General features: G+C 51.9%; 13 protein-coding genes, 2 long non-coding RNA genes and 1 pseudogene across 25 annotated transcripts in view; 8 read left to right on the forward strand and 8 right to left on the reverse strand.

The window, feature by feature from the left end:
- Window positions 1-4475: 4475 nt before the first annotated feature.
- On the forward strand, window positions 4476-13052 carry INTS15 (integrator complex subunit 15). Its single transcript, XM_082199792.1, has 7 exons — window positions 4476-4623; window positions 6211-6409; window positions 7204-7425; window positions 7946-8111; window positions 8997-9521; window positions 11147-11186; window positions 12074-13052. Exons 1-7 carry the CDS (start codon window positions 4481-4483, stop codon window positions 12279-12281), a joined length of 1503 nt encoding a protein of 500 aa, XP_082055918.1. The 5' UTR covers window positions 4476-4480; the 3' UTR covers window positions 12282-13052.
- Window positions 13053-16223: 3171 nt separating this feature from the next.
- NAA60 (N-alpha-acetyltransferase 60, NatF catalytic subunit) lies at window positions 16224-32434 on the forward strand. Of its 4 annotated transcripts, XM_082199456.1 has the most exons (8): window positions 16224-16393; window positions 18015-18102; window positions 25710-25825; window positions 26478-26607; window positions 27285-27381; window positions 28343-28577; window positions 29509-29672; window positions 29888-32434. In XM_082199456.1, exons 3-7 carry the CDS (start codon window positions 25716-25718, stop codon window positions 29663-29665), a joined length of 729 nt encoding a protein of 242 aa, XP_082055582.1. In that variant the 5' UTR covers window positions 16224-16393; window positions 18015-18102; window positions 25710-25715; the 3' UTR covers window positions 29666-29672; window positions 29888-32434. The 4 variants fall into 4 exon arrangements, with proteins under 4 accessions (XP_082055582.1, XP_082055581.1, XP_082055584.1 ...); XM_082199455.1 differs by lacking the exon at window positions 18015-18102; XM_082199458.1 differs by lacking the exons at window positions 16224-16393; window positions 18015-18102 and adding an exon at window positions 21662-21790.
- On the reverse strand, window positions 20113-21198 carry LOC309518894. Its single transcript, XR_014213639.1, has 2 exons — window positions 21072-21198; window positions 20113-20935 (listed from the first exon to the last, which is right to left on the reverse strand). It is a non-coding gene; the product is annotated as an uncharacterized lncRNA (long non-coding RNA).
- Window positions 32435-33796: 1362 nt separating the features above from the next.
- Window positions 33797-35496, reverse strand: NUDT16L1 (nudix hydrolase 16 like 1). The gene is given in 3 exon segments (XM_082199460.1): window positions 33797-34463; window positions 35169-35296; window positions 35299-35496. Coding segments are annotated over 3 exon segments (558 nt in total). The 5' UTR covers window positions 35414-35496; the 3' UTR covers window positions 33797-34148.
- Window positions 35497-39791: 4295 nt separating this feature from the next.
- LOC309519226 (forkhead box protein J1-B pseudogene) lies at window positions 39792-43254 on the forward strand (annotated as a pseudogene). The gene is made up of 2 exons (XR_014224620.1): window positions 39792-40238; window positions 41224-43254. The product of XR_014224620.1 is annotated as a forkhead box protein J1-B pseudogene (transcript).
- Window positions 43255-43399: 145 nt separating this feature from the next.
- Window positions 43400-125629, reverse strand: MGRN1 (mahogunin ring finger 1; the record flags this gene model as incomplete). Of its 3 annotated transcripts, XM_082199762.1 has the most annotated exons (17): window positions 43400-44687; window positions 45009-45053; window positions 45539-45655; window positions 46477-46522; window positions 47908-48025; window positions 48254-48477; window positions 49799-49908; window positions 50809-50968; window positions 51427-51495; window positions 52477-52524; window positions 52858-52910; window positions 54498-54564; window positions 54960-55077; window positions 56102-56248; window positions 57154-57242; window positions 57780-57898; window positions 60253-60446. In XM_082199762.1, the coding sequence occupies 16 exons, from the start codon at window positions 60338-60340 to the stop codon at window positions 45013-45015; spliced, it is 1614 nt and encodes a 537-aa protein (XP_082055888.1). In that variant the 3' UTR covers window positions 43400-44687; window positions 45009-45012. The 3 variants fall into 3 exon arrangements, with proteins under 3 accessions (XP_082055888.1, XP_082055887.1, XP_082055889.1); XM_082199761.1 differs by lacking the exon at window positions 45009-45053; XM_082199763.1 differs by lacking the exons at window positions 45009-45053; window positions 56102-56248; window positions 57154-57242; window positions 57780-57898; window positions 60253-60446 and adding an exon at window positions 125517-125629.
- UBALD1 (UBA like domain containing 1) lies at window positions 65009-72610 on the forward strand. Its single transcript, XM_082199957.1, has 3 exons — window positions 65009-65170; window positions 66668-66730; window positions 71836-72610. The coding sequence occupies exons 1-3, from the start codon at window positions 65033-65035 to the stop codon at window positions 72115-72117; spliced, it is 483 nt and encodes a 160-aa protein (XP_082056083.1). The 5' UTR covers window positions 65009-65032; the 3' UTR covers window positions 72118-72610.
- Window positions 73631-91374, reverse strand: LOC309519009 (uncharacterized protein C16orf96). Its single transcript, XM_082199745.1, has 16 exons — window positions 90631-91374; window positions 89926-90030; window positions 88952-89032; window positions 87417-87491; window positions 86309-86447; window positions 84870-84943; window positions 84608-84718; window positions 83668-83742; window positions 83343-83507; window positions 82232-82350; window positions 79218-79280; window positions 78594-78680; window positions 76787-76946; window positions 76035-76134; window positions 75584-75670; window positions 73631-74617 (listed from the first exon to the last, which is right to left on the reverse strand). The coding sequence occupies exons 1-16, from the start codon at window positions 91054-91056 to the stop codon at window positions 74472-74474; spliced, it is 2013 nt and encodes a 670-aa protein (XP_082055871.1). The 5' UTR covers window positions 91057-91374; the 3' UTR covers window positions 73631-74471.
- On the forward strand, window positions 97111-114053 carry CDIP1 (cell death inducing p53 target 1). 2 transcript variants are annotated; one of them, XM_082199941.1, is made up of 5 exons: window positions 97111-97200; window positions 109329-109427; window positions 109856-110002; window positions 110886-111150; window positions 112418-114053. In XM_082199941.1, the coding sequence occupies exons 2-5, from the start codon at window positions 109343-109345 to the stop codon at window positions 112527-112529; spliced, it is 609 nt and encodes a 202-aa protein (XP_082056067.1). In that variant the 5' UTR covers window positions 97111-97200; window positions 109329-109342; the 3' UTR covers window positions 112530-114053. The 2 variants fall into 2 exon arrangements, with proteins under 2 accessions (XP_082056067.1, XP_082056068.1); XM_082199942.1 differs by lacking the exon at window positions 97111-97200 and adding an exon at window positions 106646-106799.
- Window positions 115821-125202, reverse strand: HMOX2 (heme oxygenase 2). Its single transcript, XM_082199906.1, has 6 exons — window positions 125080-125202; window positions 121373-121509; window positions 120156-120273; window positions 118157-118648; window positions 116646-116766; window positions 115821-116546 (listed from the first exon to the last, which is right to left on the reverse strand). The coding sequence occupies exons 2-6, from the start codon at window positions 121450-121452 to the stop codon at window positions 116419-116421; spliced, it is 939 nt and encodes a 312-aa protein (XP_082056032.1). The 5' UTR covers window positions 121453-121509; window positions 125080-125202; the 3' UTR covers window positions 115821-116418.
- Window positions 125595-141411, forward strand: NMRAL1 (NmrA like redox sensor 1). 4 transcript variants are annotated; one of them, XM_082199876.1, is made up of 6 exons: window positions 125595-125719; window positions 135938-136007; window positions 138231-138469; window positions 139568-139817; window positions 140755-140945; window positions 141157-141411. In XM_082199876.1, exons 2-6 carry the CDS (start codon window positions 135968-135970, stop codon window positions 141334-141336), a joined length of 900 nt encoding a protein of 299 aa, XP_082056002.1. In that variant the 5' UTR covers window positions 125595-125719; window positions 135938-135967; the 3' UTR covers window positions 141337-141411. The 4 variants fall into 4 exon arrangements, with proteins under 4 accessions (XP_082056002.1, XP_082056003.1, XP_082056004.1 ...); XM_082199877.1 differs by having other exon boundaries at window positions 125611-125735; XM_082199878.1 differs by having other exon boundaries at window positions 125621-125735; window positions 135942-136007.
- A 646-nt stretch (window positions 141412-142057) lies between these two features.
- On the reverse strand, window positions 142058-151324 carry DNAJA3 (DnaJ heat shock protein family (Hsp40) member A3). The gene is made up of 12 exons (XM_082199799.1): window positions 151136-151324; window positions 150070-150206; window positions 148288-148371; window positions 147942-148142; window positions 147479-147631; window positions 147051-147198; window positions 146734-146798; window positions 146504-146632; window positions 145801-145916; window positions 145292-145389; window positions 143923-144044; window positions 142058-143186 (listed from the first exon to the last, which is right to left on the reverse strand). The coding sequence occupies exons 1-11, from the start codon at window positions 151305-151307 to the stop codon at window positions 143938-143940; spliced, it is 1410 nt and encodes a 469-aa protein (XP_082055925.1). The 5' UTR covers window positions 151308-151324; the 3' UTR covers window positions 142058-143186; window positions 143923-143937.
- Window positions 151325-154162: 2838 nt separating this feature from the next.
- On the reverse strand, window positions 154163-154968 carry LOC309519129 (hemoglobin subunit alpha-D-like). The gene is made up of 3 exons (XM_082199963.1): window positions 154805-154968; window positions 154509-154713; window positions 154163-154397 (listed from the first exon to the last, which is right to left on the reverse strand). Exons 1-3 carry the CDS (start codon window positions 154897-154899, stop codon window positions 154269-154271), a joined length of 429 nt encoding a protein of 142 aa, XP_082056089.1. The 5' UTR covers window positions 154900-154968; the 3' UTR covers window positions 154163-154268.
- Window positions 154969-167767: 12799 nt separating this feature from the next.
- The window catches only part of LOC309518981 (coronin-7-like), a 119209-nt gene continuing 9849 nt past the window's right edge, over window positions 167768-277127 (forward strand). The window contains exons 1-16 of the mRNA XM_082199662.1: window positions 167768-167968; window positions 172752-172848; window positions 182498-182572; window positions 188393-188463; window positions 189417-189600; window positions 192498-192574; window positions 195375-195425; window positions 201330-201416; window positions 202467-202549; window positions 269091-269145; window positions 270962-271019; window positions 271805-271950; window positions 272056-272151; window positions 273627-273758; window positions 275320-275440; window positions 275642-275817. Coding sequence (XP_082055788.1) covers window positions 167783-167968; window positions 172752-172848; window positions 182498-182572; window positions 188393-188463; window positions 189417-189600; window positions 192498-192574; window positions 195375-195425; window positions 201330-201416; window positions 202467-202549; window positions 269091-269145; window positions 270962-271019; window positions 271805-271950; window positions 272056-272151; window positions 273627-273758; window positions 275320-275440; window positions 275642-275817 — 1695 coding nt within the window. The 5' untranslated portion in view covers window positions 167768-167782. The remainder of the gene's footprint in view (window positions 167969-172751; window positions 172849-182497; window positions 182573-188392; window positions 188464-189416; window positions 189601-192497; window positions 192575-195374; window positions 195426-201329; window positions 201417-202466; window positions 202550-269090; window positions 269146-270961; window positions 271020-271804; window positions 271951-272055; window positions 272152-273626; window positions 273759-275319; window positions 275441-275641; window positions 275818-277127) is intronic.
- On the forward strand, window positions 207948-239725 carry LOC309519199. The gene is made up of 2 exons (XR_014213747.1): window positions 207948-208193; window positions 238956-239725. It is a non-coding gene; the product is annotated as an uncharacterized lncRNA (long non-coding RNA).
- On the reverse strand, window positions 231665-257975 carry VASN (vasorin). The gene is made up of 2 exons (XM_082199748.1): window positions 257852-257975; window positions 231665-234166 (listed from the first exon to the last, which is right to left on the reverse strand). The coding sequence occupies exon 2, from the start codon at window positions 234154-234156 to the stop codon at window positions 232186-232188; it is 1971 nt and encodes a 656-aa protein (XP_082055874.1). The 5' UTR covers window positions 234157-234166; window positions 257852-257975; the 3' UTR covers window positions 231665-232185.

Genomic DNA, 277127 nt, shown 5'->3' on the forward strand with positions numbered 1-277127 from the left:
AACTGATTTTCACTTTTTGTGTGCTTTGTTTTTGGTATTTTTGTACCCTTTTTTCTTCTTTTTTCTACTATGGCTATTCTTTGCTTTTTTATGTTTAAATTTTGTAACTTTTTACTGTCCCTAAATTCTAATAAATATTATTTTTTTTAAAAAAAAACCAAACAATATCAGTTCAAGCTTCAGGGCGCCCCAAATGAAGGTCCGCCACTGGACAGTTCTGGGCTTGAAGCCCAGCTGCACAGCTGTATCAAACGCAGCCAAGTGACCCTTACCAGTGTGGAGCTTGAGCAAGCAGCAGGATTCTCATGCCACACATTGTGATGTGCAAGCAGGCTAAATGCACAGGCTTTGCCATGCTGTATGCAGAGCTAGAGTCCCTCCAACGTGGCCTGCTGCACCCAGGGCCCAGGGGCTGCCAACTTGGCACCCTCCAGAGGCCGTTGGGTTTTTTGACTACCTGCCATTCTGTGCAGCTTCACGAAGAGTCAATTAAGCGTTGGCCAAAAGCCAAGATGACTGAGCAGAGAGGAGTTATTCTGCCTAGAGATATGAGACCTTGGATACAGCTCTGCCATTGTGGTTGAGGTCTCACACAGGCACGATGACTTATGACCTTACTGACTGGAGTGTGTGTTGCGTCAGTGTATGGAAACATCACAGCGGCAGACAGCCAGATTGTTGACATCACAGCCAGAGGAGGTTACCGGTATGCAAGCTCCGAGGACCGTGAGAGGGGCCAGCCTCTGTGGAGGGGGCTTGCAAACTGACATGTTGGTCAGTGTAGTGTTGTACTGTACTGTGGAGCATGTATTAACTTATGGTCTGTGTGTGTGGTTTGGGAGCTGCATGGCCAGGGGAAAAACAATGCTGTCCAGGGTTGTAAAGACTGCAGAGAGAATAACTGGGTGCACTCTTCCCACCTTAGATCAAATCTATGCTGCCAGGTGCCGTAAGAAAGCTGCAGAGATAGTGCAGGATAGTACGTACCCCAGAAATGATCTCTTTCAGCTTCTGCCTTCTGGAAGAAGGTATAGGGGTATAAAGACCAGGACTAGCCACCTGAGAAACAGTTTCTATCCAAATGCAATTCTGGTTTTAAATACGGTATAAGGAGTCTCTATAGTATATTGTATTTTAAAATGGGGTTTCAGAGTTTTTAGGGGGTTTTGAATGTCTTATGTAGATTTTTCAATTTCATTGTTCTGTATGGGACAATGACAATAAAGATATCGTATCGTATCGGTCTGAGAGTTACTTGGAGTTTGTTAAGAGAGAGCTAGTTAAGATCCTTTTCTGTTCTTGTATATAGTAACTTGAGGAAGTCTGCTGTAAATAATAAACACCTCTAAGTAACCAAGTTAATGGTAGCAGCATTTTGTTCCTACCTCGTCCATCCTGCCTGCAACTGATTACTTTCTGGAACTCTGTGTATGCTCTGCTAAGGTCCTGCAATAGGTCAAAGTTGGTGAAGCACCAATCGCTCGAGTCCCTCCAACGTGGCCTGTTTGCAAGGAGCACAGAGCTGCCCCAGAAGTGCGGCTGGATTGCATCTGACCCATCCACCCCTGGTGCATCCAGGGCCCAGGGGCTGCCAACTTGGCACCCTTCAGAGGCCGTTGGGACTCCCATCAGCCCAAGGTGGCATGGCCAACAGTCAGGGATGAAGAGAGTTGTACTTCAGCAACAGCTGGAGGGCACCGCATTGGCCACCTTTGTGACCTAGGACCCGTGCAGAAGGCTTCTTCCCAGGCCCAGCTGGGCTGTTGGCTGCAGCTCTTTATTTACATCCCTTTATCACCAAGGATTTATTCTGGCCTTGAAAGGCACCGGTGCGGCTTTTGAGCTGGCACTGCAAAGCAGGAAGGGTGGTGCTGAACGTGTCTCTGTGCCCCTGAAGGCAGCCCGGGCCCGTTATTTTGGCAAGGCTGAAAGCCCAAACAGCCACAAAAGGGTCCTTTGACGGACTGTACCCCCTTGAGTGAGATCTGCGTCCCCCTCATTCCTACTGCCCTGGTCAGTGCTATCCTCTCTCCTCAGTCTTGTGTCCTCCAACATCAGGGTTCAAACAAGGTACCAATGATCTCCACTGGATTATTTTTTTTGGCTTCCGTTTGAGAGGCAACAGAGTGTGCCTCAAACTGCTGCATTAGCAGCACCAGTGATTTCTCGGGGGTGCAGACCTGGACAGTGTGTCTAGAGGTCCTGGGCTGCCCAGATGACAAGACACACACCTCCAGCCTCACTGATGTGGTCCAAAGGAAAGCAGAGCAAGACGTTTGGCACCTCCTGGGCTGCAAGAGTTGATGGAAGGAGGCGTACAAGGCACCATCCAACTGTCTTAGGGACCCTGGATTTGTGAAAGACTTACTTCTTAGTCTTTCCTCCCTTCTTATCACACTGGATTATTTTACCAACGTGATAATAAGAGAGAGAGCAAATAAAAAGTAAAGACACTTATGTTAGGCCATATGAAGAAGGGGGGGGGGAATTCCAAAATCCACAATTGGGCAACTCGGTTGTCACAAAATCCCAACCCAAATGCCACAAAAGAGTGACAAACTTTCAGGTTATCTCGATCTCCTCAGCAGGGCAAAATGTTACAGCTCCTACCTTAAGTAATATCTGGCCTGGAGAAAAACCCTTGCCATTATTTTGCGATATCGTGGGTTGCTCCAAATAAAGGGGCAGTACCGTATTGCCCAATTGTGGATTTATGGAGCAAAAACAAAGAGGCATGAAACTTTTAGGGGCCAGACAGAAGATAAAGCTCTCTGAGCCTGCTCACCCAAAGCTCATTTTGCATGACACTGAATGGGTGACGCAAAGACTACAAATGAGTGTTGCCTTTCTGGAGAATATAAAACAGTGCTGAAACAGATGGGAGGTGAACAGGGAGGCTTAAAATAAAATAATTAAACCAACAAATGAGAGATGTGGTGAAGAGAACCCTGGCCCTACATAAAAGCAACTTGTATAAGGTTACCAGACATCCTGTTTCCCGGGGACAGTTCCTGGATTTACAAATCAGTCCCCATACAAAATCCATTGAAGTTGAAAAGTGTCCCCAGATTCATTGAAAAAAATCTGGTAACCTTAAACTTGTAGGTTCTGCTCTGGGATGGGGAATGGCCTTCCTTTGCTTAACCCACACACACCTCATTCATCCTGCAGTGTAGCTCATATTTCAGTCCCAGCACTGACTAGGTAGCCTGGAGCTGGTTGCTTTATACCTTACAGGGCCGTTGTGATTATCAAAAATGAGGACAACTCCCCCCTCACCTCTATGAACCTGGCTTGAAACTTCCAAGAGCTTACTGGATCAGACCAAAGGCCCATCTATTCAGCATCCTGGTTAGCCTCAGTGGCCAGCAGGGTCATAGCTAGGGGGTGGTGAGGTGGGCCCCCGCCAAGGGGCGCAAGTGAGGGGGGCGCAAAATCGGCTTTAAAATATGTCCATAAATATGTCTGTAAATAAAAATATTGATTATTGCCTCATAAGAAAAGGTTTTTAATAGAAGGTGAATTGAATGGAGGAGAGGCAGAAAGAAGAGCTAATTTGTTCGTGGCTGGGGGGCGCAATCTGGACCGTTCTGCCAGGGGCGCAAGATCACCTAGCTATGGCTCTGGTGGCCAGGCAGACGCCACAATGGGAGGCCCACAAGGAGAATCTGAGCACAAGAACAATTCTTCCCTCCTGTGGTTTCCAGCAACTGGTATTCAGAAACATTCCTCTGGCTGACCACGGTGGCACAGCAAAGGCATCTTGCATGAATTTCCCCAATCCTCTTTTAAAGCCGTCCAAGTTAGTGGCCATCTCTGCCTCTTGTGGGAGGGAGTTCCACAGTTTAACTGTAGGGAAAAACTGTAATTTCAAAGCTGTGCATCGGTAGCTATTGGGGGCTGCGTCAAAGAACACCGGAACAGCCTGACTATTGCCGGATGAGCCCCCACTGCCCCCACTGCCCCCACTCCCCACAAATGGGACCCGGGCATATATTGCCCCTTCTCCTGGAGGAAGAATGTACGAGTGGCAACGTGGACAGCTTCGGGAACAGGGGAACAGCAACTCGGGAGCCCCTTTTAAAGCCATCGACGTCGGTGCCCGCCATCGCCACGTCTTCCGGCAGCGAATCCCACCGCTTCACGATGTGCTGCTGCAGGAATTAGTCCCCTGCCCTTCCCAGATGCGCGACCATTCAGCTTCACGCATCTTAAGGCATTCCGACGAGACGCGGGCTCGGAAACGTGCCTGCAGCAGCAGCTGCTCCTGAGGGGGCGTGGCTCCGACACCAGAACGCGGCGCGGCGCTCGGATTGGGCAGCTTCTGAGCCACCCCGGCGAATGGCGACCGCCGCCCCGCCCCGAGCCGCCCGATGGGGGCGTGACCGAAAGGACCTGCCACGCCCCCTCCTGCACGGCCCCGGGCAGCCAGTAGGCAGCGCTGCGCTCGGATTGGTCAGTTTCTGAGCCCAGCCTGCCAATGGCCGCCGCCGCGTTAGGCCGTCCTTCTTGGCCCTCACCGGCCGCCGTCCCTGTCCTGCCTCGGCGGCAGCAGCGGCCCGAACATGGCGGCCTGAGTCGCTTGCGGAGGAGCTGCTCCTGGGGCGGGAGGCGGGCGAAGAGGTGAGGCCGCTGCCGCCCGGGACGGCGCGACCCTTCCCGCCGCCCTAGCCGCTGGGGGTGGCGCGTCAGGGCGGGCCCTGTGCACGTGTGAACAGAACACCCGTGTTGGGCGGGGTCGAGTCAGGGCAGAAAGTCCCGCGTTCCGGTTCCCGAGCATCTCCGGTCAGGGCTGTCAGGAAGGAAACCAGTCGGGCCGTGTAGGCCCGACTCCCCAGTTTATCGCCCTGCTGGTGGGGCTGGTGGTCCAGCAACGTCTGGCAGGCGCCCGGGGGGAGAAGATAGAAGGGGGGCAGTGAGGGGTCAATAAGGGCGCCGACTGAGCTGCATTTATTGCAGTTTTCTGGATGTGCTTCATAGATCTCTCATTTTATGTATATGGTTTTAATTTTATTAATGCTTAATTATTATTATTTTATCCCCCAACCTTTATGTTCCTATTTTATCTGCAAGCTGCCTTGAATCCCTGTCAGGGGAAAATGCATAAATAAATATAATGATAATAAATAAGGCCCCTTCCTGTAGTCCTCTGCGCTGGTGGATTTATAGTGTTCGCCTGCATTGTTAACTGAGAAGGGTACTTTTGAACATGACTGCAAAAAATGAATTGGTGTTGAATTCTCGTATAGGTCTGTGGTGTTTCTTCCTTTCTCCTGCTCCCCAGTTAAAGTCAGTGGAGGCCTGGCCCATTAGGGAGTGGGCCATCAACCTCTGAAGACCTTAATTGGCACCCTCAAAAAGCATACCAGATTCTGAGCCTTCATTAAAAATATAAAACAAGTCTCTAGCCCTTCTAGAAAGAAGGTTATGAAGCATAATGTGCACTTTTTAAAGCAGGTTATGTTAAATGACCAGCCTGTCAGTGATTTTAGCCAATGAGTGAAGTCAGAGCTGTGATTGAGAAGTGAGTTGTTTGGACACTACATAATAGGAATTGCTGGGATTCCAACAGGGCCGTATTTATAAAGGAGTAGTTGGAGCAACTGCACAAATGAAAGGCCCCAGATTCTGAGCCTCAAAAAAGGAAGTCTCTAGCTCAGGGGTCGGCAACCCGCGGCTCCGGAGCCGCATGTGGCTCTTTTACACCTTTGCCGCGGCTCTGGGACAGATACTAGCGAAGGGAGGAGGCGCATTGTGCGCCCCGACACTCCCCACTGTGGCGGGCGCTGTACTGGCTGTGACACGTCGCATGGGGGCGATGTGTGCGTTAGTCACACACCGTCCCAACGTCACCTTCCCACCCGCCCGCTACATTGTAAGGGGCATGTACGCTGGTCACTGCATTGAAAGGGGGCATGTACGCTGGTCACTGTTTTGAAGGGGAGTGAAGAACACACACAACAAAAAAGGTAACTTGTTAATTTAACGTTTATTTCTATGAGGAGGAGTAATTCTGAGGGGTCAAACAAAGAAATAATAAAAAAGTGACAAAAAAGTTATTTTTATAATGACGAGTTTTGCGGCTCCCAGTTTTTTTTTCCTTCGGAAACGGGTCCAAGTGGCTCTTTTTGTCTTAAAGGTTGCAGACCCCTGCTCTAGCTCTTCTAGAAAGAAAGTTGCAAAGCATAACATGTGGACCTCATGTTGCAGGAAAACCATGAGTGACATCCGCCACTCGCTGCTCCGCCGGGATGCCCTGAGCGCCGCCAAGGAGGTGCTCTACCATTTGGACATCTACTTCAGCAGCCAGCTGCAGAACGTGCCCCTCCCCATTGTGGACAAAGGCCCCATCGAGCTTCTGGAGGAGTTCATCTTCCAGGTTCCCAAGGAGCGCAACTCCCCACCTAAAGTAGGTCGTCGGACATCAAGCCCCATCAAGCGCCACGTAGCCAACATTGCTCCTCTCCATCTGGGGCCTCATATTTGCCTTTGGGAGCCACCCTTGAGGAAATCTCTCTGCCCTCCCATGTGGGGCTGGAGTCTGATTAGAAAAGTGGTGGGGAACATCTAGGCCTGCAAACTCAGCTTGAGGTCAAGCAGGGTCACAAAGGTGAAATCAGGTGATTGACAGGTGTGCAACCTGCTCATCTGTCAAAGTGCCTTGCAGGGGATGGGGGAGCTCAACATCTCTCCTGCTGGCTGGATCCTGTTTTTTTTTAATTTATTTATAAAAATAATTGTATAGTGTTGTATCATAAAAAGATACCCAGTGCCATTGTGGGGGGGGGGCCTCGTTGGGTTGGAGGGGGCACCATTTGTTACTCTTCAAGGTTTCTTGTTTGTCAGTCAGACTACGTAGGTCATTGATCTGACGTGAATAGCTCCAAGGTTATTCTGTCAAAATCGGATAGGGAAGATTTCAAGCTGTGGCCCTCCATGTATTTTGGATGACATCTCCCATAATCCCTGGCCATCCATAGAGATCCTGGAATTACTGGCTAGCTATCTTAACATTTGTCCTAGGAAAACTGGTGTGTAGTATTTTAAAATATGAAATAGCCAAACAGATATCTTTGGTCAAGATACGCATATGAAAACAGTCCTCTTGTTTTCTTTGATGCTATAATGCCAGCCTGGGTGATGATTGGGATGTGGTTGGCCTTGGCTCATAGATGCCCCCTCTTTTCTTTCTCTTTCTTTCAGAGGCTGAACTCACTGCAGGAGCTTCAGTTACTGGAGATCATGTGCAATTATTTCCAGGAGCAAAGCAAGGACTCTGTCCGGCAAATCCTTTTCTCCTCCCTTTTTAGCCCGCAAGGGAATAAGACAGATGACAGCAGAATGGCCTTGCTGGGGAAACTCGTCTCCATGGCGGTAGCTGTGTGCAGAGTGCCTGTCCTGGAATGTGCAGCTTCATGGCTGCAGGTGAGAGTTTACCCCAGGTGCAGGGACCTTGCCCTCCCTCCCAGAGGAGCTTCCAGGCAGCCTCCCATCCAGGCAGTGACCAGACCTAGACCTGCTTCACTTCAGCAAGGGGGCTGCTTTTCCACCTGCTGGGGGCGGGGGCGGCATCAGATTAGGCAGGGCTGAATTGTACCCTACCCTGCTGGTGTATATGCAGAAACAGGCGATAGAATGGCCTGTTTGTCCAGGTCACATCTTGCTCAGCATTCCTCATATTGCTCTTGTAAAGCTACAAATCCTCTTTGAAGGACCAGTGCTCTTATTCCGTGATAGGTAGGCTCACTCAGAAGCCTTTGGGGGCTGCAGATCCTTTAGCTCTTCATCTTCAAGGCTATCAACAAGCTCGGGTCGCAGCCAGCATCACTCCGACTGGCGCCTTCATGCAGCATCCTACGTTTTGCTGGAGCCAGGCTGTGTGTGGCTTCGCCAGCGCTGTTCCCCCCCAGTTTCTCATGGTGGCTAATTGTGCGTCTCTTTGCAGCGGACGCCAGCAATCTACTGCGTGCGGCTGGCCCAAGCCTTGGTTGATGACTACTGCAGTCTAGTGCCAGGCTCCGTCCAGACCCTAAAGCAGATCTTCAGTGCCAGCCCTCGCTTCTGCTGCCAGTTCATCACATCGGTCACCATGCTGTACGACATGTCGTCTGGTAAGTTCCTCCAAGTGAAGCTCCTGAAGCTGCCCAATGCCATTTGGAAAGGCATAAGACACGATACACGTGTAGATGTGTCATGTTCCACACATCCTGATGTTAAGGTTGCAACAGATTGTGGTGGCCTGAATCGGTTTGTGTGCAACTTTACTCCAGGGCAGGGCCAGAGTCAGAGACTACGATGTGAATGATTGACTCTCCAGGTATTTTCATTGCTGCTTTGTGGTCAGTTTCCTCTTCCCCTTTGCTTGGTATGTTTGATGGATTCTTGTGATAGCTCTCGTTTTTAAGCTCTCTGCCATTTAGATTTTATCTCCTTGAGTTTTGTTCTTGGTAGTGCAGTTGCTGTGTTTATGGGTTCTAAATGCTGTGAGCTGCCTTGGCCCTTTTGTCGAAAGGTGGGATACAGATGTTTTAAATAATCTACTATATATTTTGGAAAGCTGTTGTTTGTTCGCAGTGCATTTGGATGTTTCTTTAGATATCGGAACCGAATTTTACATGAGACCAAGGGGCAGGTTTTTGTGTTTGTTTGGATACAATGAGACATCATTTTGAATCCAGATGGCAGACTGAACCTTTGAAAGCTGCACTGATCTTTTGGGTTCCTTTGAATTCCCAGCCTATGCTGGGAGGCTGCTGGTTCTAAAATAAACATGAAAACACCTGAGCAACTATGTTGGGAAGAGATGGAGACAGGAACTCCAGGCTGCCTGGCCCCCCTGCCCTTGATCTGCTGCATCCCCCTTTCTAAGCAGCCTGCAGCCCACACTTGGGTGTGGAAGGCTCTGGTTCCAGGGCCAAGCATTGGCAAGCCCCAGGTGCTACTTCCAGTCCCGCCATTTCTATGGTCTCCAAAGCTGGCTTCCCCTTCTTTTCCAGATGACCTCATCCCGCCTCCGGACCTGCTGGAAATGGTTGTGTCTTGGATCTTCGAGGACCCCCGCTTGATCCTCATCACCTTCCTAAACACACCGATCGCGGCCAGCCTGCCCATTGGGTTCTTGGAGCTCACGCCGCTCAGCGGCCTGATCCGCTGGTGCGTGAAAGCTCCGCTGGCTTACAAACGGAGGAAGCCCCCCGTCTCCAACGGCCACCCGGGGGGAAAGCTTGCCAAGGACCCGGCTGCCGCCTTGGACAAGGGCTGCCAGCCCTTGTACTCCAAGCTGCACCTCAGCGTCCTGCAGGTCCTGATAATGCTGCAGGGGCACCTGACGGAGAAGAACGTGTACGGGCGCCTGGGGCTGGTGCCCTTCGACCACGTGGTGGCTCTCGTGGAGGAGATGAGCAGGCTCTCTGATGAACTCAACCCCCTCAACGCCACCAAGGAGACGGAGCTGGCTCTCGACCGGCTGGCCCAGGCCTTGCAAGTGGCCATGGCGTCTGGAGCACTGCTGTGTACGAGAGGTAGGCGCTGGGGGCAACCACCAGTGAGCCCGTGCAAGCCGGCAGAAGACTGTGCCGAGGCAAGGCGGGGGGTGCGGGGAAGTAGCAGGGAGGTGGGGAGGAGACTTTGGGCATAAGAGGAGCTGAACAGAGAGATAATAGAAGCTGCCTAGGCCGGGTCAGAGTGTTTGTCCATCTGGGCCAGAATTGCCTACTACAGACTTTCCCAGCAGGGTTCCTTCCAGATATTGCTGGGCTCCAACTTCTTCCTCTGCCACCATCCCAAGGTGGCTGGGAATCTAAATATCCAGAGGGGAAGCAGCACATAGTGGGGAAGCCTGCTCCAATTTTCAGGATCTTCCCCAATGCTGCCTTCTACTTGATCCTTTCAACTGCAGGTGGCGGGGATTGACCCTGGCACTTGTGTAGCGGCTAAGCCCCTGCTCTCCGGTTGTTGCCCAGTGTAGCATGAATCCAACTAAGGTGGAGAGGCTGTTGTCCAGAGGTCACACTGTCTGCAGTCTGGGTCCTGTGCAGATAAACCGCTGAGCTGGGCTGCCTCCCCCTTTTGCAACAGCTCTGGTTCTCTGTGTGTGATGGTGGGTAACATTCGGGGCACACTTGACCATCTCTCAGCTCCCTGCCCCAATCCCTCCCAAGTGCCCAGGGAGCAGAATGCTATCTGGCTGGGACTCACTCCTGCCGGAGGAAAGGAAGAATCATCCCCTCCCCTCACCCTTTGAAGAGGTTTTTAATTGCCTGGGTGCTCAGAAGTGGGTAGGAACATGTGGGCACCGTCATTTTTACAGCTGTCATTTTAGCAATTGCATCCTGTGTGTGGTTTTGTTGAGTTTTATGTTGTTAGCTGCCCTGGACACCATTTGGGGAGGAAGGGAAGGCTATGCGTTTTGATAGTAAAGAAATACAGTGGACCCTATGGATATGAACTTAATTCGTTCCGGGGGTCTGTATGTACCCCGAAAAGCCCGCATCTAGAGGCACTGCTTCTGTGCACGTGCGCAGGACAAAACCCGGACCTATATACTTCCGGGTTTGCCGCATTCGCAACCCTGAAAGTTACGTTACCCGAAGGCAGCATAATCCGGGGGTTCACTGTACTGTAAAAGTGGGTCCCAGCCAGCAACACACCTGCTTCCTCTTCTGCTGTGATTTATCAGGATTGGGACCAAACATCAGGGGGTCCTGCTCGCTGTTTGACAGCTAACCAGCCTCTGTGGCTCTCCCTAGTGCTCTTGCTCCCCAATTCTCCTAATCTCTCCACCTCCTCGTTCAGGACAGGAATGTGAATTTCCAGACATGCCTCTCCTGACAGTGGAATCAGACGCCTATGGAAGGATTTCTTTCTTGGAGGTTTTTAAACAGAGGTTGGACCTATTGGGGATTCTTTAGTTGTGATTCTGCTTTGCATAGGAAGAGGTGATCTTTTGGGTCCCTCTCAACCCTATGATTCTGCCACAACAGTTCCACAAATCACTTCTCCAGGGTTGCCGTGTTGTTGAAGAGCAGCTCTCCACATGGGTCTGGGATGGAGAAGCTGAGCGAGAGTTCAGGGCCCCTCCAGGAGAGAGCTTTCCCCTTTGTCTTCCTATTTCCACCTCCATTTTTTTTCTGTTCTCTCCTTCCAGAGGATCTGCGGACGGTGTGCGCCAGACTGCCACACAACAAGTAAGTCCGTGCTCTGTGTTTACAATGGAACTGAAACCGCTGTGCCCTTCCTAGAAGTATTGTCCAAGAGACACCCACAAAAGCAGAAAGGTGTAGATTGGCAAGCTGTGCTTCCACAGGAAAGTGAAAATGACAAAAGTGCGGTGGAGCCAACTCTTTCTCCCCCCACCTTATTGTCTGTCTGTGACACGGACAGCCAGGACTCCGTGCTGCCCTGCTGGCAAACCTTATCAACCCCTGCTTTTGCAAATGGCTTGCTTCATTCTAATGGTTCAAGGACACCGCTGTGGGTGCTTGAGTCTTATCTCTGTACATGAAAACCGGGCCATTTTTAGCTGCTTACATAGCCATGGACTGGGTGGAAGTCCTTCCGTTGCGCCCAGTGTTACGTTTGCCAGGAGAGTCAAAGGTTTTTCTCCCTCTCTCCTAAATTAACACAGGAACTCGGGGACATCCCGTGAAGCTGAATGTTGGAATGTTCAGGGCAGATCAAAGGAGAGTCCTCAGATTTAAACTGCGGAACACAGCACAGATTTAAACCGCGGAACTCCCTCCGATAGGAGGCAGTGATGGCCGCCAACCTTGCTGGCTTTAAAAGAGGATTAGGCAAATTCCTAGAGAACAGGGCTTGGCTCTGCCTCCGCAGTCGGAGACAACAGGGCTTCTGGATACCAGTTGTTGGAAACCCCAGGAGTGGAGAGGGTTCTTGTGCACAAATCCTGCTTACCAGGTTTCCCATCTGGTTGGCCACAGTGAGATCAGGATGCCGGACTAGAGGGCCCATGGGCCTGATCCAGTAGGCACTGCTTCATGTCGCTGTAGAATCCTGTTCCTCAGCAGGCCAGCTGCCTTCACCCACAATTGTCTCTCTGCTTCTCTTCCTGCAGCCTGCTCCAGCTGGTGATCTCGGGTCCAGTCCAGCAGCCCACCCACGCTGCTTTGCCCCCTGGGTTTTACCCCCCCATCCACACACCCCCTCTGGGGTATCCCACCCATGCAGCCCACCCAGCAATGCCAGCCCACCCAGCTCTCCCAGCTCACCCCGTACAGACATTCATTCCAGGCATGGCGTTTCCTTATCGGCCGATCCGCTAAAGAAACTGGACTTCTCCTCTCTTCAGGGAAAGAGTGTTTTCCACCCATTACAGAGAGAACCAACCGTTACTTTTTGCTGGGGGTGGGCGGGGTAGGGCTGTGCAATTCCTCCTTCCCAAAGAGACCTTGAAGGCCCTGGGCGTTAAGATCCACAGGGGGCTGGTAGTTGTTTTTTTAAAGAAATAATCTTGTATGAATGAGGAGAAGACGCTAATCTGACTGGAACAAATGGGATATTTCTTTTTTACTGTCAACCCAGTATGACGGTTTTACGCAGGAGGGTAAATGTCATGATCTGGTATTCCACTCAGAACATCTGTTTGCAACTCCTTCCTCCCACCCACCCCCCTCAAGTGACGAAGTTTAACTGGTTCTTATGCAAGAGAGCCTGGAGAGAACAGCCCCACTGTGTTCTGTAAGCTGCTTTCTTGGGGTCCTTTTTATGTGAATATGTATGATTTCAGTGCAAGTACATTTTTTTAAAAAAAAAAGAATTGCAGATTTTTTTGCTTCAAAGTTAGCAGTCTGTGGCATTTTCTGTAAAAGCAACAACAAAAAAGCAATGATAACTGGCCTTCAATTTCTTTCTCTTACATTATTCAACATGTCTGCAGCTGGTTAAGTGAAACTTGAACCTTCATTGCTCTGTTGCTCTGGTTGGTATCTTTCACAGGGTGAATTTGGGTGAAATATTTTTTTTTCAGAAATATTGGTGTCCATCTAACAAATTTCACATGTTTTAAAGCAGAAACTAAATCATATCTTAAAACTCTCTGATATTTAATCTTAAGTTAACTTCAGATGTTGCTGTTAAGGGGATGTTCAAATCAAGGCGGGTAGGAATGCATTTTTATTTAAAGCATTTTTATCCTGCTCTTCAGCAGAAAAAGACTCACAGAGCAACTTACAAATGTCAGTGATAAGACAGTCCCTGGCCTCAGGCTTGCAATCTAAAACACATGGCACAAAAGGAAAAGGTATTGGTTGGGTGGAGGAAAAAAGAAAACTCAGGGGCTAATTATTTGTTATAGATTTCTTGTAATGACAAGCTGGAATAGAAATACATCAAAGAGAGGAGCCCAAAGTTGCTGGTCTTTCAGCAGCCATGTTTCCCTCCCTCCCTGATAGCTGTTGATGGTGGGGGTCTTGGTCTAGTCCACTATGAAATGCGGGTGGGGATGGGAGTTGTCTCCTGGGGTTTACAGAAGACATACACAGACCTGCTTTGGACCCTAGGAACTACACACGTGCCAATATGTTAATGAGGATGTATTTCAGGAGCTGAATGGTCTTGGCTCAAACAAGGTCAATTTCTTTCTCTTTCAAGCCCTTCTAACTTTCAGAGGATGATGTAGAGAGGCTGATGCTTTGACAATCTTCAAAATGTTGCCATTGGCCCGTTTGGTAATGGGGAGCTATAACGCCCCATGTTCCACAGTGCCTTGTCCACAGACTTCAAGCCAAAAGGCTTGTAATGTGGCTTGTAACTCTCTTAAATTAACAATGAAGGATCCTGGTGTTTGTGTCTGCCTCCATATTGCCTGCGGCAGAGGGCAGAAAGTCTCTTGTCAAGCCTTCTAATGAGAAATAATCTCTGTCTTAATTTCAAGACACATGAATGATTCAGACTGGCCTTGTTAAGTCTTCCTTGTATTTTGAAAGGGAAGGAAATGATTACTCTGAAATGCAAAATGTCTTCTCTAGTTACAGATATTTTCCAGTATTTGTCCCTTGGGCCATGTTACTTCTGATTTCCCCGATTTCAGCTCAAGGTCATCTTGCCCCTATTTTCTTCTTTGAATTTGGTGTTATTTATTTAGTATTCTGTTGGAACAAGTTGGACCTCTTGATTCTCAGTCAGGCAAACAGAGGCAGATCTGCCTTGATTTCTGCAGCTGAGACCCGTCTCTGGCTACAAATGCCAAACTGGCTCTAGAAAGCTGAAAGTTCCCCCGAGCTGAAGCGCAGCTGTACTATTGACAATCTTCTCTTCATTATTGTGGACAGCAGTGATACAGGGCTGCTGAATATGCACCAAGGGTGTGGACTTCTAAACTGAACAACTAGATTGGTGGCTGCCCTGAATCCTGCCAGCTTTTTGTGTAGATAAGCAGCCTAATCCTGTGCAGAAGTAGGGAATTTCAGTAGACTTAGGCATGCTTAATTCTGCATGGGAAGGGGTTGTAAGAATTACAAATATAGGTGGGGGCATGTGCGTGTCTACTCACCCAGACCCAAGCATGCCCTCCATGCTGGGCGACTATTGACTTGCATAGCTCTAGAGAAACGGGCAAAGGCTGACTTTTCCAAAACCTCAAATTAGTCTCGCAGCTTTACTTAACGTTCAGTTAACATTTAGAGGGGTCCATTTATCCCCCGGTATGGGTTAAACCACAGAGCCTAGGGCTTGCCAATCAGAAGGTTGGCGGTTCGAATCCTTGTGATGGGGTGAGCTCACATTGCTCGGTCCCTGCTCCTGCCCACCTAGCAGTTCGAAAGCACAAAGTGCAAGTAGATAAATAGGTATCGCTCCAGTGGGAAGGTAAATGGCGTTTCCGTGCGCTGCTCTGGTTCGCCAGAAGCGGCTTCGTCATGCTGGCCACATGACCCGGAAGCTGTACGCTGGCTCCCTCGGCCAATAAAGCGAGATGAACGTCGCAACCCTAGAGTCGTCTGCGACTGGACCTAATGGTCAGGGGTCCCTTTACCTTTATGGCTTTTCTTAACATTCTCTTGTAATAGAAAGTAGTTCTTTAAGAACCTGTCAGGACAAGTTTTTACAGATTCATTGTAAGGAGAGCTCTGCTGGATCTGCCTTGAGACTCCTATCAGCCCAGAATTCTGCTTCTGCCCCCCTCCCCTGCCTGGCAAACAAGGCAGATAACGATAACGATATCTTTATTGTCATTGTCCCGTGCGGAACAATGAAATTGAAAATCAGTTGCCCTTTGCTGCAATTGGCTTTCAGGGGCACAGTTGTGGGTGTGAGAGAGGGCCTCCTTGGTGGTGGCTGCTCCCAGACAAGTCAGAAACTCCCTCCCTATGGAAGTTAGACTGGCTCTCTCCTTGCTTTCTTTCCGCCAGTTGCGGTTCCAACAGGTTCTTGGTCATGGACTACTTTTACTGAAAGGGCTGGTGCCATGCTAGATTTGGGGGGCAATTATTTGTATGGTCTTAAATAGATTTGATATGTTTGTATATATAGTTTGAATTCAATCAGTGTTCTTTAATTGTCTTTTTAATTATTCCCCGGGGGGGGCACGTGTTTATCTGCCTCCATTTTATCTGTAACCCTCCCTGAGTCCCTTCAGGGGAAAAGGCGGGGTTTAAACAAATATATTATGGTGGCGACGCTGCCTGCGGTATGGGAAGTCATCTATATAGGATGTCCCTCCCCCTCTTTCTTTTTTCCTTTCTCCTGTGAAGAGGCTGCATCTTAATGTTGTATTTTATTCTTGTTTTTTAAGTTGTATTTTAATCAACTTGTTTTTATTATTGGTGGTTAGCCGCCCTGAGCCCGGTCTTGGCTGGGGGGGGCGGGGTATAAATAAAATTTATTTATTCATTCATTCATTCATTCATTCATTCTATACTCCCCCTCCCCCCAAGGCCAACCTGACACCTTTTATGGAAAGCCCATAAAACAGGGGGCTTGGACCAGATGACCCTCAGGGGGTCTCTCTGTGCTTCCAGGGCTAGACTGCGCCTGAGCCGGGAGGCTCCGCCTGGCTAGCAGGCAGCCAAGGGCGAGAAGCGGGTGGGGCGGGAGGAGCGCAACTGGGCATGCGCGGAGCCGCCGGCCGGCCGAGCTTCCTTTCCGGCGTTGTTTACAGGCAGCCCGGCTCGATTTGCGCGTGCGCGGCCGCAGCGCCTGCCCTCGATGGTGACGGGCAGCCACGTGACGCCGTCCTCCCGCCGCGCGGCCAATGAGGCGCCGCCTTCTTGCGAGGTGGGCTTGACGCCGCCGCCGCCGCTGAGGTATCCGCTCCCGGCCCCGCTCGGTCTCCGCCGCCCTCGCCCTCCTCCGGACTCCCTCCCCGGGATGAATTAAGCGAGCCGCGTGCCGACGCCGCCTCCGGCCTGGAGCTGGGGCAGCCGCCGCCCCTCCTCAGGTACGCCGCGCTGAGCGGGCGCCGGGCCGCCTCAGGGCCCGGCCGCGGGGCGGAACTTGGGCCGGGGGACGAAGCGGCGGCGGCGCCGGAGGCCCCGGCCAGGAGGAGGAGGAGGAGGCGGCAGCCCGGCCTTTCCCTCCGTGGGAGCCGCCTCCGCGTCCCTGAGAGCAAGGCCCCGCCCGCCCCGGGATTGGGGCCGCTCCGGCAGCCCCGCGAATGGGCCCTCAGGGGTTGTCAGCGGAGCAGAAGGGCGCCTGAGGTTCTCGATTACCCGCCCTTCGCCCGAAGGTCGCAGCATTGAAGCGAAGTGTTGCAAGCAGCGCGCGCTCACGACACACACACAGTAATATTGTTCCAGTTACAGATAGGTAGCCGTGTTGGTCTGCCATAGTCAAAATAAAAAAAATTCTTTCCTGTAGCACCTTAAAGACCAACTAAGTTAGTTCTTGGTATGAGCTTTCGTGTGCATGCACACTTCTTCAGATACTTCAGATACTTCTTCAGTAATATTGTTGTTATTATTCACTTTCTTGCCAAAGGCAACTTAGAGTAACTTGCAACCAAGTGAAAAACCCAAATAAACAAAACTCTACGTAAATTATTGCGTCTTAGAAACCCGTTAAAATAATACATTAAATGCACGCCCGTTCTCGCTGACACAAAACCCCACACATGAAGTAAAATAGAAACATCGCCACCCGACCCCATTCACTACTCCACCTCTTCCTAATGTAACACTTAACGTCCCAACAAATGAAACTGATCTGTTGAAAATGTAACTTGAAAAAAGAGACATTGCACCTGCTTTTGTAAGCCAAGGAATCTTTAATAAAAATACATAAAAATAAAAGCACACCCATTCTAAGAATAATATGCGACCTGCTTAGTGGGAGGCATTAATGCGGAAGATACTGCCCAGGCCCCCCTGTCAGTACAGAGCAGGCAGTTGCCAGGATTGCAAAGGAAGCCCTCCCCACCCCTGGCAGGTCCTGTGCCAGCCACTTCCTCTCAGGTTAACACTGGTCTGGTATTCCTGAGGAGGCATCTCGCTTCCCTCTCTCTTGACCTTGCCCCCTCGCAAATGTCACCATGAGATGAGAAGTTTAATTTATTTGTTTGAAAGAGTTCCATGCCGTTTTTTCAAACATTCACAGCAGCCGAGGCAATGCAACAAACATTCAGTGAGCCACAACTGTCACCATAAAAAACTAACCATCCTGAAAACATAATTTACTTGGGGATTTAGTAAACATAATTTACTTGTGGCTCCTGGGGAAGCTTGTTGCTTCCATTTGATTCTGTCATAAGACCTAATTGTGTGTTTCCTGTGAACTCTGATCTCCCAGGTCCTTGTCCATTGCTCTTAACCATTACATCACAGGGCTGTACTTAGTGTTATTGTTTTAGCTTGTTGAGTAGTTTTGGTCTGTTAACTCTCAGGATTTGTTTGAATATATTCTCTTTATTGTTGGTTTTAATACTCTATTGATATTTAGATTTTTTTTCTGTTTACTGCTCTGGAATCCATATTTGAATAAAGGTATGGTTTTGCTTCTTTCAAAGTAGTAAGGAGAAGAGGGAGGTGAGATGTGTGTAATAGTGTCTTCACCACTTTTTACAGGATTTCTTGACCCTGGACTCTTAGCAGTTGGACTTTACAGCAGCCCAAAAGTAAGATCAAGTCAAGACTAGTCCTAATATTGCTGCAGGTGAGCCAGGGCAGGGGCTGTATGTATACTGGGTTGCCCCTGGTCGCCTCTTTGGAATATGTTGATATTTTAAAGCTGAAAATAGCATTTAGGTTTGCTTTTGTTTGTGTGTGTGTGTGTGAGAGAGAGAGAGAGAGAGAGAGAGAGAGAGACGGGATGTGTGGGATGTTTTGCATTCCAGTGAAAGATCCAAGTCACAGTTCCAATAGGCCCTCCCTTTGTTTAAAACGAACGGGGGTGTTTTGTTTCCCAGGCAGATGTCTTTTCATTGCAAGGGAGCCTGAAACAGGCAGGCCTCCTGTGAAGTGCATCAGAAGAGAAAAATGGGAACATTTGCCATTTGGGATGACAACAAGCAGGCAAAGAGGAAACAAAGGACTTTATGTGAGAGTAGCATAAAGTGTGATGGGGAGCATAACTGTGACTATGCTGGGGGTGACAAGGGTTATGGCTGCACTTGGCTCAGAAGGTGAAGCAGGATGCCAAGTCTTCTCTGCCTTTTGAAAGTGTCCTTGAAGAGCTTGAATTGCAAGTGGTTGATTGCTAGCAAAGTTTTCTGTGTCCACCTAAGACTGGTGGCACTTGTATCAACATGGCACACTAGGGTTGAGCTCCCATTTCCTTTTTAGAGTATGAGGTGCAGCATTAATCCTCCAGGGCTATACTGAAGGCAGCCCCTGACTTGGGCTCTGTTGCTCACACACAGAATGAAGGTCTGCAATGTTGCAGTGATTGCCTCCTCCCCTTTAATGGTGTGGAATTGTCCACCCCATTAATGCTGCTTGAACCCTTTCAAGAGCCTAGATGAACAAGATGCTGAAGATGAAAGCTACCAAGGGCTTGTTGGCATTTAAGCCTGTTGAATGGTTGTAGCATCTTCCAAATAATCCCAAGAACAGAAGTCCTTGATGGAGCTGAATTTCCAGAATTGCTTTTATTGTTTTTGGTTTTTTTTTACTGGGAAATTCTTAAACTCAGTTTAAGCTCTGCGTATACTCTGAAAAAAAATTAGGCATTTCTGACCTCAGAGCTTGTCTTGACGGCAAACTCTTTGTCATTTTGTTGGTTCGTGTTGAGATAACTTTTAAAAATTTAAGTTTAGATGAACAAATGCTTGGATGGATCTCAAACTTGTAAGAACAAGGTTGAGTGGCAGGAAGTGCGAAGGTCCTTGCCTAAACAGGATGCCTGCTCTCTAAATGAGACCACCTTGTTCTTCCATTGGTCTTTTTAAAAATATGTGTATTTTTCTCCATTGCTCTGTTTGATCAGTTACATTTTTACTAATAAGGGGGAAACTAGACTCCTGCTGTCCACTGAAGGCACCAGAGGAATGGGTTGCCGCAGGAGTTATTTAGTGACATTGCTAGAACAATGGGCTGTTAGTATGGCCCAGGTGATAAAGTCTCCCTTTTAGTGGGAGGGGAGAGGCCCTTGATCTAGTCTGAGTCCCCACACAGGCCTCTAGCTGGTACTGCTCACAACAATGAAGCTGTTTTTCGGTACAGTGGTACCTTGGTTCCTGAATGGCTTGGCTCCTGAACACCGCAAACCCAGAAGTAAGTTTTCTGGTTTGCAAATGTTTTTCAGAAGCCGAACGTCCGATGCGGCTTCCAATTGAGTGCAGGAAGCTCCTGCAGCCAGTCGGAAGCCATGCCTTGGTTTTCTAACTGTTCCGGGAGTCAAACAGACTCCCGGAATGGATTAAGTTCGAGAACCAAGGTTCCGCTGTATTTTATTGGATTTATGCTGCTTCTGTCTGGGTTCACTGATTTGTGATATTCCTCTCCCATGGAAGCCATTAGGTTTTGACAGGGAGATGCTAATGTGATAATAGTTTTGCTGTACCTGCTGGTATTCTATCCTTGTGATTAATTGCCATCTCCGTTTTAAATAATTAAAAACCTGGTTCTTATTTCTAACTTGAACTTTGGACCTTGAATAATTTGTATGCCTGTCACTAAAAAGCTATTTTGTATCTCTTATCAGGTATTTAATTTTTTAAAAAAGATGACTAGGTTGTGCATGTTGATAGCAAGAGAGTTTCCAAACCTCTGCCTTGGTTGCTGGTTGGAAGGACCCTATGCCGCTGGGGAGAGAGCTTTCTATGGGTAGAAGGAAATATAAAATGCGTATACAGTTATACCTCATGTTACGGACGCTTCAGGTTATGTGTTTGCATGTTCTGGGCCGCAGGAAACCCGGAAGTACCAGAATGGGTTACTCCCGGGTTTCGCCACTCGCGCATGTGCAGAAGCACCAAATCACGCAGACGCGGCACTTCAGGGTGCAAACGCTGCGGGTTGCAGACGTGCCTCTGTCATGGATTACGTCTGCAACCCAAGGTTCCACTGTATATCAAAGACTTTGTTTTTGTACATAGTTAACCTGTACAGTTCATGGTCCTGAGATGTAGTAGCAACCAACAATGGAATGAGCCTCACAAGGTGGATGCAAACATACCACTCTGAATGGAAATAGCAACAGGCGCTTTACCTGAAATGCTGAGAGCGAGAAGCTTGTTGGGTGAGTGTTTTTCCATGTGCTGGAGACTTGCCTTTGCCCCACTGTTTCCCCCTAGGGAAACCTGATATCTACTGTGTTTTCTCCAGATTGACATTTGCTAAAGAGCGGGTTTCGAGGAGAAAGCAGGGCAAGGGCAAAACCACTGGGACCAGTGCTTTCTAGGCATGGGAGAAGCACAAGTCTGAATGAGCCATAAGAGTTTAAAACAGACAAAGGGTAGGAAATATTCGTCATTTTCAAACAGCCCACTGGAAATTCTGAAGGAAGCTCTTCAAAAGCTTTTTAGGAAGTCAGTTTAAAGCTTGACCTCTTCCAAGACTGGAAAGCTGCAAAATGTGAGATTAAAGGAATGGTTGTTTTTTCTGGGAAGTGAAGACAGGCCACTGGAAATTCTGAAGGAAGCTCTTCCAAAGCTTTTTAGGAAGTCAAGTTTAAAGCTTGACCTCTTCCAAGACTGGAAAGCAGCAAAATGTGAGATTAAAGGAATGGTTGTTTTTTTCTGGGAAGTGAAGACAGGATGACAGTAGAAGGTGTTCTGGACATGGGAAGAGTGCATTCGCAAGTGCAGCACGAATCAGCAGGACTTACTTTGGATGGCTAAAGAGTGCATCTGCTCAGGGACGAGTTACCACATAATCCTAATCTGTAATTCTGAAGTACTGTGTATGGTCCAAAAATATTCAGTGTTATCAAAATGTCTTCTCATACTGGTGGTGATTTTCTTCCCTTTGTGTCTGGTAGCCATCAAAGCTGCTGTGACGAGACCCCTAAAGACTCAGCCGTCTTGCAGGAAGCAAAGTCCCCATGGTGATATTTTCCATCTGCTGTGTTAAAGCGTTTTCTTTGCAAAATGCAAAGCACATGGTGTTTTGACCCAGTTTTAGAGCAACACTAATAATAAACTGTCGTGAGCCGGCCTCCTTTGTGTTACTAAGAGGACCTAGAAGCTACTGAAAGGAGGGTTTGGGTGGGAGCTGGCTTAATCGGGAGTGCTGGATTCTACTTGTGCAGGGGTCTTAAGAAAGGTGTGCATCATGAGTAGGGGGTGCGACCTTAGGGCTGCTGTGGTCCTGCTGCTAGGAGGCAATTTGGTCAAGGAAGAGAGAGTCTGCTTGACATTGCACTAGTTCTGTCTCCTCTGGCTTTTGGCCTCTTCTGGAAGGTAAGCTGGCAGTTTGTGCCTCTTTGCTTCCTGCTGCTTTGAGTCTGGGTAGTCTTCCTACTTCCCAGACAAAGGTTTTAGCCATAATTCTTGCTGCAGCAGAGGAAGTAATCTGACAGGTGAGAGGGAGAGGCGGGTACCAGGGCCATCTCCTTCAGCTCAGCTGAGAAGTCAGCTGTGTTCGGCGCTTAACCTGCCTGAACTATTTCCTTCCGTTAAAGTCTGTCATTCTAAGAACTCAAACTTTAACAGCTGGTGACTGGGTTTTGCATTCGCCTTTCCCTCCTCATCTCTTTTTCCTTCTGTGTTGTGTTTTTCAGGTTGTAAGTCTTTAGGCTGGGACTGTCTTTGTTTTTAATCTGTGCACTACATTTTGGAATTGTTAGACAATTTATAAATATGGATGATAATAATAATAAAAAGTCCTTTGGCACTTTTAAAAAGGCAAATGTTATCAAGTTGGACTGTCCATCTCAAGGTTAGATCTTCCACTCATCGACTCCCCTCCCCACTTACTAATTGGATAGGAGGAGGGTTTGAGCCAGATGTTCCTCTCAAACCACATTACGGATGCCTGTCAGTCTGATTTTCCTCTGCCTTGGAGTGTGATCCTGTGCATGAAAGTAGCCCCACTAAAGTCATATGAGAACTATATTTTCTGACCCTACACATGTTTACTTGGAAGTAAGTTCTGCTGAATTCAATACACAAAATTGTTGTTTGTATTACATTTACACTGGTAGAGGGCTTAAAAAAGGTAAAGATTAAGGACCCCTGACAGTTAAGTCCAGTTGTAAACGACTCTAGGGTTGCGGCGCTCATCTCACTTTCAGGCCGAGGGAGCCGGCGTTGGTCTGCAGACAGTTTTTCTGGGTCATGTGGGCAGCATGACTAAGCCGCTTCTGGTGCAACGGAACACCGAAACCAGAGCAGCGCACGGAAATGCCGTTTACCTTCCCACTGGAGCAGTACCTATTTATCTACTTGTACTTTTTTAGGTGTGCTTTTGAACTGCTAGGTTGGCAGGAGCTGGGACCGAGCAACGGGAGCTCACCCCGTCGCAGGGATTCAAACCGCCGACCTTCTGATTGGCAAGCCCAAGAGGCTCAGTGGTTTAAACCATAGCACCACCCACGTCTCCAGTAGAGGGCTTTAGATTAAAATAAATAGGTAACAGATGGTCCAGCAGTTGAGTTAATATCAAAGATGTTCCTGGAACTTAATAAAGATTAGCAGCACTGACATTTCCCTTCTTATGCCTATGTAGAGCTGGCAGTAGTAGCATTTGCCAAGGCTGACTTTGGGCCTTTTGAATTTCCCACAGTCAGGGTCATTGGATTTGGCTTGTCTGCAGCAGGTAAACATACACATGGCAAAGAGGGAATGCTTTGCTCTTCCTGTTTGGTGTTGGGAACATCTAGGTTGCCTTTGGTGTACACAATGCATTACAGTGCTTAATGCAGCAGCAAGATACCCACCCACCCCCAGTTTAGCCCCAACAGAAGCTTTCACTTTATCATGTGAAGAATGCATACACACAGACCTGTCCTTTGTATTTTGGTCGCTGAGGGAAAATCTCTGCCTGTTGCTCAGGCAGACTGTTTGTTTTTTTAGTTATCTAATCATGTTCTTCTCCAGGTTTGGGGAACTCCCATCATTCCTGGCCATTTGCCATGCTTTCTGGGGCTAATGGAAGTTGTAGTTCAGCAACATCTGGAAGGTCAAAGGTTCCCTGCACCTGCTGTATTCAAACCAAGCAAACTTATTTGCTTTTCAGTTTAATTTCCTGGAGTGCAGAGTTTGGCAAAGCAGCTCATAGGAAGTGAATAGGAAGCAGGCAGCTCAGGACCAGTTGCAGGCCTCCTTCCGGTGGGGGGGGGGGTGGAGGCGGACATTGCAAGGTGAGCTTAGATCAATAGCATCAGGATGTAGGAGGTGCTTGCAGAGGTAGGATAAATTTTCAGATGCTTATTGAAGATCTTTATGCTGAGAGTTTGAATATTTTCAAGGCGAGCCAGTCATTTTGATGATTATTTTATATTACAGTGTACCCTCTGGATACGAATGTAATTCATTCCGGGGGTCCGTACGGACCCTGAAAATTCCGTAAGAGGCGCTGCTTCTGTGCATGCACACACACAGCATGATAAAGCGCTTCTGTGCATGTGCCCGGGGCGAAACCCAGAAGTATACACTTCCTTTTTTTTCTTTTTTTAAAAAATGACATTTATTGGAAGTTTAAAAATTACAGAAAAAAGAAAAGAGGAAAACAATAAAAAATTTAACAGAACATACATTACCATACATAAAAAGAAAAACATAAAAAATACAACAATACAGCAAAAAAAACAAAAACACTAAAACGCACATCCAATATTCCATATCTTTACCTTTCATTTACTTGTTTCATCGACCTCCTCACACCTCCCTTTTTTGTATTCTAGTTCAATTAACTATTTCAGCAAATTCTTTCCATCTTTCTCAATTTTTGTTCTATAATTTATCTTAATGGTCTAACCTTTAATTTTTTCATTTTGGCCCATTATCAATCAGCTTTTACTTAATTCTTTATTACATTTCTGCTAAAACCATATAACTTCATTCCAACATCCTTCTAACATTCATTAATTTTGCAATGTTTTTGTAAATATACTTTAAATTTTTTCCAATCTTCCACCGACTCTTCTCCCTGGTCTCGGATTCTGCCAGTCATTTCCGCCAGTTCCATGTAGTCCATCAGCTTCATCTGCCATTCTTCCCTGGTGGGTAGATCTTGTGTCTTCCAATACTTTGCGATAAGTATTCTTGCTGCTGTTGTGGCGTACATTAAAAAAAATCCTATCTTTCCTTGGCACCAATTGGCCGACAATGCCCAGGAGAAAGGCCTCTGGTTTCTTCAGGAAGGTATATTTAAATACCTTTTTCATTTCATTATAGATCATCTCCCAGAATGCCTTAATCTTTGGGCACGTCCACCAAAGGTGAAAGAATGTACCTTCAGTTTCATTACATTTCCAACATTTGTTATCGGGCAAATGATAGATTCTTGCAAGCTTGACTGGTGTTATGTACCACCTGTAAATCATTTTTATTAAATTCTCTTTTAAGGCATTACATGCCGTAAACTTCATACCAGTGGTCCATAGCTGTTCCCAGTCAGCCATCATAATATTATGTCCAACATCTTGTGCCCATTTAATCATGGCAGATTTCACCGTTTCATCTTGAGTATTCCATTTCAACAGCAAGTTATACATTCTTGACAAATTCTTAACTTTAGGGTCTAACAATTCTGTTTCCAATTTTGATTTTTCCACCTGGAAGCCTAATTCTTTGTCCAAGTTATATGCCTCCATTATTTGATAATAATGGAGCCAATCTCGTACTTTGTTTTTTAATTTTTCAAAGCTCTGCAGTTTTAATCTGTCACTCTCTTGTTCCAAAATTTCCCAATACTTTGGCCATTTGGCCTCCATATTGAGTTTTTCCTGAGCCTTTGCTTCCATTGGTGACAACCATCTTGGGGTTTTATTTTCTAACAAATCCTTATATCTTATCCAAACATTAAACAGTGCTTTTCTGACAATATGGTTTTTGAACACTTTGTGTGCTTTAACCTTATCATACCACAGATATGCATGCCAACCAAATACATTATTGAAACCTTTCACAGAAGTATACACTTCCAGGTTTGCCGCATTCACAACCCGAAAGTTACATTACCCAAAGGTAACATAACCCGAGGGTCCACTGTATTTTTATAAGACGTGATCCTATAATTGCAGAATTGTTGAGGTGGAAGGGACTCCAAGGGTCAACCAGTCCAACCCCCTGCTATGCAGGAACCTCAGCTAAAGCAGCCATGACAGTTGGTCATCCAACCTCTGCTTAAAAACCTTTTCTTTCTTTTCTTTTCCAGGTGTGAATGACAGAGGAGGTGCCTCCAACTGCACTTAGTGAGATATACCTCCGTCTTCTGTGCCATGATGACATAGACACAGTCAAGCAGCTCTGCGGTGATTGGTTCCCAATAGAGTATGTTGCAGCCTGGGCTCCTGCAACTGATTTGCTTGGGGGGGAGGGAGGAAGAGGAATGGAATCTGCCTCCTTGAATTTCGTGAACTGGCAGGTGTAACCACAGCCAGAGCGGACACTGACAACTCAGAGATCCTGTTGTTATGCTGGGGCAGTTGATCATAAAATGAGAAAACTGTCAACCAAAGGCCATCAAGACCAGGGGTAGGGAGCCTCAGACTTTGGGCCCGGATGTTGATCCTCCAGGCTTCACTATCTTGCCCTCAAGGCTTTCCCCAGAAATGACTGTTAATAGCAGACACTTCCTCACATCACTGCCCCCCTTTAAATTGTAAACAAACTCTGAATGCTATTAACATCCTATTTATATTAATGCGTGCTTTCTAGGGAAAGTCACTAGAAAACAAGTTAAATACAACTTTGCAACTAACCAGCTTGACTGGTATTGTATCCATCCATCTATCTGTATGTTACAGTTGTTTTTTTTAAATGAAATTCGGGGTCCCTTCAAACTGTACAATTCTATGTTTAGAAAGGGGAACTTTTCCATGTGAAGAAACAGCAGGGGAAATCTTTCCACTGCACATGTGCTGCAGCTCGTATGAGATCTGTTGGGTTCTTCCCTCACCTCTGTCTGTACCTTTCTTCCCAGGTACCCTGACTCATGGTATCGGGACATCACCTCCAACAAGAAGTTTTTTTCCCTGGCAGCCACTTACCGAGGCTCTATTGTGGGAATGATAGTAGCTGAGATCAAGAGTCGAACAAAAGTGCACAAAGAGGTATGAGAGAGGGCCCCACTCCAGGAGCAGGTGCACAACCCTTGCCTACCCACCAGCCATTGAGCAATTGAGGCTTGCATCACGGAGTCCATGTTTGTCTTTATAATGGGACAGCAAGCTAGCTGCCTTTCATGGTTTCAGTCGTGCGCTTGTGAAGGCAGCATCTGCTAAAGGATGGGTGGGGAACCTGTGGCTCTCCAAATGTCTGACTGTCGTTTCCGTCATCCCCAGCCATTGGCCATGCTTGGGGGGCTGATTGGAGTTGCAGTCCATTAACATCTGGAGGGCCACAGGCTCCTCTACCGTGTGCTAGAGATCCTGGGGCTTGAAAGGAATTTCCAGTAGTGTTGGGTAGGGCCTTTTTCAATTTTGACTGTTCTCTGCCCCTCTCCATAGACTCCAGTTTCAACCCCCATGTTCTTATTTACCATCTGCCAATTTCCATTTGGCTCCCCTCCCCTGGACACGTGTGTGTGTGTCTGTGTCTGTGTGCGCGCACGCTCCAAATTTTCCTTGCCTCCATCCAACTTCGAAACAGAAAGTTGCCAAGTGAAGAAGGCTGGATTGGCAAAGAGGCTGCTTGGCAAAAAGCACAAAGCATGCCAGAAAAATGGGTTCTGTATCTTTGTGTGTTGAGTAAATGCCTTTCTGTTGTGGGTTTTTTTTCTCCCCTTTAGGATGGTGACATTTTAGCTTCCAGTTTCCCGGTGGATACTCAGGTTGCTTACATTTTAAGCTTAGGAGTGGTAAAAGAATTTCGAAAGCATGGCATAGGTAAGAGTATCTTAGCTTGCAATCTCATATGCGTAGTTGCCTTGGAAGTAAGCCCTATTGAACACAGTGGGACCTAATTCTGAGTAGACATACATAGGATTGCACTTTAAATACTTTGCACTGCTGTAGTCAGTCAAACAACACCCCGAAAAAGGCTGTGTAATTGCATCACAAGCACAAGAGCTGATTGCACATCTATGTATACTCCTCTGTACTTGAAAAAGAAGGGAATTCACATTTCTGGACTAGAAGAGTGTTGCTGCTTTGTGCTCTCCGTGTCTAGGGGCAAGGAATTCCATGTGTCCCCTCTGAGGCAGGACCCCCAGCTACCACCTGCCTCCCTGTGGCTTCTGAGAGCTTGTCATTCTTTGCCTCCATGCTTTCAAGCCTATCCTCACAATCATGGGAGCTGGAAATGTGCCTTTCCTCTTAACTAAAAACTGAGGTGCTTGTGACACTTTCATACTGCAATCAAAAAATCCCCCCACCCTTAGCTGAAGATGCCAGTAAATGTGGTGTGGAAGCCTTGTCAGGCCGAGGGGGCAGAGCCCTTGTCATGGTCTTCACTGCAGCACAGCTCCAAGCCCGTGTTTTAAAACTGCAGAAAGCCTGCCCCTTAATGGCCATAAGTGGTCATTCATCCTCACCCCAGAGTATATGTTTCAAGTTGTAATTAACCTGACAAGCCCCTTGCCAGGCTACCCATGTCCCCTGGCCAGGGTCACACTTGGCAACATTGCGCAATGTGTCGCCTCTGCTAAGTAGTCCAAAAATTAAGAGATGGAAGCATTCCTGTTCCAGTACTAGCGGGGAGGGGGTACAAGGTAGGGGGGAACCCTTGCTTCAGAGTAAGGGCATGTTACTGCGGCTAAAACTCAGTCGCAGCAAAGCAGCAGCGAAAACTGCGTGGATAGTGGGTTGGCCGCGTTTGTTGCTTCTAACGCTTTCTCTCCTGTGGTAGGTTCTCTCTTACTTGAAAGCTTGAAAGATCACATATCAACGACTGCCCAGGATCACTGCAAAGCCATCTACCTGCATGTCCTCACCACTAACAACACTGCTATAAACTTCTATGAAAACAGAGACTTTAAGCAGCACCATTACCTGCCCTACTATTATTCCATAAGAGGCGTCCTCAAAGATGGCTTCACTTACGTTCTGTACATCAATGGTGGGCACCCTCCATGGACAATCTTATATCCTTTGCTGGTGGTCTGGCAAGCTGCGGGATGCTGCTCATGATCTGGTCTGTGGTGTTTTGAGAAGCCATGCACCACGCTGCATGAGCATAGGTCAGAGACTGGTGCTTGGCAGCTCAGGGCAGGGCGAGAGCCCCTTCATCCTACCGAGACCCAGGCTGGCACTGCTGGGGGCGGGGGCTGGTCTGGCCACTGCTGCAACCAAATAGGACTCTCCTAATATAGACATTATACCTGAGACAAAATGTCCAGTGCAATGCAAGATGCAATATATTGAAAGAAGTTAAATTGCTGCATATTTGCTTACTCTCCTGGGCCTTGCACCCCTTCCAGAATAGACTTCATTCTCATATTTTGATAATCTGCAGGGGAAAGAATTCCTACCCTTGTGGAGCTGCCACCTTTCTGTGTCTAGTGCTTCCTCCTGGTGCACAAACAAGTAATAATTGGCAGGTGTGCTCATGTTTGACTTGAAGACTGTGGTTATGGATTGCCTCTTTAGTGGGGCCCAAGTGTCTCGGCCTTGAGAGGCACAAAGTCTAAATTATAATCACGATGCACGTTACATGGAAATATTTATGCTGCTCCCCTGAGGCACCCTGAGCACCCCCAGTGTCCTGGGGTGGGGACCCAGAGCACATTAGAGTTTGCAGGTGATGAACCCTCTTTCCATGGAAAGCAATATTTCCCAGAGAACTTGCCCTGCTGCCAAAGTGTCCTGCTCTATCATGCAAGTTAGAGCTTGTTCATACTGGTGCTCTGTGGGCCTGAGTCTGCTGTGCCACTGAGCTGACACCTGCAGCACTGTCTGGCCGCTTGCTGAGACTCCTCCCAGAGGGAGCAGCAGCGATGGCACCTGCTGCTTCTTTGGCTTGGCCAATTCAGCTGTCTCAGTCTTCACTGTTGGGGCTCCTTAACGGCAGCGCACTGACTATCTTCAGCACATCGGATCGACCTTGGCCAGTCTGAGCCCCTGCACAATTCCCCAGCGGATCTACCGCCAAGCCCAGAGCCTCCTCTGCAGTCTCTTGCCATGGTCGGGCATTTCAGCAAAGAGTGGCATTGAATATAGCCGGACAATGTGATTCTAAGGTGAGTTGCAGCCTGGTCATGCCATTTCCCTGTCCTGTGTGTGCTCCTTGTGCTGCGAGCAAGAAGTGGAGGCCACCCTGGCACCCTCTGTTGTATGCTCTGTTTAGTAAAATGTAAATTTAAGATGCAAGTGCATTAGAACTAGTGCAGGGCTCCACCTTGAATGTGGCACGATACTTGTTTTTTGATGGTTCTGAACAGTGGTTCTCTTGCAGGCAGGTCCTTCTCTACGTGATGAAACGGACAATGGTTTTGCTCACTGATCCATCCCATGAACCTGGATGCCGCTCTGTGAACTAGCCAAGACTTGGCAGATCTTCTCATCTTGCTGGGCTCTCATTTCCCGTGTTGCCCCAGGGCTTAAGGAAGAGTTTGGAGGTTGAAAGTCATGGTTCTCCCGTAGATGCTCCTCCTCCTCCGTAGGTGAGCGGCTCTTCATCCTCCAGCCAGTCTTTCAGCGGCTGCCCGAGAGACACCAGGTGTGCTCCAAGCCCTCTGCTTGGGGTGAGGATGGACCTTGCACAAAAGAGAGGAAGACTGTCTTGATTTTTTTCCTGATGCTGTGACTAGGAGCAGAGAAGGCCGATGCAGGTTTTCACTCCTTTGGTGTAAAAGTTGTGGCTTCATAAGCTGCACTTCTATTTTTGTCGGCTGCTGGGAAGCCCAGAGCTCCAGTGCCTCCCCTCTCACACGGGCTTCCTTTGCCTGGGGGTAGTTTTAAATGAAGCATCTTAGATTGGCTGTTTCATAGTGAAATGGGTGGGTGGGTGTGTATTTCTCAACATACACTGTGTATATAGAATTCTGCCTGTAGTCTGAGCTAGAAGTCTCGACCTGTGGATGCTGTGAAGGTGTGGGAAGATCTGACTTGAGGAATTCACCTTGCTGTGGAAACTCAGGGGCCCTTCACTTCCTCCTTTGCTGAATCTTCCGGTGGGAGCCTGAAGTGCTTGCCTGTCAGTTTCCCCAGTGTCCCAAGGTATAATTGTGGAAATGGGTCTCCCAACGAGGTTGCAGCCAGGGTTGAGGACGTACAGAGGAAACACTTGCTTTGCTGCAAGGCAGAAGTCTCACCTTTGGTTTCTGCTGTCTGTTGAGGCACCTTGGGGGCCTTCAATGGATGCTTTTTGTTTGCCACGTTTTGCACACGACACCCGTTCCCCATTTAGCTTTTAACCCCTGGCTCTGCTGTCCAAAGGTGCATGGTGTAGCCCTCTGGTCCCTCAAGCGTGGGGTGGGGCACAACTGCACTGCACTGCCCCATCTGGGCTTTGCACCACAGCTATCCACTATGGCTGCCCTAAAGGCCAGTAGGATAAGGCGCTTGGCTCTTGTGCAGAGCACCTCTCTGGAGAAGGAGTGCTTTGCAGAGAGCAGCACCGACAGGGTTATGACTGCTCTGATTCTCAGGAGGCATCTCCCCACTATATGACTGCAATGAAGTCAAGGTGTGCTGGATGCAGGGCAAACAGCCTGTCCCTCTGCTGTCGTCTTCTGGGAAGAGTTGCCAGCATCCGAGTGGACCCTTGGAACAGTGCCAGCGAGCTCGTCTTCTTAACTCTGCTGCTCTGTGAGCCCAGAACTCTGAGCTAGGAGGCCCCTGCATGACCAGATGCCTCTTCCCTCCCTTCCAGAATGCCCTTTTGTTTACCCCCCAGTTGAGATTACACAAAGCTTGATGAAGCAGCAGGTCTGAATTTCCAGTTGGAATTAGAAAGCAATATAGATCTCACCACATTTGCAGCAGAAAGATGCTGAGATATTGCAGTGTCTACCTGCCCCAAAGGGGTCCCTTCCCCCAATATTGGCTTAATCTGACTGCATGCTCAGCTCTGTTCTGAGACTTGCACTTTTCGATTTTAAGGAGTAAAACAACTCTTAGGTTTCCTCTTCCATCATGTTGCTGTTTATCTAATCGGAAGGAGGATTCAGAAGCCTAGGCAGGTGCTCCCTATCTATGTATGGCTTTGAGGAAAAGAGCTGCCTCTTTAAGAGGAAGAGTAGACACAGAACCCCTCCACTGTGTCTGGTCACCTGGCTCACGAGGGACTGTGATGGTCCAGTTTCCCAAAGTCAACAGGTTAGCCATAGTGGTGCTGGCTTTGGCAAGGCTTCAGTGGTACTTCCTGCCATTTAGGGCTTGATAAAATGTTACCTGCCTTCCAGTAACGATCAAGAACCCCCATTATGCTGCAGAGGGCAGAAATCTTCCAGAGCTTTGGCTCTCAAATTAAGAGGCACATCCCTGGCAGGCTGAGCTGACACTTGGGGTGCTTCCTTGCCCCATGGATTGATCGCACTGGCAATGCTGCCCTTTGCATAAAAGGCAGGGAGGGTGTCACGTCCTCCAAGGGCCCCCAAGCTTGGATTTAGGAAAGTCCATTTAAATAACAATCATTGTGTGTGATTTTCTTTTAAGTGTGTGTTGTGGTGGGTTTTTGTTTCGTTTTGAAACTTTCCTTTTGCCTGAGAATGTCCTGAGCTGTTATTGTTTCCATGTGTATTTTGGTTTTCTTTTCATGCTTTTGTATACTCCTTGTCTGAGCTCTTTGTGGCTCTTGTATGCCTGCCTGCCTGCTTGCCTGTTGTCTGTGCACACACTACTCCTAAACAGATGGCTTCAGGAAAAGGAAACAAAAGGCCTCAGCTGTGGGCCTGCCCCCTTTGAGAAGACAGTGGTGTTCGCCACAACCCTTATTTATTGAAGAGCAAAGGCCAGCCAGTCACTTTAAATGTCTTTGATTAAAAGAGTTTGTTTTGTTTGCGACTCTCCTGTCTTGTTTTTAACCATTGCACAACAGTGTGGTCTCCTGCCTCTGTTCCTCAGGGCTCTGGCCCGTGAAGCCAGACTGTTGGGGCGGAAGAGCTTTTTCAGAAGCACACACCAAAGGCAGCTGCCCCTGCCAAGACTTGTGCTACTCTGTGCTACTGCCACCCATTCACCCCCCGGCACCCTGTGGCATTTGCCTATGTCTCCCTATGCACAGGGCAAGGCCAGGCAACACAGCAGCAGAAAGGGGGGGGGGAATTAACAGCAAGAGTCTGTTGCTGGAGCTGCTCTGTGCTTAGGGTAAAGAAGGATCCACCCATAGCCTTAGCGCTTTGCACAGCTAAGATCACAGATCCAGGCCCCAGCCAAGACTCTGAGCCACTGCTAGTCACAGTAAGCAGCTGTGAAGTAGACTGACTGACTGGCGGGCTAGCAAAGTCAAACAGCTTTGTATGAAAGGGAGCCCTTTCGGAATGAGCTTAAGTCATTTCTTTCTGAAGCAAATGTTAATACTTGGGCTTTTCCGTTGATGCTCTGGTTTTCCAGATGAGGGTGGTGCAGGGGAAAGGAGTTCCATACCTTTGAGCTAGTTTTGCTGGTGGATTCTACCCCACGTGTAAACTGGCCCTGAGCAATCCTTACTGCAAAGCTCCTTTCATGGTAGGGCAGTGCTGTTGCTGCCCTACGACGGATGGCTGTGTGACTAAGGACTAAGGCTTAGCCCACCCGCTGAGCTTTGCTCCTAGTTTGTGCCCTTGACTCCTATGCTGCCATCTGTGCAGCTTTTTCGTAAATCTTTCATAAGGGGTGGGCTAGGTTTATGAGAACTCTTAATGCATTTCAGATTTTTGCTGTTTTGCCCTTTCTCTTGTAGAGATACCTGAAATAAATCACATGAGAGGTAGAAGCTTTCAAATTAAATGTGCAGCTTGGATTAATCTTGGAAATTTATGGAAAGCCTGACTGTGCCATTTGGAGATAGTAAGAGTTAGCTGTACAGTGGTACCTCTGGTTACGTACTTAATTTGTTCCGGAGGTCCGTTCTTAATCTGAAACTGTTCTTAACTTGAAGACCACTTTAGCTAATGGGGCCTCCTGCTGCTGCCGTGCCGCCGGAGCATGATTTCTGTTCTCATCCTGAAGCAAAGTTCTTAATCCGATGTACTATTTCTGGGTTAGTGGAGTCTGTAACCTGAGGCGTATGTAACCTGAAGCGTATGTAACCTGAGGTACCACTGTATACCCCTGTGGGAGAGAAACAGCATTCTGGAGCATCCCTGTGTTAAGTTATGTAGGTTCAAACAAAAGGTCAGCTATGTAGTTTTAACAGCTGGGTAGAAACACAAGCCTAGTCTTCTGCAGGTGCAACAAAAAAGTTTTTTATTCTTCTGGTCTCCACTTTAAGCACAGCAGCAAAATTAACTCCTCTGGTGCTCAAAAGCTATCACATTAAAAAATAAATATCCTGAAGTGCAGTGTTAAAAGTAGGAACCAAAAACCCCATCCTGACCTCTGAGGCCTTTCCACAAACAGGCTTTTTAAATAAATAAATCCAGTGGCCAGCACCAGCAGTCCAGAGGGCACCAAGTGGAACGTCTCCTCATGACTGAGTCTTCCAGAGGGCTTGGGGTGGCCTGAGCCATTGGTAGCAAGGCGGCGGCACAGTGCAGGCTTGTGGCAAAAGCCTTCTCCACCTTCGCTCTTCCTCAGTCCCTAAACAACTCCTTCTGCTGCAGAGGCTGCACCTTGGCACCCGCCTGACTGTTGGTCCAGAAGGCGGCAGGAGACGATGCTGGAGCGGTTGTGGGGGCGGCTGAGGCTGCTTCTGAGGAAGGCCTTTGGGGTTTCTGCGTGGCAGCCACAGCTTCTGCCAGCTTCTCCGCAGGTACCATGTTCAAGACTTTCAAGGCATAAAGGAGCTGGAATTTGGCTGTGCTGACGAAGGAATTCCCCAGGAAGGAAGGCAGCCCGCCCATGCGATCTTTCTGGGTGTACAGGCGCACTCGAACCATTCCCATCACCTGCAACAGCACAGGCAAATGCTCTGTGACCAGAAAATACCACCATGCTGCAGCCCACCATCACCCACAGTCAAAGGGCTCTTTTTCCTCTGCGCTAGGAAAACCTGTATGGGACTCGGGTGGCGCTGTGGGTTAAACCACAGAGCCTAGGACTTGCTGATCAGAAGGTCGGCGGTTTGAATCCCCGTGACGGGGTGAGCTTCTGTGGCTCGGTCCCTGCTCCTGCCCATCTAGCAGTTTGAAAGCACATCAAAGTGCAAGTAGATAAATTGGTACTGCTCCGGCGGGAAGGTAAACGGCATTTCCGTGCGCTGCTCTGGTTCGCCAGAAGTGGCTTAGTCCTGCTGGCCACATGACCTGGAAGCTGTACCTCGGCTCCCTCGGCCAGTAAAGCGAGATGAGCGCCGCAACCCCAGAGTCGGTCACGACTGGACCTAATGGTCAGGGGTCCCTTTACCTTTACCTAGGAAAACCTATATATTGCACTGCAGTCTAGAGCCTCACTGCTCGGAAGATTAAGGAATGCCCTTTGCCCTGAGGTTAAGGCCACCAAATGAAAGCCCCCACCCAGGGGAAGCCCTATCAAGCTCTCCCACCCATTAACCCTTTGTTCCTTCCAATATTCGTGGCCACAGCCCTCCTAAGCAGCCTTTCCACAGAACTTCCATCTGCCCTCTGTGCTGCTGTCGGCCCCTGGAGCCCCGCCTCCAGTCCATGGTCCCGTGAGTGCACGGCGCTGAACTCGACAGCATGCAGCTCCAGCAAGGTCAGCTGCTTGGCATACAAGTGGGCCGCCATTTGCTGGGGGCCCTCTGTGGTGTGTGAAGCCAGGTGGCTTCTGTCAGACACACACCACCCAAGCCCAGCACCCGGTTCAGGCCGTCCTCCAGTGACCAGAACCACCAGCCCACGAACCCTCCAGGGAAGCCCAAAGGGCCATTGAAACGCATCTGCGACACAGGAGGAGGAAAAGGAGGAGCGTGTTACTAGGGCATCCATTTTCTGCAGCAGCTCCCTTTTTTGTGGAAGGCTTTTCCCTCCTTTTAGGAGGAAAAAAGTGAGTGTTATTGTGCAAAAAATACGGTACTTATTAGATTTATATACCAACCTTCCTCAAAAGAATTCGGGGCAGTTCACAAGGAAAAAAAACAAGATAAAAGCACAAATAGTCAAATCAAGAAACAACGAAACAAAAAATCCCCTTCCCACAGAAACATTTACAAGGCTGTAGAATATTAATCAGCCAATAAAGGACTCCTGGACAGTTAAGTCCAGTCAAAGGTGACACTGGGGTGTGGTGCTCATCTCGCTTTTCAGGCCAAGGGAGCTGGCATTTGTCCACAGACAGCTTTTCCAGGTCACCTGGCTAGCATGATGAAACTGCTTCTGGTGCACAGAGGACCTTGATGAGTGCCAGAGCGCACAGAAACACAAGCAGCCCAAGTCCTGGCTGAAGAAAAACGTGTTTGCCTGGCGCCTAAAAATTGGCAATGGCGGCGCAAGGTGACCCTCCCTGGGGAGAAGTATCCCACAACTGGGGAGCCACTGCAAAGATACGTTCTTGTGTTGCCACCCTCCAGACCTCACACAAAGGAGGGCCTCCGATGGAAATCACAGCGTTGGTTAATATAGGGAGAGGCGGTTCTTTGGGTATTGTGGTCCTGAGCTGCTTCATAGGCTTTATAGCTCAAAAGCTGCACTTTGAATTGGGCTCCATGCAGATGGGCCAACATTATGCTCTGACTGTCTCACCCCAGTTCTGCACACAGTGATGTGTGTCTGTGATTTCTCTTTCCGCCCTCATTTACTATGATTTAATTATGTATTTTTGTGTTCTCTGTTTTTATCTGTACGCTGCCTTGAGTTCCTGTTGGCGGAGTGTAAATATATAATAATAAATATCTAATAATAATAATCCGCCCTGTGGTCTCTCGATGAAGGGAATTATCAGTGCTTTTTTTTCTTTCTAAAAAAATGTTCTTATTTTCCTACTCATATTGAAATGCTGCCTCTCAATGATGCCAAACCTAGATTCACAAAATGTTTAGGGGTACACGGTCCCCAAGGAAAATAAATAATAATTAATAATAATAACAACAGCAGCCCTCGGCCGACCTCCCACGTGGACTGCTGAGCACGTGGCGTCCCTGCGTGGGCGGAGCCATCGCTCCCATACGCCGCGCCTCATCCTCTCAAGCCACGCCCCTCACAGGAAGGCGGCGGGATGCGGCCGAAGAGCATGTCGGGATGCGGGGCGTAGAGCAGGGCGTGGCTCCAGGCGGAGCGCCTCAGGGGCCTCAGCTCGGCCAGGCCCGGCACGCCCAGCGGCTCCAGGCCCGAGGCGGAGGCGGCTGTCCGGGGCGCGGCGAGACGCGGCTGCCCGACGACGAGAGGAGCCGTTCGTCCCCCCAGCTCCGGCGACGCCATCGCCGCGGACACGACGACCAATGGGGGCGCCGCGTGGCGGACTGGCAGCCGCTGGACCCAATGGAGAGGCTGCTCGTTTCACAGCGGCTCCGCCTCGAGACTCGATGGGGCGTCTTGGGAAATGTGGTCCGTTGGGCGGCGGGGCGGGGCGGGGCGAGGATGCTCTGGGCATGCGCAGAGTGCTGCCTTCCCCTCCCGGGCCGGATGGAGCGGAGGGAGCAGCTTCGCTCCGGACCAGTTTTTGGTATTTTTAATAAAGCATCTGAACATTATTTTGAAGGGACACAAGATTGTGAATCAAGGGTGTGATTATTCTGCTTAGGGACCCTTTGGGTGACTGGTTTTCCCCTTTTTAATTTATTTTTTTCATTTTACAATATTAAACAATAAATATAAATCACACACAAGCCCAGTGATGTTTTCTGCTCCTTCCCTCCCTCCTGCGGTTTCTTATTTTTCTAGCAAATTCTTACTGCATATCTTAATTTAACCATTTTACCCATTTATCCTTTTTAATTCCCTTATAATCCTTATGGCTCCTGTTTATATCAATCCTGCTAATGTTTTTAGTTGTTTACAGTTTGTTTTCATATGTCCAATACATTTCCCCCATTCTGCTCCAAAGAGTTTATCATCCTGATACCTTAGTCTTCCAGTAAGTTTCTCCATCTCCGCGTATTTCATCAGTTTTAGTTGCCAATCGTCTCTTTCCAGTTTTGTGCGCATATCATTCGGGCAGCCCTGATAGCATACATAGTTTTTTTCTGATATTTGGCGCCCCTTCTCCAAGTATACCTAAAAGGAAAGCTTCTGGTTTTTTAACAAAAGTTATTTTAAACATTTTTTTCAATTCATTATAGTATAAACAAATTCCCAGAAGGCCTTTGCAACCTTACAGAATCACCACGTGAAAAAAGTACCCTCTTTCTCTTTACACTTCCAGCATATATTGGCTTTAAATTTGTCAGCTTGCTAGGCGTCAAATAGCATCTATACAACATCTTCATGTAGTTTTCTTTTAGTGCGCAGCATGCTATAAATTTTAAATCTCCTTTCCAAAGTCTTCCCCACGTTGCCATATCAATATTATAATTGGGTGACAAGTTGAATTAATGGAATGAACTCGCAGAGAGGAAAGAGGAATGTGTTGACTGGGCGCAGGAGCCCTGGTTTAAGGTCCACCGGGGTCCCGGCTGGAAAATGAACCTTTCAGAACACCAGAAAAGTGGCCCTTTGCTCTCACAATGGCCCCGGAGATGCCAGGGTGTACAATGGGGAACCTGCAAGCAGCATCGCAGCACACGAGCCCTCTTCCCTCCTGTAGTTTCCAGCAACTGGGATTCAGGAGCCACCCACAGCCCTATCCTCCGCGAGTTTGCCCCATCCTCTCTTAAAGCCATCCAAGTTGGTCTCCTGTGGCAGTGAGTTCCATAGCTGAGTCGTGTGTTGTGGTTTATATGTGCAATCTGCTCTTAGGTACCCAGGACAGAGGCCACGGAGGCCCCGCCGGGGAGACCCGTGAAGGCAAAAAGGCTGCCTCTGCTGTGTGCGCGCCATGCCCCAGGGGCACCTCTGTCCCAACCCCGGAGCTGCTGCTCTCCCGACCTCCCCTTGGCCCCAGAGGTGCTACGAAGGGCCAGGCAGCCAAGAGGAGGCGTAACAAGGCAGACAGGCTGCCAGCAGCTGCTTCTTCAGGCTCCTGGGAGCCACTTTGGGGACCCCCAAAACTTCCCAGCACCTGGCGATATTGCGCGTAACTGCCTCCTTTTCTTCCCGCAGCGCAGCAGCTTTCACAAGGTGGCGGCGTGTGGCGGCGGCTGAGACAAAAGGTGGCCTCGACAGCCAATGAAATGTGGGGCTGGCGGCGGGGGGGGGGCGGCGGCGGGTGGCAGCCTGAACAGGTTGCTTCTCTCCATCGCCTGCAAAGAGCCAGCCGGACGCGCCACTCTCCCCTGGCACTCGCAGAAGGCGGCCCGCACCTCGCCTGTTGCTGCGGTGCAGCAGGTAGGCGCTTGCAGGGGAGGGGGGCACCTGGAACTGGAGGGGGGGCTTTGTTTCTTTTCAGAGTTTTGCACGAGGCCCTTGCACAGGCGATGCACCCCAAAATTTGGGGTGGGCGGGCTAGAGACCTCAGGGCTGATAACGATGCCCCCCTCCATCCCCCCATCGGCTGCCCCCCCCTCCACCTCTCTTCTAATTTTCCGGCCAGCTCGATGCTCCTTCCATTCAGCCCGGGCACCTCCTTGGCAAGGGCCCCCCTTCCAGACCTTGCTCCCCGCGCCCCAACTTCTGGCTGCTCCCTGGTTCTGAGGGCGTTTCTTGCGCGTGGGTGGCAGCTGCCTGGGTGCTCCCGCGCAAGGGTGCTCGCTCCTCAGAAGCAGAGAGACTGGTGGAGCAAGGAGCAAGGGGGGGCACTGCCCCACGCAGGTGGCACCAGAGGACGCGGCGGATTTAAAACCCCAGCTTCCTGCGAGCCACTGCGCTCGAGTTCGTGTCCCGCAGGTGGGCGCAAGGAGGGCCGAGGCGGCAGCCTTCGCGAGCCGGGCTGGCCAGGCGCGCAACCGCCTGGGGTCTCCTAGCGCCGGGTGGCGGAGGAGGAGGAGAGGCCGGGTCGGGTTACAGCCGAGCTGTGCACTCCCCTAATGAGTGTAAAGACGAAGCCTCGGCGGCTGCCACCTGCGCGCCCTCCGAAACCGGATCGCTGGTCCCCGGGGAGCCGCTTCCCCAAGGCACAGGCGGGCTGGCGAGGCCCCGGCGAATGGAGCCCGTGTAACCAAATGCGCCTGCGGGGGACCTGGCGGAGCAACAGCTTGTCCTTTGTCTCTGGCCCCGCAGGAGAATTTCCCCTCCGACGCCCACGTCGCAGGAGAAAAGGACGGCATCTGACTCCGGCCGGGGAGAATGTCCCTCGTGAGGCCGAAGCTGGGCGCAGAGCCCTGGGGCGCTTCCTGCGGGGCCGGCGCCGTGGACGACAGCCTCACCAACCTGCAGTGGCTGCAGGGCTTCTCCTTCCTCCCCGCCAGCCCGGAGAAGCCTTCCTCTGCCAGCCTCCTGCAGCAGGGCTCCTGCGCGCCCGCCAGCCCGCCCGCGGGCGACACCGCGGCCATGGGGGCGCCCACGGGGACGGGCCAACCCACCAGCTCCAGCTCCTCCCTGCCGCCCCTCGCTCCCGCCCCAGAGGCGCTCGACTACCGGACCAACGGGCAGGTGAAGCCGCCCTACTCCTACGCCACCCTCATCAGCATGGCGATGCGGGCCAGCCCAGAAGCCAAGCTCACGCTCTCGGCCATCTACGCCTGGATCACCGAGAACTTCTGCTACTACCGCCACGCAGAGCCCAGCTGGCAGGTGAGGCGGGGCCTGAGCAGCAGGTGGTCTTGCAAGCAGATGCCAGGCGAGCAGGTTCAGTCCCCAGGGGCAGAGCAGGGGAGAGACTCTGGCCTGAAACCCTGGAGAGCCATGGCTGATGGGAGACAATACTGCGCTAAATGGACCAAGGACACGCACAAGGCAGAATGTTGTGTTCCAATGACATCAGGCAGGAAGGGCCAGGCCCAGAGGGAAGGGGGAGACTCAGCTGGCCTCCCATCAATATTGTGGACTTGAAAAAATGGGGAGTGAGTTTCTCCCCCTGCCCCAGAGGTGCCCTTCCCCATTCTGCTGGGCAGGAGGGGCTGCTGCAACCAGGGGCAGGGGGGAGCGGAACATTCCTCAGATGGGCACTAATAACTTCTGCCAGGGAGCTCTCTTGCAGGGCAAGAGACAAAGGGCACCTCAAATGATCCAGGGGGGCTCCCTCGGGAAGAAAGGTTGCAGCGTTTGGGACTTTCTAGTTTGGGGGAAATGCAAGGAAGAGGCAGCTCTTGAGAACATTAGGCGTGGCTTGGAGAAAGTGGATGTATGGAGAAAGGTTTTCCTCCCTCTCCTGCAAATGCTAGAACTTGTGGACAGCAACAAAACTGAAGACAGGGAGGTTCAGGACAAAGAGAAGAGAAAGCAATTCTCCATGGGGTACAAAGTTACTATGGAACTCCCTGCCACAAGAGGCAGTGATGGCCACCAACTTGGATGGCTTTAAAAGAGGTTGGGCAAATCCATGGAGGTCAATTGGTGGCTACAAGGCACAAGGCCAGTCACTGGCTCTGGTTTGCAGCAGGTCCTGCTTGCAAGTTTCTCACCATAGGGATCTGGCTTGCTCCTGTGAGAGCAGGATGAGGGGCCAGTGGAATCCCCCTGGCCTGATCCCGTGCACAGGAATGTGCCCTTCTGCTCACCCCTCCCTCTCTCCCCCCTTCTTCCCCTCCTGCCCATGGGCCTTTTGTCTCCTCCGCAGAACTCCATCCGCCACAACCTGTCCTTGAACAAGTGCTTTCAGAAGGTGGCGCGGCAGAAAGACGAGCCTGGCAAGGGGGGCTTCTGGCGGATCAACCCCCAGCACGCAGACAGGTTCGTCGACGGGATATTCCGGCGGAGGCGGGTGCCAACCTTTCCCTGCATTTCGGCCACTCAGGCAACATCCCCCTTGCCTGCCTCCGGTGCAGAGCTGAGCTGCTTCCGAGGGAGGGGACGAGGCCCCCTGCAAGAGGACCAGGAGCCCCAGCTGCCCGGGGGGCAGCGCCACCCTGGTAAGTGCAAGCAGCAGCCAGGCCAGGGCACCAGCAAGGCTGCTTGGACCGGGTCCCGCTCGCCTCTGGCCTCTGTGGGCAGAGAGGGGGTGGCTCTGCCGGGGGACCTCAGCTGGGCATCTGTGTTGGAGGACACCTTCGTTGGCAGCGGGAGCAGCATTGAGGACCTGGAGCTGACGGCAGCCCTCGGCTCCCTGGCCGCAGAGGAGGTGGTCCTGGCCTCCTCTGACCAGCCGGTCAGTCCTCTGAGCCAAGAGGGTCCCCCTCACCCTGTCCCAGCCCTGGTGGAAGACTTGACGCTGTATGCCGAGCCCCTGGGCCAACCGTGGGGGGAGGAGGAAGCAGCCACGGAGCCGCCGCTGGGACCCCCCTGGGCCTTCGAGGAGGAGGGAGGCACCTGCTTTGTCGAGGGCTTCCTAGCCGAGATGCAGCCATGGGAAGCATGAGTTCTGCAGGCCCCCAAGAGGCAATGAGAAGATGCAGCAGAAGCGGAAGTGGCCTTGGTTTGCAGCTGACCTCTGCCAGGGGTGGGCAGCCCTGCCCCAGAGCAGAGAGGCTGGGGGTGTCCGCCATAGTCATAGCCTTGCTTGATGCAAGTCATGCTGTGGTGTGTATGGCAGCAGGTGGCAGAGCGCCTGCATTCCCAAATGTCAAAAGGCACAACAGAGCTCCGTTAGCTCGGGATGTACAGCTTTTTCTGAAACCGATGAGCACACTCTCAGAGGTGCAAGGATGGGCAAAGCGGGTCTGCCAAAGGGCTGGGGGCCAAGAAACCAGGGGAAAGGGGGCACTTCTCGTCCTCTCCCTATTCAGAAGACTTCAAGGCCTCCCCCTCCTTCCCTTCCTGTGCATGCAAAACCAATATCCGTTTTCCAAATCAACTTTGGCAGCACAATGTTTGTAAGTAAATATATGCAAATAATTTTGTCTGGTTTCTGCTTCCTTGAGCAGCCTCGGCAGCCATGGAAGGAAAGGGGTTCAGCTAAGGCCTCCTGGCTAGCAGCTAAAAGGCAGGCCAGGAAGGGCATCGGAGCTCCCTTGGCAAACTCCCTGAAGGTGCCGGTGGGAGGTGGGCATTCCCATGCCATGCATGTGCTAAGGCATGTGCCAGCTGCTCCTCTGTGCCTGGGCAGGGAGGAAGGCAAACCAACTCTCCTTCCTGTCCTTTGGTGAGGAGATGGACACCGGGCAGCAGACAGGCCTGGACCTGCCTCGGGCAGTTGGGCAAGTGCTCTGGAGACAAAGAGTGGCAGCCTGAGCGCATTGGCTGGCTCATTGTTCCTCCAAACGGCCAGCCTCCTCAGAGGAACAAACTGTCCTGCTCACCTGCCAGGGTGGGAGAGAGATCTGCGAGGGCAGGGGCCAGCGAGGCCTGGCTGAGAGCACAGCACCATCCCTTCCCCTCCCTGGGGCACCCCACCCAAGGCAGCTGCCGCCCCTGAAGGGTGAAAGGCGGGTCTCTCCTCCACCAGCCCCACTGAATGGACCACTGGCCTGGCTTGAGAGGGCACTGGTGTCTGGGTCAAAAGCGTTTTGCCAGTAGATTTGGCTGCAGTGCCAAGGGGTGAGTGGCAGAGGTGGGCCACATGCCAAGGCTGCTGCAGAACCACTCCTGACTGGTGGGAAAGAAGGGCCAGGGGGGCAGTGGCTTGTTGGGCAGGCAAGGAAGGGGCAGAAGGCAAACTCAGAGCACGGCCACTCCCAACATTTATGTCACTCCTCTCAAGGTACCAGCAGCCTGAATTGGCGTAAGGCCCATAAAGGCGGGAGGCTTCCTCAGGTCAGTGAAGAGACTGGAGCTGCGTGTGCCCCTGTCCACATGGTCAGTGTGCCCCACCGGACACCAGGAAGGAAGAATCCAACAAGAAAAAGCCAGTCACCAGCTTCAACCAGACCGACACAGGAAGGGTTTATTACTATAAATATAGAAACACACTGGCCCAGCTCTGCTCTCTGGGCCTGGAAAGAGAGTGGCCCCCTCAAAGGCGGCAGTTGGGGGGGGGCAAGGAAGCAGCTGGCAGCCCCTCAGGCAGCTAGTCCACAAGGACACCCCTCACCCCCCCCGCCTTCTGGGTGAAGCAGTTGGGAGGGAGGAAGAGGAGGAGAAGGCACACCTGGGCACAGCCCCAAACCGTGGAGCTCAAGGTGGGGGGGGGGGTGAACAGGCTCCTGCTCAGTGCCAGCACAAGGGGGCACCCACCAGATGCCCCGGCCTCAGGGCAAGAGAGGAAGCAGCAGGTTCTGCGTCACCCTCCAGCAAAAGTGCCCCCCCCCCAGGTTGGCTCTGCTGCTCTGCCTCCAAATCCTGCAGCAAAGCAGCAGCAGCAGGTGGTGGTGGTGGAGGAGGAGGGGCAGCAGCTGTGGGGCAGAAGGAGCAGGTGCCAGTGGGGAGCCTCAGGCCACGTCCAGCTGAGTCCCTCCCGCCCCTCGCTGGCTTCCCCTCTGGAGTCCAGCCACCCCCTGGCAGGAAGTCCATGGAGGAGGAGGAGGGCAGAAAGGGCCTTGTGCCTGACACACTTTCCCTTTCTGCAGGAGCAGGAAGAAGCACCCCCCCCCCCGTGCCTAGATGGGGGTTTCTTCCAGGAGCCCCAAGTGCCGGCCGGGAGCAGAGCAGGCAGGCTGGAAAGCAGGAGGGGGGAAATCAGAGGCAGGGGTTAAAAAGGCCAAGGCGCCAACAGATATGTCCAAAGAGGGGGGGGGGCAGGAAGAGAGCACAGCAAGGCAGGAGGAAATCTTGTCCATCACACCAGCCTCACGGCCAATGTGGGGGGGGGGCACTGAATATCATGCATTTCTGTACAAAGACACAGAAGAGTCCCTTGGAGGGAGGGGGGGAGAGTCCTGGTCCGAGGCTGAGCCCCGCAGAGGGGGAATGTCTGTCTCGTGCCGCAGCATCGGAACCCGTGTCCCGTAAAGGATCCTTCGCTGGTGGAAGAGGAAGGGAGGCAGAGGGGGCTGCTTCCCCACAGGCAGGCAGAAAGAGGAGCCGCCCCAGAAGATGCGCCCGGGTGTTTGGCATTGTGAGCACCTCGGCGGCTTTCGAACCCTGAGCCAGGCGCTCAGGACGGGCTCTGCCCGCTTTCCACGCAGAGGCGGGGATTGTTGAACAGGAAGGGCTGCCCGGATTGGCTGGTCCCACGGCCAGGGAGGGTGCCAGCGAAGTCAGAAGATCCTGCGGTTGGGGGGGGGGGAGAGAGAAAGAGGCCGGCTCAGGAGCCCTGGTGCTGCTGCCCCTCTCAGCCCTCCTGCCCCCCAGGCATGGGGTGGGAGCAAGAAGCAAGGCAGGGCACCCGACTCTGACACCCCGAGGGGGGTGCCTGGCCCCTGAAAGAGACTGCCAACAGCAGGGCGGAAGCTGCCCTGCGCATCTCAGCCCCCTCCCCACTGCAGCCCCCCCTCTCCTCCGCCCCCTTGCCCCACTTCTGGCTGCCCTTCCCCACCCGCCCTCCCAAGAGGCCCCCGCCAGCGTATAGGGAGGAAAGACGAGACGTACCAGCTTACTCCTCTATCCCAACAGAGCAGGAGTCCAGGCCGAGGGCTGCCCAGGCGGGGCAGACAGAAAGGGGGGAGACGTTAGAAAAAGCGGTCAGAAAAGACGGACGGACAGACGCCCCCCCTTGCTGTGGGCATCGGGTGGTGCCCAAGAGCGGGGCGGAGGCCTCTTCTGCAACCCACCACGAGCCTCACCCTCTGCCTCTCAGCCTCTTCTGCCCCCTCTGCATGTGCTTCCCAACCCCCCCCCCCCCGTTCCCAATTGCCCTCCTCCTTGTGCCACACGGATGGGGCCTGTGTGGCACGGATGTACAGAACAGGGCCATGGCTGCCCCACAGAGAGCAGCAGCGATGCAAAGGCAGCCGGGCAATGGGTGCAGGAGCAGGAAAAGCCAGGGCGGCGCATGAAGCTGGGGGGACGGGGGACAGGTGGGTCAGGGCCCTTCCTTCTTGGCCAAGCGAGGGCCTCATCCCCCTCTCAGCGGAGGGGAAGGAGCGCCAGTCACCAGCAAGGGCTCCTTCCGATGTTACCTGGCAGGTAGACGTCCGCTGGCAGGTCGCTCTCCAGGATGGGGAGGCTGCTGGGGTCACAGGTGCTGCTGCTGCTGCTCTCCTGGACCAGGGCCTCCACAGAGGGAGGCTGGGCACCTGCGAGAGGGAGAAGGAAGGGGAAGCCTCAGCGCCTTGGCCTGCTGCCACTCCCTCGCCTTGGCCAGGGGCCCCCAGATCAAGGGTTTACCAAAGGCCTTCACATCTCTGCATTTCTTTGGTGAATGGTCTCTTTAAATTTGAAGGTCCATTATTGTTCCACAAGATGTGTATTTCTTTAAAGGCCAGAGCAAATAATGTGACCTAGTTTTACAGCTGTGAAGAAGTATAGCAGGTGCTGTTAAGTTGTGGTAATAAGGCTGTTGGGTATGGTATATATAAAGAGCAGTATGTAGCTCTCTCAGTACCCTGGTGGATGGGTCATGCTTATGGATATATTGTAATTTAGTGTAAAAGGAGTTTTTGTTTTTGTTATTAAAACCTAGCAAAAGTTACTTTTGCGTTTCTTGAATGTGTGGTCTCCCCAGCACGCTTTCTGCAGCCCCACTAATCTACGAAATAGCCAACATTCTTATCTATTGGTTCTCCTGCCCTTCTCGTTTAATCCCCACAACCAAGAGGTAGGTAAAGCCGAAAGAGACGGTGACCGTCCCAAGGTCACAGCCAGTGAGCTTCGTGGAGCGTGGTCTCTCCCAGGTCCTAGTACAGCACTCTAACCACTACACGTTGCTCTCGTGGCTGCTCCACTTTGCCCAAGCTGCCCCTCCAGGGGACCAGTCCTAGCAGTGGGGTTCTTTCCAGGCCCATGTTCAATAGCACAGACACGACATATACCCAGGAGGGGATCAGGCCAGAGGGTAAGGATACTCCCCCCCCCCCGCCGCCAGTTCTCACCCACCACAGGCCCAGCCAGAGCTCACCTTGCTGCAGGGGGCTGTCTGCCTCTGCCTCTTCCGCTGTCAGGCTCTTGAAAGATGGGAGGAGGAGGAGGAGAAAAAGAAAAGGGTCTCATTTCTGCAAAGGAGGAGGGTCGCTATACAGGCCCCTGCTTTGCGTTCCAAATGGGCAGAAACCAGCACCATTCCAGAGCGGGGAGTTTTGTTTTCGTGCAGGAAATAGGTTTGCTCCGGATCCCATTGAAAGGGACACTTGGGGCTCTCAAGGGGGAAAAGGGCAATTTTTTGGTTTAGTAAAATGTATGCCCAGTTTTCCTATAAAAAAGTATATTCAAAGCAGGTGACCACAATGACAAAAAAAGGCTTAGCATATAGAAATACAATAAAAATATGACACAAAACCCAGTAAGATAACATGTAAGCAGGAATAAAAATTGTGAATAAAAATCACATGGGTTCAAGCACCGGCCAAAATATGGGAAGATTGCTGCCAATGCCTCTCTGGATGATTGTTGCCCCCCCCCCCCCAAATCTGGAAAGTCAAGAGAAAACATTCTGGGCCCGACAGTTTCCAGCTAGGTCCAAGCGGCAGCTGCGTGGAAGTGGGAGCCCGGGCACCAAAGGCCAGCGGGGAGATAGAGAGGCAATACTGCCCCTCCACACTTGGTGGAAAATCCCCTGATCTGGTAGCCAGGCTCCGCTCAGCTTCCTAGGCTGACAAGTCAATGGAGAAGAAAAAAGAGCTTCCGTTTCCCTCAGTCTGGGAAGAGGCTGTGGAAGCCCATGGGAAGGGACTGGTGTGTTAAGCAAGGCTGTTATGGGGAGGAACAGAGCAGAAGCCAGCAACGGAGGGGATGCTTCTTCCCAAGGGGGTCCTTCCTCCTCAATCATCACATTTGGTGGGGAGGGAGACCCCTGCCAGAGCCCTTGGGGAGAGTGGCCTGCTACCCAACATCAAGAGGGCTTGCCCCCTTCCCTAGCCATCAGCACTGCTGCAAGCAAAGGGCAAGAGCAGCTCATCTCTCACCTGGTGTGCGGATGGGACCACAGGAGCCGATGAGGGTGGGGTGTGGGAGGGGAAGGAGACGGGTGATCAGGACCACCCATGGGAGCATCCAGCTGTAGCAGCTCATGGTGGGCGGCCCAAACAGCCCACCTGCTGTATACTGGCCACCTCCCGATGCCAGTAAAAACTACAACTTTTTGCAAGACGACCCAGTTTGCACACACACACGCACACACAGTCCAACTTGGCCAAGGAGCTCTTGCGGTTGCTCAGCTGTCAGCAGGAACAGGCAGCAAGGAGGTACGTTTCTGAGGCTGACAACTCAGCAAGGCTCACAGCAGCCCCAAGCCCGGCCCCAGCAGCAGGCCACTCCAGGCTTAGCAAAGAGGCAGGAGCCAGACAGGCAGGCAGGCAGGCAGGCAGGCAGGCAGAGAGTGAGAGAGATTCACCTCTGGGGAGCTGCCCTCCTGCAGCACGAGCTCTGTCCCGCTGAGTGGCAAGTCTGAGTCCTCCGAAAGCTTCTCCTCATCCTCTTCGTGGATGGGTGACGAGGGAGACCGGAGGGTGCTGCAGAGAACAAGAGACACAGCTGCGACCCAGGGGATTGGCAGCGGCTCGCATGGCGGGGGCGGTTTGACTCTGGGGCGAGAGGCAAGGCACAAGGAGCCCTGAGCTTCAGGCGTTGGGCAGAGGAGAACAGGTGAAGGTTTGGACTGGGAAACGGAGCAAGGAAGGACCTGGCGTAGGGGAGGGCGAGAGGGAGCGATCCAAAGAGGCTTCTCCACAAGATTTCACCTGTCTGGTGACTTGCTGCGCTTGCTCTTCTGATGGCTGCTCTCCACAGCTCGGTCCAACCCCACCAGGGGTCTTCCAGAGAGGGGAAGTCCGTCCAGGACCCCCGTGTAGGTGATCTCGTCGTAGAGGGGAGCCGAGGGAATGGAGGGGGAGATGGAGCGCAGGCCGTTCAGGGCTTCCAGCAAAGAAATGGGCTCATAGCCTGGAGGGATGTTGTCCGAACACTGCGGAGGGAGAAGGAGAGGAAGACAAAAGCTCAGCCGCTGCCATCCGTCGTTGCAGTTTGATCCCTACGGCACTGAAGCCTCTTGAGCTCTGCCCTCACAGAACTGCAGGACTGGAACCCCCACTGCAGGAATTGCAGCTAAACACACTGCCTGGCAATAGAAGACACCCACGGAGACATTTATACGCCACCTTTTAAGATTAACGCTTTACAAGGCAGCTTACAACATTTAAGGACGACAAAAACACCAGAGAGAAAAATAACAAGAACCACAATAAGTAGTTTAAAATCTTCCCAAAATCTCACACTCCTTATCAGGACAGGAGAGAAACATCTTATGGCCACCAACTTGGATGGCTTTAAAAGAGGGCTGGACAGATTAATGGAGGAAGAGGGGGCTCTTAGTGGTTGCTGTTCAGCACGGCTGGGCAATTCCTCAGCAGTCGGAGGCAGCAAGACTTCGGAACCCCTTGCTGGAAACCACAGGAGGCCAAGGGCTCTGGAGCTGCTGTTCTGCTTGCGGGTTCCCCACAAGGGGCACCTGGCTGGCCACTGGGAGAACAGGAGGCAGGACTGGATGGGCCCCCTCTGGCCTGATCCAGCAGGCTCTTGTTATGGCCTTATGTTTAGCAATGAGTTTATCTTCCTAAGTTGCTTCAAGTCACTTTTGTGAGGAATGATCATTCTTGTTGCTGTTACTTGTCTCACGTTCTGTTTCTCTGGCCAACTGAGCTGGGGACTCTCAGGGTTGTGCAACAGTCCCAGGGGAGAGTCTGGAGGCACAGGCTAAAGCTCAGCTGCCTGGGAACCCCCTGTAAGCCACTGCCACGGGCACCCAGATGGAGGGAAGGGGGGATACGGTGTTTTAAATGTTTGGAAGCTTCCCAGAATGGCTGGGGCAGCTCAGTTGGATGGGCAGCATATAAATTATTATTAATATTATTATTATTATTAGTAGTAGTAGTAAGAAAACGAAAGAAAACAGCTATTCCCATCCACTGGGATAGCAACACACCTTCTCTTCCTCCTTCCCTGTCTCTCTCCTTTGCTATTTTTATGGCTTCCTGTCCTTCTACGAGGCAGGCTGACTCCCCCCCCCCCATTACCTGAGGGGGACAGCCAAAGCTCAGCAGAAAAGGCCCCCAGGAGCCCCCAGCAAAGGTGGGGATGAGCCCATGTCTGCCTAGAACCTAAACCACCTGCCCTCCACCCCACACAGAGAGATGCATCCTCCCCACCCCCAGTGCTTCAAGTGTGCTTTGGGGAGTGAAACCACCCCTTCTGCTGACCCCTCCCAGACGCCTGAGGCTGCTTCTCACCGAATGCTCATCGTGGTCCAGGGTCTGTGCCAGGACGGGGCTGAAGGAGAGCGGAGACAGGGCCCCGGGCTTCTTCCTCACGGCTCGGATCTGCAGCAGGGCTCGGAAGGCTGAGGGGGGAAGTCAAGAGGAGCCCAGTCTCATCTCTTGCGCCCGAAATCTGCCAGGGGCAAGGCACATCATCTTTGCCTCCTACGGGTTGGGCTGTGGGCAGAGTCCTCTGGGAGCTGGGACCCCAAAGCCACCTGCTAGCCACGTTGATTGGGGAACACAGCAACTGCTTTTGCAAAGAGAGGCAGGCGGCTTTGACTTACGCAACCGTTCCAGGTGCCAAGGCAGATCAGCTGCTGCCCCAGCAGAGCCCCTTAAAGGCACAGGCCTCAGAAACAGGCATGGGCACCAAACCTGGAATCCTGCAATGCTCCTCCTGCGCTCGTGTGGCAAGGCATGTGCACCTTGCTATACCGCAGAAACTGAATCCACGGAGCTCATGTTTCCCTGCTCCATCCCTGCCCATCAGCAAAGGACTTCCCATGAGAGTTTCACTGAACAGGGGGAACAAACGTGCCCCCCCCGGGCATCATAGGACTCTAGAGTGGGAAGGGACCCCGAGATCATCTACCCCTTGCAGTGCAGGAATCGCAGTTGAAGAATCCCTGACAAATGGCCATCAGACCTCCACTTAGAAACCTCCAATGGAAGAGACTGCAACCTTCCAGGGGAGTTGTGGGTTCTGTGAGTCCTTCCCACGGTTGAATGCCTCTTGCCCTCCAAAAATTCTTCCTAATGCTTAGTCGGAATCTCCTTCCTTGAGACCTGAATCCGCTGGCAGTAGAAAACAAGCCTGCTCCATGCAATGAGAACGGCAGCCTCCAGAGGAAAAGCTGCCCAGTGTGATCAAAGGTGGAGAAGGGTCTCTGTGCTTCAAGCCCCAGGTTTGCTGGCCTCCTCCTGGCCTGCAAAGGGCTTCTTCCCTCACCTCTGCCCCGCTCCGCCCCCCTGCTACTCACGCAAGCGGCAGATGGGGCAGTTGTTGGCCTGGTAGCGCAGGGTGTCGGCACACGAGTTGCAGAGGCAAAGGTGCCTGCAGGGAAGGATGAGGGTGTCCCGCAGGTCGGAGAGGCACACCACACACTCGTTGCTGTTGTCACTGTTCTCATCGTCACAGGGCTGCAGTGGGGGGAGAGGGAGACAGAGAACTCACTGGATGTTCCTGTGGCCCAGCTCAGCGTTCAGAACTCTCGCTGTACCGCAGAAATCCAGGGGCCCCTTTCCGGACTCTGACAGACAGAACCACCCAACCCAACACTACTGGCAGCAGGTGGTAAGATCAACCCCACCCACAACAGGCAAAGCCCCAAAATTTCAGAGGCACACACTCACAAGGTGCCTTAGCAGGATTTGGCTTAAGCAGATGCCAGAAGAAAGCCACAGCTCTGAGCTGTTGCTGTGGGTCAATAGACAACTTCTCTCCCTCTGGAGAGCAAAAGCCTTGAAAGGGAACGTTCAAGGGAGAACCTCTGCTTACTCCCCTTTTAGACAGAGGGATGCGCTCCTCTCATGGTCTCTGACTGCCTTGCAGCCCTGGGAGAATTGATGGCCTCCCCTTCCTCGCTCCCTCTCCTCACCTTAGTCTCCTGGTTGTTCTTGTTCTCAATGCCATAGATCTCCTGAAGCAGGTAACTGACCCGGTCCACCTGTGGGGAAGCAGGAAATGCTGCTTGCTTCTTTTTTAATCGTTACTCTTAACTACTACTACTACTACTACTACTACTACTACCACTACCACTACTACTACTACTATTATTTCCACTAGGATATTCTAGGCGGCTTGCAATGGAAGTTAAACACAACATGATACAAATACACAGCTGAAAACTAAACACGAAGAAACAACCATCTAAGGCAAATGAGAAAAAAGGATGGAATCAGGTTGGAAACCAAAACCAGAATAATAAAAGGGCAGCAATGTCCTCTTCATTGAGCATAAGCACAAGTCAGAAGAACCTGGCAGCTGCTGGCTAAGCCAAAGGAAGTGCATGTGGCCCCACATTCTGTCCTCGGAGTGGCCAATCAGACGGCTCTGGGAACCCCATAGGCAGCGCAGGGGAGGAACAACACATCAATGGCTACTTGCCACAATGGCCATGTTGCACCCCCACTGTCAGAAGCACCATGCGCCTGAACACTGGCTACTTGAAAGGGGAGGGGGAGAGCTCCAGTCCTGCCTTTGGGCTTCCAGAACAGGCATCTGGTCGGCTGCTGTGAGAAGAGGGTGCTGGACTACGTGGGCCATTGGCTCTTCTGATGCTCTTATTTGGGACTCGCAACAAATGGTATTGATTCAGAGGCACATTGCCTTCAATCCTGTGGACATCATGCCTAGTACCCACAGAGAACTTTATCATCTGTGAATCTGCCTAAACCTCCTTTTAAAAAAAACGGTTTAAATATTTGTATTACACATTCTCAGTGCAGTAAATCCAGTGGGCCTTGATAAGTTGGGTGGGGGTCAGGCCTCTCTGGGATGTCAGCCAGCCCCTCTGCCAATAATAATAATAATAATAATAATTTATTTATACCCTGCCCTCCCCAGCCAAGGGCGGCTTACAATTGATTGAAATACAGCTTAAAAAAACAAGATTAAGCCCCATCCTTGCAGACAGACAAAGACTTACGATCTGCTTCTGCTTCAAAGGCTTCACTGAGAAACTGCCATCCACATGCTGGTGAGGGGAAAGGACACGGGAGAGATAGGTTGGCACATTTAATATGAAAAGTCTTCAGCTGCTTGCTAAGCAAACCCTCCTTCCATGCACAGACCCACTTGCATTTTCAGGATTTATTCTGATTACACAATCCAAGCTGCCAGATTCTGCAATCTCCCCATTCAAAGCACCAAACAGAACAGGGCAAGAGAGGAGCGGAAAGGGGCCTTGCAAGAGAGGCTGGAGCCACGGAGAAGGCAAGGCAATGTCTCTCGCCTCTGCCAGCGCTGTTAGTCCAGCAACCACCCAAAGCCATTTCCTGCTCAGATGGGGCAAAAGGGGGCTTCTTACCTTTTCAAAGGCAGCCAGGAGGATGTGGGCATGGCCAGTCACTTCCACGACAACTGCGGGGAAAGCGGAAGGCCCATGAGATCAGGGGCAAGGCGACAGGCAGTCCAAACGCCCCATCAGGCCAGGCTACAAGGGAGGAGGATCAGGGCCCGAGTCCTCCCGCAGTAGGACTCTCCAAAGTTGGGATTTCCCACTAGCCCAGCTGCACAGGCTACCCACATGGTCACATGGGCAGCAGAGCTTTCAAGGTGACCAAGGAAGAAGTCGTGCACAATCAAGGCATACGATGGAGGTCAGCAGGCGGTTCTGAACCAAGCCCTTTTCTGAACCCTTTTCCCTCCTGGTAATTTCCTTTTTGAGGCAAGGCAACCAGAATTGTACCCAGGTTTCCAAACATGGCATCGCACTAGAGACCGTTTTTGTTCCGACTCCTTTCCTAATGCTCCCTGGCATGGAATTCACCTTTCTCACAGCTGCTGCCCACTGGGCTGACCTCTTCATCAAACTGTCATGTGACCACAGGCTGGGGGGGGGGGCTTTCTTGACCCAGGCTACCAGTTACACAAACAGAAGATAATATTTTCGTTTTCTCTCCCACGGCATGATGGGAAAAGCTAAGAGGGAGAGGCAATAGCTGCTTCAAACAACATCGCCATTGTCTCCAGCTTTATTGACACACAGTCCTTGGCTGAAGACTTCCAGCACAAGAGATCTCACTATGGAGGCGAAGGAGAGAAGGCTCCAGTTGTTGTTTCCCTCCCAGGGATATCTCTCTGAAGTGTCACAGATGAAGCCAGAGCAGTGTTTCCCAAAGTGTGGTCTGTGTATCCGCAGGGGCACACAAAAGGGTTTCAAAGGGTTCACAGCAGAATTTGCTCTCAGCTAGATAAATCAGCTGAGGAAGCTCCTGCAGCCAGTCAGAAACCACAGAAGCCCTGTCGGACGTTCGGCTTCCAAAAATAGTTCGCAAACCAGAACAGTCACTTCTGGATTTGCAGTGTCCGGGAGCCAAAACGTTTGAGAACTAAGCTGCTCGAAAACAAAGGTTCGACCGTATTATTACAACTACCCAATTAATAATAATAATGATAAGGGGGTAGCTTTAATAATTCTTTATAAATAGCTTTACAATATATGGTTTAAAAAAAAATGTAAAAAAATACTTCTCCTGAGAAAGGGTACATCAGTAAGACTAAATTCTCAAAAAGGGATACGCAATTATTCTAAGAATAGGAAACACTGAAGTTAATCTGCTAGCACTGCTGGCAATCCAAATCTCTTGGGCAACGCGGGTCTTTTGCTTGGCTTAAAGAACAGGCCTTCTTTAGCACAGAGCCTCTCCTGTGTCCCAGAAGACGCATATGAACAGGGAGACAGTCCCAGATGGGAACAGAAGGTGGAGGTGGCATGAGCCAAATCCTGCCCAAGAGCCAGCAAACCAGTTCCCCTCCAGCACCCTGCTCAGCCCCAACACAGAAAAACTAGCATGGTGGAGACCTTTCCCAGGACTGTCTGATTCCAGCGCAGCCTGGCCCCTTGGGAAGGCCACTCCAGCCTCTGGGCCAAACCCTGCTGGTGCCCCTGAGCCAGCCCCATTGCTTCCGCTTCCCAGGGGCACAAAGGCAAAGCGGGGGTCTTACCGTCGCCTTCATCCACCACAGCCTGGATGACGACGGGGAAGATGCCGCGGTCCAGATCAAAGTTCAGCTGGAAGGAAGGAGCAAACAGAGGGATTAGTCCACCTGGTAGCGAGTCCTGTGCCTTTCCATATGGAACTCCTCCAAGGGAAAGGTGTCAAAAAACCTCCTTTTGTGTGTGTGTGTGTGGGGAGAGATACAGGATGGGAAGGAAGGCCAAGCAGCCACTCAGCTTCCTTCCCTGCTTCCAGCCCCTCCCCTTGGAAGATCTTTACTTCATTTCCCAGCACCTTTATAAATTTGTGCTGAGGACACCACAACTGCTTTGCTTTCAACCCCCCCCCCAAACCCCCAGGAGCAAATTCATTAAGACGGGGGAGGCAGGCGGGAGAAACACAAGCCTATGTGACTCCGCTAAGCTAAAAGGCCCAAATCTGGGAGGCACTGAGAGGCCAGGAACGTCACCTCGTCGTCTTTCCAGTCCGAAAAGTCTATCTTGAAGGATGGGAGCGAGAACTGCTGGCTGACTCCTCGCTTGTAATGCACCGTTTCCGACTGCAGAGAAGGGTTCTTTGTGCTGTAGCTGCAGGCAGGGAGAAGAGGAGAGGCTCAGCGTCACACCCAGAGGCAGCTCCTGGGCTCTCACAGGCCACATCCAGACCCTTCCATGTCATGGCCAAGCACAGGCCAAAAGCAACGGAAGCTGCAGCACACCATGTCACGTGCAGGTGGACCTGCTGGCACCCTGAGCTAAGCTAGCAGATTTCTGGACATAAAGGAAAGAAGGGCGTCTCCAAACTACCCCAGAGTGCAGCTCTCAGTGGGGCAGGGATGCCAGACCTTGGGGATGGCAATATATTTTTCTGCTGAGCCAAGCTGGTGAATTTAAGAGCTAAGATCCCCATCCCTTCAGCTGGTTCGCCAGCTACAACCATTCCAGAACAGGGATCGCCTGACCACTGTATGGGGCTGCCCTTGGACCTGGTTCAGAAGCTCCAGCTGGTGCAGAATGTCTAGTTAACAACACGGGGCTCCATTGCTAAAGCCCGTCTACTACTGCGCCAGGTTCAAAGTCCTTGTATTCGCTTACAAAGCCCTGAACATCTTAGGCCCAGGGTATCTCAGGGATCACCTAATCCCTTATAGCCCAGCTCGATCGAGGAGATTATGTGCAGGAGTGTCGCTGGTCATTCTCCAAGCTGGCAAGGCTCATCTGACAACAACACAAAACTGAGCCTTCAGTGTCATCGGCCCAGTCCTGTGAAACTCTCTGCCACTGGAGATCACGCAGGCGCCTTCTGTTTCAACCTTTAAATGCCTGCTGAATACTCTTCTATTCTGCCAGGCTGATGCGGGCAATTAAAAGTACATCTTTCCACAAGAGTTATCTGACGTCTGATTTTAACTTTTCTATATGGCTTTTATTGTATGGCGTTATGTACTACTGTTGTAGACTGCTTTAAAAAATGAAACAGCTGTGTGTAAATACTTTTATAAATAAAATAATACAGAACTATGGGTGGGTGAATACGATGTCTCCAAAAGACACATGATCCCTTTGACGGGCTCCCCACAAGGCCCCTCGCTGCCAGAGTCCCAGCACTCACACGGCCATGCCGCTAATGAACTCCTCCGTCGCTTGGCAGTAGATGGTTATTGCAACGCGTGCGTCGGCATCAAAGGTGAATTCCAGGCTGTACAAGGCCTTCTGCTTCCCGTTCTCCTCAGTGGGGCTGTCAGCGTCCTCTTTGTACCTGATGTAAAGGGAGGCTGAGTCACAGCAGGTGAGCTCAGACATTAAGCTTGCTGCAATCTCTCACCTGGCGCAGAAACTCAATCCTTCAGCCGTCTCTGTTTCTTTATTACCACCCACCCACTCAAACTATCTTCACAACTATCACATTTCCAGCTCTCCTGATGGGACTGTCTAAAATGCTTTCTAAGATATGCACAATATTTATTACATTGATGGTTTTATTATATTAATGGTTACCATTATTATTATTATATGGTCCCTGAAGCCACGTATGCCATGAAACAATATTATCACAATAAGATTATACATAATAAACACCTGATCTTCAGGAGACAGACTCCTCTGCCTTCTTGCCTCTATTCATGTTCCCCTGCCCAGAATTCTCAAGCCCCTCAACCCATCCCTCTCAATCCCTCCATTTTGGCCAGAATTAGAAACAAGCAAAAGCAAGGTTTCAAACCACCTGCTTTCTAGATCTTGCGTATCTCCAGATTTTCACAATTCACTGCAAGTGTGGAATGTGATACTAAGCGCAACCTTTGTTGTAACTCAAAACACCCCCCACTTAAAATGCTCTGTTCAGCAGCACACTAAGACTAGGACAGGCAAAGGAAGCCTCCTTCTTCAGTTCACAATCAAGAGTTCACAATATAAAATAAAAAGGAAGCCTCTGAATGTCAGAAAATCAAGCAACCTGCTCAGACGGAAAGAAGGCAAGTTAAGCACCTTCTTTGTAAAAAGACACAATTTCAAACCTCTCCCCCCCCCCACCCCCCGTGCCAACTCAGCACAGAGTCTGCATTTTAAGCTCCTTGGCCTCAGCAGAGCATAGGCTAAGGCAGCTGTGATTCCACCCTGGCCCCCTGAAAAGTCTCACCCCATGGGGGTTTGGGTCTGCAGTACCTGACCAGGCGAAGGGAATCTTTGCGGATATTCACCAAGCTGCGCAAGGTCTTCACTGGCTCATGAGGTGCTGGGGTTACATAGGGAAACTGGAATGAAAAACCAGGAGCCTCTTGAGAAAGCACACACAAAGCAAGGGGGAAGGTCTAGAGGAGGACATAGGACATGAGGGGGGCAGGCCGCTCTCCACCCCCAACACTGGCACAAACTGGCTCTCTCCACATGCACACCCAGGAGGAAACCTCCACGCAGGGTTGTCTGCTATCCCTGGAAGGGTTTGAGCCAGAACAAAAAAGGGAGAGCTGTACATATTCAGCAATCAGGGGTCCACTCTCCCCCAATTGAAATCCACCAGTATTTCTCACTTTGTTTTTCTGAACCCCATTCAACCTCAGGGAAAAGTTGTTTAAAAACACACGCCTGCAACCCTTCGAATTGAGAAGTCATAATTCAGGTGAGATCCTGTGAGGACACCCTGCTCTGACCTGGCAGGCTCCAGCTGCTTGGGACAACGGCAACCCCCATCCAATGGCTGTGATGGGGGCTGTGCTCTGAAACAGCTGGCTGGCTGGTGCTCCCCCTCCCCCCCCGGTTCATTTTGGTGCACCAAAATCATGAGTACTTGCCTGGACGGGCCTGTTGCCAAGGAAGTTCAAGTCCATATTCTCCCCAAAAAGGTAGCCCTCAGGGTGTGGCGTGTCAAACTTTTCGCCTCCCATGAAAAAATGACTGGCAAAGTAGTTCCCTGAAGAGAAGGCAAAGATCTAGTTTTACGTGTGTATTTATTACATTTTTAACCACCGTCGTCCACACAAGGATCTCAAGGTCATCGTATAGAGTTCTTCCCCCACCCACCCACCCATTTTATCTTCACAACTCACACAGTGAGCCTCACAGTCGAGAAAGGACCTGCACCGCAGATCGGGCACAGATGCCAAGGGCACTGGCAGGACTTTGGCACAAGGCGGGGCTCAGCAGCCTCTCTCTGGAGTGGGAGAGGGCAGACACCCACACCAGCTGGCAGCCAAAAGCTACACTTGCCCCCCCCCCCCCAAGATTTGTGGAAGGAGCCCCTTTCGTGGGCTGTGCAATGCAGGCATACAACCACCCACCTTGCTATTTGGCAGGTGCCTGGAAGAAGAGAGCTGGCAGGCAGGTGATATGGGGGGAGGGAGAGAAGAGGAGGGGGCAGCCCACTGCTGCTGCCTAGCAATGGCTCAGAGGAGGGAGGGGCCCGCCATGATAAAAACATTAGAAGAGCCCGGCTGCAGTTGGATCTGTTCCGGAATCCTGCTCTCCGTGTGGCCAACCCAAGGGAAGCCTGCAAGCGGGATCCGAGGGCAACAGCTCCCGGGGCGCCCACTACAGCTGTACATGGGGGTGGGAAGAGACACCCATGTCACCCAGTTTCCATCAGTGAGCAGTTCTGGGAAGCTCACAAGCTGGGCATGAAGGTGGCCCCCTCACCAGAGACTCAGAGGTAGGCTGCCACGGAGCACAGAGGCTCCATTTTCAGCTGTTCTGGTTCATAGCAGCTGGGGGGGGGGGCATCACAAACACACTGGAGCAAAACTCTGCAAACATCCCTGTTCCGCCAGAAAGCAGACAAGCGAGACATGCAATCGACAGCCCTCTCTTTGACTCCAAGACCAAGGGGCACTGAGGGGCCCTTGGGACCAGTGGCTATTTATTTATTTTATTTCACAAAATTCATACGCCGCTTGATTATAAAGAACTCCAAAAACTCGACGTGGCTCACAAAGAAAATAATAATACATGATAATCATCCGGGAAAAGCCACTGTTTGAAATGTTCAAACGATTAAAAACCAGCAATGACATTTGCAGGTGTTTTCTTTCCTCTCTGCCCATTTGACTGGCCCCTTTGCAGTGGCTGGCTCCCCCGGGGGGGGGGGAGAGGGGCTATGCTCAGGTGGTCTCCTGGCTTCTCAGAAGAGGCACCTGCCACCAGGCTGTTCTGATGGGGGGGGGGCTTCTGGTCACGTTTTGGGGTGGGGATCAGGATGGCAGAGTTTGGAGGGAAAGCCAAGGGTCCTCTCGTCCTGGATGCCCCTCTGTTTCCAGGCCCCGTTCAACGTGCTGCTGTGGACCTTTCAAGGGCCCAAGACCGCAATCCCTCCAGGCGAACTGGCCCAGAGGGCGGCAGCAGCAGCAGGGGCCTTTTTGGTGGTGGCTCCCCTTTCCTGGAGCGCTCCCCCAGGGAGGCTCAGCTGGTGCCTTCCTCACCTGCATCTTCAGGTGCCAGGTAAAAAGGCTCTTTTTATCGTGGGCCTTTTAAACTGCGCTATCACACAATGGACATGCAGTATATTGAAAAACAATGGAACCAAGGAAGGGACTAGACTGAAGGGGTCAGCAAACTTTTTCAGCAGGGGGCCGGTCCACTGTCCCTCAGACCTTGTGGGGGGCCGGACTATATTTTTCGGGGGGGAATGAACGAATTCCTATGCCCTAAAAATAACCCAGAGATACATTTTAAATAAAAGGACACATGTAAAAACACGCTGATTCCCTGGGGGCCAGATTGAGAAGGCGATTGGGTCGGATCCGGCCCCCGGGCCTTAGGTTGCCTCCCCACGGAAGTCAATCTGTTTTGTTTTGGTATTGTCCTTGTTACTGTTCTTTCTGGAAAATCAATAAATTGTTATCCAGAAATTAAACTGCGCTGTTGCTTTGCGCTGCCCTCCCGCGATCCCAAAGGCCCGTGCGATCCTCGGGGGGGGGGGGAATGAACGGCGGGGGCGACGGCGGCAGCCCCAGGCCCTGCAATGCAGGAATGGCAGCCGGAGGGCCCCCCAGGGGTCATCTAGCCCAACCCCCCGCCACCCAGGAAGAGCCCCGGCGGCCGCTCCGAGAAACGAAGCCGCTTTTCCTCTCAGGCTGAGGGAATAAGAGGGACCCCCCCTTGTGGGTTGGGGGAGGGGGAGAGCCCCCCCCCCACAAAAACCGGGGAAGGGAAGCTGAGGAGAAAGAGGGGCCGCTACTACCAATATTATTATTATTATTATTATTCGTTTCCCGGGGCTCTGGGCCCACCAGGGGCGGGGCGGGGGGGGCGGCGGGGGGGGCCGGGCCTCACCGGACTTGGGCGGGTACCGGTAGGCCGAGTTGGCCTGGATGTCGATGTCCTCCACGCCGGCGATGCGGCGGCTGAGCAGGGAGCCCATGGCGGTCGGCGGGTCTGGTCGGCGGGCGGCTCGGGCGAAGCCTCTTCTTCTCCCTCAGCGAAGACCCCTCAGACACTCCGTCAAGGCCTGCAGGCCGCTCCCGCGCGGGGCACCACGGGAAAGAGAGTCCTCGCGCCCAGGCTCGTCGCGTGGTTCGCCGCGGAAGAGGAGCCCGTCCGCGGACTACAACCCCCAGGAGGCGCCGCGCCGCGCGGGGAGAAGAGGAAAACACAACAATGGGAGGGCGTGGGAGGCGCGGGGCGGGGCCTGACCCTCAGCCAATGGCAGCGCGGGACGGTAGAGATAGGAAAAGGTAGAGATTCCACTCTGTACGTGGCGGGGGGGGGGAGGGAGGTGAAGTGAGTTTATTTAGCGCAGATTCCTCGAGCTTGGTTTTTAGGTCAACCTGAAAATTCAGTAATAATGTATTTGCTTTTGTAAAATGTAGTTTAAAGTGACAATTCAGCTGTTTATGGAAGAATGTAGAGTTTCCCACCCTGAACTGAGGGGGAGACATCCTAGTATTAATTACTCTTGAGAGTCCCACGGACTGCAAAAAGATCAAACCTCTCCATTCTGAAGGAAATCAGGGTCAATTTTTATGGTAGCCCAAATCTCAGTTGTACGGGTGTATGTATATATCTCAATTTTAACTCATGAGCTATTGATGCAATCTGCTCTGATTGTATATTTTATCTTTAGGAACACTGTTTTTATTGTTATGCGAGCTGGTCTTTGACCGCAATAAATTATCTATCACCCTGATGTTGGGAAAGATGGAGGGCCCAAGGAGAAGGGGGCGACAGAGGACGGGATGGTGGGACAGTGTTCTCGAAGCTACCAGCATGAGTTTGACTAAACCGCGGGAGGCAGTGGAAGACAGAGAAGTGCCTGGCGTGCTCTGGTCCGTGGGGTCACGAAGAGGCGGACACGACTAAACAACAACAATTTCTGTCCTGTTTTTGAAGTCAACATGAAATATACTCTGAGTCGAGTGTGGATTTCATGCTCTTTATTCAGCTCATAGTAGAGAGGAAGGAATGGAAGTTTTCCCAGAATGTCTGCTTTATATACATTATTTACACAATGGGCCCCATGTGATTGGCTAATTCCGGGATTCTCCTGTAGGCCAATCAGGTTGCGGATTCACTTCCACCTGGAGCTGGATTGGGTGGCTCCTGCGGACCAATCAGACTGGTCCTAGAACAATAGGATCCAGAATGAAGCAATCAGACTGCTGCATTCTGAAGCCTATTGTTCTAGGACCAATCAGACTGCTGCATTTTGGCTTAGTCATGTATAATGAGATAAGAATCCAATGTCTCTGTTCAGACCAGGTCTCTCCATGGTTTTGAGTTTGGTAATGAGTTGCAATTCACATTATACATGACTAAGCCATTTCTCACCTTCTCACCCCTTGCCTTTTCCTGTAAGACCTATTGCAGTCGTTAAGAGTCGTCAACAGGTTCATCTCAGCTATCTGCCAATCACCCATTCCCACCACCCTTCTGAGTAATACCCCTCCCCACCTTCTCACTATATAGAAGGATCTGGCAACTTCTGTTTCAGTGTATCTGAAGAAGTGTGCATGCACACGAAAGCTCATACCAAGAACTAACTTAGTTGGTCTTTAAGGTGCTACTGGAAGGAATTTTTTTATTTTGACTATGGCAGACCAACACGGCTACCTATCTGTAACTTTTCCATACGGTATATATTGTTACAGCCCCCACCAAGCGGTGCGCGAGATTACAGGGGCTCCAGGCGCTTGCCCTGGGCTCGTATCACCAGGCTGGATGACAGCTGACAGAGAGCAGAACACGGGATTCCTGCACTGCGAGGGGTTGGGCTAGATGGCCCCTGGGTTTCCCTTCCAACTCCACAATTCTATGCTTCTGTGAAAGTCCTGCACAAGAGCCCAGAAATGCAGGCCTCGGCCGAGGACCCTCCTCACTCGCCCGCCCTATAAACTGCGCGCAGCAGCGGTTCCGAAGCCGGCAGGAGCCGCCCTTTGCCAGACTGGCCGGATTCCCTGCCCTGGAGCCGCCACGTGACGGGGACCCTCCCTGCGCCCGCCTCCTCTGCAAGCTCATTGGCCCTGCCGGATAGTCCTCTTACCTAATATGGCAAGGTTGCCCGCGCAGGATCTTTGCTCACTGGTTGGCTCCACCTGTCAGTCCAGCTGTATCCGTTCCCGCCCCGCAACAAGTAGGACAACAAAGCAAAGGCTTCTGGGTAATGTAGTCGACCCAGCGCTAGAGAAAGCGGCGGGGCGAAGAATTGGGACCCTCAGGGGTCATCTGGTCCAACCCCCTGAATGAAGTACATAACAGCAGGAATCACAGAGCAGAGATCTCCTTTGGTTGTGCTCGCCTGGATCTCTCTAAATCAAGTGAAGTGGCTGAATTAAACCAATACCTTATTGATTTCCTCCTGCAGCACCATCATTCGTCATCATTAGCATTAATAGTGTGACTCTGTATTCCTTGCACAGATTCATATGATTTTATTTTGTATATAGATATACATAAGTAGTATAATGATAATTATTGGAAGTTACATATTTTAATTTGTCATGTAAGTGTAATATATTGTATTTGTTTGTTTTTCTAACTTTTCTTGTTTTTATTCATTTGTATCATCTTTTGTATTATATGTTATGTATATTTGTCTATGTGAAAATTAATAAAGATTTTCTTTTAAAAAAGCATTAATAGTGTGACTCTCCTGCCCATGATCTTGGAGGAGAGCACAGGGCGCCGCCACAAAGGAGGCTCCGCAAAGGAGGCTGTGGAAGAATGGCGTGGCAGGGGCAGCGAAGGGCTATGAACGGGCCCATCCATCCCGTCATAAGAAAAAGCTGCTCCTTTTCCCTTTATGGGGTACCCAAGAGCCCGTTTAGAGTCCTTATGTAGGTTCTCTATTGGTAGGAGAAAATAACACAGGCCAAGCAGAGAATATTGAGAAGCAAAGCAGCTAGTAAGCCTGATCTTTATTAAACTGTTGCAACAGAGTGCTCAGAACCACACGCAGGAGGGAGTAGAGGAACCCAGAACAATGGTGCGCAAGCTCTTATATAGACTTTTGAAATTGTCCACCCTATAGCCCAAGACCACCCAACCAAACCATCATTCGTACATACACTGCAGAAAGAGGTGGTCCCCAGCAGAAATTTGAGTGTGTTGTTTCTCTCCTGTCTGCCAGAATACCTGATAATGCTTTATCTCAGAGGTGTCCAAACTTTTTTCAAAGAAGGCCAGATTTGGTGAAGTGGTCATGCATGAGGGCCAACCAAAGCTGTTGAGTTTTTTTAGGATTTTACCCCAGGAATTAAACTGCCACAGGGGTGGGATTGAATTGACCGGCAGGCCGGATTAGTCCCCCGAATCAGACTTTGGACATGCCTGCCTTATGATTGCATTTTCTGGGTAGCCTGGCAATTCCTTTGGGGTGGTAAATACTTGCTGAATCCCTTATGCCCGGGGTGCCCAAACTTTTTTCAAAGAGGGCCACATTTGATGAAGTGAACATGCGTCAGAGCCAACAAAGTTGTAGAGCTTTTTTAGGATTGAAGTTTTTACCCTGCAGGGGCCGGATTAAACCGACCAGCGGTCCGGATTACGCCCCCAAAATGGACTTTGGACATGCCTGTCTTACACAAATTGATAGTGTGCTCAGTTTAACAGGTACTTGCAGACTGTATTTACAGTAAGGCCCTACAGTCCAAAGACCATTCGAAAGCTTTTCCCATTTCCTTCCACCTTGCAGAGAAATATTTGAAGTCAATTTGGGAGAGTCAAAATGCCTTTAGGATTGCTCTCCTGTACTATTTCAGACATGTAATTTATATACCTATGTATGTTATTGCCTTGTACATTTATGAACATTTATTCTATATATATCAGACCTTAGAATTCCTGTAACACCGGACAGCCCGTCAATGTTGTGCGGGGTCGACTGGCCACGCACTCTGTGTAGGTTCAGGAACACGCCACTGGGGAAAACGTCAGTATCCCAAGCGGCCCTGGGGGCTGAGCCTTGTCCCCCTAAGCCATGGGTAGGCAAACTAAGGCCCGTGGCCGGATGCGGCCCAATCGCTTTCTCAATCCGGCCCTCGGATGGTCTGGGAATCAGCGTGTTTTTACATGAGTTGAATGTGTCCTTTTATTTAAAATGCATCTCTGGGTTATTTGTGGGGCATAGGAATTCGTTCATTTTTTCCCCTTCAAAATCTAGTCCGGCCCCCCACAAGGTCTGAGGGACAGTGGAGCGGCCCCCTGCTGAAAACGTTTGCTGACCCCTGCCTAAGTAAAGAAGGGCAGACCCGTCCAGCGCGCGGCTTTTGCGGTGCCAGCGCAGAGTGCGCGCGTCCAGAGGCGCAGGAGAAGCAGAGCCCCAGTCCCTCCTCTCTCTTCCCTATGACATCTCCGCTGCAACACCCCCCCTCGAGGTACTCTGTACATGCTCAGAGGGCGGCCCGTCGTGCCCAGAGAGGCTCCTTCTCGGGAAGCCGGCGGCGCGGCAGTTCTCCTTGGACGGCAGCGCCGCGCGCAGCCGCTTGGGCCGAGCAGGCGGAGGCGGAGGCGGAGGCGGAGCACAGCGGGCAGCGTCCCCGCCCGCCGGGCCGCCCCCTCCGGCTGCCCCGCCGCGCCTGGCCCTGCACGGCGGAGCGCGAGAAGGCGAAGGCGCGCCATGGCCTCGGCGTCGGGGGGCAGCGGCGCCTCGGAGGAGCTGAAGCAGCAGCTGCTGATCGGCCAGTTCGTGGTGGCGGCCGGCTGCGCCGCGGACCAAGCCCGGCAGCTCCTGCAGGCCGCCCACTGGCAGTACGAGGTGGGCCGCGAGGGAAAGGCGCGCCCACCGGGGGGCTGAGCCCCCTCTCGGCTTGGGAAAGGTCTAATATTGGGGGTGGGAAGCAAGGGGCGTGTGGGGTTGGTAGGATCGGAGCGGGATTCCGCCCTCGGGGCATGGGCAGAGTGCCTGCCCATCGCGCTCTTGCGGGGGCCACTTTTCCCATCTCCAGCTGGGTTAAATGCGTGCGCCTAGCCGGGGAGAGAGCGAGGTCCTTCCTCCTCCCCAGCCAGCCGGGCCTGATCCATGCCCCAACCGGTTTACGTGGCCTCGTTGAGTAGCAGGTGTCCGAGGCCGGACCGGGATGGGGGAGATGCAAGAGAAAAGAGAGAGGAAAGTTCCGACCAGAAAAGCCCGGTGTTTCCGACGAATGCACAATAACGTGTCATAAAATGCAGGTCACATTCCAGCAGCGCCCTGCAGGATTCCAGGCATCCGGACCCAGCAACCCTGCTGGACTACAACTCCCATCCTCCCTGACCGCTGGTCCTGGGAGCTGGGGACGATGGGAGTTGTAGTCCAACAACAGCTGGGGATCCCGGTTAGAGGAAGAGCAGCGCTGATCAGTGCCTGGATGGGGGACCAGCTGGAGACCGCAAATGTAGCTGCTCCCTCGGGTTCCATGGAAGAAAGATGGGATATAAATGCAAGACAGGTAAAATAAATGCACCTGTACATCCCCCTCCCCCTGCAAAAAAATGCCTTGCAAACCCCACCAACAGAACTTCCAAAGGCTCATGAACTTTCTCCTGGCTTCTGCTAGAAGCTACTTGCTTTTGGAGGAAGTGTGTTTGTTTGCAGGGAGGGAAGGAAGGGAATTCAAATATTGAGTCTTCGGTTTGCTCAGTCAAAGAGCAAAGGACACATTCTAGCATCTGGGGATCCTATTAAAGGTCTAGCCTCCCATTAAAACCCTGCTCTAACCAGGACTGAGATTATCCCCCTCCTCACCTTGCGGGGTGGGGGCTCCCTTGTGTTCCACCACCACCTCCCTACTGTGCTCTGGGGGGGGCAACCCTCCAGCCTTCATTCATCCTTTCATTTATATCCCACCTTTTACTTCCAAAGAGCTCAAGACGGCATACATGGCTCTCCCCTTCCTCCTTTAATCCCCACAACAGCCCTGTGAGGTCGCCTAGGCTGAGACCCTTGTCCCCCCCCCCGCTCTAACCACTACGCCACACCGTCTCTTTCCCCAGCTACCTAGCTGCCTCTAGAGCAGGGTTTCCCAAACCTGGGTCTCCAGCTGTTTTTGGACTACAATTCCCATCATCCCTGACCATTGATCCTGCTAGCTAGGGATGATGGGAGCTGTAGTTCAAAAACAGCTAGAGACTCTGACTGGAATTGCTTTTGGCCCTTTAATTGTGTGCATGTGCGCATCTGTGCATCAATCTTAACAGCATCTTAGGCACAGGACTGCAGGCCAGCCAGCAACACTCGGGTTACCGCTTCTTCCCGCTTCCCCTCTTTCTACAGACAGCTCTCAGCACGTTCTTCCAAGAATCTGGCATCCCCTACAGCCATCCCCACCATCAGATGGTAAGTGGCCTGCAAAACGTTTCCTCCTTGAGATGTTTATGGGATGAACAGGGCAGTGGCGTTGCGTGTGGGGTGCGGGGGGGGGGCGGCAGCACCGGGCGCAACACCTGGGGGTTAGGGTTAGGGGGCGCAAATCCACGGGTTAGGGGGCGCAAATTACTTGCCTTGCCCCGGGTGCTGACAACCCACGCTACACCACTGGAACAGGGCTTCCAGAACCTGGAAGTGAGTTTTGAGTGTGGATGGGGGGCAGGCAGGAGAGAGGCGTGCTTGCTTACCCCCCTTGGTCTGCAGAGAACCTAAGAAGAGCCTGTTGCTGGATCAGGCCAATGGCCCACCTGGTCCAGCAACCAGAGGCAGGATTGAGGGGAACGCGCCCGGTTTGTCCGCACTGGGCAACGAGGGGCGCCACAACAAGGACTTCAAAGTCAAGAGGTGGGGTGGGGGCTGCCTTTTGGCATCATGCAGGCCGCTGGTGAAATTTGGAAGCCCAAAGCCGGCATCCTGTTCTCCCAGTGGCCAGCCAGACCCCCCCGGGGGAATCCACCCACAAGCAGGAGACCTGGGCACAGAGCAACTTTTGCCTCCTGTAGTTTCCAGCGGTGGACCTTCAGAAGCATGGCTGACCATGGAGACCCAGCATAGCCGTCCTGGCTAGGAGCCACCAATTGCCCTCTTCTCTGTGAATTGGTCTCATCTTCTTCTAAAGCAGGGGTCAGCAAACGTTTTGAGCAGGGGGCCGGTCCACTGTCCCTCAGACCTTGTGGGGGGCCGGACTATATTTTGGGGGGGAATTCCTATGCCCCACAAATAACCCAGAGATGCATTTTAAATAAAAGCACACATTCTGTGGCTATTTGTTTATATCCGTGACTCCCGCTAATTGATTTGCGAACCTCAATTAGCAATTTATGGCCGCCCGGCACACTTCTGCTGCGGCTTTCCGTCACGACTCAGCAGAGCTTCGCACAGCGGTGTAGAACTGTCACGTAGCTTGTCTCAGCTCTCAGACAAACACACAGAGTCCAGGTTTGTCTATTTACAGCTTTTATTCCAACATTTCATAGGAATTTCCAGGACTATTTGCAGCCATGACAAAACTGCATCCTTTCCCCACAAAATACCGAGTGGGACTGACAAACTCCTCCCAAGCTCCTCCCAAGCTTCCAAAACTGACGTCAGAATGGTGTGGCATCCTGGGAAGAACTTAACCTGTTAAGTTCCAAACCCAACACCCCCCTTTGCCGCACATTCTGACAAGACCTTTTTGAGTTCAACACCTTACCCTTTGCCTTGTGCTCCTTCCCAGCATCTTTCCCAGGCACCTGTTGAACCCTTTCAACACTCCCAGAATCACACTGTGCGAATCTCGCCCACGCACATGTTGCCTGGTATCTTTCAGGTGGAATGCCCTTTGTTGTGCGACTAGACCTTCTGGGCATAAACTCAGATGTTACCTCTGACTCACTGCCACCAGGAAATGTGTCCTCAGCATCACGGGATTCCCCCTCTGACTTAAAACGTTTTCGAATCCTCTCCATTACACTCACAGGGGAACTAGGCTCGCTTTTGGGTGTTCTCCTTACATCTTGTGGAGAAACTACCGATACCTCCTCCTGTTCCTGACTTTGGTCAGTTACCTGATCGTCATCATCAGACTCAGCTTCTTCTTCCTCCCCCTCAGAATCTTCCTGTTCTGAGAGACACTCTGAAAGAACATCACGCTTGACAGCAGCTTGTGTCTTTTTATCCTGCTCATAGAACTCAGCGTGTTTACTGATCAGTAACTTACTCTGATCACCTGATGGAAATGCAAATCTCCATGCACTTGCTGTTGGCTCATACCCACAGAAGATCATTTTTCGGAACTTGGATCCATCTGGCCCCTGCAAAGCAGCAGGTACCGGCACAGACGCACGTGACCCGAACATACGCAAAAAATGAATCTGGGGTTTCCTGCCATGCAACAACCCAAACGGTGTGTCCCCTACCATGGAATTGTAGGTGCGATTCCAGGTGAAGCTTACATACTTGATTGCCTCCAGCCAAAACCTTGGAGGTAACCCAGAGTCTTCCAGCAACACCTGTGCAGTTTTAACCAGAGCCTGACACTTGAGCTCTGACACTCCCCTCTCATTGGGTGAAGTCACTGTGTGACGTATCCCTTTCTTGTGAAAGTACTTCTGCAAAGCAGAACCTGTAAACTCAGCTCCTCTGTCACTTGTGACAGCTTGCACTTTGGTGGAAAACCTTTGTTCCACCTCCTCAATCCACCCTTTGATCAGCTGTGCTGCATCATCCTTGGATTTGAGACCATGTATCCAGGAATTCTGAGTAAAATCCTCCTGCATCGAGAGCAGAAACCTTGACCCTCCCAGACTTGGTTCCTTTACAGGACCCCACAAATCTATGTGAACCAGTTCAAAAGGCCTTGTTGTTATCCTTTCAACCTTTGGATAACTGCATCCTTTTACCTTTGCCAGTTTGCAAGTTTCACAACTTACAGCATGTCCACATTCTGAGATCTTACAACCATTGGAAACTTCTGGCAGCACCTGTAGTTCTTCAAGAGAACTATGAGCTGTACGTGTATGCCAAGCATGTACGCATGAATCATGATTGGGAATTGTAGCACGCAGTGCTTGTGCTTTCTCAACCTTCCCACCACCCTCCAGAGACGTTTTAAGAATGAAGAGATCATTCTGCCCCTTTTTAACCTTGGCAAGCATCCTCCCTCCTTTGGAGATTGTGCACACATCACCCTGAAAACAAACCGTAAATCCCTTTTTCAGTAAATAAGGCACAGATAAAAGACAGTGTTGCATCCCAGGAACAGTACAACACTCCAACGTTTCCTGTAAAACACAAAAATGCAAATTTACAGCATTAGTCATTTGTCTTTTCTGTCCATTTGCAAACAGTACAGTTTTCCCGGCAGGAATTGCCGTGCAGTTCCACCTCTCGACTGCAGGTGTCTCTGGAATCAAATTGCGATTAGCTGCAGAGTCAATAACAAAACTTAGCCTTTGGCTTGTCCCACGGCTGTCTTCAGCCAACGCCAGACTAGCCGTGATCTGATACGTCTCCTCCTGGCACCTGGCACGTCCACCAGCCTCAGTCTCACGCCTGGTTGTTTTTCCAGACCGGTTGCCATGGAAACCCGCCTGTTTCCCATGAGAAGTGTCCTTGAAACCTTCCTGTGCAGCTGCTCTCTGTGGGCAGTCTCGGCGTACGTGGTCAGCTGACTTGCAAATGTAGCAACGACGAACTTCAGTGGAAAAACACTGCCTGGGGCTCCTCCCAGCTGGCCTCCTTCTCCTTCTTCTGGAAAAGCACTCCTTGCCAGATCCGCCCCCCCTGAACTGCCGCTCCATTCCAGCAGATTCAGTGGAAAACTTTTCAAACTTGCCTTTGGAACTTTCCGCCCCCCCGACTTGCTCACTAGCACTCCTTGAGGCTAAATCATCAGGAACAGGGGCTCCAGCCATCTCTAGGCTTTCAGCTTCCATCTGCCCTAGGCCTCCTGCTGAGCCTTCACACAGACGTTTCAGCACACTCCAGGCCTCACACGCAGATTCAACGCCATCCAGGTGATGTTGCAAATTAGCATGAACACCCGCTCTCAACATGCAGACTTCAGCTCTCATAGCTTTCTCCCTCTGCATTTTCTCCTCCAGAGAAACAGACTTCAGCCTTCCTGCATCTCTGTCCACCAGTTGCACTGGTTCCCTCTGGGAAATGTCCCAAACCTCCGTGGCTATAAACCACGCTCTCACCCATCTTGCCCAGGTATTCCACGCTTGGGCGGTGAGTTCCTCAAGCTGTTCAAACGGAGCTTGAATCACCTCCTGGCCATCTGCCATCTTCCCCCGGGGCCCAGCGTACTCACGTAAACAAACAGCCGCTCTCCAGCTCCCGGTCTAGCAGGTCAGCTCCCAGCTGAGATCGACTGCCTCACCACTTCAGGCAGGACTCAAAGCTGTCTCAGGCATCGACATCAGCTTGCCTTCAAACGCTAGGCACAGCTCTCAGCTCACAGCAACAGCGTCTTTCAGCTTGCTTGCTTCCGTGCTCCTCTGCTAGACACCGCAGATTTCTCAGCTCCCGGCAGCTCTTCCGTGACAGTTTTACGATAGGTGATTTAGGTTACCCATAACCTGTGGCTATTTGTTTATATCCGTGACTCCCGCTAATTGATTTGCGAACCTCAATTAGCAATTTATGGCCGCCCGGCACACTTCTGCTGCGGCTTTCCGTCACGACTCAGCAGAGCTTCGCACAGCGGTGTAGAACTGTCACGTAGCTTGTCTCAGCTCTCAGACAAACACACAGAGTCCAGGTTTGTCTATTTACAGCTTTTATTCCAACATTTCATAGGAATTTCCAGGACTATTTGCAGCCATGACAAAACTGCATCCTTTCCCCACAAAATACCGAGTGGGACTGACAAACTCCTCCCAAGCTCCTCCCAAGCTTCCAAAACTGACGTCAGAATGGTGTGGCATCCTGGGAAGAACTTAACCTGTTAAGTTCCAAACCCAACACATTCTACTCATGTAAAAACACCAGGCAGGCCCCACAAATAACCCAGAGGTGCATTTTAAATAAAAAGGCACATTCTACTCATGTAAAAACACGCTGATTCCCGGACTGTCCGCAGGCCAGATTTAGAAGGCGATTGGGCCGCATCCGGCCCCCGGGCCTCAGGTTGCCTGTCCATGTTCTAAAGCCATCTAGGTTGGCCTTCAGGAGTTTAATTATGTCTTGTGTGAAGGAGCTTCTTTTCTCTGTCCTGACTCTTCCAACTCTCAGCCTCGTTGGGTCTCCCTCTCCCAATCCCCCCAACCCCCCAGGGCTGCTGCAATTGGGGCAGGACTGGGGACCTTCTTCCTTCTGCATGCCTAGCAGCTGCTCAGCCTCCTTCGAGACAAGCTTTGCCCAACATCCTCTGCCTTGTTTTTCTCCGGCGTCAAACAAGCTGAGCCAAAGGGATGGGGAGTCCGGGATTTTGTCATGATTGCGACTCTGCCACAGGAAGGATGGCTCCGTGGCAATGCTGGGGGGCACCCGCTCTGACCTCCCCCTCTTGTCTTCTTTCCCTGCAGATGTGCACGCCTGCCAACACGCCTGCCACCCCGCCCAGCTTCCCCGAGGCCCTCGCCATGTTCTCCCGCCTCAAGGCCTCGGAGGCAGCCACCTCTCCTCCCCTTCCGCCGCCCCCACTGCCCCAGCCCGGAGCCTTCCCCTGGCCGGCCTGCTCCCTGCCTGGGCAGCCGGGTGCATGGACTGCCAGCCACCCTCTGCAGCCGACAGGCTGGCCTGGAAGCCTCTCCCAGCAAGGCAGCTCCGAGCCAAAGACCAGTGCTACGCTCGAGGCCGAGAGATGAGGAGACAAGGGCCACACAGCAGATGTGCGGGGAGTGAGACCCACAACGCTTCAGAGACATGGACAGAGAAGCCCCTGACAGCCCCAGGGGGGTTGCTTGACTCTGGAGTTTGGGGGCACCAGGCCTAGCTGCAAGGGGGAGGCTGGTGCCAAGGTCTCTGAGTGGCTGTTGTGTTTGAGATGCACTCAGAGCAAGGTGGGCACGAGAGAGTTCTGCTTCCCCACTCCAGTGCCTTTGCTGTATGCGGGTGTGTGTGTGTGTCACTTTTGCAGGCTTTTCCTGGAGGAAACCCGCCCCTGTTGGGCTCCCAGCGATTCACTTCTCTCCTGTCTCTGCCACCTCAGCTCTGCCCAAGGTGGGCATTGCCACCCATGGACCAAACCGCATGCTCAGATTTCAACTGCCCCCCATGGAAAAGTGGTGGTTGGGGTTTTGGTTTTGTTCTGGTTTAATAATCTGCCATTTTTTAAAAGGATTAAATTTCTTTTCCGGATGTGTTGTTTGTGGCATGGCTTGAGCAGAACGATTAGGGTGTGTGTGTGTGTGTGTGTGTGTGTGTGGAGACTGGATGCTTCCCCACTCCAACCTTCAACTCACTGCAAAGGAGCCTTGGGGCGGGGAGGGGGGCGGAAGGGGTGGTCCGACCCGGGTGGCACTTGGGGGGGGGGTGACAAGATGGCCCCTGCCTCCCCCCAGCTGTAGAGCGGCCGAGGGCACACGCCATCCATACAGGCGTCTGCATGGGCTGCCTCTCGCACAGCAACCCTAATGGCTACCACACATGTGCACTCTGTAAGGGACGCCGCACATGCGCAGTTTGCACTGGCTGCCCTGCCAGAGAGGGTTCTTCCGCCACTGCTTGGAGCAAGGCTGAGCAGAATGCCAGGGGGGGCTGCCCCCTTGTGCCCCAGGCCAGGTTCCCATGCTCTCTCCAGGGAGGGAGGGCTGAGTTCAGCTCTGCCCCCCCCCCCCGGCTGCTCATCCTCTTCTGCAGCCTGAGGTGAATTGGGAGGGTGTGGAAGGGGTTTTGTACCTTCGGCTCCCTTGCAGGGCTCTTGTGAGATTTCCCTGGAAGCCACCCCAATGGATTCTGCCACCTAAGGCAGCTACCTCAGTTGCCTCATGGGTGGGCCGGCTGTGGCCCCAACTCTGCTCCAGGCAACCTCCACTCCAGAGTTTCCTCCTAGGCCAGGATCCAGCCACATCTCTAGTCACATGGGGATGGGGAGGCTGTCATGCGCCTTCCGTGATGTGGGCGGAGGCTTCGCTGCTCTGCCCGTCGCGTCCAAAAGGGAAAGGGGCTGGGTCAGAGACCCCCTCCCCCAGCAAAGGATAGGAGAAGGGCCTGCGTGTATCTGCTGAGTGCTTGGGGCTAAGGGGGTCCTTCAAAGGGTGTCCCAGCCTCCCCACCCACCCCAATATACCCGCAAAGGAGGCCCAGTGGTTCCCACCCCCCACGCTCCAACTTCTGTGATCCTTGCCAAATGCGACAGGAGGAACGGCTGGCAGCAAATTAAGAAAACAGACAAAAAACTTTATGGGTTTCTTCCTCGCTCAACAATCTCTTAAGTCACACCCAAGGACAGAATCAGGAGTAGCTCCAGGGGGTCTCATAGGGGGGCATTTGGGGGTTTGTAGCCCTCCCTGGGAAGAACTGGGGGGGGGGCTGGCAGGCGGCAAGAGCTGGAGACAAGTTGGCACCAGCCTTTGCCCAGGGAATAAGGGGTATAATTCACATGCCCACAGATAAAGTGGGGAGGGGGGTCATTGCATGCACAGCTCACCTCCTTGCAAACTCCAGGAAATGCCCCCATTATTTTTCTCTCTCAGGAATCTAAAGCTCACCTTTCCCATTAAAGTAAGACTCATTCAGACAACCTCCAGCTTCCACTTTGTATGTGGGCATGCATGGATCCGTGGGGAGAGGGACGAGCTGCGTTGACTGCGGCCCCCAGGCAGGGGACAGGGCCTTCCAAAAGGGGCATTCTGGCAACTGGGTGGGGAGAGGCCCGGGGGCACCTGGCCGGACCCCCTCCCGCTCCTGGCTGGGGGCAAACACTGCCCCTGCCCTGCCAGCACCCGTGCTGCTCACCAACTGCTGCTGCTAAGCCCCCCCCCCCCAATCTCCCACAGGCAACTGGGCCTCTATAGGCAGCAGCTGGTGGCAGGTGGTGCCAGGGTTGGTTTTGCCTGCAGTGCCCCTCTCAGTTGGGCGGCGAAAGGGAAGGGCAGCCCTGGAGCTACTCCTGAGTCGCAGCCCCACCTGCCGGGGGAGGGGGGCACCCGCAATTAACACAAGGGAGGGGCGGGTGCTGCCTGGCAGAGCCGCCCAAGGGGCAAGCCACTGGCGCAGCTCACATGCCCGCCAACCTTCCACCGCTCTTGAAGTTGCTCTGGCTGAAGGTGGAGGCCACCGTCCCATCCACCGTCTCAAAGGTGATCTCCTGCTGCACCTGCAGCTGCTGCTGGCGTCCTGGCGCTATCCTTCGGACAGAAGGCACTGAGAAAGAGAGAGAAATCAGATGAAAACGATGTATCTAACCCCAAGGAAAATGGCTAAAGTGTACGAAAGAAATTCTGAAATGTGTTGGAAATGCAAAGAGAAAAGGGGCACTTTCTGTCATATGTGGTGGGCATGTACATTGGTAAAGGCTTTCTGGGAAATGATATATAATGAGTTAAAGAAAATGTTTAAAAAGACTTTGTCCAAAAACCAGAAGCCTTTTTACTAGGTATAATAAGTGAAGAGGTCCCAAGAGAAGATAAAAGACTTTTGATGTATGCAACGACGGCAGCGAGAATGCTACTAGCCCAGAGATGGAAGGATGGAGGAGTATCAACAAAAGAAGAATGACGGGAGTATGTGGAGATGGCGAAATTGACAGGGAAGATCCAAAACCAGGAAGATCAAGTATTTTCTAAAGACTGGAGTAAATTTGTAATTTATTTAAAAGACCACTGCAAACAGTTAAAATCTTTGGCAGGGATGTAAAGACACTTGTAATGTGGCATTTTTTTAATGGTAATTATGGTTATATAATAGATAGATAAGGGTAAAACATGCAGTAAATTTAATCTTAAAGATGGAACCCATGGAGGAAGGGAAGGTCTAAGGGTTCGAAAGAACTCTGTATTTTAATGTTTGAAATGGTTTTGTTTTATATGTATACAATTTTTCAAAAAATAAATAATAAAATAATTAAAGAGAGAGAGAGAGAGAGAGAGAGAAGCAACGGTCGTTTGTGCTTTCTGCTGCCATACGATTTAGCAACTGCAATACAGCCTTTGCTGGATCCATGCTCAAAGCACCCCTGCGGAGGAGGGATTCTCTTATTTGGCCCATTCCGCAGCTCCCGGCTGGTACCGCCCCCCACGGATCACGGCCTCTGAGTCCGATTCCAGCCCCTCTTCCCTGGTGCCCAGGTGCCAGTGTTCCCCCCAGCCCAGGCGGGCTTAGAAGACTCACATGCATAGGGCGAGGCGCTGACGTCGGCATAGGCAGAGCGGGCTCTCTCCATCCTGTTCCCCAGGGGGGGCCGGGGACACTTCAGGACTGGCAGGGGAGGGAAGCGAGAAGGCCGGTCAGCCCACCACCAAAAGCCCCTGAACCTGCTCCTCCTCATCCTCCCCTTCCCCAATGGTCGTCTGCTTGCTCACTCATCTGCCTCTTGCTCCAGCAGGAGAGGCAGTGTGGTGTAGTGGGTAGAGTTGGCACACTGGGAGACCAGGGGGAGAGCTGAGATACACTTCTTGGAGCCCCTGTTTTAATTCTGCTTCAAGCCAGTCATGGAAAAACCCATCAATAGAGAGAGAGACTAGGGGCCAGGTTCTTGTGCGGGTGAAGCTCCAGGCAGAAGGGCAACTGGACCCCCAAGAGGACTGCCATAGACGTGCCCACTGCCCCCAAAGTGCCGCACCTGCGAATTCCCTCTGGAGGGCGAGGGAGCGCTCGACTGCATGGGAGTCCACCCGGCCTTTGTAGAGGACGCCGTTGACACCAAGGATGTCCACCTCGGTCTGAAAGGGGGACAAAGGCTGTGAGAGAGGAGCTGAGCCAAGGCCCAGTAAGGACACAGCGGAGTGTGGGCAAAATGAAACAAATGGAGGCAGGGCCTTTCCAGTGTTGGCCCCTCCAGAGAGGTCAGCCTACACAATGACCTTTTTAGGCGCCGGGTGAAGACAGCGACAGTCGTAAATATTTCTTTTCGCTGCTTTTTGCTGGTTTAGGTTTTTAGTTTCAAGTTGCATTTTATGTGTTGTTTTTTTAGTTTTTACTCGTAAGCCACCAATAGGGCATTTATCACTAGGTGGCATATAAATATTGGGAATCACGAAACAAATGGACCCAACCCAGGCCCAACTACCAGCTCAGATCTCTTGAAGAAAGCATTACCACCAAATGCCTTCACAGAGGAGGAGAGAAGGACCAGCAGTCGAACCTCCACGTTCAGAGACAGTCTACCTCCCAGCATTTCCGGGGGCTTTGGCTTTTCAGCTGGGCTTGCCGGCTTCTTGGCCAGTCCTGCCTGACCACCAGCAGAAGGCTGGACTAGACAGGCCTTTGGTGCCCCAGATACAGTGCGGCCACCTTTAGCTGCTGCGGTCCTTCAGGCAGATCTCCCACCCAGCACCCTCCACCCGGCAGGCGGCTCGAGGTGTCCCAACTCACATTGTCGTAAGTGATGGCTGTCGGGTCTCCGTAGGGGTAGATGGTGGTGAGGTCCTGGGATCGGGTCAGGCGTTTGATGGTGCACGCTTGGTGGTGGGCCTGGCACTGCCAACAGGTCTGCGGGGGCCGGGCGCCACTGGCCTCGCTCGCCTCCCCGTCCCTGAGGAAAGAAGACCAGACCAGGGGGGTCAGCATCAAGGGCTGGAGACTGCCAGTCCCCTGGAGAATACCTTAACAGGATGCCGGCTACAAACCTCGTTTCACTGAACTATTCATTTTCCCCAGAAGGAAATAGAAAAAATCATAAACCTTAAATGACCAAAATTCACGGGAAGGGGGTAAAACTCCCCAAAATTCTGAAGTATTATAATCCTACCTTGACCTAGGTGAAGCAAAACGGATTAAGGACTCAAAGGTACAATTTCTAATACTGAATTTACAAAAAAGGTTTGAAAACCTAAATGGCAAGTTTTAGACAAAGCCCAACTTAGAGGAAGCCAAGCACAGTAATAAAGAGTTGAGGACTCAGCTATGAAAAGTCTAGTGTTGCCTTTACAAAATGGTTTAAAAAACTTAAATGGCACAAATTCAAAGAAAGGAATACAAGATAAGCTGTTTTAGATTTTAAACAAACTCAAGAACAGGGCTGAAACATTCCCATGGTCTAGATGTTACTGTTGATGTTAAATGGTCATTTAAGGTTTATGATTTTTTCTATTTCCTTCTGAGGAAACTGAATAGTTCAGTGAAACAAGATTTGTAGCCGGCATCCCGTTAAGGCTTTGTTCAATTTTAGGTTTTTCTAATTTTCCCCTTAAACTCTTTGATTTGTATTATTTAGTTTATTTTCATAAGATAATATTTCCAGTTGATTACTTCTCGTTTTAGGGATTTTCACAGTATTTCATTTGTTTTGTGCAATTTCTCGGTTCTGTGACTGTCTTTTTTCTACTAGCCCCCTGGACAATGGCACTCACCAGAGAGGTGCCGGAACTGAGTTCCTGTGAGTTCCACCTGAAGGGGGGAAAGCCCTGGCTCTGGGGACAGAAGGGACCCTGGAGAGAGGCTGGCCACCAGAAACAGGAAGATAAAATACATTGAACCAGAGAGGCTGAGGGCTTCTCCAAACCTCCTCTAGTCTCACTGCCTTTCCTCCAGGGAAAACTGCTCTTTAGCACTCAATCTGACGGAGCTCATGGAAGCTGGGTTTTCCGAAGGTTGCTGTTTGTTCTGGTTTAAAGGGAGAGGAGTGGGACGAGGGGGAAGCTGCTCAGACCCACGTCTAGAAATCACAGATGAAGTGGAAAACTGCCCAGACGAGGGTTGTCGTATTTCAAGAAGTATCCAGATACAAAAAGTTGTTGAGCTTTTTTTGGGGGGGGGGGTGGACCAGGACATTTCGGTGATTTTTAGAAATTTCCCCCGAATGGTAATTTTGCCACTGGAGTCCTGGATATGTCCGGGGGAAACTGGACATATGACCTGGGAGAAGTGGATGTCTGCAGCTCTAGATCTGGGGTGGGGGTGGGGTTCCCCTGTACAGGGTGCCAAGCCAAGGGGGTGCAAAATCGAGAACATCCTTAATTGAGAAGATCCATTTGGGGGGAGCCAAATCTTGGCCTTGCGCAGGGAGCCATATCATGAAAGATTACCCTTAAGTTTGGTTGAGCCCCGATTCTGCCTGCCTCTCAGTTACAGAAAGGGCCCAGGCCTCCTGTCCCCCCCCCTTAGCATCTCTCTGAGTGGGGTGATCAGCAGGGCTCACCAACCGCAACTCCCACCCCTCGCCGTAGTGCCCCCTCCTCACTTGCTCTGCAGCCGTGTCAGGTGTTCGTAGCCGCTGGCACTAGCCGGACGACGGCGTGCGCTGCCCTTCCGCATGGTCACCATGTGTCTGCAAAGAAGAAAAGAGAGGGGGGTGAGACGGGGGGGGCTGTTAGAATTCCTGTTTCGTGTCTGCAGTCATGGGATTGGTGTCTATCACATAACGGTGTACATTTTGACTCCACCGAGTGGGAAGTGACGGAAACAGGATGTTTGTGTTCCTGAAGTGGGACTATTTGTTCTTTTTCTCTTTGCTGCCTGATGCTGGAGAGAGAGGGAGCCATGTTGCAGTGCTCCATGTGTGTTTATATGTAAATAAAGTAGATTAGCCAAAATGCTGAGTTGCTGAGGTCTGTTATGCAACTGTGCAAACTCTGTGGATCCCTAAGTGTGCTGGTGTCTGTTGGCATTGGTTGCTGTGATGTTCGGGCTGAAGAAAGCTTTTGAAGCTCCCGAACAATCGACCAGGAGGGAGGGAACATGCCAGTCGGGCATGTGTCTCTACCAGGGTCCTACTCGAGTGTAGGCTGAACTCCTGGCTTTGCCTCCCCCGCAAAGCAGCCACCCTCCTCCCACCCTGCAAGGTACCAAGGGGGTCTGTACTCACGGCCCGGTCATCATGGTCACTGGCCGGTCGCAGGAGATGCACTTCACTCTCTCAAAGAGCTGTCTGAAAAGCACAAAGAGACCTGAGTTGACCACCTGAAGGACATCCTTTTACCATCCATCTTTCATGGAATAACCCTGAAGATGTCTCACGTGGCAGGTTGGGTGGGGGTCAGCACCCGCAGGGCCGGCAGAAGAAGCCAGCCCCCTTGGAGGTGAGCCTTTAATATGTCATTATATTTGTACTTCAAGTTCGATTTGGTAAATCTCCCCTGGAAAGGCTAATGTTTGATGCAACCGGTCTGGGAAAATTAATGAGCAGACGACCAGAATTGATTTCATCGGAACGGAGGGAAAATGGTGGCTGCCAGCAGCGAAAATACTTTTGGATTGATTTGGCAGAAATACCAGCGTGTGAGGAGATACTGCAAACGGACGGGGAATCATACACATAAAATTCACACAGAAACATATCATTGTTTACTTCAACTCGCTTGTGGGAACAACTCAGAGGCCGTGAAAGAAGGAATGTTAACAAAAGGCACTATTGGAAATGACTATCAAAAGCAGGAGATATGAGATGATCAGAGCCCCCCCCCCCGAACTTCAAGCATGGGAAGTCCCAATAAAAAAAGTATAATTCGGCAGAATATTTGGATTATTTGATATGTATATGTATAATCTGGAATACTTAATGTGATTTGATTGGATTGTTAAAATGGAAAACTTAATAAAAATGATTAAAAGAGAGAAAAGAACAAGCCAGCCCCCTTGCCAGCCTGCACTCTGCCACTCGGGCACCTGTGCCAAGCCCTGTTCCAGGAAAGTCCCTTCCCAGAGTGACAGCGAGGGCTCCGAGGACCAAGGGGGGGTGGCAGGCAGAAAGTGACAGAGGCTTGCTTTCTTCATATGCCGAGAGTGAGGCGAGCCCCTCTCGACCTGGAATGCAAGTCGTCAATTCCCAGGACAGCAAAAGGCAGACAGAAGCAGCTTTCAGACACACACACAGGGGAGGAGAGGCAAACTGGACGGAATGGCAGATGAAGGTGATCGACTACATGGGACTGGCTGAAATGACTGGCAGAATCCGAGACCAGGGGAAAGAGACGGCGGAAGAAGATTGGAAGAAATTTAAAATTTATCTTAAGAAATATTGTAAAATTAATGAGTGTTAAAATGTTGTGGTTATAGAAAGTAAGGGATTACAGCTGAAAAAGATTAAGTAAAAGAAAAGGAAACAATTGGATAAAATTAAGGGGGAGGATTTGCTGAAACAAATTTGGAAATTGGAATGCAGAAAGGGGAGGTATGGGGAAGTCGGTGAAGCAAGGTTTAAGGGGGAAAAAAGGATTTGAAATTATACATGTTTGTTTGTTTTTGTGTGTGTATGTTTGTATTGTGTAATATGTGTGTTTTTATAATTTGTGAAAATTTAATAAATATTTATTAAAAAAAAAAGAGAGGCAAACTGGACAATCTACTCATGAGTCTCCTCAGACTAGGAGGAGGAGCAGAATTCGGGCTTGGCGTCAGGCCAACAGAAGGCAGAGCAGATGGCGTATAACCTGTTGGAAAAGAGTCCACCCCCCAGTGGGATCAACTGACCCATCGAGTGAGGAAGATTGAGCTGTGTGCTCGGACTGAACTACTGTGTAAATACCAAGAAACCTGAAAGTTATAAAACCGCCAGCCTGCTGTTTCCTGATGTGAGAGGGAGATTGTAAATCCTGACACCCTGCAAGCCCTGGGGCAGATTTGCAGCGATGCTGCAAAAATAAACAAAAAATACTTACAAAAATGTATAGATTATTAAATAATATACAAATAGATCAAGGAATTAAAAGTAAGAATATGTTAAGATGGGAACAACATTTAGGTTATGAAATTGAATACAAAGATTGGGTTAAATTTTGGACAAAAAATATAAATTTTACGGCTTCTTATCAATTGAAAGAAATTTTATGAAGATGCATCATGGATCATATATGTCACCAGATAGGTTGGCAAAAATGAAAAAATAATAAGTGATAATAAGTGTTGGAGGTGTAATAGAATGATTGGAACATTATACCATGTGGTGGTCATGTCTGGAAATTAATAAATATTGGAATATGATACATGAGGAAATTAAAAAGCTAATAAAAACATCACATAATAAGAGAGCAGAATCATATTTATTAGGAATTTTGAATGGTGACATCCTGAATGACAAAATTAATATTTTATTGTACATGACAACAGCAGCAAGAATGTTAATAGCCAATAATTGGAAAGGGAAGTACGTTCCAATCAAAGAAGAATGACTGAATAAATTATGTGAATAATTGGAATTAGGAAAGCTGGCTGATTTGATAAGACAAAAACCAAAAAATATAATCCAGAAACAATGGAAATGTTTAAATGATTATTTATGTAGACAAAGATTAAGTGTAAGGTATTGGTTGTGTTTAGAATAGATTTAGGAAAGATTTAGAAAACTTATTGATTAGAATATTTGTATGAGATTGTATGGGAAAAATGCAGAATAACAGATACAATTTTGCTTAAAATGTATATAGGAAGTGCAGTATAAGCGATGGAAGTCAATCAGTGAAATTTTATTATTGAGATATTTGTAGAATAAATTTGGAATAAATTCTTCCAATTTTTCTTCTTCTTTTTCTCCTTATTTTTTCTTTTTCTTTTTTCTTTTCTTCCTTTTTTATATATGTGTGCTTATCTGAAATATATATGTATGTATGTATTTGCAGTATTTTGCTTGTATTTTGTAATAGTTATGTTAAAATTTATTTATTTTTAAAAATGAAAGTTATAAAACCGCCAGCCTGCTGTGTCTTGGTGTGAGAGGGAGATTAAAAATCCTGACACCCTGCAAGCCTTCAGGCAGATTTGCAGCGGTGCTGCAAAAATTGGTGGCCGCTGGCACTGCAGAGGGGATGCCCTTGGCCTGCCTCTCACGACAATGGAGAGAAGATGCTCAGCCCCAGCTTCCCTGCCAACCCCCCCCCCACTCACTTCTTAAAGCCGGCGGCACTGTCTGCGTCAAAGCGGGGCCCCTCGCTCAGGTACTTCTTGATGACCTGCCACACCTGCTCCAGCTGCCGGCTCAGAGGGTCCAGGGCCATGCGGTCCAGCTGTGGGGAGGTGGCAGGAGTGAGCCAGTGGTCAGTCGCACTGTGCACGTCGGAGTTAACGCTTTATTAGCAAGGCCAGGATCCGCACAGACTTGGCGGAATGTCTGGCCAAATGAGCACAACAGCTCATCCACAGTAGGTCTTGCCCTTCCCCACGGATCAGTGGCCGAGACTAAAGGTCGAGATGATATACGCATTTTAGTAACAACGTCCCCACATCTGACTATGTCTCCTCCTCTCCAGGGTTTCCCCCAAGCAATCTGAGACTATGCCTGTGTGAAGCTAACTTCTCCTCCGCCCTCTTCATGCCTCTCCTGGTTCTGGGAGACCAGCAGGAGTTGCAGCAGGAGAGGGAGACCCCTGTGCCTCTTCACCAGCCGGACTCATCTCTGCTTCTTGGCCTCCCTCCTCTCCTGTTTCAGCTTCTGCCTCTGATTCTGGGCTGCCTCTGATTCTGCCACTGACTCTCCCAGCTCACACAGCCCTGTTCCTTCTTCTGACACCTCCTCCCAGTCTTCTCCCTCTGACACCGCATCATCATCCCACTGCCACTCCCTGGGCTCTGAGCCTTCGTCCCTTGGGGGTTGCCCAGCTACTCCCTCCCAACTTTCCTCTGCGTCCAACCAGCCCATGACACCAGGCAAGGAACGCCAGGAGGTTTTGAGCCCTGGGAATGCAGGCTGGGAACTTTGCCCACCGCTAAGGATGTCTGCCAGGGCTGGGCCACCCAGGAGGCAGACGGAGACATTTGCCTCAGACGGCGAATTCCAAGGAGCGCTTCCATAGGCGCCCCTCCGCTGCCAGAGAAGCAACTGCGGTGGTTTCCGGGTTCCAATGAGATCTCGCAAGAGCCGTGCAGAATCACACGGAGGCCTCCGCTCTCGCAAGGTCTTGCTGGAACCCGGAAACCCCAGGATCCCAGTAAGCGAGGCCTCAGCCGGGCTGCCCCTGATGCCCGCCTGCGCTCGGTGGCTCGGCCGGGAGGGCGTCACCTTGCAGTCCATGTCGATGAAGAGCTTCTCCAGGGCCTTCTGCCAGTCCTTGTCCTGCAGGGACATCTTTTGCAGCAGCTCCTGCATCATCTCGCTCAGCTGGGCGGTGGCCGACTGCAGCTCCACATGGTTCACCTTGGCCTCCAGCTGGCTCTTGTCGGCTTTCTGCGGGGAGAAGCAGCAAGGCCCTCCAGCAGCAGGGGGGCCAAGGAAGGCAACCCTCCCCTAGAGGCTAAGCTCTCAGAGTGGGAAGGGCCCCGTCACTCAGACCATGCGCCTCCCCTGGAGGCAAGAGCCCGCTCCCAGCTCCACGTGGTCCACTTACCACGTTCATCTCTTCCTGGATCAGGGCTTTGTCTGCTTTTGTGATATCCAGCTGCTCCAACATGATGCGCATGGTCTGTGCACAGGAACAGAAGCCATACTTGACACCGGCATTTATGCCCCGAGATTATTCGGAACACACATGTGTGTGTCCAGGCACCGGGGATTTTTGCACAAGTTTTAAAGTGATATTTTTCATTATACAATATAGTAAAAAAAACAATCTAAGCAAGAGTAAAACAAAAAGAGAGAAGAGGAGGTAAAAAAAAAAATGCAAAGCCCTCTCTCAGGGGTAAATCTTAACCTTTGCCTCACCCAAAGGGGGTGGACCCTCTCAGATCTTCCCTTTATTCTCCCAGCTTCCCACCCTGGGAGATCTTCCCTGCCTCTCACACAGGCATTGGCTGGCAGCAGGGTAGTTGATCCAGTGTATGTTGGCCGTGAAAAAGGCAAATTCCAGCTCAGACCACATGGCTTTTACAAGCCATTCTTGTGTTTCTATATCAATAATATAGGAACTTTCACCACTGAACTAAACCAAGTTGTACTGCCTTGTTTTCTGGCTGATGTATGGAAAGGTGCATGAAATAGACCTTTGGAGAGCATGTAAGTAAACCATTTTCAACTCACCCAATGTGTGATCTTTTTCTATGCTAGGCGAAGAGGGGAACTTCAGAAGAGACTTAGAAGGGCATATTGTAACAGCCTATATAATATCACCAAACTTTGCTGTATATTTTGTGATTTTAAAACTCTGCTGGGGCTCTCTTACCAAAGAGTACCGGTACTTGCCCCAAATTTGGATCCTGGCATCCAGGAATTCTCTTTTTATACCCTATATTCCCCTTGCCATCAGCAGTGACGGCTATTGATAGCTACTAGCTAGACGGACCCCCTTCTTATTTCCTTACAGAGTTTCCCAGGTGAGTGACGCTGCTCACCTGGATGTCTGACGTGCTCTTCATCATCCTCTCCATGCCTGTCTGCAGCTTCTCGCACTGATCCTTCAGTATCTGCATCTGATCCATGGTGCCCTTCAGCGATTCCTTGCCCTGGGGAAAGCAAGCAAAGGAGCTGGGAGACTCAGCAGGTGCACCCATGGATTCTACCGGGTGCCCACCCACCTGGCAGGCAACAGCTGGGTGGTGTGGGGGACCTTTTTGAGCGCCCCCTTCCCCTCCTGCCCCCTGCTCCAAAAGTCACCTTCTCAGCCTGACTTTGGATCCAATTTATTCGCTCTAGCAGAGACTCCATTTCAGGTGGTTCTCCAGAAAGGCCTGCAAGCAGAAAGGAGGCTCACAGCTGGGCTGCCTCATCCTCCAAATTTCTGGAGGAGAGAGCAAGTGATGGCTCCTAGTCACCATGCCCTCCACAGTCAGAGGCAGCCACACTTTTGAATCCCAGTGTATGGAAACTGCAGGAAGGAAAAGTTGCTCTTCTATGTGGGATGTGATACATAAGTAGCAGTCAAGTACAACATTCCTTGTTTTCCTAGAGTGGACATGCGGGGGAGTGTTTGGACCAGCCAGTCGAAAACTTCCTGTTTCCTCCTGGCCTGGAGCATCCTTCCCCTTGCATGTGACCAGAGGTGGGCGTGACCTTACCTGTCCAGGTAACAAAAGGACAAGGCACACAGCACCCTCTCTCTTTTTTATTTCCTCCGTCGTTGGAGTAGGTTTTTTAATAGAGATGCTCTGTTGGCTTCCAGAAGACACTGGGATTGTCCCCACATGGGATAGATCCACATGTATATACTTTGTAACTAAGTCTGCCTTCAGGGATCCAACTGTGAACTGATGATGTGAGTAAACTACTTTTATATACTTTACACAAGATTGTGGTGTGTTCATTCTTTTAAGAGGGATATAAGGGGACTTGCCAGGAACCTAATAGTGAGAGGCTTACACGAGCCTGCAACCAGCTATCTGCTGTGCGTTTAACAGGGGAATGTAAAACTCTGCTAAGTGAAGGAACTTGCTAGCGCAAGTTAGGAAGGATATTAATGAACAATATATCCTCTCCCACACTGCTCAGGTCCTGCTTACTGGTTTCCCTGTGGGGCACCTGTTTGGCCACTGGGAGAACAGGAGGCTGGGCTGGATGGGCCATTGCTCTGACTCTGGAGGAGCCAAGGTCACTGTAACAGAGGGTGCCTCTGGGCATGCAGAGAGCGCATCGCCGCACTTGGCCCCTGAGCTCGGCTCCAGACCGGCCCACCAGCTGATGAGAAGAAGAAGAAGAGGAGGAGTTTGGATTTGATATCCCGCTTTATCACTACCCAAAGCGGCTAACATTCTCCTTTCCCTTCCTCCCCCACAACAAACACTCTGTGAGGTGAGTGAGGCTGAGAGACTTCAAAGAAGTGTGACTGGCCCAAGGTCACCCAGCAGCTGCATGTGGAGGAGCGGGGAATCGAACCCGGTTCACCAGATTACGAGTCCACCGCTCTGAACCACTACACCACACTGGCTCTCTGGGGTGGGTGGGTGGGTGTGCCTTGCAATTCCGCCCCGGATGTGTTGGTGGGGCCTCTGGGTCAGAAGGTGTCAGCCCCAACTGGGTACTGCTCCCCACCCCCAGTATATGGCTCTTCCTTCCCACTGCCACGCTTGGGGTGGGTGTGGGGTCGCCCAAGGACTCACCCCGAAGGCCAGCTTGCTTCATCTGCTCCTCCAGCTGAGTGATTTGGGCCAGGAGCACTTCGTGCTTCCTGGGCAGCTGTCCCAGGGTAGCCAGCACTTCCCGGGACGACTTCTCCAAGCCCTCTGGGTCGGCGTAGCTCTGCAACACAAGCACGTGTGTGGGAGAGAGCGTGGAGTGGGTGAGCTGAGAACGCCTGCCTGGCATGCAGAACGTCCTGAGTTCAATCCCTGGGCTGGGAGAGACCCAGAGAGCCACTGCTGCCCGCCAGAGCAGACAAAACTGGGCTGGGTGGAGCGAGGGTCTGACTGCAAAGGGCTCTCACTGTCAGAAAGTTCTGGCCTAAGGGCCAGATGTGGCGGACCAGGAGAAGCAGCCTTCTGCGGAATAGCCTGGCCTTTGCAATTGCACCAGAGACACGGCTGCTTCCATGATGCTATGGGTGGCCGTGGCAATGGGAAGAGGCTTGGTCAGCCTTCCATGGACTGACCAGGGGGAGGGACGGAGGAAAGGCCCCCTGCCCCCGGAGGCAGCCACAGGAGCTGGCTGAGTTTCTTGACCTCCCATGGCAAACGTAGACTCAAGTGGCACAGGGCTGCCATATTTCAAACGGTGAAAACCCAGAGAGAAAAGTGGTTGAGCTCCCCCCCCCCCGGCCTGGATACTCCTAGAGACAGCCTATATTTAAAAACGTAGCTCTTTTTTGGGGGTGGGGGTGTTATTGGGTTATTGTTTTGATTTTGCTCTTATATATTGTGGTCTTTTCTGTGAACCGCCCTGAGACCTCCGGGTACAGGGCGGTATATAAATAAAATAATAAATCAATATTCCAGATAAGTTTGGGAAATTTGGGACGTGTGGCAACCCTGGACTGGCAGGGGCTCTCAGGGCTGGTGGGCAGGGAGGGGTCTTCCCTGCCACTCCCTTCTAGTGGAGGTGTGCCAAGGGGGTACCTTCTGCATGCCCAACAGGGATCCTGCTGCCTCTGCACTGAGGGTCTCCTCCCCACTCCCTTTTCCATGGGGCTGCAAGATCTCATGCGAGGGCCGCCAGGGCGTGGGGGCTGGGAACCTGCCTTCCTGCTCCCCCCTCCTCTGTCCCCGCACTCACCTTTCCCGTGAGCATCTCGCAGAGGGAGCTCCAGCGCACCAGGTCCGAAGCATCTGCCAAGGAGCCCAATCTCCCCTGCGTTGGGAAAGGAGCAGGTGAGGACCTGCGCGGGAAAGGCCATCGCTCACGGCCCAGCCTGGGAGCAATAAAGAAACCAGGGGACTCCCCCCACACCATCCCATGCAGGCAAGCTCAGCTTGGCTAAGCGGTCCTCCCGTATCGCCAGCCTCTGTGCATGAGCCACACTGAGCCACTTGTCTTGGCAGGGAGACTGGGCCCAGTGAGGGGCAGCAACGCTCGCTTCTCTGCCCCCCACTGCTGTCTGCTCTGCTGTGCTGCTTTGTGGAAGGGCCCCTGATTAATAATAATAATAATAATAAATTTTATTTTTACCCCGACCTCCCCGCCCGGAGCCGGGCTCAGGGTGGCTAACACCAGTAAAATTACAGTAAAATCATAATAGGAAAAAAAACCAATTTAAAATACGGGTTAAAATGCAATTTAAAATGCAGCCTCATTTTAAAGGTAGCCCATAGATCAAAACCATAAGGGGAGGGAAACAGAAGGGTCAGACTGAGTCCAAACCAAAGGCCAGGCGGAACAGCTCTGTCTTGCAGGCCCTGCGGAAAGATGTCAAGTCCCGCAGGGCCCTAGTCTCTTGTAACAGAGCGTTTCACCAAGTCGGGGCCAGTACTGAAAAGGCCCTGGCCCTAGTTGAGACCAATCTAACCACCTTGCGATGGGGAATGGGAAAAGGGGGGGGAATAATGAATATGATATGTTTTGATATTCTGTTATGTTGAAATTGTTAATAAAAAATTTAAGAAAAGAGAGAGACAGAGGTGTATTGTGCTCAGAGCAAGCTGTGGGTGTCCTGGGCTCACATTCAAGGCTGGCTGGTCCCCCATCTAAAACATGGACAAATCCTGCCTCTGGGGAAGGAAGTGGGTCTGCCTGGAAACTGCAGGAGGGGAGAGGATGGCTGTGCTTGTGGCTTTCCCAGAAGAGGCCCCTGGTTGGCCCCTGTGAGAACAGGACGCTGGAGTAGATGGGTCACTTTTTCAGCAGGTCCTTTTTACCCTCTTAGGCTCAGAGGCAGCTTTGAGAAAAGCCGCCTGGTCCCAGGAGGCTGGAAGGCAGGCATCGCTCTTGTCCTGCATTTCTTCTTCTCGGCTCCAAACACACAAGCAGCATTTAGGGCTCCTTTCCAGCCTCAGCACAGAGCAAGAGCATCTTCTCCACTGTTGTGTACTGAGTTGAATAGGATCCAGAATGCAGCAGTCTGATTGGTCCACAGGAGCCACCCAATCCAGCTCCAGGTGGAATTGAATCCGCGCCCTGATTGGCCTACAGGAGAATCCCGGAATTAGCCAATCACGTGGGGCCTATTGTGTAAATAATATATATAAAGCAGACACTTTGCATTCCTCACTACTATGAGCTGGATAAAGAGCATGAAATCCACACTCAACTCCGAGTATATTTCATCCGCTTTCGCGATGTAGGGCAGGGCGGGTCAGGGAAGTTGCACTCACCAATTGCTCCCTGATCCCGTCCATCTTTCTGGCCTGCTCATCTAATCGGGTGAGCTGCTCCCTCATTTCGTCAACGTTGAGCTGTTTATTTATCACATGGTTATTATGTAATAATAGTAAGTGGTATCAACTTTGGTCTCTAAGCATCTTACATAAAAGCCGTGAGCCAAACAATGGCATTGAGAATCCCACATCCACACTCTCCCGCCGTAACGCTCCGGAAGGGCAGCGTGGGTCAGGAGGACTCAAGCCCCAAAACCAGACCTTGGCTGAAATGGGTCCTGGGAATGAGTTCCCTCCAACAGCATCTGCAGCTGAACTGCTGCCACTTCTTTGCCTCACCCCCCAAAAAGTGTATTGGTGATCCGGGTGGCACTCGGAGCGGCACAGAGGTGGGCGGTTTTGCCCACAAAGTACCTTGCAAAATTGTCTCTGGGGGTTTCAGAGTTAGGCTCTCCAAGGCAGATGAAAGCAACCATTGCATAGCTTGGAAGACCTCCATTGGGTGGATAGTTGAAGATGCAATGAAGGTGACAAAGAAGGCCACGTTTGCGGCCTCCCCTGCCAAGAACTCCATGCTCTTAGGCGTGTCTGGTGGCCCTTGCAAGACTTGCGCCCCAGCCATCTTTGGGTCTGATCATGACCTCATAAACCAGGGGGCTGCCCCTGCTCTGGAGGGCTGGAGAGGGGACTCGGGTGCATCTGTGCCAATGGCCCACTGTGCCTTGCCATTAAAACAGAATAGGTGGACTTTCTACAAGAGTAGAAAGAGGAGCTCTGAGCATGTCCAGAGTGCCTCCCCTTGCCAGCTGAGTAACCACAGTTGGGCTGTATATCTCTGAGAGGCACCTCTGGGGGCCTAGCCCAGGCAGGCTTCATTCACAGGGACCCCCTCGTTTTGAAAGAAAAATGCCCTCTGCCCCACTGCAAGATGCCCCTTTCTGATGTCATCTCCACCTTCTGGGGATACTCACTTTGGTGAAGTGCTCCTTCAGCTGCCCCAGCTCTCCTTGAAAGCCCTCTGTGGCTGTTTGCAGGGTGCAGATGTTGTTCAGCAGCTCCTGCAAGGTAGTCATGGCCTGGACAGGACAGAGAGGGAGTTAGTGACGGCTGGAACCAGACGAAGACACCTAGGGAGATCATCGGCAGGAGTGCTGGGCAGAGCTGGCCATTGATAGGAACTATGGAAAGTGTTCTCAGTCTACACACACACACACACACACACACACACACACACACACACACCTTTTCTGCAAAGCTCAGGCCCTCTCCTGTTCAAGCCACCCATTTCTGCTCTTGGTCCTCATCCGCATGCAGACCTTTGAGTTCAGAAGTCGGATATGGACCAGGAATGGGGAGCCCAGGACCCTCCAGATGTTCTTGGGTCACAACGTCCCTGGAATGTGGCCTGTGCTGGCTGGCGCTGATGGGATCCAGAGTCCAGCAACTTCAGGAGGCCTCACCCATCCCTGCCCTCAGGGGCTTGGCTACACCTTCCACAGGGTCAGGGCCATTTCCAGACCACCATCTGATCATGAATGGTGGGCCATTGCAAACATCACGGCCCCTTCTCTTTTGCAGGTAGTGGGGCAGGGGGGCCACATCCAGGTGTGCTGCGCCAGCTGCCCAGGAAAAAGAGTAAGGAAAGAAGGCGCCTCTCTACTTTCGGGGAGACTCACCTTGGTCATCCCGGCCTCGTTCATTTCCATCTTCTTCTTCAGCTGCATAATCTGCCACATGTCCTGGGCCGGCTGGGCAGCTGCTCCTTGGCTGCGGGCCAGCAGCTCGGCGGTGGTGGGAGCCTCGTTCAGGAAATTCAGCTGCTTCTCAAGCGCCACAACCCTGTCGTGCAGCTGGTGGAAGATAGAGCTGGATTTCTTGGCCGGCTGGACCACTTCGGAGGTCGCCACGCTTGTGGCCAGGTCTTTCGGGGGCTTGATGAAGTCCAGCTCGTCGTCTGTGATTTCCTTCTTCATGTCTTTCAAGTTGAGGTGATCCAAGAGGCTGTGCAGGAACAAATGGAGGGCGTTGAAGTTGACATTGCCCAGTTCTGGTGTCCCAATGGCCAGGTTGATCAGCTCTGCAAAGGAGATGCTGTGGGTCATGATTCTTCTGGCAGCCGGCCTCCGAAGAGCCGGGTATCGAGATTTCCACCCTGAGGTTAGCTAGTTGTCTTGGGAACGGGACAGCAACACAGCCCAGTAGGTTCTGAGTTAATCAGTCACTGAGAATGTGCGCATGGGATTCATCCAGGGAAAACACCGTCAGGCTTGCTGCTCAGAGTTCTGCTCAGCGCGGAAAGTTTCTGCTGGTTGCTAGGAGATGCCGGAACACGGGGAGATCTGGAAGATGGGCAGCGCAGGCAGGGAACCAGCCGAGCCTGTCGTGAATCACGGCAGTACTTGGATAGAAGCCAGATTAGCCACATACTCAAACAGCATTTAGTACCAAGGGAAGGTGCTCTTGGAAATGAGCGAGGGAGGGGGCTGGAAGATGGGGGGGTGTTTTGCCTTGGCACCCTGGGAGCTGGACGGAGGCTGGCAAGTCGCACTCCTTCCCCTGGTGCCCACCAAACTAGAGCCACTGGCAAGTTCAAACCCAGCTGCTGCTCCTGGCAGAGCCAGGAAACCTTTTCCTTAATGTCTTTTTTTTTGTTTTAATTATACTTTTCAGGTTTATACATTTCATTAATTTTACAATCATTTTAACATTTCCAAGCTTGACTTCCTTCCCCCTCTTTCTGCAGTTCCTTAAATTTATTTTTGAATATCTTCTGCATATCCAAATTCATTTAATTATCAACTTTAAATACATACTCTTATGAAACTGCAGGTTGTTACAATAATCCTGCCAGTCTATCTGTTTGCAATTTATATGTAAATATTCAATAAACAATTTCCATTCTTTTATTAAAAGTTTGTTATCTTGATTTCTTCTTCTTCAGGTAAGTTTTGCCATTTCTGCATATTCCATAAGTTTTTGTATCCATTCTTCCTTTGCTGGGACTTCTGCTTCTTTCCATTTTGGGGCGAGTAGCATTCTTGCTGCTGTAGTCGCATACATTAATAAAATTCTATACAATTTAAGGAGTTCTGTCCCTATAATTCTCAAGAGAAAAGCTTCTGTTGTTTTTTGTTTTTTTACAGAGGTTATTTTAAACATCCTTTTCAATTCCATTATATATCATTTTCCTTAATGTCTTCAGAATTGTTTGGTTGACGAACTGCTCAGCTTGCAATTGATCAGACCAGAAAACGAGAAATAAAATTAAAATATATATCCAAAGTAAGAATTTAAGAAGCTGCTGCTGGATGAGGCCAATGGCAGGATCTGAACACAACAGCCCTCCCCAAGCCTGTGATCTACAACACTGCTGCCTCTAACTGTGAAGGCGACAGAGGCATCGTGACTAGTAGTAGCCAACGACAGCCCTCTCCTCCATTAATTTGCCCAGTCCTTTAAAAAAAGGACGAGGGTGGTGCTGTGGGTTAAACCACAGAGCCTAGGACTTGCTGATCAGAAGGTCGGCGGTTCGAATCCCTGCAACAGGGTGAGCTCCCATTGCTCGGTCCCTTCTCCTGCCCACCTAGCAGTTCGAAAGCACGTCAAAGTGCAAGTAGATCAATAGGTACCACTCCGGCGGGAAGGTAAACGGCGTTTCCGTGCGCTGCTCTGGTTCGCCAGAAGTGGCTTAGTCATGCTGGCCACATGACCCGGAAGCTGTCTGCGGAAAAATGCCGGCTCCAAAGCGCACAACCCCAGAGTCGTACACGACTGGACCTAATGGTCAGGGGTCCCTTTACCTTTTAAAAAGCCATCCAAGTTGGTCATCTCCGCCTCCTGTGGCAGAGAGTTCCACAGACTCAGGAGAGATAAAGGAAGTCCTTCTTAATGCACCGCAGAGTTAAAACTATGGAACTCCCTCCCACAGGAGGCAGCCTTTAAAAGAGGATTGGGCAAAATCACGGAGGTGGCTAGTAATGGCTACTAACCAGGATGCAGAGGCGCTGCCTGGCCGGACCCTGACACAACACAGGTGTTGGTCCTGCAGAGAAGGGCAGTTGGCCTGATCCAGGAGCAGGCTACTCTGATTCTCCTAGGTTGTTAAAGAAACGAACAGCTGCTCCCTCTCAGTCGCTATTCCAGGTGGGGAGGGAATCACAGGATCGCAGACTTGGAAGGGATCCCGGTGATCGACTCGTCCAACCCGGCGCAGTGCAGGAGTCTTTTGCCTGAGGTGGGTCTCCCTGGAATTGAGAGTCCCTCATGACAAGCGATCCCAGCTTTTGCTGCAATTCTGCACTGCAGGGGGTGGAAATGGACCAGATCCTTGGGATCTCTTCCAACTCCTACAGTTCTGTGAGCAGGCAAGGGAGTCTCAGCACGAGTTAACACTGCAAGAAAGAACACACACGTCTAGAACGAGGGCGTACGTTTCAATCTTTCTTTCTTTCTTTCTTTCTTTCTTTCTTTCTTTCTTTCTAATTTAAATGCTTTTTTAGAACTAAAAGGCTATAAGAAACATATATATATAATCAAAACAAAAATACAAAAAGAAAATCACCCTATTTGTTCACTGTACATTCTTCTTGAGTTCCCGCCACCCCATCATACATTTACTGCTTATTTTATCTAGTGCACTATTAATCTCCATTTTCTTTTTAATCGTCAGTAATATATTCTCTTCTAAATATACATTGTAAGACGGAAGTCATTCAAATCCTGGCACAGACTTTATAGAGACTTTTCAATCTCTTTCTCTTTCTTAGTTTATCCCTGATTTTAATTTTTGAACGTTTAAACAACTGTTTTTAACCTTTTTTTACCACTGATGACTTTATTCTTTTCGAAGGGTGCTTTTAAAATTTATTTTATTTATTTATTTTTCAGACAAGCACATATATGTATATGTATATGTGTATATATATATATATATATATATATATATATATATATATATATGCAGGTTTTGGTGTCTTCGGGTGTCTTCCCGTGTAAGAGTCGGGGTGTCTGTGCGACGTTTCGACGAGGTCTCACTCGTCATCTTCAGGCTGGTGCTTTCGGCTTCTTGTTACTGGAACAGAGACGGGAAGACACCCGAAGACACCAAAACCTGCATTCCTGTACCCGTGAAAATCTACGAAAGCATATATATATATATATATATATATATCTCTGCAGGTTTTGGTGTCTTCGGGTGTCTTCCCGTGTAAGAGTCGGGGTGTCTGTGCGACGTTTCGACGAGATCTCACTCGTCATCTTCAGGCTGGTGCTTTCGGCTTCTTGTTACTGGAACAGAGCAGAGTCTGGTGTTTGAGTTCCTATAAATACTGTTGAGGGGTGTGGTGTATAGCCTCCAACGTTCTGGGCAGAGAGGAAGTTCCTAGATTAGTGTGCCTCTACTTCTTTTGTTCCTTAATTACTTGAGGGATATCTTGAGTGATTTCATGAGTGATATTCTGAATACCACTGGGTGGGTCATTAAGTGTAGATTAGTTGCTAAAGCTTTTGTGTCTTAACCTCTTGAGCTTGTGAAGAGTTTTTCTGAGAAGATGGCTGTGCTGCATTTAGTTGTGCTCTGGCTTGGCTTCGTGTATAGGGGCGAGCTGTGGTTTTGTGCCTTGTGCCAGCCAGATCTGTGTAGGGATTGCAGGGGGGTGCAGCATCCGGAGGTGCCACTATAGTTTGGCTACTGGATGGAGTCTGTAATATGTCTGTGGAGAGGGTCTGGGTTTGGGTCTGGTGTGGTTGATTGGTGACGGCGTTCTGTGTGCCTCTGGTTCTGGTGTCGGTTTTTGTGGGGAGGGCTAATTTCCAGATGTCTGGCAGGCGGGACGTGTCGTCACGCTTGTTCATGTTGTGAGGGTGTTTCTCTATCTCGATGGCTTCCATGATTATTCTCTTGTGGTGATGTTCCATGTTAAAGAGCAATTTGGAATCTGCAAAATTAATTTCGTGTCCTGTTTCTTTCATGTGTTGGAAAAGAGAGGAAGTTTTTTCTTCTTTTTTGACGGCATTCTTGTGTTCTGCGATACGTGCATTTATTCGTCTGTTTGTTTGTCCAATGTACGTGGCTGGGCAGACTTTGCAGGGTATTTCATAGACCCCTTGGTTTTCCAGCTGGATTTTGTCTTTTGGGTTTCTGAGGATATTGGCTATTTTTTGGTTGGTGCAGAAGGCTGTTTTGATATTGTGTTTATGGAGGATTTTGCTAATTTTGTCTGTAGTGCCCTTGATATAAGGAAGGAGGGCCATGCCATTGTTTTCTTCTGTGTCTTGGTTTTTGGGGGGTGTTTCTTTTTGGATTAGCTTCGTAACCTTGTTTTTCTGGTATCCATTGGCGATTAACACATTTGAGAGATTCTGTAACTCAGTTGTCAAGTGGTCTTTGTCAGCCAGGCGTTTGGTTCTGGAGATGAGAGTCTTGGCTACGGAGTTTATTTGTGCAGGGTGGTGGTGTGATTGAGCATGTAAGTAGCGGTTGGTGTGTTTTTTTTTCCGGTAGATAGTGTGTCCTAGGGAGCCATCAGGTTTTTTGTAGATTAGGACGTCAAGAAAGGGGAGTTGGTTGTTGTCTTCTATTTCCATAGTGAATTGTATTTTGGGGTGTAGGCTGTTGAGATGTGTGAGGAAGCTATCTAGTTTTTCTTTCCCGTGTGGCCAAATTACAAAGGTGTCGTCAACATATCTGAGCCAAAGTTTGGGTTTGTGTTCTGACTTGTCTAAAGCATTGGTTTCAAAGTGTTCCATGTACAAATTTGCGATGACCGGTGAGAGGGGTGATCCCATAGGTGCTCCTTCTATAATCATGGAAGCCATCGAGATAGAGAAACACCCTCACAACATGAACAAGCGTGACGACACGTCCCGCCTGCCAGACATCTGGAAATTAGCCCTCCCCACAAAAACCGACACCAGAACCAGAGGCACACAGAACGCCGTCACCAATCAACCACACCAGACCCAAACCCAGACCCTCTCCACAGACATATTACAGACTCCATCCAGTAGCCAAACTATAGTGGCACCTCCGGATGCTGCACCCCCCTGCAATCCCTACACAGATCTGGCTGGCACAAGGCACAAAACCACAGCTCGCCCCTATACACGAAGCCAAGCCAGAGCACAACTATATGCAGCACAGCCATCTTCTCAGAAAAACTCTTCACAAGCTCAAGAGGTCAAGACACGAAAGCTTTAGCAACTAATCTACACTTAATGACCCACCCAGTGGTATTCAGAATATCACTCATGAAATCACTCAAGATATCCCTCAAGTAATTAAGGAACAAAAGAAGAAGAGGCACACTAATCTAGGAACTTCCTCTTTGCCCAGAACGTTGGAGGCTATACACCACACCCCTCAACAGTATTTATAGGAACTCAAACACCAGATTCTGCTCTGTTCCAGTAACAAGAAGCCGAAAGCACCAGCCTGAAGATGACGAGTGAGACCTCGTCGAAACGTCGCCCAGACACCCCGACTCTTACACGGGAAGACACCCGAAGACACCAAAACCTGCATTCCTGTACCCGTGAAAATCTACGAAAGCATATATATATATATATATATATATACAGAGTATATATAATTTTTTACCTACCACCAAAACACAAACAGTGAAACCCCCCAGGCGGCTGATACGTTAGGTATACAATATTCAATAATATACATTTTCAATAATATACATTTTCAATAATATACCATAACAACATATTCAAATTAACCATATGTACACTTCTATATAGAGTAACACTCCTCCTTCCACAAGGTTTCTTTAACTTTTAACATTTTAATTGTCCCCAATGGAGTAGGTGTGAACAACTTTTTTTTTTATTTTAACAGCAGAGCATTGCATCATTTTGGGGGGGGTGAGCAGGTATTGCACAACCACGCGAGAGGCGCGTCTCCTGCATCAACCTCCGTAATTCCCAGGCTTTCGGCTCGCCGACGCGCAAGTCCGGATCCGGATCGGACCCGCACCTGCCCCCTGGCCACGCCCCCTGCCGGCTGGCCACGCCCCTCCGGCTCTCGGGGACTCGGGAGGACCCTGCGCGGCTGCCGCGCGGTGCATGCTGGGGGTTGTAGTTTGCTTTCCCCCCCCCCGTCGGAGAACTACAACTCCCACCGGCCCCCGCGCCGCCCTTGCAGAGAGGAGGAGGGGGGGAGGAAACAGCTGGTGCAACGGCGGCGGCGACAGGAGGGAGCTTCGTGCGTCGGAGGGCAGCAGGCGAGCGCAGAGACCCAGGTGGGGATGCCAACGTGGCTGAGCAGCCCCGGAGGGGGAGGCAGGGGCGGGGGGCGACCCGGCTGGCCCCGGGGGGGGGAGGCCGACCGCCAGGAAAGCCCCCGCCAGGCCCTGGGGAGGGGGGCTCCCGCGTCTCCTTGCCCAGGGTGCCAGCCTGGTGCCAGAGGGGGGGGCACCGAGGGGCTGGCGGCCTCCCTTGGAGGCTCGGAGGTAGACTGCTCCGGCGCGGGGAGGCTCTGCTGCCCTCCCTTCTGCTGCCTCAGGCTGAGCCCCCCTCGCTCCGCTGCCCGGATTTCGGGCGAGAGACGTATAATAATAATAATAGAGTGGTACCTCGGGTTACGGACGCTTCAGGTTACAGGCGCTTCAGGTTACAGACTCCACTAACCCAGAAAGAGTGCTTCAGGTTAAGAACTTTGCTTCAGGATGAGAACAGAAATCGCGTTCCGGTGGCAGCGGGAGGCCCTATTAGCTAAAGTGGTGCTTCAGGTTAAGAACAGTTTCAGGTTAAGAACGGACCTCCGGAACAAATTAAGTACTTAACCCGAGGTACCACCGTAATAATCATTTATTATTTATACCCCGCCCATCTGGCTGGGTTACCCCAGCCACTCTGGGCGGCTTCCAACAAAACACCAAAATAGCCTATTAAACATGAAAAGCTTCCCTAAACAGGGCTGCCTTCAGATGTCTTCTAAAAGTCAGATAGTTGTTCATTTCCTTGACATCTGATGGGAGGGTGTTCCACAGGGTGGACGCCACCACCGAGAAGGCCCTCTGCCTGGTTCCCTATAACCTCACTTCTCGCAGGGAGGGAACCACCAGAAGGCCCTCAGAGCTGGACCTCAGTGTCCAGGCAGAATGATGGGGGTGGAGACGCTCCTTCAGGTATACTGGGCAGAGGCCATTTAGGGCTTTGAAGGTCAAAGCCAACACTTTGAATTGTGCTCGGAAATGTACTGGGAGCCACTCCCAGTCACCAGTCTGGCTGCATCATTCTGGATTAGTTGCAGTTTCCGAGTCACCTTCAAGGGTAGTCCCATGTAGACCGCATTGGAGTAGTCCAAGCGGGAGATAACTAGAGCATGCACTACTCTGGTGAGACGGTCTGCAGGCAGGTAGGGTCTCATCCTGCGTACCAGATGGAGCTTCATCTTCTGCCAGCTGGGGCCTTTGGCATGCATGACAGGTGTTTGCCTGTCTGGAATCTCTCTAGGTCAGCCTTTCTCAACCTCAGATCCCTAGATGTTTTGGGACTACAACTCCCATCATCCCTGCTAGCAAGGCCAGAGCTCAGGGATGATGGGAGTTGTAGTCCAACAACATCTGGGGACCTGAGGCTGAGAAACACTGCTCTAGGTGCTTCTGTGATGAAGCCTGTGTAAAGACCCCCGCGTAAATTAATCTTGTGCTTGTTAGCCCTGCACCTAATTGCTTAGCAAAACCTGTTTTTAATTGTTTATGAGAAGGGGAAATGTTGGTCTCTGCATACCCCCCCCATATATATAATTTTTACACATCGCTTGGGAAGACAGGTCAACTAATGCCAGTTTCCTGGGAAAAGCAAAGATCACCAGTGTCAAAGCAATTATTGTTCAACATCAACTTTGTTGGACTGGTCATGTTGTTCACGTGCCAGATTATTGTCTTCCTAAGCAACTACTCTGTTCCGAACTTAAAAATGGAAAGCGTTATGCTGGTGGTCAACAAAAGAGGTTTAAAGACTGTCTCAAGGCAAATCTTTAAAAATGAAGTATAAACACCAGTAATTGGGAAACCCTTGCCTGCGAGTGCTCCGATTGGAGAGCAGCCTTTTCCAAAGGTGTCCTGGGCTTTGAAGACACTGGAACGCAGGATGCAAGGGATCACCTCCCCTGGAAACCTATGTCCCCACTGTGGAAGGACATGTGGATCCAGAATTGGCCTCCACAGTCATTTACAGACTCATTGTTAAAACCGTGTTTATGGAAGACAATCTTACTCGGCTACGAGGGATCGCCAAAGAAGAAGAAGATATTTATGGAGCGTCATGTCTGCTGCAGAGAAGACCCCCCACAACATTTAATTATTTAAGCCTCTCTCCTTAATGGTCTTTCTCTCCCCCCACCCTTAAAAAAAACCCTTCAAAGGCTCTTTTCCTTCTCTTCTGACTTTTTGAAATTTGATCTCCCTGGCCACAAGGTCCTTGGAGGAAGGAAGGGAAGGGCACTCATGGGACAAACAGAAGCAAATAGCCAATGATCTTCTAGTGCAGGGGTCTGCAACCTTTAAGACAAAAAGAGCCACTTGGACCCGTTTCCGAAGAAAAAACAACAACTGGGAGCCGCAAAACCATTGTGACATTTAAAACAAATAGATCTCTGGAGCCACGATCTGACAGCGGGCGGGAAGGTGACGTCGGGACGGTGCGTGACTAACGCACGCACCACCCCCATGCGACGTCACAGCCAGTACAGCGCCCGCCACAGTGAGGAGTGTTGGGGCGCACAACGCGCCTCCTCCCCTTGCTAGTATCCGCCCCGGAGCCGCAGTAAAGATGTAAAAGAGCCACATGCGGCTCCGGAGCCGCAGGTTGCAGACCCCTGTTCTAGTGTGTCAAATCAGTTCTCAGCTCTAGAGTATGTAGGAATAAAGGGAGTGTCGCAGAGCATGAGCAGAGTGCCTTCCCAGCATTTCCACTAGGTGATCCCATGGCTGACTTCTCAGCGTCTGGCGCAGGTGTTGCCAGTTCGCTGCTTTGCCTGGGCGCTGCCTGCTTCCGGAACAAGGCACTTAAGGCATTCTTGCCTGGGCTTTTGCAGAAATCACTACTGGACGACTGTTGTTGTGAAAGCAAAGGATGTGCTTCAGAGAGCGGCATCCGCTGGTGGTTGTGAATAGAAGCTGGAGGGGAGAAAAGGAAAGGAAGGCCGATCGCATGGGTAGGCAAAGTAAGGCCCGGGGGTCAGATCCGGCCCAAGCGCCTCCTAAATCCGGCCCACGGACAATCCGGGAATCAGCATGTTTTTGCATTAGTAGAATGTGTCCTTTTATTTAAAATGCATCTCTGGATTACTTGTGGGGCATAGGAATTCGTTCATTTTTTTCTTCTTCCAAAATATAGTCCGGCCCCCCACAAGGTCTGAGGGACAGTGGACCGGCCCCCTGCTGGAAAAGTTTGCTGACCCCTGGCCTATCGCATTGGTTCTGCCAGGGCCGGGGGCTGAGTTGTGGTGGCCCCTGAGCATGCGAGGGGTGTGCCCTGCTGCACGGACTGGCAAATGACTCAAAGGGTCATTTGGGAGATGGGAAAGCGTTCAGGATGCGAGTCTGCGTGCACATTGCCTGGTGCTGATTCTGCCCCATCTGAAGGCGCAAGTCTCTGGGGTGAGGCCATCTGCCCTGCTGGAGGGGAAAGAGGGGAGAGCTGGGAACCAGCCTGTGATAGAGGAAAGCATGTTGGGGAAGAGAAGGCTTGAAGGGAAGGGGCTGTTCTCCCTCTTGCCCCCTACCCAAGCCTCACTTGCTTATCATAGGATTGTAGAGTTGGAAGGGACCCCAGGGGTCATCTAGGCCAACCCCTCACAGTGCAGGAATCTCAGCTAAAGGGTCCCTGACAGGCGACCGTCCAACTTCCCATGAATGAGAGTCCGCAACCTCCCAAGGGAATCATAGAATCATAGAATCATAGAGTTGGAAGAGACCACAAGGGCCATCGAGTCCAACCCCCTGCCAAGCAGGAAACACCATCAGAGCACTCCTGACATATGGTTGTCAAGCCTCTGCTTAAAGACCTCCAAAGTAGGAGACTCCACCACACTCCTTGGCAGCAAATTCCACTGTCGAACAGCTCTTACTGTCAGGAAGTTCTTCCTAATGTTTAGGTGGAATCTTCTTTCTTGTAGTTTGGATCCATTGCTCCGTGTCCGCTTCTCTGGAGCAGCAGAAAACAACCTTTCTCCCTCCTCTATGTGACATCCTTTTATATATTTGAACATGGCTATCATATCACCCCTTAACCTCCTCTTCTCCAGGCTAAACATGCCCAGCTCCCTTAGCCGTTCCTCATAAGGCATTGTTTCCAGGCCTTTGACCATTTTGGTTGCCCTCCTCTGGACACGTTCCAGTTTGTCAGTGTCCTTCTTGAATTGTGGTGCCCAGAACTGGACACAGTACTCCAGGTGTGGTCTGACCAGAGCAGAATACAGTGGCACTATTACCTCCCTTGATCTAGATGCTATACTCCTATTGATGCAGCCCAGAATTGCATTGGCTTTTTTAGCTGCCGCGTCACACTGTTGGCTCATGTCAAGTTTGTGGTCAACCAAGACTCCTAGATCCTTTTCACATGTACTGCTCTCAAGCCAGGTGTCACCCATCTTGTATTTGTGCCTCTCATTTTTTTTGCCCAAGTGCAATACTTTACATTTCTCCCTGTTAAAATTCATCTTGTTTCTTTTTGCCCAGTTCTCTAATCTGTCAAGGTCGTTTTGAAGTGTGATCCTGTCCTCTGGGGTGTTAGCCACCCCTCCCAGTTTGGTGTCATCTGCAAATTTGATCAGGATGCCCTTGAGTCCATCATCCAAGTCGTTGATAAAGATGTTGAATAAGACCGGGCCCAAGACAGAACCCTGTGGCACCCCACTAGTCACTCTTCTCCAGGATGAAGAGGAACCATTGATGAGCACCCTTTGGGTTCGGTCAGTCAGCCAGTTACAAATCCACTGAGTGGTAGCATAGTCAAGACCACATTTTACCAGCTTCTTTACAAGAATATCATGAGGCACCTTGTCAAATGCCTTGCTGAAATCAAGGTAGGCTACATCCACTGCGTTCCCTTCATCTACCAGGCTTGTAATTGTAATTCAGTGGAGACCCTTCCACTGTCAAACTGCTCTTACTGTCAGAAGGTTCTTCCTGATGTTGAGTTGGAATCTCCTCCCTTGTAACTTGAAGCTATGGGTTCGAATCCTACCCCCCCCCCAAAGCAGCAGAAAACAAGCTGGCTCCATCTTTTTAAAGAAAAATATACATACGTTGAAACTTATTCCAACTAATAGATATATATACCCATTAAAAAGTATATTTTTATAATATACTGAGATAAAGCAGCTACTTCAGCTAAAAAAGAGCAAGCTCAGAAGGAAGAAAATACACGAAAAGGAGAAATCTAGGGAAGGAGAGAACAAGAGAGAAGGAAAAGAAAGGAAAAAACTAAAACTATAGAATAAAAGGACTGTCTTCTCTTTGCAGCTACATGTGATATTCACTCTTTAAAATCCAACCATTCTATCTTCTATAAGTCAGTATTTTTTAGGTCTTCAAACCCAGATATTACAACTTCGTTTTCTTTCTTACAAAAGGGCCATAAGAAATTTCAGATCCTTAACAAATGTTAGTAATGGTTTTTTCTGCAATTAAACATGTCAGCTTAGCTGTCTCAATTAAGTCCCATAATTTTATCAGCCATTCTTCCATCGTGTGCAAGGCTGTGTCTTTCCACCTCCTTCTTCCATGGGACAGCCCTTCAGAAGATGGCTCTCATCTCTTCTCCAGCCTAAACATCCCAGGCTCCCTCAACCGTTCCTCATCAGGCTTGGGTTCCCAGACCTTGTAACATCTTGGTTGCCCTCCTCTGCTCCCCTTCCAGCTTGTCAATATCCTTCTTCAACTGGGGTGCCCAGAACTAGAACCAGGACTCCAGGTGGGCTCGGACCAAGGCAGAATTGAGTGGGACTATTGCTTCCCTTGACCTGGACATTAGGCTTTTGTTGAGTTGGGGTCTGCTAAGACTCCTGGTTCCTTTTCACATGCACAAGCCAGGTTTCCCTTCTCCCCCTACTTATAGGGACACCCTCAGAAGGTCCTTTAGTCAGACCCCCCCCCGCCTTCTCCCTCTTGCAGCTGATCTTTGGGATGGGTGTGTGGAAGAGCCGCCCTGTTCTCACAACTCGAGTGTCACCGATCTCAGGTTCCTCAGCTCGCAGGCACCTTGGAGTCCGTTTCAGGCTCGTATTTCTCTTCTTGAATGTTTCTTCTGGAACCTGGCGGATGGTAACAGATATAACTTTGCAGCTGCAAGCAGCATTTTCACTCCTGGCTGGTCCGAGTGAACTCTTTCCTGTCTGCCCTTTCATAGCCAAAGCCCCTGCAATTTTGCTTTCCATTCGTCCCATGTTTGCTGCTTTTACCAAGTGTTGGGTCGGCGCCAGGGGCTCTTGCTCCTGGAGCACAATCTCGATCTTTCCTGTCTTACGTGGAAGAAGCTGGTGGCAGTTGTGTGTCTTAAGGCAGTCCTCAGGCTATAACCAGCAAGAGCCACCAACTGCAGCCTGGCAGTCAGAGACCCCATACACTATTCTGGGCATATATATTTTGAGCTCCACAAATGAAAGGGGCTCGCTTTTGGTTACCCCACACATACTTCATCCCCGCAGTGCAGGGGTGGAGCTGCTTTTGTTAAGTAACCGAGAGTCGGAAATGCTTGCAGATCTGCTGCAAAGGACCTGGCTGAGCCAGATTCCTGCCCACTCCTGGCCTGAGGGGGCACACTGAACGGGCGGAAGTGTTGTGGCTTTGCAGCTTTCTTCCTCCTACCCCAGTGAGATGCTGTCGGTGGCAGCGGAGGCCATGCCACACAGCGGCTGCCTCTGGGCCTCTTCCGCTGCCACCTGCCAGCCCCAGAGGAGTTGACTGTTTACTCTGGCAAGCTCCGCTTGTATTCCTTGAGGCGCCCACGGCCCATGTGGGGAACTGGCAAAAGGCAGCCTTGGCAGGGACTGTCTCCATGCAGAGCCCATTCGGCCTCGGAGGCTCTGGCAGGTGGGCGAATGTGGGGCTTCCATGAGGAATCTCCCTCAAGAAAGATCTTTGGGAGGGCTCAAGGCTGAAAAGACTGCTGGGGGCGGAGGCCTTATTTTGCAGCTCTGTTTGAAGCAGCCCCCCTGCTTTTTAAGTTTGTTTCTGACGATTTTGAAAGGAGAGGGTGCTGTGCTGCCTCAAACAGCGCAGTCGGATGTTTTCCCAAGTGTTTCCCGGTCTCTCAATTTGGCAGGTGGGCAGGGATCCTGTAAATCCTGTGACATAATGATGTCACAAGATGAACAGGTGAATTTGCCCAGTCCGCTTGTCAAAACTCTCTCATGTGGAGGGCGCAGGGCGGAATACTTTCGTTTATTTACTTATTCACATGATACCCTTGAAATTTTCCTCCAGACGTGTGCCAGGTTCTTCCCAGCACTGTGGAAACCTGTTTGTTTGCATTTAAACTACGTATGAGCCGCACTTTCGTATCACAAGATGCCAGAATGTGGAGTGAAAACCATGGAACGTCTGGGGGTGCGCCTCCTGGCTGATGGGGCGGCCTGCCCCAAAGGGCCCCCTCCCTCCTCCTTGCCCCTGGACCAGCGGCCAGTTTTTGCTTAGGCCGCTTGGAAGACCTGGGCTGGATCTCTTGCACGGCTGCCCCGGCTCCGCTCCAGCTGCTTGCGAGGAGTCTGGCAAGTGCTGTGCGATGCAGGAGATAACTTGGGATTCAGGGCCTGCTTGCTGCAGGATGGTCTCCATGGGGCTCCGCTGCTGGCAGAGGAGCCTAAAGGCTCCTGGCGTTTGGCGAGGTTTTTGGCTCCCGTCCTGCAGCAGAAATCCTGGGAGCCTCTCTGCACAAAGAGGGGCTTTGTTCGGGGCACTGAAAACGGCACTGCAGTCCAAGGCGGCTCTTGGTGTGTTTAGGTCCAGCGGTTTTAAAAACCAGCCCATTTCGGGCTGCAGGCAGTGTTGTAGGAGAACCTCCCTCCACTTCCCTGAATCGTTTCCTTAATGGAAGCTGCAACAAGGAAGTTGAGGTATTTGTTGTTGGTGGAATCAGAGTTGGAAGGGACTGTGAGGGTCATCTACAGGGCCGTCTTTAGCAGATGCGGCGCTGGGGTGCAAATATCCGCTCAGCGCCCCCAAATTACCACAGATGGGGGGGGGCGAAGCTGCGCACTGCCAGCCATCGGGGGGGGGGGTGCAACTCTCCCCCATGCCGCTGCAGGAGAGCAATCCCCACAGAGGCTTGGGAGGGAAGCTGTGTGCCCGCCAGCCATATGGTTGATGGGGCGCAGCTTCCATCCTAAGCCTCTGCGGGGATCACTCTCCTCCTGAGGAGGCTTGGGAGGCAGGCTGCACACCTGCCAGCCTTATGGTTGACTGGGCGCAGCTGGTGGGCATGCAGGGAAAGGGGAGGCCACCAGCAAAGCCGCGCAGCTCCCCCACTCGCTGGGGTGCCCCTGAGAGGCCGGTGCCCTGGCGTTATGCACCACTAACCCCTATGGGAAAGACGGTTCTGGATCTAGTCCAACCCCCTGCAATGCAAAAATATGCAATGCAAACCCACAACCCTGAGATTAAGAGTCTCCTGCTCTACCCTAATAAAGTGGACGCTCGGGTTGCGAACATGATCCGTGCGGGATGCCCATTCACAACCTGCAGCAACGAATCTGCGCATGTGCATGTTGCGATTCAGTGCTTCTGCGCATGTGCAAAGCGCGATTTGCCGCTGCTGCACACGTGCGACCACCGAAACCTGGAAGTAATCCGTTCCAGTACTTCCGGGTTTCGGCGGTCCGTAACCTGAAAAAATGCAACCTGAAGCATCTGTAACCCGAGGTATGACTGTACAGTACAGTGGTACCTCGGGTTAAGTACTTAATTTGTTCTGGAGGTCTGTTCTTAAACTGAAGCACCACTTTAGCTAATGGGGCCTCCTGCTTCTGCTGCGCCACTGGAGCACAATTTCTGTTCTCATCCTGTAGCAAAGTTCTTAACCCGAGGTACTATTTCTGGGTTAGCGGAGTCTGTAACCTGAAGCGTCTGTAACCTGAAGTGTATGTAACCTGAAGTGTATGTAACTCGAGGTACCACTGTAGGTTGTTGTAGCATATTTATTCATATTTCCCCTTTCCCCCTAACAGGGAGTCAAGGTGGCTTACAGATACAAAGAGGAACAGCTCAAAGCATGGGGGGTGGGGTGTCATTAAAAAACAATTAAACATAGCTAGAATTAAAACCGCAGGTCGATACAGAGGATCTATTAAAACTAATTGCAATAGCAACGGCACGGTGCCAGCCCTTTCCTTGACAGCCGTCAGCTCCCCAAAGCCTTCCCCTGCTGGAGGAAGGAGCGCAAGGAGAGAGGCAGACTTTGGTTCTTCTTCTGCCAGGGATCCACCAGAAAAGCAGGCGCAGAAACTGGAGCCGCGAATCCCTGGCTCTCCCCTGCCTGGTTGGTTCCCAGCAAGGCTGGCCTGCTTTCCCGGCTGCGTCACGTGGCGCCGCTGAGATCACGCAGTGGAAGGAGTCGCGCTTGTGGCCAGTGACCCTCTGGCCGGGCCTTGTGCAGCGGAGGGGGGGCAGGGGGCCCTTCTCTGACTCCGGCTGACCAGGCCGAGAGAGAGCCTGGCCTCTCCATCTCCGGACCGGCCAGCGCATCCTCCCTGTGTGCGCCAGCCCTGCATCTGCAGCTCTGGGGGGGGGGGGAGCATCCCAGTGTTTTCAGGAGGCGCCTCTTCGTGGCCGACTTGTGTGGCCGGGGAGGTGGAGCTGAGCCCCGGATGCGGCAGAGGGCAGGATTCCAGCAGGTTTGTCTCACGGCAGCTGCTCACGGTTGCCTTGCTCCTCTGAGCTGGACAGAGGAGGCTGTCGTGGCTGGGCAAAGGTGGGATGCTGCAGATGGGATGGGTACCGGACTTTTAGAAGGCATCTGACGGCAGCCCTGTTTAGGGAAGCTTCTAATGTTTAATAGATTATTGTATTTTAATATTCTGTTGGATGCTGCCCAGAGTAGCTGGGGAGACCCAGCCAGATGGGCAGGGTATAAATAATAAATTATTATTATTATTATTATTATTATTATTATTATTATTATTATTATTATTATTATTATTATTATTTCTGGGGTCCTGTCGCCTTCAAAGGAGCCCTTTTTGGGGCACCGCTGGGTTTTCAGCGTGGTCCAGATGTGTACACAGGAAGCTTTGAGGATGATGCTTGGGCTATCTGAGTCGTGGCCATAGCTGTCAACTTTTCCCTTTATTTGCGAGGAATCCTGTTTGGAATAAGGGAATTTCCCTTTCAAAAAGGGAAACGTTGATAGCTAGGGTCGTGGCTACTGGTCAAGAAAGGCTGCTCTCTGCAATCAGTGGCTGGAGGGGTTTTTTTTGTTTTGCTGTGTTTGTGGGTTTCTCTTTCCGGCTGCTGCTCTCTGTCCTGGGCGCAGGGCAGGGCAGGAGGCAGCCGCAACTGGATCCTGGATCCTGGCACCTGAGCCTGGGAAACGAAACCAAGTTGTTCAGGTCATTGGGTGGCAACTGCCTCTCCCCAAGGGGGGCGGACTCCTTATACCACCACCCTGGGCCAGTCTCCCCCACCCCCAAGCCTCTGCTTTATTATAACTTCTAAAGTGAGATGTGGGGACAGTAGATCCCACTGTAAAATGTGTCAGTGGGAACTCTAGCAAAAAGCCTGAGTCTTGTTTTGTTTTTTAAAGCAGTGTTAATTTGGGGAGGGGTGTTCAGGATGGTGGGGGGCTAGGCATATGGGACCCCCCTGCCATCAGGAGCCAGCGCTGTACTTTTAAAGGCTAGGCTTTGTTTGGACAGGCTGAGAAAGTTGATGCAAATTTTCATCTGTTTTACTATTTTAGCTTTTTGTATGCTTTAATCCGTTCCCTTTTTATTTGTCCCCCCCCCCTTTTGTAAACCACGCTGAGGTTTGTTTGTTTACAGTCAAGCAGTCTATAAATGTTATAAAATAAATAAATATAGGGGGCGGGGGCAGGCTTCATAGTCACAGGGAAGGCAGAGCAATTGCTCGCGGCCCTCCCTCCCTCCCTGCAGACGTCTCTGCCCTTTTCTGAGGCTGAGCCAGGACCGGGGATCGGGCCCCTTGATTCCCAGGGGACACACCCCGCCTGGTTCTGCCTGTGGGACTGATTTTCCTCGCTCGCCCCCGCATGGCAGGGTTGCAGCAACCCACCCGCCAACCCCGTCCTACCTCTCTGTCACTGTACAGTTCTGGCCCCCTCGCCCCCAAAATGGGTATGGTAGAACTTGAGAAGGTTGAGAGAAGGGCACCCAGGAGGACCAACAGGCGTGGAGCGACTTCCCGGGGGAAAAGGGGCTGCGGGGTTTGGGACCTTTTAGTTCAGAGAAAAGGCAAGTCACGGGCAACAGGGCAGAAGTTTAAAAAATGATGGACTGTGTGGATAGAGAAAAGCTTTTCTCCTTCTCTCAAAAACCCAGAACTTGTGTTTGTTTTTTTTCAAAAAATAATAATCATTTTATAACACAAATAAACAATACAAACAGAAATACAAACAATACAAATTCTTGTCTTGTCCTTATTTTTTCTAAACATTGTTAGGTGAGCTTTCCCAAGTCCCCCCTATCTGATTTTCATTTTACCTCATCTTTAGCAGTTTCATATATCATAATTTTTAACCATTTTTTAAATCACACTTTTACCATAAAAATCTTCACATTTTATCACTTACAAATAATGCTATTTTAAAATACACTATCTTCTACTTCTAACCCTACAGCCTATATCCACTTCCAAAGCTATTCTAAGATTTAAATATTAACATATTTTTTTTCCAAATATTCCTTAAACTTCTTCCAGTCTTCTTCCACCATCTCTTCTCTCTGGTCTTGGAGTCTCCCGGTCAGTTCGGCAAGTTCCATATAGTCCATCATCTTCATCTAAAACCCCAGAACTTGTGGCCACCCAGTGAAGCTGATGGCTGGGAGATTCATGACAAACAAAATAAAGTCCTCCTCCTCCTCGCAGCACATAGTTAACCTATGGAACTCGCTGCCACAAGAGGCAGTGACAGCCACCACCTTGGATGGCTGTAAAAGAGGATGAGGCAAATTCATGGGAAAGAGGCCTGTCGGAGGTGTGCAAGAGCCCCAATGGCTTTGCTGGCAGCGCTGCTTCTGAATGCCAGCAGCTGGGAATTGCAGGTGTGGAGTGTGTGGCTCTGGTGCTTTGGGGCTTCCCTTTAGGGCCTCTGTTTGGCCCCTGCGAGGACAGGATGTGGGGTCAGGATGAGCCAGTCTCCTTATGTCCACTCTCTCTCTCTCTCTCTCTCTCTCTTTTTCCTCCAGGCCAGCCGTAAAGCATGTCGAGTGACCCACCTCCACCCTACCCGGGGGGCCCCTCTGCCCCACTCATAGAAGAGAAGGATGGCTACCCTTTCCCAGCAGGTAAGGGCAGGGGGAGGGAGAAGAGTGGGGAGCGCTGCTTAGGCCAAGAATCGCCTCCCCTTCTGCGTCCAGAGAGGAGCTTCCTGGAGACTTTCTTCGACATCCTCCGGAGGCTGCTGGAAAGTTTTGGGTGGTCTTGTCCAGCTGAGATTGAGCCGGGGGGGGCCTGGTCCTTGCAGGTCACACCCCGCAGTCCTGGGAAAGGGTTTGCCTTACGCTCCGCAGATGCAGACAGTCCCCTTTCTATTAATTAATTTTGGATTGATTTTCCCTTGTGTCGAAATACACACAGTTGCAAAACATTTTGCTTCGTATAAGCGTATCAACATAAAAACAAAATTTTAAACTGGTTCTCGAGGGGATATGGTCATGATTACACGGCAGGTTGAGCAGCCTGCCGCTCTTTTGACGCCCTTGTCCTCCTGCAGGCGGAGTCTCGCCCGCAATGGTGCAGCCGCAAGGAGCCCCGCAGCCCCCGATGGACATGGGACCCCCGCCGTACGAACCTCCACCGCAGCCAGGGTTCATCCCCCCACACATGGGCACCGATGGCTCAGTGCCCTACATGCCACCTGGTGAGTTGAGGGTGTGTGTGCAGGAGAACGATCCCTTGATGGGGGTGTGTGTGAGGCTGTGTGTGTCCTGCCATCTCAGGAGTGCCTGGTGGCCAGGAGGGCAAGGATGCCAAGGAGTGGGGGGAGGCACTAGCTGGGGGACCCCCAAAGGCAGAAGGCTCAGAGGCCGGGGATTGGTGGCGGGATGACAGCCACCAATCAGAGGGAGAAGAGGAAGCAAGAAGTGTCGGAAACAGAAGAGGCAACAGGGTTTAGTGAGCGGGAAGAGGCTGGGGCAGAGAGCAGTCCAGACTCAGAGGCAACAGCGGAGGCGGGAGAGGAGCGGCCAAGGGGCAGAGAGGAATCAGGCTGCTGAAGAATCCAGTGAGCCCCTCCTGCTACAACCAGCTCCCCTCCCTGCTGGTCTCCAAGAACACACAGAGAAATGAAAAGAGAAGAGCAGAGATTGGTTATGTGCAGGCGCAGACTCCGATTACTTGGGGGGGGAACCTGGAGAGGAGGGGAGTTGGGCAGCAGTGGGAAGGCGGAGACCTTCAGTCTTTGCCACTTCCTCATAGGAGCAAGGCCGACTGGGAAGAGTTGCTGGGACCACTAGGCTTGCGCTGCTTTGGTTTCCTTGAATAAAGCGTTGTGTATTTCTGTCCGTTCCCTGACTCAGGCTCCTGACAGCAAGGCAGCTCCATCCAGAATGGCAGAGAAGGGAGTCTGCTGTTGACTGCAGGGTTCTTCCTTTTGAGCAAAGGCACTAGGTGTCCTGTTTGGAGTTGCAGGGAGGCGGACGGCTATGCTGGCACAAGGGGTGCCCATGCCTGGGGGGGGGAGGCAGGCAGCGAGAGGGTCTCTCTTTTTTTAAGTGCCCCCCTTTTGTGTGCTTTCCTTCCAGGAGGCTACTACATGCCCCCAGGACCACACCCCCCCATGGGCTACTACCCTCCGGCCGGCCCCTACGCCCCTGCGGGGGGCCAGACAGCCACGGTGCTGGTGCCCTCGGGGGCCGCGGCCACCGTGACAGTCCTGCAGGGCGAGATCTTCCAGGCCGCCCCCGTCCCGACCGTCTGCCCGCACTGCCAGCAGGCCATCACCACCAAGATCACCCACGAGATCGGCCTCATGAACTTCCTGCTGGGGTTCTTCTGCTGCTTTGTGGGGTAAGTGAGGGAGGCAGGCAGGCAGGCAGGGGCTGGGTCTCATCCTGCGGCTCCTTCTCGCTCACTTGCAGTTCTATGTCGCTTTCCAGAGTGGCTTACAAACAGCAAATAACAGCAACGGAGTAGAACATCGCAGGTACCACATAAATCATACAGTATAATTAGCAAATCCTCAGCCACACAGTTATCATGTGTATGACACTATTAGCAAAACCAGCAACTAAAGAATAAGGTAGGCACTATGAAGTTCGCCCACCCACCTCCATGACTCATAATCTTTCGCTTTATCCAGCGGTTCCCAATTAGCTAAGTATTGCAGAACAAGGTGTATGAACAAGGTGGTCACATTAGTGTTTAAAGCCCTAACTGACTCAAGCCCCAAATACCTGAAGACCAGCAGGTGCTAGATGGGCAGAGGGGGCCCTCTTGGTGGTTCCTCCACCCTCCGTGGCCCCCGCTGAGCTGTGGGACTTTCTCCCTGCAGAGGCGCACCTGGTGCCTTCAAGGTACAGGTATTCTTACATGCTGAAGTCGCCCCTCTTTTCGCCCTTTGACATGCGATACCCATATATTTCAGGAGCCACCCTATTCTTGCAACTGCAATTTGTTTTACACCGTTCTAATTGTGATCTTCAGTTCTTGTCACCTGCCCTGGGCGAAACAATTAAATTAATAATAAAAGGAATGTATTAGGATAATTATTGTTAACATCAGCTGACCATGTTTTTGTTTTCTCTCCCCCCCCCCAATAAATTTGCAAATGAAGAATTGGGGGAAGGGAGGGCAGTTGTGATGCCACTGCTTGTAGGTGTTTGATCTGGCTGAAATGGGAGAAGGCTGTGAGAGTTTGCAATAAGCTCAGCATCTGCCTTCTGTGCCAACTTTTAAATGCCTGCTGAAATCTTATCTATTCCTCCAGGCCTGGGCAGGCCATTAAGAACACACCCTCCCACAATGGTCTACTGCTGCCTGGTTTTAATTTTGCTTTCAACGTCCTTCTATTTTTTAGGATTTTACTGTATGATATTATGGCTCTTGCATTGTTGTCAACCGCTGTATTTCTCTGACACAGCGGTATAGATATATTTTTATAAATTGGTTTTCCTGCTGGGGTCTGGCTAGCTCCTGCTCTCTACAGGAGCATGGAAATGGGGCGTTTGGCTGGGGTTTTGACCGGGCGAGGAGGTGGGTGCGCCATTGGCGCTGCTTGGGGTTTTCCAGCCTGCCTGTTGGCCTCACGGCGGGCGCCTCCTCTCCCCCCTTCCAGGTGCGACTTGGGCTGCTGCCTGATCCCCTGCCTGATAGACGAGTTCAAGGACGTGACGCACACCTGCCCCAACTGCAAGGCCTACATCTACACGTACAAGCGCATGTGCTAGCAGTGCCCGCTGGGCCAGGAGATGTCCACTCCCCTCCTGGCGCCACTGGCCCGACTCACCTGTGCCCAACGCTCCCCCCTGCTTGTGTCTTTCCCCCTCCCTCCTGCGCAGAGAGCTTTGAAGGCCTCAGGACCGCGGGGTCCCTGGGGAAGCTGCAGGGCGGGCGCCACAACCGCCAGGCGGGCAAGCCGTGGCCGGCCTCTTTTGCCCCCCTCCCCTCTCTATGTGCATGTGGGGGCTCCCTGCCTCCAGCACCTCTCGGTTAGGATCTGGCCGCAGGATTCCCACGGGCATCTTGTTGGCCAGTGAGACCGGGATGCTGGACTCGAGGGGCCACGGGCTGTCCTTACGCGCGAGGAGACCTCATCCCTGTGGGGCACCTCTCTGGGAGGGTGAGGAAGGGGGCAAGGCCTGGCATGGTTGCTTTCTTGACCTCTCCTTGGAGCAGCAGGCAAGCTGGTGCAGACCTCCATTCTCCCCACAGGCGTGGCATGAATCATGGGGCATGTTGGGTGGTTTTTATTTAAAGCAAAACCTCGGCCGTTGTGCTAGGGGGGCTGCTGCTGCCCCCCACTTTTCCTTTTGCACCCTGCCAAAAGTTGCTCTACTTCTTTGGTCTGGGGCGGCAGAGGAGAGGGCAACAGGAGCCAGGGTGTCTCCTGCCTGCTGCTGCTGCTGCGTGACCCGTGCCAGGCTCAGGGGCAGCTGGGGGGAGGGCAGAGGCCGGCTTGGGCCCCTGAGGAAGCAGTCCCTTCCTCTCCTCATTCCCCCGTGAGCTTCGCTGCCTCCGCAAGGCTCCTCTGCACCCCTTGCCCAGCTCCCTTCCCCGTCATTGGTGGTGGGGGGCTGTGCCCTGGGCCATGTCCTTACGCCAGTCTTCTTTGCCTCTCCTTGGCATATCGAGGCCAAGAGGCGGCCCGGGAGGCCCCTGTATCCAGACCCCTCTCCCCACATGTAAATACCTTGTCTAATCGGAGTCTGCTTGTCCGAGTTCTGTTCTGTGATGTGGTTTGTTTTCCCCCGTTTGTATTAAAGCTCTTAACTGTGACTTAACAGAAATGTGAAGGCCCTGTGCACACCTCCGTCCCCCCCACCCCCCTTGGTTTTGCACTAATTCCTCCAGAAAAGCCACGGCGTTACATGGGTGAGCAACAGGACAAAGCAGAGCCAAGAGGGCTTGTCCTGAGATTCCGCACAGAAGGGGCTCGTCCATTGCCAAATGCTCCGTTTCAATGGCGGGTGTCACCTCGGTTTGGCATGTGCCCCCCCCTTCCTGATGCTGTGGCCTCCCACCCCCTTAAGACACAAGTCCACGCCCTCTGGCGCCCTGCCCTGGGTGCATCGTCCGTCCCAAGGGCTGCTGCATAGGAAGACATGAGGAATGCAAAAAGGCTCTTGGCTCTGAACACTACGGATGCATCTGTGAAGTATTTTGACCCAGCAGGGAGTTTCATGCTCTTTCTCAGAGGCAACCTGTTGATGCTTTTCCATGTTTCTATATAATTAAAATACAGACCCACAAGACTTTCTGTGTTTTTGTGTGAGAGACCGGTTGTGATTACAGGTGGGGCACCAGGCAGAGGTCATTGGGTGGGTATACTTCCTGGTTTTAGCAGGAAGAACGAGACACGAGATGTATTTGGCGGAGGTGGGGAGGGAAAGGAAGGCAAGCTGGAACCCCCTCGGGCCTTCCCTGGGCCACACTGACCATTCCCAAGAACCGCAGAGAGAGGGAGGCTCCCTCTTCTCCCCTGTATGTTCCAATGCACATGCACAAACATGAGATCGCACTTCTGAGTGTACCTGCAACCAGACACGAATGTGCTTGCATACATGCTGGAGAAGGTTCTGCCTGCTTTTGGAAGATAAGAATCTGCCTTAGACTAAATAAATAAAAAATCCTTCCAGTAGCATCTTAGAGACCAACTAAGTTTGTTATTGGTATGAGCTTCCGTGTGCATGCACACTTCTTCAGAAAGCTCATACCAATAACAAACTTACTTGGTCTCTAAGGTGCTACTGGAAGGAATTTTTTTTATTTTGTTTCGACTACAGCAGACCAACACGGCTACCTACCTGTAACTGCCTTAGACTAAGACCACTGCTCCATCTAGCTCAGGAGTGTTGACACCCATTGGCAGCTCCTCTCCCAGCCCTGCTTGGAGACGCTGAGGAATGGACCTGAGACCACTGGCATCGAGGCAACGGGGCATCGGCCCTTCCCGGCACGCTTGCTGCTGGCACATTCATTTTGCCCCCTTACTCCGACTTTCCTGAACTTTGGGAAGGCTGGCGTCTGCTCATCAGTTTTACTCTGCCCTGTTGAAATTCTCTAGCAGGAGTCTCCACAGCCAAGGCGAGTTTCATTCATGCATCCCTCGAATTATGATGCATTTTACCACGACAGCCCCCATCTTCCCACCTCCATCTACTTGGGAGGCTTTTGGCTGGAACTGCTGGTCGGAAGGGGAAACCTCGTGAAGGGACATCTCTGTCACCCCTCCCAAAAGGAAAAGGACGGCTCAGCTGCTGAAATGCCACTGCTGTGGGACAGCTATGAATTCAGGGGGATTAAGCTAATGGTGAGCATTTGGAGAGGGGGAGGGAAATCTGGCAATGGCTGAAGGGTGGTCATTTCCAGGCAGCCATCATGGGAGGGGAGGGGCCCTGCTTGTGATCTTCTTCAGCATCTGCTTGGAAAGCAGCAAGTTAGATTAAATGGGCTGACTTAATAGAGCTGTCCTTAATCCTCCGCTGGATAGGAGAGTTCAGTGTTCTGCTGCCTCCTCAAGGGGGGGGGAGGGAAATGGCCAGAAAGACTGCCCTCGGCAGACCTCGAAATCTTGAGAAAGCTGCTACTCCAAGCCCCAACGTAAATGAGCCACCAGACCTTGAATGGGCCAGGACAAATCTGAGCTGGCAAGTTGGCCCGACTGTTGACTTTAAAGGTCTCCGTTTCCCCAGCAGTGAAAGCCAGCCACTTGCCAAGGAGTTAGCCAAAAAGAGGACTTGAAAAACCAAGTGGGAGTTGTCTGCCAGACACTAAAAGCCTCACCAGGAGGTCACCCATGCAGGGCTATGGGGCAACTGCCAAGTGGTGAGTGGAGGCAGCTGATGCAGCACAAGAGGGAGAGAGAAAGGTGGGGGGGGGGGAGGAATAGGGCAACCCCAGGATTCCTGGCTCTGGGGGCTTTGCAGGGCACACTCCGCTGGGCCTCATTCTCACAAATCCGGCAAGGAGAGCTGCCTGCAGTCAGGCTGTTTCCCCTTCATCCCCAAGTCACACAGCAGTTTTAAGACACCGAAATATAAATTTTATTATTTCCGAGTCGTTAACACAGTCCATAAGTTACAGGGAAACTAAACCGTTAGCATTTCTCTTATGTACAAGAGGGTAACTGAAAGTATGCAGTTCGTCTACTACGTACCTGGAATGCCACAAAGTCGGAGACCACCATGAGTGGAAGCAGAAGGGGCAGGGCGCTTCCTGCCCCCTCCCTGCCCCCCCCTTGCAAGGAGGCAAACTGTTTGGTCCCGCCCATGGTAGTGCCCAGACCTCCCTCTCCACCAGGCAAAGGCGGGCAGGGAGTTGTGGGTCTGGGAATGAGCTGCCAGGCTCCACCCAGGGCTTTGGTATTCAACAAAGCGCAGTGCCAAGCAAGCAGCCCGGGGTGTGTGTCTCTAGTGCCATCTTGCTAGCTAACCCACCGAAACACCGCTCGTGTACAGACAGGCAGGAGGGCATCTCCCCCATTCTTTCATTCCTTGTGCATTTGGGTTTAATGGTTTCTTAATTAAATCGTTCCACCTGAGTTGGTGGGAAACAGTCAGAGTCCCGCCAAGTAAGTGCCACTGTCACCAGGAAGCAGCAGCAGAGTGCGCTGCCTCCTCACATCACGTACCAGGCCACAACTCCTGCGGCGACAGCAACGCAGGCCGCCAGGACCAGCTGGACGGTGGGCAATTTCAGCAGAGCCAAGGCCACGTGGCAGGGACAGCTGGAGACTTCGGCAGCGCCTGGGGAGAGGGAGCGGGGAGAGAAGGGTGGAATCAGAATCCGGCAGGGGCGCAGGCCAGGCACCCAAAGAGGGAGGGAGGTGAAAGAAGGAGACCCACCTAGCTTGGTGGCGTAGTAGGGGCACTTGCGCAGGTCTCCTTTCCCATCATGCACAGGGAGGCCCCCCTCTTGGGTTTCTTCTGCTAACAAAGCCCCGATCTTGTCCAGTTCCTCAAACACCTGCAGAGAAGGGGAAAGGAGAAGCCATGAGCCAGAGCAACCACCCCCCGGAGTCCTGGTGCATTCTAATAATTTATTATTATTATTATTATTATTATTATTATTATTAATGATTTATACCCGCTGCCTGGATTTTGGGTGAGAGTCTAATAATAATAATAATAATAATAATAATAATAATAATAATACAGTAGTACCTCGGGTTACATACGCTTCAGGTTACAGACTCCGCTAACCCAGAAATAGTGCTTCAGGTTAAGAACTTTGCTTCAGGATAAGAACAGGAATAGTGCTCTAGCAGCACGAGGCCCCATTAGCTAAAGTGGTGCTTCAGGTTAAGAACAGTTTCAGGTTAAGAATGGACCTCCGGAACGAATTAAGTACTTAACCTGACGTACCATTGTAATAATAATTTATTATTTGTACCCTACCCATCTAGCTGGGCTTCCCCAGCCACTCTGGGCAGCTTCCAACAGAACACTAAAATACAATAACCTATCAAACATGAAAAGCTTCCCTAAACAGGGCTGCCTTCAGATGCCTTCTAAAAGTCTGGTAGTTGTTTTTCTCTTTGACATCTGGTGGGAGGGCGTTCCACTGGGCAGGTGCCACCACCGAGAAGGCCCTCGGCGCTGGACCCCAGTGTCTGGGCAGAACGATGGGGGTGGAGACGCATGCCGGTCAAGGGCTGGCTCTGAAGTGCCACCTGCGCCACGCCTGAGGTTCTAGTCAAAGGAGGTCCAACAGTGGCGAGCAGCAGGCAAATCCCAGCCCGGGGCCTTGGCAGCCTCGCAGGCTGCAGTTGCCTGGGGGGTGCAGAGATTTCAGCAAGGCCTGCTCATCCCTTAGTGGGACCTCTTCAGCGGGAAGACACATTTTGCCCCTGGGTCTGCCCCTTTGGGCAAGGCTTTACTGAGACTCTGTGTGTGCACATGCTGCCGACGGGGGGCTAGAAACTTGTTTCACAACAACACTCAACCTCCTGTGCCAGGTGGCTGTTCAGTTGCAACCCTGGCAACGGATGCCACAGATTTGTGACCTTTGTACACAGCCCAGGAGCCAGTGCTGCTGACTGCTCCCTCGAGGATGTGGGCCAAGGAGGGCAAAAGGTAGGGGGAGGGAGGTGTCACGCAACCCGGTCCAGAGCAGAGGCCGGAGGCACAACCCTGCCCGGGAGAGAGCACCAAGGGGCCAGCCTCAAAGCCAGGCTGAGAACTACAGGGAGGGCAAAGGCTGGCTACCTGACGGGGGGATTCCCGCAGGCATCCCCCACCCCAACAGGCAGCAGGTCAGGGTTTGTAGCCCCTCCTGTCAGCAGAAGCTGCTTCTTCCTCCTGAGCTCCAGGTGGGGTCTTCTCTGCAGCCGAAACAGCCTCCCCCGGCTCCGTACCTGCATGTTGAATTCGAAAGCCTTGTTGGCCTCTTCGACGATCCTCTCCTTGGTCCCCTTGTCCAAGTCCAGGGCGTTGAGCCGGGCTCTGTAGAACTGCTTGAACTGCTGGGGGTTGGAAATGTTGTCGAAGATGTAGAACTGGACCCCCTCGCCGGTGCTGGGCAGCTTCAGCGCTCGCTGGGCCACCTTCTTCAGCACCTGCCCCCCTGACAGGTCCCCCATGTAGCGGGTGTAGGCATGAGCCACCAGCAGCTCCGGCTCGTGCTCTCCCACATGCCGGATGCGGTCGATGTAGCGCTGGGTGGCCTCTGAGCACTGGACCTTCTCCCGCCAGCCCTCCCCGTAGAAATACTCCAGGTCTTTCATCAGGGCCTCCTTCCGGTGCAGCTCCAGGGGGAAGTAGAGAGGGGTGAAGCCCGGCTGGTCCTTGTTCCGCTCCATCTCCTCCTCCAGGGCAGAGTACGTGAAGTACAGGGCCACGGTGCCCAGCTGCAAGAGAGAAGAGGAGCCCCGTGGGGAAAGGAGGCAGCACGGAACCCCGGCTTCCCCTCCAGAGATCCTCACCTGGTCAGGAAATATGGGGCACAGCTTGCCCACCTCTAACCTACAATGCCTGACTGGCAGAAGCTCTCCTGGGTCCCAGGCAGAGAAGAGTCTTCCCAGGCGCTGTTGCTCGGAGGGCATGGAAGCAGGGGCTCTGCTAGGGCTCTCGGCTGCACTCTCAGGGTGGCCTCCTTTGCCCCAGGCCCTGCTGCTTGGGACCCCTCCTAACTGGCTGGACAACATGTCAGCAACTTCTTTCAAATGAGGGGTTTGGAGCCTATCGGGTGGCTGCTTGAATTTCACTGATCTGCCCCCACGATCTGAAGAGTTCACGGTGGACTATGGAGGGCAGCAGGTTTGAGGCAAAAGACTAGAGACCGGAACAGTCCTGGGTGATGTGGGCTAAAACATTGCCTCCCTGGATGGTCCCCCCAAAGGAGTTGCTTCTGGATCCAGTGCTGTCTCTGGGGGCTCACACAGCCTCAGTGGCTAGAAGGGCCTTTTACCAGCTACGACTGGTTCAACCGTTACAGCTGTTCCTGACACAGGAAAGCCTGGCCCCTATAGTTCATGCACTAAGTGACTTCAAGGCTAGATTATGGCAATGCGCTGCCTGTGGCTCTTCCTTTGTGCTTGATCTGGAAGCTGCAGTTAGTGCAAAATGCTGCGGGGCCATTGCTGACAGCAGTGGGGCCATGTCAGTCTATAACCCCTGTGCTTGGAGATCTGCACTGGTTGCTACTGAGCCAGGTTAGTATATAAAGCCCTTAACAACCAGGGACCAGTTTACCTATGAAATCACCTTATCACACTCAACCGCTTCGGTCGGCAGAACTGTCACTACGACAGCTGCTACATAATACCATTCTGCATTTATAAGAACTTCATTGTTTGGCAGCACCTAGACTTGGGAACTCCCTAAGCAGGTGCATAGCCTGGGAGTCATTTTGGACTCACAGCTGTCCACGGAGTTGCAGGTCAATTGTGTCCAGGCCAATACGGTATCTTATAAACACTTTCGAGTTTTTTAAACAAATAATCAAGTGGTGTATAAGTATTATGAAATAACATATAAGTAAGATCTCCAGCCCCTGACTCGTGAACAGGGAAGGCTGAGCAGCTGCCACTAAGCCCACTTCTGACCAGTCACAGGGGGGCTATTCAACAGAGCCAGAAGCATCTGTGCCCAACAGCTGGGCTGAGTTTTTGCTGGGGGAGAGAGCTCCCCACAGGCCACACAGCACATATGAATCGCATCCCCCATCTGCTAAAACGGGGTGGGGCAACCTCTGCTGCCGCCCCGCCCCCCAGCTGATGCTCAACTAGAACTCCCATCAGCCAATGGTCAAGGGCCAGGGCTGATGGGAGGTGCAGTTCAGCAACACCTGGAAGGCTAAAGGTTGCCTACACCTGCTCTAAAGGGGGATCAGGGCCCGCACACTGCAAGACGCACCTTGAAGAGCTCCCTCTTGATGCGGCCTTTCAGGAAATCCTTGACAAACTGAGTGTTTTCAGCCCGTTCATGTGACTCCTTGGTCCCTTCCTTGAGCAGCTCAGACAAGTCTGTGGCGCTGGGGAGAGACAGAAGTGCCCAAAGGGAAGAGGTCTTACATGCGCAGCCCGAGATCGGAAGCAGCTGGCACGTGCTTGATTCAGCCTCCCAGCACCCAAAAACAAGCAGCCCAGAACTCTCAGGCCCCATGAAACCACCACAAACACTGCTGTGCCTTTCTGCACTCCAGGGCAAGAGAAGGCATTACACTCACCCCCTCCATGCACTGTGCCATCAGCACCCCAAGCCTCACCAACCTGTCCTCCGAGAGCCTTGTACATGCCTGGAAAACAGCCCAGGACGCCTCCTGCTGCCTACAGGCTGCCTGTGCCCTTGCTTTTCCCCACCTTGGCCAGAGTTATTGGCCTTACCTGGATGAGTCCTCTAATCTGGGAGACTCCCCCCAGCCCACCTGCTTCCATTTGGTTCCGTCAATGAGCTCCATAACACATTCAGCGAGAGCTGAGCTAGGTGCCATTTTCCCAGAGGGGCTTCTTGGCAGCACAGATACCAAACTCTGAAAGCACTCTCTGGACATGGCAAGCTCAGGACTCTGAAGACCCCCAGCTAAGAATCTCTCAGGGAGGAGCGGGTTTCATTACCAAACAAACTTCCCTTCATTCAGCACCTGGCTTAGCAGGGAAGGGGTTTCACCCAGCATGACAAACACCCGAGGCTGAAACACCAGCGTTCCTTCTTCAAGTTCCCACATCTGAGGCAGCAGCAGGAAAGTTAATTGTGTCGAAGCTGTAGTTTTGATCACTAACAGATTTTATTTTATTAAGCCGCCTATAAATTTTGTTACGATGAACCAAATAAGTCTCCTTTTGAGGCATTTTCACTTCCTTTTCTTGCTCCAGGCCTACTCACATTCATGCAGTTGAAATAAATAAAAAAATTGTCCAGTAGCACCTTAGAGACCAACTAAGTTTGTTCTGGGTATAAGCTTTCGTGTGCATGCACATGATTTTTTTATTTATTTCGACTGCGTCAGACCAACACGACTATCTACCTGAATCTAGAACCACATTCACACAGTAATATTGCATCAAACCACAAGGAGAAGATCTCCCAGCCTGCCATTGCGGCCTCTGCCAACATTTCCTTCTCCTCCTCACCTCACATTGTCATCCTCCTCCAACTCCTCATAGGAGAGATTTTCAGGCTCCTCCAGTGCCTCTGTTACATCAGACGACATTCTGCAAGCAATGGATCTTGGCTGGGCTGCAGGACACTTTGCTCAATCCTCAATTACCTGTTCAGAAAGAGAAAGAGTCATTTACACAGCCACAAGTCTGCAGCATCCTTAACAGTCAAATAAGATTCATGCAGCTGGAGCTGAAAACCAGGCTTTGCAGATCAAAGGCTAACAACGTGGTGGTGCGAAGCATTAATCTGATCCGTTTGTGACCAAGCCAACTTAGAAGTGCAGGATTTTAAGCCTACCCCCCCAAATGTAAGTCCTTGTCACCAGGAACTTTCACTGTGCGGTCCAATAAACTGCGCACTATTCAGTAAGAACAGCCTCCGACTAAGCTCCATGGTCAGCCTGAGAACTGAGGAGAGCAAAGAGCCCAGTTTGATGTGTAACTGCTGAGCAAACCATTGTTTGGGCTGCAGCTGCCCCGGCAGCAGGAAGAGTAGCAAAGAAGTCCTTCAATGCCTGCCTTTCATTTCTAGGATTTGGGCTGCAGCAGCAGCAACCACCTCTACTTGGTGAGCCATTGAAACTGCTCCAGAGGAACAAAGGGAGGGAGCAGCCAAAGCTGAATGCCAGCCAGCTCTGCCAGCCATGCCATGAAGGACATGCAGGGGACAAGACAGATGATACCTATGGCCAGGAACAACAAGATAGTCAGAAACACTGCAGGGCTTGCAGGCAGATATGGGAAAGAGAGATAGAGAGACAGACAGGCAAATACAGCAAGACACAGGGAGACACGCAGAAAGAGAGAGAGGGGATATGGGAACTGCATCTCCTCAAGTTAGTGGGGACAAAGTAACAGCAGGTACGGTGCCAGTGCTTTAAAAAGGATGCCACAAGCTACCCATCAGCACCATTACACCCTGTCGAGCTGCAGGAGCCCCTGCCGTGCGCCACCTCACCCAGCCCCCTCAGGGAAATCCTGGGCTTAACTAATGCATTTCTGATTTGGTGCCTTGGTGGAAAAGTGCAAATGAGCAACTCAACCAGGATTTAAAAGAGTCTGCCCTCAACACCTAATCAGGTCTGGGCCTTGAGATTTTGCAATACATTATAACCCTATTTCAATTTGGCTACACAAGCCTGGTGATGCATCAACTACCAGCCACAGACATGCCCTCCATCGAAATGCCATCAGAGGACACTGGTTGCTCAGAAACCTGCTCCAAATCATGCCCCCTGCTGCCAGTTCCTTTCCTAGACCACAGGGAACATGGAGACGTTTTGCAAATCACTGCTAGTTAGCTCTTCAGTTCCTTTCTGAGTGGCCACTGCCCAAAAGGACACCCCATACCAGTCACAAAGGCACCTTATTATAAGCAAGCAATCGGGGCAAAAGTTATTCCCATCCCAGAGCACAGGAACCAGCTGAGTGCTGCTACAGATGTGCACACTTCAAGGCAATCCATCAGCCAAATTGCAGTTTGAGAGACAAAACTTCCTTCTCTAAAATGTCCCAGGAGGAGGCCGCACCCCAGCCACCTCCTGCCACAGGATTCCAGTCGCCACCATGCCAACTAGGCAAGGACTTGACGTCAGGAGGCTGTTGATACCAGGAAACCTCCCACTGCCTTTGCCTTCGTCTCAGGAAAACCTATGCATCATACCACCAGAGGGCTGGCAGAATGATCCACTTACAAGCTGCTCAGGCACAGCTCACTTCCAGAGACTGGGAATTTCTTCTTTCTTTCTCAGAGGCCAACAGTTCCAAAGGAACTTGAGAAAGGATCCGTTAGGAACTTATATGAGTGCCCCACTCCCCCCCAAAACGAATTCCCTCTAACACTGCTTCTAATATTTTCAGCTAGACCAGTACAGTTCCAAAGGAAAATTACAAGTTGCCTACTCAAAAAATGCAAATGAAGTATGCAGGACAATGAAATGTTAATAAGTTAACACAGTTAGCAGCTTAACTATATTTCCAGCACTTTTGACACTCAGTTTCCAAGCTGACTGACTCTTGGACCCAAGGGGCTAGCCCTCTGTGCCACTTCCTCTGATACAGGAGTGGGGTGCTCAGGATAGTGCCAGGCCCCATTCAAGAGGGAGCAGCAACAGCACGACCTTCAGATGCTCAGGCAGGACAGCTAAGCACCCTCCACTTCACCACATGGAAGAAGCCATGGCAGGTAGTGGAACCTCCAAGTCCAGAAGCAGCAGGCTGCAGATTACCAACCGCTTGGGCTGGGAGAGGTGGTGGTAAAATGATGGAGGGCTGCAATCTTCATGCACCACATGGATGCTTGCAGGCAGCATCCTGCTGGCTGCTGTTGGAACCAGGATGCCAGAACAGTTGGGCTGCCTGGTCTGACCCACTAGGACTCTTCCGTGGTATTAGCTGTGGTAGCTAAACTACAGGCTCCACATCCAGAGGCAGCTTGCCTGTGGGTAAATCCCAGAACCATAGTTAAAGAACAGGAAGCTGAGAGTCAGAATAGATAAGACACCCCCCCCCCAGAATGGAGGGGTGCAAGAAGTGGGATCCCCCAGGAAACTTGTTCATAAATCAGGTAGTTTCCTCTTCACGAGGGAGGGAAGAACGAAGTCCAGATATAGTTCTTGCATCCCTCCACGGTGGAGTCTGTCTGCTTCTTCCTACTCTCAGCCTCCTGCTTTTTAACCAATAAATAACACGTGGGGCTTTTTAGTTGGGTGGGAGTAGTGAGTAAAGTGATGCAGGGGCAAAAACCTATTCACATTTGTGAAGAAAGTCCTTCCTTTTCTCCTAATCCAGTGAGGCTGAATAGTGGAAACTGGGGGTGGGCAGAAGCAAAATCCCCCTCCATGCAGCTAAGCGACTGGAATTACCATATTTTTCGCTCTATAACACGCACCCGACCATAACACGCACGTAGTTTGTAGAGGAGGAAAATCCGTAGGCATGCCACCCGCAGGCATTCCCTCCATAACACGCTCAGACATTTCCCCTTACTTTCTAGGAGGGAAAAAGTGAGTGTTATGGTGCAAAAAATACGGTAAGTGCGTGTCAGACTAGAAGGTGGTTTCCGATCCCCTCCTAGGCCACGGAGCTCATTGGGGGTGACACTGGGAGCCAAGCACCGCGTCCCTGAGCCCCCCTCGCAGGGATCAGAGGAGGACCAGGGCCCAGCAGAGACCAGGGTTCGAATTCCCCCCTCCACTCAACCGCCAGGAGCCTCACTGGACGTGACCTTGAGCCACTCGCCATCTCTCTCACCCGACCTCCCTCACAGGGTGGTTGGGGGGGGGGGAGTCTGACTTAGTTATGTACTGTCATTGCATCCCCCCACCTCCCTCTCTCTCTCTCTCTCTCTCTCTCCAGGCCCCTCAAGGGGGGGTGGGGCGAGTGGCTCTTCTCCCTCCTCCTCCTCTCTCAATCCCCAACAACACCCCTGCGAGGCAGGCCAGGCCTGAGGGAGGCGCTTCCAATATGGCGGGGGGGGGTGCAAGAGAGATTAAACGAGCCCTGATCCCCCCCCCAGGTTCCTAGTCCTCACTGGGAACCCCCCCCCCAACAACGCCCCTGCGAGGTGGGCGCGGCGGCAGCTGGCCGGCCTGGCGCTCCTGGGGGAAGGGGCTGGGAGGCGGCCCTCTGCGCATGCCCAGGGGAAGCCCGGCCAACGGCCGCCGCGGAGCCGTTACCTCAGCCGGCCGCCGCTTCCTGCCGGTCTCCTCACGGTCTAGAGGCACTTCCGGTCAGCGCCGCCTCCGCCGGACGGAGCTCCGCCCCCTCGCGCTTGTCACGCGCACAAAGGGGCCGCTTCCTAGGCGCGGCGGGCGGCCTATCGGCGGGCGAGCTGCGCGTTTGTGACGGCGGCCGGGCCCGCCCCCTCGGAGGAGGAGGGGCCGAGGCTGGCCCGGAAGTAGGCGGGGAATAAGCCTCGCCGCGCCACGCCCCCTCCCCGGCTCGGCCAGAGAGAGGAGAGCGGCGGGAAGGGAGGGCGAGAGGCGCGCCTCTCCTCTGCCCCCGCGCGGCGTCTGCGTGGCACTGCAGGGAGAGAGGCGGATAGGGACTTGGTTGTCCAGTACAGTGTTATCTTTATTGCCACAAAGCCAGTAAAATAAAATAAAAAAGTAACACAGCCATGCCGCTGCTGCAGTGAAGCCCCTGCGGGGGAGAGAGTGCCTCCGAGCATGTGCAGAGTTCCTTTCCCCTCCTTTCCCTCCCGCGGGCTGGACTGCATGACGACATCGCCGTGCCTTTCGGAGTCACGCGCTGCTCACGAGGCTCCCTCGCGCCAGGACGCCTTTTTCCTGCGGATTATCGTGATCACCAAGAGTCGTGAGTCTTTAGCCATGTGCATTCAGGGCGTTACCCTTAACACGTGTATTGACCAGGGGATGAAGAAATCCCAGCCCCCGTCATTCCAAATTGTGCCAAGTGGGGTCTCCAGTCCGTTCCAGGGACTAACTGGTGGCTCAGCCAGAGTGAAACGGGCATCCGATCTGTGATCCTTCCGTTGCAATTCCTGCATTGCAGCGGGGTTGGGCTGGATGACCTTTGGGGGTCCCCCTCCAAGTCCTAATGAAGCCTTAGTTTAGGGGGGGTTCATTTGCCCGCTTGCCCAGGACCGAGAAGAGCAAAAGAGCACCAAAGAAGGGAAAAAGGTAAAAGGCGGATCTAGACGGATCCTCGTGAATTCATATGATTTTTTAATTCAAATTAAATAAAACCACCATGATACTGTAGACCATGTCTTACTCTGTAGACAGCATCAAAAAAATCACGCATCCACTATTTCGTGGGGCCGCAGGGGCGCAAAAACATGGTTAAAAAACACGGATCCTCATGGATCCTCATGATTTTTGCACAAGACCAGCCCAAAGTCACCATCAGATCAAACATCATGGCCAGGGGCACAGAATCCACCACAAAAATCACAGATCCACGGCTTCCTGGCCATACCGTGGCCCAAAAACGTGGTTCCGAAGCATGGATCCTCATGGATCCTGTTGATTTTTGCACAAGACCAGCCCAAATTCACCGTCAAATCACACATCATGGCCAGGGGCACAGCCTGCACCACAAAAAACTGAGATCCACGGCTTCCTGGCAACACCATGGTCCAAAAACGTGGTTTTGAAGCACGGATCCTCATGGATTCTCATGCCTTTTGCACTAGATCAGCCCAAACTCACCATCAAATCACACATCATGGCCAGGGGCACAACCTGCACCACAAAAATCACAGATCCATGGCTTCCTGGCGACACCGTAGCCCAAAAATGCAGTTTTGAAGCACGGATCCTCACACTTTTTGCACTGGGCCACCCCTAAATCACTGTCAAATCACACTTCATGTCATGGGACAAGCTTGCACCACAAAAAACTCGGATCCACGGGTTCCTGGCCATACCAAGCTTAGTACATAACAGGGAAGGAGTTAGACAAAGAATGACCCAAGAAGTCCTCAACGGCAGAACAGGCGGGTGATAACAAGCAGTGTGTTACAACGGCTCTGAAGGCGGATGAAGGCTGCAGCAGATAGGATCCACCAGTTTGTCGTGACTACTCATGCCATCAGAACAGAGCCCTACTGCGAAGACTGTGCGTTGGTCAGCGTGCACTGATCTACACACATAAAACAAATTCACGCACAGGCGTCTTCCAAAAACCAAACCCAACCTCCCCAAACCCTCGCCCCATGGCATCACTAAATGGCTACTGTGGCAGGAATGTGAAGCCCCTAGTCACGAACTGACACATGGGCGGTCAGTCGTTCTGACTCAAGGAATGAGGCCGTTGAGCAGCTCAGCAGCTGTATCCATGACTGAGCAGCCCTTTTTAGGATCCACTATGCTCACCCCGAAAAGGGGAAGGGGCTGGAAACGGTGCCCTAAACATAGTATGCCTCCCTTTTTCCCTGACTGGATTACCGCGCCCAGGTGGAATCTCTTTTCCCATAGTTTGAATCGATTATTCTGCATCCTAGTCTCTAGAACAGCAGAAAACAAGCTTGCTCTCTCTTCAACATGACATCCCTTCAAATATTTAAACATGGCTATCATGTCACTCCTTAATCTTCTCTTCTCTAGATTAAACAAATCCAGCTCCCTAACTCTCTCCTCATAGGGCTTGGATTCCAGACCTTTTACATTTTGGTCACCCTCCTCTGGACATGCTCCAACTTGACAATATCCTTCTTCAACTGGACACAGTATTTCAGGTGTGGTCTGACCAACCAACCAGAATAGTGTGGTAGCATTCCTTCACTTGATCTAGACACTATACTCCTATTGATGCAGCTCAGAATTGCATTGGCATTCTTAGCTGCCACATCACACTGTTGACTCATATTCAGCTTATGGTCGACTAAGACTCCCAGTGGTACCAGTCCTTGCAGTTTCCTTCACAGTAAACCATAGTTAGGTCACCACTGGGCCTCCTGCACCCTTCCTTCAAGAAACATAGTGACCAGCAGGCTTCAAACAAGGAAGGTAAAATATCTGAGCAATAGGTTAGTGTATCCTTCCATCCCTCTAGGCATGTTCGAGACACAGTAATGTAACTCTCGTTCAAGATTGTCTCTTCTTGGGAGGAACAGCATCAATTTCCACTTGAAAATATTTGTCTTGTCCTTCAAAATAGGTTTTCCCACAGTACTGTATTATTTCTTTTGCAATCCAGGGTCTAATGGCAGCCATATCCTTTTGTATGAACTGTAATTGGGCAGCAGAAGCAATCAGATGGGCAATGGTACATGTGAAAGGACCGTAGTCACTGGAATTACGGTACCTTGCCTGGGTATATCAGTTGGTGCAAAAAATGATCAGCCGCAAAACTATAGGGATATTTTGAATCCATCTCATACAGACATGCTAGGAAGGATGTTATTGCATCAATCACAGAGTGGTTCAATCCATGTTTGGAATCTAGATAGAGCATGGTCTTCCTTTTAAAAATGATTACTATCAGTATCCAGTGGACTTCTCTGTCATTTACTGGAATAATCAAAACATCTTTCTTTAGCACTCCAAATCTCAAACAGTTCTTCAGAGCTTGCACTGGCAATCTTTGACATATCTGCATGAAGTGGCAAGTACGGTAAGTGGGAAAATTGTGACCTAGCTCTTTGGCCATGATCACCCTGGAGGCAATAAAGGCATCTATTATGCGATCATTTATCCAGTTTGATCCTTTCAGTGTGTTTATGTCATAGTCATACACACAGATGTTGCCAACTGAACCCAAGTCCCATGGTTTGTAGACTGAGTGCGGGGAAGGTACAGTTGTGCCATGGGGGAACTGATGTACAAATCAGTGATTTGTCCAAACACTTCTCACTTTGTGTTGAGAATATGGGGCTGCTATCAAAATAATCAATATTGGTCACTGTCAAATCCTCTTTCCCACCTTTTGGAGTGGAGGTCATCTGAGGCTGAGTGCTTTCCAGGTGTCTCATAGTCAGTTGGTGATCTTAAGGAGTCAAACCCCTCAGCAGCCTGCACTGAATCAGATGCTGGAGCTACTGTTATCTTTTCCTGCAGTCTGGGGAACTTTCTTCCCGATCTACTCTTTTATTTCACTTCAACTGTGTGAGCTGCAACTGGCAAGGCCTCCCTGGTTCTGGTGGCATGCCGATAGATTTTGTGGCAGCTATAATATGGTAACAAGTCCTGGATGATGTCCTGTACGGACTGTGCATGCATGGCTGCCCGTATGGTCGCCAGGAGAGCAGCTGCCCATACAGCCTGTACGGCCGCCGTGAGAGAGGCTGCGTGTACGGACGCTACGCAAGCAGCAGCCTGTACAGTCGCCGCGAGAGCAGCTGCCCGTATGGCCCATACGGTCGCTGCGAGAGGGGCTGCCTGTACAGTTGCCGCAAGAGCGGCAGCCAGTACAGCGACCTTACTGTCACCCTCCCCCCAGCATGGCACCCCCAGGGCACCACCACCCCGCTGCCCCTTCGTATGCCCCTGCAGCCAACCAAATGTACTATGAACAATCTGAAGCCATGCTGGGCACAATTCACCACTAATCCTGTTCTTTTTCTAAAAACACGTGGTGGACTCCAGGAAAGCTGTCAGCAGGCAACATGATTCCCATGGGCACCACGTTGGAAACCCCCTATTTCAAAGTTTGCACTGACAAAATCTGTTCTCAAAAAAACTTGCAGTTAAACCTCCATTTATAATTACTACCCCTGCAAAGCAACCAACTTTTGTCCCAAAACCATTTGTAGCTGAATTGACGCAAGACAGGTGATTGTTTTTCATGGTTACTTTGGTGGTCTCCATCTAGTTGGTTTGATAATTTACATTCACAGGGAAGATCATCACAATCTCTGTCTTGGACATTCTTGGGATTTAGCAGTGTCAAAAATTTCCAGGTGCAGTTCTTCACAGTGGAAGCTATGAATATGAATGTCATTTTATTTCAATGTTCTTGCTAATGCAGAACCATTTCAGATAGCGTTTGTATTTCGGTCATTCCATGGACATTGGTGTGATCTTACAATATAATTTGGTGGAGTCCATTTAACAATCATGCCGATCCATGAGGATTAAAGTATTTAATATAGTGTTTGTTCCTTGGCTGTGCTCTGTGGTTTTTGTGGTTCGTTCTGTGGTCATATACATCATGTGTGATTTGATAGTGATTTCAGGGTGACCAAACATAAAAAAACCTAAGGATCCATGGGGATCTGTGCTTCATGAGAATCTTTTTACAGCATGGCAGTGCCCCAAAGTGATCTGGCCATGAGCAGCATAGGTGGTTGGGTAATGAATATGGGGCGACCCAGAAAACTGTGGAGCCGTAAGTTTTAAAAATATATATATATTCAATTTTATAATGATAGGGAAGTACAGAAAGGGAAAAGGGGGAGGGGATAGATAGATAGATAGATTAGAAACTTAAAAGACCTATAAAGATTATCAAATCCTACAAAGTACTACTACTACTATTACTACTACTACTACTACTACTACTAGTAGTAGTAGTATATTTGTACCCTGCCTATCTGGCTGGGTTTCCCCAGCCACTCTGGGTGGCTTCCCAAAAAATGAAATAAAAATACATTAAAAAGTCACACACGTCCCTAAACAGGGCTGCCGTCAGATGTCTTCTAAATGTCAGGTAGTTGTTTATCTCTTTGACATCTAATGGGAGGACATTCCACAGGGCGGGTGCCACTACCAAGAAGGCCCTCTGCCTGGTTCCTTGTCACTTTGCTTCTCACAGGGAGGGAACCGCCAGAAGGCCCTTGGTGCTGGACATCAGTGTCTGGGCTGAACGATGGGCGTGGAGACACTCCTTCAGGTATATCGAGGCTCCTTCAGCATCGAGGCTGTTTAGGGCTTTAAAGGTCAGCACCAACACTTTGAATTGTGCTCAGAAATGTACTGGGAGCCAATGTAAGTCTTTCAGGACATGTGTTATATGGTCTTGGTGGCCACTCCCAGTCACCGGACTAGCTGCTGCGTTCTGGATTAGTTGTAGTTTCTGGGTCACCTTCAAAGGTAGCCCCACGTAGAGCACATTGCAGTAGTCCAAGCGGAAGATAACGAAGAGCATGCACCACTCTAGTGAGGCAGTCTCCAGGCAGGTAGGGTCTCAGCCTGCGTACCAGATGGAGCTGGTAGACAGCTGCCCTGGATACAGAATTGACCTGTGCACCCATGGACAGCTGTGAGTCCAAAATGACTCCCAGGCTGCGCACCTGGTCCTTCAGGGGAACAGTTACCCTATTCAGGACCAGGGAGTCCTCCACACCAGCCCACCCCCTGTCCCCCAAGAACAGAACTTCCATCTTGTCAGGATTCAACCTCAATCCACTAGCTGCCATCCATCCTCCAACCGCCTCCAAGCACTCACACAGGACCTTCACCGCCTTCACTGGTTCTGAGTTGAAAGAGAGGTAGAGCTGGGTATCATCCGCATATTGATGGACACCAAGCCCAAACCCCCTGATGATCTCTCCCAGCAGCTTCATGTAGATATTAAAAAGCATGGAGGGGAGGACGGAACCCCGAGGCACCCCACAAGTAAGTCTGAACACTCATCCCCCCCCCACCACTTTCTGGACACAGCCCAGGAGGAAGGAGGGGACCCACTGTATAACAGTGCCCTCAGCTCCCAGCTCCTCTAGACGGTCCAGAAGGACGTTATGATCGATTGTCGCAACCAAGGCAGTTTCAGTCCCATGATGAGACCTGAATCCCAATTGGAAGGGATCCAAATGGTCTCCATCCTCTAGGCATGCCTGGAGTTGTTCAGCAACCACCCACTCAATCACCTTGCCCAAGAATGGAAGATTTGAGACTGGGCGATAGTTGGCCATACTGGCAGGGTCTAAAGATTTTTTTTAAGAAGCGGTTTAATGACCCCCTCTTTCAGCTGGTCTGGGAATGTTCCCTCACAGAGGGAAGCATTCACCACCCCGCAGAGCCCATCACCCAGCCCTTCCCGGCTAGCTTTTATAAGCCAGGATGGGCAAGGATCAAGGAGACAGGTGGTTGGTTTCACGCATCCAAGCAGCCTGTCCACATTCTCGGGGGTAACGGATAAACTGATTCCATGCAACTTGACCAGACAGGGCTCTAGCACTCTCTCGCCCTGACCCTGCTCCCACGGTGGTGTCTACCTCCTTCCGAATATGAGCAACTTTATCTGCATAAAAATTTGAAATATCGTTGCAGGAGGTCTTGGGGTCTTTACAAGGCCCCGGTGGTAAAGGTGGTTCCGTTAAATTGCAAACCACCTGAAAGAGTCTCCTGCTACTATCTTCTGCAGATGAAATAGAGGCGGTGAAGAAAGTCTTCTTCGCCGTCGCTATCGCCACTTGGTAGGCTCGACATTGAGCTCTAACCCGCGTCCGGTCAGATTCGGAATGAGTTTTCTGCCACTGGCGCTCTAGCCGTCTCAGCTATTGTTTCCTCACCCGCAGCTCCAAAGAAAACCACGGGGCTGTCCGGGCTCCATGCAGTCGGAGAGGGCGCTTCGGAGCCAGACAGTCGATAGCCCTGGTCAACTCCACATTCCAGCGGGCCACCAGGGAATCAGCTGAAAGGCCATCAACATGGGATAAAGCATGCCCTACCACTCTCTGGAAACCATTTGGATTCATTAAGTGGCAGGGGCGGACCATCCGCATTGGTCCCACCTCCCTGCAGAGGAGAAGGGTCACAGAGAAGTCCAGTTGCACCAGGAAGTGATCTGACCATGGCACTTCTTTGGTTTCACTTTTACCTAGTGTCATATCACCCACGTCACTAGAGGTGAACACTAGGTCTAAGGCATGTCCGTGACTATGAGTTGGGCCAAACTTATTCAGGGACAGCCCCATGGAGGCCATGCTTTCCATGAAGTCCCAAGCAGCCCCTTGTAAGGTCATGTTGGCATGGATGTTAAAATCCCCTAGGACAACCAAACTAGGTATCTCCAGGAGAACATCGGCCATGACCTGAAGCAGCTCGGGCAGGGAATCCTTGGTGCAACGGGGAGGTCGGTACACCAAAAGGAATCCTGTACTGCCCCTATTGCCCAGCTTCCAGAACATGCAATCAGAGAACTGGGTCTTTCATATGCGCAGAAGTGCCAAATTGCACCGGTGCCTGTGCAGACGTAGCGCTTCAGGATGCGAACGCTGTGGGTTGCGGAAGTGCCTCAGTCACGGGTTATGTCTGCAACCCGAGGTTCCACTGTACTAATTTTGTTTTAGGGCTTAATTTGCAGTAAATTTTATTCCTTTATTCATAATTGTTCTCACTGTTCTACTGTGAACTGCTCTTAAAATTTTTGCATCCATTTTGTCATATAAGGTTTTGCTTGTTCAGGCTTGGTGTCATATTTGAGTAATAGTTTATTAAATTTTACCCAGAAGGTAGAACTCTGTTATGATGGACTCAAATTCTATCTTTTCACTGATTTAAATGTTTGCCATACAGTCTTTCTTGAATCTGGATATTAGTTGACAGTATGTAAGCAGTTTCATATTTTTTCTCCTCTTTATTACTTTGGCATGTATTTGATCTGTTCTTGAAGATGAACCATATCTTGGTACAATATATACCGTATTTTTTGCTCTATAGGACGCACCGAACAATAGGACGCACTGAACCATAGGAGGGGGAGAACAGGGGAGCGGAATTCTCCCCCTCTCCGCTCAGCGCCCTTTCAGCGAAGTGGGATGAGAAACGGAGCCCCTTCCATTTCTCCTCCAGCTTCACTGAAGGGGCGCTGCGCAGAGAGGGAAAACAGTGCAGCGCCTCTCCAGCGAAGCAAAGCCTGGAGAGCAAGAGAGATCGGTGTGCACCGACCCCTCTCGTTCTCCAGGCTTCAGGCGGCTTACCATAAGCCTTCGGTGATCAGCGGGAACTTACGCTGCGCTCCAAAGGCTTCAGGCGGCTATCCCTGAAGCCTTGAGAGCGAGAGGGGTCTGTGTGCACCGACCCCTCTCTCTCTCCAGGCTTCAGCGAAAGCAACGCGTAGCCTCCGGAGCGCAGAGGGAGCGCTCCCTCTGCGCTTCGGAGGCTTCGTGTCGCTGAAGCCAAGGAGCCTGCATTCGCTCCATAGGGCGCACACACATTTCCCCTATAGAGCGAAAAATACGGTAGCCATATATTCTCCTATCGGCTCTAATAATAATATTGCAGTGGTGACATTAACAGTGCAGGTAAGGGCATTTTTGTGATTTTTGTAGTGCAACTCATGCTTTTTGTGGTGCAGGCTGTGCCCGTGGCTATGATGTGTGATTTGATGGTGAGTTTGGGGACCACAATGTGAAAAGAGTGAGGATCCTTGAGGATCTGTGCTTCAAAACTACGTTTTTGGGCCATGGCGTTGCCAGGAAGCCGTGGATCCATGATTTTTATGGTGCAGGCTGTGCTCCTGGCTATGACGTGTGATTTGACAGTGAGTTTGGGTTGGCCCAATGCAAAAAGCGTGAGGATCCGTGCTTCGAAACCACATTTTTGGGCCATGGTGTGGCCAGGAAGCCGTGGATCTCAGTTTTTTGTGGTGCAGGCTGTGCCCCTGACCATGTGTGTTTTGACGGTGAATTTGGGCTGATCTAGTGCAAAAATCATGAGGATCCATGAGGATCCGTGGTTCAAAACCACGTTTTTGGGCCGTGTTATGACCAGGAAGCTATGGATCCTAGTTTTTTGTGGTGCAGGCTGTGCCCCTGGACATGATGTGTGATTTGATGGTGAGTTTGGGTTGGCCCAATGCGAAAAGCATAAGGATCCATGAGGATCCGTGCTTCAAAACCACATTTTTGGGCCATGGATTTGCCAGGAAGCCGTGGATCCATGATTTCTGTGGTGCAGGCTGTGCCCTTGGGAATGATGTGTGATTTGACAGTGAGTTTGGGCTGATCTAGTGCAAAAAGCGTGAGGATCCACGAGGATCCATGCTTCGGAACCACATTTTTGGGCCATGGAGTGGCCAGGAAGCCGTGGATCCGTGATTTTTGTGGTGGATGCTGTGCTGCTGGCCATGATGTTTGATCTGATGGTGACTTTGGGCTGGTCTTGTGCAAAAATCATGAGGATTCATGAGGATCCGTGCTTCGGAACCACGTTTTTGGGCCAGGGCGTGGCCAGGCAGGCGTGGATCCGAGTTTTCTGTGGTGCAGGCAGTGCCCCTGGGAATGATGTGTGATTTGACGGTGAGTTTGGGTTGGCCCAATGCAAAAAGTGTGAGGATCCATGAGGATCCGTTCTTGAAAACCACGTTTTTGGGCCATGGTGTGGCCAGGAAGCCATGGATCCGTGATTTCTGTGGTGGATGTTGTGCCCCTGGACATGATGTGTAATTTGAAAGTGAGTTTGGGCGGATCTAGTGCAAAAATCACGAGGATTCATGAGGATCCGTGTTTTTTAACCATGTTTTTGCGCCACTGCGGCACCACGAAACCGTGGATGCGTGATTTTTTTGGTTCTGCCTACAGTCTAAGATGTGGTCTATAGTATCATGATGTTTTTATTTTGTTTCAATATAAAAATCATATGAATTCATGAGGATCCGTGCCTCGGATCCATGTTTTTATGGTGCTGCAGCGCAGCAAAGTGTTGGATCCACGTTTTTTATAGTCCAGTTTGTAGGCGTGCCTTCTAGGTGTGATTTGACACTGCATTTGTTGGAATTATTTTTTAAAAAGTGGAGGATCCATGAGGATCCGTGTAGATCCGCCTTTTATGCAGACCCCTCGCCAACCAAGCATTTTACCTTGAGGGGATAATCACGTTAAGCAAGTTCCTCACCTATTTCCTTGCCTTATTTGGTAAGCCTTTTCCTTGTGGCTTCTCATCTACTTGACCAGTGTCACAAGCCAAACCTGTTTAAGCAATCTATATTGGAGTCTAAAGCCAAAGCTGCTCAGGCAATCTATATTGCAATCTATCACAAGCCAAACCTGTTTAAGCAATCTATATTGTGACAGGGCTAAACCCTCCCTTCCTTCACTGCCTGGAGTCAGGAAAGCAGTGCCAAGGCGGGAGCAATCTCCAATCTCCCTCGAGACCTTTGCAAAAGTTCTTTCTTCCTTTCTCTAAGGCAGCCAAAGAACCCTCAGCTCCTCCGAGGATGGCAGAGAAGAAACGGGTGGTGGTTTTTGGAGCTACAGGTAGGTAACCTTCCAAAATGGAGACTAGGAAACATGTTGCGCATTCTTGCATCTCGGCGGGACATGGGCGCGTCTGCGGGGAGGCGGGAGATTTATCTCGCACGGAGAGGGGCTGATCTGCGTCCCCGGGGGCAGTTCGGGAATGTCAGGCTGTGGACCTCGGGGGCTTTAGATGGCCTTAATGTGCATTGCTTTGCCTGCTTCAAAACGTGCTTAGGCAGTACCCCCCCCCCCTTTTAGGGAGTATAGCCCAGTGGTAGGACATTGAATCATAGAACTTAGTTGGAAGGGACCCCGAGAGTCATCTAGTCCCCCTGCAGTGCAGGAATCTTTTGCCCAACCTGGGGCTCGAACCTGTAACCCTGAGATTAAAGTCTCCTGCTCCCCCTTCAGTCTCTGGCATATCCAGCTCTCCTGCCTGAAACCCCAGAAGAGCTGCTGCCAGTCAAGAGAAGTCAGCCCTCCCAAACTTGCTGCCCCCTAGCGTAGTGTGGTTCCTCATTTAATGACATTCCGCTGCCTGCTGTAGCAACTTTAACACACTGTTCTAGATGCTGCGTTGATTTTAACTGTATTATTTTTAATTCCTTCAAATTACAGTACCGTGCAATGAAATGCAGCGTGAGAAATAAAAGCAGCAACGCAGTTAAAATGAACACGAGCATTTAGTGTAACGAATGGGCTGTCTCCATACATTGGAAGGTGGCAGGCTCTCCTTCCTGGGAGGCTTTTATAGGCAGAGGTTGGAGGGCCACCTGTCAGGGATGCTTAGAATCCTAGAGTTGGAAGAGACCCCAAGGGCCATCGAGTCCAACCCCCTGCCAAGCAGGAAACACCATCAGAGCACTCCTGACATATGGTTGTCAAGCCTCTGCTTAAAGACCTCCAAAGGAGGAGACTCCACCACACTCCTTGGCAGCAAATTCCACTGTCGAACAGCTCTTACTGTCAGGAAGTTCTTCCTAATGTTTAGGTGGAATCTTCTTTCTTGTAGTTTGGATCCATTGCTCCGTGTCCGCTTCTCTGGAGCAGCAGAAAACAACCTTTCTCCCTCCTCTATGTGACATCCTTTTATATATTTGAACATGGCTATCATATCACCCCTTAACCTCCTCTTCTCCAGGCTAAACATGCCCAGCTCCCTTAGCCGTTCCTCATAAGGCATCGTTTCCAGGCCTTTGACCATTTTGGTTGCCCTCTTCTGGACACGTTCCAGTTTGTCAGTGTCCTTCTTGAATTGTGGTGCCCAGAACTGGACACAGTACTCCATGTGAGGTCTGACCAGAGCAGAATACAGTGGCACTATTACTTCCCTTGATCTAGATGCTATACTCCTATTGATGCAGCCCAGAATTGCATTGGCTTTTTTAGCTGCCGCGTCACACTGTTGGCTCATGTCAAGTTTGTGGTCAACCAAGACTCCTAGATCCTTTTCACATGTACGGCTCTCAAGCCAGGTGTCACCCATCTTGTATTTTTGCCTCTCATTTTTTTTGCCCAAGTGCAATACTTTACATTTCTCCCTGTTAAAGTTCATCTTCTTTGTTTTGGCCCAGTTCTCTCATCTAAATGCTTGAGTTGCGACTCCTGCATTCCAGGGGGCTGGGACTAGATGACCCTCGGGGTCCCTTCCAACTCTACCATTCTGGTAGAGTTGATTCTGTGATCCACAGAGGCATTGCAGGCAACCTGAGTGAAGTTCACAAGGCCACCATGCCCTTGACTACAATTCCCATCAGCTGCTGCCATCGTCCCCTCTGGAGGACACCATGTTTGGGAAGGGTGGTTGAGACAGTGCCCAACTAGATGACCTGAGGAACTGACCGTGCCTAAGGCAGGGCCTTGTTCTTTGTGATGCATCTGTGGTCCATACTGCTGCCGACTGCAGAGACAGCTGAAGAATCCAGGGAGTCTCCCCTCTCTCCTGGTCTCCCAAGAACGTGGAGAATAATGAGGGGAGCAGAACAGAGGCCAGAGGTACGCAGACGCAGTTTGAGACGGCTTGGGAGAGGAGCATCTTAGGAGGGGTGGAAGGCAGGGACCTTCAGCCCTGGCAACTGCTCCGTAGGGGCAAGACCTGCTGGGAAGGGTTGCTGAGACCACTGGGCCGAGGAGGATTCCATTCCCTTGAATAAAGAATTCACGTCACCGGCATCGGATATTTCCTTCCTTTCTCGCTGACCTGCTTCTGACTCCCCCCCCCCGACACTTGCGTTCCCGCAGGGCTCCAGGGAGGCTCGGTGGCCAGGGCCCTGCTGGACGATGGCACCTTCCAGGTGCGTGCTGTCACCCGTAACCCGCAGCAGAAGGCTGCCCAGGAGCTGGAGAAGAAGGGCGCTGAAGTGGTGAAGGCAGACCTGGCGGACGTGCAAAGCCTGGAACAAGCCCTGCGAGGGGCGTACGGAGTCTTCCTCGTGACCGATTTCTGGGAAGATCTCAGCAAAGAGCGGGAAGTTGCCCAGGTGGAGCTAAGCCCAAAGACGGGGCAACTGCAGTGCAGTGTGAGGGGTGCCCAACAGGCACGTGGGGGGCGGGGATTCTCTTTCAGAACTGGCTGCTGAGGCTGCATCTGCAGCAGTTTGATATGCTACTAAGAGCATCACATGCCAATAATAAGCCTGGCAACCAATCAGCAGCCAAGTCTGATCTTGGTAGAACAATGCAACCTGTGCTGCATGCAACACGGTGGCGATTAATATACACAGATCAGTAATTATACATACTTTTATCAACCTTCTGGGAAAAATACAAAACATTAAACAAAGCCATAAAGACTTGCAAACTACCCAGCCTAAAATGAACTTATAATGTCTGGTTTCAATAGATTTTTCAAATGCTTAATTTCATTGTCTACAACTTTCTTAACCTCCATCTACAACTCTACTAGCATCTCTCGGTATTGTGAATATCACCGAACTTGCCTTTTGTTGGTATCTTCATGAACTTATCTAAAAGACTGAGTTAAGCATTTGAAAAATCTATTCAAACCAGACATTATAAGTTCATTTTAGGCTGGGTAGTTCAAAAGTCTTTGTGGCTTTGTTTAATGTTTTGTATTTTTCTCAGAAGGTTGATAAAGTCTGATCTTGGAGACAGATGTGACCTGCTGACAGGATCTCTCTCGTGCCAGCAACCCTCCTGCAGCATTCTGCACTAACTGCGGTTTCCAGATCAGCCTCAAAGAAATCCTCAGATGGCTTGGATTGCAGGAAATCCATTCTTGACGTAACTAACACAAACTCCAGTGGCTAAACTATCCTGGTCTCAGCTGTTGCACCAGCCATAGTTGGCCAGAGCTAGTCCTCGCCCCAAGGCCACCGGGGCGACAGCTGTACATTAAGCTGCTGCTGAAGGCAGAAGGGCAACTCCAGTGACCCACAGGGGCCTCCGCAACCCACAGCCCTGCAAGCCACCCCTTTGCCAAAGTTCTTTCACTGCTGCCGGAAGCGCAGGCAAGGACAGTCCCCTGCCTGGGAGGTAGCCACCTTCTTCCTTGGGGGATAAATTTGGGGAAGACCAGTGCTTCCTGCCTCTCATTCCGTGTCTGGTTTTGCACCCAGGGGAAGCTCGTGGCAGACTTAGCCAAGCGACTGGCCTTGGGCTACGTGGTTTACAGCGGCCTGGAGAATGTGAAGAAGCTAACGGAGGGGCAGCTGGAGGTGCCACACTTTGACGGCAAAGGCGAAGTGGAGGAATACTTTCGGGCTGTCGGGGTGCCCATGACCAGCCTTCGGTTGCCCTGGTACTTTGAGAACTTCATCACCATGTTCCGACCCCAGAAAGCCCCAGATGGAGACAGCTATGAGCTAGGTAACAGCATCCCTCCTTCTGCCCTTAAGAGATGCCTCACCTGCTGCCCAGATTGGCAGGGAGTCTGATACCACTGGCGTGCCCCTCTCTTGCGGAGGAGGGAAGGACGGGGGGGGGGCTCAAGCAGGGCAGGTGCTTTCCTTAGTCTGCCACTGCCCTCCTCACCCCATTCCAAAGGGTTCATTGGACCCCCTTTCATATTTTATTTTCATATATTAAATGTGTATACCGCCCTTTATCCATAAATCTCAGGGCATCACACAGCAGCATGGGCATAGCCAGGATTTATGTTAGGAGGGGCAGGCTTCATGTTGGGGGGGCAGGCTTCAGTTAAGTTTTCTTATTGATTTACTTGCTCGACGGGGGGGGGGCATGTGTCCCCTTGGCTACGCACATGCACAGCAGAGGAAAGTGCCTGCAGGATAGGTAGCACAGATCTCCTTCCACAAGCCTCCCAATAAATTTGGGGAACTGATTGAATTATTATTTACTATAGAGCTTTGTATTCTTGGTGCCCCTTGTACTTCTGATGGTTTCAGTCATAGATTTGTGGGTCTGTCTTGCAAGTCCTGTGTGCCACACCTTTTGCTCTCTCATTTCTTAAAGCGGTCCCTTCCCCTTACTTGTCTACGTTGCTTACTGCAAATATCCAGATAACCAGCTTTATAATTTCTTCTTGTGAATGTAACACCCCATGACAGACTTGGTTTGGTTTTTAGGTGTTTCTCTCATGAAGTTCTATTTTGTGGTTTGGGATGCATCGATAATATTCAATAAAAATATGCCCCCTCCCTAAAAGAATAATAACATCCCCCTTTGTGCATCCGGGTTGCAATTGATGGTCACCTGCACTTGCTCTGCCTGTGCTGTTTTCTCCTTCCCTTGAGAGGCCTCAGCTCCCGATCAAACCTCCCTCCTCTTCTCCTCTCTTTTGTAGCCATCCCCATGGGAGAAGTGCCCATAGATGGGATGGCCGTGGCCGATCTCGGGCCAGTTGTGGTTCGGCTGATGAAAGAGCCAGAGAAGTACGTAGGCCAGGACATTGGGCTGAGCAGCTGCAAGCACACCGTGGCAGAGTACGCAGCCCTGATAGAAAAGCACACCGGGAAGCCTGTGAGAGATGCCAAGGTAAAGCAGGTGCATGGGCAGCCCTCCAGGGAGGGGGGTGGGGAGGACCACCAAGCTGGCACTTGCTGGAAGGAACAGGCCACACCTATCTGTACCTCAATGCCACAGCGAGCGCGCCAGATGCTGCGGAAAGCTCCCAGGCCCCTGTTTGTTTCCAGGTCAGCATCATCTGCAAGTTGGACCAATGCAGTTCCTCCTGCTCTTTCTGCAGATTTCGCTTGAATCCTATGAGAAGCTGGACTTTCCTGGTGCCCAAGAGTTAGCTAACATGTTCCGCTTCAACATCCTGGGACCAGTCCGAGATCCTGCCGTGACCCTGAAGCTCAACCCAAAGGCCAGGAAGTTTGAGGAATGGGTGGCACAAGAAAAAGCTGCTTTCAAGGACCTCTAGCAGGGGGGGGGGGCTCCCTGGGATCACCTGCTTTGTTCTCCCCTCTTAAATAAAAAAAGATGGCTTGGACCGTTACTCCATTCTCTTTGTGGGGTTGAGTTCATGGGAGGGGCGGCGGTTTTGAGGCTTCAAGTCGAACCACAAATGGGGGAGACCTGGCAGCTCCAACCACAGATCACACAAGTCTTGGGTAGTTATTTGCTTTGGACAAAACTACAAAGCCCAAGGCTGTCAGTCATCCGTGCATAATATCTGCTCACGTGACCCAGAGAAGGGGAGAAGTCATGCTTGGGAATTGGCTTGGGCCAGGAAGTGATTTTGAGCCTGTGTCCTGGTGGAACCCTGTAGCAAGGCAGCCTGCCTCCACTCCAGGGGCTGCTGGAACCCTGAAGAATGGGAGGTGAGCAGTGTAGCAGCAAAGCCTCAGGCTCTCTTGCCAGATAAAAGGTCACAGAGTAGACAGCCCGGTGTATGACTACAGGACCAGGAAGTGGAGACTTGCCTTGTTGCTTTGGATCTAACAGCTGGATGTGGGAAGCCACGTCCTAATATGTAGGGTCAAGCAGGCAAACTAGGGAAAGCTGCTAGTTCAATAGGACGGCTTTCCTTTCTGAATCACCCCCTAGCAGCAGGGTTCAAGGATACAATTTCCCCTCCCCTTCCTCACCCACAAAAAAATTCCAGGTTGCTGTGACATTTGAAAGAGAGAACAACAAATGGATGGATTCTAAAGATCTTTTTTACAGAGTGTATTTTACATTGATACAGAATCACCTTGCAGGCCAAATGGCTCAGGAGGCTGCACGTGCCGTCTGTTAGCAAGTGAAGGGAGAGAGCTCCAGTCCGGGTGGATTTAATTGCAGGGTGGGGCAGGAATCTTAAAGCGGCCAAATAAGTAACAGCGACTGGATGCAGCAGCCACCTTCACACCCCCAGCAGTCCTGATTGCTTTGTGGCTCAGCTGTGCCCAGCCTCATGGTCAGCTCTTTCAGAGGCCAACGGGGTGCATTCTGCTCTCGCTTCCCCACCATCTTAGGCCAAAAGCGCAGAGGGATGCTTCAAACACAGCAAATTCTATGGGACACACCTTCTGAGTGCAGGTAAATGGGAAGAGGCACGTTGTTGTATTTGACTGCTGCTGTCCTACAAAAAAATGTTGCTGCGCGAAGCAGCTGCTCCCAGCCCCCCACACTGCAACCTCACAAGCTAGCAGCAGAGCAAAGGGGCAACTCATTCAGATGCGTTTCAGACCTACATGAGAAACGCAGAAGATCTCCCTGCCTGCCCACGTGCAATGGAGGAATCCCCGGCTGTTTACGTACAGCTGCTGCAGTCGAGAGAAGCCGCTCTCCTGAGGCCAGGCTGTGCCACAAAACTCTGAAGCCAAATTCCCCTGGCGGCCAAAAGAACCCGGGGTGCAGGGAACTCGTGGACTCTCCACTGCCTCTCCGCTTTTAGGAGCGGGCTGGTGATCTCAGGAGCTCTCTGCGGGGCTTGTCAAAACCTCAGGAGCGCAGGACTGCTAAACAAGACGGGTGCCGGATTTTTGCTGTCCAGGTTCCCACTCGGTGGTCTGCATTTGTCTGGGAAAAGAGGAGGGTCTTGTCCTCTCCAAGGAACCCAGAACCTTTTGCAGCTCCCGTAGGTGACATGACAGAAGCCGCCCCTCCCAAGTCCTGCTTCCAGAGGCGAAAGCCTTCCACCTGTGCAGAAGTCCTGCCAAGCAAGTTCCAGTGTGCCTGTCTAAGATTCTTCTTGCCAGGCTCCTGCGGTCGCTTCACCTCCAAGGAGGACGACACAGCCGCTCGACCTCTGCCACACATCACCCTAGTTTCCGGCAGAACGTTTCCCTGGAGCCAAAAGAAAAAGGGAGGTCTTACTGCACTTCAACTGCAAAGAGCAGCTTGCTGGCAAGGGCTGCCCTCTCCCCATGGAAGTCAACAGACAACCAGCTGTAGCCACAGAGAAGCCTCACTTCCCTGTGACTAGTGGCAGCTGTGGGCCTGCAGGTCAACCCCTCCAACCCTGACATCCTGGGTGCAGAGTGGGCCTCTGCCTGGTCGCAGTTTAAGTGTGGGTTCCAGTCTTTTGAGATGCTTTGCCAGCATCCAGTGGCAGGCAGTTCCAAGGGTTCAGGGCCTCAATTGGCCCTTTCCAGAAGGATTGCACCTATGCAATTCACAAATGAATCTGACGCATTCTACCGACACCCAAAGCCTTATGCCCTCGCGCAGCACAGTCACATGTGGCTTGCAGTAGATGAAGCATCCAGTCTCTTGTGCCCCCACCATTTATTTGTGTGGCTCTTGGGTCACTGTTGCAACCAAAAGCTGGTGGGCTGGGACAGCAGAGAGGAGAGGAAGGCCCAGTGGGTCAAGGAAGGAAGCAGTGCAACAGACAGAGCTGGCACCAGACCAGCTGCTGCTCTTTATGGGATTCTAGGGAGGGAAGAAGGGTCTCCCACCTGGAGGGAAGGGTCTCTGCTACCTTGTCCCCCTCAGCCAGAAGGGCTGCCCCACCCAGCTGCAAACAATTCTGTGTCTGCTCAGCAGCAGTGAGCACAGAAGAACACAAGAGGCCTCCTACCTCTGGCGGGGCAAATCAGGAGCTAAACATTTTCTTAAGTTTAGCTAGGAATCCCTCCTTGTCGTCCCCCTGGGCCTCGGGCCTCTCCTCGCCTGCCCCCGATCTAGTCGTCCCCCTGCCACCTAGACACAAACAGCAGAGAGCTGCGTCAGGATATGCAATTGTGAGATGGTGCTGCTGCTGTTGCTGCTGCCACCCATTGGCTCACCACACCTGGAAACATTTCCTGGCCCCTTCCTGGCCCAAGGAGGAGAGGCAAGGCCGGGGGTGGCAGGCTCGTGCTGGAAGGCCTAACAAACTCATTTCGCTTCAGCCTGTGTTCCATGTATTGGAAGTGCCCTGGGATCAACCAAGAGGGACTTATCCACTATACTGCTTTGCCAATGATGCTTCTTGGCCTCCGGCTTCTTGTTCTCATGCCTAGCTCTCATCTCCAGGCAATATCTTTCCTGCTTCTCACAGGATCTGTTTGCAATTCCAATTCTATCTCTTAGATGCCAACTCTGCCAACCTGGTGCCCCTCCAGCCATTCTGGACTGCCAACCCCATGAACTCCAGGGTCCTGTGGCTGTGCTCCCAGGGGCCGATGGACAATGCAGACCAAAGCATCGGGGGGCCACCTGCGTGGTAACGGCTGCCTGGCTGTTTGGTCTCCTTTCTGTCACTCAGCTGCATCAGGAAATATCGTCCAGACATGAGGAACTCATGGTCCCCTGAATCTCGCTGGACTATGGCTTTTATCATCCTTGACCACTGGCTATGCTGGCTCCTAGGGCTGATGGGAATTGAAATCCAACAACTGGATGCCAGATCTTTACAAGGCAGTTGTGCAAGGAAGGGCATAAACAGCCTCTCCAAGGGCCCCACCCCTTTCCCTTATAGCGTAGGCCTTCAAATCCAAATCATACTGTACCCCCTATCAGGGAAAATGTCGCAAGGAGATCAAGAATGTGAAGATAACTACTTTTAAAAAAATAAATCTAGGCTGTCTGAAATGCCTCTTACTACATCCTATGTCCTCTGGTCCCAAGATAAATACCTCCCTCTTCCTTTTTAAGGGAGAATCGTAATCCTTAAGCTTAAGATGACAGCTGACGGGTAAGGCGACGCTAAGAGATGCCACCTGATCCCTCCCCCAAGTGAGGACCGCAGCACAGCCAGACTCGTTCCTTGTGGCATCTACCAATGCAAAGAGACCTCCATTCCAGCAGGGGCGCAGGTCACCCCGCTGCCATTGCAACTAGGCCACGTAAGTCCCACATTGCCCAGCTCGATAACACCGTAAGCACCACACTGCAGAGTGGGCCATTTAATGAGGATCCCCTGCCACCTCCAAGCGCCCAAAGACGCCTCACAGGGCTCCACTTACCAGTGGCTGTATTGGTGACACCGTTCACGGTCCCTTCCACTTCGGTTTCGTCTTCTGCATAGCTCAGCATCAAGGCTCGCTGGCGGTCTGTCAGCCTCCTGCAGCACAAAGGGGGGAAAGGGCTACCTTGGAGGCATCCACTCAGCAGGAAGGCTCACGATCCTGGGAAAAACCTGAACCGCCTAATGAAGACACCTACAAGCCAAAGGCAGCCTCTTTTCCCCAGTGTCTGCCAGGCTCCCCAAAGCCACCTTCCTGCAGCGCTGGATCCTCTCTTTAAAACCCAGGTGCCTCTTCCCAATGAGGGCTCACTAATAACCAATTATATACTGCTTAAGACAAAAAGGGGTGTGGCCTGAGGAGAGGTGGACTTCCTCCCCTGCATCCATCATTCCCCGCTACATCTCCCAAAACAAAGGCCACGTTGCATTTTGCACCGTTGCATGTCTAACATGCTCCTGCTGAACGCCACCATCCCCCCCAGGCCCCAAAAGCCTCCCCCCACTTACTTGGGAACTTTGATCTTTATGTGAATATAGTGGTCGCCGTAACCGTAACTGTTAACTCTGGGAATGCCTTTCCCACTCATCCGAATCTTCTGATCAGCTTGAATGCCTGGGGGGATCTGGCAGGGAGGTGGAGGAACAGGGTTTATTCAGCATTTTACGTACAACCATATGTGTCCGGTTCTATTTATTTCTCCAGGGACCCCCCCCCCCACCCAGACAAAGAGAATTCAATTTAAAATAAGCACGGCTCCCACAGGAGTATGTAAGCAGCCAGTCACAAAGGAGAGGTAAAGGAGAAAGGATAACAGCACAGATTCAGGATGCAATTCTAAATATGCTTATACAAGAAAGCACAAGTGATCACAGTGGGATTTACCAAGTAACACATGCAGGATTGTGCTGTAAGAGTCAGAGGAGCCTAGGAAGGGGAGGGACACTGTGGCAACATGCGCACCACATGCAGAGTTCTGCAGCAGAAGACGAGGGCGGTGAGAACATACTGTGTCCATTTCCATTTGGACGCAGTAAACATAGTAAGATCAACAGAGCGCCCTACTCCATAGGCTGGGAGATTGTGGCCATCCAGGCTGAGCTCTCTGGAGGGAGACACCTGAGCCGTATCACCAACTGACCAGGACCAGAAGGCGCAGCCATACAGACCACCCGCATGCTCCCTGTCATCAAGCGACCTGCTGCTGCATACCGCAATGCTGATTGTCTCGTACAGACCAGGAGACCTGGCTGTGCCGCCGAGGACAGCTTGTGCTATGGAGACATAGAGGTCCGAGTGGATGTCTGCACCGTCCCTCCGGAACGTAGAGCTCTTCTGAACCTGAATCCAGAAAGAGGGTACAGTTCATGGAGGAGGCGGCAGCAGACGGATGCTGTTTTCAAACAGGGCAGAGAATCATGGGAGCCCAGACAAATACGCACCCGGAAGGTAATGAAGATCTCCCTCTTTCCTACAGGCATCCGAACCGTCTGTCCATCCTCCACACCTGAAGCCAGAGCAAGGGTGTAGTCAACAAGGGCATTCCCCTGGTACTTCCTGCTTGTTTCTCATACGCTACAGGATTCTTAAATCCACAACAGCCCACCTTTGCAAAGGCCCACTCCACCCCAGCCCTCCCTTGATCCATTCTGCAGAAAGCAGCTGTTGTTCCTCTGCTCTGACCCAACCAAGCTTCATTAAAGCATAGCAGCAGCCACCCCATCTAATGAAGAACCCAAACAAGGCAGAGCATGCGGACCTGCGGGAACTGGGACCATCACCACCTTCTTCTGCTTGGTCTGCCCAGAGCCGCGACACATCGCACAGGGGGTCGTCATAACTGAGCCACGCCCGCCACATCGCCGGCACGTAGAACGCATGACAAAGGGACCTGTGTTGATCGTCTCCTATGGGGCGGGGGGGGGGGGGAGAGAAGATGCAGAGAGAGGTGGTGCCTTTCTGGGCATTGTTGCAAGCAGGGATTCTTTCTTCGGCATTTTCTAGGTGTGGGAGTCTCCAGTGGCTGGTGATTCCCAATGAATCTAAATCAAGCAAGCGGAGGGGGAAAGCTCTCTGCCCTCCTCCGAAAAGCAAAGTTGTCCAGTTGGCACAGGCAGGAGGCTCCGCACAGCAGCGAGGTGAGCGGAGCCTGCTTTCCTCTGCATTGTGACCCATTAATACACTTACCATGCCAGTGCCATTGCAGTAGTGGCAGTGTTGCACTTTGGTGCCCGGCTCGTGCCCTTTGCCATCACAGCGCTGGCAGGTGTCGTTGATGTTCACTTGAATCTCCTTGTTGACACCCTTGGCGGCCTGGTTGAATGTCAGTTCCATGATATACTAAAGAGAGAGAGGGAGCAAAGGCAGCCATCACTCAATGCCCAGGCAAAGATCAGGGCCAGCTATTGTGACTCACCATTTTGCACACAGCAGAAGACAGTAATGTGGGGCTAAACGTTTCCCTGTTTTAGGAATGGCCCTGTCTCATAAATAGCGCAATTGTAAATATTAAATCAGGCATTTAATGAATTACTAGTTACAAATCAAATTGGACAACCGGACAGTCAAAACTAGAATCCCAGTCATAATGAACTTTTTCCAAGTAACTTTCCCTTAAAAGCTACACACACAGACAGATTGTTATGCTCACTTCCTGGGGCTGGTCAAAGGCAGTGTGGAAGTCTCCAAAAGGGGACCCTGAAAACTCCCCAAAGATCTTCCTGAACAGCTCCTCTGGATCCACAGATGGGCCGCCACGCCAATATTGTTGCCCGGATCCTGCTGAGCTTGCATCAAAACTGGCTGTCCCATAAGTATCAAACTGTTTCCGTTTCACTTCATCGCCTAAGACCTACAAGGAAGGAAGATGAGGGCTTTATTTTTGCCTCGCAGAGCTAGCATGGCTTGATTGTGAAGTCGTGATGCCATTCTGAGCAATGGGACCACTCCAGAAGGAGCCCACCGTCACCCCCTTGAAAAAACAGCCCCCACGTTACCTCGTAGGCTTCAGCCAGTTGCGAGAACTTCTCCTTCGCTTTAGGGTCATCTTTGTTCGTGTCCGGGTGGTATTTCTTGGCAAGCTAAGCAAAAAGACCCAAATGTGAAGATGAAGCACAAGAGAATCACTGTCATCGCTGCTTCTTTTTGTTACTGATTACAAGATTGTATCTCAAGTCAACTGCATTAGGCTTGTTAGAAGAGTATGGCATCACTCAAATTTTATACCATGCGACAAGGAGGGTTTAAGAGTAACAAATAACAAGAGCTTCATAAATCCAAACTAATTCCCAAAATAATATAGTAACACATATGGTGTTAAAGGTAAAAACTTTCAAAATAAGCTGGCTGATGTAAAGGAAAATATTTTTTTTGGCTTCTATTGTAACATGGAAACACAGTGACCTTTCAAAAATAATCACTATTTCTAGCTATGGTCAGATGATGCAATCTGATGAAATATCTGTGAAAATGGGAGGTTATAGGTCTATTAGCACTATGGCTTAAATCTCAAAAGCATACGTAGGATAAATAGGACTCCAGCTGCATTGGAAAAATATTTACAATTTCACTGGAAGCAAAGAATTACTACCCAAAATCAATATCAATTAATGAAAGGTGGTGCCCTCCCTCTTGAGATACAATTGGTACTGATCAGTGAGCTTTCAGTACCAAATGAAAAAGAAAAACCCTATTCCAGCAGGTCTTTATGGTTTAGGTTTTGCCTGCAGGTCTGTTGCTACTGATGCTCTTGTTGCAGTTTTATCTGCTCTTTTCACTTTTCAGAGTTATTGGTACATTTAGAAGAGCTCATCAGCCTGACTTCCCACCTGTCCACATGCTGAGACACATGGTCCACAGCTGAAGTGTATATGAAGCCTTTCTTTAACCTTGAGTTGTCAGGATTCCACCAATCTCAAGTGTGCAGAGGTTCTGTCCCCCCCCCCCCCGGAGTGGATATGCCCACAGAATTTCTTTTAAACAAAAGCTGAGAAAGAGCTGTTCGTAAAAGATGTGCCTTTACTAGGAAGAGTCTGTTTCCTAGGCATCAAAACACAAAGCTATCCTCAGCCAGTTCTTTTTACATATAGTAATTCAGATACTAATCATTCTCTTTTCTTTTTCGCTTAGTAAGGCCTTCGAAAGTGGACTTCCTTTGTCTATTCTAATCAAGACGAAAACCAAAAGCAGCAGTTAAGAAAACAGATGCCTGTAGCAGACAAGTTGAAAAAGTAATTGGGGAACAGATGCTGAAGACAAAAGGCTGGAAATATCCTGATCAGAGTGTGACACAGAGTGCTGTGTAGGCAAAGCTCTACCATTTCCATTCCGAGAAATACATACCTGCATGTGGACTTCTAATAAGAAGGCACCCTTGATTTTTTAAAAAATAGAAAAACCTGGGACCCTTTACTTCAAAGCTACAAACATGGTTGCTCTTTCAACCACTATGGACCAGTTTGCTTCTCTCAAACTGGTCAATCACGTTAGAATATCCTTCTCCACCATTTCCTAATACTTTAAAAAACCTCCTCCTCTCCACTAGCCCATCCCTTCCTAAAGGCCACTCAAAAATTATCATGATTATTATATGCTTATTTGTACCCCACCTTTTCCCCTGAGGGGGTTCAGAAAGCATAAGGCACTGCAGTTAAACATTTGTACACTGATGCCCTGCAGAAGAGGACAAATGGAACATGCCAGCACCCTGTAACTCCAATGCTACCTTCCTGTTTTGAGAAACATATTTTCTCAAAGACATTTCTTTTCAGCAAACATGCCTGGTAATAGGCCTTCTTGATCTCCTTCTGGCTGGCATTTCGAGGCACTCCCAGGATCTGGTAATAGTCCTCTTTGGCACAGCTTGCAGGGCTGGTATGAAACAAGGCAGCGCAGGCAAGAGGATGATGTATCACGCCTGCAAAAGAACAAAATGGGGTTTTAGGACAACAGACTGTCTCGTTCTTAGCTGTGTGGTCTGTGCAAAAAGCGCCACGAGTCCTTTGGAATTCAGCACACCAATCGGAACAATCCCCCTATCCTAGTCAGCCAGAACTTGGGCACCGTACCTGCCTAACCAAAGTCCATAGGTAAATGAGTAACGGATGTGTTTAAAACCTGCTTTTTCTCCTTCAGCCAACCCAACAAGCACGGATACCTGCCTCATGTACAGCAATAATTACATGCCAAGGATCCTGGGACCCGTAAGGCTGCCACAAGTCACACAGTTGGCTGTGTCCTTGGAGATAAAGGTCTGATTTCTCCAGGAGAGCTGCATTCCCACAACGCCTGGAAGACCCAGGGGTTGCAGAAGGGTGCCCTAGAGCAGTGTTTCCCAACCTTGGGCCTCCAGGCGTTTTTGGACTACAATTCCCATCGTCCCTGACCACTGGTCTTGCTATCTAGGGATGATGGGAGTTGTAGTCCAAAAACAGCTGGAGGCCCAAGGTTGGGAAACACTGCCCTAGAGCAGTGATGGCCAAACTTGGCCCTCCAGCTGTTTGGGGACTACAATTCCCATCATCCCTGACCACTGGTCCTGTTAACTAGGGAAGATGGGAGTTGTAGTCCAAAAACAGCTGGAGAGCCAATTTTGGCCATCACTGTCCTAGAGGGAAAGGGTCGCTGGCCAGGAGCTTGCAGGATAGGGCCAAAAGGGCCCGATCTCGCGGCCGACCAGGGCCCCTTGTGCGGAGCCAAGAAGCGGAAGCCCAAGAGCTCCGGCAACCCCCACGCGGAAGCACCGAAGGCCTCCTCCGTGAATCTCTCCCCCCTTCATGCTGCCGCTTCTCTCCCGTGGCAGGGAGTTCCACCGGCGGTGCCCCGTGACGTCACGCGCGCCCTCACCGGCGCCTCCTCCTCCGAGCCGCCGGGTGGCGGGGGGCCAGGCGGGGCCCGCGCTCAGCCAGCGCGCCACGCGCAGCGCCAGCAGCCTCCGCCGGGCCTCGGCGCTGCCCAGCCGGCTTCCCCCGCCAACGGCCCCCGCCAGCCGCAGCGAGGCGCGCACCGCCGCCGCCATCTTGGGCCGCCGGGAGACGCCGCGCAGGCGCAGGAGAGGCCGCCGGGCACGAGAGCGCCGTTTGCGCAGGCGCAGGGGGGGCGGGGGGCGGGGCGGCCCTACTGCGCCTGCGCCCGCTCGCTCGCCCGCCGCCCGAGACCTTCCTTGGCGGTCACCCTACGCCGCGGCGCCCTGCTCTCCGGGCTGCTCCTGGGTCCTAGCGCCGCCCCGCTCCAGGCTTCGCTTTGCAAGCGCCAAGGGCACGAAGAGCTCTGTGGCGTCGGGAAGGCGAGCGCGTTGGTGCCGGCGGGAAGAGCTTTCGTGGGCGGTGCTTTCCTTTGCAGCTTAGGAGAAAGAGCCAGCGGCTACGCGGATACATACATACATAAACAAAATAAAAAAATTCCTTCCTGTAGCACCTTAAAGACCAACTAAGTTAGTTCTTGGTATAAGCTTTCGTGTGCATGCACACTCAGTGTATCTGAAGAAGTGTGCATGCACACGAAAGCTTATACCAAGAACTAACTTAGTTGGTCTTTAAGGTGCTACAGGAAGGAATTTTTTTATTTATACATACATGTTGTTGTTGTTGTTGAGTCGTTTAGTCGTGTCCGCCTCTTCGTGACCCCCTGGACCAGAGCATGCCAGGCACTCCTGTCTTCCACTGCCTCCCACAGTTTGGTCAGACTCATGCTGGTAGCTTTGGGAACACTGTCCCACCATCTCATCCTCTGTAGTCCCCTTCTCCTTGTGCCCTCCATCTTTCCCAACATCAGGGTCTTTTCCAGGGGGTCTTCTCTTCTCATGAGGTGGCCAAAGTCTTGGAGCCTCAGCTTCAGGATCTGTCCTTCCAGGGAGCACTCAGGGCTGATTTCCTTCAGAATGGAGAGGTTTGATCTTCTTGCAGTCCATGGGACTCTCAAGAGTCTCCTCCAGCACCAGAATTCAAAAGCATCCATTCTCCGGAGATCAGCCTTCTTGATGGTCCAGCTCTCACTTCCATACATCACTACTGGGAAAATAATAGCTTTAATTGTACGGACCTTTGTCGGCAAGGTGATGCCTCTGCTTTTTAAGATGCATGCATACATACAAGCATCTATCTGGCCGAGGGAAGCTGCAGGAAGAGGAACCGGGTCTGGATCTCGCCCCGTCCCCCTTGGAGCTACCAGTCGGGAGGGCCGGGTGCCCGGCGGACACGTCGGAAGGGAGTCGGGGCGGCTGGCTTTTGCGCGCGATGAGCGCCGTCTGGCGGGGACGCCTGCCCGGGCAGAGGCTGTCCAAAGGCGAGGGAAGGGGGTGGGGGGCGTGCCGTGGCTCCAACGGAGGCCGCCCTGCTGGGTCAGCGATGGGGACGGAACTGGGGCATTTGGGGAGGGGACGGAGGTGGGAGGAAGAGGGCACCTGGCAAGAGGGAGCAGGCAGCTGCGCTAGGCTGTGTCCTGCCCGCCCCGTCTAAGGTTACTGGCCACGGCTTCAGAATCGCCCCGTTCCGCTACTAGTGTTTCTCAAACTTGAGTCCCCACTACGCTATTCCGAATGGAAAGCGTAATGCTGGTGGTCAGTAAAAGAGGTTTAAAGACCCTCTCAAGGCAAATCTTAAAAAAGAGTAACATAAACACCGACAGCTGGGAAAATACTGGTCTGCGAGCGCTCCAGTTGGAGAACAGCCTTTACCAAAGGCGTTGAAGACACTCGAACTCAGGGCGCAAGGGAGAAATGTGCTAAGAGGAAGGCACGCTTGGCAAATCCACACCGTGAGCGACCCCCGCCCAGAAACCAATGTCCCCACTGTGGAAGGACGTGTGGGTCCAGAATTGGCCTCCACAGTCACTTGGGGACTCATTGTTAAGGCCGTGTTGATGGAAGAGTCTTCCAGGAAGACCATCTTACTCGGCTACGAGGGGTCGCCAAGGAAACAGGACTACAACTCCCATCAACCCTAGCTAGCAGGACCAGAGTTCAGGGATGATGGGAATTGTAGTCCGACGGCAGCTTGAAACCCCAGTTTGACGGACGGTTTGGCCTTCAGACGGAGGCCATGGCGGGTTGCTGCTGTGGGGCGAGAGGAGCTGCCCCTCGGCTTTCTTTGGGTTCCTTGGACGATGTGCTCCTTGCTTCCATCTCCAAGCTCTGACCTCCGGACCCAGCAGCATCCCACACAAGACCCTCCTGTCCTGCCCAGCGCCCTCTCGAGGGGTGAGGGGCAGAGGGGGACTCTCCCCCCCCAACTGATTTCGGGGAAGAAGCTCTGCGCCCCAAGGAGCCCCACTCCATGGCCTGGCAGCGGGCGGGGGGGAGTATATTCGCTTAGTGGAAGCGCCCTTCTGTCAGCGGCTGTATTCCCATATGTTGCCCAGTTCCAGGGATCCCTCAGTGGTCATCATTCCCACCCCACCTGGGTTCACTTTCCGCTGGGGCAACAGTCCTATGGGGGGTGGGGGGAAGAGAAGACAACGCAGGCAGGCCAGGTCTCCCGTCACCCTCCCTCCCTTCCTACGGTCAGGAGAGTCGTTGGTGGGAGCCTTATACCCAGGGGAGAAAAAAGGGTCTTACTGAAGGCCTGGCCGCCCCTCACTAAAGCCCCCCTCGCTCGAGGAACAACGCTCGCTGCCCCATTTGAAGAGAAGGTCTGAAGGCTCCTGCGCGCCCCCTTCCCGATCACCAAGGGAATACAGCGAAGAGGCTGCTCCAAGGCTTATTAGGAAGGAGCCTGAGGCTCGCGCCCTGAAGATGGACAGCAAGAGGGCTTTCATCCCTTCTTTGGACTCCCCCACCCCCTTTGAGCTCTTCTCCAGAACAGAAGTTCACCGTGCTGAGTCCGGAGCCCCCCCCCTCAACCCTGCCCTCCCCCCAAAAAGTGAGGCGCAACAGAGCGAGGTTCACGCATTTTATTGCTCAGTGGCACAGCGGAGGCGGAGTGCCCGAGACGGGGGGCAAACGGCAGCTCCGAGGCGAGGGGGCGGGCAGCGGGGGGGGGGCTCATCTGTACTTCTCGGTCAGCACCTCGGCCACCAGGCAGAAGAACTTGTCAAAGGCCATGTAAGCCAGGGCGTTGTAGTCTCCGCGGAGGCTGGAAGCGATTGTCACATGGAGGCACCTGGTCAGAAACTGCAAAGGAGAGAAAGAGAGAGAGAGACGGGGGGTCAGGTGGGGGAGGGTCGAGGGAAGACCCAAGGCGCGCGCCCCCCTGGCCCTCGCCCGCCCCGTCGGCGCGCTTGCCTTGAAGTTGACGGGGTCCACGCGGAGGTTGTAGGCGTGCAGGTCGCTGAGGTCGGACAGGCAGCTGCGGATGTTGTCGATGTTCTTGATGGCGCTGTCGAGGGCTTTGACGATCTTCTGGCCTTGGTGGTGAATGTCGTTGGAGCCGGGGCACAGGTCGTAGTGCGGGAAGTAGATCTTGGACTGCATGTAGACCTGGAAAAGCCTGCGGGGAGGGAAGGGGGCCGTCAGGGAAAGGGACGGGGCGGGAGGAACCAGGCGGGGCTTCTCTCCCTTGGCCGCCCCCTCGAGCCTACCTGGTCAGCGCTTCGCCGCCCATATCCTCGTGCTCGGGGGCCAGTTTGGCCCAGCAGCTCTTGATCAGCTTGCACTCGTCAGCAGTCAGCAACATCTTGGCAGCAGGCAGGAGGTCGAGTTGCTCTGTAAGTCCCAGGAGGTGGCGGAGCTGGGAGCCCTGCAGAGGCCGCCGCTTTTATAGCCTCCGCCCGCCCCTTCGAGCCGAGGCTCCAGCCGCCGCCCTCTTATCGCGCAGAGCCGGGTTGCGGGAGAGGTCGCCTGCGCTCGGGCGGAGAGCTAAACTCTCCCCATGCGCTCCTGGAGGGGCTCTGGGCTCTGGCTGCTCCGGGAGGGAGGGAGGGGTGCTTACCCTTTTACCACGACACCCCGATCCCAAGAGCCCCCTCCCTCCAGGCTGCCCCCTACACTCCCCCTTCCGAAACCATCTGGGACATGCAATGACACATGCGATGGCTTATTTTTGTAAAAGAATATATTTTATCGTTTTTTCCCCACATACAGTGGGGAACATTTTAAGCATACCATAGGCAGCAGAAGCTAGTCTGTCATTTCTAGGGAAAAGGTATAACAGCAGCTTAAAGTTGGAAGCATTGCTTAGAACCAGTTTCTAATGTCTATCTAAGTCTCGTCCAATGCGTCTCTCCAGATGTTGTGGTCGGTCTGGGGAACTTGTCTCAGCTGATGATCCCATCTCATGTGAGGGATAGATGCCAAGTGTTTGGTATGGATGTGTTTTAATAATCAAGCTGTAAATTAAATGAAATAATTTAATTAAACCTCAAAAACTGTCTTCAAACCTCCTGACTCGACCTCACATGGCCTGGTCTAGAGCAGGCTTCCTCAACCTCGGCCCTCCAGATGTTTTGAGACTACAATGCCCATCATCCCTGACCACTGGTCCTGCTAGCTAGGGATCATGGGAGTTGTAGGCCAACAACATCTGGAGGGCCGAGTTTGAAGAAGCCTGATCTAGAGGGAGAGTGACTGGCTTCCCTGACCCCACTGGGGCCCTCTCCCCAGTCTCCTTCATCCTTGACTTCCCATCTATCTATCTATCTATCTATCTATCTATCTATCTATCTATCATCTCTGTCTATCCTAAGTCACAAACAACCACCACAACTCCCCTTGGTTTGCCAGTCGCAATGCACACCTAGGGACGGGTGCTGCAAGTGTGCAAGTGATTAAGAGCTCCTTGTTTATTTTTGCACGGCCGAGAGAAAATCTCGCAAGCCTGAGCTTGAAGCGTAGGTTGGAAAGTCCCCCCAAAGAGCACAGAAATGCCTGGGTGTTTCTTGTCCTCCAAGCCCCCTGATCCCCCTCTGCACGACCCCTTTAGACAGCAGGCCTGGGGGCAAGGAAGGGCCCTTCCCTTTCCCCTTCTAGGGCAGCCCCTTTAGGAGTCCTCATCCCCATCCATTCTGCTGCTGCTGCTGATTTCCTTCCCAGTGAAGAATTGGACTCTTTGGCCAGCAGAAAGAGCCAGAGTTGCTGGAGGCCTGAAGGAGGGAGCTGCCCCCAAAGTCCCCTCCCCTCAGCTATCTCCTCAGAGACACAGCCTGCCTTATCCTCCAGCTTGCAGGGGGTGGCCAGGCTGATAGGCGGAGGAGGAGCCTGGGCTCTCAGATCACCCCATCTCTGCGCAGAAAGCCACCCTGGCCTCATCCTGAGGGATGCTCCTGCCTTCTCACCCAACTGGCAGGCACGGACTCTGCGCTCCCTGCTGCTTCGGGTGCAGAGAGATGTATTTTCGGGGAGGCAGCGGAGCTCTGCTTCAGGGCAGAACCCAGGAGGGAAGGATCCCTTCCTCAATCTGTCCAGTGCTGCTCTGACTGCCTCTTAAGCAGACAGGAGAATACATCGCAGTGAAAGAATTAATTAAAAATCCACCCAAGTCCATTTTTGCTGACTGTGCATTGTGGTTCCTTGTTTTTCTGACAACACTATTATATTGATTGATTGATTGATTGATTATTTATACCCCGCTCATCTGGCTGGGCTTCCCCAGCCACTCTGGGCGGCTTCCAACAGAATATTAAAATACAATAACCTATTAAACATTAAAAGCTTCCCTAAACAGGGCTGCCTTCAGATGCCTTCTAAAAGTCTGGTACAGTGGTACCTCGGGTTGCATACGCTTCAGTTACAGATTCCGCTAACCTAGAAATATTACCTCGGGTTAAGAACTTTGCTTCAGGATGAGAACATAAACCGCATGCCGGTGGCACAGCGGCAGCGGGAGGCCCCATTAGCTAAAGTGGTGCTTCAGGTTAAGAACAGACCTCAGGAACGAATTAAGTTCTTAACCTGAGGTACCACTGTAGTTGTTTTTCTCTTTGACATCTGATGGGAGGGCGTTCCACAGGGCGGGCGCCACCACTGAGAAGGCCCTCTGCCTGGTTCCCTGTAACTTGGCTTCTTGTAGTGAGGGAACAGTCAGAAGGCCCTTGGAGCTGGACCTCAGTGTCTGGGCAGAATGAGTCCCAGACCTCTCTGAGAATCTCAGAGGGGAATTTCTCTTCTGGGGGGCTCTGCAGTTGGGGATTCTCTCCCTCCCTCACATCCCTTAACACTTGCATAAGAATCACAGCTCCCTCCTGCAAACTGACTTCTCCCTTCATTACAATATTCCAGTTTCTTTAGCCTGGGGAGCTGAGCTTGGGCAGCCGCCCCACACCCTCCTTGGGGTCTCTTGAGCTGATACTTTCAAGGATAACTTCCCAGACCTGGCTTGCTGATGGGGCCCTTATTCCTGAGCCAGAAGATGACATTTGGGGTTCAGAGCAAACAGACGGAGCCCAGGGGCTGAGTGAGTCCCCTGCCAGGGCCAGGAGGTGGAGCAGGGGAATATATGAGGTGTCCCTCTGTCCAGAGTGGAGACAAACACTGCAGGTGTCAAGAGGGACCCCTCCTCTTCCAGTGTCCTGTTCTCAAAGAGGCAATCAAAGGCTTCAGGGGGAAGCTTACAAGCAGGACCGGAATGCCAGACTCTCCCCTCTTGTGATTCTCAGCAACTGGAATAATTATCCTTATTAATTTTTCCAGTAGTGATGTATGGAAGTGAGAGCTGGACCATAAAGAAGGCTTATCGCCGAAGAATTGATGCTTTTGAATTCTGGTGCTGGAGGAGACTCTTGAGAGTCCCATGGACTGCAAGAAGATCCAACCTCTCCATTCAGAAGGAAATCAGCCCTGAGTGCTCACTGGGAGGACAGATCGTGAAGCTGAGGCTCCAAGACTTTGGCCACCTCCTGAGAAGAGAAGACTCCCTGGAAAAGACCCTGATGTTGGGAAAGACGGAGGGCACAAGGAGAAGGGGATGGCAGAGGACGAGATGATGGGACAGCGTTCTCGAAGCTACCAGCATGAGTTTGACCAAACTGCGGGAGGCAGTGGAAGACAGGAGTGCCTGGCGTGCTCTGGATATGGGGTCACGAAGAGTCGGACACGACTAAACGACTCAACAACAACAACATCATTATTAATTAAATGTCATGCTTCCTCCCCCCGCTTTAAACCAAGTTACTTCCAATATATGAACGATCACTTACAGTGAAAGCTGCATGAAGGGGGTGCGGAGGAATCTGAAACAAGAGTTTTTAAAATTCAGGTAGGTAGCCATGTTGGTTTGATGTAGTAGTAATATATTTTTTAAAAAATAAAAAATTGTCCAGTAGCACCTTAGAGACCAACTAAGTCTGTTCTTGGTACGAGCTTTCGTGTGCATGCATCTTATCTGAAGAAGTGTGCATGCTTTTATTAATTGAACTGATTTTATGTTGCATTTTGTGTGTATTCACGATGTCAGTTGTAGACCCAGTAGGTGGCGCTGAGGGGCTTGAAGGTATTTTGACAGTAGCCGCCCTCCCTTCCCCACAGGTGGGCGGGGTTTGCGGCTCCGAGCGGGGCTCACCTGGGCAGGTGCCACCCACCTGCTTGGGCCAGCCTTTGACCCGCCCTCGGCCAGGGGTGGGCCTAAGGCCAAAAGAAAAGAGGCTGGCTCCATTGCCCAAGCCTCTTTCGCTGTTCTTCCTTCCAGTTTGTGAAGGGCAGAATATTGACAGATCAAGTACAGTATACGCCAATGGAAAGTAACACAGAATATAAAATCTTTTGGCTACATTCTTCCAGTTACATTTTTCTATTCCAGTTACATTTTCTAGTGTAAGAAAACACTTTTTAGAAAGATAAAAAGGCGATACATTTGATAAGTCAACAGTTGCATTCCTCAGCTACATTCTTTGGTGGTATTACAGCGATACAGAAGTAAAGGATACAAGTAAAAATATACATTCTTTTGTTAGCATAGAAATACGTAACACTGAGAGGTTAATTTATTAAGTCCCCTCTCTGATCATGGTTTCTCTTGTGACACTACACAACACAAAGCACAGTTGCTGTGTGGAGGTTTTATTTTATTTGTTTTTTATCTTATATTTTGTAAATGTACATCCAGTTTTTTTCCTTTAATTTTTTTTGGGGGCCCCCAAGAGAGTGGGACCCTAAGTTATAGCTTCTTTAGCTTATACGTAAATCTGGCATTGCCTGTATCTTCTTGCATGCCGCTTTGAAATGTTCTATGTATAATGATGACATGGTCTGTAATTACTGTAAATAATAGAGACTGCAGTTTACCATTTTATTCCTCTTGTGTGTGCATGCAATCTGTCAATTGCACCCACCACAGTGGTTTTTAATCTAGGAAAGTCCACCTCACAATAAATTGATTAAGAGAACTAAGGTACTCTTCCTTAGTTCTATTTTCAGGATCGATCCCTTTCCCCAATATAGCTTTAACTTGCACGTGTGTAGTTTTACTGCTAGGTATGGGCTGGGCTACCATGGAGACAGATGCACCATAGCAACACCTGTAGGCTTGGCCTTTATTGAACTGTTGCAACAGGGTGCTCCCCTCACTTGCAGGAGAGAGGAAAGACCCAGAAAAAATGGTGTGCAAGGTCTTATAAAGACTTTTGAAATTCCCATCCTGTAGATCAAGCCCACCCTCAGAAACATCATGAATACATCACAGAAAGGAGGGGTTGAGGGAGGAGTTGTGGTGGTAACCTGAGTGTCCTGTCACCTGGCTGGTTCCCCCTTTCCCCCTCCCCATGAGTCATTTTCCAGGTGAGAGAGGGGACTTTGCAGTTTCCTGCCCCCAGAGGGAAGAGCTGATCATTGTCCTTTGTTTCAGTCCATGCTGAATCCACTCCCATATGCAAGTTCTTTGTGATCTTGATGGTCTTCTGTCTAGGACCATCAGGGTTGGCATAGCAACTGGGCAGGGCTCCTGTGGATGTACTGGTATGTTCAAGGATTATGGTGGCCTGTATCAAACCTCCATTTTGTAGTCCTTCCTTCATGGAGTAAAATAAAAGTGGAACAGTGCAAATCCGATGTATGGTTGATTTTCTATGAATTTATAACAGAAGCGCAGCGTATGTAGTGTGGGAGTGTGAGTGTGTGAAGTTTGTACAAACTGGGGGGGAAACCACCAAAGAGGAATTCAAACAAATAGCCAGCACGTGTAGACACAAAGTCAGAAAAGCTAAAGCACAGAATGAACTCAGGCTTGCTAGAGAGGTTAAAAGCAACAAAAAAGGCTTTTATGGGTATGTTCGTAGCAAAAGGAAGAACAAAGAAACAGTGGGGTCACTCAGAGGAGAAGATGGTGAAATGCAAACAGGGGACACAGAAAGGGCTGAACTCCTCAATGCCTTCTTTGCCTCAGTCTTCTCCGATAAAGAAAACAATGCCCGACCTGAAGAATTTGGAGCAAATGATTCAGCAAAGGAAACACAGCCCAGAATAACTAAGGAGATAGTACAAGAATACTTGGCCAGTTTAGATGTATTCAAGTCTCCAGGGCCAGATGAACTGCATCCAAGAGTATTAAAAGAACTGGCAGATGTGATCTCAGAACCACTGGCAGTCATCTTTGAGAATTCCTGGAGAACAGGCGAAGTCCCGGCAGACTGGAGGAGGGCAAATGTTGTCCCTATTTTCAAAAAGGGGAAAAGAGAGGACCCAAATAATTACCGCCCAGTCAGTCTGACATCAATACCAGGGAAGATTCTGGAACAGATCATTAAGCAAACAGTCTGTGAGCACCTAGAAAGGAATGCTGTGATCACCAATAGTCAGCATGGATTTCTGAAAAATAAGTCATGTCAGACTAACCTGATCTCGTTTTTTGACAGAATTACAAGCCTGGTAGATGAAGGGAACGCAGTGGATGTAGCCTACCTTGATTTCAGCAAGGCATTTGACAAGGTGCCCCATGATATTCTTGTAAAGAAGCTGGTAAAATGCGGTCTTGACTATGCTACCACTCAGTGGATTTGTAACTGGCTGACTGACCGAACCCAAAGGGTGCTCATCAATGGTTCCTCTTCATCCTGGAGAAGAGTGACTAGTGGGGTGCCACAGGGTTCTGTCTTGGGCCCGGTCTTATTCAACATCTTTATCAACGACTTGGATGATGGACTCAAGGGCATCCTGATCAAATTTGCAGATGACACCAAACTGGGAGGGGTGGCTAACACCCCAGAGGACAGGATCACACTTCAAAACGACCTTGACAGATTAGAGAACTGGGCCAAAACAAACAAGATGAATTTTAACAGGGAGAAATGTAAAGTATTGCACTTGGGCAAAAAAAATGAGAGGCACAAATACAAGATGGGGGACACCTGGCTTGAGAGCAGTACATGTGAAAAGGATCTAGGAGTCTTGGTTGACCACAAACTTGACATGAGCCAACAGTGTGACGCGGCAACTAAAAAAGCCAATGCAATTCTGGGCTGCATCAATAGGAGTATAGCATCTAGATCAAGGGAAGTAATAGTGCCACTGTATTCTGCTCTGGTCAGACCACACCTGGAGTACTGTGTCCAGTTCTGGGCACCACAATTCAAGAAGGACACTGACAAACTGGAACGTGTCCAGAGGAGGGCAACCAAAATGGTCAAAGGCCTGGAAACGATGCCTTATGAGGAACGGCTAAGGGAGCTGGGCATGTTTAGCCTGCAGAAGAGGAGGTTAAGGGGTGATATGATAGCCATGTTCAAATATATAAAAGGATGTCACATAGAGGAGGGAGAAAGGTTGTTTTCTGCTGCTCCAGAGAAGCGGACACGGAGCAATGGATCCAAACTACAAGAAAGAAGATTCCACCTAAACATTCGGAAGAACTTCCTGACAGTAAGAGCTGTTCGACAGTGGAATTTGCTGCCAAGGAGTGTGGTGGAGTCTCCTCCTTTGGAGGTCTTTAAGCAGAGGCTTGACAACCATATGTCAGGAGTGCTCTGATGGTGTTTCCTGCTTGGCAGGGGGTTGGACTCGATGGCCCTTGTGGTCTCTTCCAACTCTATGATTCTATGAATGACTGGAGGGGGGGGGGTTTCCTGCTACAGTTGGGACCACAAGGATCATCTAGTCCCAACACCTGCAATTCAGGACACCTTTGCCCAACATGGGGCTTGAACCCACAACTCTGAGATTAAGAGTTTCATGCTCTCTGCCCATAAAGGGCGAATAGTTTCAAAAGTTTACATCCAGCCTTACCCTTTCAGTTTCACAATAAATCCTTGATAGTATTACCATCATTCCATACATGGATTATATAGTTTTTATTAAATTTTTCTAATTTGCATTTCAAGATACTGACAGCCTTAAATCAATTACTTCCCTTCTTCTCTTTCAGTGGTTCATTTTGCATACCATACATCCCTGCATATTTTGCATGAACTAAACCATTCAGTAATCCATTTTTACACCACCAGAGTTTATTTACACCGTTGAATTTATCTTAATGCTACCAGTGTTTTTTAAAGGTACACAATTTTCACCCAAATAATCTGTAAACATTTTCCAGTCTTCTTTAAACGTATGTTCTACTTGTTCTATTTATTCTGTATGTTAAATCTGCAAGCTGCACGTATTCCATCAGTTTAAGTTGCCATTCTTCTTTGGCTGGGACCTCGCTCCTTTTCCATTTTGGGGCTAACAAAACACGGGCCGCAGTTGTGGCATGCATAAATAACCTTTCTTTGACACCTGGGAATTTCCCTCTGAATTATCGCCAACAAAAAGAACTGTTTTTTTGGGGGGGATAGGTACTTTAAAACATTTTTTAAATTAATTATATATCATTTCCCAATACCCTTTTACCCTTTTACAAGTCTACCACATACGATAAAACGTGCCCTCTAACTCATTACATCTCCAGCACTTGTCTGATTCGGACTTATACATTTTTGTAAATCAGCTTGGGGTTAGATACCATCTATAAATCATTTTCAGATAGCTCAAAGGAGAACCTTGGAAGGTTTGGTTCACAATCTAGTGCCTGGATGGAATAATTGAATTGAGAAGTGGCTCTGACATTCTGTACTAAAACTCAAACTTTTCCATTCATCACATTGTGCCCAATTGATTGTGTGTGCGTGTCACATTATGCCTGCTTGCCTGCTTTTTGGCCTCTAGGGAGATCAGCCAACACAGAGTCAGGCTTCACCTCTGCAGCTGAGATCTAGAAACCTGGGGCGTTCTCCAACGAAGCAGTTCTGCTAGCCCTAGGACTTTTGACAGCGCAGTGGAACTTCCCTTCCCCGCTTCCTCCACTGGATGGTGCAGGGAGAGGAAGTTCTGTTGTGCAAGCGGAAATCCTTGCGCCAGCGGCCTTGAGTCCAAAGCGGTCAGGAGATGTTGCTGAACCCTGCGTTGCACGGCGCTGTCACAGCCGTTCAGTCTCTGGGCATAACGCTCTCTTTGGAACTGTGCCAATACCAACAAATATTTTTCCTCCCTGCACAGGAGAGGCGAGGTCACGCCTGGGTGTTGCAGAGACTTGCACCACAGCTGCTCGTTACAAAGTGCAAGTCAGGGGCGAGGACCGTGGGGTGCAGCCTCCACAGTCCTTGGGCCTTCCTTAATAAAATGTTGCAAGCGTGGGGACAAAACTGCTACACAAAAGCTTCCAGTCTGCTAATGGCTTGTTTTTGCTATGCGCCATCTTAATAGGAATTCGAACGTCTCATATATATAAATCATATGCTCATAAATTTACAAGGCAAACATATACATGCCACATAAGTGGCACTCTGTCCACCAAATCTAAATCCTTAAACCTGTTCCTCACTTCCACTGTGTATTCATAAGGGATTTGACTTAGATTGTATCTTGCCGGCCCAGTGGATTTTCCTACTTTCTTCAGTCTAAGCTTGAATTTTGCTATGAGAAGCTGATGATCTGAGCCACAGTCAGCTCCAGGTCTTGTTTTTGCTGACTGTATAGAGCTTCTCCATCTTTGGCTGCAGAGAATATAATCAATCTGATTTCGATGTTGCCCATCTGGGGATGTCCATGTGTAGAGTTGTCTCTTGTGTTGTTGGAAAAGAGTGTTTGTGATGACCAGCTTGTTCTCTTGACAGAACTCTATTAGCCTTTGCCCTGCTTCGTTTTGGACTCCAAGGCCAAACTTGCCAGTTGTTCCTTTTATCTCTTGATTCCCTACTTTAGCATTCCAATCCCCTATAATGAGAAGAACATCCTTCTTTGGTGTCATTTCTATAAGGTCTTGTAAGTCTTCATAGAATTGGTCAATTTCAGTTTCTTCAGCACCAGGGGTTGGTGCACTCACCTTAAAACTTATTTGTTGTGGGCTGCTTTTCCATTACATTATTTTTATTTTGCTTTTACTGCAAGTTTTATTGTCTTCCCTCCTAAAAAAAATAAACATGTTTAATAACCAAAAATCCAAAAAAATACAGATACAAAATTAAATGATCAGCATATAAAATGATCAAAGGAAAAAAATAAATCTAAATCAATCAACACTCAGGAGGCTCCTTGAACATATTTACATCATTTCCCCCCTATCTTGTGGCAGATGGGTTTTCAGGATACCGGGAGTTGTGTCTATGCCCTGTTTCATTTTACCTAAGTTAAATATGCCATCCTTTTGCAAGGCCTCACTGTGAAATCAGGTTGTTTCCCGGCTTGATAGCTGCTGGCACCTGTGTTCTTGGTTGCGCAATGAATGGAATTGTGCCCAGTCACATAAAGATGGATGCCCCTTGCTTTGCCCTTTGCCAGGTTTATCCGATATCTCAACTTTTTAGCCACTGCTATACACCACAGTCCTGAACACTAGAAGCCCCAATGGAGATTGTTTTGTCTGCAGGCTTCCAGTTCCTAGTGATCAACCTTCTAGCTCTCATCAACAAAGATGTAATAATCTTTTATAATCTTTTATATCTTCCTGATGCTCCTGCTCTCCCGATTGCCAGTAAAGCTAGCACAGGTATTTACCCCTTTCATTTTTTTTCTATTACATTGGCCATTTCTGTAAATACCGATGCCCAATTAAAAAACAAACAAACATTTTTCCTGCTTTAAACAACAACATTAGCATTGCGGAATACATCCCCATTCCAACTCACTTTAGGTAAAAAATCCCCTTCCATGTCAAGGATAAAGGTAAAGGGACCTTTGACCATTAGGTCCAATCGCGACCAACTCTGGGGTTGTGGCGCTCATCTCGCTTTATTGGCTGAGGGAGCTGGCGTACAGCTTCCAGGTCATGTCACCAGCAGGACTCAGCCTCTTCTGGCGAACCAGAGCAGTGCACGGAAATGGCGTTTACCTTCCCGCCGGAGTGGTACCTATTTATCTACTTGCACTTTGACGTGCTTTCGAACTGCTAGGTTGGCAGGAGCAGGGACCGAGCAATGGGAGCTCACCCCGTCACGGGGATTCATGTCAAGGATACAGAATGACATTTTCCATCTATCCCAGCAAGTCCTCCCAGAGCATACCGTGAGGGGCAGGGGCAAAGAAAATCTTGTTGATCTGTTTAGTTACCCTCTTCAATAAAGCGATTTGACAACTTTTATCTGGTTGGAGCCAGTGTAGCGAAGGAGCTAGTGTGTCGGACCAGCCCTGGGAGACGCAGGTTCAAATCCCCACTCAGCCCTGAAGCTCCTTGGGGGGGAAATGTTGGATATAAATGCAATAAATAACAAAATAAAACTTAATTGCCATATAGCATATTGCTGGCTGCCATTGATAAACATTTCTTTGAAAGGTAGTGCTGCGTTTTGATGAAAGAATTGAGGAGGTGCTCATCAAATGTGCAGATGACGCCAAACTGGGAGGAGTAGCTAATACCACAGAAGACAGAATCTGGGGGCAATGGGGTCTAGACTAACAAAATGAATTTCAATAGGGAAAATTGTCAGGCTAGTACAGGGGAACAAGATCTAGGGGTCTCGGTGGATCACAAGCTTAACAGGAGTCAACAGTGCGATGCCACGGGGGGGGGGGGGGAGCTAATTCTTTCCTAGGCTGCATCAACAGAAGTCTAGTGTCCAGATCATGGGAAGTAATGTTGTTGTTGTTGCTGTTGTTGTTGTTGCTGTTGTTGTTGTGTCATTTAGTCGTCTCTGCCTCTTTGTGACCCCCTAGACCAGAGGACGCCAGGCACTCCTGTCTTCCACTGCCTCCCGCAGTTTGGTCAAACTCATGTTGGTAGCTTCGAGAACACTGTCCCACCATCTCATCCTCTGTCGTCCCCTTCTCCTTGTGCCCTCCATCTTTCCCAGCATCAGGGTCTTTTCCAGGGAGTCTTCTCTTTTCATGAGGTGGCCAATGTCTTGGAGCCTTTGCTTCAGGATATGTCCTTGCAGTGAGCACTCAGGGCTGATTTCCTTCAGAATGGCTAGGTTTGATCTTCTTGCAGTCCATGGGACTCTCAAGAGTCTCCTCCAGCACCAGAATTCAAAAGCATCAATTCTTCGGCGATCAGCCTTCTTTATGGTCCAGCTCTCACTTCCATACATCACTACTGGGAAAACCATGGCTTGAACTATATGGACCTTTGTCGGCAAGGTGATGTCTCTGCTTTTTAAGATGCTGTCTGTGCCACTCTATTCTGCTTGGTCTCCCAGCGGTCATTCCTCCTCTGGTCACTGCTGTGGGTGCATGACCTGACCGCCTGTCTCCAGGCACTGCCATCGTCTGCCATCGTCCATTCTGTGGGCATGACCAAGCCAGAGTAAGACGTGGCTGAGGCTTGAGAGAGCACATATTTCTTTGAGACTCTGTCCTGCCACACGTGATGCCCAAAATATTCCTGATGCACCACGTGTGGAAAGTGTTGAGCCAGTCGCTGCTGATGGCTGCCAGCGGCCCACAACTCGCTTGCGTAAAGCACCCTGCTCAACACGCCAGCCTGGGAGACCACCACCCTCAGGGCTCGCCTCCTATTTGAATGGAGGACTTTCCAGTCCGCCCACCTCAGATCCTTAAGAAACTCTTGCTCATGGGTAGGCAAACTAAGGCCCGGGGGCTGGATCCGGCCCAATCGCCTTCTAAATCTGGCCCGCAGATGGTCTGGGAATCAGCGTCTTTTTACATGAGTAGATTTTAAAATGCATCTCTGGGTTATTTGTGGGGCCTAGGAATTCGTTCATCCCCCCAAAAAAAAATATAGTCCAGCCCCCCACAAGGGACAGTCTGAGGGACAGTGGACCGGCCCCCTGCTGAAAAAGCTTGCTGACCCCTGCTCTTGCTGCAAGGCACCCTGTGTTCCACAGAGGGAGAGCGGTATCTAAAATTTAATAAGTAAATAAAATGATTGTTTAAATGATGGCTTTAAAATTGAGCGTCAGGTTCTAGGAGACAAAGGCGGTGCCTAATCTTTTCGTTCATAAGCAAATCCCTTCTCAGCTGTAAAGCTCGCCAGGGCATCCTCTCTCGGGTGGGTGGGTTTCTTTTGCCTCGCTTACCTCGCAAGGTTGTTGTCAGGATCAGACTGGGGCGCGTGGGAAGCGCGGGAGCCCCGTGGGCTGGACTGGGAGGCAGGACTTTCTCCCCAAACCATCCAGGGGGCAGCGCCACCGTCCTACCTGCGCGGCGCCTCCCGGGCGAAAGCGCCCTCCGCCCGGCTCCTCCTTCCTCCTCCTGGGCGCCGGATGGTGCCCAGTCCCCGGAGCGGCGGCGGCAGAGGAGGCGGAGGAGGAGGCGGGGACGGCCGGGCGGGGCTTGGCGGCGATTCGGATCGGAGCCCGGGCGGCGGCAGCGGCGGCGGGAGGCTGAGCATGAACCGCTTCAAGGTGTCCAAGTTCCGCCACGCGGAGGCCAGGGTGGCCCGCAAGGAGGTGGGTGCCGGCGCCCCGACGGGAAGGGCCCCGATCCCCGCCCGGAGAGCAACCCCAGGCGCCCTCCCTGCCCGCCCCTGCCTCCGGGGTGGGGGGTCTTGGCTCCGCCGCCCCCGATCTCCCCCCCCCACCCCCGGGATGCCCTGCTCCCGATTGGCACCCTCTGCCCGGGGGCGCCCCCGGGGATTCCCGATGCGCACCAGCCGGCGCGCCCCCGGGTGCCCGGGCACTCCTTCCTTCCCCTGCCCAGGGCGGCGGCGGCGGCGGCAGCAGCAGCAGCAGCAGCGGGGGCGCCCTCGGGGTTAACCCCTTCGGAGCCGCGGCCGCCGAAGAGGTGGGGCGCCTTCGGGGCGTCGGCACCCGCGCTCTGGGCGTGGGTCACAAGACGCGCCTTGCGGCTTCCGCGGCTTCCGCTCTCCCTTCCCCATCCTGTGCACAGCGCAGCAGCCGGCTTCCTCCTCGGGGGCCAAGGGGGGAAGGTGGCGCCTGCAGAATCGGGGGGGCGGGGGGAGGAGCTTGCCTTGGGCTGAAGCCCCGCCTCCTTTCCCTCCGATGGGATGATGATGATGATGATCATAGCATTGTAGAGTTGGGAGGGACCCCCCGGAGTCATCTAGTCTGACCCCCGGCAAAGCAGGAATCTCAGCGGAAGCATCCGTGGCAGACGACCACGCAACCTCTGCTTCAAAACCTCCCAGGACGGAGAGTCCCATAGATCATGTACAGTTGGAAGGGACCACCAGAGTCATCTAGTCCAACCCTTTGCAATGCAGGATGGGGGGGGCAGGAACCCCCCCCCCGGAGCTGCTACTTTGCCTGCGATCTGGGGAGTGCCACAGCCTTGCGCCCTCTCTCATCTGCTTTGGGCAACCCTGGGCTACCCGTTTCCATTTGCCCTCATCCTGAGTGGAGGGGGGGGGGGTCTGGATCCTGAGCCTCAGGCCTTGGCCCAGCTAGTCCAGGGGGGTCTCTTAAGACAGGCGGTGGTCTCGGGCTTCTTTCCCCGTCCTCTGCTGCTCTTAGACAGGAGCTTAGAGGCTGGGAAAGTGGATGTGAAAAGGCTCAAACAGCTTTGAAATTCTGTGCTTATTTTAATAAGAAGTGGTGTTCCTGCAACAGGATGCTGAGCCCAGGATCTTCTGCATGCAGTGCAGGTGTCCTCCCACTGGGCTGTGCCCCCTCCTTAAGGGGAAGCATTTTGGGGTGGCCTCCAGGGCACCGCCCACAAACCAGGCAGATGTTTGGGTGTCCAGGAGGCCCCCAAAATTGTGTCACTTTTTAGTTTGCGCAGAGCAAAGTGGCTGGCTGTGAAGAGCACAGGCCTCGGGAGGGAGCCCCCTTACAGTCTTGGGGGCAGCCTGAGCCCCCTGCCCCCTTCCCTCTGCCCCCTCTTGCGGGTCTAGGCGGCGACCCTCTTGCATTTGATGCCTCATGCGGCTCGGACTGTGAGCTCTCTGCAGGGCCCCCTGTGTGGTGGCACCAGCAACGCAGCATGGATGACTTCTCAGGCCTAAAGGCCAGAATCGGATGAATGCCCTGAAATTTCAATGATTGCAGGAATTATTATTAATAATATAATATAATATAATATTGCAGAACCAGGGAAATGTCAGGCTTTCTGTTGCCTGGGCAACCTCCTCTGCCTGCTGAAAGTGGGAGCACTGCTTTGCTGGTGTGTGTAGCAGAAGTTGCATGAAAGAGCCTATTTTTAAGCGGAATAAAACCAGGCAGCCAACAAGCCTCCCTTTGTGTTGCCGCTGTGCAGTTTTCGAGGGCTGCTGCTGGAGAGTGAGCGCCAAAGGGCAGGTGGGCAGAGCTGGGGCATGAGGAGAATTCCCGCGCATAATCTCAGTGTCATTTTTTAACCCACTTTTCGTCTTGAAGCTGCCACCCCCCTAAGTGTGGAGCGCATGGCGCCTTCTCAAGCAGCTCCCACAGGTCTTCCTGGACCTTTCTTCATAGGAAGGGAGAATTCTGGGAGTTGCAGCTTCTTCCACCACTCAGATCCAGTGATGGGAGAAGCTGCGTTTGCTACAATTCTTCCACGTCAAAGTTTGAGGCTTTGGAATTTGGCCACAGAAGCTGCGCACACGTCAACCTTGACTTGGTTCCCCTCTGCTCTAGGAACATATAATGTAAGGCTTTAGTTCTCCCTGTTGAGCATCTGCCTGGAGCACCATCCACCAGGGAGCTGCAGGGAGGGATGTGGACGGAGGAAGAAGAAGTTCTGGGAGCTCCGTTGCCTGGCAGTTTGTCTTCCTCTCGTGCGGTTTGGGGTGGAGGAGACCACAGGCAAAGGGGAGGGAGGGCTACCTTCAGATGTCTTCTAAAAGTCAGATAGTTGTTTATTTCCTTGACATCTGATGGGAGGCTGTTCTACAGGGTGGGTGCCACCACCGAAAAGGTCCTCTCCCTGGTTCCCTGTAGCCTCACTTCTCTCTTTTTTTATATAAAATATTTATTAAAGGTTTTAAACAATATAACCAACTTCACATTCACAACCAAAGGAAAAAAAAAATACCATCACAATCAGTACAAGAAAAACATACAAAACATACAAAAAACAGAGAAAAAGCATAAAAAAGACATGAAAAAAGAAAGAAAAAGATTCAATTTCTTAAGTAATATTTCCATAACCCTCTTTCTTGACTCCCTCACATCTCCCTTTTCTGTGTTCTCATTTGCAAGATCTTATTCAGCAAAACTTCACCTTCTTTCAAATCTTATTTTATATTATACATTTCAACTATTATGTCTCCAACTTTCCCCCCTTTATTATCAATTATTTGAGCTTGACATAATATTGTTCGGATTTCAACTTTGTTCTTATAAACCACTTTTGCATACTCCTCTCAAATATGTCACTAATGCCATGTTATCTTCACATCCTGCATCATTCTAACATTCATACAGTTTACAATACTTTTGCAAATAGCCTTTAAATTTCTTCCAGTCCTCTTCCACTATCTCTTCTCCCAGGTCTTGGATTCTGCCAGTCATTTCTGCCAATTCCATGTAATCTATCAGTTGCATCTGCCATTCTTCCAGAGTGGGCAAATCTTCTGTCTTCCAGTACTTTGCGATAAGTATTCTTGCAGCTGTTGTCGCATACATAAAAAAAGTTCTGTCCTTCTTTGGCACCATTTGGCCGACAATGCCCAAGAGGAAGGCCTCTGGTTTCTTAAGGAAGGTATATTTAAATACCTTTTTTAGTTCATTATAGATCATTTCCCAGAAGGCCTTGACCCTTGGGCACGTCCACCAAAGGTGAAAGAATGTTCCTTCAGTTTCTTTACATTTCCAACACTTATTGTCTGGCAAATGATATATTTTTGCAAGCTTGACTGGGGTCATGTACCACCTGTAAATCATTTTCATAATATTTTCTTTCAAGGCATTACATGCCGTGAATTTCACACCGGTGGTCCATAACCGTTCCCAGTCAGCAAACATAATGTTGTGGCCAATGTCTTGCGCCCATTTTATCATAGCTGATTTAACCGTTTCATCCTGAGTGTTCCATTTTAACAGCAAGTTATACATTCTTGAAAGTACCTTAGTTTTTGGTTCTAACAGTTCTGTTTCTAGTTTCGACTTTTCCACCTGGAAGCCTGTTTTTTGTCCTTATTAAAAACCTCCCTAATCTGACCATAATGTAACCAATCCCGCACTTTGTCCTTCAATTTCTCAAAACTCTGCCCCTGTAGCCTCACTTCTCTTAGGGAGGGAACCGCCAGAAAGCCCTTGGAGCTGGACCTCAGTTTCCGGGCAGAACGATGTGGGTGGAGGCGCTTCTTCAGGTATACTGTGCCGAGGCCGTTTAGGGCTTTCAAGGTCAGCACCAACAATTTGAATTGTGCTCGGAAACATACTGGGAGCCAATGTAGGTCTTTCAGGACCGGTCTTGGCGGCCGCTCCCAGTCACCAGTCTAGCTGCTGCATTCTGGATTAGTTGTAGTTTCTGAGTCACCTTCAAAGGTAGCCCCACGTAGAGCGCATGGCAGTTGTCCATGCGGGAGATAACCAGAGCATGCACCACTCTGGCAAGACAGTCTGTGGACAGGTAGGGTCTCATCCTGCGTACCAGATGGAGCTAGTAGACAGTTGCCCTGGACACAGAATTGACCTGTGCCTCCATGGACAGCTGTGAGTCCAGAATGACTCCCAGGCTGCGCACCTGGTCCTTCAGGGGCACAGTTGCCCCATTCAGGACCAGGGAATCCCCCACACCTGCACATGGGAAGGTGCATTGCTCCGTTGGGCATGTCCTTTCCACTTTCGGGTGCCGGGTAATAGTTGGCAACCCCTTTGCAAAAGCTCACAGTCTTTCCTCTACTTCCCTGTGGGGGGCGGCCCTCTGCTTTGTAATAATAGTACTACTACTACTAATAATAATATATTTATACCCCACCCATCTGGCTGTGTTTCCCCAGCCACTCTGGGCGGCCCCCAACAGAATATTAAAAACACGATAAAACATCAAACATTAAAAGCTTCCCTATACAGTCTTTGATTTGGGGTGGGCGCAGGACCCCTCTCTGGCCCCTGGGCTTGGGGTGCAGATGCTTTTCCTCCTCTGACTCTGCAAGAAGATCCCTGCTGCTCTGCAGGAACGAGAGAGGAAGCGGCAGTGTCTCTTTCCCTCTCTTACTCCCAGCTTTGGTTTGGGGGAGAAGGATGTGGCAAAGCTGCAGGTGGTTCCCTTTCCCCGCTGAGCTGTGGGGCAGGGAATGGCTCTCCCCCTCCCTTCAGCTGGGCCTCCTCTCTCTCCCCTGTGTTGCAGGCCTGGATTGGAGACCTCCGAGCCGGCTTCCCGGCTGCTTCGGCGAACCACATCAAGGCTGGCGGCCGCTGGATCGCCTTCCACACAGACTCGGCAGGTAAGCTGTGGGCGAGGCCACGCCCTGCCCTGCCCTGCCGTGGGTGGCTCCGCTACTCTCCGTGGGGCACACTTGCACTTTGACCGGGCAGAGAGGTTGCGCCAACCTGTGCAGGCATGTGGGAACTGTTGAGAACTGGCACCTGGCAGCAGGGAGAGTCCCAGTTGCACGAGGATGGGAAACTCCTTGGGAGGCCCAGTTGCCAGGGGGCTCGTGAAAAGGAGGAAGAAGAGGAGGAGGAAGGGATGGGTGTGCCACCTTGCCATTCCTGCTCCCTGCCGCTGCCGGTGGGCTTGGGCTTCCCTTCGTGCCCTACCCTCTCCCAAAGGTTCCTACTTGCACCTCCCGGTGTCTCCAGGCCTTAGAAACGCTTGGGAAGAGCAGGAGAGATGGCTGCCCCCTTCGCCTGAGGAGCTGGGCTTGGAGAACTCTTGTCCCAAGGGGACTCACCTGGACTGGGCACCGTTGTAAGGCAGGGGTACAGAACCTCATTCAGGGGTGCTGAATGCGGCCTTGCCGCCCTCTCATTCTGGAGCTCATGGCCCCTCCCTTGCCAGCCCTGCTGTATCCCCAAGAACACATCCCTGAATTGAGAAAGTTCCTCTTCCTTGCCTGGGTGCAGCAGGGGTGTAGAAACCTCTGGCTTTCTCTGCAGCCAGAGGTTACACACAGGTCTGATTTGCGCCAGTTGCTTTGCCCAGTGCTTTTCCCCCTAGGGGTACGCATACCCCTAAACATTTTGTGAATCTAAGTTTGGCCTCATCGAGGGGAGGTATTTCAATACAGTGGTACCTCGGGTTAAGTACTTAATTCGTTCTGGAAGTCTGTACTTCACCTGAAACTGTTCTTAACCTGAAGCACCACTTTAGCTAATGGGGCCTCCTGCTGCTGCCGTGCCGCTGGAGCACGTTTTCTGTTCTCATCCTGAAGCAAAGTTCTTAACCTGAAGCACTATTTCTGGGTTAGCGGAGTGTGTAACCTGAAGCGTATGTAACCTGAAGCGAATGTAACCCGAGGTACCACTGTATGAATAGGAAAATGAGAGTACCCCTAAACATTTTTTTAAGAAATAATTCACTGGCTCTGCCCTCTTTGGCCTCCGGCCTCACCTGCCCTTGGCGTGTGGCCCTCAGAAGTCTGTCCTTAAGGGAATGCGGCCCTCTTGCTGAGGAAAGGCTCTCCTTAGCACCACCAGTCACCCTGCTACCTGGGGCTGGATGCCCCTTCCAGGCACTGGCTGTGCAGAATCCAGAGGTCCCTTCTGGGACAGGGTCCGCAGTGCCCTTTGTGGGCTCCTTCGGTCGCTGGCAGAGGCCCGTAAGGGGCTGCCTGCGGTGTTAGAAATGAACCGGGCGCGTTTTGCGACTGCTGTGGGTCCCACTGCGACCACATGGAGATCTCCGCATGCCAGGTTGGCAGCTGGGGAATGCAAAATGTCACTTAGAGAAGGATCTGAAATATTTACCTTGTTTTATTCTGGGTTGTTTGATTTGATGTTTTAATGTGTTGTAAACCACTATGAGATTTGATCTTTAAAATACAAAGAAGTAAAGAAGCAACCACTAACACCTAGGCCTAAGGTGCCAATTGGCGATTAGATTATATATATTGAGTTTGTGTTGTTGTTGTTGTTGTTGTTGTTGTTGTTGTTGTTATTATTATTATTATTATACAGCAGTACCCTGGTTTAAGAACAGCCCTGTTTACAAATGATTCGGTTTACAATCTCCGCAAAACCGGAAGTAGTGTCCCGGTTTGCGAACTTTACCTCGGTCTAAGAACAGAAGCTGAACGGTGGAAGGGCACCGGCAGTGGGAGGCTTCATTAGGGAAAGCGCACCTCAGTTTAAGAACAGTTTCAGTGTAAGAACAGTCTTCCAGAATGGAGTAAGTTTGTAAACCGAGGTACCGCTGTACTGCCCTATACCTGGGGGTCTCAGGGCGGTTCGCAGAATATGTGCGAGAAAGAAAATTCAGTGTAAACACAATACATAGCTTTACACTGTTGATACTGTTGTGTTGACACAGATATAGCCACATGCCTTACCAAGATGAACAAGACAGGAGTCTAGCTAAGTTGCAATGTGCCAACACAGTGTGTGTGTGTTTGTGTGTTTTTCTAGAACATCGGGTTGGAGAATTTCCCCATGGACATGCTTTGAATCTTCCCAGTTCTGTCCCATACAATGACTTTGTTTCTGGGGACGGTGGCTGTTTCCTGCAGGACATTTGTGCAGCTTCTAGCACAGGCTTCCTCAACCTCAGCCCTCCAGATGTTTTTGGCCTACAACTCCCATGATCCCTAGCTAGCAGGGCCAGTGGTCAGGGATGATGGGAATTGTAGTCTCAAAACATCTGGAGGGCCGAGGTTGAGGAAGCCTGTTCTAGTATCATGCCAAAGGTTATTAGTGAAACAAAAAAAGAACTAAAAGGTGTTGAATGTTCTTGTCAGGGGTTCAGAAGCAGAGACGCAGAGAAGGGTGGAAACAGAGAGCGAGGGGGAGGAAGCCGAAGGGAGAATGAGTGATGATGACGACCCGAGATCTCCAAGCCTAAGCAGTGAGTCAGAGGACTCCCAAAAGGGAGCCCCAGTGAGCAGAGCAAGGGGGGGATCCGGGGGGACACCCCAGGAGGAAGGGAACAGAGGAGATTCAGAGAGCAGCAGCTGGAAGTCGGGACCCACGCTCATAACTGAGGGCGGCAGCAGCTGGAAGTCGGGACCCACGCTCAAGACTGAGAGCAGCAGGGAGGAAGGTAGCCAGGCATCGGGTTCCGGAGGCTGTCAGCAGGAGGGAGGGCACGAGTCAGGGGTGGTCACGCCCTCCTCAGAGAGCGAGGCAACGGTTAAGAGGAAAGTAGAGAGTTGGGCGCGCGCGCCAAGTTCAAATGCAGCGGAAGCTGGAGCAGTAAGCAGCCCGGAGAGTGAGCCAGGTCCTAAAGCCCGCCGCAAGGAGGCAGAAGGATCAGGGGGGTCAGCGTCAGAGGAGAGTAGAAGGGAGGAGGCCCAGGGGGGCAGAAGGACCCAGAGACGTAGGGAGAGGCGAAGGAGGTGGAGCAAGGCTAGGGTATTAAGCTGGTGTGCAAGAGGCGGGGACTCAGACGGGTCTTCGCCGACCTAGAGCAGAAGGTGTAGAGCTGCACGCTGCAGTTCGGAAATGAAACCTGTAACTCAATAAAGACTCTTTTAAAGTGGACGCTGTGTGGCGTGGTCCTATGTGAGCTGGGACCTGGTAGCAGCTCTGACAGTAAGACCCGTCTCTTCAAAGCTTCAGAAACCTGAAACCTCGCAGCGGGAGCAGAAGCCGCTAGGGGAGGAAGAGGGGTGTCTGTAAGCGAGCTCACAAAGGTTAGCAAGATGACGGAAGAACAGAGGATCTCCGCGCTGCAAGAGGCAGTGACCCAGTTGTCCTCAGAGGTATTGGCTTCCAAGAAACGGGAGGAGGAGACTACAGCCGCCTACAGAGACCTACACGCCAGGTTTGAAATGCTTGTTAAGCAAGGGCAACCGGGACCCAGACCGGAGGGCGTGGGATTGGCACGGAGAGCAGGAGGGCTTGTGGCTCACTTCGATGGGACTTTGCAACAGTACCCTAATTTTAGAGCAGACGTAATGTGCGCACTGCAACTGCTGGCAAAAGACTTTAGAGATGAGGAAGAGAAGGTGGGGTTCATATTGTCCCATTTGCATGGGGATGCCAAAGCCTGGCTGCGCAATTTGTGGAGGGATAAAGATCCGGCGCTTCAGAATGCAGATGCCTTTATCAAAGCGATGGATGCGTGTTTTTTGTCTACTATTGATGTGGATCTTGCCAGACGGGAGATTCATGGACTAAAACAAGGGAGGGCGAGCGTCCGGCAGTATCACGCCCGATTTTTTGCGCTGGTCAGTGCTTTAGAATGGGATCGGGATTCGCCCCCTGTCAGAGACCTCTTCTGGGAGGGTCTAAGTTCAGCGGTTAAGGATGAAATTGCAAGGGGGGAGAGGCCCCGAAGCACGCAGGAGGTGGTCCAAAGGGCGCTGACTGTGGGGGTGAGGCTGGAAGAACGTCCATGGTGCAGAGATGAAGGACGTGGAGGGCGCGAAGCAGCGAGAAGTTTCTCTTTCGTTCCGAGGGAAGCAGCGCGTGCGCAATCCACACCTCCGCCAGGAGGGGGAGGGGAACCGATGGAGGTTGGAGGTGCAAGGGCTCAGTCAGCAGCCAGAGCCCTAGCACCGGCAGCAGTGAAAGCGAAGCCTCCTAGAGGGAACAGGAAGTGTTACATCTGCGAGGATCCCGGCCATTTGGCGAAGGAGTGTCCCCGGAGGCTCCACAAGCACACTGCAGCCTCAGCAATGGTGACTGCAGCAACGCAGCAAGGAGAACCACAGCAGGGAAACGACAATGTCTGGCTGGAGACGGAGGCACTGGGGCCCAGCCAGACGCATCTGTGAAGCAGTCCCCAGCAATCTTGCAACCCACGGATCCCCTCCCACCCAAACCAGTAGTGCAGCTCACAGCATCTCTCCAGCTACCCGACGGCGTCACTATCGAAGTGCCGCTTTCTGTGGATTCTGGAAGCAACGCAGACTTTATAGCGCAGAGCTTTGTGGAGCAGCACGCTATACAGCTATTGCCTGCCACTCTGCCCCTGCAAGTCGTCACAGTGGATGGCAGAGAGTTGCTAGGGGGGCAGGTGGTGAAGCAGACGCCACCGATGGTGATGCGCCTTGGCAACCACAGGGAAGTCATCAGTTTTAATGTCACCCAACTGTCGGACACGCCCATTGTGTTGGGCATGAGTTGGCTGGACAGGCACAGTCCGACACTGGCTTGGTACCAGAGACAACTGATCTTCGGCTCCTCTTATTGCGCAGAACACTGCATCCTGCCCCGACGGGAGGGAGAGGAGGAGGAACCACAACTGCAGTTGGGAACGTTGCAAGCGGTCCCCCACAAATACGCGAGCTTTTTGGAGGTCTTCTGCGAGAAGGAGGCGGACAAGCTACCCCCTCACCGGCCATATGACTGCAAGATTGACCTCCTACCGGGGGCGACGCTGCCGAAGGGGCGGCTATACTCCATGTCTGAAGATGAAATGCAGGAACTCAAACAGTTCATCGAGCATAATCTGGAGCGTGGCTTCATCAGAGAGTCCAAGGCAGTGGGGGGCAGTCCCGTTTTCTTCGTGAAAAAGAAAGACACGCCCCAAAAAAGACTAGTTGTGGACTACCGCCTTTTGAACCAGATGACCAAACCGTCTGATTACCCCATGCCCAGGATTGACGACCTCCTCGCGACGGTGCGCAAGGGACGCGTGTTCACCAAGTTGGACCTGCGAGGGGCGTACAATCTCATCCGCATGCGGGAGGGCGATGAGTGGAAGACGGCCATGTTCACACCGCTGGGCACCTACGAATACAGAGTTATGCCCTTTGGATTACAAAATGGCTCTCACTGTTTTCAAGCTTTTATGCATCACGTGTTGGAGGGACTCCTCTACAAGACATGCGTCTGCTTCCTGGATGACATCCTGATTTTCTCTGACTCGCAGCAAGCTCACGACCGAGACGTGAGGGAGGTGCTCAGCAGGTTGCAACAACATAGACTGTACGCCAAGCTGGAGAAGTGCCAGTTCGACACGACGGAGGTGGATTTCCTGGGATACAAGTTGTCGGACAAGGGGATAGCCATGGACAGCACCAAGGTTCGTGCGGTATTGGATTGGAAAAGCCCGCGCAACCGGAAGGAGGTCCAGCGGTTTGTCGGCTTCGCCAACTTCTATCGCAAGTTTATCAAGGGGTTCGCGATGCAGACGGCAGCAATTACGGACACGCTCAGCTCCAAAAAAAAGAAATTCATCTGGACGGAGCAGGCGGAACAGTCCTTTCAAGCGCTCAAGCATCTCTTCGCATCGGAGAAGCAACTGCTGCATATCGACCCCAGTAAACCGTTGAGGGTAGAGACAGACGCGTCAGACAGAGCCGTGGGAGCTGTCCTGCTGCAGCGAGACCCGCAGGGGGTGTGGCGGCCGGGAGCGTTCTACTCCAGAAAGCTCAGCAAGTCGGAGCAGAACTACACCATCTGGGACAGGGAGTTGCTGGCCATTCATGCAGCTTTCAAGGCGTGGAGGCACTTCCTAATCGGCGCCAAGCACACGGTGCAGGTCTGCACGGACCACAAGAATCTGGAGCACTGGCGCACGGCTCAGTTCCTGAACCAGAGGCAGATACGTTGGGCGGAGTTCTTTGCTGACTTCAATTTCCGAATAGAGTACGTCCCAGGCGACACCAACATCATGGCGGATGCACTGTCCCGAAAACCGCAATACCTAGAAGAGGTGACGCCAGCGGCGGCCATGCACATCTTCGCACCGACGGCGTGGGCGTGTGCCTCAGCTACAGTAGACCTGGATGCGGTGCGACGTGCATTGCGGGACGACTCATTCGCGCAAGACAAGATGGCGGAACTGCTCAGAGGCACGGCTACCACGGACGAGTTCCAGGTGCGGGACGGCTTGCTCCTACGCAAAGGGGCTGTCTATGTACCAGGAGACGACCTTCGCGCCAAGGTACTGCAACAGTTGCACGACGCACCCACGGCCGGTCACTTTGGCACAGAGAAAACGATGGAATTAGTCGCGAGAGACTTCTGGTGGCCCAGGCTGAGAGGAGAGGTCGCGGACTACGTCGCGAGGTGCGACACCTGCCAGAGGGCCAAGCCGGTACACAGACCACCGGCGGGACTGTTAGAACCGCTGCAAACACCGTTTGAACCGTGGGAGAGGGTGGCCCTGGACTTTGTGACGGATTTACCCAACTCGAGAGGCAAGACAGCTGTGCTAGTGGTGGTGGACTTGTTCACCAAGATGGCACATTTCATTCCGTGTGCGAAGGTGGCCACGGCGGAACAAACCGCCAAACTGTTCATAGATCACGTGTTCAAAGTGCATGGCCTGCCACGGTCTATCCTGTCCGACCGCGGACGCCAGTTCATCTCGTCTTTCTGGCAGAAGCTGATGGGTTTTCTAAATGTCAAGGTCAATCTGGCATCAGCAAGACACCCGCAGACCAACGGGCAAGCAGAGAGGGTCAATGCCATCATGCAGCAGTACCTGAGATGCTATGCCAATCAACAGCCTGCGACGTGGGTGGATTACCTGCCGCTAGCCGAGTTCGCTTACAACAACACGAAGCACGTGTCCACAGGAGTGACGCCGTTCTTTGCCAACAATGGGAGGAATCCCAGAACCTTCCCGGGACTGGAGAGAGTGGGGGAAGGAGAACCACAGACGGCGGACGCGTTCGCGTCAGAGCTGCAGGCGGTCCACGATCAACTCAGACGGCAGCTGGAGCTAGCTAAGCACGCCTACAAGGTGCAAGCTGACAAGCACAGGCGGGTTGGCGAAGTGATCCAAGTGGGAGACTGGGTCTGGTTGGCAGCCCACGCAGTGCCGACCAGGTCGCTTGCCAAGAAGAAGTTGGGGCACAAGCAGATCGGTCCGTACCAAGTCGAAGCGCAGATCAACCCGGTAGCCTTCCGACTGGCGCTGCCGGAGGGTTCCAGAATGCATCCGGTGTTCCACAGGTCGGTGCTCACTCCCTACAAGGCACCTCACAGGTTCCAGGAGCCAGGGACGGCGCCAAGTCCGCTCCGGGAACGGACGGAGACGCGGGAGGTGAAGCACCAGGACCACATCAACGAGGTCACGGAGATTTTGGACTCCAGATGGGGGGAAGAGGGAGTCGAATACCTCTTAGCCAGAGAGGGCACCCGGGCCAGCGCCAATAGCTGGGTACCAGACTACGCTTTGGAGGAACCCCTGCTCAAGGACGAGTTTCATGCCCTCTTCCCACACAAACCCATGCCAGCGAGCTTCTTCGACGACTGGTTGTTCACACCCACACTTTCTTCCAGCACGTTCCATGGATTCGACTCAGAAGGGGAACCCGCACGGAGCACCCGTTCCCCAGAAGGTTCACCGGCAGGTTCGGCATCAGGCAACTCGTATTGGTGGGACGATCGACCAGAGGAGCGATGGCGCAGGAAGTGGCTGGAGATGCCAGGTCGAGCGACCGACGCAGAGACTGACATGGACGTGTTCGGGGAGGACCTCGGGTTCGAGCACGGCGGTACAGAGATGGAAGAGCAACAAGTCAACGTCGACGACCGCGAGGGGGAAGACTCGGAGGTCTTCAGTTGGCGGCCACCCACGGGGAGTGACCTGTATCCAGCATTCCCTCCCATGATGATGGAGCGCCCAGCACCCACACCTGACAGCGGGGAGGGGGGAAGGGGGGGCTTCGAGGGGGGGATGGATGTCAGGGGTTCAGAAGCAGAGACGCAGAGAAGGGTGGAAACAGAGAGCGAGGGGGAGGAAGCCGAAGGGAGAATGAGTGATGATGACGACCCGAGATCTCCAAGCCTAAGCAGTGAGTCAGAGGACTCCCAAAAGGGAGCCCCAGTGAGCAGAGCAAGGGGGGGATCCGGGGGGACACCCCAGGAGGAAGGGAACAGAGGAGATTCAGAGAGCAGCAGCTGGAAGTCGGGACCCACGCTCATAACTGAGGGCGGCAGCAGCTGGAAGTCGGGACCCACGCTCAAGACTGAGAGCAGCAGGGAGGAAGGTAGCCAGGCATCGGGTTCCGGAGGCTGTCAGCAGGAGGGAGGGCACGAGTCAGGGGTGGTCACGCCCTCCTCAGAGAGCGAGGCAACGGTTAAGAGGAAAGTAGAGAGTTGGGCGCGCGCGCCAAGTTCAAATGCAGCGGAAGCTGGAGCAGTAAGCAGCCCGGAGAGTGAGCCAGGTCCTAAAGCCCGCCGCAAGGAGGCAGAAGGATCAGGGGGGTCAGCGTCAGAGGAGAGTAGAAGGGAGGAGGCCCAGGGGGGCAGAAGGACCCAGAGACGTAGGGAGAGGCGAAGGAGGTGGAGCAAGGCTAGGGTATTAAGCTGGTGTGCAAGAGGCGGGGACTCAGACGGGTCTTCGCCGACCTAGAGCAGAAGGTGTAGAGCTGCACGCTGCAGTTCGGAAATGAAACCTGTAACTCAATAAAGACTCTTTTAAAGTGGACGCTGTGTGGCGTGGTCCTATGTGAGCTGGGACCTGGTAGCAGCTCTGACAGTTCTCTTTAAATTTGAAGGTTCATTACTGTTCCACAAAATGTGTATTTCTTTAAAGGCCAGAGCAAATAACGTGACCTAGTTTTACAGCTGTGAAGCAGTATAGCAGGTGCTGTTAAGTTATGTTAATTAAGCTGTTGGGTATAGTATATAAAGAGCAGCACCTAGCTGTCTCAGTACCCTGGTGGATAGGTCATGCTTACTGATATTTTGTAAAAGGAGTTTTTGTTTTTGTTATGCAAACCTAGCACAAGTTATTTTAGCGTTCCTTGTAATGTGTGGTCTCCCCAGCACGCCTTCTGTAATGCAACTAATCTGCAAATAGCCAGCAAAAGTGAAATTCTGCTTATTGGGGATGCATTAAAACCCAGTTTACTGCAGTCTTACCCTGCATAGAAAAAACTAGCAATTTTTGTTGCCTCAACGTCTCCCATTAGGACTGGCAGAGTTCCCTGTTTGAGAATCCCACCCCCTTCATGTACTGTACCCATCTGCCCCCCCCCCCATGCATGTATCTGGTGTCCCTGTGACTTGCCTTGTTCCTTCCCCTTCCAGGTGTGCTGGGCCTTGTGCCCTTGGAGAGCCAGAAGAGATCCCAGAGGGTCGTTTCGCGGCTGGGCTGCCACTCAGGTGAGCTTGGCACCTGGGCAGGGCTGGAGCCTGCCTAGGTGGCACGATGGGGTGAAGTTGGCGTAGGCGAGGCACCAGCTTCCTTTTCAGAAACTTCGTTAAATTCACGCCGCCATTACATAACGGAAACGTGAAGGTGCCGTCGGAGATTTACAGCAAACGTAAATAGTTTACCAAATGTTACGCTTGTGATGATAAATATACAATGGCTTTGACTGTATTTCTGTGCCGCTTCCGTTTCACGCGAATCCCAAAGCGGCTTAATAAATAACAGCAACAAAACATTACGAGCGTAAATCATATAGTATAAATAACAAAACATTGGTGAAACAATTACGATCTGCTATCAGCAAACCAGCAACTAAAAGAACAGGCTGATCATCACAAATACAGCAAAAGTCATAGAGTCATAGCCCCCTGCAATGATATAGTAAATTCTGCCAGTTTATAGGCACCTGAGATTCATATTTCCTGCCCTGAAATCCCCACCTCCTCCTGGCTCGTGTGTCTCCAGGTTCCCCTTGTTCCCGGCTTCTCCAATTCCCTCCTTTAAGCCTGGCTGTTATTTTGAGAGGGTTCAGTCCCAGTTAAGCCCCAGTCGAGAGAGGGGCACAAGCAGGGAAGAGGCTCTTGGTGCCTGCCTGGGCGCAGGATGATTCCTGCTCTCCCGAGGCAGCTGGCACGAGTCTCCCGCTGCCGGCTTGCATCTGCCGCAGGCCTGTGGAAACGGAAAATGACGCAGCGACCTACTTTTCCCGGGGAGGCCAGATGCCTCAGCCAGGCAGCCGATTTCTGTGCCAGGTCCACCCCCCCAACACCTCTTGCGCTCGAGATGGAAGTTGTTGTTGTTGTTATTATTATTATTATTATATTATACCCCGCCTTTCCCCCTGACGGTTGGCTTACAGATAAAAATGAGAGCAGCTCAAAACATCGGAATAAAATGTTTTTTAAAAATTAAATATTGAGAGAAGTGAAATTATGTGTGCATTTCTGGGGTGTGAGGCCGGGCAGAGTGCCTGGAGGTCCTGGGCTGGCCAGACGACAAGGCCCTGCTCCCGGCTGCGCTGATGTGGTCCAAAGGGAAGCAGAGCAAGACTCTTGGCTGCAGGAGTTGCCAGAAGGAGGTGTAAAGGGCATCATCCAACCGTCTTAGGGACTCCAGATTTGTGTAGAGTTTAATCCTGAGCCTTTTGTTTCCCCAAATATGTGCCACATATGTTTATTTATCTGTAAATCTCCCTCGGCCAATAAAGCGAGATGAGTGCCGCAACCCCAGAGTCACCCGCGACTGGACCTAATGGTCAGGGGTCCCTTTACCTTTAAATCTATTAAAAGCATGAAAATAATTACAATAAAAGCAGTGCGGCACTAGCCCTGGCGGTAAGAGCAGTCAGATCCCAAAAGCCTGTTGGAACAAGAAGGCTTTCACCTGCCGGCAGAAGGACAAGGAGGGAGCCAGTCTGGCTTCCCTAGGCAGGGAGTTCCAACGTTGCCTGGGAGCAGCCACCGAGAAGGCCCTGTCCTGCATCACTACCAGGCATGCCTGGAAGGGGAGAGGGATGGAGACAAGGGTCTTCCTCAAAGATCTCGCAGGCTGGGCAGATTTGTATGATGGAATATGGTCTTTCAGGTCACTTGGACTTCAGCCATGGAAGGTTTTATAGGTCATAAACCAATACAGCCGTACCTTGGTTTTCAAACAGCTTAGTTCTCAAACGTTTTGGCTCCCAGACACCACAACCCTGGAAGTGACTGTTCCAGTTTGTGACTATTTTTGGAAGCTGAACATCCGGCGGGGCTTCCGCCGCTTCCTGCAGCCAATCAGAAGCCGCGCTTTGGTTTCTGAACATTTTGGAAGTCGAACAGACTTCCGGAACGGATTCCGCTTGACTTCCAAGGTACGACTGTACTTAGAATTGTGCCTGGAAACAGACCGGTAGTGAGTGCAGCTTTTGCAACAAGGGGGCTGGCTGTTTGTTCCCCATAAGGCAGCTCTGCTGTAGGGATGCCATATTGCAGAAAGTAAAAATCAGGGCACCCCAAAAGTTGTTGACAAAGTGCTGCCTTTCGGAACCCCCCCCCTTTGAAATCCCTATAATGTCTGGGAAAATCCAAGTGTGTGGCAACCCTATCCTATGATAGGGCACCTGAAAAGGTGTTTTTTTTTGTTTGCTTTTTAAATACCTGTGTTTCTGCTTGAAGCCCTGAGAGTGTGCCTGCCGCTTCTTGCAGAAGTGGGCCTGAGCTGTGCTCTGCAGATGCAAGAATAACAACAACAACAACAAATTTTATTTATACTCCGCCCTCCCTGGCCAGAGCCGGGTTCAGGATGGCTAACACCAGTAAAATTACAGTAAAAACATAATAGGACCCCCCCCCATTTAAAATGCAGGTTAAAATGCAATTTAAAATGTAGCCTTATTTTAAAAGTAGCCCATAGATCAAAACTATAAGGGGAGGGAAACAGAAGGGTCAGACTGAGTCCAAACCAAAGGCCAGGCGGAACAGCTCTGTCTTGCAGGCCCTGCGGAAAGATGTCAAGTCTTGCAGGGCCCTGGTCTCTTGGGACATAGCGTTCCACCAAGTTGGGGCCAGTACTGAAAAGGCCCTGGCCCTAGTTGAGACCAATCTAACCACCTTGTGGCTTGGGACCTCCAAAGTGTTGTCATTTGTGGACCTTAAGGTCCTCCGTGGGGCATACCGGGAGAGGCGGTCCCATAGGTATGTGGGTCCTAGGCTGGGTCTTACTGCCTCCTCCTGCAAAATAATGCAAATGGAACCTCTTTTCCCTCTGCGTTCTCCTCGGGAGGGATAAAGAGGCTTGCATACAGTTCCTCTTCTTAAATTTCTCCTGCCGCTCTGGCATAAAACGTTGACCTGCAAACAGGGAGCTTTTGCCCTCGATGCCCAGAAGCCTCTAGAGAGGGAACGTTCCCACCCACCCCCACCATTTATCTGCTGGGCTTAAACCCTCCCACCTTGCGTGGTACTGTCCTGCGTGCCAGTGTGGTCTAGTGGTCAGAGTGTCGGACTTGGGTTCGAATCCCTGTTCAGCCACGAAGCGCAGCTCGGCGACCTTTGACCACTCGCTGCCTCTCAGCCTAACCTACCTGGCAGGGTTGGGATAAAATGAGGAGGGAGAGAACCACGTGTGCCGCCTTGAGCGACTCGGAGAAAGAGGCGGGAGGTGCATTCTCTAATTAAATGAATGCTGTATGGCATGCAGTCTTGAACCTTGTTGTTGCAGGCGACTTTCTTCAATTGACCATTTCAGCCGGGATATTTAGGGCCACTTTTAATGGTTCAGAACATCTGCAGCTGCCGGGGAAGCCACAGGCCCATCCGTTACACAGGTTTATACAGAGGAATCCCCTCTCCTCAGCTTTACACCTCCGTAGAAACTAAGTGATGTTCTCAGAGGCAAAGCAGGTCTCCTTTATCAGAGCTGTCTCAGGAAGAGCAGAAGGTCTACTTTCTATCAGTGTGGCTCAAGGCTGAATTCTTCCCGCGCAAACGTCCTTGGCGCATTCTTAATGCAGTCGGAGGAAGCAGAGTCTCCTAACAATGTCCTCTCAAACCCTTTTCACATCTCTTCTTTATCTGTAGGGATCGCAGTGTGTACGCGTCAATACGTTGACCCACTCAACATATTGTCTTAGAAGAAACACGATTTTAAATGGTTTCCCTGGCCTGATTTATCTCCGTTGTCTCCCACTTGTAATAAAGTTTTGCTAAAATTGTATTCTGCAGGATGAACTGTGTGTGGAATATATATATATATATATATATATGCTTTCGTAGATTTTCACGGGTACAGGAATGCATGTTTTGGTGTCTTCGGGTGTTATTCTCTTGTGGTGATGTTCCATGTTAAAGAGCAATTTGGAATCTGCAAAATTAATTTCGTGTCCTGTTTCTTTCATGTGTTGGAAAAGAGAGGAAGTTTTTTCTTCTTTTTTGACGGCATTCTTGTGTTCTGCGATACGTGCATTTATTCGTCTGTTTGTTTGTCCAATGTACGTGGCTGGGCAGACTTTGCAGGGTATTTCATAGACCCCTTGGTTTTCCAGCTGGATTTTGTCTTTTGGGTTTCTGAGGATATTGGCTATTTTTTGGTTGGTGCAGAAGGCTGTTTTGATATTGTGTTTATGGAGGATTTTGCTGATTTTGTCTGTAGTGCCCTTGATATAAGGAAGGACATCACCACAAGAGAATAATCATGGAAGCCATCGAGATAGAGAAACACCCTCACAACATGAACAAGCGTGACGACACGTCCCGCCTGCCAGACATCTGGAAATTAGCCCTCCCCACAAAAACCGACACCAGAACCAGAGGCACACAGAACGCCGTCACCAATCAACCACACCAGACCCAAACCCAGACCCTCTCCACAGACATATTACAGACTCCATCCAGTAGCCAAACTATAGTGGCACCTCCGGATGCTGCACCCCCCTGCAAGCCCTACACAGATCTGGCTGGCACAAGGCACAAAACCACAGCTCGCCCCTATACACGAAGCCAAGCCAGAGCACAACTAAATGCAGCACAGCCATCTTCTCAGAAAAACTCTTCACAAGCTCAAGAGGTCAAGACACAAAAGCTTTAGCAACTAATCTACACTTAATGACCCACCCAGTGGTATTCAGAATATCACTCATGAAATCACTCAAGATATCCCTCAAGTAATTAAGGAACAAAAGAAGAAGAGGCACACTAATCTAGGAACTTCCTCTCTGCCCAGAACGTTGGAGGCTATACACCACACCCCTCAACAGTATTTATAGGAACTCAAACACCAGATTCTGCTCTGTTCCAGTAACAAGAAGCCGAAAGCACCAGCCTGAAGATGACGAGTGAGACCTCGTCGAAACGTCGCACAGACACCCCGACTCTTACACGGGAAGACACCCGAAGACACCAAAACCTGCATACAAGAAGCCGAAAGCACCAGCCTGAAGATGACGAGTGAGACCTCGTCGAAACGTCGCCCAGACACCCCGACTCTTACACGGGAAGACACCCGAAGACACCAAAACCTGCATTCCTGTACCCGTGAAAATCTACGAAAGCAAATATATATATATATATATATATATATGTGTGTGTGTGTGTGTGTGTGTGTGTGTTGTAAATATTTATTTATTTATTTATTGAATTTATATACCACCTTATACCTGGGGGTCTCAGGTTCACAGAATAAAATCAACATATAAAACCACAAAATATGGTACATAATAAAAATAAAAATAAAAACAGCAACCCAATAAGTGGACCTCTGACCATTAGGTCCAGTCGTGACCGACTCTGGGGTTGCGGCGTTCATCTCGCTTTATTGGCCAAGAGAGCCGGGGTACAGCTTCCGGGTCATGTGGCCAGCATGACTAAGCCGCTTCTGGCGAACCAGAGCAGCACACGGAAACGCCGTTTACCTTCCCACCGGAGCGGTACCTATTTATCTACCTGCACTTTGAGGTGCTTTTGAACTGCTTGGTGGGCAGGAGCAGGGACCGAGCAACGGGAGCTCACCCCGGTGCGGGGAATCGAACTGCCGACCTTCTGATGGGCAAGTCTTAGGGTCTGTGGTTTAACCCACAGTGCGACCCGCATCCCAACAACCCAATAGCCCCCCCAATACATTTTGTTGTGTGTTGTTACTTGATGTATTGCATTCCTCAACCTTTGCAAGGTTGCTGACGCAACATCTGTACTACTGAAGACCTTTTTTCTTATTCTGTACCTTGATGCTATTCTGAAAATAGTTAACAATATGCAAAGAAGAAGAAACATGATCTCTCTCTCTCTCCCCCCCAGATGTGGTGACAGATTTTGACTTCTCTCCCTTTGACGAGCAGCTCTTGGCCACATGTTCAGCCGATGAAGTGGTGAGTGCTCAGGGAAGGGGTCCTCCTTTGGCAGACCCCCCCAAGACCCTGGGAGGTTGTAGAGGAGACCCTGCCAGGCTCCATCTGTGAGTGGGGGGCTGAGAGAGGAAATGACCCCCAAGACCTTTGCCCAATTGCTGCTGCTTCTGGAGAGGGCTGAGGGGCTGGGGGAGCATACTTGGGGCAAATCTGGATTAAGGGGGTTGGGGTCCTTGGCACAATTCCCAGAGTAGGACCCCTCCCCTTCCCCAGAAAAGGAATGCATGGAGTCAGGTGCCAGTAAAAAACATCTTGAGGTGGTATTATTACCGTTTTATTAAATATATAGTTCCCTGGGACATACGATTGACTGTTAAACCCCTCTGGGAATTGTAGCGCCATGATGGGAGTCTCCTAACAACTCCCAGAAACTATAACAAACTAAAGTTCCCAGGATTCAAGCCAGGGCTGGATTTAGGTTTGGTGAGGCCCTAAGCTGCTGAAAGTAATGGGGCCCTTTTTATGTCCAGCTGTCCTTTGTCAACAACCAATTGTCGCTGTTTTTTGTGTTGAATATATGCTATATGGTAATTCATAGGAGCCTACACAACACAAAACACTGTTGCTGGAAGTAGGTTTTATTTTATTTGTTTTTTATCTTATATTTTGGAAATGTACATCCAGTTTTCCCCCTTTAATTTTTTTTGGGGTCCCCCAATAGTGTGGGGCCCTAAGCTATAGCTTGTTTAGCTTATACGTAAATCCGGCACTGATTCAAGCCATGGCCGTTTAGAGGAGTATTAATACCACTTTGTAAGTGAAGATGGGGCATTTGTTTTCTCCATCCCTTGACTGGAGAGGTCTGCTTGGCTTTGCTGTGGTTCCCTCATATTGCTGTCCCCCCCCCCTTGTGGGTCGGAGTTCATCTTCCAGGGTGACGGACGGACCTTTGCTCCCGGCCTCTTTCTCTGCAGGTGAAGGTGTGGCGCCTCCTGGACTCTGGCCAGGACCTCTCGTCTTCCCCCCACATTGCCCTGGGGCCAGAGGGCCGGCCAGTGGACCTTCTCCTCTTCCACCCCACGGCAGACAGCATCCTGGCCAGTGGGGCCCAGAAGGCAGTGAAGGTTTGGGATGTGGGGCATCGGCAGACTCTGGCAGGTGAACTCTGCGGTGGGGGGGCACGTTCAGGTTGGGGGTGTTATAAGAAAAAACTGCTCCTTTTCCCCTTATGGGATACCCAGGCGCTGCATTCTGGATTAGTTGTAGTTTCCGGGTCACCTTCAAAGGTAGCCCCACATAGAGCGCATGGCAGTAGTCGAAGCGGGAGATAACCAGAGCATGCACCACTCTGGCGAGACAGTCTGTGGACAGGTAGGGTCTCAGCCTGCGTACCAGGTGGAGTTGGTAGACAGCTGCCCTGGACACAGACATGACCTGCACCTCCATGGACAGCTGTGAGTCCAGAATGACTCCCAGGCTGTGCCCCTGGTCCTTCAGGGGCACAATCACCCCATTCAGGATCAGGAAGTCCCCCACACCTGCCCACCTCCTGTCCCCCCAAAACAGTACTTCTGACTTGTCAGGATTCAACCTCAATCTGTTAGCCGCCATCCATCCTCCAACCACCTCCAGACACTCACACAGGACCTTCACCTGTTCTGATTTGAAAGATACTTCGTTCCTGAATCTCTTGCGCATACTGATAACTTTGCTCAGCTTAACAGATACTTGCCAGACTGTATTTGCAGGGAGGTGTAAGCAGCCCCTACAGTCCAAAGACCATTGGAAAGCTTTTCCCATTTCCTTCCTCCTTGCAGAGAAATATCTGAGGTCAATTTGGGAGAGTCAAAATGGCTTCAGGATTGTTCTCCTGTACTATTTCAGAAGCATGGTTTATATTCAGACGTATGCGTTTGCCTTCTGCATTTATGAACATTATATATATATATATATATATATATATATATGCAGGTTTTGGTGTCTTCGGGTGTCTTCCCGTGTAAGAGTCGGGGTGTCTGGGCGACGTTTCGACGAGGTCTCACTCGTCATCTTCAGGCTGGTGCTTTCGGCTTCTTGTTACTGGAACAGAGCAGAATCTGGTGTTTGAGTTCCTATAAATACTGTTGAGGGGTGTGGTGTATAGCTTCCAACGTTCTGGGCAGAACGTTGGAAGCTATACACCACACCCCTCAACAGTATTTATAGGAACTCAAACACCAGATTCTGCTCTGTTCCAGTAACAAGAAGCCGAAAGCACCAGCCTGAAGATGACGAGTGAGACCTCGTCGAAACGTCGCACAGACATCCCGACTCTTACACGGGAAGACACCCGAAGACACCAAAACCTGCATTCCTGTACCCGTGAAAATCTACGAAAGCATATATATATATATATATATATATATATATAACCTTAGAATTCCTATAAGGGGACTGGGAAGGGCAGGAGGGGAAATTGCCCGAGTTCCCCCGTCTGCCAGGGACGGCTTGTCTCCATTGGTTGCTTTGCGCCAACTCGGGCTGTTTGCCCCTCTAGCCCAAGACTGCCCACCCAAGCTGGCAGTGGTGGCTCTCTGGGGTTGCCTCAGGCCGCCTTTCGCACCCGCTCCCACTGGTCTCTTTCAGCTGAAGAGGGGCACTCTGCGCTTCCCAACAAGTCTTCTGCTAAATATTCTGAATTTATTCCGAATATTCTGTCAGGGATTGGGGGGGGGTTGGGCTCAATGACCTCTGGAGGTCCCTTCTAACTCTGCTTGGAAGCAGAATAAAGATAAAGGGAGCTACAGTGTACAGCTGCATCGTGGCAAGCTAGCTGAGCATTGCCCTTTGCTTCCCTGGCGAAAGGGGGTGGTGTGGGGTGTCACAGGGAGCTCTGGGGTGGGATTAAAAACCCCTTGTGCCCCCCTTTCCCCTTTGTTTCTCTGAGCAAACAGATGTTGGGGGAAGAGGTCAAGGACGAGCCTTTCCCAACGGTTGCCTTCCAGCTGTTTGGAACTACAACTCCCATCAGCCTCAGCAAGCCCTGGTTGGGGCTGGTGGGAGTTGTAGTTCCAAAACAGCTGGCAAGCACCAGATTTGCATTTCCGGTGAGATGCTGGGAGGAAGGGGCAGGCGGTGTTTGTCACCCCAGGCCAGGAATGTTGTGTGAACAGGAAACGGGAACCGCAAGAAGGCCCTGTTGCCTAGCAACCAGCCACAAGGTCTGCAAGCTCCAAGCAGAGGCAGCCTCCACTCTGGGATGGAATTACTGTTCCCGAGTAGCAATTCCTCCTTCTCAGCACAATGCAAAGCCTTGTCCTCCTCTCCTTGCAGCCCTGGGAGCCAGATGATTTCCTTCAGGACAGAAAAGGATCCCACAAGAGGAGATGGCCTCTGACTGAATAATAATAATAATAATAATAATAATAATAATAATAATAATAATAATATATTTATACCCCACCCATCTGGCTGAGTTTCCCCCAATCGAGTGTTAAAAACAATACAGCACTAAATATTAAAAACTTCCCTAAACAGGGCTGCCTTCAGATGTCTTTTAAAGTTAAGATAGCTGCTTATTTCCTTCACATCTGAAGGGAGGGCATTCCACAGGGCGGGCGCCACTACTGAGAAGGCCCTCTGTCTGACTAACTGAAACATAATAATAATAATAATAATAATAATAATAATAATAATAATAATATTATTATTATTAAAACAATTCTTTATTGCAAAATAGCATTTTATGCTGTTTTTTGTTGCATTAATTGTTTTACATTTGTTGTTAGCCGCCCTGAGCCCGGTTTTCTGAACTGGGAAGGGCGGGGTATAAATAAACATTTATTATTATTATTTATTATTACTCCAGAGGAGGCTGACAGCAGCCAAAGGCAGATGTCGGGGAGGGCAGTGATGGCCTGCCTCTTCCTCAGCCTCCTGGAAGCATCATCTGCGGGTGCAGGTCATATTGCACTTTGCTGCCCTGTTATTCTGCCCGCTCTCAGGCCGGGCGATCAGGTTGCTCCGTGAGTGGCGCCTGCCAGGAACTTTATCTCATCTCTTATCTTTCCCTGCAGAGCTGGAGCCTCACGATGACCAGGTCCAGAGTTTGGCTTGGAAACCTGATGGCTGTCTGCTGGGCACGTCCTGCAAGGTGCGTAGTAGACCAGGTGCTGGGGCTCAAGGGGCCGGTGTGTGTGTGTGTGTGAAGCTGCCCTTCAGGTCAGCGGGTGGCGGTCAAGTGATCCTCCTCGGGCTCCAGCCGCTGCGCCGTGACCCACTTTGCTCCTGCTGCGATGCCAGGCATGTCGCTGCTGCTGTTTCTGACCAAGAAAGGTCTGTGGCCAGAAGGAGCAGCTGGAAGAAATACTGTATTTTTTGCTCTATAGGACGCACTTTTCCCCCTCCAAAAATTAAGGGGAAATGTGTGTGCGTCCTATAGAGCGAATGCAGGCTCCTTGGCTTCAGCGATAGCAACGCGAAGCCTCCGAAGCGCAGAGGGAGCGCTCCCGCCGCGCTCCAGAGGCTTCGCGTTGCTTTTGCTGAAGCCTGGAGAATGAGAGGGGTCGGTGCACACCGACCCTGCTCGCTCTCCAGGCTTCAGGGATAGCCCCCTGAAGCCTTCGGAGCACAGTTCGAGTTCCTGCTGCGTTCTGGAGGCTTCAGGTTCCTTTTGCTGAAGCCGGGAGATCTGCGCAGCGCCCCTTCAGCCAAGCGGGAGGAGAAATGGAAGGGGCTCCATTTCTCCTGCCGCTTCGCTGAAGGGGTGCTGAGCAGAGAGGGGGAGAATTATCTTTTCTTGTTCTCCCCCTCTAAAACAAGGTGTGTCCTATGGTCGGGTGCGTCCTATAGAGCGAAAAAATACGGAAGGTGGAGCCAGCAAAAGGGACTCCGCTGCTTCCACAGATCTCTGTGCTATTCTGCGCCCCCTTTGCTCCTGCCCTATAGAGTGTGGCACAGTGGGAGAGCCCACTCCCTGGGTGACTCTGGGCCAAGTCACCATCTCTCAGCTGAGCTTACCTCACAGGGCTGTTGTGAGGATGACCTGGGGAGGGCTATAAATTTAGTAAATAAACAAGCAGTATCACGCCACTTTAGGCAACCACGGCTCTCCCTGCCCCCCAAGAATCCTGGGAACTGTAGTTTTTTAAAGGAGCTGAGAGTTGTTAGGAAACTCCTGTTTCCCTCACAGTTCCCAGAGTTGCCTGGGAAGAGGAATTGGTTGTTAAACCAGTCTGAGAATCATAGCTCTGCGAGGGGAACAGGGGTCTCCTAACAACTCTCAGCACCCTGAAGAGGCTACAGCTCCCAGGATTCTTTGGGGGAAGCCAGAACTGTTTAAGGTGATACTGCTTTAAATGGCCTACACCACAAGCGACCACTGGGTGGCACAACACGCGCACATAATGCGCCTCCCAAGGACTCAGGCTTGGTGCAAAAAGGCGCATTGAAAAGCCTGTGGCTGCAATCTGGCCGCTGGCTTCTTTCAGCTTGGAAACACAACAAAGAGCACCTCCTCAAATGTCTTTATTTCATAAAATCTATGTGGCACTTGATTGTAAAACAAAACAAAACAAACCCAAAGCAGTTTGCAAAGAGATGAAACGATGAAATCGAGAAAAATCCGCAGCCGTACTTTAGAACATACGAAAAGTTAAAAAGACGAAAGCGGATTAAAATTCGCCTCAACTTTCTGAGCACCCAGCATTGCAGGGGGTGGGGCTGTTCTGCGATCTGGGTCGGCTTGCAGACCCTCCTGTTTTTAGCAGGCACCGAAAAGAGTACAGCGAAGGCCTGGGCTTGGTATCAATAGGGAGGGACTTCCAAAGTGTAGATGCTGCCACATGGAACGACTCGGTTCTTACAAAGGTGGCACCTGTAGTAGACCCATGCCCCAGATTCCACCACATGGACTAAGGGTGTGGACTAAGGGAATCTTGTAGATAAACTGGTCCCAAGTTGTTCAAGGCTTTATCTACTAATAGTAACGTGCATGAACCACTGCGGCAAGCATTGTGGTATCTGCTAGCATAGAAAGCATTGCCTAGGAAGCTCTGCAACCTTTTCCAGGTGTGTTTAGGAATGCCTAACCAGAATCAGTCTTGCAGAAGAGCAAAGGGACCATGTGTAGTTTCACTTAAGGTTCTGGTTTTTCTGATGTTTTGGGGGCTTTTGCCTCTGTAGACCGGCAAGCGTCGAGGGCTGGGCACTGAAGCAAACCAGAATTAAGCCAGAGAATGCGTTTCAGAGCATTCATGCAAGCAGAGATTCCTAAGCCAGCTTCAAACCATGGTTTCATATTCTGGTCTGCTGGTAGCCAGCTGACCAGAGTTGATTAGGGTTGCCATATTCCTGACACCTGCAAAATTGGTGAGCTTTTTTAAGGAAACCACCAAAATTGTTAAGCTTTCTTTTTGGAAACAAACCCAAATTGTTCAGCTTTTTGGGAGAAACCTAACCCCAAAATAGTGATTTTAAGCTTTTTGAGCTGTTTCTGCTGCTTTTTCCATTGCGTTGCAATACATCCAGGTTTTCCTTGACATTTTGTCGATTCAACAAAATTCCCCCATGCCAATTTTGCACCCCAAACCAGGTTATGTCAGGAATTTTCCTGACGTATGGCAAGTCTATAGCTGATGGCCGTTGTGTGTTTGGACAAACAAACCAGAGTTGAGTTCAAGAAACCGTGGCTTAGCAAAGTGTGCGAACCAGGCTGCTGTTGATTATACCTTTTATTTGCTTTGGCTGGTACCCACTGTGCCAGGTCGGGGTGCCAGGAGGTCACTGGATCATGGCTAAGTTCTGCCTTCCTCTCCATCCTCTCTGGCAAGGATACTGTGGACACTTAAGCATCATAGTTCTACATATAGCGCCTGACTAAATTGAAAATGGGCTGCTGCGTTTGTGGCGAACGCCCAGTCCCTCGTGACCTCCCTTTCTTTCTCTGTCCTCAGGATAAAAAGCTGCGGATCTTTGACCCACGTGCAAAACCTACGGCTTGCCAGGTATCTGGACCTCTTTGGTTTGGGGGCAGGGTGGGGTTGGGGAGAGGGCAGTGCCAGGGCTGGGTTTTGCAGAGACACCCTGTCTAAAGCTGCTTGTTCTTCCTCCAGAGTCACTTCCTTGGGTGCCAGGACCCCAGGATTCCTGCCCCTCTTAACAGCTCACAGCGTCAACTTCAGAAAGTGCCAGGCGGCTGGTCTGTTATCTGGTGTTGGGCTAGTGAGAACCACAGTGGCAGTGTGGCTAGCCCAGCCTTTGCCAACCAGGCGCCCTCCAAATGTTTTGGACCTCCGCTCCATTGGCATCGAATCATGTGTGGAGACACCCACACTGAGCCCTCAAATGCCCCTTATTGCTTTGACAAAGCTCCGGGAGGGAAGTCCTTGATGCAGCGCAAACTGTGGAACTCACTACACAAATTCATGGACCCTCTCTTTCCATTGGAGAGGCCCTAATTTCACAGGCGTGGGACCTGGCAAGGCTGGTGCCAGGCCAGCCACGGGAAGGGCTGGTGTTCCCTGTGGCTGCCAGCCTGGGCCAGTTCCTCAGAGTCAAGTGGCAAAACACTGCCTCTCCTGCCCCATGTCAGCCTCCAGTTGGAGGGGCTGGAGTCCATGTCTGGATGCCCACGTTGAAAACAAAACACATTTTATTGTTTTAGTTCATGTAGGAAAGCAGCGTCTTAGCAAGGGGGGCTTGGCCCGTGCCCTGCCCTGCTGTTCTTCTGCATTCAGCAAACTTTTCCTTTCCAAACAATCTGCTGCCCTTTGCGGCTCTTGCTCATCCTGGAAAGGGGCTGTCTTGCTGCAGACTTTGTCCCCCTCCTGATTTCCCTCCTGGCTTGACTTGCGCTGGCGGCTGCTGCTGGTGTTTTGCTTCTGTGCCCCCTTCTCCTCTGACCGTGCCAACCCCCCCACCTGCACCTTGGGGGGCTGCCCCCAGAGCAAGCCATGTCTGCTCCGCTCTGCATCTCTCTTACCTGGTGCGGCTCCTGGGAAGATAGAGGAGGAGGAGAAGGAAGAGGAAGAGGTCCCCTTTGCCCACCCCTTCCCCTCTGCGTGGGAGCCAGCTGTGCGCACCTCTCATGCTCCAGATCCAGCTGTGGGATTGTTTGGGGGGAGGGAAGCTCTGGGGGGGGGGGCGTTCATTCTCCCTCTCCCAGCCCCCCACTTCCCTCCCGCAGAGGTCACCTCGGGGGTACCTGGCTCCCACCCTCGGCAGCCAAGTGTCCTTCCCGCTTGGGGGGACGTCCTCAGCCTTCCCTCTTCCCAAGAAGGCCGTGGGAAGCTCTGGAAGGGAGCTGGCCTAGGTTTCGGGAAGGCCTATTTATAGCAGCGTGCGGCCGGCGCTCTCAGGCTCCTGCTCCCCAGCGGAGCAGGGGGGGCGGCCTCAGGGCTTCCGCTTCTCTTCTCACCCTCCCCACCCCCTCCGAATCGCTGCTCCTCCGTCCAGAAATGAGGAAGCCGTGGGGAGGCTGAGCAGGGAGAAGGATGGGGGCCCAAGGCAGAGGGTCCCTGCAGGAGCTCTGGCTCCCTGTTCCTTGGCCCCCTGCGGGGGACAGTGTCAGGGTGCCCCAACAGCAATGCTTGTGCAGCTGCTGGCAGCAAGGATTGGGGCCCTTGTGTTGCATCCCTGCTGGGATGGCCCCAGTCTGCAGAAACGGGCTGTTGTGGAAGTGGCACTTGTGGGGCTGCAGAGCCCACTGTTGACTTTTTTTGGGGGGGAGCCAGTCCTGGAAGAGCCACAGAGAGCAGCAGGGGCCCAGCCTCTGTTTCTGGGGCCCTCGGGAGCCCAGTGGGGCCCCTGGCCCAGCTGTGGAAGGAGAGAAACTGATCCCTGTTCCTCTGCCCTGTGAGTCTTGCACTTGGCCATCTGGGCTGCCCACAGGGTTCAAGACGCTGTGTTGTGTTTGTGTGTGTGTGTGTGTGAGAGAGAGAGAGAGAGAAAGAGAGAGAGAGAGAGAGAGAGAGAAGGTGACGCACGCTCTGAGCTGTTACTTGTGGAGGTGGAGGAATCTGTGTCTGGAAGGAGGCGGAGGAAGTGAGCAAAAGTCTGGGAAGGAGGTTCTGGCACAGCGTCTTGCTTATAGGGCAGCTTTTGAAGTTCTCCGAGAGGCTGTGACCCAGAGCTGCCGGCTGCGGCTTTGGTGTGTTTGTGTGTGTAAGGCAATTGTTTCCCCCTCTTGCCAGTGCTGATGTGGCTGAATGCTCCCTCCCTAGACTTTGCCGCCTCGCTTTCTGCAGCTGCCTTTGAACGGCTGCACCTTCTCTTCCTCCTCTTCCAGCTCTTGGGCAGTTTCCTTGGAAATCTGAAGGGGGCTGGGGGGGGGCGTTATTTGGCCTCAGGCGCCAGGGCTTCCGGCTGCTGAGATGTGTGAACTGGGCTTTGCAGTGACTTCACTCTCCCTGGTGCAACCCAGACATTTGCTGAACCATGACTCCCAGGAACCCTGTCAACTCGCCGTGTTGAGGGGAACTGGCCAGATGGAGCCCCACAACACCTGGAGGTCTCGTGCCAAGGCCAGTTCCACTCTACGGCCTGGTCTGGATATGAATCTGGGCACCTAGAAGGGACTGAACATGCAACATATGCCAACTCCCCGGTCTTGGTTTCCTGCATGCTCAGCGTTCTCGCTGGGCTCTGGTTTCCTGGGCCTGCAAAGGAGCGAGTTGGGGGCCCAAGTAGACCCCCAGGCCTCCCTTGTGTGACCCTCCATGGGCAGAGACCTTTTTTATATATATATAGGGTTGGGGTTTTTTTTTTAATTACATGTTCAGGAGACTGTACGGTCACCCTGACTGTATTCATTCCAGCCCAATGGCACAATTCTATGAATTACAATACAGTGGAACCTCGGTTTTCGAGCATTTTGGAAGCTGAACAATTCGGAACCCGAATGCCGAAAACCCAGAAGTGAATGTTTCCATTTCTGAATGTGCCTCAGAAGTTGAACGGCTTCTGAGGTGCATTTATCCATTTTCTCCACTTAAATTGCCAGCCACCCATTGCGCCTCAGTTGCTGAATGTTTCAGAAGTCGAAGGGTCTTCTGGAACAGATTACTTTTGACCACCGATGTTCTGCTGTAGAAGAACCAGTAGAAATGTTAAGAACCATCCATGATACCAAAGTTCTCTGGCTGATGAGGAGGGTTCTTGGAGGTGTTGCAACAAAGGACATGTGAAAATAGAAAGTTTGAAACCCAATCTCATCAGAGAGTTCTTTCCATTTGTTGGGTGAAATAAATAAGGCCGCAGAAGCCATTGGTTGAAAGTGGCCTCCTTAAGGTATGCTATTAAATCCACCTTCTTCCCTGTTATTCTTATTGCCAGCAAACATCACTTTAATGCCTTCCTGGGTTATACTTCTTGGGGTTTTCCAAGCAAACCATCAGTGTATCTTCTGGCCAGACTATACCTTTGCCTTTGTGGGCTTCTGTGTAAGAGAAACCTTCGGCTTGACCAGCCTTTCATCCATGAAGACCGTGCAGATTAAGGCCAGCCTTGTGCTTGCCTCCCTTTTCAACTGTGGGGCAATGAGGTTGAGATTCCTGCATCGCAGGGGGTTGGACTAGATTGCCCCTGGGGGTCCCTTCCAACTCTACAATGCTGTGATCTTCTTGCCCTTCTCGATGTCTCCCATTGCCCCACAGTTGAAGCAAAGTAGAGGCAGGCTCAGAGTTCTGCAGACTGATGCTTCTTTGCCTTCCGAACCGCCGGGCTCTTGACCTGAGCTTTAAAAGCGGAGCTTGGCTAAATGTCAGTGTGCCCCCCCCCCGCGGCCCCCATCAATGCCCCTTGCCCAAATGACCAGACTGTACATTTCAGAAAGCAGGAAGGGAAGGGTGGGGGAGAGTGAGTTTGGGGGGAGGGGTTCCTCCAGCGCCTGCCCTGCTCTAAAGGGGGGGGAGGGGGCCAGCAGCAGGCCGGTTTATGGGGGCTGAAAGTCAGTGATGGCAGGAGATGAGAGGGAGGGAGGGAGGGAGGGAGGGAGGGAGGGAGGGAGGGAGGGAGGGAGGGGCTCCTCAATACATGTTTGAATTAGGCCAGCTGTTTTACTCTTGGGAGGAGTAAAATGTTTAAAAGGAATTAAACTTGCCACCTAAGAAATTGCAAACTGCCAAGTTCAAAAAAAGACCATTTCCTTGCTATCGTATCAGCTGCTGTTTTTGTATAAAAAATATACATGTTTATTAGTTTTTAACATATTAATTATCATTCATACAACAAAACTTCTCATCTTATACAATAACTTTTGGACTTCCGTCAACACCTCTGATGATTTTCCATTCTTATCACTTATTATGCATTTCTTAATTTCATATTACCTTTAATTGTCCTTAACTAATAATTCTTTTCGTGGTCTTTCTTGTAATATTTCAAATAATTCACCTTACAAAACTTCTTGCAAGCCTACTACCGTAATCTGTTCATCACAATTACTTTTCAAATAATCCGTAAATTTACTCTAGTCTTCTGAGAATCTCTGGTCCCGCAGGTTTCGGATTCTTCCTGTTAGTTTATCTAATTCTGCATAGTCCATCATTTTCATCCTCCATTCTTCTTTCATTGGTAATTCTTCTTGCTTCCAATTTTGTGCCATGGATCAGCTGCTGTTTTATGGCATCTGGGTCTCTTAGGAGAAGCCTTTTTTAAACGTCTGTGCTGATCTCCAACTCGAAGTCTCGCTGCAGAACCGATGAATGAAAAGTGGCCAAACCTGCCCAAAGGAAAGCACCTCTTCTGCCCCACCCCACCCCACAGAATAACTTCTGCCCTCTGGACTGGGGTGCATTGATTGCAGCAGGACTGCAAAAAAAAAAAATGCCCTCTGAGGCCAAGGGCTGATTTGGGGGGGGGGGATGTCTTTCCCTCCAACCTGAACATGGGGCTGGGAGCAGTGGGACGTGAGCCTCTGGAGATGGGGGTGGGGTGGGGTGTCCCCCTTGCTCCCAAGGTCATTTAAAGCAGTTAAAGGTAGAGGAACCCCTGGCCATTAGGTCCTGTTGTGGCCGACTCTGGGGTTGTGGTGCTCATCTCGCTTTACTGGCCAAGGGAGCCGGCATACAGCTTCCGGGTCATGTGGCCAGCATGACTAAGCCGCTTCTGGGAAACCAGAGCAGCGCACGGAAACGCCGTTTACCTTCCCGCCGGAGCGGTACCTATTTATCTACTTGCACTGGCGTGCTTTCGAACTGCTAGGTTGGCAGGAGCAGGGACTGAGCAACGGGAGCTCACCCCGTCACAGGGATTCGAATTGCTGACCACCTGATGGGCAAGTCCTAGGCTCTGTGGTTTAACCCACAGTGCCATAAAACCACAAAGAACAAAACCAGCAACATGACCAACACTTTGGAGGTTTTTAAACAGAGGTGGTCAGGGATTCCTGCCTAGCAGCGGGTTGGTCTTGCGGTTCCCTTCCAACCTTGTGATTCTGAGATTGGATTCCATGATGTTTTCACCCTTTGGGGTCTCTTTGCCCCACTTTCTGCCCTTAACTTAGCCGCAGCGGTTCTCCACCTGTGGGTCCCCAGATGTTGTTGGAGTACAACTCCCATCATCCCTGAGCTCTGGCCTTGCTAGCTAGGGGTGATGGGAGTTGTAGTTCAACAACATCTGGGAACCCACAGGTTGAGAAAGGCTGGCTTAGAGGGACCCTGCGTCACCCTCTCTCAGCTGTTCTCCTGTTTTTAAGCCCGGGGGGCTTCTCTCGTTCGTTTCTCCTCTGCGCATGCTCACATCGCTCAGATACAGGCCCAAGGGACCCGTGCCGAACCTGCAGCTGCGAGAGAGGGAGGCAGGGCAGAGACAGCGGGTGGGAGTCAGTTTTCCAGGCGAGGCACCTGCGAAATGGGCGGCTTCTTCTCCCAGCCCGGCTCTTGATGCCCTTTCGCCCTCCTTCCTTGCAGAGTGTCCTGGCGCACGCGAACGGCAAGGACTCACGGCTGATCTGGGTGGACGCCGAAGGCTGCCTCCTCTCTGTCGGATTCAACCAGGTACGGTACCTGCCTCCATCCCCTTTATAACAGAGCCAAAGAGTTGGAAGGGGTCCCGGGGGTCATCTAGTCCAACCCCTTGCAGTGAAGGAATCTTTGGCCCAAGGTGGGGCTCAAACCCGTGACCCTGAGATTTCGGTGTGTCTCGGGGTGCCTTTGAGCCTCCTTAATTGATCGGCAATGCATTGGCAACCCAAAAGAATTGATATTTTAATGTATTTTTAATCTTCCTTGGAAGCTGCCCAGAGTGGCTGGGGAAACAAATAAATTATTATTATTATTATACACAGAACATAGCCTCTTTTGATATTTTGATTTTTGATCGAAAGCATTTAACGGCTGATCCCCACCCCCAATATTTTTCATTGGTGATTTCCCTTTATTTTTCCATAGGTAATTTTCAGCTTCGTGTTTCTGGGCTTAGCTTTCCATCATTCTCTCCACTTGAGTTTTAATATTTTGTTGGAAGCTGCCCAGAGTGGCTGGGGAAACCCAGCCAGATGGGCGGGGTATAAATAATAAAATATTATTCTTATTATTCTTATTATTCTTATTATTCTTATTGGAGTCTCCTGCTCTACCAACTGAGCTCTCCCACCTTTAGGAAATCACGAAGAAGAAAATTAGTGCTGGCCAATGAGCTGAGGTGGGAGCAAAGACTCTGCTTTGTGGGCTTGGAGCAGACAGGAACCGAGATGCGTTTTCTACCTGGCGGTTCTGGCGCAGAACTGACACACAGGGCCTGAGGACTAGCCTCTTGGTCAGCACAGCCAATTGAAATGAAGCCAAAGGCTAACCTCCCCAAATTTGGTACCCTCCAGATGTTTCGGTCTATAGGGCGGTGCTGGCTGGGTGTTGTGGGCCAGAACATCCGGAGGAAGCCAACCCCTGGGCGGAGGAGATGCCTCTTTCTTGTTAGCTTTCATAGAACTGTAAAGGGTCCCGAGGGTCATCCAGCCTGACCCCCTGCAATGCAGGAATTGCCACTTAGCAAGGAGCCAAGTGGGGAGTTTTTGGTTGCCAGAGACCAGCATCCTGCCTGTTTTCCAGGTGCGGGAGCGCGAAGTCAGGCTTTGGGACACGCGGAGATTCGACAACTCCTTGGCTTCCATCACCCTAGATGCATCTCCCAGGTAAGAGCCGTGAGGTGGAAGGGGCAGGTGGGGGGCTGGGAACGGGCGTGGCTTTTGGGGTGCTGTTCGGCTGGAGTTGCCACTGTGGGGGTGAGGGGGGATTGTTGTTTAGCCTTGGAGGCAGAACAAGGGTGCGCTTAACCCAGTGCTAACCCTAAGTGTCAGTATGACCCCCCAGGGAGGAAGTGGGGTGACTTGGGGATGACAAGAGGCAAGGGATTGGGGGGGCACACTGGCAGTGCAAATACCGTATTTTTCGCTCTATAAGACGTACCTGACCATAAGACGCACCTAGTTTTAGAGGAAGAGAACAAGGAAAAACATGTTCTCTCCCTCTCTGCGTAGCGGCTCTCCAGAGAAGCGAAGCCAGGAGAGCAAGAGGGATCGATCCCACTTGCTCTCCTGGCTTCAGTGAAAGCTGCGTAGCCTGCATTCGCTCCATAAGATGCACACACCTTTCCCCTTACTTTTTAGGAGGGAAAAAGTGCGTCTTATAGAGCGAAAAATACAGTAAATGCTCATCAGATTTCCAATAGCTGGTGCCCCTCAACCACGTCCACCCATTTTGTTGAACTCATCAAACTAAATTGTCTCAACTGGATTTGGAATAAACGTGCAATCGGCTGTTCCCGTTCTGAATTTGATTGTGCTGCTATCTTCCTTTGTGGGTTGTGCAAACTGCCGTTCTGAATAAGGCTGTTTATGGGGCAGAGGAGCCAAGGGGGCGGTGGCCCAAAAGAATTTGGGAACCTTTGGCTTTAACCCGTCCGAGCTTTCTAGGCTTTGAATGCAACAACCCACAGGACTCTTTGAGGTTGCTTTGTCCCTGCATGTTGGGCGAATGCATCTGTTGGCTGCCTGGAGGGCAGAAGGCAAGGACCTTTTCCTGGGATAGAAGGGGGCCAACCCTGCGGGTCTCTCCAGTTTCAGCACTTGCCACTGACCCCAGGCCAGGCCAGGCGTGTTGCCTTTGGATAGGAAATGCATGAGGCTGGCTACTCCAGAGAAGGGCCTTTCCAGTGTTGGCACCCCCAGGGATGTCTGCCTAGCACCTGCCCAATGACCTCTTTTAGGTGCCGGATGAAGGCATTTTTCGTCAGAATTTTCCCCCATTGCTTTTTGCGTTTGTTGTACTGATGTCCTCCTCTGCTTGTGGGTTTTATTCTGTGCAAGATTTTAGTTTCCTAGAGTATTTTACGGCTTTCGATCTTTTACTTGCGAACCACCCACAGGACTTTTGCCATTAGGTGGTGTATAAATATTGGGAAAGAAGGAACAAACAAACGAATGAATGAATGAGTGCTGTCTGCGCACGATGCCCGGCAGGAAATCAGGAGGTGGGGTGTCTCCCCCTCCCCACTTTGAATAATGCTCCGGTCTTCTGCAATCTTTCTATGCGTCTCTGGGGTGGCTGGTCGCCTGCGGAGAGTCAGAATCGCCTCCAGCCTCTTTTCTCCCACTCTCTCTGGGCAAATGAGTCAGTCCGTGTGGACTTGCAGCTTCTTGGGGGTGCTGCAGGAGGCCTCCTTTGGCGAGAGAGGCAGAGAGAGCCCCCCCTCCGCACAGACCCCCCCTTCCTGGCTGCAGCAGGGTCTGCGAGGCTCCTGCCAAGGTGGGCGGCTGCTGCTCCTTTCTTCCTCCTCGCAAGCAGCCCCGAGCGAGGGAGTAAATTGATTCCAGGCGGCTGGCTTGTTTTGGCTGGGGGACTCTATCTCCACCGCCACCGCTGGGGGAGGAATGTGGTTGGCGGCTGCTGTGAGCCTCTCTTATCGGCCTGCCTTGCTGCGTCGGGGTTAGAAGGTGACCCCCGTGTATCATTGGGACCCAGCCTGATAAGGAGGGGAGCGGGAGAGGAGATGAGGGACTTGGGGGGGGGGGCGAGGGGGGCGACGAGGAGCCCTGTTGCTCCTGCGCTGCTTTCCGCCTCCTCTGCGCAAGGGGGGCTTTTCCTGAGCAAGCAACACGATCCAGCAGGAGTATTATTCCGCGTCCAGATTCCATTCCTTCAAGCTCTTGGAAACGAGATGAGTCGCTCAGAGGGCTTTGGGCTGCTTGGTTGGACTTGTGATATGCAAAATTTGGATCAACACACAGACACACACACACACACACACACACACACACACACACAGACTTTCTGTTGGAAAGGGAAAGTGTTCAGCAGTGAGCCCCTAAAGGGGGGGGGAACCAATTTGCCCTGTTTCTGGGCAACCACAGACCCTGGATTAGCTGCTGCTACTGTTCCTGCAGTCAGGGGCATAGGAAGGGCAGTGTGGGGGGTGGGGGGTGCCCCAGGTGTCGTCCTCGAGGGGGTGACAAAATGCCACACCGCGGGGGGCGGCACTTATCGCGGGTCATGGCCTGCAGCGTGTCTGAGTCTCCACCCCCATCGTTCTGCCAGGATGCTGAGGTCCAGCTCCGAGGGCCTTCTGGTGGTTCCTCCCGGTGAGAAGCCAAGTTACAGGGAACCAGGCAGAGGGCCTTCTCGGTGGTGGCACCCACCTTGTGGAACGCCATCCCACCAGATGTCAAGGCAATAAACAACTACCTAACAGTTAGAAGACATCTGAAGGCAGCCCTGTTCAGGGAAGTTTTTAATGTGTGACACTTTAATTTATTTTAAATTTTTGTTGGAAGCCACCCAGGGTGGCTGGGGAAGCCCAGTCAGATGGGCGGGGTACAAATAATAAATTGTTGTTGTTGTTAGTCTCTCCTGAGAGTGATGTGGTGGCTCAGGGCCCAGCGCCGCCCAAAACACCAGCGTGGGGCTTGTGTCCACCAGGCAGACTCTGTGGGCCTTTCGCTGCGCCGCCCCCCTGGGCGGCTCACCCCACCAGGCGCCGGAGCAGCTAGCTACGCCCCTGCTTGCAGTGCTGTCTCCCTGGGCAAATTACTGGGGTGCCCCCTCCCTCCCAACCTGGAGCTCCTTGTGCCCAGAAAGGGCCTCCTTTGCCCTCCTCCTGCTGTGCTGGGGGGGCCGGAAGAAAAGAAAGTAAGAGGTGAGATGATGGAATGATGTCATGAATTATTCGTGAAATGGAGAAAGTAGATGGAGAACGATTTTTCTCCTAACTCTGGAAGTCGTGGATATTCGAAGAAGCTGAATGTGGGAAGATTCAGGGCAGGCGAAGGAAAGCCCTTCTTCACACAGGGCAGGATTAAACTGTGGAACTCCCTTCCACCTGGCGCTGGGCTAGTGAGAGCCACGGTGGCGGTGTGGCTAGCCCAGCCTTTGCCAATCAGGTGCCCTCCAAATGTTTAGGTACCCAGCTCCGTCAGCATCGTATCATGTTTGGAAGCACCCACACTGAGCCCTCAAAAGCTCCGGGAGGGAAGTCCTTGATGCAGCGCAGAGTTAAACTGTGGGACTCAAACATGCCCCCCCAGGAGGCAAGGGTGTCCACCAACCTGGATGGTTTTAGAACAGACACAAGTCAAACTCAGCCTTCTAGCTGTTTTGGAACTACAACTCCCATCATCCCTAGCTAACAGGACCATTGGTCAGGGATGATGGGAGTTGTAGTCCCAAAACATCTGGAGGGCTGAGTTTGCCTGGGCCTGTTGTAGAAGATGATTAGACCAATTCATGGAGGAGGAGGAGAAGGAGAAGGAGAAGGCTATCGAAGGCTCAGCTCTGCTTCCAACTGTCGGAGGTGTTAACGGAAAACTCCGAGGGCTCCCTTGGACAAAAACAAAGACACCAACCAGGATAACTTGGAGCAAAACAGCAGCCTGTAGGCTTGGCCTTTATTGAACTGTTGCAACAGGGTGTTCCCCTCACTTGCAGGAGAGAGGAAAACACCCAGAAAGATGGTGTGCAAGGCCTTATAAAGACTTTTGAAATTCCCATCCTCTAGGTCAAGCCCACCCCCAGAAACATCACGCATACATCACAGAAAGGAGGGGTTGAGGGAGGAGTTGTGGTGGTAACCTGAGTGTCCTGTCACCTGGCTGGTTCCCCCTTTCCCCCTCCCCTTGAGTCATTTTCCAGGTGACAGAGGGGACTTTGCAGTTTCCTGCCCCCAGAGGGAAGAGCTGATCATTGTCCTTTGTTCCAGTCCATGCTGAATCCACTCCCATATGCAAGTTCTTTGTGATCTTGATGGTCTTCTGTCTGGGACCATCAGGGTTGGCATAGCAACTGGGCAGGGCTCCTGTGGATGTGCTGGTATGGTCAAGGGATTATGGTGGCCTGTATCAAACCTCCATTTTGTAGTCCTTCCTTCATGGAATAAAATAAAAGTGGAACTGTGCAGATCCAATATATGGTGGATTTTCTATGAATTTATAACAGAAGCGCAGCGTATGTAGTATGTAGTATGTGAGTGTGTGTGTGTTTGTGTGTGTGTGTGTGTGTGAAGTTTGTACAAACTGAATGATTAGGGGGGGGGGATTTCCTGCTACAGAGCCACCAGTGCTTCTGAATCCCAGTTGCTGGAAACTGCAGGAGCGGAGAAGAGGGATCTTGCGGTGGGATCCTGCTTGCAGCATCTGGTTAGCGCCTGTGAGAACAGGATGACAGACCAGACGGGCCCTGGGCCTGATCCAGTAGGGTCTTACTAGGTTCTTACATGAGGCTTGGGGATGTGTGCAGAATGGTTGCCCTGGCTCTGAAGACAAATGCCCCCCCTCTCTTCTCCTGCCTCTTTCTCTCTCTGCTGCCTCTTTCTCTCTCTGCCTCGCCCCCCCCTTGTTGCCAAGCTCTGTTCCAAAGCCCCCCCTCCCATCCTCCGTCTTGCCAAGCACACGGCATGAATGGCCCTTGAGTCCTCTGGGGGCTGTTTGCAGAGCAAACTGTGGGGCTGAAAGCCTTTCATTCTGTGCTTCCGTGCTCCGCGGCCGCCGGGGGTCAGCGAAACTGCTGAAGCAGCTGGTGTGGTGCAGGAGTGCGCAGGGCCCCGTCCCTCCATGCTCATCGGCCCGTGTGGGGCAGCAGCAAAGGGTCCTGGCCTGTGTGGTGACCGGGCCCTGGCTGAGGGGTCCCAGCGCAGACGTGCTTTGTCCTCCAGACAGACAGGAGCCTCTCTCAGGGCTGGGGGAGGCAGAGTACAGGGGGCAGTCCTGGGCTGCATCACTGCTTCCGGGCAAGGGCGGGGGTCCGCTCTGGAAGCCCCCGCAAGCTTTCCTCCTGATCTCATCTGAGATGGATTTTGAAAGCCTGATGGGCAAGCAGAGAGCAGAGACCCCTGCCTCCTGGACCGAAGCAAATAGGGAGCCAGTTTCCCTTCCTTTTGGTTAATTAGTAGCAGATGCTGGGGGAGGGGGGCTGGCTGTGGTTGCAAGAGGGGCCACGGGCAGGTGGGGAGGCTGCTCATGAAGGGGCACATGTATGTGTGTGTGTCGGGGTGTGTGTGTGTTGCAGCAGCCCACAGCTGGTGCAAATGGCCAAGTTGTGGAAGAAGGGCTGAGCCATTCGCTTTGGGGGGGGGGGAGCGTCCTTCCCCAGCAGTGCTTTGCTGGCCCCCTTCCTCCTGGCACGCCCTGGACGCGACCGTGCTCTGGGGGTGCCTCAGCACACGGAGGGGACTGTTTGCAAGGAATAGCTTGGAGCAGGGGTTGAGAGGAAGGAGGGCTGTGATAGGAATTTTGAGGCCTTAGATATATGTTAAATGTTCATAAATGTACCAACCAAGCACGTACAGTGGTACCTTGGGTTACATACACTTCAGGTTACAGACTCCGCTAACCCAGAAATAGTGCTTCAGGTTAAGAACTTTGCTTCAGGATGAGAACAGAAATCATGCTCTGGCGGCGCGGCAGCAGCGGGAGGCCCCATTAGCTAAAGTGGTGCTTCAGGTTAAGAACAGTTTCAGGTTAAGTACGGACCTCTGGAACGAATTAAGTACTTAACCCGAGGTACCACTCTACATAGCACAGGAAGACCGACCTGAAACCATTTTTGATTCCCAAACTGACCTCAATTACTTCTCTGCAAGGTCAAAGTGGGAAACCTCCCCATTGTCTCTTTCCTCACAAATCCTGTCTTAAAGGCACATTTAAGATATGAATAGGGTGTGAGCCTGACCTGGCTCAGGAACTAAGTATTTATCATTATGAAAGAGTGGCCAGGCTCCTCAGGCAATCCAGTCAAGTGACCATTAAAGAGGTAACCTGGCAGACAGGAGGTAAACAAAGCACTCAGATTTCTGCTGTAGACCGCCCTTTGTGTGATGTAGGTATGATGTGTCGGAGTGGTGGTGGTCTTGAGCTACACCCCTTCTGTGATGTACGTATGATGTTTCTGGGGGTGGTGTTGATCTACAGGGTGGCAGCTTCAAAAGTTTATATAAGGACGGGCACACCTTTGTTGGGGGTCCTTCCTCCTTTCCTGTGTGTGAGGGGAGCACCCTGTTGCAACAGATCAATAAAGATCAGGCTTACTAGCTGCTTTGCTTCTCAATATTCTCTGCTTGGCCTCTGTTGTTTTCTCCTACCAATAGGGAACCTATGTAAGGACTCTATATGGGCTCTTGGATACCCCATAAGGGAAAGAGGGCAGATTTTGGTTTACAACAGGGCACAGCACTGGTCTGGCCTTGACTCTTCCTAGAGTTGGAAGGGACCCCAACCCCCGGAAATGCAGAAATGGCAACCAGAGAAATGGCTCCCCAACCTCTGTTGAAAAGCCTCCTGGTCTCATCTGAAATGGCACGAGGGAGAGACCATCACCTCCTGTGGAAGTCCAGTCCGCTGTCCAACAGCTCTTTCCATCAGAAAGTTATTTCTTTTTTTCTTCTTTTTTTTAGATTTGGTAATGTTTATTTTAGGTGGATGAATATTAAGCGAGGAAAGATTTACATGAGATTTCTCCACACCCAGATTTTCTCAGTAGACCCCTACCTGAACAAAATAATTTAAAACTTAAAAGAAAACATTTTTTCTGAAGTGCATTGCAGCAGCAACTATTTCTTTTCCCACTCTTCTCTTTCAAATATGGCTCATGATAATGTTTGTCCTCTTGATATTTTACCCACTGTTCTTTCAGAAGTATTTGTTGCCTCATGGACAAGTCCAACGCTCTCTTGATGCAAAATAATCTCTCATTACATGCATCTTCAGGAAGTCTCCTATCGCTTCTTTCACATCTTCATTTTCATACATTGTATTGTCTCACATAAGTCCCAGTGCCCTCGCCGCCATCTTGACAACCTCTGAGGAAACACACCCCGGTGTGTTCGGGAAAAGCCAACATTCCCCCTTTCAGATCACGTGCTCGCAACCCGCCTACCCATCCACCGCGCTCCCTGTGCTGTCACGTGATCATCAGAAAGTTATTTCTGATCTTTAGTCAGAACCTCCTTTCCATCGGTTTGGGGTCCTCACCCCTGGAGCAGAGGGAAAACAAGCTCGCTCCATTCTCCATGTGACAACCCTTTCGGGATGTGAAGGTGGCTCCCCTCTCTCCTCTCCATCTCCTCTTCTCCAGGCTGAACATACCCAACTTTCTCCGTTGTTCCTCACAAGGCTGGGCTCCCAGACCCTGGACCATCTCGGTCTCCTTCCTCTGCCCACCCTCCATCTTGCCAATGTGCAGAGTGCTGTGCTGCGTTCCTCGGGGAGAGGGGATGGCAGGAGCAGGGGGGCAGCGTGGTGGGGTCTTGCTGGAAATGGCCCCCACCACACTGGCAGTGGGGAAGGGCCTTTGTAATAGCCAGAAGGGAACAGCCACATTTATAAACTTCCAGTGAAGGGGCTTGGAGACTTTGGGCTCACATGGAAATCTAAAATTTCTGGGGGGTTTCCAGTGTGTGCATGGATGGGAATTTTGTGGGTGGGGGAATTAAAACACTTCATTCCGAATATTTACTTCCCGCCTTTGTGCTTTTATAGAGCCAGGCTGGCTATCGCAAACGCAGCTGCAATCCAGACAGACTTCTCTTAGCAACGCTGCCTTGGCTGCCTCTAGCCTTATTACAGCAGCCTGAGTCCCCTTGGCCAAGATTGTTCTGAACCATTGCTTTTAAAAATATTCCGCTCGTTCTTAAAAACAAGAGGCTTCCTCATTTCTTTTCAAACTGCATCGCTTCCCCCACTCTCAATTCCATTTTTTTTTTGTAGTTTACCACCAGCCCAAACAACAAATAAATAACCATGATGTTGGTGTCCTATTTGAGGTCTCCGTGGGGAAGAAAACCCTCTTTGCAGGGAGAGTGTGTGGAGGTTCATATCTCCATGGCTTCCGCCTGCAGATGCAAAGAAAATGGAGAAAACCAGCGCATCGGGGGGATAGATTACAACTGGTCCCTGTCCTGTATTTGAAGGAGGGACTCAGAGAGGAGTTTTGCCCAGGCCTACCTAGAGATGAGAGAGGTTCTCCATGAGACCCCACAGCCCTTCCCTGAGTCCTTCCGGAGCTGTCACACTACAACTCCCACCAGGCTGTTATTTGGGGCTGGTGGGACTTGCAGTCCAAAATGCTTGAGGAGCCAGCTTGGGTTGGGGAAAGGTGCCCGGCTGTCTTCCACGTGCACCAGCCGGCTGCCTCCTTGGTGCCCACAAGTGGGGCCCTCGCTGGGTCTCATCCGGCGCTCTGAATGCAGAGATCCCCATTTCCGACTGCCGCACCCCCTGGGCATCCTCCGGCACCTAGTCCTCCTCGAATTGGCCTCGCCCTTGAGGGGCCTCCTGCAATTAACGGGCATCAGCGCGGCATCAGGTGGCGGCTTCGGCAGCTAAGTGCTTCCAGCTGGTTGGCAGCTGCTTCTTAGCCAAGCAGTGGGGAGGTCAGGCCCACCCTACTGAGCCCCGGGCAGCTCAGGAAGCGGCACAAATGCTTCCAGGACGTGGTCTGGGGAGGGGCGCACATCGCTCCTTTAGCTGGCCGCCACAACAAGGGAAATAGCTGAGGCCCTCAAGCTCTCCAGCAACTTTCTGGGGTTGGGATTTGGGGTGCTGAGGAGAGTTGCCGGGAGGAGGTTTGACGCCACCAGCCTCGGATGCTTTTGTGCCCAAAGCCAACAATCCCAGTTGCCCCCCTTGGGGCTCCGCTTGCTTTCCCAGCACACAGCGATGGCAGAGGGGAAGCCGTAACGTGGCACCGTGGACAGAAGCAACTGCTTTGTCTTGTTTCACGATGAGGCCTCCTGCCCTGAGAAGGGCGCCTCTTCTTGCATAAAGTTCTACAGCCCCAACAGAGCCTTTTTTAGGCCTGGGCGATATATTGTCCAAAACCGGTACAGTCATACCTCGGGTTGAAGTAGCTTTGGGTTAAGCATTTTCGGGTTGCGCTCCACGGTGACCCAGAAGTAACGGAGCGCGTTACTTCCGGGTTTCGCCTCTCGCACATGTGCAGATGCTCAAAATGATGTCACACGCATGTGCAGAAGCGGGGAACTGCAACCCGCGCACACGTGGGTTGCGTTCGCTTCAGGATGTGAACGGGGCTCCGGAACGGATCCCGTTCGCATCCAGAGGTACCACTGCATTGTGATATTGGTTCCATAGTTTTTGACCTGACAATATATCGTGAATCATGATGTGTGTTCGAGTTGGGTGATGTATCAGCCAAAACCAGTTTGAAGCCCATACAGTCGTACCTTGGTTCTCAAACTTAATCCGTTCCGGAAGTCCACTTGACTCCCAAAACTGTTTGAAAACCAAGGTGCAGCTTCCGATTGGCTGCAGGAACTTCCTGCACTCAAGTCAGAAGCTGTGGAAGCCGGCGTTGGACATTTGGCTTACAAAAAACGTTTGCACACTGGAACACTTACTTCTGGGTTTGTGGCGTTCGGAAGCCGATTTGTTTGGGAGCCTAGCCGTTCGCATACCAAGGTACCACTGTATTGTGATATTGGTTCCATAGTTTTTGACTGAACGATGTATCGTGAATCATGCTGTGTGTTAGAGTTGGGTGATATATCGTCCAAAACCGGTTTGAAGTGCATATTGTGATAACGGTTTCACAATGCTCTCCTTTGGAATGCCCTCCTTCAGATGTCAAGATTAAAAAATACATAACTTTTAGAAGTCATCTGAAGGCAGCCCTGGATTGGGAAGTTTAAATTTTTGATATTTTACTATGTTTTACATATGCTGTAAGCTGCCCAGAGTGGCTGGGGAAACCTAGCCAGATGGGTGGGGTATTAATAATAAAAACAATTTTATTATTATTACTGACCAGGCAATATACTGTGAATCATGGGGTCGTGGGTGCATGCTGTGTCAAAATCACGATGCAGGAAAAACCATGAAGCCAGCCAGTTCCTCTCCATAGCTCCATCCTTATTTCAGATGATACGGACTGAGGGGGGGGGGTGCCTATTTCCTCCCTTCCTTTTGGCGGTCCGAGGCGATGACCTCAAGGGTACCACCGCACACCCACCCTCGAACCCCCTTCACCGTTGCACAAGCACCACATGTTTCCCAGACCTTTTCCCGAGCGAAATAAGCTCGAGTATATATATATTCCCTATCCTTTCCTATGCCTATCTGCGCTCCATACTTAGAATGAGTAGACCGAGTGTTTCCCTTCTCCGCTTATTCCTATGGCCGCGCTTTGGCCAATCACAGCCATGCATTCGTCCTGCAGGAGCTAGCTCAGGGAGCTCTTGCACGCCTCATTTAACCTCCTGACGAGCTGCTGACGGCCCCCCATGGCGAGAACAATAGAACCGAAACTCCCGACCTCGTAAAACTGTCAAACCCTTGTTACAATGTATCCATTTCTGCAAGAATGGATACATTCTGCTTCCGCTTTTGATCTAGGCTACGGAACGGACTGAAAGTCATCAGAACCTTTCAAAATTCATATAAAATCAACCGCAGCTCCAATTTTCTTGCTCTTGGTGTCATTCGACTCAGTTTCCCCAGGACTCCATGATGTTGGCCGACTCCATAATCCTCGAGACGGCAAGTCACGTACACAGGAACTCCTTAATCCTGTCAGATCGCTCTGCCCAGCCCGTCCCCCGGGCAATACCAGGTGGCAGACAGTGCATATCAGTAACCCATTGTCTCACCGCCACCGGTACTCATGAAATGTATATTTGTGTATGACCCTCGCTCTGCATATTCCCCCTCCCTTTCCTCAAATGTAAATTAGTCTAACCCCACCTTTTCTCTGACATATTCATGACGTGTGTAATGTATTCATGATGTAACCCATGAAATCCAACCTTCCCATAATGTATTCATGACGTTTCTCGCACTGTGTTATGGGACTTGGTGGGAACTTTTAAAAGTTTATGTCGCCCCATTCTCGGGGTTCAATCTCGTCTTGAACCTGTTGCGCAATAAACTTGGATCTTCGCATTTTGCTCCTGCGTCCGGCTGAGCTTCCTTTTCTTCCGCTAGAATCCACGGACTTGGTCCGATTGGCTGGGTGGCAGGGTAGATACGCACCCAGATTTTCCGTAACAGCTTGGCGCCCAACGTGGGGCTGGCGGTTCTCCCGGGTTGCTGACCGGAGGCCCCGAATTCTTCAGCCGGCTGCGGGCCAATTTGCCCGAGAAGACCCTTTTGGACCTCCGGCCATCTCCCGGGCGGTAATCGGAAGCCCCAGGAGTTCAGCCGGGGAGCAAAAGGGATCCAGCCGGCTCATTCATCGATCCCGGGATCGGATCGACGGGAAGACGCGTGAGTATAGGAAAATCCAGTGCACTGGTGGGAAGGGGTGGAAGTCTCCTGGCAACTGAATTCTCTGCCCTCCTCTCTATCGTACCTTCTTGCCTTTCTCTTGGTCCAGTCAGTGAGAGAGACCGTGGACCGCTGCTCGACCCAAAGGGGGGTTCTGAGCTCTATCTCTTTATCTAAACCCTCCAGCCAGCCGCACCAATTGGGAGCCCGAAAGGTAAGACGGAGAGACCCGACTTGAAAGATAGCCGACTCTCCGCAAACGGGCATCCCAGTTGAAAGCAAGGGGTTGGAGCTCTCTTTCCGATCTTCCCGAGCGTCCTTTCTAGGGGGCAGGAAGTGGTCTTGCTTTCTATCCCAATCCCAGCCGCACCGGTCGGGCTACAATACCACGTGTACTGTAAGCCCGCTTCCGAAAGCAAGGGGGATTTTCGACCCAAACCTCTGTCCAGGGACCACCCGATCTGGCACCGCACGGTGCGGGCGTTCAGTAGGGCCCCTTTCCTGAGTTGTGACGATAGGTAGGAGGTTGCCAGGAGGGAATAGCCCATGAGGAATTGGGCGGGATCGGCAGAGTGGAAAAGGGACCCCAGGTGAATGGTTAAGGAAAAGGAAGTAAGGAATACCGGATAGCTAGAGCTCTTAAAAACCTCCCTAGGAAGTTGCCAAGCGACTAAAGACCTTTCATTTTACTAGTCCTTTGTCGAATAACCCTAGACCCACGAATCCTTATCGACCCCCTCCCCTCTCCTCTTTCCTATCTAGACACGCGTGAAGTATACTATGGGTACCCAGGCTTCCAAACACGAGCGGACTCATTCTGGGAGGAAGGCTTCCCGGAAGCCATCCCGTTCCCAGAAGGATCCCGACTCCCCTCTTCAATTTGTCATCGCGTGTTGGAAGTCGATTCCTGGCCACAAATTGTTATCTAAGGAAAAACTAGAGGACCTCTGCTCCGGAACCTGGCCCGCCAGGACTGCCTCCGCCAGACCCGAACTGCGGTGGCCACCGGGGGGTTCGTTTAATGAAGAACGCTTGAACCACCTAAGGAAAGCCCTGATAGAAGAAAAACCCCGCCAGTTAGAATACCTGGCCACCTTTGAGGCCGTAAGAAGAATGCTCCAAGCCCCAAAGGGAACAACATCTTACCAATTGCCTATATTAAATCCCGGGCGACTGCCAATGCCCCCCCCTTACGAAGATGACGATGTACGACAGACCCTGGTCCCCTTTTACTATCAAGGACCACCGCCGCAAGCCCCGACATCCAGCGACAGCGACTCCAGTAGTGGGGAGGAAACGGGGGAGGAGGATGAGGCACAAGACACCGAAAATAGGAGGGTCACACGACTACAAGCGAAAAAGGACAAGGGGGGAGCCAAACAAGTTAAAAACCCCGGACAAGCTAAAACTAAAATCCCCTCCTCTACTCACCACAACACCATTGAGGACTCTACCCAAGTCGGGAATAAACCCGCTCCCACGGAACCTCAAGGCTCCGAAAAAGGGACCCGGGGCCGTGATAAAGAGACTCCGGGGACTTCTGACCAAGTAAGCTCCACCGTGAGTTCTACTGCGGTCCAGATGCCCTTAAGGGCCCTGCCCATTCCTCCTCTCGACCCTGATGGGCCCCCGCGGATGGTTTACACGCATCAACCCTTCTATACCTCAGACCTGGTAACTTGGTCAAACCAGATGCCCTCATTGAGGGATGACCCGGACAAATGCCACCGCCAGGTCAGCGCTATCTTCTCCACACACAATCCCACCTGGCCCGATGTCCACGTCCTTCTGAATGCCCTCTTCAACGAGGCGGAGAAAGCGGACATTCTAACTAAAGCTGGGGAAGCCATAGAACTACCTGACTACCAAAGGGGACGGCCTCAGGGATTGCAAGCGCTCACAGCACAATGTCTCAGAGTAGAACCAGAATGGGACTATAATACCACTAACGGTATTTGGTGCTTAAACCTATTTAAAAAGGCCATTTTGGACGGTGTAAAGGCCGCCGGACAACGCACCGTTAATTGGACCAAAGTCCAGTCGGTCATGCAGGGACCAAATGCACACCCGTCCGATTATTACACTAGATTGGTCTCTGCCATTAAAACATGGGGAGGAATAGACCCCAACAACCCACAGCATGAAGTAATCATTAAAGGGTTCTTCAAGGATCAGGCTTGCCCAGATATCAGGAAAGCTCTGAATCTCCAAATTGGATACGATGGAAAGAGCGTAAGTGAAATCTTGTCCATCGCAAAATCTGTCTACAACTCTCGGGATGAAAGAAAGAAGAAGGAAACAAAGCCCGAGGTCGAACAAATACTAGCCTTAAGCATGGAACCTGCCTATGGTCCTAATCGAGGCAGGGGATTCCCTCGAGGAAAGGGAATCCGTGGAGGAGGAACCCCAAATCCCTATAGGCAATGGGGACCGGGGACTGGAGGATGCTATTACTGCCAGGAAGAGGGACACATAAAAAGATTCTGCCCCTACCTAAATGCGACACCCTACGGGGGACAGGAGCCTAAGCCTTTCCCTGTACGGATCACCCACCCTCCTTTCTCCCCGCAAGCCAACGTAACCCCAGGCTACAGCAACCACAACCCAGCGGCTTATACCCCACCGGCGGTCTCGAACCCGATCCCTCAATCCCGACCACAACCGGGACCCCGGACCCAAATGCCGGCCACCCAACTGCCAGCCATAGACCAGCCTGCCCACCCTTGGGCGAATGCTACTGCTCCTCCCTTGCACCCTCCAAACCAACCACCTCCCGATGATCAGAACACTTATTGACAATTAGAAGGGGATCCCGATCAGACCCAAACCATCTGCCCTGTCCTTACATTGTCACCCGAGGACCCGGTCTGTACTATCGAGATAGACGGCCACCCTTACCAATGTCTACTAGACACAGGGGCCACCTATTCCACCCTAACCGACAGTCACCTGGAACCAGGGACAGTAACCAAGAAAGTAATGGGACTGGATGGGATACCCCGCACTTGCCCGCTCTCGCGACCGGCCAAGGTCACCCTCGGACCATTACTAGCGGAACACACTTTCCTATTAACAAGCAGCCCAGTCAACCTCCTCGGCAGAGACCTCCTCTGCAAACTTAATGCCACCATAAAATGCTCCCCGGATGGCATTTACCTACATATGCCAGGGAACTCCATTCCCATTTTCCAGGGTATCGTTCAGGAATCCAAAGCGGACCGACAGTTTCCCGAACTCCCTTTAGAACTGGAAAACGAATTGCCCCCCTCCCTATGGGGCACTGAATCAACCTCAGTGGGATTCTTACTCTCCGCCACTCCGGTTAAGATCACTTACCGAAGCGACTTACCCTTCCCATGCACCAAGCAATACCCTCTGCCCAAAGAAGCCATAGAAGGCCTAACACCCATGATTGAGGACTTCCTCGAAAAGGGGATTCTAGTCCCATGCGCTTCACCCTGTAATACCCCAGTTCTCCCGGTCAAGAAACCCGCTAAGGAGGGGGCACCTATACGGTACCGTTTTGTGCAGGACTTGAGATTAGTGAACCAATTCGTGATCCCCCGACACCCGGTAGTTGGCAACCCGAACTCCCTCCTAAACGCCATTCCAGCAGGGACGACTTGGTACTCCGCTGCGGACCTGTGTTCTGCCTTCTTCAGCATACCCCTAGATCCAGCCAGCCAATTCCTTTTTGCATTTACCTGGGGGCCCAGCCAATTAACGTGGACCAGACTGCCCCAAGGCTATGTAGAGTCACCCGCCATTTTTTCGGCCGTGTTACATCAGGACTTAGAGGACATCCACCTACCGGCCAGTTCCACCCTGCTTCTCTACGTGGACGATATTTTATTATGCTCTACCAGTGAGGAGGCGTGTAAGATAGATACTAAATGCCTCCTATCAGAATTAGCAAAGAAGGGACATAAAGTGTCTCCTAAGAAACTCCAATATTGTAAGCAAGAAGTCAAGTATCTCGGACACATCTTGGGAGTAGGGACCAGAAGTCTAGCCACTGACAGGATTGAGGCAGTCACTAAAATTCCCCTCCCAAGAACAAAGCGACAGCTCCGCGGCTTCCTTGGCATGGCCGGCTTCTGCCGGGCATGGATCGCTGGTTACAGTGAAATAACGAAGCCCTTAACTGCCATGACCCGCCAGGACCACCCAGACACCTTAGTCTGGGAAGATGAAGCTTACAGCTCTTTTGAACGACTAAAACGGGAACTCAGATCTGCTCCTGCCCTAGGATTACCCGACTACCGAATCCCTTTCAACTTGTTCATCCACGAACAAATGGGGGTAGCCTCTGGGGTCCTAACCCAACCATTCCGCGACCAAGAGAGGCCAGTAGCATATTATAGTCTACAACTTGACAATACTGCCAAAGGGGCTATCAGTTGCCTCAGAGCCATTGCTGCCGCCGCTGTCCTCCTCGAGAAAGCCCAAGAGACGGTTCTAGGCCACGAAATCACCCTCCACGTTCCCCATTCAGTCTCAACCCTCCTAACCCTAAAAGGATGTCACCATTTCTCCAACTCCCGCCTCAACCGCTACGAAGCCCTCCTACTAACTCCAACCAATGTCACCATTAAACGTGTCAACTCGCTAAACCCCGCTACCCTACTACCCCTTCCCGATGATGGCACCCCGCATCATGACTGCACCACTATAGTCCGGCAAGCCGAAAAGCCCCGTGAAGACTTAGATCATCTTCCCCTGGAGAACCCGGACCTAATATTATATACTGATGGTAGCTCTAAAGTGATCGACGGGGTCAGGAAGACCGGGTACGCGGTGGTCTCCGACTTCGAAATAATAGAGTCAAATCCAATTAACTCTCAGTACAGTGCCCAAGCCGCCGAGCTAATTGCGCTGCTGCGTGCCTGCGAGATTGGTGAAGGGAAGCGGATAACCATTTATACGGATAGTAAATACTGTTTCGGCTTGGTGCACACAACTGGCCAAATTTGGCTCCAAAGAGGCTTTCTAACCGCTGCTGGGTCTCAAATCTCGCACGCCGCCCTGGTTGAGCGACTTCTCACAGCGATCCACCTACCTGCCGCTATAGCCGTTGTCCACTGCAAGGCCCATACCAAGGGCAGAGACTCAGTTTCTAAAGGAAACAGACGAGCCGACAAAGCCGCACAGATGGCAGCCTTACGCACCCCTAACAACGAATCCGAGTTCCAAGCCCTCCAACTGCCAGCAGACCTAGACCTCACAGAAATTTACAAATCTGCCCCAGGGGATGAGAAGGCTACGTGGGAATCGATAGGTGCCACCGAACAACAGGGTATCTGGGTCCTCCCCGATGGAAGACCCGTCCTTCCAAAGGCCTGGACTCCAAAAGTAGCGAGGTTTCTTCATCAGCGAACACATTGGGGAAAAGGGAGATTAATGGAACATGTAATTAGATCTTGGTACGCACCCGGGATAGCTGCCGCAGCAGCAGCAGCATCAAAGAATTGCATTACCTGCCAGCGCTTCAATCCTAAGCGTCAACCCAGGAGGCCGCCTGGAGCCAGACCATGGACCTTTGTCCCCTTTGAGAACTTGCAGCTCGATTTCATTGATCTGCCCCAATGCCAAGGCTTTAAGCATGCTTTGATTATCGTTGACCAATTTTCCTCGTGGGTGGAGGGATTCCCTTGCAGAAAGGCCACCGCATCCGTAGTTGCCAGGGCCCTCCTACAGGACATTATTCCCCGCTATGGCATACCCCGTCGCCTAGACAGCGATAGGGGGACCCACTTTACTGCAGAAGTGGTGCAATTAGTGGCCAAATCACTCCAAATCAAATGGGACCTCCACACCCCATACCACCCACAATCTTCTGGCCAAGTGGAACGTATGAACCAGGAAATAAAGATACAGTTGGGCAAACTTTGCGAGCTCACTGGCCTAAAATGGGTCAATGCACTCCCACTAGTTCTTCATAACATCCGCAGCGCCCCAACCGGACGTTTGAAACTCTCCCCATTCGAACTCTTATTCGGGAGACCTCCTCCCGTCTACAACACCCTATTCCCACTATCGGAACTGGAGCTCGGGGAGGCAGAACTTACTAATTATGTTATTCAGCTCCAGACACAGCTACAGCGTCTCCACCACTACGCGGCCATCGAGGGACAGAATCTTCCCATCGACGTCCACGCTCACTCCTTCCACCCGGGCGACTGGATCCTCGTCAAGGTCTACCAGAAAGAACCACTCCAACCCGCGTGGGAAGGTCCCTACCAAGTACTCTTGACATCGCCAACCGCCGTGAAAGTAGGTGAGAAGAATTCCTGGTTACATCACACTAGGTGCAAGTCCTCACCCCCTCCACAGGAGACGGAAGAAAGCAACGGCGAGGACTTCACCTTTTCGACTCCACCGGCTTTACCGACCTCATATATTGACGACGACGACCAACGGACCGGACCAGTTGATCGGGGCCAAGGTCGGGCTCAACAGACCGGACCAGTTGATCGGGGCCAAGGTCGGGCTCAACAGACCGGACCAGCCGATCGGGGCCAAAGTCGGGCTCAACAGACCGGACCAGCCGATCGGGGCCAAAGTCGGGCCCAACAGACCGGACCAGACACCGCGACACCCAACTGGACGTCTGAAATCATCCCAGATACCAACACCATCAAGCTACGTTTCAGACGCGCCGACAACCACGCTTGACAGCTCCATTGACAGCTTGCTTCGTTTGACAGCTCCATTGACAGTTTGCTTCGTTTGACAGCTCCATTGACAGCCTGCTTCGTTTGACAGCTCCATTGACAGCCTGCTTCGTTTGACAGCTCCATTGACACCTTGCTTCGCTTGACAGCTTCGCCTTTGACAGTTCATCTGACAGCACCGTTCAACAGCGCTATTTGATACCTTCGCTTTACAGCCTCACCCTGTCCGGCGCCTTCGTTCGCTCACGCATCCGAGCCATGCGCCTGGTCACCACCGCCCTTCTCCTCGCCACCTTATCCTGGGTCACGTCTACCTCATCAGACCACTGCACAGGATTACGAACAAACTACCACTTCTTGGACTATCATGAGGTCGAGACGGGAAGGTCTAACCCTGATCGAATGGGGGACTTTGATTTCTGCCTTCCCGAGTCCCGGACCTTGCTGCGCCATTCCCTAGTTCCCCAACTCGCCGAAAACGAATATTGGGAACTTTTCATTCGAAACAAGGATTTACATCGTGTCGGCTCTGCGGCTCTCACTCTTGACCACTCCTCTTACCGGCTGACCTGCAGAAATGGGACTTACCTTCTTTACGAGAACGGGGAGGTCTCGCAAACCCCAAACTGGACCGAAGTCGAGACAGGAGGGGCTACTCACGCTTATACGGAATCAAGCCACCCCTCTGGAAACTTGATTTTCGGCTTCCAGTGCCTCCGCTCCACCCCAGAAACCCGGAAGCCCCAACTCCAAGGACTCTGCCTACGACGGTTCTGCTGCCTATGGGACTTAGGGGTCACTCATGAGTGGAGAGGGGCTGAATATCTCGAAGGGTGGCACCATTCCTTACACCCCTCGCGCTCCCCCTCATGGGACCACGTCGGACCCCTGCGATGCGGCGGTATCGCCAGGGATAGGCGACTACTGAACACCACCGACCCCCTCCATCCGGTTGGCACAGCACCCCGACAATTCGGCGCCGACCCGGCACTCCCGGGAGAAGACCTCCTGTCATCCTGGGAGCAAAACTCCTATATTAAGCTTCTCAGCCAGGTGGCGAAGGAGTCACCCTACCCGGACTGCTGGATTTGCGCTCACGCACCCAGCCATCTCCAACAGAGCCTCCCACTGGTCCCTGTACCAGTGACCCTAGAACAGTTCCGTTCCGGAAATGTTACCTCCTGGAACCTGACCGCACTCAACTTAACACATCAATACCTCTACCTCACCGGCCCTACGAAGGGACCCCTTTGCCGCAGCTTCTCAGGGGAAGGAACCTTCATCGGATCCAGTACATGCACCAACACTTTGGAAATCCTACCAACTGGACTGGTCACTGTCTCTAACACAAGGGACTCCCGAACTTTTCCTAACCTTACTGTTGCCTGGGCCGCTGCGGTTGGACATCCCTTGGACTGGAAGCCACAACCCGCAGACACCAAGCTACTACAAACCTTTGCTTCAGGCCGAATGGAATCTTACCTCAGCGGCCTATTCTGGGTGTGTGGGCACCGCGCCTATACATGGGTGAGCCCACACATGTCCGGATCCTGCTTCATCGGCTACATCGTTCCCGGAATTAGAATATTACCACACCTACCGCCTGGAAGACAACGGAACAAAAGGGAGCAAAAAGAGCTGTCAGACCTGTCAGACGTTGCTGCGAATGGAGAGACCGTAGGCCGAGCACTCTTCCCCGCCTACGGTGCCGGTTCAAACCACGTGGATATTCTCCGACTCACCGACATCCTCCTTAAGTTCATGCAGGAGGCGACTCAGATCACAGACTCTCTCATGTCGGAACTATCCGAGGTAAGACAATTGAGCCTACAGACGAGGATCGCGACAGACTTCCTCTTGTCCAGTCAAGGAGGTACCTGTGCATTAATAGGCACAGAGTGCTGTACATACGTGACTGACCAGACCTTAAATATAACTGGACATTTAAATAACATTCATGAATTAGCAGGGAAACTCCACGACATCCAGCATGAGGGGCTATCCGACGTAGACTTATGGGGATGGTTGCCCAAGCTGGGATGGCTCAGACAACTATTGAAAGTCGTGTTGTTCATCATTTTAACTGTTTTCCTCTGTGTCTCTATCCTATGTTGTACTATGCATTGTATTACCCCTTGCTGCTCTCTCCTCCGTCATTCTGCTTCTGCTACCTCCTTTTCTCTTCGAGCCTATTCCCGCTCCCGACATGCTCCCACTTTCCCAGACTATGTACAGATGAGACATTTGGGAGAAGGTGAATATGAGATCACCGAAATTTAGTGCTCAAATGGTGCGGAGAAAGGATTTGCAAGTTCTTACAGAACTTTAATGCAAATCTATCTCCGAATGGGGGACTGATACGGACTGAGGGGGGGGGTGCCTATTTCCTCCCTTCCTTTTGGCGGTCCGAGGCGATGACCTCAAGGGTACCACCGCACACCCACCCTCGAACCCCCTTCACCGTTGCACAAGCACCACATGTTTCCCAGACCTTTTCCCGAGCGAAATAAGCTCGAGTATATATATATTCCCTATCCTTTCCTATGCCTATCTGCGCTCCATACTTAGAATGAGTAGACCGAGTGTTTCCCTTCTCCGCTTATTCCTATGGCCGCGCTTTGGCCAATCACAGCCATGCATTCGTCCTGCAGGAGCTAGCTCAGGGAGCTCTTGCACGCCTCATTTAACCTCCTGACGAGCTGCTGACGGCCCCCCATGGCGAGAACAATAGAACCGAAACTCCCGACCTCGTAAAACTGTCAAACCCTTGTTACAATGTATCCATTTCTGCAAGAATGGATACATTCTGCTTCCGCTTTTGATCTAGGCTACGGAACGGACTGAAAGTCATCAGAACCTTTCAAAATTCATATAAAATCAACCGCAGCTCCAATTTTCTTGCTCTTGGTGTCATTCGACTCAGTTTCCCCAGGACTCCATGATGTTGGCCGACTCCATAATCCTCGAGACGGCAAGTCACGTACACAGGAACTCCTTAATCCTGTCAGATCGCTCTGCCCAGCCCGTCCCCCGGGCAATACCAGGTGGCAGACAGTGCATATCAGTAACCCATTGTCTCACCGCCACCGGTACTCATGAAATGTATATTTGTGTATGACCCTCGCTCTGCATATTCCCCCTCCCTTTCCTCAAATGTAAATTAGTCTAACCCCACCTTTTCTCTGACATATTCATGACGTGTGTAATGTATTCATGATGTAACCCATGAAATCCAACCTTCCCATAATGTATTCATGACGTTTCTCGCACTGTGTTATGGGACTTGGTGGGAACTTTTAAAAGTTTATGTCGCCCCATTCTCGGGGTTCAATCTCGTCTTGAACCTGTTGCGCAATAAACTTGGATCTTCGCATTTTGCTCCTGCGTCCGGCTGAGCTTCCTTTTCTTCCGCTAGAATCCACGGACTTGGTCCGATTGGCTGGGTGGCAGGGTAGATACGCACCCAGATTTTCCGTAACACAGACATGGTGATATATCAGTATATTGTGATGTTTAGCTGGTGATACATCGCAATGTTGCAAAGCAGATCTCACTCAGCCCTTGTGCCCAGAGTGCCTGCAGTCCTGGCAAGCCGGACTAAACCCTGGCTTTTTGAGTTTCCTTGCCCCCCTTACCCCCTTTGATTGCAAGTGCTGTTAATCATCTGCAGGCTATTAGTGCAGATGCCAGACCAGCCGGTGATAAGGATCTGATTTAGGCTAAGCTGGAAAAGCCACTTCTGGCTGTTGCCTGCCCTGCCCCAAAAACAGGGGAGGGCAAGTGGAGTTGAGGAGGTTGCAGCAAGTTTTGCTCAAAGTCTGCTACTTGAGGGCTAAGTGCTTCCTTTGCAATGGCCAGAGAGGGGAGGCGGCTGCCTGCCACAGACCAGAGACTGGGTGTGTTCAGAAGGACTTGCAAAAAATAAAATGAAGGCAAATAAGAGGTTTGCAGAACCTCCATCCTTCAGAGACGTTGCTTTTTAACAGCCGGTGCTGGCCGGATTCAACTGCACCATGGCAACGCGTTTCGAGAGGGGGGGGTGCACGATCACTAAGGACACTGGAAAGAAAACACTTGGTTTTACTTTAAAAAGAAATGTTAAAAGTTCACAAGGTGGTTCAGGCAGGCATCCAGGGGGTGTGAGAGGGGTGCTGTGACAAAGAAGAAGAAGAAGAAGAGGGTCACCATCACAACCAGCCACCCCATAATATCGGGGGGGGGGGTGTCCCTGTGCAGTTGCAGCTTTCGTGCTTGGGAAACTCACTTTCCCTGCCCGCATGTGTGGGCTCCATAGAAGCAGTGTGGCCTTGTGGTTAGAGTGCTGAACTAGGACCAGGAAGGGTTGTTGTGAGAGTGAAAAGCAGGGAGGATAATCACTTTGAGTGCCTTGGAAGAAAAGGTGGTATATAAATGTAATAGATATCTTTTTTAAAAAGGGACAAATATCCATACACTTTGCTAGCCCCCCCCCCCCAGGTTGCGCAGACGGGCCCTGATTGAGAGGGAAACGTGTTTGTGGCAGTGAGAGAGAATCATGTAGCTCGGTTGGCGAGGGCACAGTGCTGATAACGCTAAGGTTGCAGGTTTGGTCCCTGCATGGGACACCTGAATATTCCTGAATCACAACGGGGTTGGACTAGATGACCCCAGGGTCCCTTCCAGCGATAGTTCTCTGTTTCACCAGGACTGTTCCTCCTGGTGGCTGCTAAGAATACCCAGTATAAATGGCAGCCGGTGTCAAAAGGGGGTTAGGATTCAGTGCGGAATAAACCAGGGAGGACCCCTGTAGTTCTGCAGCAGCGCACCTGTCCTGCACGCAGAAGGTCTTGGGTCCGATCCCCGGTGTTTCCTGGGACAGGAATCCTGGCTGAACCCCGGAGAGTGGCTGCCTGTCTGTGCCTTCGCTCGGGGGACCCTGGCACCCCCCGCTTTGCTGCTGGGGCTGCTCAGCGTCTGGGGCAAGGCACTTGGGGCTGAGCCTGGCAGCCCCTTGCCCTGAGTGCAGAGCTCCTTGTCGGGGGGGGGGGGGGCTTGGCAGGCGCCTCCGGAAGCCCAGCCTCCATCTCCTGCGTTGCCTCTGCGCTCGGAGGCCCCGGCAGTCGCCCCCACCCCTTTGGCTCTGACATCAAGTGGGATTTGGGTTTCATTTGGGGTTGAGGAAGCTTTTTCCTGGCACAGAGTCAAGCTCCTGGAACCAGTAGCCACCGCTTCCGTTTCTGCCCTGTCTTTCGCTCTGTGGGTCTCTCTCAGGGGAGCGCATGTGTGTGTGTTGGGGGGTGTGTGGAGGCTCCCTCCCTCCCTCTCATGTGAGAGCCTGGCTGGTTTATCGCCCCCCCCCCAATGTCTCTGAGCCTTGTAGGTCATTCTAAGCTGCCAAGTCTTGTCCTTTGGGGGGGGGGCTGCAGATCGAGCCCCCTGTCCCCCCAGCGCTTTCCCTGCCGGATTTTCTCGTGCAAGAGGGCATAAGAAGTGTCACTCTGTTTTAAAATGTGGGTTTATTTTAATTGCATTATTTTAATATATATCTATTGTGATTTGTTATGATGTAAACCACTCAGAACTTCTTGGGAGCAGTATATAAATTGCATTTTGATAAGCAGTCTCTCCAGATGTTGCAGGTGGACTCCCAAATCTGACCCTCCTCCCTGACCATTGGCTGGAGTCCTTGTCAACACTTCAGGGCTGTTATTCAGCCTCAAGTTGGCCGGCAAAGTCTCCTGGCAATGTGAGGGTGCAGGTCTGTCCAGAAACAACCTCCTCCTCCTCCTCCTCCTCCTCCTCCTCCTCCTCCTCCTCCTCTTCTTCTTCCTCTTCCTCTTCCTCTTCCTCTTCCTCCTCCTCCTCTTCTTCCTCTCCTCCTCCTCCTCCTCCTCCTCCACCACCTCCTTCCTTGTCCACCGCCCTTCACTGGGTAACAGCAGCGCTTTTATCTCCCTCCCTGTTGCGGTCGGAAAATCCACATGGCTCTTAAGGAAAATATTTGCTCAGCAGCACTTTTCGCAGGAATTTGGGAAGCTAATTTGAAAAATCTGCTTGGAAGCCGACAATGGGCCCTTTCAGCGTGTCACCGAGACCCCGCGGGGAGCAGTGCCTGCCTGCCTGCCTGCCCACCGAGCCCCAGCCCTTCCTGGCTCCCCCCGCCCCACCGAGGAAACCTTTGCCTTGTGCCAGGCCCAGAGGTGAGGGCAGGCAGGGCGGGGGCTGCCTTTGGGAGCAGAGAGGGCACCCTGCTAGACTTTGGTCCTGCAAGGGGGGGCAGGGCAAGGGGCCCACGCTGGAAAGCAGCTGGCGGCTTTGGAGAAACAGGAGCTGGGCTTGCAACGCCTCTCGTGTTAGAGTCATAGTTGGGAGGGACCCCCTGAGGGTCATCCAGTCCAACCCCCTGCAGTGCAGGCATCTCAGCTAGAGCATCCCTGAGAGACGGCCATCCAACCTCTGCTTTAAACCCTCCAAGGAAGGAGCGTCCACAACTTCCCACAGAAAGTTCTTCCTTTCTTCTTGCAATTTCTTCCAAGGAGAGGCGCTTATGAGGTTTTCTGCCCCAGGCACTGCAATAGCCTGGCGGCTTTGGGTACCCCTGAGGCCCTCCACGGAGCCCTTCCTCTGAGGCTGATGGCAGCAGAGAGCAGGGCCTTTTTGCTGGTAGCTCCCCACCTGTCCAACGCTCTCTCAGTCAGGGCTGCTGGGCGCCTCCACTGATGTGGTACCAGCATAAAGCCTGCCTTTCCTCCCGGGCCTTAGAGCGACTGAGACGATTATGTTTTACCGTTAGCTGGTGCGTGTATTGTAAAAATGTCAATGTTGTGTATGGCTTTCCCCCCTCTTTTTTAATGACATATTTACGTTTTTAAATGTAAGTTGCTTGGAGGCCTCCTTAGGCAACAACTGATGAGTCATAATAATAAGAATATTAATAAGGAAGAACATAAGAGCTGGCTGGATCAGCCTAGGTGGAGCCAGGGGGCGTAGGAAGGGAGGTGCGGGGTGTGTGGACCGCCCCAGGTGCCACCCTGATGGGGGGTGACAAAATGGCGGGCTGCACTCGTCACCGTGGGGCCAGCAGCATGCACTAGTCACAAGTCTTGGCACCTGCAGGCTTTGCCCGTTGCCCCCCCCCCCAGCTGTAGGGTGACTGAGGCCCTGCTGTGCGCCGCATCCCTATGGGTGCCACGCAGCGCGTCTTGTCCCTGTGGGCATCAGGTGGCGGCATGGCACGGAGCATGCAGCGCCCATAGGGCCGCCCTACAGCTGGGAGGGCGAGGCAGTGGGCAGACACTGTGGAGTCCTATGGGTGGTTCGCCCCGCCCCAGGTGTGCCTGAGGGGCTTCCTCCTCCCCTGGGTGGAGCCCATCCTTTCTGGCATCCTGCTCTCACAGTGGTTAACTAGAGGCCTCCGTTGGGAAGCCCACGAGCAGGATTCGAACACAAGAGCCCCATCTCCTGGGGTTTCCAGCAGCTGGGATTCAGGAGCATCTCTGCCTCTGACGGTGGAGGCAAAGCAGACCCACCCTGGCCTGGAGCCACAGATAGCCCTTTCCTTCTCCTCCAGGAATTTGACTGATCCTGAATTTGACGTGGTGGTCACCACCGTCTCCTGGGGCAGGGAGTTCCTCAGTTGGTGCTGCGTGAAGGATTTCCTTTTCAGCAAACTTTTCCAGCAGGGTCCCTCAGACCTTGTGGGGGGCTATATTTTGGGGGGAGAAATGAACAAATTCCTCTGCCCCACAAATAACCCAGAGATGCATTTTAAATAAAAGGACACATTCTACTCATGTAAAAACATGCTGATTCTCGGACCGTCCACAGGCCAGATTTAGAACGTGATTGGGCCGGATCTGGCCCCCGGCCCTTAGTTTGCCTCCCGATGCTTTTATCTGTCCAACACTGGATATCCACGAGTTTGAGTGATATGTCCACTTTTCCTGTGCCAGGCATGATTTTGCCTTCTGCTCCCCTTTTCTCTAAACCCCCCCCCAACGCCGCATCCTTTCCTCACATCATCCCCTTGATTGTATTGTGAACCTTTCCCGGCTCTTCCCTGTCCGTTTGGAGGTGGGACGGCCAGAACAGGGCACATCATTCACAACTCTGCTGCTTGACAGAGGTGGGGATGTTGTTTTCTGCTCTGCCTCAGGCAGCAAAATACCTTGAACTGATGCCCCAGTGGCACAGCCGGTCCTCTTAACAAGAGCGTGGCAGAGGCATAATTTGCACATTAAGACGCCCCTGCCCAGTGCTTAGCACCCCCAGGCTGTGCCTGGAACCAAGAGGTTTGGAAAGTCCCCCCTCCCACCTTGAGCATCCGCTGTGCCCCCTGCCCCCCCCCCCCAGCCACAGGGAAAGAGCTGTGTTCCTGCTAGGTGGGGCCGCGGCCGTGCAATCCAGCCTCGGAAAGCCCCTCCATCTAATCAGATCCATGTGGCGCTCGCCCGGTCCATGCGCAGCCGGCCGCGGGTGGGGAGAGGGAAGCCGCCCTGGACTCTTGGCCGGCGAGAGGAGTCTGGAATGGGAGGCAGCTGTGTCAACAGGACCTGGGCTTGGCTCTGGCGGAAAAGAAACCGAGGCGTTTTGGCACACCTTGCTCTGCCCAAGGGTGCCCCCCTCTCCCCGTGTGGGCACAGGCAGGCAGCCGTGCCCGCTCCAGTTTCTGTATTAGGCCTGTGGGGGAAGGGAGGTTGGCTTCCCAGTAGTGCCTGTTCTGACTGGAAGCAGCTGCCCCGAGTCTCTGGGGTGGGGGTCCTTCCCAGCCTTGCCCTAGAGCAGCCTTTCTCACCCTGTGGGTCCCCAGATGTTGTTCAACTACAACTCCCAGCACCCCTAGCTAGCAAGGTCAGAGCTCAGGGATGATGGGAGTTGTAGTCCAACAACATCTGGGGACCCACAGGTGGATAACCACTGCCCTAGAGGATGGGTAGGCAAAAGTAAGGCCCAGGGGCTGGATCCGGCCCAATCACCCTCTAAATCTGGCCCATGGACGGTCTGGGAATCAGCGTGTTTTTACATGAGTAGAATGTGTCCTTTTATTTAAAATGCATCTCTGGGTTATTTGTGGGGCAGAGGAATTCATTCATTTTTTAAATGTAGTCCGGCCCCCCACAAGGTCTGAGGGACAGTGGACCGGCCCCCTGCTGAAAAAGTTTGCTGGCCCCTGCCCTAGAGACTCTGGCAAGGTGTTGAAACAGGAAGGCTGCCTCTTGAGCTCAGCATCTCCTTCTGAGCATCCTCAAGGATTTCTGGAAGGGACCAGCAGAAACCGCTGGCTCCCCTTCGGCAGATCGGTCCTCGCAGCGTCCGGAGGGGAACGGCCATTGTGGCTCCATGGCAGAGCAGAAGGCCTCAAGTTCAGTCTCCAGGCATTGGCTGCTGGGAATGTGCCCTGCCTGACACCAGAGTCATTGCTGCCAACCCGTGTAGACAGTATTGAACTCGATAGAATCCATACCCGCCAACATTTCTCTGATAAAATAGGGACGTCCTGTTCTCCCATCAGGAAGCTTCTCCAGAGTTTGATCTTGCGGCACAGACAGACGTCATCTGCTGATCGACATTGGTCACCTCCAGCCAATGGCAACCTCTCTGCCTCACAGGATTGTTGTAAAGGAAAAATGCGCGGGGAAAGGAATCGTGTGCACCTTCCACAAATAAATGGAGATAGAATTTTAGCTGTAAGCTGCCGTGAGTCCCCATCAGGGAAAAAGGCGGAGAATAATAATAATAGTAATAATAATAATAAATGCTAAGTGGAAATTGTGAGATTGATCAGGAACATACCAGAGAGCAAATCCTATTGCAGCCCGTGGGACTTCGTTCTGAGCAAAAATGCTTCAGACTGCAGGCTGCCCAGTCTTGACCCAGTTACCTGGGAGTAAGCTCCATGGACTACAATGGATTTGCTTCTGAGTAGACAGTGTGACACTCTACAGTGGTGCCCCGCAAGACGAATGCCTCGCAAGACAAAAAACTCGCTAGACGAAAGGTTTTTTCATTCGCGATTTGCCTCGCAAGACGAATTCCCCTATGCGCTTGCTTTGCAAGACGAAAACGTCTTGCGACTTTGTTAAGCCGTTTAAACCGTGCTTCGCAAGAAGAAAAATTCGTTAGACGGCAAAAATTGCGGAACGAATTAATTTCGTCTTGCGGGGCACCACTGTATTTACAATAAAGGGATCAGCACTCGCTGCTTTTCCTAAGAAATGGCTGGCTGCGGAAGCATTGCAACGAAAGAATTTCAAGTGGTGGTTTGGTGGCTTTTTTCTTCAAAATTACAGGAAGGGCTCTCTCTGGCAGCTTCACCATTTCCTTCATTTGGTGCAGGGATTTTATTTTCAGCAGAAACAGGACTCCTCTCCTCTCCTCTCCTCTCCTCTCCTCTCTCTCTCTCTCTCCACTTTTAATTGTTCTCTGAGATGTGGAGGAAAGGAAAAAAGGGAAACCACGAGATTCTGGGATTTAATCATGAACCAGGACAGCTTCTGTAATTCCGGGAGTGTCCCTGGAAAACCGGGACACTTGGAGGGTATGAGAATCACCAGGTCTTAAGAGTTGCAAGGGACTCCCAAGAGTCATCTAGCTGTGCCCCCCCCAAAGCAGGAATCTTAACTAAAGCACCTTGGACACGGTATAAGTCTCCCCGTCTTGGAGGGGGGGTCTCCCTCGCTGTGCGGGAAGTTCATGTAGGAGTGGTCTTCGCCCCTGTCCCTGAGTGCAGGGGGAGTCCTTAGCCTCCCGCCCACCCTCCCCAAGTGCAAGACCCCCACCTCCCCCTTACGGCCACCGTCCCTTATGGCAGTGGGCGAGGACCCCACCCCAGCCACACACAAGCCTCGAGCCCCCCCTCTGCCCACTCATCACACTCCAGAAACACCTCTTTCCTATTAAAATGTTTTATTTTTTGTACAAAAACGCTTACACAGCCCGGTTTTTACAAAAAAGGCTCCGTCCGTGTTAGAAAAGAGAGTTGTTCCCAGAAGAAATGGGACATAATCCTGTCTTATAAATATTCTCTAAGCGTCCATAAAGCTTTGTTTCCCGATAAGCTCCCCCAGAGAGCTCCGTCTCGTGCCCCCTCCCCCCACCCCGACTTCAAGGCCCCCCCCCCAGCAGAAGGGGCTGCTGGTCTTTCCTTCATCTGCTTGCCCCCGGCTCAGCAAAAGGATCCTTCGTTGCCAGAACATGGAGGCCTCTTGCCTTGCTCCGTGGCCCCTGGCCACGCTCCGGGCATCCCTGGGGCGGCCACGGCTAAGCGGCCACCTAGTCCGACGGCATGGGGTCCACCCCTGGGGGTGCTGTGCTCGGAACGCCTTAGGGGACTTCCGTGTTGCTATGAGGCAGGCTGGGACCTGATTTTTTGCCCCCGGCTGCCAGCTTCGCTCGGCTCCTTCTTTGGCACTAGAAGTAGGAAGGCCGCAGGGTCCTGGGCGCAGGGCGGCCGGCTGTCTGCGGCTGCATGAGCGGCACCTCGTACTCCAGGCCATTGGGGGCCGCTTTCTGGCCGTGGCCCCCCAGGTCCCCGTTCTCCTTCACCCCCTCCAGCTCCAGCGGGCTGGCAGCTCCAGAGGCGGCGTGCGCCTGTCTCCTCCTCCTCCTCCTCCGGCGCACGTAGTAGGAAGCAGCGGCCACGGCAGCAGCAAGCAGCACCGCGGAAGCCACGGCGGGCACCACCACAAGCGCCAGGCTGGTGCCCTTGCCCTGGGTGACGGGCGCATGCTGCTGGTGAGTCAGGTGCAACGTGCGGGCCTCCACACACAGGTCGTCCTCGTGCGCCTTGGCCCCCAGCGGCCCCACGCAGATGTGGTAGGAGGAGTTGGGCGCCAGGCCTCGCACGGTGTACTCGGGCAGAGAGGCCGGCAGGCGGAGGGTGACAGGGCGCTTGTCTGGCCCAGAGAGACTCCAATAGGTCAGGCGAATCCCTTTCAGCTCCAAGGACGACCAGGCCTCGTTCTGCAGGTCCACCTTCAGCGAGGTGCCCCCCACGTGCTTGATGGCCAGCCGCTCGGGAGGGGCGGGTACCCGGGCGGCAGTGGGCATGGCTGTCGCCCGGGCCCTAGTCTCGCAGTAGGGGCCGGTGAAGCCCACAGGGCAGGCACACTCCAGGTGGTTCCGGGCATCCAGCCGGCACACGCCCCCGTTGAGGCAGGTGCCCGGTGGGCAGAGGCGAGGCTCCGCGCTGGGCAGGCCTTCTGGCATGGTGGGCGAGGTGGCTGATGTCGCTTCCGTGGGGCTGGCTGTGCTGGGTGCACCCGGGCGGCTGGGCGCAGGTTCGGCCACATCTGGGCCGGCGGTCTTCTGTGTGCCCACGCTGCTGCTGGTGGTGGTGGCCGGGCAGCCGAAGTCTGCGTATTCCAGGCTCTGGAGCAGCCGGCCGGCGTTCCTGGGTGGGAAGTGGCAGCGAGTCTCCTCGGGCCTCCGCAGCAGAGCTTTGCCACTGGCGGCCCAGCTGACGAACCAGCTCATCGGGCAGACGCAGTTGAAGGGGTTGGCAGCGGCCGCCACGGCCCGCAGCCGGGGGAAGGAGGCGAGGAACCCCCCCGGGAGGCTGCTGAGGTTCAGGTTGCTGATGTCCAGCTCCTGCAGGTTGCGCAGTTCGCGGAAGTCCTCGGGGCGCAGGTGCGAGATCTGCGCATTGCCGGCTAGGCTGAGCTTGGTGAGTCCCCGCAGGAGCTGCAGAGCCAAGGGCACCGCGGGCAGCAGGTTGTCGGAGACGTCCAGCTCGTGCAGGGCGGCCACGCTCCGCAGCAGCTCCTCCTCCACCTCGCCCAGGCCCAGGCCGGCGATCTTCAGCGACTCGAGGTTGGGGACGCGGAAGGCGCCCGGGTCGAGGGCGGTCACCTTGTTCCGGCTGACGTCCAAGAGGAGCAGGGCGGGCAGCTGGAGGGGCGGCAGTGTCCGCAGCTGGTTGTCCTGCAGCTTCAGCTCCAGGAGGTTCTCCAGCGAGTCGAAGGCGGCCGGGTGGATGTGCTGCAGTTGGTTGTGTTCCAGGTAGAGCCGCTCAAGAAGGCGCAGGCCGTGGAAGCTCTCGTTGGTGACCTCCCGCAGCTGGTTGGAGGAGAGGTCCAGGTTGCGGAGGCCGGCCAGCGGGCGGAAGACGTTCTTTGGGAGGCTGGCGATGAGGTTCTGGGACAGGTCCAGCAGCTGGAGGGCCGGCAGCCCCGCGAAGCTGTCTTCGCCCAGGGACCGGATGCCGTTCTCAAAGACGTACAGGTTGGCCGTGTCCGGGGGGAGGCCCTGCGGGACGGCGTGGCTCCTCCGGGAAATGCAGAAGACCGTCTGGGGCTGGCCGCACTGGCATTCGGAGGGGCAGCCCCGGGACAGGATCCCAGCGGGGAGGACCAGCAGCGCCCAGAGCGCCAGCTGCCTCATGGCGCAGCTCCTGCGGGGGAAAGAGAGAGACAGGTTGGACAGTAGCCCTTCTGGAAATCTGGTTCGCAGCCCAGTTGGATTCTGCTGGCAGAGCCCGACTGGGTTTGTGCCCGGGGAAGGAGGCATGGTGAGGGTTTAGTGCTGGAAGGGATTGTGGTAGGTACTGCAAGGCAGGGGCAGGGGCATGTTTCTGGTGAGACACCCCCCGCCCCGCCATTCAAAGCAATAGTGTACAATTCTTACCCCCTGCCTTTACTCTTCCTTAGGAACTGGGAGGTTATTTGTCTATGGCAGGGGTCAGCAAACTTACCGCGCCTCGGGCCGGTGTCTCCAGTGCTGATTGCGCGGTGGGCCAGAGGGCGGGGGAGCTTGTGCCCATACGCATGCACACATGCTATTTCCGGCACACTTCCGGGTCAGAGGAGCACTGGAAAAAGCTTGTGCACATCTGCATGGGCCTCCTCCGACCTGGATGTGCACCAGAAATAATGCTTGCGCATGTGCACAAGCTAATTCTGGTGCTCCTCTGACCCAGAAGTGGGCAGCCGCGCAGTGAAGCCGGTAAGAGCGGGTGGTGGCAGTGAGCTGCGGCGGGGGTCTCTGCGGGCCGCATAAATGAGTCCCTCGGGCCTTATCCGGCCTGCGGGCCTTAGTCTGGGGACCCCTGGTCTATGGGCTCAGTCTCATGCAACAAGGGGGGTGGGGTGGATTCCATCATAAAAACTACACCTGGGCAAGGGGGGGGTTCCACCTCTCCTTGGCCAGTCGTCCTGCCCCCCCCCCGTCCTCAGGTGACGCCTGGTGCTGCCTAACTTCCTGCTTTATGGACACCCAGGGGTCACAGGGGAATCAGAGGATCTCAGGATTGTAGAGTCAGAAGGAACCACGAAGGTTCTCTAGTCCAGCCGCCTGCAATGCAGGGATCTTTGGCCCAACGTGGGGCTCGAACCCACAACCCCGAGATTAACACGAGTCGGTGCCGACACCACTAGTTAAACAATTCTTAAGAGAATTTTTATGGATTCTCCTTCCCAGTTGTTTGCTGATATCCAGTAGTGGAGATTGCTTATAGAGGATTTTTTTGGAAGTCAAAAGCGATTACTGGGGCAAACCTAATCGAAAGCTTAATTATGGTTCGAATGAAGTCTGCGGTTTGGGCATGCCAGAAACGACAAAGCTTATATTTTGCGATAATTGGGCAAAACCAGAATCAGAAACTCTGGCACGAGGTGGATTTGCAAACTATATTTTTTAATCCCCTGTTGGAAAGGACAGGCCATCGTTACGGCTCTTGCCACAGCTCTGGAGGCTGTTGTGCCAGGGAGTCAGCTAGCGAAACGAAGAGGGAGGAAAAGGAAACAGACCAGCAGCTCAAAGACCCGCATCTGTTACTCTTCCCCACTTCCGCCCACCCCTGGCATGTGGTGCCTCTGCCAGGCTCACCAGGGAGGGAATAGGGGGCTGCCTTTCTTAGCCCGGCCTGGGACATTCTACATGCCAAGCAGGCGTCCTTCCTCTTACGGATAAAGGCACACAGCCCCATGCAGTCGGCGCACTGCAGCTCTCTCTGAAGCTGCTGAAGGGGTGTGTGTGCCTGCCCCAGATTGCCGCCCCTGCATCGAACCTTGGCTGCCCCTGCCCCCAAATGTCTATCGCTTGAGTCAGGCAAGTGAGGTACAGCCATCTGGCAGAGTCAAGGGAGCCCCACCCAGCCTCCTTCTGCGCTGCGTCTCCTGCCTGCCCCCCAGGGCTGCTCTGCACCAGCTGCAGCAAACTGGACGTCCCATAGCCCGGGGAGGGGGGAGCCCTTGCCCTGCCAGCCCCCCAGCTGCGTTTGGCTCTGGGCAGGAGGATTCAGGAGGAAGTCCCCGGGGCCTCAGTCCGGCAGAGGCATCTTCAGGGCTCCGCATACGGGGAGTTTTTACTACCCAAACTGCATCCAAGGCTGGAAAAGGGAAGAGGGGGTGGGAGAGAAGGGCTGCCCCCTGCAAGATAGAGGAAGGGCGTCCGAAGGGCTGCCCCCTGCAAGATAGAGGAAGCTTGTTTTCTGCTGCTCTGGACCCAATCCCATGAATCCAAACGGCAAGGAGCTTCTCCACCCCCATCGATCTGCCTGGACACTGAGGTCCAGCTCCGAGGGCCTTCTGGCGGTTTCCTCACTGTGAGAAGCGAAGTTGCAGGGAACAAGGCAGAGGGCCTTCTCGGTGGTGGCACCCGCCCTGTGGAACGCCCTCCCATCAGATGCCAAGGAAATAAACAACTCTCTGACTTTTAGAAGACATCTGAAGGCAGCCCTGTTTAAGGAAGTTTTTAATGTTTGATACTTTATTGTATTTTTAATATTTTGTTGCAAGATGGGTAGGGTTGGAATAAATTTTTACTACTACTACTACTACTACTACTACTACTACTACTAGGTAAAGGGACCCCTGACCATTAAGTCCAGTGGTGGCTGACTCTAGGGTTGCAGCGCTCATCTCGCTTTATTGGCCGAGGGAGCCGGCATACAGCTTCCGAGTCATGTGGCCAGCATGACTAAGCCGCTTCTGGCGAACCAGAGCAGTGCACGGAAACGCCGTTCACCTTCCCGCCAGAGCGGTCCCTATTTATCTCCTTGCACTTTGACATGATTTCAAACTGCTAGGTTGGCAGGAGCAGGGACCGAGCAACGGGGGCTCACCCCGTCGCAGGGATTCAAACTGCTGACCTTCTGATCGGCAAGCCCTAGGCTCTGTGGTTTAACCCACAGCGCCACCCGTGTCCCCATTTATTACTACTACTATTATTCTGACTCAGTATTGGGAAGGGCTTTCTGGTGGTATGCACAATGCGATGCACTTAACCTCCAAAGGTGATGGACTCTCCTTCGTTTGAGGTTTTCAAGCAGAGGTTGGATAGCCACGTGCCAGGGATTCTTCTGTTGCGATTCCTGCACCCCCAGGGGTTGGACTAGATGACCCCGGGGTCCCTTCCAACACTATAATTCTACGACTTACATTTATTGCTCCCTGTGATGGGCAGAGATGGCTCCCACCCGGGGGGGGGGGAAGAAGAGCAGCTCCATGCGCTCCCCCTCCAAAGGGAGTGGCGCATGTCTCACTGCAGCCACATCTCCCTGGTCGCACAGAGGCGTCTTGTGACTAGTCGGAAAACCCCATCTTGCTCCCTTGCTGCCAAGTCCCTGGGAAGTCACAGAGCGTTTTTCTGCGCATTGTAAGGCGGGCAATCGTGGGTCAAAACACTCCAGTGTCATTCCACTTCTCTCACTCCAGCTGATGATTTCATCCTGCGTAACCTTTCTCTCCTCCTTGTATATATTAGCAATGTCTCAGAGGGAGGGGGGGGTTTCAGCCTAGCCTGTCATCATTTCATGTCTCCAAAGGTCACCGGAAAAGAGCAGAGGAACAGACTTGTGCAAGAGAGCCCCCCAGCAAGGAAACAAAGGGAAATGGAGCAAACATTTGGAAACCCCTGGCCTTTGGGTGCTGCTGACGGACACCCGTGGGTGGGGGGCAAAGAAAGGGTGGGGAAGATCTGGAGAGAAAACACGCACTCCCCTCTCTCCATGAGGATGTGGCTCCCCCCCAAAAAACTGTCAAAAGCCCAGGAGGAACCCTGCCCTCTCCAGAGGGGTGACTAAATAATAATCATAAAAATAAATTTCATTTATACCCCACCCTCCCCAGCTCAGATATAAAACAATTGATTGAAATACAACTTAAACACAAGATTAAAATACAACATTAAAATGCAGCCTCATTTCAACAGAAACTAAAAAAAAAATTGGGGGATGAAAACGTCAAGTCTTCACCAAGGCTAACTATCCAGACTGGTCCTATCTGGGCCAGAAAAAAAGCCGGGGAAGTCCCCAAATAGGAGTTCCATCACAGAAGGAGAAAGGGGGGGGGGGAAGAAACTCCTGTTTGGCTCCTTCCCATATCTCAAGAGCAGCCCTTGTCTTGGGTTGAGAGTTTCCCAGGCTCCTGAATCCCACAGACTCCCAAAGAGTTGCAGCGGATGCCTCTCTGTGCCCCTGCCCAGTAGACAAGTAGACCAGGAGCTGGAGCTGGTTTGCTGGACATATCTAGATCTGGACAGGTGGATCATAGTGGGCACCTGCCAATCACCTGAGGCCAGGTGAGGTCAGAGCCAGCAGCCGGACTGTAGAGGTGCTTCATGCCCCTCCCCCCATGCAGTTCCACTGCAGGGCCAATCCCAGCAGGGCTGGCGCTGAGTGCCGGGTTTAAAGGTGCTGAATACCCAGGCTGCTTGCAGAGTGCTCTGGAAAGGAATGAATCAAGAGCCCTGGTGGATTGGAGATTCTCAGTTCCTGATGCACAGGGCTGCCTCATGGGTGGGGCTCATTCCTGCAAGTGGACCCTGTGATAGGAATTTTGAGGTCTTAAAGGTAAAGGGACCCCTGACCATTAGGTCCAGTCATGGCTGACTCTGGGGTTGCGGCGCTCATCTCGCTTTACTGGCTGAGGGAGCTGGCGTACAGCTTCCAGGTCATGTGGCCAGCATGACTAAACCACTTATGGTGAACGAGAGCAGCGCACAGAAACGCCGTTTACCTTCCTGCCAGAGTGGTACCTATTTATCTACTTGCACTTTGACGTGCTTTCGAACTGCTAGGTTGGCAGGAGCAGGGACCGAGCAATCCCCGTCACAGGGATTCGAACCGCCGACCTTCTGATCGGCAAGCCCTAGGCTCTGTGGTTTAACCCACAGCGCCACCTGCGTGAGGTCTTAGATATATGTTAAATATTCATAAACGTACCAACCAAGCACGTACATAGATCAGCACAGGAAGACCGACCTGAAACCATTTTTGATTCCCAAACTGACCTCAATTACTTCTCTGCAAAGTCAAAGTGGGAAACCTCCCCATTGTCTCTTTCCTCACAAATCCTGTCTTAAAGGCACATTTAAGATATGAATAGGGTGTGAGCCTGACCTGGCTCAGGAACTAAGTATTTATCATTGCAAAAGACTGGCCAGGCTCCTCAGGCAGTCCAGTCAAGTGACCATTAAACAGGTAACCTGGCAGACAGGAGGTAAACAAAGCACTCAGATTTCTGCTGTAGACCGCCCTTTCTGTGATGTAGGTATGATGTGTCGGGGTGGTGGTGGTCTTGAGCTACACCCCTTCTGTGATGTACGTATGATATTTCTGGGGGTGGTCTTGATCTACAGGGTGGCAACTTCAAAAGTTTATATAAGGATGGGCACACCTTTGTTGGGGGTCCTTCTTCCTTTCCTGCGGGTGAGGGGAGCACCCTGTTGGAACAGATCAATAAAGATCAAGCTTACTAGCTGCTTTGCTTCTCAATATTCTCTGCTTGGCCTCTGTTGTTTTCTCCTACCAATAGGGAACCTATGTAAGGACTCTATATGGGCTCTTGGATACCCCATAAGGGAAAGAGGGCAGATTTATTTGTTTTCAACAGCCACACATGGAAGTGCTTTAGTGTCTGAAAGAGGTGACCCCAAAACTTGCAAGCCATGCCAGGGTTTGGGTTTGAACTGGGAAGGCATCTAGCCTCCCACACGTGGATTCCTCCCCACCCCACCCCCCAAAAAACACCTGGCATTAGCTTTTGTGTTTGGATGCAATACTTTCCAAGTGATTTCTCAACTGGAAAAAGTGCAGGTGGGCACCCAGGGCAGGAAACGCTACTTTGCCCAAGCGGAAGAGTTGTGGTTCTGCTACTCTGCTCACTCTGGAGACCTTCAGTGGCTCTTTCCTGGCCTGGGACCCCCCCCTCCCAGGGCTGCCACCCTTGCCCACCCCAGGAGGAGGGAGCAGTGGGATCCCCCAGACCCCATGACGGAGGGCAGGGCCCGTCCCCTCGACATCTTTGAGATTCTGGCTCCTCTCTGTGTTCTTAGCACAGCCATTAAGGCAGGCATGGATTGAATCCTTCTATTTTTTAGTGGGGGGGGGGAGAGCAGAGGGAGAGGAGAACTCCCCTTCTTGCTCCCTGAAGTGGGAGTGAGGCTGGAGTGGGTCCTGGGCAGCTCAGGAATGCCCCCTCCCCAAAGCATGATGGGGTCACGGGGGGGGGGGGTTGCTGCTTTCTCAGCATGTCTGTCAGCCCTTTTAATAAGTGAGCTAATGAACTTCGGCAAAGGGGGGGGGCTCTGGAATGGTTCCCCCAAAGCTGGCACCACACAGACAGGTAACAAAGGCTGGAATGTGCAGCTGGAGGGAGGAGGGGAGGGGGCAGGCCTGGGATGGACCCCCTCCCTGGCAAGATGACCGATGGTCTCCCAGGGAAGAAATCTCCTGAAGGGAATCGGTGGGGAGGGGCATTTTTGCCCCCTCTTGCAATGACAGAACTTGGGGGCGCCCCCTGAAAGTTGGCTGGCGGGGAAGCGACAGAGAGAGAGAGCAAGGAAGAAGATTGGAGGAAATTTAAAGACTACTTACAGAAATATTGCAAAATTAAGGAATGTTAGAATGATGTTGGATTGAAGTTAAGTGGTTTCTAGCTGTAATGGTTTAAAAGAATATGGAAAAATTGGATTTTTAATAGGTAAAAATTTAATGTTATAATATATTAAGATTAAAGATCAGGATAATAAGCAGGGAAAGGAATTGCTGAACTAATAAATTGAACTGGAATACAAAAAAGGAAGGTATGAGGAGGTCCGGGAAACAAGTAAATGAAAGATAAGTGATGTAAAGATGGAATTATTTTTAACTGTTTTTTATTTCCTATTTTTTTCTTTTTTATTATGTAATATTGTGAAAACTTTAATAAATATTTATAAAAAAAACCCAAGAGCAACAGCACATGCTTTCCATAAGGCAGGATTCAGTAATGGTGCTCAGGGCCACAGAACCAGGCAGGCTCAGAGGCAAAGGGCACTCCTTACTACTGCCAGTCAGTGTCGACAATTCTGACAATTGTGTAGTGAGAGGGGGACCCCAAGGGTCATCCAGTCCAGCCCCCTGCCGGGCTGTTGTGGAGAGAGTGTGGTTCATTGAACCATAGTGTCGGAAGGGACTCACGACGGCCATTCGTCCAACCCCCCTGCAATGCAGGAATCTCAGCTAAAGCAGCCATGACAGATGGTCATACAACCTCTGCTTAAAAACCACCCAGGAAGGAGAGTCCACAATCTCTTGTGGGAGTCTGTTCCACTGTCAAACAGCTTATACTGTCAACATCAACTTCGTTGGACTGGGCATGTTGTGCGGATGCCTGATGATCGTCTTCCAAAGCAGCTACTCTATTCCGAACTTAAAAATGGAAAGCACAATGCTGGTGGTCAACAAAAGAGGTTTAAAGACTAATCTAAAAAAATGTAGTATAAACACCGACAACTGGGAAACACCGGTCTGCGAGGGCTCCAGTTGGAGAACAGCCTTGACCAAAGGTGTCATGGGCTTTGAAGACGCTCGAACTCAGGACACAAGGGAGAAACGTGCCAAGAGGAAGGCATTCCTCTGGGCAAATCCACACCATGATCAACTATCACCCGGAAACTGATGTCCCCACTGTGGAAGGACGTGTGGATCCAGAATTGGCCTCCACTTACGGACTCACTGCTAAGACCGTGTTCATGGAAGACAATCTTACTCGGCTACGAGGGATCGCCAAAGAAGAAAGAAGAAGACCGTCAGAAACGTTTTCCTGATATTTAGTCATAATCTTTTTCTTGTAACCTGAATCCATTGGTTCCAGACTTTCTCCCTCTTCCATGCAATGTACAGTTACAGACGCTTCAGGTTACATACACTTCAGGTTACAGACTCTGCTAACCCAGAAATAGTACCTTGGGTTAAGAACTTTGCTTCAGGATGAGAACAGAAATCATGTGGCAGCAGGAGGCCCTATTAGCTAAAGTGGTACCTCAGGTTAAGAACAGTTTCAGGTTAAGAACGGACCTCCGGAACGAATTAAGTTCTTAACCCGCATCCCTCTCTGTCTCCTCCAGGCTTGCTTCCCAAACCCAGAATCCTGCCCCTCCCAGTGCAAGGCAGCTCTCTACCTCCCAAGGCTGGCCAAGTTATTTTGGCACCCCAGACACAAAGTCCCAGAAGTGCGTCTCCCTGCAGGCAAAAAATACCTGGCTACTAAATTAAATAACCGTTTGCTGCCCTTTCTTGACATTTACCAGCCGCCACCTGGGGCAACCACCTCCCTCTCTCGCCTAATGGCAGGGGCCGGCCACAGGCGGAGAGGGAAGGCTTTGATGGGGAAGCCAACGTAGTGCCCACTCTGAAGTTTGGGCTGAAGCTTTCATCACCTCTAGCTGGGGGTGGGGTGGGAGTTGTAGTCCCCAACATCTGGGGGGGGGCCCTGGGCACTGGGTGTAGAGCCATTTGCAGCGTGTGGCCCTCTTGGCAGCCATGAGGCTCTGTGCATATGGATGCTGAGAAGAAGGCTGGATTTCAGAATACCAGGGCACTGGCGTGGGGGGCAAACAGCAGGGGCACAGCTTCCGTGCCAACTTCTTTTCAGTTGCTGCTAGGCAGCGAGGGAGCCGGCGGTGGGAATCTTGGACTGGGGTCCCTTGAGCTAGTAGGTGGTACTGGATCTGGTCTGCCAAATCGCTCCTTTGGAGAAGCTTAGAAGTCACCCGAGAGAGACAAAGGGCTTGGGGAAAGATCTGGATGAGAAGCGGCTTTGTATTTTGTAGGGACAGGTGTGCCCGTCCTGCGTTAAAGGCTTTGGGCAGGATTTCCTGGGTTGAAATGCTTTACGTAATAAGCCAGTCTTGCACTGGTATTGTATACGGTTATTTGTTTTGAGGTTGGGGGGAAAAAAATCAAATATTTAACAACAAAGCACCTTGGCGTTTGTTCCCTGCGTTTGAACTTCTCCGAGGCACCTGCCTGGCTGCTCTTGAGGCCAGCTGGGAATTGGGCTCCATCCTGCCCACGTCTCCTACCTGCCCTTTCAAGCTGGGAGCTGTGCCCGGTCGGCCGGCCTGCCCGCCCTGCTGCCCTCCTTGACGCCGCAGTCCCTTTGGCTGTGTGACCCCTTGGCGGGCGTGCAAGGCAATGCATGCGTGCAGGCGTTGCATGGAGTGCAGTGCAATGCAATGGCAACGCGGCGCCCTGCATGCATGCATGCAACTTCCACCGGCGCTCCGGACTTGACAGGTGAGGGGGGTCCCCAGTGGGCGGCAGAGAGAGCCGGGAGGGCGAAGGGGAGCCGGGGGGGGAGCAGCGCTGCTCCCCGAGCCGAGCCCGGGGGAAACTTCGGCGTCGTTGCGCCGGGTGTTGGAAGCGGAGGCTGGCGGGGGCCCCTCACCTGCAAAACCTGGTCGCCTCTCATATATTCCGTGCATTGCATTCATCGCCCGCTTTCTCCTCCAAGGAGCTCCCGGAGGCGCGCGTGGTTCTCCCCGTGTTATCCTCGCAACAACAGCCCTGCGAGGTGGGTCAGGCGAGTGGCCCAAGGGGGCACCCAGGGATTGTCCTGGCCAGGTGGGGTGATTTGAACCCTGCATTCTGCCCGGTCTTCGTCCTCATTTAGCCCCCACATGTGCATGACTGTGCATGACTGAGGTTTTCCCCCCTCATCTTGGCTATGGTGTGAGTCTGTGCTGTTAATTAATGGGGTTCTGCCTTCGGAGAAGATGAGCCAGCCCTCAAGGAGGTGATTATGTAATTTGCTAGCAATTCATGTCCCTCCCGGCGTGACGCTGCGCGCTGACGTCACGGGGCTGTAATGGTGGTGTGCCTCGAGATTTTTTTCATGAAACAAGTGTGCCTTTGCCCAAAAAAGGTTGGGAAACACTGATTTAAACGATGCCCACGTGTGTGTCACCTGCGTCAGGGCATCCTCTCAGTACAGGCGTCATCACCTCCTCTAAAGGCAACGCGTAAATATACGAAAGCTTCAAAGAATTGTAGAGTTGGAAGGGACCCCAGGGGTCATCTAGTCCAACCCCCTGCAAGGCAGGAATCCCCGACTACCCAACCTCTGCTTAAAATCCTCCAAGGAAGCCCTCCGCTTCCCCAGAGAATTTTAAGTCTGCTGCCTAGTTAACTGGCTTTTAGTTACCGTATTTTTCGCTCTATAACACACACCCGACCATAACACGCACGTAGTTTTTGGAGGAGGAAAATCTGCAGGCATGCTACCCGTAGGCATTCCCTCCATAACACGCACAGACATTTCCCCTTACTTTTTAGGAGGAAAAAAGTGAGTGCTATGGTGTAAAAAATACGGTAATTGAAATGTCTTTTTAATGGGTTCACCCAACTGAAGAGCTCTTGGTCCTTGATGCTTGATGCCAGATTTTGCAGCCACAGCCGGTGTGTGTTTGTGCATGGGGGGTGGGCTGGGGGGTGGGCTTCCTCTCCCTTTACTACCCAGGGCGGAGCAGGCAGCTGTTGCAGGGTCCTCTCCTGGCAGCCCTCCTCCCTCCCCCTGCCTGCTTTGGGTGCCCCATAGCCTCCCTCTCTTCTGTCGCTGCCTCCCCCCCCCCGTCTCCCCTGCCCCCTCGACCTGCCCTCTTGTTCCTTCTGCAATCTCTTAACCTGTCAGGTGAAGGCAGACCGGGGGCCCCTCTGCTGGGGCGAAGGTTGGCCTGGAGCATTGTGGGTAATGGGAGCCAGCTGTGCTGGGGGGGGGGTGCTGACAGGCCAGCCCAGGCCTCCTGAAGGGGCTGCTGTGTTTTGCTGGCAAGGAGATAAGTGGGGTTGACCCCGGCCTGATTGCAGGGTCAGGGCTCTCCGGTTTCTCCCGGGCATCCTGTTCGCGGTCAGGATTAGGGGTGAGGATGGGGGTGGGAGAGCAAGCAAAGCCCCCCCCTCCTTCCTGGGAGCTGCCAGGCAGCCTCCTTGCCACTGTCAGGAACTCCTCATTTACCTACGGATAAGCAAGAAAGGTCAAAGAACATCCTTGATTACCCCCAGCCCTGTACATCCAGTTGCAGCTGCTGGACCTCATCCAAAAGGAACCCCAAACCCCCTTGAACCTGTTCCATGGCAACTTGAGCAATAAACCAGTCGGCAAGGAGGCATTTTGGCTCCTGCGGCAGAATCTCCCTTCTTCCTGCCCACTGCCGGTTTCCCAGCCCCAGTGAAAACGCAAGAATAAATTGAATAATGGGAATTTTGCTGCCCTTTCATGGTGACCCAAATCTACCATGGGAGCAGCTGCTACCAACTTCTTCCTCCCAGGAGGGCTGCCTTGGGGTTGGCAATAATAATAATAATAATAATAATAATAATAATAATAATACAACTTTTATTTGTATCCAACCCTCCCCAGCCGAGACCAGGCTCAGGGCAGCTAACATCAAATATAAACATTGATATAAAATCAAATAATCATTAAATCACCTCTTAAAAACAAGTCAGGATAAAATTAAAATCTGAATTAGATGGCTTTCTGCAGGATTTGGGTTGGGAAGAGTAAATGCTCATCAGACCCAGCTGTGTACGCTGATCTTATACGGGCCTGTGAGAATGCCGGGAGGCCTCTTTCGCACTAGTTCTTATACAAAAAGCTGCGGAAAGATGTCAAATCCCACAGGGCCCTGATCTCTTGTGGCAGAGAGTTCCACCAGGTCAGGACCACGGCCGAAAAGGCCCTGGCCCTGGATGAGGCCAGCCTAACCTCCCCGAGACCCGGGATCTCCAGGACGTTATTATTTGTGGATCGTAAGGTCCTCTGTGGGGCATACCAGGAGAGGCGGTCCCATAGGTACGAGGGTCCTAGGCCGTATAGGGCTCTAAAGGTTAAAACCAGCACCTTAAACCTGACCCTGTACTCCACCGGGGAGCCAGTGCAATAGGGAGCAAACAACAGGGGCAATGTGTGTCCGGCAGAGTGAAGGTCCGAGAGGGGAATTCGCAAGCCAAAAGTACAGGAGGTTCTGCAAGCTGCCCACAGTGCTGTTCCTGAGCTCCTGCCCTCTGCTGAGCCCCAGAGAAAGGCAACACAAAACCAGCCCTGCGGGGTGGGATCAAAGTTTGCTGCCATGTCCAGGCAGATGTCCCTGAGATGCTCACAGCACCAGAACTGGGGCGCAACAGCCTCCCCTTGCTTCCCCTTCTGAGAATTTGGTACTTGGAGGAAGACGGACTCTGATGCCAGAGGTTATATCTCTTTATCTTACCACATCTCCCTATCTGTCTTCATCATGATTAGTAGCCAGAGACAGGCTTACCCTCCAGGAATTGGTCTCATCCCCAGTTAAAGCCCCTCAAGCCAGTCCCCATCCACACATCTTGTGGCAGTGAGTTCCACAAGGATGTGGGTCGCACTGCAAAGCCTTCTCTAGCTGGGCTTCCCAACGCTGGTACACAAACACACCTGCCACCTTCACTAGAAATGCTGTTTCTGTATTGTGATGCTTTCGTTGAGATCCCTGGATTGCAGGGGGTTGGACTGGATGACCCCCAGGGTCCCTTCCCGCTCTCCAGTTCTACGTTTCTGTGTCAATAAGTCCTTCCTTTTGACTTTCCTCCCGGCCTTCACTTTCATGGAGTGGAAAAGCCGTCTCTCTTTTCCACTTTCTCCATGCTGTGCACAATTCTATACTCCTCTGCCCCCCAATACTTGGCTTTCCCCCCAAAGTAAAATGGTTTGGCCTTTGTCTAGCTTCTCCCCCCCCCCACTTCAAATACTGTATGTGCTTCCAATCCACCTTGAATCTAGTGTAAACTAAGATGCTGTCTCTCTCCCCCCCCCCCCCCATCACCCCAGAGCTGCTGGCTCAACTTTCTCTCCATTCTCCTCTCTGGTGGGGGAGCAGCCTTCTCCCCCTTGAACCCCCCCCCCTGCAGCCACTGGGCATGCGCCAAGGCGAAGGCGCTGCTGCAACTCAGAAGCTCCATCAGAGCCTGAAAATGGGCTCATTACTAATTAGGAGAGCTTGTTGTCCTGGATCTGAGACAGGAAAGTCCTCTTAATTGGCGGCAGAGCGGCGGGGGGGGGGGGGAATGCTCTGCCAGGCCTGGAAGGGTCAGTGCACTGCCCAGGCTGGAGCCAGATTAGCAGAGGTGAACACACACACACACACACACGCAATTGCACACCGCTGTGGCTTTGAGGCTCATTCTTGCCCGATGAGCTCAGCGCTCAGTCGACTGGATCCTGGAGCCGGGTCCAAAAAGCTCTCAGCCGTTCCTTCCAGCTGGCCCAGGGACAGCCTTGCTCTCTTGCCCCCACCTCACAGAGGACCATTGCTGGGCTCTACTCTCCCGCAGGTCTTCTGTCTGTGCAGGTTTCGTGTGTGCGTTTGTGCGGTTTTTGTGTTTGCGTTGCGAGCGAACGACAAAAAATAAAGAGTTTCCCAAACGCTTGCAAAGCCCGCTTTTGCTCCTAATCGCCGCACGGCTTGGATTGATTAGGAAAAGTCACTGGAAAAACAAGGAAGTGGTTGATTGGGGCGCATTGAGTGAGAGGCCCGATGGCTGTTGCAACAGGAGCAGGTCTGCAAGGGGAGATTTGGCTTGGAAGAGGGAGTTGTTGAGGAATGGGGCTTGTGTGGAAGGGCCCTTTCCTGCCCTGGCAAGACCCCTCCTGGTCACAGGCTGGTGGAATAAGGCAGCTTCCGCTCCCCAGATCCTGGCCAAAGCATCCTCTTTCTCTGCGCCCCCCCCCATGTGAGTATTCACATCCGCAGGGCAGCTGCAATCTGCCTTTGGTCATGTGGAGAAGGGAGACTTCCAAGGCCATTCCTCCCTTGGCAGCGAGAAAGTTGCCTTATGAACTCTGTGGGGTTTGTGGCCTCCGGGGCAAAGCGCGCTGCCTCCCGCCGCCCCCAATCCTGGCTTGGGGGGGGAGGACTTGGGTCCCGCAGGAATGCGCAGCGCCTCTGTAGTGGCTGCGATAGATGCATCTGTTCCCAAGATGTACAGACCCGAACCAAAGGCGTCTCCTAACGCTTCCCTCCTGCGCCTGCTAAAAAAAAACCCCACCACCCCAGGCTGGGAGGGGGGGCTGGTTGGCAGCACATCAGAGGCTCTGCTTGCACATGCTGGGCTCCCCCCCCACCTCATTCTTTCCTTAAAGCCAGGCCCCTCCTTGACACCATCAATGCCCCCCCCCCGCCCCAGTGCAGGCGGCGTTCTTGGGCTGTCAGTAGGCCAGGCAGCACTGGAAACACCTGGGCTCTGCAGAGAGCTGCCAAGTGGGGGTCTCCTCTGCACGTGCGAGAGAGAGAGACGGGGAAGGGGGGGGACCGTGTTCAATGCTGCCTTTCTCCCAGTTCACTCTCCCTTTCGGCAGAGTGCGCAGTGTGTTCTGGGGCCCTCGCTGCGCTCAGCCGGGGCAATCCCGCCTGCGCATGATGCGTGAGCAGAAGGCAAGAAGAGCAAAGGAATTTCAGGCTTTGCATGCCTGCTTCTGGGGCCCTATTGGGACGCGGGTGGTCTTGTGGGTTAAACCACAGAGCCTAGGACTTGCCGATCAGAAGGTCGGCGGTTTGAATCCCCACAATGACGGGGTGAGCTCCCGTTGCTCGGTCCCTGCTCCTGCCCACCTAGCAGTTCGAAAGCACGTCAAAGTGCAAGTAGATAAATAGGTACCGCTCCAGAGGGGAGGTAAACGGCGTTTCCGTGCGCTGCTCTGGTTCGCCAGAAGCGGCTTAGTCATGCTGGCCACATGACCTGGAAGCTGTATGCCAGCTCCCTCGGCCAATAAAGCGAGATGAGCGCCACAACCCCAGAGTCGGCCACAACTGGACCGAATGGTCAGGGGTCCCTTTACCTTTACCCTCTGGGGCCCTGCTACATCTGGGGGGCCCTGAAGCTGTAACTCCCAAGCCTTGCCACCAGCACTGAGGTCTGGGTGACCCCTGTTATCTTCACCAGTGGGGTTGTTCCACAACAGATCCCCACAGAATCTTTAAAGCATCTCTGCTGCTAAATGTCAAACTTTGGGATGGCGGAAATAGCTACTGCGGGGAAAATATCAATTTGAGTCGTGCCACTCAAATGGGGTCTACGAGACCCATAAGCAACATGGACTCAAGTCGCTTTTAAGGTCCCTCTGGGATTAGGGGCCCTTGCTTCTGGGGCTCCCCAGAGCCCTGCAGAGAGAGGCTTGCACCGCACTCTGCAAAACTGGGGGGGCCTGAAAGCCTCACCCATTTCAGGGGAACTTAGTGGAGCAGGCGCTGTTTGCATGCAGGCCTGGCCTGAGACATTTGGGCCCGGGAGGAGGGTGGCACCCCTGCCCCATTCTGCAAACAGACGCTCACAGGACCAGCACTCAAACCCCATGCCAGTGTATCCTCACACACACAATGGCATGAGGCCACAGGCTAGTTTGGGGAGAGGTCTGCCCTCCCACCAAGGGGGTGGCGGCTGCTGTCTTAAGAGTAGGGTTGGCTTTCTCTGTATGTCCTTCATCTACTACACGGCTTGACCAAACTCCCCCTTCTTCCGTGACCCCGATCCGGCTTAAGTTGCTTAGTGCATCCCCGCTCAGCCTGAGGCTTGTGGCAACCATAGTTGGTCTGTGCTGGTCCCAGGGAGAGTCAAAAAAGAGCCTCTGAGACGGGCTTTGGGCCCCAGTTGGGGAATTGGATTGGTGGGGGAGAGGGAGGAAGAGCCATGCCACATAACCAGGGCAGCAGCAGCAGCAGACGAGGAGGGCTTTGGGAGGGCACTGGGAGGAGTGCCCAGCACCAGCCTTTGCCCGCTGGAATGCTGCTCGGAAACGGCAGGGCTCGGGTTTCGCTGACGTGTCTGCCACATCCAGGCTGCTGAGTAACGTCTGCTGTCGCTGCTGCCCCTTTAATTACGGCTCCTCCAAGCGCAGCCTCAACCCAGGTCAGGAGTGGGACACCGCAGTGCCAGGATTAAGCCTGCCGCAGGATTAATTGCAGGGCGGATCTCCACCCTCCTCCTCCTCCTCGGGGCTTGGCAGGGACAGGTTCCGCGAGCCGCCTCTGCCTTGCTGTCTCTCCTTCGCAAGAGCTGCCCCATCTTTCGCACTCTGGCCATCCTCCTGGGGCTCAGCCGCTGAACTCTCTTGGGCCTCTGGGCTCTCCTCTGCTGCCCCCAGGCAGAGCACAGCGCCCACAAGGGAAGCCGCAATGGCTCAGGGTCATTTGGGCATCAGTGGCTCAGGGCCCCCTTTTGCAGCCTGCTTTGTCACCCCTCTGTGGGGCACAGAAGGTGACCAGTGGCACCTGCCCCTCTCCCCTTCCCTCCTGGCCTTGACCGCAGCTGCCGCAAGGACACCAGGCTATCCTTAGCCAGGCACACAGAGGTAACCCGTCATTAGCTCAGGGTGGCGCTGGCCAACCTGCATTCCTGCGGCTGGGTTGTCAGCGAGTCAGCTGGGTTGGCAGGGCTGCAGCGCCACCTCTGCTACCAGAGAGGCCTTGGCATTGATGGCACCTGTGCCCTCCGCTGTGCCGCACAGGAGAGAGTTCCTTGCAGGCAGGGAGCATAAGCAGAGCCTGCCGGATGAGGCCCATGGCCCACCCACGCCAGCCTCCTGCTCTCCCTGGGGCCAACTAGATGCCCACAAGCAGGCTCCGGGCGCAAGAGCCCTCTTCTCCTCTCCTGAGGTTTCCAGCAACTGGCATTCGGGGGCAGAGCAGAGCCATCGATAGCCCCGTCCTCCTTGCATTTGTCTCAACACCCTCTTTTAAAGCTCTCCAAATTGTGGGAGGGAGTTCCATAGTCTATAGCAGGAGTAGGCAAACTAAGGCCCGGGGGCCGCATGTGGCCCAATCGCCTTCTCAATCCGGCCCGCAGACAGTCCGGGAATCAGCGTGTTTTTACATGAGTAGAATGTGTCCTTTTATTTAAAATGCATCTCTGGGTTATTTGTGGGGCATAAGAATTCGTTCATTTCCCCCCCTTCAGAATATAGTCTGGCCCCCCACAAGGTCTGAGGGACAGTGGACTGGCCCCCTGCTGAAAAAGTTTGCTGACCCCTGGTCTCTCTCTCTCTCTCTCTCTCTCTATATATATATATATATATATATCTGCTGTCTGAAAAAGGACTTTCTTTAATCCATCCTGAATTGTGCAGCATTCATCTTCACTGAATGCCCATGAATTTGAGTGTTATGAGAGGGAGGAAAACTTTCCTCTGTCCGCATTCTCCACGCCCTGCATAATTTTATAAACTACAATCACGTTGCCTCTTACTCACTTTTCCTCTAAAACTGCCTTTCCTGCGAGGGAAGAGAACTGTGCAAGGTTCCCCCCCCTTTGGGGGGAGGGGGGGCTCCCTGACCATGTTGGCACCCTCAGTTTATCTGTTTGGCTCTCCACACAAACACAGAGCCTCGCCACATGCCAGGTGTCCCAGCCCCTTGGCACAGGGCAGGGGAGGCCATGTCAAAGGAATCTTCTGGTCTTTTTGCTGGAGGAACATGAAGAAGAGCGGTGGCCACATGGGCAAACCCTTTCCTGGCAGGCTGGGGCTCCTTTTCCCCTGCCTCTGCCGCACACTGGGCCCCCCACAGTCTGCCACAGAGCTGCCTCTTAGGTGCCTGTTGGACACGCTTCCTGCCAGCTCACCTTCCTGGCAAGTTCCTCTCGCCAGCACGACAAACAAGACAGCCATTGTCCGGCTCAGGCCAGCCGGCCTCTGAGCCGTCTCTGCTGGAGTTTGGTGCGAGCAGCCGCCAGACCAGGAAGAAAGGGAGGTGGCGGCAGTGGCAGGATCCACCCTGAGGAGGGCAAGTGCCAGTGGCCTCTCGGAACAGCGCCAGAGGCTTCCTTGGGCAGCTGCCCACTCACAGGGCTCTCTCCCGGCTTCTCTGCGCTGGGCCTCTCGCCTGGCAAATACAGGCACTCATTTGCCATGGAGCAAGTCAATGCTCAGCTACCTTGTCCAGTCAAGCTGTTTCCAATCCCTGCTGGACTCCTGACTGTGCTCACGTTCTCTGACATGATCATAGAATTCTAGACTTGGAAGGGACCCTGAGCATCATCTAGTCCAACCCTCTGCAGTATAGGAATCTTGATCTTCTGCAACAGATGGCCACCTGGCCTCTGCTTAAAAATCCACAAGGATCCCATCGGTTCCCTTGCAGAGTTGGCTAGATGCGCCCATTGCCTTTGTTTCTCCTCTGCCGGGTTCGTTTCTGGGCATCAGTTGGGCAGCCAAGGTTGGCACTGCTCTCTGGCAATCCCTGGGCAACGCAGAGCTGCGCTGCTGCTCAGAAAGGCCTCCCCTGCCCGCCCAGCCCCTTGGCCCTTTGCTTCCCCTCCTCTTCTCCCCTCTCCTGTCTGCTTTCCAGCAGCCCAGCCTCCTCGTTCCTCTCTGGCAGGCATGGGGGGACGGATGGCTGGGGCTCCCCTCAGGTGTTCCGGAGCAGGCAAGCCAGGAAGCCCAGCCTTCCAAGAAGAAACTGATTCCAGCCGCTCCGCACGGCCAGAGCCAGTTGCGTGGGAGGAGGAGGAGGAGGGCTGGCGCACCTCTTGCGCACCCTCCTGCCTTGCGCACTCTCCTGCCTTGCACACACCGCCAGGAATGCTGCTCCCCAAGGACCAACTAATGAGAATTCCAATGTTGTGAGGCAGCTGCTGCCTTTCTGGTTTGGGATGCTTCTAAGGAAGAGGCCGGGCTGAGCATCAGGGAGGGAGGGACGGAAGGGGCACCCCCCCCAGGTGAGCCAGCTGGGGGCTGCCAGGTGGAAAGGTGACCTGTTTTGACTTTGGACTGGGTCACTGGGTGGCTCAGGAGGCGCTGTGAGGAGCTGCGGTGAAGAAAGGTGGGAAAGTCTGGGACTTTTTATACTAATAATAATAAATAACACCAAGTATAAAAACAATTGATTAAAATACAACTTAAAAACAAGATTAAAATGCAACATTAAAATGCAGCCTCATTTCAGTAGAAACTCAAATCAAAAACTTTTGGGGGATGAAAACGTCAAATCTTCCCCAAGGCCAACTATCCAGACTGGTCCTACGTGGGCCAGAAAAAAGTCCCCAAATAGGAGTTCCATCACAGAAGGAGAAAGGAAAAAAAGAGGGGGAGGGAATCAAGTTGATTCCAAGCCAAAGGCCAGGCAGAACAACTCTGTCTTACAGGCCCAGCGGAAAGAAATCAGATCCTGCAGAGCCCTGGTCTCATGAGACAGAGCGTTCCACCAGGCCGGGGCCAGTGTTGAAAAGGCCCTGGCCCTGGTTGAGGCTAATCTGACTTCCTTAGGGCCCGGGACCTCGAGGGCGTTGCTCTGTATGGACCTTGAGGTCCTACGCGGGGCAGACCGGGAGAGGCGGTCTTGTAGGTACGAGGGTCCTAGGCAGTATAGGGCTTTAAAGGTCAAAACCAGCACCTTAAACCTGACCCTGTACTCCACCGGGAGCCAGTGCAGCTGGAAAAGCACTGGGTGAATCTGCTCCCATGGCAGGGAGTTCAGAGGCAGCGCGACAGAAATGTGTAAAATTATGCTTGGTGTAACTCACAGGCTTCCAATGAAGCTGAGCATTGGAAGATTCAGGACAGATAAAAAGGAAATCCTTTTCATGCAGCGTGTAGTTAACGTGTGGAACTTCCTCCTGCAGGAGGCAGGGATGCCCACCAACTTGGGCGGCTTCAAAAGAGGATGAGACAGATTCATGGAGGAGGAGATGGCTATTGGTGGCACTCGCCACAGTGACTACAGAGGCAGCAATGTTTGTGAAAGAGTGTTGCCCATGTGCTCATGTTCTGCTCCCTGGCTTCCCACTGGGCAGCTGGGCAGCCACTGGGAGAACAGGGTGAAGGATTAGATGGGCCATGGGCCTGATCCAGCAGTCTTTATATATATATTCTTGGTGTTCTCTTTGATTAAAAACAACTCTTCATCAATTTTTTGTTTTTCTGATTAAGCAGGCAGCAGATTTTAGAGTGTTACAGTGGTACCTCTGGATGCGAACGGGATCTGTTCCGGAGCCCCGTTCGCATCCAGAAGCGAATGCAACCCGCATCTGCACGTCTGCAGGTTGCGATTCGGCGCTTCCGCGCATGACGTCATTTTGAGTGTCTGCACATGCACGAGCAGCGAAACCCAGAAGTAACGCACTCTGTTACTTCCAGGTTGCCGCGGAGCGCAACCCGAAAATATTCATCCTGAAGCTACTTCAACCCGAGGTATGACTGTACTATTAAAACTCTTCACTTCAGAACTGCATATTTATCTCTTAAGTCAGAAGCTGTTGCCTTCTGCCGATTCAGAGTTGTGGTCCATCTCGCTTAGTGGCCCCCCCAGAATAGCAGGGGTGGCTCTATCCCAGCCCTGACCAGGGATTTAAGAGCAGGGGCGCATACAGGTACAAAGGAAGAGCTTTCTGCTGCTGAGCCATGACCCAAAAGTGATAGTTATAAGGTTTATTTGGCTCTGCATCCTCGATCGCCGTGAATTAGTGCAGAGGACCTGCCAGTCTTGGAGGGGGCATTCCTCTGAACACCAGCCGCTCGGGCAGCAGGGGAAGCAAGGACTGTTGCCTTCAAGCCTGGCTGTGAGTTTGGTAGAGGCCCCTGCCTGTCCCCTCTTGGAAACAGGGTGCTGGTCTAAGTGGGCTGTCAGTGTGATTCATCAGGGCTCTTATTTTGTAATCATAAAGAGCAAGGAGAATGACTTGGGAAGTGGTGGACAATCCTTCAGTGGAGCTTTTTGAAAATAGGTTGGGTGGCCACCTGTCGGGGATGCTTTAGTTGAGACGGCTGCATTGCAGAGGGTTGGACTAGGTGAACTTTGGGTGCCCCATTCTACTCTACTATTCTGTTGCTCTCCAGCTTTACGTCTGTCTTAACAAGGTGCATAGTGGGGGCACAAACCATCACCTTTACCTCTCTTAAACCATCCAAATTCAACTACAGTGGACACTCGAGTTGCGAACGTGATCCATGTGGGATCCACGTTCGCAACCCGTGTCTGCGTGTCCACGCATGCGCGGGTTGCGACTCAGCGCTTCTGTGCATGCGTGACCACCAAAACCCGGAAGTAACCCATTACGATACTTCTGGGTTTCTGTGGTCCGCAACCCGAAAAAACGCAACCTGAAGCGGCTGTAACCCGAGGTATGACTGTACTGCAGGTTGTTTTAGCAGTTGGGCTGGGCTTGCTAAATTATTGGATATTAGCTTACCAAGCCTCAGGTGCCCTCTGTGCCACCCTGCCCGCTCCTTCCCCTCCTCCCTGGGCATTGTGCCCCCAGCCGTGGCACATGCGTGGCCTGCAGACCCCCGGCCCCCACCCTGCAGTATCTAACCCGAGCAGCTACAACAGCAACATATGCAGGGCCCCTAAGTGGCAGGGCAGCAGCTGCACATCTGTTGAGCACACAACCCATTCGCTGGCACCAGCCCTGCCTCAGTTTCCCTCGTAGCAGAGAGCACAATCCAGTTCAAGCCCTGGATCCCTCGGAAATGCGTTCAGAACCTGTGGCTCCGTGGAGCCCTGTAGCATTTGAAAAAGCAGCTTGTTCCTTGAAGCAATCACGCATTCTGTGCCAACTTACAGAAAAGTATGCCAAGGCCTTTATTGACTGGTCCAGGGGGTGACTGGGGAGAGGTAGGTGGACAGTGAAGGGGATTTTGTTTTGAAGAATAATTCCAAAACATAATTTGTTGTTGCATTTTTTATCTAAACTACTTAAGATTTTTTTTTCATTATTCTATTAAGGCGGTATCATTTTTTACAAACAAAATACATTTCTTCCTTAGATTCACTACTGTATCTCTATACTGCAGATTTCCTCAAGGAATCCTGAGTATCTTAGTTTGCTCTGAGACCTGAGATTTCTACCTCTAGAGCCACTCCTGCCCCCCCATCGCCCCACAAAATGACAGCTCCTAGAGAGAGACTGGCTGCTTTGGCCAGGTTAACTTTTGCAGTCTAGTTCCCCCACGCAAGCCAAGTCTCAGGCTACGGTTTCCCTGCCACCCTCAAGGAGGGATAAGGAATTCTCTGTCTCCATAAAGTAGGGAAAGTCCGTTCCGCCCTGCCCTTCCCACAAGCACCCAAGGGACACATGCATGTATAATGAGCCGGAGGCCCCCTGCCGCACCTCTGCCTGATGCCCTGCACCAGACCCCCAAGTGGTCACTTGCGAAGCTACAGCCCCAGCCTGGCCCCCGGCAACACCAGGGGCCAGCGGAATGGAAGAAGAGACCTTTCCCCACAATCTCTCCTGATTGGCACCACACACAGAGAGAGAAGCTGGCACCTGGCACAGTGGCCCTGGGACCTGCACCCCTCTCCCTCGGCCCCCCCGTGGGTGGCAGTCCTGCAGCAGGCCGGAAGTGACAGAGCCACCCCAGGTCGGGTCGGGGTGAGGGTGCGCTTGGATGGCTTGTCATTCATTCACACAGCTCCTTCCTGCCTCTGACACTCTGTTTACAGAACCTCCCAGAATCCCACTCATAAAGTACGGAAGAAAATAAACACAGGGGCTGGAAAAGGCAGGGGGGAGAAGAGAAAGGAACCCGTGCGGGGGGGGCAGGGCAAAAATGCCCAGCCAGCCCCCAAACGTTGAGCGGGAAAGGGTGTTCCCACTCAAGGAGAAGGGAAGACCGCCAGACTCTTTTCCTACATGTTTGTTCCACGAGGCAACCCACATCTCTCACCCCAGCTCAGCATAGGGGCCCCCGGAGTCCATGCCTGACGCCAGCAGTGAGGGAGCTGCCAGCCCTTGCTGGCTCTCCCAAGCCTCCTTCTCCAGCGTCGGCCAAGACACCCCAAAACCCCCTCCTCCTGAATCTTGGCTCAGAGTTCCCTTCCCAGACCTGCTTGGCTTGGGAAGCGGGAAGGGAAAAGGCAAGTGGTACTGGGCCCATCTGGGGGGACGTGCAGCTGCCCCCCAGGAGTGAGATTTGGGGTGCCATTAAGCGCAGCAGAATAGATGACCCTAGGCCCCAGTCCAGCTGGGAGCTGTCCTGACGGAGGCCCATAAAAATGATGTGCCCTTTTGACGCAGCTTTCGGAGGAATACTCCCTGGGAATGACAGTGAGATAATTTGGTAGTGGCAAGGGAGGAAAAGCACTCTGCACATGCTCTGTCCCAGAGCTGAACCCAGATCACTGTACAGGAGTGCCAGGCCAGGCAGGCAAAGGGGGGGGGAAGCCCCTTGTTTTGGGAGCCCCTTGCATTGGTCCAAGGAGAGGGAGCCTGGGCCCTGCCTGGGTTGCCAACTTACCAAGGGGAGCTGCTGCCTGGGTGCCAACTTGAATAAAATATTGGGGGCACCGCATAATCGATCACGCACCACTTGAATGGCAATGCCCATTAATTTGGGGGGAGCCCAGGGCCCTCAAATATTTTAGGGGGGGCAAAGACCCCTCGAGCCCTAGGAGTTGGCTCCCACCGAGCTCCGGAGTCCGCCTCCCGCGTCTCTGGCAAGGCTCGCTCTCCCAGCCCGACTTGGGGACTCGACCCGGGACTTTGTCCATGCCCAGCGCAGGCTCTGTCCGTGGGGAGGCGCCACGGAACAGGCTTTCGAGCTGCCCCTCTCTGCTGGGAATCGGGCCAGCGAGTCCGGCCCCACCGCTAGAGGAGGGCTTCGCCTTGCACAACAGCCCTGCGAGGTAGGCGAGGCTGATGCGCGACTGGCGGCCGCCTTCTTGCGCGGACGGGCGACTCCTGGCTGGCCCGTGCAAGTAGCCAAACCTACGAGCGCGGCGCGCTTGGCAGAGTCTCCCCGCTCGCTGCCCCGCCAACTTCTCCGGAGACGCTCCGGCTGCAAGCGCGAACGCGGAGCCGGAGAAGCGAGCGAGCGAGCCGTCGAGGGAGCGGCCAGCTCGGCGGCGGACTTACCGACTGGGCCGGGCGGCGACTCGGGAGCGGGGCGTCGGGGTCTAGAGGGGCGACTGCCGGGGGGCGCGCTCCATCGCCGGCTGCTCCTCCTGCGCGTCCTGGCCGTGCGCTGCTGCCTCCTTTGCGCGGCGCCCGAGCGAAGGCGAGACGGGGCGGGAGGCGGCAGGAGGCGGGTCCGGCGGGCGAAGAGGCTCCTCCGACGGGCGGCCGCGCCGGATTGGCTACGAGGCCGCGGAGGTGGAGCCGGGAAGCTGCTCCGAGGGGCAGCCGGCGGCGGAGGGGCCAGCGGAGCGGGCTGCCTCCTTGCCAGCCCCCGGGCGGGCTGCTCCTCTCCTCTCCCGCCGCCGCCACCCCGGCACAGGTTTGCTCCTGGCTGGCTGGCCGGGGGCAGATGCGACGCCTCCTCGACGGGCCCCGACTGGAGACCGCGGAGAGAGGACCACTTTTCCCCAACCCCGCAGTGGCCTCTGGCCGGCAGCCCCGTACCGACGCGGCCCTTCGCCATAGGCTGCGGTTGAGCCCCGGGAGGTGCTGCAGGGGCGGGGGTCTTCCTAGCCCCCTGCCTGGGGGGCATCTGACTAGCCAGGTGGCAAGGATGAAGGAGCCGGGACAAGGCAGTGGCCCTGTGGCCTGATCCAGAGCTCTGTTGCTGATCTTTGGTCCACCACCCAAGAGAATAGGACAAGGGTTGGGTTGCAGAAGTCTTTTCTGGGGGTGTCAGCTGAGGGCAGCAAGTCTACAGGTGGTTTCATCTAGAGTGAACCCCTTTTTGGAGCTGGCAGCTCTGTGACTCGCCTCCTGTGCTTCTGCCTGGCCCACTTGGCTGGGTCTCCTTGGCACCAAGTCCTTGTGCCCTGTTCTCTTTGGGTCAGCTTCCCAACTGCTGCTCCCTGACCTTTCCTGGAAGGCCTGGGAAGTTCAGGTTGTTGTTTAGTCATTTAGTCGTGTCCGCCTCTTCGTGACCCCCTGGACCAGAGCACACCAGGCACTCCTGTCTTCCACTGCCTCCCGCAGTTTGGTCAAACTCATGTTCGTAGCTTCAAGAACACTGTCCCACCATCTCGTCCTCTATCGTCCCCTTCTCCTTGTGCCCTCCATCTTTCCCAGCATCAGGGTCTTTTCCAGGGAGTCTTCTCTTCTCATGAGGTGGCCAAAGTCTTGGAGCCTCAGCTTCAGGATCTGTCCTTCCAGTGAGCACTCAGGGCTGATTTCCTTCAGAATGGAGAGGTTGGATCTTCTTGCAGTCCATGGGACTCTCAAGAGTCTCCTCCAGCACCATAACTCAAAAGCATCAATTCTGTGGCGATCAGCCTTCTTTATTGTCCAGCTCTCACTTCCATACATCACTACTGGAAAAACCATAGCTTGAACTATACGGACCTTTGCTGGCAAGGTGATCTCTCTCCTTTTCAAGATGCAGTCTAGGTTTGTCACTGCTTTTCTTCCAAGAAGCAGGCATCTTTTAATTTCATGGCTGCTGTCACCATCTGCAGTGATCATGGAGCCCAAGAAAGTAAAATCTCTCACTGCCTCCATTTCTTCCCCTTCTATTTGCCAGGAGGTGATGGGACCAGTGGCCATGATCTTCGTTTTCTTGATGTTGAGCTTCAGACCATATTCTGCGCTCTCCTCTTTCACCCTCATTAAGAGGTTCTCTAATTCTTCCCCACTTTCTGCAGTTCAGGTGCAGAGGCCTTATCGCCTGGAGGTCAAGGAACGCTCATCCTCCTCCAGGTCATCCTTGGGATTCTGGGAGTTGGCCAGGGGGGCCTGGCTGCCTGCTGGGCCAGTCTCTCCAGGGGTTCAGCGAGGGCGGGAGAAGAGGGCTGGCTGCCACAATGCCACAACGGCCATGATCCACCCTCCAAGCTTGGAGGCAGCAATGAATATTGCAGGAGGAGAGAGAGCGCTTGTACTCAGGTCCTGCTGGCAGGTTTCTCTTGGGGGGGGGGAGTTGAGGGGGATCCAGGTGCCCTGGCTGTGTATTGCAGAGGGTTGGACTAGATGACTCTAGGTGTCCCTTCCAACTCTACAACTGTAGGATTTGAAGATTCTGGACTAGATGGACCACTATTACTCTCAGGGCTGAGGAGCCTAGCAAGGCCCCCCTGGCCCTTGAGAGCCCCATGTGCCAAAGAGAATTCTCCCAGCCTGTGAGCAGGCTGCCCCCCTGCCCCGGGGTTGGCACCAGGAGGGGAGTCTTCTTAGCCACCCTCTCCTGGCTCCCCTCTGGGGCAGCACTGAAAGATTCCAGCCAGACACAGTGACACCTAGAGCACCCTGAATTCCAGGCCCCCCTGCTTGGGAAAAGCCCCAGCCACTCTCTGGGGCAGATTCTGGGGGTGCCCAGAGGGAAGTGGTGGGCTCCCCTCCCGTAGACTCCAATGGATGTTGGATGGGGAAGGAGAGCCTTCAATAATGTCCCTTCATCTTGCAATAAAATAAACGGCCCGGTAATATGTCACATGTGAGAAATGTGGACAGCTCAGTTTTTGAGAACGTGGTGCTGATAATCCCAAGGTTGCTGGTTCGATCCTCATATGAGACAGCTGCAGATTCCTGCCTTGGACTAGATGATCCTTAGGGTCCCTCCCAACTCTACCATTCTATGAGAGAAGGGGGAGGTGTGTTCCTTTGTTCCCCGAAGGGGGGGGGGCAAATTTTTCCAGAAGCAGGTACCCAGCCTCTGGTGGGCCTGGCCTGTCCCCGTTCAGTGCAGAGGATATTCCTTTTGTATATATATATAAATTTGTATTAGTTTTTTTAACATATCATTTTCAAATAATTAAACATACTTTTACCTCGTACACAATTTTTTTGGGACTTCCATCAATCACATCTGAAAATTTTCCATTCTATTCACTTAATATACATTTCTTACTGCCACTCTTACCTTTAAAATATTATAACTAATCTCTCTTCTTTCTCTATTTTGCAAGATTTCATATATTTCTCCTTACAAAACTTCTTGTAGTCCCACTAGCGTAATTTGCTGATTACAGTTGCTCTTCAAATAGTTCGTATATTTCTTTCAATCTTCTGTAAATCTCTGGCCCTGCCGGTTTCGAATCCTTCCAGTCATTTTGTCTAGTTCTGCGTAGTCCATTAATCAACGCAGAGGATATTCCAGACCAGGAGGGCACTGCCTGAATGCCCAGAACCAGCCAAGGACTTGATTCAGAAGGCACGGCAACACCCACAAGGGTGCTCAAGGTGGCGGCTTCAGCAGCCCTGCTGCTTGCCTCAAACAGCCCAGCGTTGCCCCTCCAAGCTTCAGCCTAGGTGTGACCCCCAAAGGCCCCTCGGCAGCAGTGCCTCCTCTCCCTCCCTCGGCAAAGGGAGCCAGCGGGTCACCCCCTCCCCCACCTGGGCAACCACAAAAATGTCCTCTGGAACCTAATATGCCGGCCTTTGTTCTCTCCCCAGTGAGAGAGCCCTGGTATTTGGCTTACCCTGCTGCCTTTATCTTAGGTCAACAGAGGGGCTGAGGGCTGCGCCTCCCTCCCTGGTTCCTCAAGTGCTTTTCTCTTTCTGTTGCCCCGCAAAACAGCCGTCAGCTGCTGCCACCCTGGAGAAACTGGACTGCCCCCCCCCCAGTCAGATGGCAGGAACCCCATCACTCGTTCTTCCATTCCTTGGGGAGGGGGTTGTGGAGATAATCTTGTTGAACCCCCTACAATGTCCAGCGTGGGGCTCAAATCCATGGCCCTGAGATGATGGGCAGCAGCCCCCTCCCTCTGGCCCCGCTGCTCTGGGCAGGAGCCCCTTGTCTCCTGAGGCACAGAGGAGATGGGAGAGTGCCCCCCCCAGAAAGGCAAGCCCCCTTCCCTCTCCTCTTTCCATGCACTTGGCTCAGAAGAGGCAGCCTTGAGAACCTCCAGGGGGCTGCAGCAGGTGGCCAAAGCCCCACGCCCCATTGTTGTCCTGGGGGGTGGGCTCCGGAGGGGGCTCCTCCCCAGACGGAAGGCTCTTTCAAGGGCTGTGCAAGGCTGCGAGTGCCTGGGGGCCTGCTCCTGAGTTAAACTGTTGGGCACACACTTGGCAAGATGCCTGCTGGCGCAGCTCCCAACGTGGCAGGGCCAAATTGTCCGCTTTGAGAGTGACAGATCCGTCCTCCTAGCTTGGCAGGGTCTGTGAGCCTCGGCCGAACCCCATGAGAAACACACACACACACACACACACACACACACACACACACACACACAAAAGCACCACAAAAACACACACACAGAGTTCTGGTTGGCCCGTGCTAGCTCTTTGTATGTGCCCAGAGGGCTTCTGGCTGGCACGTCCTACTGTGGCTTCTTGGCAGTTGTATCTGCAGGTGGGGTGCCCAGGGAGCTTCTCCCTATAGCTCTTCTCTGCCACGTCCTGCGGTAAAGAAGAATAGGGAAAAGAGGTGCTTGAGTCACAGGCGGAACAAGGAACTGGATCTTAGACAAAAGGTGTCAGGCAACTGGCTGGCACAGAAATAATCGCTCCTTCCCTCACTCACCCTGCTGGTTTTCACCTTGTGTGTTTGTGTGTGTGGGGGGGGGGGTCCTGCTATGTCTCCCCTGCCAATAGGGTCAGCTTTTCCCTGGGTAGGGAAAGGTCTGCCCCCTTCTTCCTTCGTGCTGCACCCAGGGAGCAGGGCACTGTGGGGCAGGACTCTCCCTCTTGCTCCAGGCCCTACTATTCCCCCCTCTGGACACAGCCCCTCTGCCAGCGAAGCCTGGCCTAGCCGCTTTCCGGCTTGCTCTCTAGTGGGGCTGAGCACTAAACTGGGGTGTATGCTTCCCTTCTGGTCTTTTGCACCTTCTCTGCCTCCCCCCCCCACCTGCTGGAAATCGAAGCCCCTGCGTGGACCTGGCAGCTGAGACCACAACCATGAGGCTGGGGAGAGCCTGCTCCCCCTGCCCTCCAGTCAGTTTGGGGGGTCTCTGCTGTTGGTCTCAGGCCAGTGGTTATTTGGGAGACTTTGGACTAAACACCAGGAATAATAATAATTATTATTATTATTATTATTATTATTATTATTATTATTACCCTGCCTATCCGGCTCCTTCAGGTATACTGCGCCAAGGCCATTTAGGGCTTTCAAGGTCAGCACCAACACTTTGAATTGTGCTCGGATACGTACTGGGAGCCAATGTAGATCTTTCAAGACCGGTATTATGTGGTCTCGGTGGCCGTTCCCAGTCACCAGTCTGGCTGCTGCATTCTGGATTAGTTGTAGTTTCCGGGTCACTTTCAAAGGTAGCCCCACGTAGAGCGCATTGCAGTAGTCCAAGCGGGAGATAACTAGAGCATGCACCACTCTGGTGAGGCAGTCCACGGGCAGATAGGGTCTCAGCCTGTGTACCAGATGGAGCTAGTAGACAGTTGCCCTGGACACAGAATTGACATGCGCCTCCATGGACAGCTGTGAGTCCAAAATGACTCCCAGGCTGTGCCCCTGGTCCTTCAGGGGCACAGTTGCCCCATTCAGGACCAGGGAATCCTCCACACCTGCCCACCCCCTGTCCCCCCAAAACAGTACTTCTGTCTTGTCAGGATTCAGCCTCAATTTGTTAGCCGTCATCCATCCTTCATCCGCCTCCAGACACTCACACAGGACCTTCACTGCCTTCACTGCTTCTGATTTGAAAGAGAGGTAGAGCTGGGTATCATCCGCATACTGATGGACACCCAGCCCAAACCCCCTGATGATCTCTCCCAGCGTCTGCATGTAGATGTTGAAAAGCAGGGGGGAGAGGACAGAACCCTGAGGCACCCCACAACTTTCTGATGGCAAGAGGAAGGTGGCAGACTCCTTCCTTGGAGGTTTCTAAGCAGAGTTGGGATGGATGCTTTAGTGGCAATTTCTGCAAGGCAGGGGGCTGGGATGGATGACCCACAGGGTCCCTTGCAGGTCCACCATTCTATGGCTCTATGGAGAAGGCAGGCGCAGTAGAAGAGAACACACCATTTCTTGGGTGCTGCTCCTTGTGGGGCAGTGCTGGGCCTTTGCCCCATTGGCAGGCCCATCTCTCTCACTTGTGGCCTGGTCCACACGCCTCCCCCCTTTGAGGGAAGACCCCTTCCTGACCCCTTCCTCCAAATAAAGAAGCAGCCCTTCCAGCCAGCTTAGCCCAGCGGTTCCATCGACCAAGGCATAGCTTGCATCCTGCAATCGCCCACAGCGGTTTGAAATCTGTGGGCGCTGCCTGGCTTCCCCCGCCCAGCTCAGTCACCCTCCGAGACACCCAGGCTCCTTAAGCGTCCCTGGATGCGCCCTGGTGCCAGCCGCCACACCCTGGCCTCGTGCCGGGATGGTCCCGCAGCCAGCCAGGCGTGCTGCCTCTCAGAGGCGCTTCTGCCGCCAGATGGGAAGACTGGCTGAGCCTGTTTGTGGGGAGGAGGCCCGGCTGGGACCGGTTGAGCCGACTCCAGGGCTCTGGCCACGATCCTGAGTCATGCAGGGAGAGGACACGCAGCAACGCTCCACAGCCCTTCTCCTCCTCTCTGCCTCGCCTTTGGGTCTCCCACTTGTGGCAGAGACTTCAGGGCCTCTTCTGCTTTGGCTGCAAAGGTTCCCCCAGCGGAAGGGGGGTGTGTCTCCTTGTGGGTGCCAGGAGCTTCCTGGGAGGGATGCAGGCACCCCTTGCTCTGCCAGCAGAGGACCCCCCCCCCAAGTCTCTGCCTGCCTGTCACAGGACCCCTCCCATGCCCTGAGTCTGTTGTAAACACAATCTGCCCTTTCCCCCTTATGGGGTACCCAAGAGCCCATATAGAGTCCTTATGTAGGTTCCCTATTGGTAGGAGAGAATAACAGAGGCCAAGCAGAGAATATTGAGAAGCAAAGCAGCTCATTAGCCTGATCTTTATTAACTGTTGCAACAGGGTTCTCCCCTCACACACAGGAGGACGGAGGAGGAACCCCAAACAAAGGTGTGCCCATCCTTATATAGACATTTTAAATTGCCCACCCCGGAGTCCAAGAACACCCCCAGAAACATCATACATACATCACAGAAGGGGTGTACCTCAAGACCACCCCCCAGACACATCATACCTACATCACAGAAAGGGTGGTCTACAGCAGAAATCTGAGTGCTTTGTTTACCTCCTGTTTGGCAGGTTACCTGTTAATGCTCACTTGATTGGATACCCTGGGGTGCTTGACAAGTCCGGCCAGTTTTTTGTAAGGATAAATACTTAGTTCCTGAGTCTGGCCACAGGCTCACCCTGTTCGTACACAGGCATGGGGAGGCTTTTCTGTTTTCCTTTGACCTTGCAGAGAAAACATTTGGTCAGCTTGGGAGCCAAAAATGGTTTCAGGTCAGTCTTCCTGTGCTGATCTATGTATGTGCTTGCTTGGTACATTTATGAACATTTAACATATATCTAAGACCTTAAAATTCTTATCACAAGCCCTTGGCTCATTAACTGGGGCTCCCTCGACTTGTCTCCCTTTGGGGGATTCTCCTTCTTTGATGGGTCCCCCCATTTAGCTGCCCCTGGGAGTGACATGAGCAGCCTCTGGGTCTCCTGAGCCCAGGCAGGCAGCCAGGGCCCCGTCTGATTTGGAGAAGGCCAAGCCCCAGGCAGCTGGAAAAGGGGTGCGGGGGGCGAGCAAGGGAGACTTCCTTGCATCCCAAAACGAGAGACAAAAATAGCCTTCCTAGGTCAGACCACAATAGCCGCTCTCTTTGGGCGAAGGCTGGCCTCCTGGGAATTTTGCCACCCCGGGTGAGGGCCTGGGCTCCACTTCCTCCTCCTGCGCCCTTGCGAGCGTGGGAAGGCCAGCTACCTGCAGAAAGGGGAGGCTGGCAGTGCCAGGGCAGCGTTGGGCCACAGCCTCTGTCAGCCTTGGGGTTGTATATCACAGGAGGCTGACATGGGAAGCCATAAACCGCAGGCAGGAGGGGGAGCTGCCCAGAGCTGTTCTCACAGTCCTGCGGAGCAGCCAGGGCAGGGAGGGCGCCATCGATCAGTACGGATAGGGGATAGCTCAGTAGAGCATGGGACTATTAATCTTGGGGTCGTGGGTTCGAGTCCCTCGCTGCACAAAAAGATTTCTGCATGGCAAGGGGTTGGACTAGATTACCCTCGGGGCCCCTTCCAACTCTGCAATCGAATCCTGTGAATCGAATCCTAATTCCCAGCAAACTAGTGTTTGGGGGCCTGTCGCCTCCAACAGTGGAGGTAGCCATCTGGACTCTCTTATAAGAATTCTGAGGCGCCATAAATAAAATGAAGGCTCATACATAAACCACAGGAGCCATCCTGACTCTTCATGACCCCAAATATTCTTCTGCAGAAGGAAATACCTTGGGAAAACCTCTCCCAATGGTTCTTTTCACTTTCAAATCCTACAATCCCTGTCTTACGGGCTTATTTGTGTATGAATAGGGTGGGCCTGTGACCTGGATTGACCATCTCAAAAGAATGGCCAGACTGCCCAGTACAGTGGACATTCAGGTTGCGAACGTGATCCGTGCGGGAGGCATGTTCGCAACCCGCAGCATTCGCAACCCACAGTGCCGCGTCTGCGGACATGTGGGTTGCGATTTGGGGCTTCTGCGCATGTGCAAAGCGTGATTTAGTGTTTCTGTGCATGCGCGAGCGCCAAAACCCAGAAGTAGCCTTTTCCGGTACTTCTGGATTGGCGCAGTGCACAACACGAAAACGTGCACCCAGAAGCGTCTGTAACCCGAGGTATGACTGTAACACAATCAGCAAAACATTTATCAGGTACCTTGACTGACAGGAGAGAATATTGCTTACAGTATTTTGTTTCTCTTTTGTAATAATTAACATCTTTCCTCTTGCCTAACCTCTGTGTTTATTAGATTTATTTATAGATCTGTCAGGAGATTTGTGTTTTCTATATAAATTTTGAGATAATCATTGAATATTGATCGATCTTTGTTGACTCTTTGTGTGGCGTTTCCTCTTTATCTCCCAGATAATTTTGCAAGCTGGGAGTACTCAATCACTTTTTCTAACCAGTCAGTTTTCGTGGGAATGTTATTACTTTTCCAGTTTTTGGCTATTAGAATCCTAGCTGCGGTGGTCGCGTATACATAAATATAGGTCGGGTAGTTTTTTTAATTTCTCGTGACATAATACCAAGTAAAAAAGCCTCATTTGCGACTGCTGCTGGTCCTGGAGGGAGCAGGAAAAGTCCATCCTTCGGCCAGTCCTGAATCTCCTAATGTTCAGCCTCATTGGATGTTAATGTTGTAAACAATAAAAATCTGCCCTTTTCCCCAAGCAAAGCAGCTATTAAGCCTGATCTTTATTGATCTGTTGCAACAGGGTGCTCCCCTCACCCGCAGGAATGGAGGAGGACCCAGAACAAAGGTGTGTCTGCCCTTATATAGACATTTTAAATTGCCCGCCTTGTAGTCCAAGACCACCCCCAGAAACATCATACCTACATCACAAAAGGGGCTGTCTACAACAGAAATCTGAGTGCGTTGTTCATCTCCTGTCTGGCAGGTTACCTGTTAATGCTCACTTGATTGGATACCCCGGGGAACTTGGCTAGTGTTTTGTAATGATGAATACTTAGTTCCTGAGCCAGGTCACAGGCTCACCCTATTCAAACACAGACATACCCTTAAGAGAGGATTTGTGAAGGAAAAGACAATGGGGAGGCTTTTCCATTTTCCTTTGACCTTGCTGAGAAAACATTTGGTCAATTTGGGAATCAAAAATGGTTTCAGGTTGGTCTTCCTGTGCTGATCTATGTACGTGCTTTGTTGGTACATTTATGAACATCTAATATAAATCTAAGACCTTAAAATTCTTATCACAATAGGAAGAAGAAACCTCTCTGTCCACTTTCCTCCTGGCACTGCAGCCACATGTTGTTTTATGAACTGCGCCTGTCCTGTTGCCTCTTCCCCCCTCATCCTTTCGGCCTCTCTTTTCGGATCTTCCCCAGCCCTCCAATATCCTCTGCTCTTCCTCTCCCCAAACGTCCCCATTGCCAAATTCTTATGGAGAGTCGTTGCCGCGCTACTGAAAGAGGAGATAAATTGCATGGGGCGATACTTGCATTGGCGAAAGGTTCTCATGGAGCCAGAGAACTAACTGTGTAGAATCATCCAGCTCAGAATGGTCTGGATTCACTGGCAGGATTCGAATAAACTTTCACAACTTCATTTGAGTAGTAACGGATATTTCAGAGAAATGATAAGGGATTTTATTTTTGTGTGGGAAAAGCAGGATACAATTATAACTCAGCAGAGGGGAAGTTGAGGGAAGTCCAGAGGAGGGGAGGGAGAATAATTGTAAATAACATGCTGAAGGAGATTTGTATCATTAATTGTTATAAAATTCAATAAATATTTTTTTAAAAAATCATCTAGCCCATGACAGGAATCATAGCGGAAGGCTATCGGTTTGTCTTTTCTTGTTTTTATTATGTATTTAGTGTTTTCACCTTGTATTATTATTATTATTATTATTATTATTATTATTATTATTATTTAGATTTATATACCGCCCTTCATCCAAAGATCCCAGGGTGCTTCACAAGATAAAAACATGAGATAAAAGCACAAATAAATAGTTAAAACCAAAACAAAAGAATACCCCGCCTTCCCAAAGACACATCTAAAAGGCTGTAGAATATTGATCAGCCCAAGGCCTCTTTGAAGAGGAACGTTTTCGCCTGTCGCCTAAAGATATCTAATGAAGGCGCCAGGTCAGCCTCCTTGAGGAGGGCATCCCACAAGCAGGAAGCCACAAGAAGAAAAGGATTGCCCCGAAATCCATGAATGAAAGGCGGTATACTACTACTACTAAGGGACGCAGGTGGCTCTGTGGGTTAAACCACTGGGCCTAGGGCTTGCTGATCAGAAGGTCGGCGGTTCGAATCCCCGCAACGGGGTGAGCCTCCTGCCCACCTAGCAGTTTGAAAGCACACCAGCACAAGTAGATAAATAGGTACTGCTCCGGCAGGAAGGTAAACGGCGTTTCCGTGCACTGCTCTGGTTCGCCAGAAGCGGCTTAGTCATGCTGGCCACATGACCTGGAAGCTGTACGCCGGCTCCCTCGGCCAATAAAGCGAGATGAGCGCCGCAACCCCAGAGTTGGCCACGACTGGACCGAATGGTCAGGGGTCCCGTTACCTTTACCTTTACTACTACTACTACTACTACTACTACTACTAATAATAATAATAGTGCTTGTGCCCAAACCCAGCCACTGCCCTTTGTTTGTCCTCTCCTCTCAGAGGTGACCCTTTTTGTGTGTGTTGCAGGGCCCTGATCCCGCTCTTTGACCCCAGCACCGGCCTCCTGGTCCTGGCAGGGAAGGTAAGCGCTCGCCCCTTGCCCTCCCGGCTCTGCTGCCTCTTCCCTCCCTCCCTGGGGAGGCCAAGGAAGGCAGTTTGCATTATGGTGGTAGAAAAAGTGAAATATTTAGGAATCTGGTTGACATTAAAAAATATTAATTTGTTTAAGGATAATTATGAAACCACATGGAAGGAAATCAAGAAGGATTTGGAAATATGGAACAGATTAAAGTTGTCATTTTCTGGCAGAATATCAGCGGTAAAAATGAATGTACTACCCAGAATGTTATTTCTATTTCAAACTATTCCAGTGATCAAAGGGACAAAACAATTTAAAGAGTGGCAAAAAATATTATCAAGATTCATCTAGCAGGGGGGAAAACCTAGGATAAAATTCAAATTGTTAATAGATAAAAAAAGAAAGAGGTGGATTCGCCCTGCCAGATTTGAAACTCTATTATGAAGTGTCATGTCTCTGTTGGTTAAAGGAATGGATAATGTTGGAAAATACAGACCTTCTGGACTTGGAAGGTCATGATAATAGATTTGGGTGGCAGTCTTACCTTTGGTTTGATAAAGTGAAAGTACATGAAGGTTTCCTGAATCATGTGATTTAGAAGGTCAATTTATGAAATATGGGAAAGAAATAAAAATTTATTGGAAAAGAAAACACCATGGTGGATTTCACCCACTGAGGTATTGACGGTTACAAAATTAAATATGGAGGGAAGGTGGGCTACATATGAAGAGATATTGATGGAAACCGAACAAGGTCTAAAACTTAAGCCATATGATCAAATTGAAGGTTTACTTACAGGTTGGTTGCAATATCATCAAGTGAATGATATATTTAATGGAGATAAGAGGAAGGTTGGTTTTGAAAATAAAAAATCAAGATTCCAAATTGAACTGTTGGAAGGCGTCAGAAGTAAATTATTATCCAAGATGTACAATTTGTTGTTAGAATGGTTTACTAAAGAAGAGGAAGTGAAAGAAGTCATGATAAAATGGGCATTAGATTTTGGGTATAAATAACATTGAGTGTGATTCATGCATAAGATTGTGGAATGAAAATTTAAAATTTACAGCATGTATGGCATTAAAAGAAAAGGTAATGAAGATGATGTACAGATGGTATTTGACACCAGTAAACGTAGCTAAAATGTATAGAACGAGAGAGAAAACATGCTGGAAATGTAAAGAATCAGACTGTAACTTTTATCATATGTGGTGGACCTGTGACAAAGTAAAAACATTCTGGGAAATGATCTATAATGAACTTAAAAAGATGTTTAGATACACCTTCCCCCCCCAAAACCGGAAGCATTTTTGCTAGGTTTGATGGGATAGGAAGTTGCAAAGATAGACCAAAGAGTATTTATGTACGCCTTAGTGGCAGCGAGAACTTTACTGGCCCCAAAGTGGAAGTTACAGGAGGTATCTACCACTGCTGAGTGGCAGGCGAAGATGGTGGACTTTGCAGAACTGGCCAGACTGACTTGCAGGATCTGAGCCCAGGACTATCAGAAATTCCAAAGGGACTGGAGTAAATTTATTGCATATTTGAATAACAACTGTAAAAACTTGAAGACACTAGCAGGATTGTAATAAATCCAACAATATGGTTAAAGATGTAAATTGAGCAATTGGATTTGAAATGGAAAACCTGGAAGTCGTACGTTCGGCAGAGCAGAGAGGTTTTGTGTTTGATATTGTCGTGTTGTAACGTTGAAAATGTTTAAGGAGGAAAATAATAAAAATATATTGGGGGGGGGGGAAGGAAGGCAGTTCGCAAGGGAAGGAGCCAGGATTTGCTAAGGCTGGCCCTTTTCTTCCAGGGGGAAAACGTCCTCTTCTGCTATGAGGTGCTGCCCAGCCAGCCAGCCCTGGCAGAAGGTGAGTATCTGAGCCCCTCTACAGATGTTTGGGCTCCTGGCTCAGGTTTCGCTCTTCCTGGCCCTGGAGAGAGTTGGGCATCCAGCCTGGCCCCTTGTGTGCCCTCCCTGGTCCTGCCCAGCCTGGCACTGCCTGAGAGAGGGGGGAAAGCCATGGGGAAGGAAAAACGTGGCCCGAGAACATCCCTGACTCAACCCCCAATGGCAGCACCAGCAGGGCTGAGCCCATAACCCTAGAGAGTCAGGGTGCTGCCTGTCCGTGCAGGCAATGCCAAGCTAGGTGGGCCTTCCGTGACTGTCAGCAGAAAGCAGATCCCAACCTTCCTCCTGCCCGGGTCTGACTCTGCAGGTTCCCGGTGGTGCCCTGCTCCCCACGTCCTTCCCCACAGCTGCCGAGGGAGGGGTTGGGAGCAGAGGTGGCGAGTTGGCACTGGCAGAGGGGCCACCTCCCGGGCAAAAAAAGGCTCTGCTGTTTGCAGACGTGGCACCGCCAGGGACTCAACCCCTGCTCTGCCTTTGGCTTCCACTTCTTGGGTGAGTAGCCAGCTGCCGGGCATCCCTTGCGTGAGCATTGTGCCAGGGCCTGCTACTGGGCACCTGCGAGTGCCAAAGAAGAGGATTGCCAGTTTAGGGTCCTGAAAGTCTCTCTCTCTCCACTTCCCCTTGCTGACCGGTAGTATGATGACAAGCCTCACTTTGGAGAGACGACCGTCTCTGGGTTGCCTTCTCAGGAGCCGCCCTTGGGCACCTGTCGCCACTCTCTCTTTCTCTCTCCCTTTTGCCCAGTCAACCAGTGCCTGACAGAGACCAAGTCCCAGGGCGTTGCCCAGGTGCCCAAACTCGCCCTGGACGTCATGGGCTGCGAGGTGATGCGCGTCCTGCAGCTGAGCGAAGCTGGCATCGTCCCCATCAGCTATGTGGTGCCCCGGAAGGTAAACGGGCAGCGTTGGGGCATGGGTGGGCAGAATAAGAAGGGATGGGTGGCCAGGCCTGGAGGTGGCCGGTCCCACGGGGCTCACTCACAGCCTGTCCTTCAGTCCACACAGGAATTCCACAAAGACTTGTTCCCCGACTGTGCAGGAAACGTCCCTGCGGCCTCTGCGCAGGCCTGGTGGTCCGGAGACAACAGCCAGGTGAGAGCCCTCATCTGCCCGCCCACCCCTTGCCCACCAGGTGACTGGCGATGGCTGTTCTGGGCTGGAAGGAAAGGCTCCCTGCCCCAAAACAACAACCCTGCAAGCCTCTCCAGCTCCTCTAGACCCGGGGAAGTCCTCTGCTGGCCTGCATGAGTCTTCCAGGTGTCGCCTCAGGAGGCTTCAGAGGCCGGGCAGTGCCCTCTGTGCCCCCCTGCCAGGCCCTGAGAGGTCTCTGCTTCTGTGCACAGGGGGCTCTTTCTGCCAGGTTCCCCCTCAGCTGTGCCTGAGACTTAGGGAGGGGGGTTAGAAAAGCTATTTGCCACCTGGCTCCTGGAACGTGTTGCCATTTCCACTCCACCCCCTGGCAGCTGCAGTTTCTAATTATTTTTCCGAAACCGATGAACTAATAAACAATTCACATCAGTAACATATTGTTGATACGTCGTTTTTAATAGGAATTCTTAATTGGACACCACAAGCATAAATAGGGCTCAGCCCCTGCAATTGTGGCCTAAACCATAAGTCATTTGAGTAATTAATATTTACAAATGCCGGCCTGTGTGTTTGTGTATGTATATACATGGATGCCGGTATCTGTAAATATTAATTACTCAAATGACTTATGGTTTTGGCCACAATTGCAGGGGCTGAGCCCCATGTTATTACATATGTTATATAAAGTATTGTGCTAGATTTGAACTCCCATGTTTGGGGTGGCATTTCTCCCTCAGCGCCAGCAGCGGCCAGGTTGACCTCTGTCGCTGGATGAGGCACCAAGACTTCTCCATCATACAGTTCCCCGTCACAAAATGCACCTGGAGCCCGGCTAATTTTGAACCCTTTTGGGGAGGGAGAGGGGCTTTGAGGAGGTGCTTCTCAACATGATTAAGGTTTTAAATGATAATTTTAGGTTATATTTTAGTGATCAAGATTTAGTGTATTTATTTCTTTAACTGTCAATATATCTGAATTGTCTCTGTTATACCCAATTGCAATTCAATGTACAGTGGTACCTCAGGTTAAGTTCTTAATTCGTTCTGGAGGTCCATTCTTAACCTGAAACTGTTCTTAACCTGAAGCACCACTTTAGCTAATGGGGCCTCCTGCTGCTGCCGCGCCGCCAGAGCACAATTTCTGTTCTCATCCTGAAGCAAAGTTCTTAACCTGAAGCACTATTTCTGGGTTAGCGGAGTCTGTAACCTGAAGCGTATGTAACCTGAGGTACCACTGTATTCTTGTTGTGTTTTATGATTTTCCTGATATTGTAAGTGAGCCGGAACTGGTCTGTGGCTGTCATAATAAAATTCTACCATTCAGGAGCTGCTTCTGAAGCCTTGCTAGGTGGTTCCCGTTGCCGCACAGCAGGGCAGCCGGGCTCTCCATGGCCCCATCTAGGAGACAGGAGACCTTCCGCCTCTGGTTCTCTCTCCCAGCTGCTGACGGCTCCCTCTTCCTCCTCCTTCTCTTCTCAGGTGGAGAAGATCAGCCTCCATCCTGCCCAAAAGCCCAGCAAGACCTTCATCTCTCCCTGCCTCCAGGAGCACCAAACCCCCGACCTCTCCTCCGCCCAGCCAGGGCCAGGGGACCAGACCGAGGAGCCAGAGGTGAGTGGTGCCACTTCAAGAGCCCCAAAACCCCTGGCAAGACAATGGGTCCCCTGCAGCTCCACAGTTCGGTGGTTCTATGGCTAGATCGTTCTTTCCTGCTCTGGAAGGCTGGGTAATGCAGACGCAAAGATGCTCCCAGGAAGACAAGCCTGGTGCATTTTGGAAGGTGCCACCTCTTTCTCCCTGGCCTCCTGGCACCTGTGCTCATGCCAGCTGCAGGCTTGGAAGCCAGGGTGGGGATAATAATAATAATAATAATAATAATAATAATAATAATAATAATTTATTGTTTATATCCCGCCCATCTGGCTGGGTTTCTCTAGCCACTCTGGGCGGCTTCTAACAGAATATTAAAATACAATAACCTATTAAACATTAAAAGCTTCCCTAAAGAGGGCTGCCTTCAGATGTCTTCTAAAAGTCTGGTCGTTGTTCCTCTCTTTGACATCTGGTGGGAGGGTGTTCCACAGGGCAGGCGCCACCACCAAGAAGGCCCTCTGCCTGGTTCCCTGTAACTTGGCTTCTCTCAGCGAGGGAACCGCCAGAAGGCCCTCGGCGCTGGACCTCAGTGTCCGGGCAGAACGATGGGGGTGGAGACGCTCCTTCAGGTATACTGGACCGAGACTGAGGCATGGGGTTGGGCCCCAGGCAAAGACCAAGAGTCTTTTCCAGAGGGGATCCTCTCCAGAGCTCCCTCGACCAGCGGCTGAGCAAGCCGATCGGGCACCTAGGGCGGCATGCATGCCCTGTGCCCAGGGCAGGATGCTTGACTCCTCCCACTCAGCCACCCTACGGCTGAGGGAGAGGCGGTGGGCGGACCATTTCAGGCAGCACGGAGCCCGCGGCCGCCCAAGCTACTGCGTCACTCCCAGGAGAGATGCGTGGCTCGGTCGCGCTGCAGACACCGTGGTGAGTGCCACCTGACATTTTGCCACCTCCTTCAGTGGTGACACCCGGCGCGGTCCGCCCACACCCCACACCCCACTTCCTCCGCTCCTACTCCCCACAACCCCCTGCCCAGCTCCTTCTCCCCTAAGAACTTAAGTAGAGTCTGCCCCATCTAATTAGATTATCTCATTGATTTTTTAATTTTATTGTTATTCGTGTTTTTATACTGTATTTTATGCTGCTTTTATAGTTAAGCGTTTTAAAGTGTTTTAAATTTGTTGTTAGCCGCCCTGAGCCTGGTTTTTGAACCTGGAAGGGCAGGGTATAAATTAAAAATTATTATTATCATCATTATCTAGTCCAGCATCCTGTTCTCTCAGTGGCCAGCCAGATTTCCTGTGGGAAAGCAGCAAGTAGGATCTAACCATAAGAGCCTTCTCCCCTTTTGGGGGTTTCCAACAAACTGGGGTTCAGAATCATCGCTGCCTCCTCTGACGGGGGAGGGGTGGGGCAGAGCGTAGCCATTGTGGCCACGAGCCATCGATTGCAATTCCCAGCATCTCCAGAGCCCAGGGCGTTTGCTAGTCCAGGATCTTATATAACTGGAAGGGACTTCAAGGGTCCAGCCCCTTGCAATGCTCTGAGGCTTGCTCTCTCTCCCCTCTCCCAGGCCAGCAGCCCCCTCTCGTCCCCCACCAGCTCCCTGACCTCCCCCTCTGGCGCCACAACACCCTCCCTCTCCAGCGGCTTTGCCTCCAGCCCCAGCCAGCGGTCCCTGCAGAGCATTCTGGGTAAGCTTCCTGCCACCCACCTCCCAGGTGGGCCCCACAACCTGTGCCGCTCGGAGGGAGTTTGGGGGGCGCCTGGAAGACCCCCTCTCCCCACCGTGCTGCTGGCGCACAGAGGTGGTTCTGCGTTTCCCAGCAGGGAGGGGGGAGAGGGTGTCCCTCCCCATCTCCTGTCCCCCCCCTCACCCGCCTCTTTGCCCCCAGGACCCAGCTCGGGGTTCCGCCACGTCCAGGGCGTTGTGCTTCACCGCAGCACCCACATCACCAACCTCCGTGGGCTGAACCTGACCACGCCGGGGGAGTGCGACGGCTTTTGTGCCAACCGGCAGCGTGTGGCCATCCCACTGCTCTCTGCCGGAGGGCAGGTGGCTGTCTTGGAGGTAAGGGGGCCGTGAAGGAAGGGGCGCCTTTCAGGGGCAGCTGCCCAGCCGGATGCCCGCCTGCGTTGGCAGGGCCTCATAGGGGAAGGCCCCCCAGGCTCCACTGCCAATCGCCAGCCTCACATGCGCGAGGCTCAGCCTCCAGGAAGGGCTGTGAAGGACCCAGGGGAGTGGCTGCCAGTCAGGGTGGGCAACACTGGGCTAGATGCCCCACTGCTCTGGCTGGGTGGCAGGCAGCTTCCAATGCCTTCCATCGTTGGTCCCGGGCCCCTGGGTTCCTGAGAGCACCAGCACCAGCCAGATTGCCCACTGTGGGAATGTTGTTGGTAGTAGGGGAGGATATTAATTTTAATTTTAATTTTTTTTACCAACAACCAAAACACAAACAGTGAAAACAAACAGTAAAACCCCCCAGGTGGCTGATACATTGGGTATACATAATCAATAATAACATATTGAAATCAACCATATGTACAATTCTATATACCTTAACACTCCTCCCTCCACAAGGTTTATTTAACTTGTAACATTTTAATTGCCCCAAATTGTTCAAACCTGCCCAAATAATTCAATATCTTCTCAAACCAGTCCTCCTCCTTCTCCTCACTGACCTGAAACCCTTTCATTTTAACTGTGAAGATACATAAAATGAAAGGGTTTAAGGTCAGTGAGAAGGAGGAGGGTTGGTTTGAGAAGATATTGAATTATTTGGGCAGGTTTGAACAATATTGATTAAATATTATCCTTCCTCACTCGCGCTAGTGAGTTACATGTAGCAGAGCTCATTCCCCCTTTTACACAGCAAGCAGCTAGTTGCAGATTCGTTTTAATCTCTTTAGTTAAGCAATCTAATCCAGCATGCCCAGATTGGAGTATATTCCTGGTAAGACCCCTTTGATTCCCTCCTAAAAGAAATAAAGACACAAGAGTCTTCCTTATAAGTAATGAAAAGTTTACTCACATTCAGTTCACGGTTGGATCCCTGAAGGCAGGCTTTAGCCTGTAGTTTCAGATACAGTGTGGCTGACATCCTTGTCTTGGCCAAGAGCCAGCCGACAGCATCAGGACCAGTGGCCAAAATGGACGAGAGGAGCATCAAGAGAGGAAGAGGGCTGGGTGACTGGACTTTTTGTGGGGTCTGCAAGGGTCCCGCCCACCTACCTGGCCACACGCAGGGGGAGGATGCTCCCGACCAGGTGTAACAGGAAGTTCAACTGGCTGGATCAACATCCCCCTGTCTGTGTCCACTCTAGGCAAACCAGGAATGTTGTATTTGACTGCTCCAATGGATTTAGCAATCCCATACCCAC

Source organism: Podarcis vaucheri, assembly GCF_965113315.1.
Source record: "Podarcis vaucheri genome assembly, chromosome: 14".
Taxonomy (NCBI): Eukaryota; Metazoa; Chordata; class Lepidosauria; order Squamata; family Lacertidae; genus Podarcis; species Podarcis vaucheri.

What these genes read in the sequence shown, in the direction of transcription:
- INTS15 (XM_082199792.1), top strand. Translation starts at nt 4,481, where the DNA reads ATGGCCGCCGCCGCGTTAGGCCGTCCTTCTTGGCCCTCACCGGCCGCC. An exon ending in GGCGGGAGGCGGGCGAAGAG is followed by an intron (nt 4,624 to 6,210) that starts GTGAGGCCGCTG and finishes CTCATGTTGCAG; the next exon opens with GAAAACCATGAGTGACATCC. An exon ending in AGCACTGCTGTGTACGAGAG is followed by an intron (nt 9,522 to 11,146) that starts GTAGGCGCTGGG and finishes CTCTCCTTCCAG; the next exon opens with AGGATCTGCGGACGGTGTGC.
- NAA60 (XM_082199456.1), top strand. Translation starts at nt 25,716, where the DNA reads ATGACAGAGGAGGTGCCTCCAACTGCACTTAGTGAGATATACCTCCGT. An exon ending in ATTTCGAAAGCATGGCATAG is followed by an intron (nt 27,382 to 28,342) that starts GTAAGAGTATCT and finishes CTCCTGTGGTAG; the next exon opens with GTTCTCTCTTACTTGAAAGC. An exon ending in CACCCTCCATGGACAATCTT is followed by an intron (nt 28,578 to 29,508) that starts ATATCCTTTGCT and finishes ACGGCAGCGCAC; the next exon opens with TGACTATCTTCAGCACATCG.
- UBALD1 (XM_082199957.1), top strand. Translation starts at nt 65,033, where the DNA reads ATGGCCTCGGCGTCGGGGGGCAGCGGCGCCTCGGAGGAGCTGAAGCAG. An exon ending in CCGCCCACTGGCAGTACGAG is followed by an intron (nt 65,171 to 66,667) that starts GTGGGCCGCGAG and finishes CTCTTTCTACAG; the next exon opens with ACAGCTCTCAGCACGTTCTT. An exon ending in GCCATCCCCACCATCAGATG is followed by an intron (nt 66,731 to 71,835) that starts GTAAGTGGCCTG and finishes CTTTCCCTGCAG; the next exon opens with ATGTGCACGCCTGCCAACAC.
- LOC309519009 (XM_082199745.1), bottom strand. Translation starts at nt 91,056, where the DNA reads ATGACCCACAGCATCTCCTTTGCAGAGCTGATCAACCTGGCCATTGGG. An exon ending in TCCAAAGTCAGGCTGAGAAG is followed by an intron (nt 84,719 to 84,869) that starts GTGACTTTTGGA and finishes TGCTTTCCCCAG; the next exon opens with GGCAAGGAATCGCTGAAGGG. An exon ending in CAGCGCCTCGCCCTATGCAT is followed by an intron (nt 74,618 to 75,583) that starts GTGAGTCTTCTA and finishes TCTCTTTCTCAG; the next exon opens with TGCCTTCTGTCCGAAGGATA.
- CDIP1 (XM_082199941.1), top strand. Translation starts at nt 109,343, where the DNA reads ATGTCGAGTGACCCACCTCCACCCTACCCGGGGGGCCCCTCTGCCCCA. An exon ending in TGGCTACCCTTTCCCAGCAG is followed by an intron (nt 109,428 to 109,855) that starts GTAAGGGCAGGG and finishes GTCCTCCTGCAG; the next exon opens with GCGGAGTCTCGCCCGCAATG. An exon ending in AGTGCCCTACATGCCACCTG is followed by an intron (nt 110,003 to 110,885) that starts GTGAGTTGAGGG and finishes CTTTCCTTCCAG; the next exon opens with GAGGCTACTACATGCCCCCA.
- HMOX2 (XM_082199906.1), bottom strand. Translation starts at nt 121,452, where the DNA reads ATGTCGTCTGATGTAACAGAGGCACTGGAGGAGCCTGAAAATCTCTCC. An exon ending in GAGGAGGATGACAATGTGAG is followed by an intron (nt 120,274 to 121,372) that starts GTGAGGAGGAGA and finishes GTCTCTCCCCAG; the next exon opens with CGCCACAGACTTGTCTGAGC. An exon ending in CTTTCGAATTCAACATGCAG is followed by an intron (nt 116,767 to 118,156) that starts GTACGGAGCCGG and finishes CCTTCTCTGCAG; the next exon opens with GTGTTTGAGGAACTGGACAA.
- NMRAL1 (XM_082199876.1), top strand. Translation starts at nt 135,968, where the DNA reads ATGGCAGAGAAGAAACGGGTGGTGGTTTTTGGAGCTACAG. An exon ending in TGGAGACAGCTATGAGCTAG is followed by an intron (nt 139,818 to 140,754) that starts GTAACAGCATCC and finishes TCTCTTTTGTAG; the next exon opens with CCATCCCCATGGGAGAAGTG. An exon ending in AGCCTGTGAGAGATGCCAAG is followed by an intron (nt 140,946 to 141,156) that starts GTAAAGCAGGTG and finishes CTCTTTCTGCAG; the next exon opens with ATTTCGCTTGAATCCTATGA.
- DNAJA3 (XM_082199799.1), bottom strand. Translation starts at nt 151,307, where the DNA reads ATGGCGGCGGCGGTGCGCGCCTCGCTGCGGCTGGCGGGGGCCGTTGGC. An exon ending in GATGGTCCCAGTTCCCGCAG is followed by an intron (nt 146,799 to 147,050) that starts GTCCGCATGCTC and finishes CTCTGGCTTCAG; the next exon opens with GTGTGGAGGATGGACAGACG. An exon ending in ACGAGACAATCAGCATTGCG is followed by an intron (nt 145,917 to 146,503) that starts GTATGCAGCAGC and finishes CCTCCCTGCCAG; the next exon opens with ATCCCCCCAGGCATTCAAGC.
- LOC309519129 (XM_082199963.1), bottom strand. Translation starts at nt 154,899, where the DNA reads ATGTTGCTGACTGCTGACGAGTGCAAGCTGATCAAGAGCTGCTGGGCC. An exon ending in GGCGGCGAAGCGCTGACCAG is followed by an intron (nt 154,714 to 154,804) that starts GTAGGCTCGAGG and finishes CCCTCCCCGCAG; the next exon opens with GCTTTTCCAGGTCTACATGC. An exon ending in TGGACCCCGTCAACTTCAAG is followed by an intron (nt 154,398 to 154,508) that starts GCAAGCGCGCCG and finishes TCTCCTTTGCAG; the next exon opens with TTTCTGACCAGGTGCCTCCA.
- VASN (XM_082199748.1), bottom strand. Translation starts at nt 234,156, where the DNA reads ATGAGGCAGCTGGCGCTCTGGGCGCTGCTGGTCCTCCCCGCTGGGATC.